A 288,358-nucleotide genomic window follows, 5' to 3' on the forward strand; every position below is an offset into this window, starting at 1 on the left:
TTGTTTTTATGCAGAATTGTGGTAAAGGACAGCATTCTTTAATGCTATTTATCCGTTCATTTACTCGAGGCAAACAGGCGTCAGAATGCACATTTTGTTCTGCACTTCTTTATTGGGATACAGTGCAAAATGAGCAGCCAGGCTTCCAAGGTCAGGGACTCCTTCGGGGCAATTTACATACATATGAATTCCTTAATGTATTTTTGAAATAAACGTTTGCTCTTGTTATTAAGGAAAAAAACAGAAAATTAATATATATTATTTATGCACAAAGGTAAGGCTACATAATAGATAAATAAGGCAGGGGGAGTATCCTTCTCCAGATGTGAACAACAGTGCACACTGCAAATCTGTCCTTCACGAAAAAGGGTCTATTAATGACTTTAATGTTGCAGATTTCACAATAAAGACTATTTAACTTCCATTCTTTCCATGCTCAGTTGTGAGATCCATTAATCACATGAAGCCTCTTAAATGGCAAGGAGGGAGCTGCATGCAGAGAAGGGATCCTGCTCACTGGAGTATAATGTAATTATGGGCCTTTTCTCTCAGGCCGCAAATACAGCTTTCAGGCAGATAAAGGGAAGCTCTAACATGCGCGGTGCATGGAATGTGGGGAAAATATCATTCCAATTCACTATACACAACTCAGCTGTAAAAAAAAAAATCACCCACAACCCTTTATGTGACTTTCTATTTATTAAATAACCCAACAATAGTGGGACCGGTAAGGGATCATTGAGGCTACTTGCAGGCTTATGTATGTATGTTTGGACCTCTTGACAGGACACTGGTGTGGATACTAGGGATCCACTATTTTGGGTTGGGCCGAACCCCCGAATCCCTCTCGAAATATTTGTCTGAATACCGAACCGAATTTGCATATGGGAAGGGGCAAACATTTATTACTTTCTTGTTTTGTGACAAAAAGTCACACGATTTCCCTCCCAGTTCTTAATTAGTGCATGCAAATTAGGATTCAGATTCGGTTCGGCCAGGCAGAAGGATTCCACCGAAAAAGGCCGAATCCCGAACCGAATCGTGGATTTGGTGCATCCCTAGTGGATACCCCAATGCTAACTGCTATGATATAACAAAAAGAACCCTCTGCTGTACAAACTGGCCAAGGGCCAGAAACAAAGGCAAAAAGCTTGATTTACTGAAGCAGGAAGCATCTGTTAATGCTTCCCTGCTCAGTTCTATCATTCCTGTCACATTGACATAGAACTGAAAGGTCAGCAGAGTCCAGTGTTATACCGTAGGTGGTGCTGATTATACATTTCTGATATTAGCAGTGTATAAAAACGCATGTACATTATGTTATACCTGGGCTCTGTGTCCCCTGTAAGAGAAAAAATTACATTACAGGGTTAGTAGTTACTTATGGGTTACCCGTGTGACCAAGCATCTGCTCATAAAGCTGGCCCCTGTGGAGATTCACATCCTCAAATCAAAAGCTTGGAGTAGTATACATGCTTTACAAGGAGACATACAATGTGAGTAGCAGGGTGCAGTCACCCATGTTGAAGAGCAGAAGCAGGTGGGGCAGAGGTGATAGAAATACTACACCTAGTAAATGCCCCTCCTGGGTGTATAGCAGGGGTTATACCCAAGCTGAACGACAACTATTACCTGCATGCTTGTCTCACCTGAATATCTGCCAACCCTGGGAGTTTTAAATCAGGAATTCAGGTGCAGCAGTTGGAAGGTCCCTGCTCAATGAGTTATCCCTTGCCTTTGGATTCCTTTGATGCAGCTGCCTAGCTGTAGGGCGAGAGACCCTAGCATCCATTTAACTGAAATCTTTCATTACTGCTCTGTAATAATCTAGATACCAATCTAGAGTAAATGTTTGTCACTGACACTGTATCTGACATGCAGAAATGTGAGTTAAAGTAAAGTTTATGCATCTACCATTATTTTTGCAAACCTGTACTGCAAAGAGGACGGGTTTCTAAGCAACACATACCCGGTCCTGTTCACTGGCTGACCAGAGAGCATGTCCATGAGGCCAGTTAAGCTGACAAACCCTAATGACTCTCCACAGCCGGCAGCCATAGAAAAGTCCCCGTGGGTGACAAACCCGAGCAGGGTTCTACAGCAGTGATTGATGATTGGAGGTAGAGGATTAGGCCACAAACCAAGGGTCAACTGATCGTCCTCATCATCCTGGGAGATCTCTTCCTTTTGTTGTGCTGCCTCCTTCTCCAGTTTAGCTTTTGCTTTCTTCTTCTTTTCCTTTTGATGTTTCAATACTTTCTTCTTGATGGGGTCTCCATGTTTAGGCTCCTGAGGGCCAGCAAATGATTTATCAGCAGCAAGTTGAATGAAGTCCTGCTCAGAAGGTATACAGATCATGGCATGGAGCTCTGGGCTACCCTTAGTCAACATAGTCAGCCTGACCCACACTAGAGAGCGTGGGAAATTGTGCAGAACCTGCTGTAGCATATCAGATGTTGCCTGTGGAGTGGGGCTGCTAGTTTGTTTATATCTTGGGCCGTACCGATTACACAGGCCACAAAGTGTAGAAAGCTCCTTCAGAATCCTTTTGTTCCTGGGATTCAATGAAAACAGATATGGACATGAAAAGTGGTTCCTGTAACTGATCTAGGGTTGCCACCTGGCCGGTAAAAATGATGGTTGATCCCAATGTTGTTAATAAGGAAAAATGATAAATATATAGGAAGGCCGGAATTTTTTTCAGAAAAGGTGGCAACCCTAAATTGATCACAAGCCAATACTCAGAACAGCTACTAGAAAAAGGCAAAGTATAAAATTGTAAGAGGTGGTGTATTTGCATTTATAGGGGAATGGGAGCTGCTATATTGTTTGGGACACACAAGTATTGATATACATAATGTGCAAGTAAATAAGCCCACCTACCTCAACACACACACTCTGGCTCCATCTGCTTTTTCCATATCCTGCTCACTTCCCGTGGTGCCTTGGGGAGCAGATCCCATATCTACGTCCTCTAGAGTCTCAGTTTCAATTCTCTGTGGTGCCTCTTCCCCCTTATGTTGTTCTTCCATGCTTATGTCTGTTGTTGCGACTTCCTCCTTTTCAGCTCCATGGACTTCTGTTACGCCTCCAGCCCTCTGCTCCCACTCTGCAGTCAGTTGCTCCCAGGGACACCTGAATGGTGCAAGAACTCCATGCTTGATAAAGTTTGCTCTCTTCGCAGGTGGACGCCTAACAAAACAAGTTGGTATAAAAACAGGTAAGTCTTTAGACTATTAAATATATGCCTGTGTATCTATTGGAAGCACCGAGACTTATGAATGCAACCGTTTTCTTTTCCCTTCACAGGTGAGGCATTTGATTTCTCAATTTGAGTGTGCAAAAAAAAAATCCACCCCCTGTGAGCCCTGCGAGTTCCTGTCAATTAGGGATGCACCGAATCCAGGCATTAGTCTTTTTCAGTAGCCGGATTCGGCCGAATCCGTGTGCCTGGCTGAACAGAATCCTAATTTGCATATGTCAATTAGGGGTGGGTAGGGAAATCACGCGACTTCGGTTCGGTATTTGGCCGAATCTTTCACCATGGATTCGGTGCATCTCTACTGTCAATGCTCCCAGAACATAGATTTGTATTTCCTTCACTCTTCTCGTAGCCAGATAACACTATGTTCTTGAATCTTTCCCCAAACAGTAAAGTTCTGTTGTGTCTGATTATAATTCACTAGAATGAATTTTCTGGACTTATTGCCACTGTTTATGACAGTAGCCCATAGGCCATTCTTGCTCCATCTGCCATTTTTTTTTAATATAAACCACAAAAACATTTTTCAAGTATATTGCCATTACATTTGAATTAACGGCCATGGCCTTAGCTAGTCATTTCCTGGCTACGCTACTAAAATGTCAGCTGCATGGCAAGAGGAATAGGTTTTCTTGTCATCATTTATTATAGCGTTTTAACATAATAAAAATATAATGCAGTGTTGCCCGGCACTGGTAAAACCGTTGTGTTTGTTTCAGAAACACTACTATAGTTCATGCAAGCCAGCTGCTGTATAGCAAAAGGGGCAGCCATTCAAAGGAGAAAAGAGAAAAGGTTACACAGCAGATAAACTCTGTAGAACATAATGGTGTTATCTGTTATCCACTATTTAACCTGTGCCATATAGTCTTTTTTCAGTTTCCACCATTGCTACACAGCAGCTTGTTTATAAGAACTATAGCAGTCATTAATTTTTTGGTGTCACTGTTCCTTTAATAGAACATTTCAGATGGCAGCCCTCAATTCATACAGAATAATAAGTAATGCAGTCACCCTTGGCTGAAGGTACTTGCTCAGTGACAGCTGAAGGGCCACAATAGAGTCCGTTTCGTCTTTAATTGTGCCGTATACTCCTGCATATACATTCGATTAACAGAAACACAGTTAAAATGTGTTCTGTCTATACTTTGATTCAAAAATATCAATGATTTGCTCACTAATTTCTATCACAAAGCACTTCAGAATCATTGTCTTGTTAACTGCACGTGGCGCCCAGGAATACACTTAAAACAAAGGCTATAGCTCTGTATGTTACAGAGGTGGACCAGGAATACAAAGATCGTACCAAACCGGCATTATCGCAACCCTAATCATCAGACTTGAAAAAGTTGCACGGCATTGGTCCCTATATGAGATATGATTTTAGCAGCAAATTTATTGAGGTTGTACCTTTTGTAGGCATTCAGCAGACTATCCTCCATCTCCTTCGCAGACTGAACCCCAGCCAGGCAGTCAGGAAAGTCGCCAGTAGCATCTGGAATTCCCATATACTGAGAGTGCTGAAGCCCTTGCTGCAAACCCCCAACTCGCACACCTCTGTAGATCTGTAAATCCAGCAAGAAGGGAGAAGAGCGATATATTCATTCTAGATATAAAATAAATACTGTTTTCACAGCTCTCTCTATATATGTGGGAGTATGGGAGCCATTAGCAGGCAATGCTTTCTCCAGAAAGCTTTGAAATATGGGAACACAGACAGTACCTTGTCCTTGATGGGAACAGTACTATCATATACCCATGTCGATGAAATTACAATCCTATTGGTTTGTATTTGTTTTTAGTAGCCTTGGGGCAGGGTGCTCCACAATACGCAAAGATGCCTTATCCAGAAAATCAAGGTATTAAGTGTGCCTGTACATACAGGTATATGGGAGCATTTTGAACATCTAACAAAGTCCCTGAACTGTTAGCTCTGCCTTATCTCTCCCATGAAAATCTGTATGAGACATCATTCTAAAACCCAGTATCACTGAAGCCAACTATGAGTAAGAACTACATGGGCATCTTATTCAGTATAACACAGCACATGCTTGGCAGAATGCCTTGTATTAAAAGTTCTACTCACAAAAGGAATCCAGAAAGCCATTCCCCATCCCTTGGGCAGGCAGATGTCCCAGCCGCTTCCCCAGCCAGGCCGATCATTTCCAGTGCGTTTCCCAGGCTGCTGAATCAGCAGGACAGGGATCTTGGATTCATTATTCCCCAACTCCAGCCGGGAGCCCGGGACAAGCAGCTCACTCCTCATGCGGTTTATTTCCTGGAAAATTTGGTGGAATATTTGGCATTGGATATGAAAGTGGACGAAATGTATTTGTAAATACACTCATAGTATACCAGCAGGAGTAAGATATTAATACTGTACTAATTGACAGTTTCAAAACAAATGCCTTTTTCCATAGGTTACAATGTGCCCCTGAATCATAAACTACAGCACTTGCCCACAGCTACTTCTGAGTCATTATGAATAATGTTAATAAATATTTACATATCAGAATTATTATGCCCTGCTCCTGAACATGGAGGTCCGAGAAGGATCCCGTGGCTTCCTTCAATGCTACTTTTGCATTAGCCAGACATATTCTCAGGGTCGGACTGGGCTGGTGGCCCAGACACGCACCCCACCGACGGCGACCCCGCTTATCTCCCTCCCCCAGGGCACTGATCTCCCTCCCCCAGGGCGGGTGGCCCTATTGTGGGGTACAGGGGCCCCTGGGGCGGCAGCCCCGCTGGGCCCTGCACCCACCAGTCTGACCCTACATATTCTCCACTATTTTCAACTAGAACTATAGCAGCGTGGGTATAGGGAGCCATAATGCATGCTAAAGCAACGGTGTTTACCTGTTCTGGAACTTTTTTCTCAGTAACTTTCGAGCATATGTCAGAAGTCCATATAAGGCTTTGAGCACACTCCAGAGGAAAACCATTCAGTCTTATGGATTTCACTTGGTCTCGGTCTGCAGAAGCAAAGGAAAACCAACAGACTAGTGATAATATGCCCCCAAACCACAATAAACTGCAGTGACATCCATGTGATAATGGGGCATTTTAAATTTGGCCAGCAATAACAAAAAACTGAACATATATCTTTCAGGTATGCTTAATCGCACCAATCACTCAAGTCAGTACAACATTCCTCAAGGAGATAGGTGCAAGTTCTATTATGGCCACAATCCACTGAACACATAGTATTGCAAAGAACGGCACCTTATAGTGGATTTAAAAGCCTTTATTGGTTCATGGCTTGATGCTGTACGCTTGGTCAAAGCCATGAAATAATAAAGGCTTTTTAATGCTAAGGTTTTAGCCATAGACTTAAAAAGGGAGTATGGAGCAAACCATCGGTTGGTTATGTGACATAAGCAACTCTCCGCAAAAACAAGTATGCATAGTGCAATGGTTCATAGTGTGGAATTTAGTGTAATGCTGAACTACATAGAATAAATATAAACAAATATAAGAGGTCCTCTGAATTCAACCCATTATCAATATATTTAGGACATTTTGTGCACTACATAGAATAAAACACACACCTTTTCTTATAGCAAGTGGGACTAGGTTTTTTTTTACATAAGCAACTCTTCCAGGCACCACAACAGCAATACTGTTTCATGTTGACCTTGCCAGGATTCGAACCTGGGACATCTGTATGGCAAGACAGAGGCTCCCAATGAGCACAGGGCCAGCAGCAGAAACAGCACGATTCCCACTTATTCCGACACATACTCCAATACATATTATGTTACTCACCTTCATACTTTTCTAAGTTTGGTACAGCTTTAGTCTTCTGCTTTGGCAAATTTAGTCTTGGATCTCCCACTGTGAGTCCCAATATGGTACCAGGGGCTAATTCTGCTGGAGATCCTACAGCTAAATATATGGGGGAGGTGGATTCAGCACATGTATAAGATTTACCCACATAAGATGAACCCAAAATTTATGCCAGCAGCTATAAGTGCTAATGACATACATAAATTGACATATCTAATGTGTGTTTATTAACAAAGACACATGGAGGGAGGTTAAAGGGCAATTGGAGTATACCTATGTTATAACATCTAGTTCTCCAAGCTAAAAGTTCCTTGTATATAAAGACAGAGGCTAAATCAATTTCTACTGCATTTATTTGCAGAGTAACAGCAAAACCAAACAGCATTATGCATAGGGTTGCCACCTTTTCTGGAAAAAAATACCAGCCTTCCTATATATATATATATATATATTTATAATTTTTCCCTATTAATAACATTGGGATCAACCATACCGGCCAGTAGTTATGGAGTAAGCAGAAAACTACATTTTTTATTGCTAATTTCAGCAAGCTGTACTAGAAATCTGAGAGGGTACCTTGCAGGAGCTGAAGCATGGATTCCTGGAGGGTATGAAGTCTAAGATTCTCAGGGTTACTACAGTAATCTGCCCACCAGCTGTGAGGTCCTGCATCACCTTCCATTTCCTAGGAATAAGGCAGCACATTAGACTTGATTAATATACAGGCCCCCTGCATAGACAATTCACCATTGGTGCAAAAGTAGTCATATGAGGGAAACTGAAAGGTGAAGGTTAATTTAACAAGATAGGATAATTTTACAGCCTCTGTAAGTGACAATATGTTCAAAGGCATATTCTCCACGAGCTGAAAAATAAACTCAAGTATGAAGCCTCTTCTTTGCTTTAATGGAAACCATTTGTCACTGCCATATGTGCCTTGGGATTGGCTTCACTGCTGGGTTCTGGTACTTCACTGGCTGAAAAATGTTGTGCACCCTGTGCCATGGGCCTAAAGCTGTAGAGTTAGAACAAGGAGGTGCAATGAGTCAGCATCCCCTCTAATTCAATTCCTCTGCTGTACAAAGACTCTTACAACCTACATGGTACGAAGATGATCAAAGTACCATCATTTCACCTGCCATGTTGTGGAGGTGTTCCCCTTTAAAAACAGCTAGAAACCCAGTCACATACAAAACAAATGAATAATAAGAAATTATAAACTTGCCTTATGAAGAGGAGCAGCACGCAAAGCTTCAGTTAGCACACAGTGAGAGAGAGGGCCAATTAGTCGATAGCGGACAAATTCCATTGTCAAGTCACTAGGGGGAGAGAAGAAAGTGGATGTTATGTAAGGAATAGGATAAACTCAAATACACCTCATGCATTGTGTATTGACTCTGCTGCAATTAATATAAAAGGTCTGATTTGCTGTCGTCCAGTTTCCCTACTTCTGTTATCGCTTGTTTACAACCACCAGGTCCAGCATCTCACGCTCACCTGCACTCTTGATTCTCTGCATTCTGGCTTCCACCCAACAACCTTATTAGAAATTGCATTCACCAATGTAACCAGTGATCGTCTCATTATTCCATACTCATACTGCCTTTCTCTAACTCTACCTCATTCCCTCTTTCTTTTGGAGATACTCAAGCCTCTGCTCATCATTTCAATACCACTTATATGCTGATGATACGCTCTCATTCTGCCCTTTCCCAAGTTATAGGCTGCCTTTCTGCTACCTTCTCTAGGACATCACAGTGCCACCTGCAATGGAATTTCTTTAAAACACCATTCACTCAAAGCCAATAACAACACATTTGAATCGACCACACAAGAGACACTGGGGGTCATTTATCAACACTGGGCAAAATTGCCCTTGTGCTGTAACTCACGGCAACCAATGAGATTGCTGCATTCATTGTCCTACTTGCAGCTGGCTTTAAAAAGCTAATCACCGATTGGTTGCTATAGGTAACAGCCCATGGGCAAATTTGCCCAGTGTTGATAAATAAGCCCCACTGTCTAGGAATTAACTTAAGGTGGATGGACCTTACTGGAAAAGATCTTTTGTTTCAATATACACATGTAGAGCTGATCATATTCAGGTAGAAACAATAGAATTCTACCTGTATCGGATGATTCAGCACTAACAATGGCCGATGTTCAGTTGCCTTCAACGGCAACATTTTCCAGCCAGCCCGATCAACGAGCCGACCAATAAAGTCTTCTGCCGATATTAGTCGGCTTGTTTACCCATCATACACTCACCGAATATCGTATGAAAATTTGTTTCGTGCAATATTATCAATGCATCTATGGCCACCTTTAGACAATGAAGCCTCTCCCTATATCTCAGCTCTGATGTCAAAGTACACCCCTTCATACAACCTACGATCTGATCAACCATCACATCATCCACTCCCAATTGTAAGACTTCTGCCTGTCTCTGGAATTCTCTGCCTCAAGCTTCAGACTCTCCCCTTCCTTCTAAACAATCCCAAAAAACCCACCTGTTTAGGGACATACATACACTGTATCTTGATTGATCAGACACCAAATTATCATAAATCACTGATTTCCTTTATTGTTTTCATAAAAAGTGTTTTGGTTGATGAACTGACAAATCACCAGTAATGCACAGGTCAATAATTCTGCTTGTGCCACTGCCTAACAATTCAGACGAGAAATGTACAATAAGCATGTGCAACAGGTTTCATACATACCGTATATACTCGAGTATAAGCCGTCCCGAGTATAAGCCGAGGTACCTAATTTGACCTCCAAAAACTGGGAAAGCTTATTGACTCGAGTATAAGCCGAGGGTGAGAAATGCAGCAGCTTCTGGTAAGTTTCAATCAAAAAATTGAGGGTTTCTGCTCCCATTGGAGGTGCCGGCGTCTCGTTTTTGGATGCCGGCGACCATTCTTGGACGCCGCCGAATATTCTTGGAGACTATTCTTGGACGCTGGCGACTATTCTTGGATGCCAGCGACTATTCTTAGGCGCGGCGACTATTCTTGGGTGCGGCGACTATTCTTAGGCGCCGGCGACTGTTTTTGCGCTTGACCCGAGTATAAGCCGAGGTAGAGTTTTTCAGCATATTTTGGGGGCTGAAAAACTCGGCTTATACTCGAGTATATACGGTACCTTATTCTGATGGCTGTCTGCTTTGATATCCAGTAATAAGGATCCAGGGAATCCCTAGTCCCATCACCAATGATTTTTTTCACAGGTACTGCCTGCTCCCCATCCTTATCTTGTCGCTTTCTCTTTTTGGTGGTAGTTGTTAGAGCAGTTTGTGGTTTCTCTGGTTGTGGAGTGAGAACAGGATCTGGTTTGCAGACAGCATTGTCAGGCGTTTCCTCACACTGACAAACTTGTCTTAATTCTATAAGTATGTCCTAACAAAGATGGATGGATTTGAAGTTTATTCCACTTTTGTAATAGACATTTCAGGTTTAACAAATTAAAAAAGCTGCACGGTAACAAAAAAAAATTAGCAGTAATTTGGCCTAAGCCCAAATCCAGGTCTGTACTGCAGGAGCTAAAGCTGCTACTGTTTCTTTAACAGGATTTAGGCTATTGATCATTATTATAACTGTCACTTACCTGTTTGAGTGAAGGGTGACACCAAATCCACAACTGCCTTTTATCAGATGGAGAAACAGGGACACAAGCTGGTTTCCAGACAAATGTAACAGGACCAATTGCTTCTCTGGGGTATTTATCAGCTCTATAAAGGACCAATGATCCTTGACGTTTTCCAGAGAGACAGAAGGCAGCAGCAAAAGATGGGCCTGAGAATTGTCATTTCAAAGTCATTACTCAAAGGGAATTACACCATTATTAGTGTATGAACATCTCTCCCTACTATACCCGCAATCCCATTGTCATAATTCCTTCCCCGCTGCTGCTATAGACAGTCTCTTCCTACTACACCTGCTACGCCACAGCCACAGTCCCTTCCAAGAGTCTATTATCCCATTACTACTACTATAGGCACCAGCTCTCCCTACAATACCTGCTATCCCACAGCCAAACTACCTTCCCAGAGACTATTATCCCACTGTTACTATAGGCACCATCTCTCCCTACTATACCTGCTATCCCACAGCAACAGTCCCTTCCCAAAGACTATTATAGAACTGCTACTATAGGCACCAGCTGTTCCTACTATTCCTGCTATCCCACAGTCACACTCCCTTCCCAGAGACTATTATCCCACTACTACTATAGGCACCATATCTCCCTACTATACCTTCTATGGCACAACCACAGTCCTTTCCAAGGGACTATTATTCCACTGCTACTATAGGCACCATCTTTCCCTGCTATACCTGCTATCCCACAGCCACAGTGCCTACCCAGAGACTATTATCCCACTACTACTATAGGCACGATATATCCCTACTGTACCTGCTATCCCACAGTCACAGTCCATTCCCAGAGACTATAATTCCACTGCTAGTATAGGCACCATCTCTCCTTACTATACATGCTATCCCAGAGTCACAGTCCAATCCCAGAGACTATTAACCCACTGCTATTATAGGCACCATCTCTCCCTACTATACCTGCAATCCCACAGTCACACTCCCTTCCTAGAGACTATTATCCCACTGTTACTATAGGCACCATCTATGCCTACTATGCCACAGCCCTTTCCCAGAAACTATTATTCCACTACTACTATAGGCACCATCTCTCCCTACTATCCCACAGTCACAGTCCCTTCCCAGAAACTATTATCCCACTACTACTATAGACACCATATCTCCCTACTATACCTGCTATCCCACAGACACACTCCCTTCCCAGAGACTATTATTCCACTACTACTATAGCCACCGTCTCTCCCTACTATTCCACAGTAACAGTCCATGCCCAGAGACTATTAACCCACTGCTAGTATGGGCAAGATCTCTCCCTACTATACCTGCTATCCCACAGTCACAGTCCATTCCCAGAGACTATTAACCCACTGCTACTATAGACACCATCTCTCCCTACTATCCCACAGTCACAGTCCCTTCCCAGAGACTATTATCCCACTTCTTCTATAGACACCATATCTCCCTACTATACCTGCTATGGCACAGCCACAGTCCTTTCCAAGGGACTATTATTCCACTACTACTATAGGCACCGTCTCTCCCTACTATTCCACAGTCACAGTCCATGCCCAGAGACTATTAACCCACTGCTACTATGGGCAAGATCTCTCCCTACTATACCTGCTATCCCACAGTCACAGTCCATTCCCAGAGACTATTATCCCACTGCTACTATAGGCACCATCTCTCCCTACTATACCTGCTATCCCACAGTCCATTCCCAGAGACTATTATCCCACTGTTACTATAGGCACCATCTCTTCCTATTATACCTGCTATCCCACAGCCACACTCCCTTCCCAGAGACAATTATACCACTGTTATTATAGACACCATATCTCCCAACTGTTCCTGCTATCCCACAGCCACAGTCCCAGTCCCTTCCCAGAGACTATTATCCCACTGCTACTATAGGCACCATCTCTCCCTACTATACCTGCTATCCCACAGCCACACTCCCTTCCCAGAGAATATTATCCCACTGCTACTATAGGCACCATCTCTCCCTACTATACCTGCTATCCCACAGTCACAGTCCATTCCCAGAGACTATTAACCCACTGCTACTATAGGCACCATCTCTCCCTACTATACCTGCTATCCCACAGTCACAGTCCCTTCCCGGAGACTATTATCCCACTTTACCTGTTATGGCACAGCCACAGTCCTTTCCAAGGGACTAATATTCCACTACTATTATAGGCACCTTCTCTCCCTACTATACCACAGTCACAGTCCATGCCCAGAGACTATTATCCCACTGCTACTATAGGCACCATCTCTCCCTACTATACCTGCTATCCCACAGTCACAGTCCCTTCCCGGAGACTATTACCCCACTTCTTCTATAGACACCATATCTCCCTACTATACCTGTTATGGCACAGCCACAGTCCTTTCCAAGGGACTAATATTCCACTACTATTATAGGCACCTTCTCTCCCTACTATACCACAGTCCCAGTCCCTTCCCAGAGACTATTATCCCACTGCTACTATAGGCACCATCTCTCCCTACTATACCTGCTATCCCACAGTCACAGTCCATTCCCAGAGACTATTAACCCACTGCTACTATAGGCACCATCTCTCCCTACTATACCTGCTATCCCACAGTCACAGTCCCTTCCCGGAGACTATTATCCCACTTCTTCTATAGACACCATATCTCCCTACTATACCTGTTATGGCACAGCCACAGTCCTTTCCAAGGGACTAATATTCCACTACTATTATAGGCACCTTCTCTCCCTACTATACCACAGTCCCAGTCCCTTCCCAGAGACTATTATCCCACTGCTACTATAGGCACCATCTCTCCCTACTATACCTGCTATCCCACAGCCACACTCCCTTCCCAGAGAATATTATCCCACTGTTACTATAGGCACCATCTCTCCCTACTATACCTGCAAACCCACAGCCACAGTCCCTTCCCAGTGGCTAGTACCACCACTGCTACTATAGGCACCATTTCATACTAAAAAAATAACTTGAAAGTTGAACCACCACTTTAAAGATAGTTATGCTACTGCATACACTTAAAATAAACGTGATACTTTATCGTGCTTCATGCGTACAACCAAAACTCACAGTATTCCATGAAGTCACTACTGCTTGCTCACCAAATACATCTCAAATAACATATGTTCAGTAATTAAATAAAGGACTTAATTAAGTGTTACCAGTCTCTGTGCTTGTGAGTCTTGACAAAGCATTCAGCAGAACAGCTTCTTCACCCATCAATTCCAGGCAACAGTAATAAGACAAATCCTACAAATAAAACAAAAACCGGTTATAGAAACAAAAAATTATATGTAAACAGTTTGGTTTAGTGATATACAAGTTAAGCTTGTTAATTCACAATGCTGGCAGACAATTTATATAAAAGGGATAGTTCTACTTTTTAAAAGAAAACTATACCCCGCACACAATGCAGGTCTTTATAAAAAGATACTGCATAAAACATCTCATATGAAAAACCCTGCTTCATGTAAATAAACCATTTTCATTACATTATACTTTTTTAGTAAAAAAAAATAATGGCAGCCTCTTGGGATCGTATGGTTCACAGTGCACACAAACATACCAAACAAACTATACTTATTAGGTCACATGAGCGAATTAAAAGACAGAGTTCTGTCTTTTGCTTCCACACGTCTTCCTGTTACAGTTAAAGGGATACTGTCGTGGAAAAAATTTTTTTTTACAAAATGTATCAGTTAATAGTGCTACTACAGCAGAATCCTGCATCGAAATCCGTTTTTCAAAACAAGAAATGGATTTTTTTATATCTAATTTTAAAATTTGCTATGGGGCTAGACATTTTGACATTTCCCAGCTGCCCTCAGGTCATGTGACTTGTGCTCTGATAAACTTCAGTCACACTTTACTGCTGCACTGCAAGTTGGAGTGATGTCATTCCCCCTCCCTCCTACAAGCTGCTGTAATGTAAATAGAGCCTTGTCTGCTGAGCCTGTCAATTGAACAATAGGCAGGAATCAAGATAAGATCTCACTGACACCACTTCAGAAGGACTGAAATAAGATCCTGTGATCACTGTCCCCACTGACGTTTAAAAAAATAAATATATATATATATATACACACACAATTCATTTTGGGCACTGGAAAAAATATTTTATATAGATAGTTTATTATATTTGTTTACACAAAAATGAATGGCAGAAACACAGGAGTACACTCCCAGGACTGATGACAGGGAAAAGAAAAAAAGGATAAAATAAGGAAGACATACTTGAAAACTAGGGAAACTTAGGAGGAAGTCTAGGAAGGGTTAAAATAGCTCAGGAGAAAGGAGGCAGTAAGTAGTTAATGAAAAAAGAAGTATTGCAGGCAGGAAAGGAGCGCAGTGTGTGTGAGGTGGATACAGAGGGAACTCACAGCTCCTTTACCTCATCTAGTAACCAGTAAAACTAACTAGGAAGGCAGCAAGGAGAGAAAGCTCCCCCCTCCAAAGGAATGCAGAGATCAAACTTACAGAACAGCAGGAGCTTTGATAGTGTCTGTGGGAGGAGGGGCTGCTAGTGCAGAACGTAGGAAAGTGAAAGTAATTGGTTCCCTGCAACCATGTGACCTCTCTCCTCCAAACATCACAGGCATGGGCAGAGAGGGGAGGGGGAGTGTACAGCTGGATTCTCATGTCGTGGTGCGACTTGGCTTTTCATTACAGAGTGGCTGCCTCCAAGCACACAGGTAATGCTGTGCCTGCTGTTAGAGCAGCACAGGATGAATGTGTAATGAGCAGAAATGGAAGCCCCCATGAGAAAATACAAACTAAAATAACTTATGCATGGATTTGTGGATTAACATTTTATTTGCCAGACAGTGTTTATGGATGTGTTGTTTTTATAAAAATGCAAAAAAAAAAAAAAGTTTAAAATGACGACAGATTCCCTTTAAGAGTTGTAGTATTTCTGGTCTGGTAATCTCTGAGGCAGCACACAAACCATTGCAAAATGGTGGTTCAAGCCAAAAGATGTAAAATAGCAATATTTACTTAAAGGGGAACTCAGGCTTCCAAACGAAAATTTGATAAAGAGGAATACATAACACAGAAACCCCTAATATACCCATCAGTGTTACCGGTTTCTTCAAAAAGTATTAAACAATGCCATTTTCTATGCTGAAATCCAGCTGTTTAACAGTTCTTCTCTTTCTGCATCATTTAAAATCCTGACAGGGAAGGAGGGACTAAACACTGATGTTACAAATTGTAACAACTACTCCAGAGCTTACAGACAGCATGCAGGAACTACATAAACCCACAATGCATTGCACTGTGATGTTCCGTTCCTTATTGAAATCACGTGTGCAGGGAATTCTGGGGTTCAGAGGATACAGGCTGACGACAGCTGGCTATTGATACAAAGTAACAGTAGTCAGCCAGCTCAGCAAAGTAGTCAGACAGATCAGCAAGAGAGCAGGGGCGAGGATAAGGGAATTCTTCCAAACCATTTGAAATCATGAAAAGTCTGCAAATTTTAATTGATGTATATTGCAAAGTTTCTTGAAATTATGTTAACTTTCCAAAAAGCTTAAGTAATGTTTGTGTGGAGTTCCCCTTTAAATACATATTCCAGTTTGATAAGATTCTTTAATATGCCACTTAATTTGATATAATCTGTTGCTCAAGTATTCATTTTGGGGGTATTGTTTTCCTTTAAGTAGAATAGATATCTTCGCAAACAGAAATTGGCAAGTGACCAATAGAGTTAACTAAAGCTGCTGGGATCTTTGGAAAGGACATAAATGCAAGGACACACCAATGTCAGCTCGTTGTAACCCAAGCCACAGATGCTGGGACACCAGGGTGTTCAATTTAACCAAAGATGGCTGCCTTGATAGTTAGAAAGCATTGGGAGAAAAGCTCTACACAGAATTCCCCCCTTGTCTTACCTGCAGAAGGCAGTGACTGTTCATAGCTCGGTAGCAAGCCCTGTAACTCTTCATTGTAGGCCTATGTCCCAGGCAGTATCCACACTTCTTCACCATGTGAAAGCGCTTTGCATGCCAAACATGCGTTTCCAACCAAATGTTCTTTCTCTGCCTGCGGTTGAACTCTAGCTGAAGATTGCCATGACGCCTCCGAGCTTTACGGCACTTGTTCTTGGACACTGCTTTTTTGAGGTGCGCAGATTTTTCTATCTGAAATTAGAGTTCATTTTCTATCAGTCTGCAAGCCCATAAAAAGTATAATCGAAACCTAATTAAATTCAATTATTGGTCTAGCAAAAAAAAAGGGCTAAAGGCACAGCAAACGGTTTACCATTCATTTTTGCAGCTGGCAGTAAAACTCAAAAACAAAGACAATAACTTCCTTTACATAGTTACATAGTTAAACCAGATTGAAAAAAAGACAAATACCATCAAGTTCAACCCCTCCAAATGAAAACCCAGCATCCATACACACACCCCTCTATACTTTAACATAAATTCTATATACCCATATCTATACTAACTATAGAGCTTAGTATCACAATAGCCTTTGATATTATGTCTTTCCAAGAAATCAACCAAGCCATTCTTAAAGTCATTAACTGAATCAGTCATCACAACATCACCCGGCAGTGCATTCCACAACCTCACTGTGAAGAACCCCCTACGTTGCTTCAAATGAAAGTTCTTTTCTTCTAGTCTGAGGGGGTGGCCTCTGGTACAGTGATCCACTTTATGGGTAAAAAGGTCCCCTGCTATTTGTCTATAATGTCCTCTAATGTACTTGTAAAGTGTAATCATGTCCCCTCGCAAGCGCCTTTTTTCCAGAGAAAACAACCCCAACCTTGACAGTCTACCCTCATAATTTAAGTCTTCCCTCCCTCTAACCAGTTTAGTTGCACTTAGTCTCTGCACTCTCTCCAGCTCATTTATATCCCTCTTAAGGACTGGAGTCCAAAACTGCACTGCATACTCCAGATGAGGCCTTACCAGGGACCTATAAAGAGGCATAATTATGTTTTCATCCCTTGAGTTAATGCCCTTTTTTATGCAAGACAGAACTTTATTTGCTTTAGTAGCCACAGAATGACACTGCCGAGAATTAGACAACTTGTTATCTACAAAAAACCCAAGATCCTTCTCCTTTACGGAAACTCCCAACACACTGCCATTTAGTGTATAACTTGCATTTATATTATTTTTGCCAAAGTGCATAACCTTGCATTTATCAACATTGAACCTCATTTTCCAGTTTGCTGCCCAGTTTCCAAACTCAGACAAATCACTCTGCAAAGTGGCAGCATCCTGCATGGAACCTATAGTTCTGCACAATTTAGTATTATCTGCAAAAATAGAAACTGTACTTTCTAAGTCCTCCTCCAGGTCATTAATAAACAAGTTGAAAAGCAGGGGACCTAGTATAGAGCCCTGCGGTTCTCCACTAACAACACTGGTCCAAATAGAAAATGTTCCATTTACCACCACTCTTTGTAGTCTTTTAGCCAGTTCTCTATCCAGGTACAAATACTATGTTCCAGGCCAACATTCCTTAATTTAACCAGTAACCTTTTATGTGGCACTTTATATGGAAGGTACCTTGTATTGCATATATGAAAGAGACTTCAATGGATTAAATCAAATTCAAATACTGTAGAATTCATTACACACATTCGTATATTTAGGGCAGCATGCAAGGTACAAGTTTTACATATTCACCTCCTTCTTTGCAATCTCCCTGAGCCTTCTGGGTAAGCGCTTTATATCATGACCCATAGCTCGTCTGCGCATATGTCTGGGTAGCGACTGAAAAACCAAGGTGTTGGAAGACTTCTGGGAAACAGCCTTAACCATTGCGTTGATCTCTGCAGCCCTCGCCTGAGCAAACATGGTTGCTGTAATTACAAAGCCAGATTAGAACGGTCGAGATTTCACAGACATTTCCCTAAAGGGGATTTTAAAAATTACTTGAAAAAGGTCAATGATAATTTATCACAATTTACAAATGGTCTTTACAGTTTTTCATGTGTTCTGTATCTTGGAAATTCTACTGTAAGCTGGTTGCTGGGTCCCTAGCAACTAGGCCATAGAAAAAAAATAGAAATGGTCTAGAAATGTCAAAATGGACTGCCAATATTGCAGCAAGGAAGGTACCAGTGAACCAAAGCCGTAAATTGTTGTTTATATAGATTATATTATTTAAGTCATCATGAAACCTACAGAAAATTGCCTATTGCTAGGCATCAAATTTAAAAGATAAATAAAACACACACACATTGGAAAAAGGTTAACAGTTACACATACAAGAAAACAAATACCAATTTTATACAATGGTTCATTATAAATTGAACTTCCCCTTTTCAACACAAATATCTTAACGTGAGCCATTTAAAGAAGAAGGAGTCATTTTACCTTGGGGGTGCCAAAAGTTAGGCACTCCCGATTGGTTATATTTACTCACATGACATCCCTGGCTGGTGCTCTTAACATAAACCGGACCTACCCGGGGGTTCTGCCGGCGAGCACAACAGCGCGATCATCTTCTTAATTTTTCAAATTTCCCGGGGCAGGCGCATGAGTACCAAAAACTCCGCAGACAGATGGGACTTCTGGATAGATTTATTAGGAAAAGGCTGCTGTATACCGCCTAACACGTTTCGGGATTGTATCCCTTAATCATAGGCTAAATGAGTAGCATGAGTAGTAGACTGAAATAGTCAGCCTTTTCGTTAAAGTTTAAAGTTCAGCTTTTTACTCCACTGCCCATGAACAGGCACGTGAACAAAGAAGAAGCAGGAAGTGGATCACTCAGTGGTGATCGCTGGAAGAACCCCCGGACCAGTGAAGTTTTCTCTTGATAGGAGCACAGGCCAGAGGTTACAGCTAAGCAAATCACTTGGGGTACCTTACTTTTGGCACCACCAAGCACAAAAAGACTAAGTCAGATGCAGGATTGCTGCGGGGGGTAGCACATACCAATGCATGTAAATGTTGGTGACAATAAACCAGAAAGGAAAGATATAACTGTGGCCCAAACACTGGCCCTTCTGATGTTGTTGAAGAATAACTCCCAACTGAAAGGTTAATGGCAGTGAAAAGTCCACTTTTCCCCAGGCCCCACCATAAAATGGCCTTGAATCTATATCTGAAAATATACATAAAATGAAACTATAAAAGTTTTTCCAATAATTTTTAATGTTACCGAAACATTAAATGTGATTGAAAGACCATTTTGTCACACGCAGTACCAGCTCTCACCTGCTAAAACTGCAGCCAATTAATTCTATTGCCAGGAAGAAACAGCTGAAGCCATGCACTGATGATACGCCCCTCCTTTAGAAATAAGAAAATAAAAACATACCTGTTATGTATTTAGGGACAAGAGGCACTTCACTGGGTCCTCCCCTTCCTTGACCACCTCTACCATGGAAATGAGACCCAGGTGATTGATAAGAGTGTCGCGGATGCTGTCCAGAGGGGCCAGGGTGGCTCTCTAACTCAAGAAAAATGAAGGACACGTGATTTCAATTAATGCATTAAGCAGGAACACAAATAAATACTTGTTAAAATAAACTGGACGCTAACAATCACCTATTCTTGACTATAGATATGCATTCCAACATCCTTAGACTTGTATCACTGTGGTGCCCATGCTGGCCTCCTCTCTTTACTCTATGATGGCTTGAATGACAAGAAGCTCTGTGTTGTGAAATGCAACTCGCTCAGGGGAGAGCTTTTGCACACCCCCTTGTCCCCACATTTCTACCTTAAAGGAGAAGGAAAGCTACAGAGGTATTTTATTGCCAATAGATTAGCTGCAATAGTGCAAGCTAGAATGCTATATTTATTCTGTAGAATGTTTTACCATACCTGAGTAAAAAGCTCTAGAAGCTCTCTGTTTGTTGATGGCTAGGAGTTGCAGTATTAATGTGGTGTGACATCACTTCCTGCCTGAGTCTCTCCCTGCTCAGATTACAGTAGAGAAGGGAGGGGAGGGGGAGGAACAAACTGAGCAGGCTCTTGCCCAGGGCAATGAGGTTTAAGCTGAAGAGAGGAAGTCTGATACAGAAGCCCATGTGTACACAATTGAAGTAAAGAAATGTGGTGTTTCTTTTGACAGGGGACTCAGAGCAGCATTACTTTGTGGGTTTACTGGTATATTTAGATGGACCTTTCTGATAAGGCTTACATAGTTTTTACCTTTCCTTCTCCTTTAAAAGGATTCTGTCATGATTTTTATTGTTTACTTTTTATTTCCAAGTTACACTGTTTACATAATAATTCACTCTACCATTTAAAATTGTATTCTTGAACCAACAAATGTAATTTTTTAGCTGTAATATAGGTGTGGAGGCAGCCATATGCATACTGAGCTTTGAGAAAGAGCCAGCACTTCAGGATGGAACTGCCTTGAGACAGCTATTATTTCTCCCCTTCTCATTGTACTTCAATATGCTTGACAAAGGGGCGTGGCCCTGAAACGTTGCACCTGCACTGCATTAAAAAATTGCAAGGGCTTGCCCTGCAGCTAAAAATCCTGTGTGCCAGTGAAAATCTTTTCTCTTCAATATGACCCAAGTCATGCTCCCTAGCTAAACAGATAGCAGCTACACAACACCATTGCTGAAGGATTCATTTGTTTTGCTAAAAGTGCTCTCTACTTGGGTGCTATCCTAGTGTCTACTTGGTACTCTAGGTTAAAAAAGGGGGTTTGAGTGCAGAATTCTGCTGGAGAAGCACATCAACATACGTTTTGAGAAAAAAAATTTTTTTCCCGCAACTGTACAAGAGTTACCAGTTTTCACAGGTCATAGAGGCCCATTTATCAAAGGTGAATTTCGAATTCATGTAAATTTTTTTTACTCTAATAAATTCTAATATACTTGAAAATCGAATGGGAGTTTATTTAAGAAAAAAAATTGAACGTCTAAAACTCGAATATTACCGACTCGAAAACTTGAATTGAGTTTTTTCTCAGAAAGAAACTTGATTGTCAGGAAGGCTATCGACATCTTCAAATGGGTCACTGGACATCTGCCATTGACTTCTACATGAGCTCAGGTTTTAGATGGTGAATAGCTGAATTTGAATTGTTCCCAGGGTCAAGGTGTGATAAATCTCGAATTTGAATTGAGTTTTGAATTATTCCCAATTCAAATTTTTTGACCGAAAATACAATTCAAAAATTTGAATTTACTATTCGACCCTTAATAAATCTGCCTCTGAAGCTGGCCATAGACGCAAAGATCCTATCCAATTTTTGGACCGTGTGTGGAGAGTCCCGACATTTTTCGTCCCACGGAGACCGGTCGTTTGGTCGATGGGACAGGTTAAAAGATTTGTCGGCTGCCAATAATTTCTCTGCATGTATTGCCGATCGTACGATTTTCAGTGGGAGACCAGCTTTTGTCGGACATAACTTTCGTACGATTGCTGTCAGGGGCAGAACATCGGCTGATCTGTTCTTTTGCAACTTTATTTGATCGGAATGGTTAGTGGCAGGTCGGGAGATGGGGAAGTCCGATCGTTCGAGGATTTGAACGATCAAACTTTGCATCTATGGACAGCTTCAGTGTCTCATGTGGTGTCATGTGCACTTACCTCTGTGTGGCTGAAAGCTTCCACGCCCTCCACTGTAACGAGGCCTATCACCCTGTTCGGTGCCTATGTCCAGGCTTACATTAGATGGCTGGTTCCGCATCCTTTTTGCATATTTCTTCTCTTTTGCATTCGACATTTCTAAGAAAACAAACAAAAACAGTTTTAAGAATGGAAATGCGCACACAACTTTATTGAGGGGCAACATGAAAGTTTGGAATATCTGGTTGTATAGACAGGGCATGTCACAATTGCTTTAATGGAACAGAAATGTAATGTATAAAGGCTGGAGTGACTGGATGTCTAATATAATAGCCAGAACTCAATTTCCTTCTTTGCAGCTCTCTGGTTACCAGGCAGTAACCAATCAGTGGCTAGAGGGGGGGCACATGGGTTTTAACTTGCATGCAAGCATGCCAAGGATCAATTGCAAGCTCACTGAACAGTTATGTCCCATGTGGCCCCCCTTTACTTTGCTGACCAACCCCTTGTCTATATCTTTGCTCCCCAGTCTCCCCCTACCAGATTGTGAAGACAAGAGATGAAAACACTGTTGCAGCATATTAGAATAATACTATTATACATTCACATTTAGAAGACAATGCTCTTTATTGTTTCTGAATATAATCTTATGCTGACTGAACATTGCACATAAGTGAAAGGTTGTTATGCTGTACCCTGAATAATTAAAGTAAACAAAAAAAAAAAAAGGATTAAAAATAGTTTTAAGTCCCTTCCCTATTATCACTTATGTCCAAGAGTTTTGCAGCAATTTACATAGGGCCAGGTTTACCAAAACACGAGATTAGAGTTTACAGAAAAAAAAATCGCCCACTTTCTATTTGCACCTAGGGGATTTTTCAGAAGTTTAACACATACTCCAATGGTATCGCTACGGAGCGCCGATCAAAGCAGTCACGGAGTCAGGCGTTTCAATATCAAATTATTGGCTTTATTAAGCGCATTAAAAGTACAGTGGAGGGGGATTACAACTAACGCGTTTCGTGTCAGCAAGCCTGACACTTCATCAGAGTAATTAGTGCATACCTGTGTAGGTGCTTAAATAGTGACACCTATGCATATCATTAATGAATTAAAGGGAAAAAGAAGTGTTCTCACAAAATAATATACAAATATTCAAAATTATACATATAAAATAAAACACATGACTATCTGTATCAAAATAACAGTCAATTTTTTCAATTTTTCAAAGAAATATCCTAGTGAAAATATGTGTTGTGTACATTGATTACTTAATTCGATAACCTCATATATAAATAAAATATTAAATAAATAATTAATAGTCTAATTAATTTTATAAAAAAGGGGTATCCTTTAGTGAGTAATTCATTAACCATAATAATTTAGTTTAAAAGTGTATAAGTGATAGAATGATGTGCTTTCATTAGTGAGCATAAGGGGGGGGAATGTATTTTCATTCATTTATATGGTTTTGCGTTTCCAATCATGTTTAAAATTGCACATCCATATAACACCAAAAAACCTAATTAGGGTATCACTATATTTATCATAAACTTTTTTTAAAAGAAAGCATTTCCTTTATCTCTATTTATTACTTAAATTTATTACTTAGATTTCCACCCACTTGTTAGAACAATATAATAATATAATAGATAGGGAACTTTTATTTATGGCCAAATATAGTCTATCTTAAAATATTATTTGCTAAAAACCTGTATTGGAAACACTGGCGCTGCTCCGTACAAACAAATAAATTATTCAAAATAATCTGAAACTAGTCAGAAATTATATTGCATTTAATAAGGTAAATTCTATTAATATATCTTTAATTAAACATATAAAATTAAAGTAAATTATATTAACTGATAAAAATCGGAATATATATAATGCAGTCTATCCAATAAAGGTTTTTATCTCACACTCTCTGTTCAGCCCATATGGTGTAACTGTATCCAATAGGGTCATCCATTTGACTTCCTTCTTAGATAACAATGTATCTATATCGCCTTTTCTCTTCCCCAGTTTAACTGCTTCAATTACCAAATCCTCAGTCTCTTTTTCTTCTATTGTCGGTTGTTCTTTATGTTGTTCTTGGCCTTTCCTTTCTTCGATCTTGTAATCTTTCCTCCACTTTCTTGTTCCTCCCCGCGTGCCTCTCTTTCTTCTTTTGCTGTTTTCTTTTTCTTTTTTGTGTTCCGTTCCATCTAATCTAAGGCGATATAGATACATTGTTGTCTAAGAAGGAAGTCAAATGGATGACCCTATTGGATACAGTTACACCATATGGGCTGAACAGAGAGTGTGAGATAAAAACCTTTATTGGATAGACTGCATTATATATATTCTGATTTTTATCAGTTAATATAATTTACTTTAATTTTATATGTTTAATTAAAGATATATTAATAGAATTTACCTTATTAAATGCAATATAATTTCTGACTAGTTTCAGATTATTTTGAATAATTTATTTATGTTTGTACGGAGCAGCGCCAGTGTTTCCAATACAGGTTTTTAGCAAATAATATTTTAAGATAGACAATATTTGGCCATAAATAAAAGTTCCCTATCTACTATATTATTATATTGTTCTAACAAGTGGGTGGAAATCTAAGTAATAAATTTAAGTAATAAATAGAGATAAAGGAAATGCTTTCTTTTAAAAAAAGTTTATGATAAATATAGTGATACCCTAATTAGGTTTTTTGGTGTTATATGGATGTGCAATTTTAAACATGATTGGAAACGCAAAACCATATAAATGAATGAAAATACATTCCCCCCCCCTTATGCTCACTAATGAAAGCACATCATTCTATCACTTATACACTTTTAAACTAAATTATTATGGTTAATGAATTACTCACTAAAGGATACCCCTTTTTTATAAAATTAATTAGACTATTGATTATTTATTTAATATTTTATTTATATATATGAGGTTATCGAATTAAGTAATCAATGTACACAACACATATTTTCACTAGGATATTTCTTTGAAAAATTGAAAAAATTGACTGTTATTTTGATACAGATAGTCATGTGTTTTATTTTATATGTATAATTTTGAATATTTGTATATTATTTTGTGAGAACACTTCTTTTTCCCTTTAATTCATTAATGATATGCATAGGTGTCACTATTTAAGCACCTACACAGGTATGCACTAATTACTCTGATGAAGTGTCAGGCTTGCTGACACGAAACGCGTTAGTTGTAATCCCCCTCCACTGTACTTTTAATGCGCTTAATAAAGCCAATAATTTGATATTGAAACGCCTGACTCCGTGACTGCTTTGATCGGCGCTCCGTAGCGATACCATTGGAGTATGTGTTAAGCCGGCTAGAAGGAGCCAGAAGTATCGCGAGAGCTGCGACTCAGCAGGAGCCGGCGTACCACGGGTGAGCTCCGCCATTAGCCGCATCGTCCTTGTGTTTGTTGATTTTTCAGAAGTGTACTGATAAATAGGTGAAAGTTACAGTTCACCATTTGATAAATACGCTTTTTAAAAATCCCATAGGAATACATAGGAAGTTTTGCTGTGGTCACATTTTGGTAAACATGCCCCTTTGTAAGATGCTTCCAAGCTCTTGGACATAAGAAATAATAGGAACTACTTTAAAAAAAAACAACCTATAAAACAACAGTTTTTAGTCTCTTTCCTATTATTTCCTAAACCAAAACCTAGAAAATTAAGTTACTGTGACCTTTTAAGGTACATAATTCTATGCAAAGCGTACATAATTATCAATTAGCTGTCCAGTGCAGTTTGCAGTGAAGACATAAGTTGTGAGAGTGGAGACTGAGTACTCTGGGTTGACCAATGTCCTGACACACACACTGGAGTGGCCCCGTTTCCAATAAGGGTGATTAACGTTGATACAATCAAGGCAAAGGTCAATCACACACACAGAATTTTTCCAGAATCTGCAGAGACAGACGATCACAAAGTCCAGATGGAAAATAGGGATCCGAAACCAGGATTCGGTATTCGGTCAGGATTCAGCCTTTTTCATCAGGATTCGGTCGAATCCTCGTGGCTGGCAGAACCAAACCTGAATCCTTAAAGGACAAACAAACCCTTAATAAAAAACTTACCCCCCCCAGCCTACTGCCCCTCAGCCTAGCTGCCCCCTGGGCAAATGCCCCTAACTCTTTACTTACCCCTCCATGCAGATTCTGTCCAGCGGAATTCACAGGTGCCATCTTCAGCCACTTCGGTAATCTTCGGAACAAGACCAGCGCTTTGGCAATTTTCCGTGAGATTAGGCGAATGCGCAGTTGTCGCATAACAAAATATTTATCCAACTAATTACTACGCATTCACCGCTTCGCCGGTCTCATTCCGAAGGTTACCAAAGAGAAGATGGCTGCCGTGAACTCCGCTGGACAGAATCTGCACGGAGGTGTAAGTAAAGAGTTAGGGGCTTTTGCCCGGGGGGCAGCTAGGCTGGGGGGAGGAGGATGGGGTCTATGTAGGGTAGGGTTTTTTTATTTTTTATTAAGGGTTTATTTTCCTCTCTTTTTCCTTTTCCGGCCATGAACGGCATGTGCAAATTAGGGTTCGGATTCGATACGTTATTTGGCCGAATCTTTCACAAAGTATTCGGAGTTCTGTCAAATCCAAAATAGTGGATTCGGTGCATCCCTAATGAAAACTGATTGAACTATACACAGAAATGGTTGAGTATTAATTCTGATGCTAATTTTACTGGTTTATGTGCTGCCATGTAGAAATTATCTGTATTTATTATTAATCAGCCTTATATTGTGACATTTATATTCTATGTGTACTGTATATTGTGAGTGGGTCCCTAAGCTCAGTAAGTGGCAGAGCACATGTGCAGTGAATCAGGAGAAAATAAGATGGGGAGCTACTGGGGCATCTATGGAGACACAGGTCTTTACTGCTAAAGGGCTGTGGTTGCCTTGGGCTGGTACAGAATCAAAACATAATGTAAAACATTTCTAGCTACTTCTTTAGATACACATTAGTTCTCCTTTAAAGAGATGCATCACCTATAAATTAAACTGGTTATAGAATGGCCAATTCTAAGCAGCTTTTCAGATTTATTCTTTACAGTTTTAATTGTTTGCCTTATTCTTCTCATTCTTTCCAGTTTTCACTGACCCCATCTAAAACAAATGCTTTGTAAAGCTACAAATTTATTGTTACTGCTACTTTATTTTTTATTTAGTCATCTATCTATTCAGGCCTCTCCTAGACATATTCCAGTCTCTTATTCAAATCAGTGCATGGTTGCTAGGGTAAATTGGACCCTAGCAACCAGATTGCTGAAACCGCTAACTTTTAAGATGCTGAATAAAAAGCTAAATAACTGAAAAACGACAAATAATTTGAAATGTAAACCAACAGCAAATTGTCTCAGAATATCACTCACTGTATCATACTAAAATTTAACTCAAAGGTGAACAACCCCTTTAATGTGAAAAGGTCCCACAGCCACTGTTATAGACTTAATAACAACTCTCTCACTAGGTGCCCAGCTGTGTCTGCCTCCTGCATAGATGTAACGCTTGTTTGTGAGGGTTCAAATAATTAGAAAATAATTAACGCTGTCACAATGGCAGAAAAACGCCATGTAATCATTATCATCTAGTGTGTGGCCCTTTTTTTGGGGAGCCACAAGTGCCACCCTGAAATCACTGCAGTAGATGAAGAAAAGCTCCATGACTACAGCAATCGACACACCGGAATATACAGCTGAAGGTCTACAACTACAAGTTGAAACATCACGTGTTAGCTGCAGTTACATTTAGGAATAGGACATTATTACGATTACCGGTGTAAGTATCCGGGTTTGTACCGGCTTACAACAACACGATAACTAGGGAGAGAGACATGCACACGATACCTGAATGAAGTAGGGCGCCAGTACAGCAAATGTATTCCAAATCTGCGACTGTTCCTGGGCATTACACGCGGGCGGAAACGCACTGCGTGCCAAGCCTCTGTCTAGAGTACGATAGCCTTACTCTGATTGGTAAATCCGATACGTACATTTTGGGGGCGTGTCTATCTTGACAGCGCTTGTGGCTTATGCGCATGCGTTAAAGCGTCAACCCATGTGGAGCTTGGAGTTACGCTGAAGGTGCTTTTAGTTGTGCCAAGCACTAGAGCTGTAAGGATGGCTGCAATCGTCAGGAGGATCATCAGCACTGCCAAGGCTCCTGCCGCTATCGGACCCTACAGGTACCATCTCTTATTGTGGCTGATCCCCAGTCTACAACCCTGTTATATATTTGTTTATTTTCTTCATGAACAGCTTCGTTCCTTTAGCTAATGATATGTATGGATTCATATGTGGCCATTGGGGTTAGAAGTTATATTTCCATTTTTCCTGTGGCTGCTAGAGACCTCCCTACTTTGTCGTGCAATTTCTGTCAGATGGGAGTTGTAGTTCAGTAGCAGCTGGGAGGTGTAGTTCAGTAGCAGCTGGGAGCTGCAGTTCAGTAGCAGCTGGGAGCTGCAGTTCAGTAGCAGCTGGGAGCTGCAGTTCAGTAGCAGCTGGGAGCTGCAGTTCAGTAGCAGCTGGGAGCTGCAGTTCAGTAGCAGCTGGGAGCTGCAGTTCAGTAGCAGCTGGGAGCTGCAGTTCAGTAGCAGCTGGGAGCTGCAGTTCAGTAGCAGCTGGGAGCTGACAAGAGGGATTATTACAAACCAACCTGGGATCCTAATCATTTACAGTTTGCAAATTATTTGTGGACTGGTTAAAGGGCAAGCCAACCCCAAAATAAAAATTTGCCTAATTAAAAAAAAAAAATAATAATTATAAGCAACTTTCCATTGTATAATATATTAAAAATATCAGTGCTTTTAAAGTTATTTGCAAAAACAATTCCTATTGAAAGCAGTATTCGCTTAAAGCTGGCCATAGATGTAAAGATTTTTAAAAGATCTTTTCGTTATCGTTAGACCAATTTTATCTTGAAACGATCGTTTAAATGTATGATTTGCCCATCAACTAAAAAGACCATTTCAAGCGATGTTGTCTAGTTGAAGCCAGGAAAACCGAGGGTAGCTGCCTGCTTGGCCCTGCAAACACAGATAGATTTCACTGGGACCGATGAAAACAATTTTTTAAACTGGCCGATCAATTTTCTGACAGATGTCTGACGAAAAATCGTAGAATGCACGATTCCCACTAATCTCACGATAATTTGATGGATTGGTTGGATTGCACTAAAATCGGTCATTCCATTCACCAAAGAAAAATCTTTGTGTCTATGGGGAACTTAACTTCTGGTTGTTACATTTTAAACAATATTGCAAAAGTCTTAATTCCCCAGCAAAGACAGGTCTGTTAATCAGCCGCCTTGTCTTACATTGTATCAACAGTTTGAGCCATCAGGGCAGAGAATAGAAAGGGACAAACATTGTTTTCAATAGCAATACATATACAAATAATTTAAAAAACATAGAAAATGTGTAATGAATGTGTATTGCAAAGTTGCTTATAATAATGTTTTTATTTTATTAGGCAAATTTTTATTTTGGGTTTGACTTGCCCTTTAAGCATGCATAGAGCTAGCTGGAGATTCACAGATATACTGTATATGGTAACATTTCTTCAGTACAGTGTACTAAAAAATGCATAATAATCTATAAATCCAACAGAAATGCAAAATAATAATCTATGCCATCCTGAAGGCTGCAAATCCTGACGGGTGGTTGCTATAAAGGCACAATGTTCCCATAGATGGAGGTGAAAGTTACCAAATCACTTGCTGAAAGTCAAAGGGGGATATGTAGTCTCATAAATGCCAAAGCATAGCAGCCAATCAGATAATTGCTTTCTTTTTCTAACTGTTTAGTAGTCTTATTATTTCTAATTGTGTTGGGCACTCTTAGAGTTCTTACATACGGGCATTTGGACCCGTTCAACCTGTTTTCCGCTTGCCTGCCTCTTTGTGACTACAAACAAATAGAACAGGCTGGGTGGGGTATGTTTCTTTCTTCCTCCGTCCCGTCCCCCCCCCACCATACACCAGCGATTGTAGCAGCACTCTCTGGGACTTCTCAAGAATTGCTTACTTCAAGATTTCAGTTAAAAGTATCAATTTTATTTAGATATCGGATTACAAAAAAAGAGTCTGAGGTCTGACGCGTTTCATGTCTACGCACTTCCTCAGAGACCTAAACCTTCATTAGTATGCATGAAATTTAAATTTAAACCCAAAGTAGTATTTTATAGAATGCTAATTCTAAGCAACTTTTCAATTGGCCTTCGTTTTTTCTTTTATTGATAGTTTTTGAATTGTTTGTCTTCTTCTGACTTTCCAGCAAATGTTCTGTAAGGCTACAACATAATTGTTATTGCTAATTTTTATTGCTCCTCTTTCTATTCAGGCCTCTCCTATTCATATTCCAGTCTCTCATTCAAATCAGCGAACGGTTGCTAGGATAATCTGCATCCTGGCAACTAGATTTTTGAAATTGCTAACTGGAGAGATGCTGAATAAAATGCTACATAACCCAAAAACCACAAATAATGAAAATGAAAACTAATTGAAATTGTCTTAGAATGAACCAGTTCTGGGCCCATCAGTCCTATAATATATAAATATATATGATGATATAATATATAAGACATTTTTGACATTAATGACACAAGACATTTTTTGATTGATTTTTAATAAAGGAGGATGTATTCACTGGCCTATTTTTGTCTCTAACTTGTCTTAACTGGGCATAATGTTGTTCTTTTCATGACTAGTAGGTTTATGGGATTCTTTATGGTTTGGCAATTGTAGTGCCTTTTGTTCACCTAGGGTAGCAGACTGTCCTGTTTGCCATGCCTAAAGTATTACCCCCAAATATGACACACAGGGAGACTTCAAAGGGATACTGTCATGGGAAAATGTGTTTTTTTTTTTTTTTTTCAAAAGGCATCAGCTCCAGCAGAATTCTGCACTGAAATCCATTTTTCAAAACAGATTTTGTTATATTCAATTTTGAAATGTGACATGGGGCTAGACATTGTCAGTTTCCAGCTGCCTCCAGTCATGTGACTTGTGCTCTGATAAACTTCAGTCACTCTTTACTGTAGTGCTGCAAGTTGGAGTGATATCACCCCCTCCCTTTTCCCCCCAGCAGCCAAACAAAAGAACAATGGGAATGTAACCAGATAGCAGCTCCCTAACACAAGATAACAGCTGCCTGGAAGATCTAAGAACAGCACTCAATAGTAAAAGTCAAGTCCCACTGAGACTGATTCAGTTACATTAAGTAGTTGAAATAACTGCCTGCCAGAAAGCAGTTCCATCCTAAAGTGCAGACACAGGTCACATGACTGAGGCAGCAGGGAAACTGACAATATGTCTAGCCCCATGTCAGATTTCAAAATTGAATATAAAAAAAAAAATTTGAGAAATGGATTTCAGTGCAGAATTCTGCTGGAGCAGCTCTACTAACTGATGCGTTTTGGGAAAAACATGTTTTCCCACGACAGTATCCCTTTAAGATTCAGTTGAAAAGTCCTTTTGTGGTAAATCATGTGGAGCTTTTGGATTTTTTTTTACTTTCTCTTAATACGTTCAGGTGTGTCTGAGCCTTACTGCACAGCTCTGTATTGGTGACTGTCAGAGAAATGGTTAATCTAAAGCTCCAATTATTATTATTGCATTTAAAACAATGGGAAAAGCAGAATTGTGATTAGTAGAAACAGAGGAATAACCGTGGAGTTTATTTGCACTCGACACAAGGATCCAGTGATAGGACGGGGCCTCTGCTCACCTCGCTGGTTAACTCCTTTTAGTCAGTAGGTTTCAAAGGTTACAGCTGCCGCCCGAATCCCATGTTCAGGATTTGAAAGCAGAAGCTTCCAGGCAGATCATGTCTTTCACATTAAGGCGAATTGTGTATACACCCAAAGCACCCGTTCGGAGGGATGTGTACAGGTAGGGACTTTCTAAATATTTAATAAAATCTTCTAAAAATGTATGAGCAGGCACTGCCAGGGCTACAGTAGAATTAGAAGGCTCAAAGCAAAGGAAACTTGCCGTGGGATCCTATGGAATGAAAGGTGCAAAATGCACGGTGTACAGTACTGTGTTAAGGCAGTAGTAGGAATAGGAACAGGTATAAGAAGGTAACATTTTATATCATTGTTGGCGTCCATCAGTCAGACTTGGCTAGAGCTGCTTACGTTAGTGTACTAAGCCAAACGTCACCCAGCAAATCAGATGATCATACTGCCTCCAGCTGAGTGTGACTGACAAATACCAACATGTGCAGAGAGGTTTTCTGTATCAGTTCCCCAAGGTATATCTAGTGCTGGGTGGGCCAAATAAAAAATATATATATTTTTTTTAATACTGGCAGTGCCCATATAATTTTAAAGTTGTTCGCCTTACAATAAAGAGATAATAGGAGATGCTTTTATTAAGAATGTGGCACTCTAATGCCCCTATGAACACCACCCCTGAATATCTACACCTTAAGTCTGCTACAAATCGTTTAAACATGAAATAAACCCAACAGGATTGTTTTGCCATCAATATGAATTCATGCAGCTTAAGTTACCATCAAGTACAGGTATGGGACCTTTTATCCAGAATGCTCGGGACCTGGGGTTTTCCTAATAACTGATCTTTCTGTAATTTGGATCTTCATACCGTAATCAGGAGTGCCCACGCTTTACTAATGCGGGGTCTACTTTTAGTGATGTTGTCCCATTATGATCTACATCCATAAAATAATTAGCATTCTGTTCCATGGAAAATATTAATTAAATATTAATTGGTGAAAAAAATTATATTGATTATGTAACCGTAACATAATAAATATCTGAATGAAAATCATGAAATAAGAGGGTGATATAGACAAGCTGGTTGTTGTTGACAGTGTCTTGAGATCGTCCGACCAAATTTCAACTTTTAGTCACACGCTCACGAACTTCTTGGAGGCGATGAAGAATTCCAAAAGAGCTTTATTTCGCATAAGTAAAACATCTGATGTGTTTCGTGTGCTCCCACACATAGTCAACTATGTCAGCTATGAAATGGTTTTTATATGTTAATATTTGAGATTTTTGAGTTCTGCAGCTTTTTATTCAGCAGCTCTCCAGTTTGCAATTTCAGCAATCTAGTTGCTAAATGACCCTAGCAACCATGCAAAGGATAGGGCCTGGATAGAAAGATGAGTCTACATATGTAATTATTATGCAGTGGTTCCATTAAAGCACAATGTATGAAAGAACACCTGTTAGTTAACTATAGCACATGTTGGCTTCAATTCCCATCAGCACTCGTTCATCCAAGTTAAAAGGAGGTGTTTCTGTGGGTTGCAGTTCTGCTGGAGCTCTGGCTGCTGTAGTGCTATGTAGCAGGAATCTTTATATTAACTAGGGGTTGTGTAATCATATATTCCTTGCATGAGGAAATAGCTGATGGCAATTTAGTTGGGTTACACAAAAGTCTTCTGACTTGTTTGTTCTCTAAATATATACAAACACAGGGGGTGGTGTTCTCTTCATCCAATCAAATCTGAGCCTGACTGGTCCCTCCCGCTAGTAATCTATACATGTGCTGCTGGTCTGTTCCAAAAACTGACACCCTAGCATTCCCAAAAATATATCTGCAGGGTTATTGAGTGCTAAAAATAACAATCCTTGTGTTCTCATTGCCAGTTGTGCCTGCCCAAAATGCCATTATACAAAATAGAGAAAAGCAATTAATCAAATTTATATCTAGACTGGTATAGGCAAGTTATTTGAAGCCGATCAGGAATTTTGCCTGGTCGGAAATGGAATATCAAACATGTAGTTCCAGGAACAATCTCGCGTGATATTTTTTTAAATATTTTTTATAGAGGCAAAGCAAGTGACAAAACTCACTATACTGCATTGTGGTGTCAGACCCATACATTTTCCAGTAGTCCGTTGTGAAAAAAATCCCATTCATTAAGGGGGTTATTTACTAAAATCCCAATTTATCTCATTGTTTCAATAAACAAAAGCTTGACCAAACTCCCATCCCCAATTGTGTCTTATTTATTAATAAAATAACTCTATTAATTGGATTGGTAAAAAATGCTATAAAATCGAGCGAAAAACTTGAATCATATGATTTTTTCTGACTTTTTTGTCACGATTTGCGAGATTTTTTTCAAGTAGGTTTTTGCCAGAAAACCTCAAATTTATTGGATTATTGGGCTAAACCCAGAGCAGACCACAATATCTTCCCATTGACTTAAGATGGTCATAGATGCAAAGATATGATTTTTGGACCGTGTGTGGAGAGTCCCAACATTTTTCGTCCGGCGGAGATCGGTCGTTTGGTCGATCGGACAGGTTAAAATATTTCTGTCGGCTGCCGATAATATCTCTGCGTGTATTGCCGATCGTACGATTTTCAGTGGTCACCAGGTTTTGTCAGACATACCTTTCGTACGATTGCTGTCAGGGGCAGAACATCGGCTGATCTGTTCTTTTACTGCTTTATTTGGTCTGAATGGTTAAAGGCAGGTCAGGAGATGGGGAAGTCCGATTGTTCGAGGATTCGAATGATCAGATTTTTGTATCTATTCCCAGCTTTATACATGACCCCAGCAGGTCTGAGATGGCAGATTTTCGGATTCTAGCCTTTTGCAATATCAGGGTATAATAAATCTCAAAGTTTTTTTCCCCACAAAAAATTCGGAGTTTTTGACCCAAAAAGCCTGACCAGATAAATTTGAGGTTTACTAAATAACCCCCTTGATGTACTTGTACGAACCTTGCACTTCCATTTAGTTGTGCTCACGCCACTGCCTGCCTCCTGTCCCAAATCTTGGCCCCTGTGAAAACCCTGGAGCTAGCACCTCCACAGTACAGTTGCACCAAAATCAGGAGCACATGTTGCTGTAATGAAGGTGGGAAATGCATGCATGTGACACTAGATCTCTCCAAGTTGCCATGTTTATATATTTTGCAAGTTTATTGTGCCTTATGATAACTTCTTTCACTATGTTATGTTTATGTTTTTTTTTAAAATTCTGTTTTTCAGCCAAGCTGTGGTGGTGGATAAGACCATGTATGTGTCTGGGCAGTTGGGCATGGACCCGTCAAGTGGACAGCTTGTGGCGGGCGGAGTCAAGAATGAAGCCAAACAAGTAAGGGCAAGGCAGACAACTGTTCACACTAGTTAATTGCAATTGGTTTTCATTTTTTATTATTTGTGGTTTTTGAGTTATTTGGCTTTTTATTCAGTGACTCTCCAGTTTTCAGTTTCAGCAATCTGGTTGCTGGGGTCCAAATTACCCTAGCAACCATGCATTGATTTGAACAAGAGACTGGAATATGAATAGGAGAGGACATGAATCGAAATGTGAGTAATAAAAAGTAGCAATAAAACAAAAATACATTTGTAGCCTTGCAGAGCATTTATTTTTTTAGATGGGGTCAGTGACCCCCATTTGAAAGCTTGGAAAGAGTCAGAAGTAGAAGGCAAATAATTTAAGAAAACTATAAAAAAATAAATCAATAATGAAGGCCAATTGAAAAGTTTCTTACAATTAGCCATTCTATAACAAAGTAAAAGGTAACTTTTACATGTGAACCAGCCCTTTAAAAATGCAATATATCAGATCCAGCTTGTGGGGAGAGGTTGCTGGAATGAAAATGTGCAAAATTACCAAATAAACATTTTATTTTGCAGTGTCATAATTTGCATTATAGAATTATTGTACTAGGATTTTATTCACTTTTTAAGACCAGCTTAGTTAATGGCATTCAGTGCAGCTTGTTATAAAAAGATGCAGTTATTGGAGGATGAGAACCTCAGTATAAAGCCTATAACTGATTATTTTCACCACTCTTGGTGTTGGAATAGGGCTCAATTGCTGCTTGTCTAAAGTAAAGGCAAATGGTATAATTCATATGTGCAAGCGTTTGGATGCCTTGAGTCTGGTTGATGATAGCTTTTCTAGGGAGAATTCATGGTACAGAGTAGGGAAATCCTGCAGAGATTTTTTTGTACAGGTATGGGACCTGTTATCCAGAATGCTTGGTACATGATGTTTTCCAGATAACTGATCTTTCCATAATTTGGATCTCCATACCTTAAGTCTACTAGAAAATCATGTAAACGTGAAATAAACCCAATAAGCGGGTCTGTTTCCAATAGGGATTATTTATATCTTAGTTTTGATCAAGTACAAGGTACTGTTTTTTTTATTACAGAGAAAAAGGGAATCATTTTTAACAATTTGGATTATTTGTATAAAATGGAGTCTGTGGGAGACGGCCTTTCCATAATCGCAGTTTTCTGGATAACGGTTTTCCAGATAACGGATCCGATAACTGTATGTGTTTGTCTGTAATATAATACTTACCTGAGGTTGGACATTCACCATTGTGACCTTTGGAATGGTTCTTCTTTGTACATCAGCTATTAACTGTGATTTTACTCCCTCCCCCCTCCTCCCTTCCCACACATGTTTTTGCAGGCTTTGGTGAACATGGGAGAGATCCTGAAAGCTGCAGGGTGTGATTATAGCAATGGTAAGCAGCTTTAGCTTTCAGTTCATTCCGAATCCTTCCTATAGATTCTCATTATGCTTGTGGCCTCAGTATGGCAGCCTCCACCTCTCAGTCGCTAACACCCCTGGGGGCAAGATACATACAGGTGCATTTTTACTGCATTCAAACCGTAAAAACTGATAAGGAAGAGATATATTTATGGGAATATTATTGTGCTTTTTTATGGCAACTTAGATTATTGCCATAACACCTGCACTTACTCTCTGGGGTCGACCTCCATTATTGGCAACGAGCATGTGCTTCCATTGGTATTTACCTCACTTGGAAAGGAGGAGGAAGCACCAAGGGAAACCACAAGATAAATGAATAAAGGGAAAACATGGGGCTGTCACCTAAACTGCACAAAGGGGCAATACTGTGCATTGTTAGCCTGATGAACCCACAGACCAATGGGATGGTTACATTGCAGGTGACCATTAAAGGAATTGTTCAGTGTAAAAATAAAAACTAGGTAAATAGGCTGTGCAAAATAAAAAATGTTTTCAATATAACTAGTTAGCCAAAATCGTACAATAGTGATGGGCTGACACAAACTGGATCACGCTCCAAAAATAGATTTATCTATATATATCCCTAGTTAGCCAAAATGTAATGTATAAAGGCTAGAGAGATTGAATGTCTAACAAAATAGCCAGAACACTACTTCCTGCTTTTCAGCTCTTTTGGTCTCCACTGATTGGTTAACAGGCAGTAACCAATCAGTGACTTGAGGGGGAGGTACCTGGGCTATAACTGTTTAAGCTCATCATTTTAATCCATCTTAAAAGTACATGGTGCCATACATTTATTCTTTGATTCTTTACCTAAAATATAAATAAGGCTTATGCTGTGCTGAAACCTCTTCTTTGGCCAGTGCTGGATCTGCATAGCATGTAGCAATGTCGCCTTCTCTACTTATTCACCATCTCAAGAACAGAATATACTGTTCCAATCCCAGGTTGTATACCTTACAGCAACTGCTGGTCTCTAACTAACTAAGCTGCAGATCTACAATATGTATATTATCACGGACACCAGTTCCATCTGGTGTGTTGTAATCATTCCCAAATACATTCAGGAATTCTCGTTGTCCCACTGTCACCTATGAAACATATGGCATCAAGTTGTGATCCTCTCCAATTTCTTTGGGTTAAAATACCTCCGAAAAATGGCAGACCAGTCCTTCTCAGCTTTGCACTGGTCCTTGATCATCTTCTCAATAAAATATTTGGTTTTCCCATAAGGGTCGGTACATCCTCCAACAGGATGGCTTTCAGCTATATGTAAATAATTGGGATCACCATATACAGTAGCAGAACTGCTGAATACTATATTCTTCACCCCATGAGCTGGATGGTGCCTGGCAGGTTCATACAGCAGTGGTTTCTGTACGGACTCCCCAACTGGGGAGAATTTGTGCTTGCTAAATAATTTGTCCAAAGCAGCACGGTTTAACATATCCACCTCCTCAAATTCAATTGTCTTCCCAACAATTTCCTCCACTCGTTGCAAACTCTCTGGTATATTGTTTGCACCCGGATTGCATTGTGGAAGTTATCATTGACTACAGGACTGTATCCAGCCTCCAGCAATTCTAGCACACAGTGACTGCCAATATATCAACCACCTCCCGTTACAACCACCTTTCTGTTCATGATCTTGATAGGCTCAGCAAATCTTTCCAATCACTCCGCTTCCAGATAACCTCCTGGCTGAATGCTGAGGATCAATTGCAAACTCACTGAACAGTTATGTTCTATGTGGCCCCCTTTAGGGCTAGTCCACACGAGGAGATTCGGGGAGATTTTGTCGCCTGGCGTCTAATCGCCTCGTCTTTTGCGCGACTATCTCCCCGAACTGCCTCTGCGGTTTTCCCCGTAGGCTACAATGCAATGTCGCCCAAAGTTGCCTCAGGAGTTACTAACTAACTCAGAGTTAGAGAGCTGAAAAGCAGGAAGTAGTGTTCTGGCTATTATGTTACACATCCAGCCTTTATACATTACATTTTTGGCTAGCTAACTATATTAGAAACGTTTTTTATTTTGCACAGCCTATCTACCGTATTTTTTTTTTAAAGGTAAGTTTTATTTCTCATTTTGAAACACACACAACAATCATACATACAACGAATAAGTACACTCGCAGATTAAACTGTACAAGTTAGGCAGGAAGAAAATATGGCACAGGCTATCACCAAGCATAACACAATGCAGTCATTGAGAAGGGTTGGGACCCTCGAGGATATGTAGGATAGAAAATCATGAAGGATTTCATAGGAGGAGATGGACTCTGCTAATACTTGCTATAGAGGGGTCGGGTCAATGTCATTCCACAAGCCCCAAATTTTATCAAATTTTGTTGGTGTTCCCCTAACTTCGTAGGTGAGCTTATATAGGTGTACTGCTTTGTTAACCAGTTGTATCCACGCATTGAGAGAGGGTGAGAGGTTACCCATCCAATGAAGGGCTACAGTTTTTTTTGCATAAAAAAGTAGGATACGAAAAGAGATTCGAGTATATTTAGCTGGGATTATGTCTTCTAGAACCCCCAAAAGGCAAACTGTAGGTGAAATTATTCTCGGGAAGTCAAGATTATCTGCTAGATAGTTTACGACTTGTGTCCAAAAGCTCAATATGTAGTGGCAGTCCCAGATCTATCTACCGTATTTACCTGGTTTTTATTTTCACACTGAACTGTTCCTTTGTTTTGTCCAGTCAGGCTGACAGTTCATATAACTGAACCACAGGGACCCAAGAGAGGCTTCTACTATTCTTCACTTCCTTATCTGCCGATGCATCAGGAGAATAAATTTTGAAATACCTAATCAACTGATATCGATAGTACAAAGATATCGGTCAGGACCGCTGCCCCAGCATGCAGTAGTATAGCCAACATCATTGTGGGAAGTTTTGTTGGGCTTTTGCAGTTGCCCTTTGAAGTTTGGGTTGTGATTAAAAATCCACCAAAGTATAAGAAATACTCCATTTAACAACTGCGAAACTGGATTAGTGTTTTAAGGGTATATTATACTGATATATATTCTTCATTCTTTCAAAACTATTTCATTTCAGTCGTGAAAACAACGGTTTTATTGGCTGACATCAATGACTTTAATGATGTTAATGAAATCTACAAGCAATGTAAGTACTGCCGAGGATCAAGGTGTATTTTTAAACATTCTGGGCCTCCCTGTGCTATGCATGCAACCCACAATCCCCCTGTACGCACATAACCCCATACACATTACAAGTATGAGATTTGTTATGAGGAAACCCATTATCCAAAAAGTCTATCTTCCATAGACACCATTTTATCAGAATAATCGAAATTTTTAAAAACGATTCCCTTTTTCTTTCTAGAATAAAACAGTAGTTTGTACTTGATCAAAACTAAGACATAATTAATCCCTATTGGGAGTAAACCCAGCCTATTGGGTTTATGTAGACTTAAGGCATGGAAAGACCCATTATCCGGAAAACCAGAGCATTCTGGATAACCGGTCCCATACATGTAGTGTGGGTGTGAGCAACCTGATTGCAGACAGGGCCTGTCTCCTCTCTCTTTATGTAGCTTTAGCATGTGAACTTGAAGTGACAAATAAAGTATGAGGATTTATATTTATTAATATAGGTATTTAATTGTACCAGTGCAGTTCCCATATCAACCCATATAATTTGTTTTGATCAGTCTACTGCAAGTTAAAAAAAAAAAAGAAAGCACAGGTTTCTAGAATTGATGGTAAATCACAATTAATAACTTTTTTCCTTGCTCTGTAATGACATTTTATATAGTGACAAAAATTGTTCTTCAATGTGAATTTTGAACTGAAATGAAAAACCTTTTGCTAAAATTTTCACTGTAATGCTATTTATTTTGTGTTCAGTTTTCCAAACCAATTTCCCAGCAAGAGCAGCGTATCAAGTTGCTGCACTGCCACGGGTGAGTACTTTTTTTTTTTTTTTTTTAATTTGTATGAAATCATTGACTTGAGTCAAAAGCTGAATGTATTTACTTTATGGGGGTTTTCTGTGGGTGGTGGTGGGGAATGTTATGTAATTGTGAGTATATCTCACAAATATGTCACTAATGGTATAACTAGAAGTTACTGGGTCCCAAAGCAATATAATTTTAGTGACCTCCTTAAAGGGATCCTGTCATCGGAAAACATGTTTTTTTCAAAATGCATCCGTTAATAGTGCTACTCCAGCAGAATTCTGCACTGAAATCCATTTCTCAAAAGAGCAAACAGATTTTTTTTATATTCAATTTTGAAATCTGACATGGGGCTAGACATTTTGTCAATTTCCCAGGTGCCCCTAGTCATGTGACTTGTGCCTGCACTTTAGGAGAGAAATGCTTTCTGGCAGGCTGCTGTTTTTCCTTCTCAATGTAACTGAATGTGTCTCAGTGGGACATGGGTTTTTACTATTGAGTGTTGTTCTTAGATCTACCAGGCAGCTGTTATCTTGTGTTAGGGAGCTGTTATCTGGTTACCTTCCCATTGTTTTTTTGTTTGGCTGCTGGGGGGAAAAAGGGAGGGGAGTGATATCACTCCAACTTGCAGAACAGCAGTAAAGAGTGATTGAAGTTTATTGGAGCACAAGTCACATGACTTGGGGCAGCTGGGAAATTGACTATGTCTAGCCCCATGTCAGATTTCAAAATTGAATATAAACAAATCTGTTTGCTCTTTTGAGAAATGGATTTTAGTGCAGAATTCTGCTGCAGCAGCACTATTAACTGATTCATTTTGAAAAAAAATTTTTTCCCATGACAGTATCCCTTTAACTTGTAAGACATGTTTTAGAAACATATAGATATATCTTATCAGTCAGTGCCCCATTGGGTTCCCTATACTTCCTGGGCCCCACAGCAGTCATAGGTTCCAGCTTTGTTTGTCACCATGCTGTATGCAAGCTTAGTCATTGATTGCCCCAGCTCTTAAGTGAATAAGACCTTTTGGGTCCCAAGTAGGGTTGCCTCCTTTTCTAAAAAATTTTACCAGCTGGTGGGGGGGCAGGAACAAAAGGGGGCAGACTGTGATGAAAAAGGGGGCAGAGCCACGCACAGTGATGCAAAAGGGGGCGGAGCAACAAACACGATGGTCAGAAGCCTGAAAAAAAGTTCTGAGCAAATTGGGGGCGGGCAAAGGGCTTTTTTTTTTTTAAAGGGATACTGTCCTGGGAAAAAAAATTTTTTCAAAATGAATCGGTTAACAGTGCTGCTCCAGCAGAATTCTGCACTGAAATCCATTTCTCAAAAGAGCAAATAGAAGGAAAAACAGCAGCCTGCCAGAAAGCATTTCTCTCCTAAAGTGCAGGCACAAGTCACATGACTTGGGGCAGCTGGGAAATTGACAATATGTCTAGCCCAATGTCAGATTTCAAAATTGAATATAAAAAAATCTGTTTGCTCTTTTGAGAAATTGATTTCAGTGCAGAATTCTGCTGGAGTAGTACTATTAACTGATGCATTTTACATTGCCGGTAAATTTGTAATACCGGCCTTGGCAGGTGTTTTACCGGCTAGGTAAGGGGATGATTTATTTTCTGTAGGCCACACCTAACTATAATAGGGAGGAGGCAGTCCGGACTGGCAATCTGCGGATTCTGGCAAATGCCTCTAGTGTTGCTACAATATGCCATACACACTGTTTATCGGGCTAGTTGGGGTCTTTTTGGAATTTTCTGTACTTGAAATGCCAGGGCCTATTTTAAATCACCAATCCAGGCAGGACAGCATGCCAACAGTGTAGTACCACATTTAGAGATTTAAGGTTACGGTAAGGGGAAAGCATGTTGCTTAGTAATGTTCCTGAACAAACCCAAGGCAGGGAAAGGGTTAAAGGCTGCTGTCGACAAAGGAACTTTTAAAGGGGTTCTTCACCTTTATGTTATTTTTTAGTATGCCATAGCATGATCAATTCTAAGCAACTTTTCAATTAGTCTTCTGACTCATTCCAGCTTTCAAATGGGGGTCACTGACCCCCTCTCAAAAGCAAATGCTCTGATTATTGTTATTTTTTTAGTACTCCTCTATTGAATATATATATATATACCAAATATAATACTTTTTTTCCCCCAAAATGCACTTGCTATACAAGACTCCCTTTAGTAGAATATTACATAACATAACCGGATGGGTGTGATGCCAGCGTTTTTTGCTAAAAGGTGGCCATACACTGAAAGATCGCCAAACGAGCGGATCTCTCCCCAATATGCCCACCTTGAGGTGGGCAATATTGGGCTGATCCAATTGTGGGCCCTAGGGCCCAACAATCGGATCCTAACTAATAGCAATGGGCGGTCGGATCGCGGGACCGCATCAACAAATAGATGCGGCTGCGATCCGACGGGATTTTTTGTCCCATCCTATCAAGATCTGGCCGACTTTCTCGATCGGTGAAGCCTGTCGGGGGAGCCCCATACACGGGCCAATAAGCTGCCGACACGGTCTGTCGGCAGCTTTTATCGGCCCGTGTATGGCCACCTTAAAGCTAAATACATGCACATATTATATATACTTTGTTTCCCTTGAATGTGTGTACATCTATGTCCACAGGAATTTTTTTTTTTTTTTATGACTTCTTTTCCATTTTTCCCTGCTTATTTTGTACCTGTCTCTTTAACAGGGAGGAAAAGTGGAGATTGAAGCCATCGCAGTTCTGGGACCGATAACAGAAATTTCCCCAGCATTATAAGTGACTCCTGCTGCTTTCTTCTGGTTATTCCATAACTATTAGTAGAAACTCATTTTTCTCTACATTTTCTAATTGTCTAAATGTTACTGTGCACCAGCCTTATATTGCCGAGAGATGTTTTCTGATTCTGTAGGGCACCACTAAGGGCATTTTGCGACTACTACTGTCTTAATGGTAAAATAAAACTGTTATCTATGCTCTTTATGTCTTGCTTTTCTGCCAGGCTGCAATTACCATTACTGAGAGAGGCACAACAGAGGGTTGTGAATTGTACCCATATCCCAAATGCAGTTTAGCAACAGCCCTAGGTCCATGGGTTGCCTATTACTGAGTATTCTGTAACTGCAACAGCTATGGGCTTTGATGATCAAAGTTTGAAGCCAGTCATACCTTGGAACTCTTCCTGTCCCCTTGACTGTTTCAGTTTTATTGGCCAGTCTATTAAATTAACTGAATAAATATGCACTTGATGAACAGGGTCAGAAACTCAAAATCCTGGTTTCTGTTATTTCTATTTCCTGGAGGTGTCATATTTTTATCTTGGGTTGTTCTGAATTCATGCCATTGCAAAATCAGAAGAAAAGTGATTTCAGAGTTTGCACTTCTGCACAGCAATCGTATAATAGAGATACAGGTGTGAGTTTATCCGGAAACCTGTTATCCAGAAAGCTCCAAGTTATGGTAAGCCCATCCCCCATAGACTCCATTTTAATCAAATAATTCAGATTTTTAAAATTGACCTTTTTTCTGTAGTAATAAAACCATACCCTGTACTTGATCCAAACAAATGAGATAGATAGATAATCATATTGATTTTTAAGTAGACTTGTCTGGAGATCCAAATTACAGAAAGATCCCTTATCTGGAAAACTAAAGGTAGCGAGCATTCTGGAAAATAATTCCCATGTCTGTATTAATCATTGAATGCACTGGAAAGGCCTACAACAGAAAATTAAACCTGATCGAGAACGTTCCCTCTAGTGGTCAAAGCCGAAATTGCAGACAGAAAAAGGAAAGTTCCACGTACTGAGAACAAGCGTTTGTGGGGAAACACAAAAAAACATACTACAAGTTTGCAGCAGAGACATTTTAAGTAAAACTGAATACATGAAACTGATATATGAATTATATATTATACACATTACTGGCCATACATGGGTTGACAATTGCTGCTACTCAACCTGGTCTGTCTGGAACTGCAGCTTCTGATTGGGAATTTGCCAGATATCATCAGAAATGCTGAAAAAAAAGGATGACATGCAGCACTTTCCCAGTGGGTCTGCAGAGGTCTCCTATATAATCTGGTTGTTGGCTAATTGGCCAAACGCTCAGATCAACCATACTTGGCCAACCACATGGGTCAAACAAAGATCTATAGATCGCAGCATCTACTGTCATACCAGGGTTAATGCTAGCATTCTCTGGAATTCTGATACGAGTCAAGATAAAGTTAAGATAACTGAAGCTTGTCCTGCTGGAAGTTGTGGTTTAACTCCAGACGCTGAGGCTGAGGTCATTTATAAACACTGTGCAACTTTGCTACTGGGCAGCAACCATTGCAACCAGTCAGATGATGGCTTTCAATGTTCAACATGCAGCTGGCTGAAAAAAAAAGCTTATTGGTTGCTGCCCAGGTGCATATTTGCCCAGTATTGATAAATGAACCTTGTCTAAGTATCTGCCTTCCCAAGACCAATGGCTGGTTTGGCAAGATATCTTTGCTTTATTTTATTTATTTTTCAAATTATTATTATTGTTAACATGTATTAATATAGCGCCAACATATTTAGCAGCGCGGTAGAGTAAATGTGTTTATACAACTAAATCACATGATTTATATAGAACATTTGGAGTTACATTCATCACAACCAATACCAATACAAAAGGTGAGGAAGGCCCTGTGCAAAAGAGTTTACAATCCGTGGCAAACCCTTGACTTTTGGCGCAAAAATCCCCCCTCCCCAAAAAGCAGTGGTTACCAATCCCAAAAACGTTACTGCCATTACACCGGGTCTGCCTAGACACCGAGGCTTATTTATAAACAATGGGCAAATCTGCTCCAGGGCAGTAACCCATAGAAACCAATTCACTTTTTTCAGCCAGCTGCAGGTTGAACACTGAAAGCAATCATCTGATTGGCTGCCATGGGTTACTGCCCAGGTGCAAATTTGCCCACTGTGAGTACCCTCAATGAGCACCATCACAATATGTTCCCTTTCTTACTAAATTCATTTTCAGCAGACTCTAGCCAGATGGCTGAAATGAACAGTAGGTGGCACTTTTGATTAAAATGTATCATATTTGCCATTTAAAAGCTGTCTTGAAAGCTGAAAACAATGCAAAAGTGTTTAGAAGAGCTCTCAGAGCAGTTTTATATTGATTTGTTTTAAAGGTTTACATAATCTTTTACAGTTGTTTAAAAAAAAAAAAAACACACACTTTTGTAAATCATAATAGTTGGCATAGTAATGCAGTTTAATTTAGTAGGGTTACCTTTATTTTCAGAGGCAGGGAAGGGAATTGAAAAAATAATTTATTAATAATGATCATGAGTCACAACACATGCACCAAGACTACAGAAAAATATCCATTGGGCCCAACCTGTCCACCAAACCATTAGGACTTCTACGACAGTATTGTAGCCATATCAACTTCTGGCATAAGAGAGAAGAAACAGAAGGGAAAACAAATTTAAAGGGATACTGTCATGGGAAAAAACATTTTTTTCAAAATGAATCAGTTAATAGTGCTGCTCCAGCAGAATTCTGCACTGAATCCATTTCTCAAAAGAGCAAACAGATTTTTTTATATTCAATTTTGAAATCTGACATGGGGCTAGACATATTGTCAATTTCCCAGCTGCCCCAAGTCATGTGACTTCAATCACTCTTTACTGCTGTACTGCAAGTTGGAGTGATATCACCCCCTCCCTTTCCTCCCCCAGCAGCCAAACAAAAGAACAATGGGAAGGTAACCAGATAACAGCTCCCTAACACAAAACAGCTGCCTGGTAGATCTAAGAACATTCAATAGTAAAAACCCATGTCCCACTGAGACACATTCAGTTACATTGAGAAGGAAAAACAGCAGCCTGCCAGAAAGCATTTCTCTCGTAAAGTGCAGGCACAAGTCACATGACCATGGGCAGCTGGGAAATCGACAAAATGTCTAGCCCCATGACAGATTTCAAAATTGAATATAAAAAAATCTGTTTGCTCTTTTGAGAAATGGATTTCAGTGCAGAATTCTGCTGGAGCAGCACTATTAACTGATTCATTTTGAAAAAAAAAATTTTTCCCATGACAGTATCCCTTTAAGGAAACAAGGAGAAAACCGAGACAAAAATAGGAAAAGGAAGCGGAGAGAGGAAGAAAAAACCTGAAACCAAGAGAAAAGGATGTAATGAGAAAGGTTGAAGAAGTGCAAGGGGTTCTATTATTCTTTTGGCTCTTTCATTGGCTGTTAGGAAGTCTGGAATTTTATAACGCTAATAATAAAACAATGCCATAAAAACTATTCAGCTTCTTTCCATGTAACAATAAGGACCGAGACAGTGACCTCCATCAACAATGGACACACCAAGTAATGACTTATAGAAAAGCAAGTAAAGAGTGCTATTTATGCACAAAGTGAAGTGCCATTCTATAATATTTCGGGTGATCCATAATGGGGCCTTGAAAGACAATCCATTTATTTACAACCACACAAATTACAAAGTATACCCAACCCGTGAAATCATTAAGAGAAGCAGATATCACGCATGATTGTTCCATATATTTAAAGGGAACTTTAAAAAAAAAAGATACTCCCATCCCTTCCCCATATACAGTTTAGAGATAAGGCACAACATTGTAGTGCAGCAGCAGCAGCAGTTCTCTTGCTAAAGTCTTGGCAATGTGGCTTCGAAAGGAGATTTGAGACTTGACTTGTCACCCAGTGCACCCATTTCTCCAGTGCTAACCAGCCAGAAGCAAAAGCAGAGTCCACACCATCCCTTCATCAGCTGGGTGTTTCAAAGGTGCAACGGCTTCACTCTTCTACATTGCTTTCAGCTAGAACATGGAGAAGAACATGAGGTTAATCATGCAGGGTTACAGCAGGAGTATATATTACCGGGCTTGGGTACTTGTCTGTTATGTAGGACCAGGACTGCAGGAAATTAATCGTGCAACAGAAAGTGTCTTGTAGGGGATGTAAAAGTAGGCCCCAGCTTACACTGGTCTCTTAATATGTTTCCAGTATAATATTTTCTAAACCCCAATGGTGAGAACTACAAGCAACTGCCATGTTCATTGTCTTTCGCCTCAATTTAACATGATTCTCCAGGGCACTAGATTGTGTTACAAAATGTATCTTTATTTCAAACAATTGACACAACAGAGTTGTGTGTCCCTTTCTCAAAGTATACAAAAGACATACAATACTATATTAAGGGGCAGATTTATCGAATTTCGAAGTGTAAAATACTTCGAAATTCGACCATCGAATTAAAATACTTCGAATTAGAATATCAAAGTATTTTTCACAGAATTTGGCCATCGAATGATCTAAGTAAAATTGTTCGATTGAATGATTAAATCGTTCAAATCGAACGATTCGAACGATTTTAGCGTACGATCGAACAATTTTACTTCGATGTGTAAAGACTTAGAAAATGGTTGTAGAAGGTCCCCATAGGCTAACATAGCACTTTGGCAGGTTTAATTTGGCAAACTATTGAAGTCAAAGTTTTTTTAAAGAGACAGTACTTTGATTATTGAATATTCAAGCTATTTTACTTCGAATCGAATTCGAAGTAAATTCGAAGTCGTAGTATCCTATTCAATGGTCGAAGTATACAAAAAATTACTTTGAATTTCGAATGTTTTTACTTCCCTCGAATTCAGTTCAACCCTTGATAAATCTGTACCTAAGTGTGCAAATCCAAATTCTCTATAATTGTATTTTACGGTGATGGTGGGACATGATCAATGACCTTTGCCCATAGGTCACAAACATTTCGCTCTTCCTTTACATTATGCCAGAGGTTTATCGTCACCTATCCTGGGTTAAGGTATCTTCCTGGCAGTTCAGTAATTGGTCAGGAGGTGTCAGTTTCTAGTCTAGGGGAAGCCAACATGTGTTCTGTCTCCTTGGATCCCACCTGTTGGAAGAGGTGGATGGTACTTTGAGCCTGGGAGAAGGAAGGCCCAGTAGGTGAAGATAGTTCATGGTAAGAGTGAGAGTTAAGATCAGGTTAGCTAGTGACTTCCAACAAAGAGATTAGAAGGATTAAAAGTCCTGGGCGTAGCACCCTCAGAGTAGGGACTCAAGTGTGCAGAATTAGGGGTAGATATGTCCCCAACTATGTTCCACTTGGCCTGTACTTAGACACGTCAGAGTAAAACTCAATCCACACATTTATCATTGACCCCTGATAGGTAAACACTGGCTAGAATCTTTGTATGTGAGTTAATGCTGAACAACTGTACTTCATCTATCAATGACTGCCCTCCTAGAGGTTGTTCTACATTCCTTTGAATACAGACTCACGCTTTGTTTTAAGAACCACTGACATCCATTTGATTTAATCAACTGAGGGTTGAACTTCAGCAACAGCCTTCCTCCAGTAACTCTGCGAGGGCCCATCCCACAGATCAATTTTGTCACAAGACTTGACTCTACCAATACCAGTTTGAGCAAATCACATAAACTGGGGGAACTGGTAAATTTACCCTAAAATGTTTTGGATCGGAGCTGTCCAATCTCAGCAATATATTTTTATGTCTTATTTTATGGTAAATTTTAGTAGGCCGGTGACTCTCCCACTAAAAAGGCAATGGTGTATCTGTCAAATTCCATGCTGAAAGTCAATTTGGTACTTGTTTGAATGTAAATAAACATTACCTTTGTCGGTATAGTTGCCACCTCATACATCATAGCAACCCCACGTAGTATGCATCTCAGAGTATTGCTAATTATTGAAGGGTATGAATTTGATAGATGGCGAGTTTTTTTAAAAAAAATCTGGTCGGAGGTCTACATATCAGGCTAATAGGTGGTATCATTCAAGAACAGGTAAGTTAATGTTCCATTTTACACACCTAGCCACCCATGGGCAATTGAAGGAACTTCAAATAAAGGAAGGAATTCAATCATCTCAGTTCATGAAATAGATAGGGCCATCCAACCTGCATTCTTTAGGGCTTGTCCTCTATTTCCAATAAGTGTTTAATGGTACGATTTAGTAGAATGGAAATTACTCTCAATTTTGTGCTTGTTGCAAATTGACCAACTTTAAAAAAAAAAATATTTTTAATTTTTATGTACTTCTCAATAGTGCTAGGCAGTTTTCTGTTCTGTTTTAATGCTATGGGTAGATTTATCAAAGGTCAAATTTATGTGAATTTTATATATTGTAATAAATTCGAGTTTTCCCTAAAAAAAAAAAAAACTGTCAGGAAGGCAATTAACATATTCAAATTGTTCAGTGGACCTCTGCCATTGACTTGTAAATTAACTCGTCAGGTTTTCGGTGGTGAATTTTCGAATTAGAATTGTTTCCATTGTCGAGGTGTGATAAATCTCACATTGAAATTTACATATGTATTGGGGAATTAAAATTCTAATGTGTGAATTTTGACACCAAAAAAAAAAATCGAAAATTCGAATTTACTATTTAATAAATCTTCCCCTTAATGTGTATTGTTATGCAGAACCTATTTGTCTTCATTCAGTTTGGCTATTGTAAGTAGCTATGACAGTTGGATTTCTACTAAATGCTGAAGCATTGCCTTTTTGAGAGGAAGTCTGTCTGGCACTGCTACTGATGCTTCAGACAGAGTGCTTCTTATAAGTTATTATGGCTTGAAAATGTTATATAAAAGAAAGCAAAGGAAGAATCGTTTAAAATGACCTTCCCCACCTAACACTGCTGTTCATCCCCACCCAGTTACCATTCATTTAAACAGGAGGCAAGCAGCTTTTCTCATGATACCTATGCCTATTGCCTTTGAGATTAGCCTTGAAAGTCAATTGCCTGGAGTCTCCTTCTCACACTGGTTTCAATCACTAGTTGGGCAGAGGCAGTTTAGCCAGACATCCTCATAGTTACATCGTTAAGTTGGGTTGAAAAAAGACCATCGTCCATCAAGTTCAACCCATTATAATGAAACCCAGCGTCCATACACACACTGACCCATCCGTACACTCACATAAACAGTCTCCTCATCTTCAGTCTACAGTAATTTGTTTAGTTGCATGTCTCTGCACATGCTCAAGCTCATTTATATCCTTCTTGAAGGGATTCTGTCATGTTTTTTATGATGTAATTTTTTTTTCTAAATTACACTGTTTACACTGCAAATAATTCACTCTACCTTGTAAAATTAAATTTCTAACCCAACAAGTGTATTTCTTTTAGTTGTAATATTGGTGTGTAGGCGCCATCTCGGGTCATTTTGCCTGGTCATGTGCTTTCAGAAAGAGCCAGCACTTTAGGCTGGAACTGCTTTCTGGCAGGCCGTTGTTTCTCCTACTCAATGTAACTGAATGTGTCGTAGTGGGACCTGGATTTTACTATTGAGTGCTGTTCTTCGATCTACCAGGCAGCTGTTATCTTGAGTCAGGGAGCTGCTATCTGGTTACCTTCCCATTCTTCTGTTGTTAGGCTGCTGGGGGGGGTGGTGGTTATATCACTCCAACTTGCAGTACAGCAGTAAAGAGTGACTGAAGTTTATCAGAGCACAAGTCACATGACCGGAGGTAGCTGGGAAACTGTCAAAATGTCTAGCCCCATGTCAGATTTCAAAATTTTTTATACATATATATTTTGAGAAACAGATTTTAGTGCAGCTGGTGCAGCATATGCGTTTTGAAAAAAAAAATTCCCATGACAGTATCCCTTTAAGGATGGGAGCCTCTTAAATATGTACTAAATGCAGATTAAACTGGATGTCTTTAACTTGTATGGCAAAAAAACCAACACCAGGTTTTTATTTGGCTGTAGTTATTATGGTTCCATTATTAAGAATATAATAACGGGACTTCAGGTGGAACTATGTGACCTTCCCATGAATGCATGTCTATAGAAAGTAATTATAGAAGCCGTCCACTGTACAAAGAGCGTATGTGTAAGTCTGTGTATCTCTTTACTCCACTCCTAACCAAGGCAACAGAAGACTCCTACTGACAGATCTGCTCATTAGGTGCCTTACAATGTTTGTGTCACCTGAGTGATAATGAGGAGGTCATTCACTCTGCTATCAACATACTAATCTCTGGTTCTGCTTCGTCCTGCAGGTGTCCTGTTTCTTCCTCCTTTGTTTCTGCCTCATCGCTTGGTATCTCTTCGAGAGTCTTTACTTCTTCGGAGGCTTCAATCTCACCTGGACACAGTCACCATGGAAATAAAAGCAGCACATTTAGGTTAAGGCACTGGAGGGAGAGGTTCTATGTGACATCGCTCTGTACAATAATCTGCTTTGCACGGACGAGGGGCCTGGCTGCACCTAGTTCCGTTACTGGTTCTAATACTTGTAATTCTGCCTCCCGAAAAACTCATCAAGCTAATGCACTGTAAGGGAAGCATGCTAATCATGTTGGTCATCACAGAAACATAAGTAAAATAACCAAGTGTTTATAACTTGAGAGCTCATTCTGTACACACCTTGCTGCAGTTGCAAATGGATTAAATGACACTGGTAGAAAGACATTAAGGCAATGCCAGACTGGGTGAGTTTTGGGCATTTTGCCCGACACTTTTCCCCCAATAAGAAGCCTGTCGCAAAGGACAAGGAAAATGAAATTCAGTTGGGGTGCCAAATAGTTAAGCACCCTGTGAATACAGCTGCTTACTTTTTGGGGGACTATGTTCCTCTTCAATAAAGGGGTTGGTTGTTTGCCTTGCAAATAATTTTTTTGTGTCCAGTTGCTTTCAGACTGCTCACCAGAAATAAAAACTTTTTTCCATTGCTTTCCGTCTTTTATTTTTTACTGTTTTTCCGAAATTAAAGTTTAATGTTCCTGTTTCCGATGTTTCAGTCTGGCAGCTCAGTAATGGAGGTGCATATTCTGAACGGTTACACATTACTACATTAGTTGATACATTTCTCAGCAGCATCTGTGCAATATTAGCAACTATTGTATCAATTCTAACAGCTGTCTTTAATGAAACTCAGGGATTCTGCTCTCCAGGGACAAGATAATAAATGTGTCAACGAATGTATCAATTTAGAACAATATACAGAGTGGATGACCCCCCTCCCAGAGCTGCTTTAAAAAGAAATAAGAAGGTGAAAAATTTAATTTACACTTCAATATTATATACGGTCACAAATAGAAAATAGAAAGTAATTGGAAAAAGTCTTTATTGCTGGTGAACTATCTGAAAACAACTGAACTGAAAAAAAGTGTTGGAAGGTGAACAACCACTTGCACAAAAATGCACCTGCCCTATGTAATTACCATCTGAGCACCACCATCTTTTTTTCCCAGGGATCCCTTGCACCACAAATGCATGCAGTCATGTGCTCTCATGTATACCTTGCACTAGTCAAGGACCAGTGGCTGTGCAGTATAGTAAATAGAGATGCACCGAGTCCACTATTTTGGATTTAGCCGAACCCACTATTTTGGATTCGACCGAACCCCCAAATCCTTTGCGAAAGATTTGGCTGAATACCGAACCAAATCTGAATCCTAATTTGCATATGCAAATTAGGGGTGGGAAGAGTAAAACATTTTTACTTCCTTGTTTTGTGACAAAAAGTCACGCAAATTAGGATTCAGATTTGGTTCAGCCGGGCAGAAGGATGCATTACTAATAGTAAATAGTTCTGATTTTACTATACTGCATGTATGTGTTTTTGGTACATTTTGGTAATTTAAAGCCTTTTCATACAAAACACCAGAAGAACACCTTGTGTGCCATTGTCCTTGGTCTGGAGTGGGACTAATGTCCTGCAGCTGTACAGGCCTCATTAAAAGTTCCTGTCTGACAAAAAAACTAGGAACTGGGCATACCAGCACTGGCAGGAGACAGAGGAATCGATTTACTAATATAGATGTTCAATTGCAACATGTGCTGTTATCCATAGCAACTAATCAGCTATTAGTCCTGATCAGTGTAGAATACGTTAGAAAATTAAACCAAAAAAGTTGATTATTGGCCATTATTCAAAACACAATACTGGTATGGCATTTCTTAATTTTGGGCTATGAGCAAAGGTTTTTTTTTAACTGCTGCTGATGCTATGGGGCTGCCACACCAAATGTCACAGACTATGCCCCTCAGACCCTCCAGATATTGCTGAACTACAGCTAAAGCATGTCTAAAAAGAATATGATTACAGTGTATTACCTTCAGCCACTGTATCCTCCTCATTTAGTTGGACTTCTGTCGGCTCCTCTGCATCTTCTACTTTATCTTCAGGTTCACTCGTGGCACCATTCTCTTCTTCAGCTGGTGCTAGGCTTTCTGATGCTTCCAACTCTACAGTGTCTATGGCTTCCACTTCATCCTCCACAGGGGGCTCTTCATTTATTGATGCTTCATTCTCTGTTAATGGCTCAAGTTTGGTCTGGTCTGGAATCGTTTCAATGTCATCGACAATCTGATCACTTATATCTAAAGAAGCTGAGAATGCAAGAAAACAAACATGTTTTTTAAACGAGCCAGTTAATAATGCTGCTCCAGCAGAATTCTGCACTATAATGTCTGCCATGGGGCTAGACATGGCAGTTTCCCAGGTGCCCTCAGTTCTCTGATAAACTTCAGTCACTTGTTACTGCCGTGCTGCAAGTTGGAATGATATCACCCCCTCCCTACCCCCCGGCAGCCCATCAACAGAACAATGGGAATGTAACAAGATTACAGCTCCCTGACACAAGATAACAGCTCCCTGGTTGACACGAGAAGCACCCTGTAGTAAAAGTCCCACTAAAGGTACTCATACACAAGCAGGGATCCCCAACCTTTTGAACCCGTGAGCAACATTCAGAAGTAAAAGGAGTTGGGGAGCAACACAAGCATGAAAAATGTTCTTGGGGTGCCAAATAAGGGCTGTGATTGGCTATTTGGTAGTCCCTATGTGGATTGTCAACCTACATTTAGGCTTTGTTTGGCAGTACAACTGGTTTTTATACAACCAAAACTTGCCTCCAAGCCTGGAATTCAAAAATAAGCACCTGCTTTGAGGCCACTGGGAGCAACATTCAAGGGGTTGGAGAGCAACATGTTGCTCACGAGCTACTGGTTGGGGATCACTGCGACAAGCCGATAAAAGCTGCCTGACAGACTGAATTGGCAGCTCATTGGCCAGTGTGTGGAGCCCTCCAACGGGCTTCCCCGTTCGATATCTGTTCAAAAGTCGGCCAGATGTCGATCGGGCAGGGTAAAAAATCCCATCGGATTGCAGCCGCATCTGTTCATTGATGCAGTCCCGCAATATGACTGCCTATATTGACTCCATTCTGATGCAATCATTAGGCCCTAGGGCCCACCATCGGATCAGCCCGATATCGCCCACCTAAATGGGGGCTCACCGCACAAACAGTCTATGGCCACTTTTAGACTTCTTTAATTATATTGAGTAGAAATAACAATAGCTGAACTGAAAGCAGTTCAATCATGGCTGGCTTTTTCTGAAAGCACAGGATAAGGCACAATGATCTGAGATGGCTGCCTACACACAAATATTGCAGATGAAAAAAAATACACTTGTTGGTTCAGGAATAAAATTTTATATTATAGAGTAAATTATATGCAGTGTAAACAGGTTAATTAAAGGGGTTGTTCACCTTCAAACAACTAGTTGTTTTCAGATAGATCACCAGAAATAACAACTTTTCCTAATGACTTTCTATTTGTGACCGTTAATATTTAAGTGTAAAGTGTGATTTTTTCACCTTCTGAAGCAGCTCTGGGAGGGGGGCTGACCCTGTAAACTGTTCTAAATTGATACATTTAGTTTATACAGTTCTTATCTTTGTCCCTGCTGAGCAGAATCTCTGGGTTTCATTACAGGCAGCTGTTAGACTTGATACAATAGTTGCTAATACTCCAGAGATGCTGCTGAGAAATGTTGCAAAATTGTGACATTTCAAAATCTGCACCTGAATTACTGAGCTGCCAGACTGAAATGCCAGAGACACAAGCATTCAACTTTAAACTGAGATTTTGGAAAAACAGTAAAAAATGTAAAAAAGTCTTTATTTATGGGGAACAATCTAAAAACAACTGAATTGAAAAAAGTGCTTGGAAGGTGAACAACCCCTTTAAGAAAAAGCAAATGGAAGGAGATGATAAACGTTAAGGTCACTTGGGATGAGATTTTGGATTGATGCAGAATTCTTGTCCTACATATTCCTGAAAGCCACAATGTCAATTTGGGTGAGATGTTGGGTGAGGTTGGGCAGTTTTTGGCTCTCCTATATATTCTTGGCATGATAGTTATATGATTGATACTAGATAAAGATGCATTTCTAAACTTGTATAAACTTTGCCCAACAATATATTTTGCCCCTTTCAGTAGTGTAAGGTATTGACACCAGCAATGGACACAGGAAGCTTGGTGTTTCCCTAGCAACAAGCAAGTGTTGCTGGGTAATTTCTGTCCACAACATTCTCCAGTAACCATATGTGGTAACACATTATCAACAGAAACCCAACTTATTGGGTTTATACTAAACAAGGGATTATATTTTACTTCATGTTAATGATTTACTAGGTGAACATTCCGTTGGTTATACAAGTTACATAGCTGCACCCCATGATCTAATCACTGAAAAATGATAAAACATTAACAAAATCCTGAATTCTCCATGTCCTAAATAAATCACCTATAAAGTAGCAAAATAACAACTCAAATTAAAGGTGCACGAGAACGAGTTTATGAATATCACAGTCAGAAGCCAAAACTAATAACCTTTGGACTCTGTTATATATACACTCAAACAATGAGCCAAATATATATATAAATCAATAGCCAGGCTTGTTTGGGTTTACTAATAATTAAGTATGAAGTACATTTTCTAATTGTTTTAAAATTCTAATTGAATTTGGACTATTCCCTAGTCGAAGTACACAAAAAATAGCTCAAAATGCGAATTCACTTCGACCTTTGATAAATCTGCCCCTAGTGGTGAAATTCTTAGCAAAGTTTTATGCTTATGATAAATTGTGGTATTTTCCCAGGAGGAAGGCATTGCCTGTTACTTTCCCAACCCTTTTCTTGAAAATGGGTAGCATATTTGGTGGCCTTTAAGGTGGCCATAGACGCAATGATCCGCTCGTTTGACAACATCGCCAAACGAGCGGATCTTTCCCTGATATGCCATTAACGAGCATGGCTATATCGGGGGTAATCTGATTGTTTGGCCGATTACGATGCGCAATGGGCTCCGGCGGGACGAAAGATGTCGGCACTCGCCACACACGATCCGAAAATCGCACGAATCCTCGATTCGTACAATAGGATCTGTGTGTCTATGGCCAGTTTTAGACTTGCCAAACACTGCTGATGTGGGCTTGGATATGCCTGATGCTGCAGCATTATTTAACAATGTACTATTTTTATATATTTATTAATAAATCCTGGCCTGTTTCCATCCCATCCTGGATATCTTGTCTACTGAAGGAAAGTGAAATAAAGGGGTGGTATGGGGGGGAAACAGTTTTGAACTATCACGAAAATTAAAATTTAATATAAGATTCATCATACTAAAATAAGAATCTTTCTAAATACAATCAATAAGAAATTCTGCAGTGTTTCTGAAATAATCAAGTTTATCTTCACTAAATCACTATTCCTATTTCAGCATCTGTTTCTCTTCATTCTGTCTTCATGCAGCAGTTGGAAGTCAGATATTCATTGACAGTTAGATCCAATATATCTTATAGGGGGGCTTCTTTTCCTAGAGCTCCAGTACAAACAAAATCTAGCAAAAGATGCACAAATTCTGCATGTAGAGAGACATTATGTCTGGTGATTTTAATAGAGTGAGCTCTAAAACATCTTATAGGCAAAAGGAGCCCCCCTATAAGATATATTGAAACTAACTGTCAATGAATATCTGACACCCAGCTTCTGCATGAAGAGAGAATGAAGAGATACTGGGAGAGGGAAAGTGAAGGTAAACTTGATTTTTTCAGAAATGTTTAAATTAATTGTATTTAGAAAGTTTCTTATTTCAGTATGCTAAAGCTTATTTTAAATTTTCATTTTCACGATAGTTCCCCTATACAAACAGATTGTATGGTTTTGAGAAATATTACTTAGGCCAGATTAATTATTTGGCTTAGTTTCTATGACAGAAAAGCAGAGTAGGAGGGTGTACTTGATGCAATACTTTTGGATTCTTCAGGTTTTTTGACAAAGTAAATTGAATGAATGGAAAATATTAAGCCATGCCCCAATCTGTCCCGACCATTCCCAGTTATGTTCAGACATGTTCCTTTACACCAAAAACCCCATCAGATTTTATTTAGCACCAGCCTTTTGGGGTCAATGATTCTGGAACAGCTCTTAAAAAACAGCACATTGCATAGTTTCCAGAAGTTCATCATGTTTAACCTTTCTAGTGATCAAATTAATACTGATCCAGAGGAAGGAAAAAGTAAATAAATACATCCTAGCAGGCTGTTTTTGGAAGCTCAATTCCCATAAGGCCATTCACTTATGAAATCCCTCAGTGCATCTATCTACATATTTGTGTTGCCAGCTGGGCTTTTATAACAAGCAGACAGTACTTTTGGTTTAGTTGTCCTTTATAATTCATTTATAATTCATGTGTTCATGCTGATCAGTGGGAAATGTAAGGCAGCGCCCTGGCACCGGAGGCATCTATTCCATTCATGCAGAAAGTCCCCAGGCACCAAATCATGAGAATACGCATAATAGGTCATTCCACATGTTCATATCAATCTACAAATGACTGTCTGACAAAAGCTGACAGACTGTCGCTCACACCCTCGTATAAAATCCTAGATTCACTGCTTTTTATTGTTGATGGTTTTCCCATTGAACAGTGAGACAGCCCATCTGTGAAGATTATGAGCAGGCTGTTATTATTATTACTCTTTATACCGTCAACAGGTCCCACAGCACAGAGATAATACATAATACACATTAATCTCTGCCCTAGGGGAGCTTGCAATCTAAGATCCTTATCATGGACACACTACCAGGAGCCAGTTAAGGGTTAGCTCACACGAGGAGATTCGGGGAGATTTTGACGCCTGGTGACTAATCGCCTCGTCTTCTGAGCGACAATCTCCCAGAACTGCCTCAGAGTGTTTTCCTATAGGCTATAATGAAAAGTCACCTGCGCTAATGCACACGTGGCGATGCGTTTTCCATAGTCGCCTGAAGTTGCCTCATGGCTTAGATCTAAGCTATCTGTAAAACAGAAAATGTAGTTATCAGTGACCAAAAATTGTATGACAAACCTGTGTTGTTCATTCTCTGTCAATGTGTACAGAGGGACAGGTGCTGATGCAAGAACTCATCAAGGCTGAAATGTAATGTAAGCCCTTTCAATAGACATGGGACTCATTTATCAACATGGGCAGTTACCCATAGCAATCAATCAATGATTGGCTTTAGCCAGCTGCGGGTAGAACAATGAATGCAACATGTTAATTGGTTGCCATGGTTTATTGCCCATGGGCAGTTTATTGCCCATTTCCCCAGTATTAATAAATGACCTCCAGTAGTGAATCAGTACTAAGCTACTATATTATTGGCCTCTGCTTTCCACTGCATGGCAACGCAAATGTAACTTGATTTTATTTTCATTCTACCCTGTGGGTCTGTATCCAGACATCAATGATGATTGACACATTTGTTTCCTTTATTTAACTTTGGGGTACCGTGGTGTAACCCACAGATCATAATGAAAAAAATGGAAAGAAAATTACATTCTACTGAAAACAAAATCACATTCATGTTTCATTATATAATAATGAACGGAAAGTTAGAATTATATTATTTTTTTTGCAAAAAGCTATTTTTGGAAGGGGTGTTTAATAACATTTACATCTATCACTGGTTTATATCCATAATATGAACAATTACACACTGAACTGCGTTGATGCTTAGCTCTTCACCGCTCTACTATATATTTCCTTTGATCTCTTAAGTAGCTATTAATAAACAGCATCATTATTGTCTCTATATATAAATAGCTAGTTCCCCAGCTGAAATACAGGCAACATTGCAACAATATATTTGACGTAATAATTCCAAGAAGTCAACAAACATTAAACTAATGAAGCAACTGCTTCTTAAATGAGAATTCCCATGGTGGCAGGTATTTGTCTAATTGGCTTCCCACCACAGATTCCAATCTCACTTTGGAAACCTAACAAGCTACTATAGATACATTTGGAATCCCTTTTTATTGATAGTTATTACCAGCCTTGTGTTTTTTCTTTTTATTTCCCTAATGCTACCAAATTACAAGTGCAATACATGCACATGTGTCCTTTAAATCAACTAGCAGTTAGGCAGTTTCATTAAGGCAAAAAGGTTGAATTTTGTAGGTGTGTGTCTTTATTCATTATCATTTTGGAGGGAATTGTTCAGTATAAAAATAAAAACTGGGTAAATAGATAGGCTGTGCAAAATAAAAATGCTTTCTGTATAGTTAGTTTGGCAACAATGTAATGTATAAAGGCTGGAGTGACTGGATGTGTAACATAATAGTCAGAACACTACTTCCTGCTTTTCAGCTCTCTAACTCTGAGTTAGTCATTGATTTGAAGGGGGGCCACGTGGGACATAACTGTTGCTTTTGAATCTGAGCTGAATGCTGAGGATCAATTGCAAACTCATTGAACAGTTATGTCCCATGTGGCCCCACTTCAAGTCACTGACTAACTCAGAGTTAGAGAACTGAAAAGCAGGAAGTAGTGTTCTGGCTATTATGTTAGACATCCAGTTACTCCAGCCTTTATACATTACATTTTTGGCTAACTAAGTACTGTATATTAGAAACATTTATTATTTTGCACAGCCTATTTATTTATCCAGTTTTTATTTTTACACTGAACTGTTCCTTTAATCTGTAAAAAGCACGAGTGGCACTTTGAATTGCCCCATGTATCACTGGCCTAAAACAGTCCTTGGGGCTTTATCAACTCTGGCTTAATTTGCACGAGGGAAGTAGCTCATGGGGAAAAAAAATCTAATTTTTGCTTTCACTGATTTACCTGCAGATGGCTGAAAAAAAGGTGGAAGACTTGATATGGGTTACTGCTAATCTCGTGATAAATGGGTCCTCATGGCTTTTGAATTAATTTTCCTGTGACATGACCTTTTTTTTACTAACAAAAAGTCTTATAGCACCTACAAGAAATCACTGTTAGGGTAAGGCCACACTAGGCGATAGCGCAGCGATTTGACTCGCGGCGACTTTTCGCCGCGACTTTTAATCCGCAATCGCTGGGGAAACTATTGCGCTGGCGTCTATGGGGAATCGCGAGCGTAAAAACACACGCGGCGATCTTTTTTCTATTGTCGCTCGAAATCGCCTCGCTAGGGATTTCGAGCGACAATAGAAAAAAGATCGCCGCGTGTGTTTTTACGCTGGCGATTTGTCGCGATTCCCCATAGACGCCAGCGCCAAAGTTTCCCCAGCGATTGCGGATTAAAAGTCGCGGCGAGTCAAATCGCGGCGCTATCGCCTAGTGTGCCCTTAGCCTTACTGCAGATTGGCTTCTTTTGGCTCCATGAACAATCACAGCCCAAGGCACACTTGCAAATTATAGTTACATAACTGCACTTCATGTCACACCCCAAAATACTCATGTTCCATTACTTTCGGTTCATTTAATGTTCAGCATTGTATAACAGGTTCGTGTCATTTGAAGTGTAAACTGAGCTCATTTCATGTGTTTAGCCAATGCACACTAAAAAAACAAGTCACATGCCATAAACATACTAAAACATGTACATACAGTAAATAAAGTATCTCTGGTTGTTGGGCATTTGGTTACAACTATTCAGTACAATTCAGTTACCAGTTCAAGATGTAAACTAAATATTTTAAAACCTTCAGCCACCATCTCAATTATTTAGGTTCCCAGATCCTCATTCTAAATGCTCTGTATAACATTTCAGATGTGATTTAAGTGATGTGTCTTGTTGCTGCTGCAAACTGTTTGTCCTGCAGAAAAAATGGTCCCGCTGCATAATATTGCATTTTAGTTTCACTCAGACACACAGAGAATAATCCCTTGTAGCTGGTCTAGATAAGGTGCATAATACAGAACCCCCAGGAGAGAAATTGTCAGATCAGATGCAATGGCTATTATCCTAGGCTAGCGAAAAAGAGATAAGTTATTTACAACCTCAATGACAAGCAGCAAATTACTATCTGGCTCTGCTTCTTGCAGGCCCAGGACCCTGAGCACAAATGTAGACTGATTTAGTCAGGTTTTGGCCAGACCCATCTGACTCAGATAAGAGTCATACCTTTAATATCCTTTGGACCAGATACAGTGGAGTAACTTGGTTTCACCGACCCCCTCGCAAAAAAATCTTATGAGGGGGCCTCCCACCCTGCTTGCGTGAGATCTTCCTGCGTCATCGTTCTATGAGAAAGGCTGTGGCGGGGGGAATACTATACAGAAGACCCCTTGGTCCATGCATCCCTGTTGACCAGGCCCCACACAACCACAGGGTCTGCTGTATAGCTTGTTATGCCACTAATACTGCAAGAGGTCCAATTCCTATTAGGAAACTTCCAGCAGCTAGTATGTGTTACACATGAGCATGGCCCCCCGCCTAAGCTACAAACCCCCCTCCAGCCTCCCCACTCATATCTTTTTTGTCTCACAGCCATGATGGGGGTCAGGTAGGGAGGTTTGGGCGCAGTGGCAATGGCTCCATGAGGGAGCTGGTCTGGGCCGGTGCTGCTGGTGGTGGTGGGGGGGGGCTGCCCTGATCTCCACCCACCAGGTCTGGACTGAGAGTCAAAATAGTCTGTGGCATTTCAAGTACACAGAGGCCCAACCAGTCCCCCACCAGCCCAATAAATAGTAACTTTCTATGGCATCTAACAGCAGCCCTTCTGGCATTTGCCAGAACCCACAGATTGCCAGTCCCGGCCTGCCACCCATTTTTTATGACAAAACTCCTCCTATGATCCTCCAACCCTCACCCACTCCATATAAGCTACTTCCCCTTGGCGTCCTGTAAAATCTGACTTTCACATGTCTTGGGGGTCCTCTACCATGAAGCCCAACAGGAGGCCCCCCTGATGGTGGCCCTGCATATGAGATTACTCTCAGTGTCAGACTGGGATGCCAGGGGCCCACCAGAAAACTTTAGACCATGGCACACTTTCCAAACTATTATTCCTCTTTTCATCATTTAACCTCTTTATTCTCCTAGTCTTTTATATCTACTTACTATACTCCATTCTTCCATTATTAAGCCTCTTTTTCCCCATAAAGAAATAGGGAATGACCATGAGATAGGCCAAATGGTTAGAAGCAAGAGCCGGGCCCACTGACACCTGGGGCTCCAGGGAGTTTTCCTGGTGTCCAGGTGGGCCAGTCCGACACTGATTACTCTACAACCTTTTATTCCTTTTGAGTCTATGATAACAATCCCCCTGAAAGGGACAATCACAGGACAGTCCAATAGCACCGGCTGTTATGACTTATGGGTATATCCCCCAACATGCTGTGCAATAGATTGCCATGAGAAAGTCACCCCAGTGAATAAACTCCATTGCATTGTCCTTGTTGAAACCTCACTGCACTGACTCATATACGCATATATGACACATATTTTATTCATCCATATAATTCAAATAACATTAATGTACATCCCTGTGGATTTAGCAGGTTAGACGTCAAATCTGACCCATAGGTGTTACCATATTACTCTATTAGCATTACTAGAAAAGCAAATAAGTGGTGGTGTGGCTCAGTCATTAGCATTCTTGCCTTACAGTGATGGGTTCATGCTGATGTGGCAGTTTGTATTTATGTCTGTGTCTGTGTAGGTTCTTGCCAAACTCCATACTGGTAGGTTATTTAGCTCAGGGCCTACAAAATATACTACAAGAATTAACAGCTATGCACATATTTGCCCCATTTCCCTCTCAAGGCCTAAAAGTTCTCTGTAAATTCTTTCTTGTTTATAGAACTGGCAATTTTCCTCCAGAGAGAACAAACAGCATCACATTAACTTTACTACCAGCCTCAATTAATTGTTCAACACATCATGGGGTTCAGCTTAACACTGGAAATAGAAGAGGATTATGTACATTTTTGAGCTGTATGAAAGTCATGAGTCCTGTGCAAGGGTTTATAGGACCTCTAACAGATACAAATACCAATGATTTCAGTATACAGTATTTAAAAGTTAAATAAAAAGCAAAGGTTAAAAAATGAAGATAAAAAAAAAACATGTTGCCCGATATCAGGCAGAAAATGGGTCAGGTTTCTAAATCTTGTCATGCATAGGCCTGTATTTGGAGCTGCCCAATTTGGCCAGCGCACAGAGTCACCAAGTTGGGCAAAGATGCACTTGTTCATCAATGTAACTTAAAGGTGAACTTGCCCTTTAAAAAGGACAACCTGGACACAGGATAGGAACGTGTCAGGGCTGTTTTCATAAGCACTGCCAGCTGATACACAGCATTGAGCTATTTATTTTTTTTGACCAGTCAGGGGACTTTAACTCTATCAGCTACAAATGTCTACAAAGCATTTTCATTTGCTACATTTGCTTACTGGAAGCAGTACCAGCCTATTGAGTTTATTTAATGTTTACATGATTTTCTAGTAGACTTAAGGTGTGAAGATCCAAATTACAGAAAGATGCATTATCCGGAAACCCCCAGGTTCTGAGCATTCTGTCTCAGGAGTGATATTCTGAGACAATTTGCAATTGGTTTTCTTTTTATATTATTTGTGTTTTTTGAGTTATTTAGCTTTTTTTTTTCCACTTTGTAATTCCAGCAATCTGGTTGCTAGGGTCCAAATTACCCTAGCAACCATGCACTACTTTGAATGAGAGACTGGGAAACGAATAGAAAGTAATAAAAAGTAGCGATAACAATACATTTGTAGCCTTACAGTGCATTTGGTTTTTAGATGGGGTCAGTGACCCCATTTGAAAACTGGAAAGAGGAACGAAGAAGGCAAATAAAAAAATGAAGGTCAATTGAAAAGTTGCATAGCCATTCTATAACATACTAAAAGTTAACTGAAAGGTGAACTACCCTTTAAATATGTCATACAAACACTTCATGCCCTGAATGTGTAGCAGAGATGACTTTATTCCTTACTACTGGTGGTCTCTAAACACTAAGCAGATTTATTATATAAGTGTAAGTATTAATATTATAAGGGAAGCTTCAGAGAGATGATCATACCCAGGTCAGACAGTACCAGTCATAGAGACTGCTCTCAAGCGCACTGCACACCTATTATGGGCTTGCTGAAGAAAATCAATTGTTAGAGCAGATATAATGACCTGACCTAATATCCTGCTGCTGGGCTAACTTTTAACTACATAAACTGGAGTCATGAATATTTTATGAGCACTGGGTTAATCCAATCATTACATCCATGTATAAGGGATCAGGCTTGTCAAGGAGAGAGTTGCTGTGGGATTAGCTGCCGCGTGGGGCCAGGGATGGCAGTTTGTACAATAAGATGATTTGAAACCTTTGAAATCCCTAGTTTGATGTCTCATAAATAAGTCCCACGGTTTCCATGATGAGCGCACCCAGTATATAAGGTATGGGTCCACGCTGGGTGCATTTACTATAGGGATGCACCTAATTCCGGATTCAGTTCGGGATTCGGCCTTTTTCAGCAGGATTCCTTTTGCCCGGCTGAACCGAATTTGCAGATGCAACTTTGGGACAGGGAGGGAAATCGTGCGACTTTTTGTCACAAAACAAGGAAGTAAAAAATGTTTTCCCCTTTCTGTCCCTAATTTGCATATGCAAATTCGGTTCGGTATTTGGCAGAATATTTCCCAAAGGATTCGGGGGTTGTGCTAAATCCAAAATAGTGGATTCTGTGCATCCCTAATTTACTATATATAATACCAAGACTACAGGAACCCGGTGCTGCATGCACAGTTAAAATTTACAGTAAGGGGGGCAGTGCTGGGTGCATGGTATCAATTCAGGAGGCACCCATATGCCATTCTTGGTAAAACTCTAAGCCTACGCTATATGCACCCAGTGCATGGAAAAGTGGCACACTTAGAGGCACATTTATCAGGGGTCAAATTTCAAATTCATGTGAGTTTTTTAAAACTCCCACAAACTCCTATATATTCTAAATTTGACCAATCGAAAGTTATTAATAAAATAGAAGTTTCTCAGCTCGGACGAATTGAATCGACCCTGAAAACTCGAATTCTATTCGAATTAGAACTCAAATCAAATTAAGAAAAACTTGATATGAGTTTTTTTCTCTGAAAAAAAACCTTTAATATCAGGAAGACTGCAAACATCACCAAATTGATCCCTAGGCCTCTCCCGTTGACATATACAGCAATTCCGCGAGTTTAAAGTGGCAAAAAGTCAAATTTGAGTTCTTAAAGGGCCAGAGTATGATAAATCTCGAAATTGAAATTTGAATTAAAACTCGAATAAAGTTTGGATATAATTCACAATTCGAATTTGAGACTTTTGAAGGAAAAAAAAAATTTGGAAAATTATAATTTGAATTTTCACTTCGACCCTTAATATATCTGCCCCTTAGTGAGCTCACTATACATACAGACTAGGTGCACTGGACTGAGTATAAAGAACAGGAGACCAATAGGAGTCTAGGTGGAACTTCATGAGTCTTTTTATTCAAATTAATTATTAATGAGTTGTGGAAGCAACATCCCCTCTCTATTTTGTATTCTCTGTGCACTCATGTCTGAGCAAGTGCTGGAGTTTACATACAAAATATAACCCCACAATTTCTGCACACAGCTTAAAGGGAACATGACTTGAAATGTCTAATTTTTACCACTATGTTTTACCATTGGCACCACTGCTCCCTTTTTTAACCTGATGTAGCTCCAGACATTGGACAAGACTGTCAGGGGTGCTTCGCCAATGAGGCGACTTAAGACTGTCGCCTCAGGAGGCAGCGCCCCACTAGGTACCGGGGCAGCAAAAATGCCGCTCCTGGTACTTTAAGAGCCGAATTTCCGGTTTTCATGGGGGAGGGGGGGCTGCAGCAACTGCTGCTGCCTCAGGCCGCGGAGGGGCCAGGATCGCCCCTGAAGACAATGACTTTTTAAATCAGGGGTGTCCAGCCTGCAGCCCTCCATCTGCTGATGAACTACAATTCCAGCAGGACCCTGGCAGCCCTGTGTCATAAGGTTTATAGAGTAACAACAGATGGAGGGGCAGTTTATAACTGATGTGAATGACAATACGCATCATAATAACTGCATTATATAATGTATATTTATATAATACATTTAGCCAGTGTCAGACTGGCCCACAGGGATACCAGGAAAACTCCTGGTGGGCCCAGGTGTCAGTGGGCCCTCCTGCTTCTAAACATTTGGCTTATTTCATGGCCATTCCCTATTTCTATGAGAATAAAGAGGCTAAATAGATGGAATATAGTAAAGAAAAGAATAGGAGAATAGAGGTTGAGTGAGGAGAGGAAGAAAATAATACTTAAAAGTGGGCCCTTGCTCTAAAGGTTTTTGGGTGGGCCCCTGGTCTAAGGGTTTTTGGTGGGCCCCTGGTGTCCCAGTCCGGCACTGAATTTAGCCAGTGAAGTTTGAGTACGGGGGCTCATAATACCCTCTCTAAACTGCCCCAGTGGCCCCATGGCAGGTGCTCTCAGTACTGCGGTCCTACTCCTTTGATAAGTGCGGTACGAGTTAGTATTATTTTGGGGACAAATACTAGTGATCACTTACCGCTTTTCTTGGGTCCATTGGTCTCCACGGACTTTGCGGGCGGTCGGTTACCCTGAGGCTGAGTCTGAGTACTGCTCGAACAGCCCATCGCTCTCACAGCGCCCCTCCGAGTACAGCGACGGAATCGGCCAATAATTAGCGCAGATCTTGAACTTCGGACAATAGAGAAACCTTCACATGCCAAGCGATGGGAACTTCAGCGGGGAGCGATGTCCATAAAGGCAGAGGCTGGTTGTTAGAGGGACACTGCACTCCCCAGGGCACAGACTGAGAGGAGAAGAAGGGCACAAGCAGCGAAAAGGCGCAGGCTGCGCGCAAGTACCAAGTGCCCAGTGCCAACCTAAGCGCTGCCCCTCGGAGTTGTTGCCGTTGTTGGCGAGAGAGATGAATGTTTACTGGCACACAGCGGTTGCCATAAGAACAGCAGCCGACATCTGAGTCTTGCAGCTGCCTCTGTAACGTGGAGCCGTGTTCCCACTACTAAGCGGAGGATGGGAAGCGGTCGCACTGCGCATGCCCACAATCTTGTCCGCTATACTTTGCTCTTTTTGGTTAGAGGTGCAGCTTGTGGGCGGCTGTTGCTACAATGTATTCTGTACATCACATGATTAATGACATGCCTTGTACTTTGTACAAAAGAGCCCTCATCATGTGACAAATCAGGGAAGGATCATTAATTAATGATGATTCAACCACCTGTGGATTAAACCCCTTCTACCTACTTCTCTAGAAGTGTCCCTGATTTGTCATATTATCTGCTTCCTTCAGTACAGAGTATCAGCCATACTATTATTCTAAAGAATACACATTAAAGGAGTTGTTCACCTTTAACTGAACTTTTCTAATTCTAAGCAACTTTTTAGCTGGTCTTCATTATTTATTTTTTAATAGTTTTCAATCATTTGTCTTCTTCTTCTGACTCTTTCCGGCTTTCAAATAGGAATCACTGACCCCTTTTAAAAAACAAATGCTTTGTAAGGCTACACATTTATTTCTACTGCTATAGTGTCCCTGATTTGGCATATTATCTGCTACCTTCAATATTGGGTAACAGGGTCGGACTGGGATGCCCACCGGGGCCACTGTTGCAGGGCTCCCCTCTGCCACCACGTCCCCCCTCCACTGCCTCTGCTGCGCATATGTGCGTGCATGTAAGTACGCAAGTGCACTGTGTTGGGACGGTCGCCGGCTGCAGGAAAAGGAAGCTCAGGGTGCAGATCTGGGCCGGTGGGGGCCACAAGAGCCTGGGGCCCACCGGGTTTTTCCCCAGTGTCCCACTGGCCCAGTCCGACCCTGGTGGGTAAACACAGAGTATAAGCCATACTATTATTCTAAAGAATACACCTTAAAGGGGTGGTTCACCTTTAACTTAACTTTTAGTATGTTATAGAATGGCTAATTCGAAGCAACTTTCAGTTGGTCTTCATTGTTTATTTTTAATAGTTTTTAATAATTTGCCGCTCCCGCTGCACAGAAATAGTTTATTTGAATAAAAAGACTCACAACCTAGACTCCTATTGGTCTCCTGTTCTTTATGGTTAGTCCAGTGCACCTAATTTGTATGTATAATGAGCTCACTAAGTGTGCCACCTTTCCATGTACCTTTCATGAACTGGGTGCATATAGAGTAGGCTTAAAGTTTTACCTAGAATGGCATATGGGTGCATTCTAAATTGGTACCATGCACCCAGCACTGCCCCCCTTCCTGTAAATTTTAATTGTGCATGCAGCACTGGGTTCCTGTACACTTGGTATTATATATAGTAAATACTAGAGATGTCGCGAACTGTTCGCCGGCGAACTTGTTCGCGCGAACATCGGGTGTTCGCGCTCGCCGGAAGTTCGCGAACGTCGCGCGACGTTCGCCATTTTGGGTTCGCCATTGTTGGCGCTTTTTTTTGCCCTCTCACCCCAGACCAGCAGGTACATGGCAGCCAATCAGGAAGCTCTCCCCTGGACCACTCCCCTTCCCTATAAAAACCGAAGCCCTGCAGCGTTTTTTCACTCTGCCTGTGTGTGCTGAAGAGATAGTGTAGGGAGAGAGCTGCTGCCTGTTAGTGATTTCAGGGACAGTTGAAAGTTTGCTGGCTAGTAATCGTTTTGATACTGCTCTGTTATTGGAGGGACAGAAGTCTGCAGGGGTTTGAGGGACATTTAAGCTTAGGTAGCTTTGCTGGCTAGTAATCTACCTTCTACTGCAGTGCTCTGTATGTAGCTGCAGTGGGCAGCTGTCCTGCTTCTGATCTCATCTGCTGACTGCTGCAATAACAGTAGTCCTTGTAAGGACTGCTTTTATTTATTTTTTTGTTGTTTTACTACTACTACTACTACTACTACTATAAGAGCCCAGTGCTATTAGTCTAGCAGTGTTGGGGAGTGGGACTGGTGTGCTAATCTGCTGCTCCTAGTAGTTCAGCAGCACCAACTTTAATTTTTTTTTTTTAATATTCATTTTTTTTTATTTTACTTTTTTTTATTTTACTACCGCTGTAGTAGTGTATAAGTTGACCTTTTAGGCATTATTTGCCCTGTAGGCATTATTTGCACACTGTTTTCTTCAACCCGCCATCGAGCTGTGTGACCTTGTTCACATTCTGTCTAAATATCCATAATATTACCGTCTCCAGAAAAAACACCGGAGTCACTTTTTTCAAGCAGCCATAATATATTTTACGTAATCCGTATCCACCGCTGTAGTAGTGTATACGTTGGCCTTGTAGGCATTATTTGCACACTGTTTTCTTCAACCCGCCATCGAGCTGTGTGACCTTGTTCCCATTCTGTCTAAATATCCATAATATTACCGTCTCCAGAAAAAACACCGGAGTCACTTTTTTCAAGCAGCATTCATATATTTTACGTAATCCGTATCCACCGCTGTAGTAGTGTATACGTTGGCCTTGTAGGCATTATTTGCACACTGTTTTCTTCAACCCGCCATCGAGCTGTGTGACCTTGTTCCCATTCTGTCTAAATATCCATAATATTACCGTCTCCAGAAAAAACACCGGAGTCACTTTTTTCAAGCAGCATTCATATATTTTACGTAATCCGTATCCACCGCTGTAGTAGTGTATACGTTGACCTTGTAGGCATTGTTTGCCCAGTTTTTTTGGCCGCAGCCACTGAAGCACAGAGGCCAGAAAAAATATGCCATATAAATGCTGAAAATAGTCATTTTTTGCCATACGTTGACTCAACGTATATGGCAAAAAATTACTATTTTCAGCATTTATATGGCATATTTTTTCTGGCAACTGTGCTTCAGTGGCTGCGACCAAAAAAACTGGGCAAACAATGCCTACAAGGTCAACGTATGGCAAAAAATGACTATTTTCAGCATTTATATGGCATATTTTTTCTGGCAACTGTGCTTCAGTGGCTGCAACCAAAAAAACTGGGCAAACAATGTCTACAAGGTCAACGTATGGCGAAAAATGACTATTTTCAGCATTTATATGGCATATTTTTTCTGGCAACTGTGCTTCAGTGGCTGCGTCCAAAAAAACTGGGCAAACAATGCCTACAAGGTCAACGTATGGCAGTTGTTTAAAGAGAACAGTAGATTACTAGCCAGCAAAGCTACCTAAGCTAAAATGTCCCTCAAATCCCTGCAGACTTCTGTCCCTCCAATACAGAGCAGTATCAAGCAGATTACTAGCCAGCAAACTTACTATCATCTGTCCCTGAAATCACTAACAGCTCTCCCCCTACACTATCTCTTCCAAGCACACACAGGCAGATTTTTCAGATACATTTTTGCCCTTGATCCCCCTCTGGCATGCCACTGTCCAGGTCGTTGCACCCTTTAAACAACTTTAAAATCATTTTTCTGGCCAGAAATGTCTTTTCTAGATGTTAAAGTTCGCCTTCCCATTGAAGTCTATGGGGTTCGCGAACCGTTCGCGAACCGCTCGCGTTTTTGCGCAAGTTCGCGAATATGTTCGCGAACTTTTTTTCCGACGTTCGCTACATCCCTAGTAAATACACCCAGTGTGGACCCATAGCTTATATACCGGGTGCACTCAGCATGGAAATTGTGGGACTTATTTTTGAGACATCTACCTGGGAATCTCAAAAGTTTCACATCATCTGATTGTACAAACTGCCATCCCCGGCCCCACGGTAACTCTCTCTCTCTCTGACAAGCCTAATTCCTTATACATAGATGTAATGATTGGATTAACACAGTGCTCATAAAATATTCATGACTCCAGTTTATGTAGTTAAAAGTTAGCCCAGCAGCAGGATATTAGGTCAGGTCATTATATCTGCACTAAACAAATCATTGTCTTCAACAAGCCCATAATAGGTGTGCAGTGCGCTTGAGAGCAGTCTCTATGACTGGTACTGTCTGACCTGGGTATGATCATCTCTCTGAAGCTTCCCTTATAATATTAATACTTACACTTATATGATAAATCTGCTTAGTGTTTAGAGACCACCAGTAGTAAAGAATAAAGGCAGCTCTGCTACACATTCAGTGCATGAAGTGTTTGTATGGAATTATATATTAAGGGCTGGTTCAACTTTCAGTTAACTTTTAGTATGTTATGAAATGGCAACTTTTCAATTGACCTTTTTTTTTTTTTTTTATTTGCCTTCTTCTTCTGACTCTTTCCAGCTTTCAAATAGGAGTCACTTTTAACCCCTTTTAAAAAACAAATGCTCTGTAAGACTACACATTTATTGCTATTGCTACTTTGTATTACTCATCTTTCTATTTAGGCCTCTCCTGTCATATTCCAGTGTCTTCTTCAAGTCAATGGCTAATTTGGACCCTAGCAACCAGATTGCTGAAACTGCCAACTGGAGAGCTGCTGAATGAAAAGTTAAAGAACTCAAAACCCGCAAATGATTAAAAAAAATGAAAACCAAATGGTCTCGGAATATCACTCTCTTCATCATACTAATGAAAAGGAGAACAACCCTTTAAAGTAAAAGATGAAAGATGTAATGGTGGTGGTGGTGGGGGGGGGGGTTTCTGTATGGTTCACCATTCTTCACTACTTCCGCTGCTTTAAATTCCCTGCCAGCAGCAAACAAGCCAGTGGGCATGTAGAAAGGGGGACAGTGGGGAAGGGGCTTTAGGAAAAGGACTGCTGGTGACCGAGTTTGCAAGCTGTACCCTGAATAATTTATTGCAGAGGGCTTGGCACTGTCAAGTTGCACCAGTGTTGGGGTAGTTAATGAAATGCTGCTACTGAGTAACATGAGTCAATTTCAACACCTAAATGTTAAAAAATGGTAAAAAAATAGAACTTGGGAAGCACAACTAAAACAGCCCTATACATCCTTAGAAAGTGGTCTATAAAGATTGCTTAAACACTTTAGAGGAAGATCAACTTTATTTTTCAGTTTGGAAAAAACTGGAATAAATATATTTTTTATAAACAAAATTATGAATGGTAACAAATCACAATTTCTTGCAGAACTGGGGTATTAGCAGGCCCGGATTTACATAGCGGATGCCCCTAGGCCCACTGTTGTTCGTCACCTCACCACTGTCGCCTCCCCTTTATTCGTGCAAATTTTCAACATCGGAATTGGAGCAATGGCGATTGGCGCACTGTCCATAGCATGTGAATGGGAAGGGAAAGGTATCTTAGATTGTAAGATCCACTGGAACAGGGACTGATGTATAATCTCCATAGAGTGCTGTTTACTATGTTAGTTCTCTGTAAAGGATAATATTTTTAAATAGTAGCAACGCTCAGCCTTGGTGCCCTTCTACAAACTGATGACTGTTTGATTTCCTTCTCACTGTTAATGTTCTGTTCTATGGAAAGACTAAAGAAGGTAAAAAAATGCCTGGTATTTGCACAGGGCCAGACATTGAGTATGCAGGAATGAGAAGATTATATGGGCCAAAGTATTTTCGGCTATACTTGAAGAATTCATATTGTTAGGGACTGTATCTAACAACAAGTTCCTCCTAATAACTGCTTGACTAACCTTGACGTTATTTGCTGCATCACAAGGACTGACCTCCTGGAAGCTGAAACAGAGTTATTTCCATTGTCTAGGGAACGTTTTACTAAATCATTCCAGAGGGGAAATAATCATAATCTGAATAGAAGAGTATTTTGGCCACTTTTTGACTGCAATCTCTACTAACTGGTCCCTGGCTGTGTTGGGTTATCTTACACACTGTATCACCCCTAACTTTATTATTTAAGTGGAAGTAACAGGCACCTCTACATCATGTACTGGGCACCCAACATTTTTTTCCTGCCCCTCTATCACACTACCAAGTGGGATTATCTCATATAAACACATGCTTTCCATTCAGCAAGTCTCAACATCAATAAAAGATCCAAATTCCCAATGTGCATATTTAGGCAATCAGATGTATTTGACAGTCTGACAGCAAAGGATAAGATGGTGCATGAACCCGTGAAAATAAGTTGAACTTGTTATCCTATCTGTTATCAGACAAAATCGCCTGTCACTTCTCAGAACAAAAGCAGACAGAAAATATGAAAAGAGATTAGGGCAGGTGGCAGCCATGGGCCACTCCTGTGTATTTATCCATTATATATATGCAGAACAAATGATATGAAGCATGAACTATAAGCACCCTTCATTTGTAAAGTGATGATTTATGTGCCTGACTAACACACAGTAAATGGCTGCAGAAACTTACGTACACTCTTTACAGGGATTTCTTTATAGCTAAATTGTACATTTGCTAGTAGGAGCCGCTATACCGTAGTGTAACTAGAAGTTACTGGTCCGATAGCACAATTATTTTAGGGACCTTCTTAACTTTGTGTAGGGACCTTTAACTGTCCCTTTTTGCAGGCAGACCCTTTTGTTTGGACACATAATGTGGTCCTTAGTAAGCCATGTGTCACACTAGGAGTGAAAGGCAGGTTTAAGATATTTAGCTGAGCAGCCATATGCTCCAACATAGAGGTTAGTGTGGTTAGTACCACGGTCTAACTGGGCCAGCAGGACACCGGGAAAAACCCGGTGAGTCCCGGCTCTTTTGGGCTCTGCCGTCCCAGACCCCCTCCCTGAACTCCTGCTTCCTGCACTACCTCCCTGTCTGAAGCTGGTCACACTTACAAGAGGTACACGCATGCATTCTCGGGGGGGAGTGCAGAGAGGTCTTTGCAGCTGGGGGGCCCCTGAGGCTGCAGGCCCCAGTCCGACGCTGGTTAGTACCACTGTGGTGATCAGGTTGCCAGTATAGACTAGTATGTGACTAAGTGTTTGTAACACGAAACGCGTAAGGCTGTGGACAGAATAAACCTTTTTTACTTTGCTACAACTACCTGGGGAAGATTGCCTTCATTTGAGTGCCTGCTCCATAATATTTTTCTGCCAGTATAGGGACACAAGTGGGTGATCTCAGGGGCAGAAAATTTGCCAGGTAGTGAGATACCACCAGAGAGTGGGTCAGCCTAGAAGCAGAACAATCTGCCAGGGAGTAAAATATCACCGTCATACAGATTATGTCGAGGAGTTAGGACAGTGTTGGACTGTGGGGTCTGGGCCCACCAAGGCTGCTGTTTCAGGGGTCTGCACACACACCCTTGGGCCCCCTGTACTATCCGCAACCCCCCCCCCTCTGCCTCCCTGGGTCCCTCTGCTCTAACTACATCCCTCCTCTGTTCTATGGGTAGGTCAGGGGGCAGCACTGAGGGCTTTAGGCTGAGAATGGGTTTGTGTTGGTGGGACCCAGAAGGGCTGGGGCCCACCAGGTTTTTTCCCAGTATCCCACCAGCCCAGTCCTACCCTGTTAGGATCACCAAGACAGGTAGTACTACCTCTGGTGAGGAATTTAGCAGAAGCCATACTGACTATGTGAGTTTTAACCAACTGAGAGGATATCTGAGCTTGATGTGAATTTGTGCCAATTGCCTTGAGAGCTGTTGCATTCAGGGGATGCCTGCCATTCTTCAATAAAGAAGATTAATATTTTGAAGAAATCCCTGGACTCCAATTATTGGTGAAGAGCCTGAGGTAATACCCCAATATACTGGAAATTGATGCAAGTTGTACCTAGCCAAAGGGGTGCCCTGAGTATACTAGCAGCAACGCACACACGTTTTGACAACTTCTTGTTAAAAGGTGGCAAAACTAAGGGGTAAGGGTTTGCACAGTTCTAGTTTATTTATGCAGTCGGCAATAACAGTGGATTCCATCAATAAAACAATGCTAACTGCACACTTGAGGGATGCAAATAGGAGCCCAAATTGTGAAAATAAATATAAGTATTTGTAGGAACTTGGCAGACTGGAAGATAAATAGAAGAGGGGGTGAAAAGAAAAGAAACTAATAAGAAATATAATTCTGCTTTCTAGTTGCTTATGCAGAACCAAGTGCCCTGTGTATTCTATGTACTGGTGCAGATCCACTTAATTTATATACCCCTACCTTCCTGGCTGTTTATAGTATAAAGGACAAGGAATATTTACATGTTTATACAATTGGTTGGAACCTTTGCTTCATTGCTTTATGTGTTTCTCAGAATTTGTGTGTTGCTTGAATAGTCTAAACAGTGCAACAGTTATTACATTTTGTTTACTTGGTGGCCCTCTAGTGGCAATATTTTATGAGCAGAATAAAAAAACTATACCTCCCCAACAATGTAGGTCTCTGTAAATGTATATTGCATAAAACACTCTGCTTCATGTAAATAAACCATTTTCATAATAATATACTTTTTTAGTAGTATGTGCCATTGGGTTAACCTGAATAGAAAATTGCCATTTTAAGAATTAAGGGCCACCCTCTGGGAACCCTTATACAAACGAAATATGAAATTGCTCAGGGTGCGTATTTAAGCATTTTTGCAAATTGCATTACTTTTTCATTAATTAATTATTTATTTAGAAACAACAGCACCACCTGGTCAGTTTCTGTTACTGTATGGTCGGAGAGAGGTTGGGTCTAACTCCGCTTTAATGCACCTTGTCTGCACACACATATAAATGCCAAGTTTATTAAACACTCTGACGTCTTAATAGCCCATCGCATGCCACAAATGATAGGGAATAGGATGTTCTACCCTTGCAAGCACAAGCATGTTCTGGAGGCAGGTGCTCGCTTAAGGGGCCCCAGCCTGTACTAGAGTCAAAAATATATATCACGCACACTTAAATTGTGAAGAAAAGTGTAGATACTATTTATTTAGCCCCAAAGTATACAGGCAACATACCAGTCTATCTAGGCCTCTTTTTCAAGACTAAAGATGTGTGGTTGTGAATTGTATTATAAAGCCAAGTGAAGGGTTTTGGGCCTGCAGGGGTGGCATGACTAGACAGCTGGTAGTTACGCCACTGTGTATTACAACCCCTGGTACAGGTACAACAAATAAAATTGACTGGTAAAGACAGTAAACATCTGCTTAATACCATAACTACACTCAGATTACAAGAAGATAACATTTTAATTGCAAGTTTCAATGTCACTAGCTTATACATTTCTGCTATATAATCCGTACTGTACAACATTTTCTGGATATTTGTACAACTACAAATAAGCCACTCCCCAAAAATCCTTCTTTTTGTATATACTTGAGATTGTCCTCCATCAGAATAATTTTTTGTTTGAATACTTTTTTTATATACAACAGTAAGCCACAACAATGGCCAGTAATGTGGCACTTACTATTTGTATATAACCCATATAAAAGATACTACAATCAATGAACATTCATTATTTCACGTACATTGTACTCTACACCTATGCTATATAGATGATCTTCTGGACCTGAGAGTTTATATCAATTCCATTATTTCCTGAATAACATAGAAAGTAACAGAAACACAATTTACATTGATTACAAGACATTTAAAGGAGAAGGAAAGGTTCAAACTAAGCAAGCTTTATCAGAAAGGTCTATATAAATACATTAGTAAACCCTTAAAGTAATGTTACTCTGAGTCCTCTGTCAAAAGAAACACTGCGTTTCTGTCCTTCTATTGTGTACACATGGGCTTCTGTATCAGACTTCCTTCTTTCAGCCTAAACTTCCAGGGCAGGGCTTGAGCATGCTCAGTTTGCTCCTCTCCCCCTCCTTCCTCCCCTCCCTGCTGTAATCTGAGCTCAGAGCTATGTGTGAGCAGGGTTTCTAATTTACAAAAAAACTCGAATGTAAAAAACTCGAACTCGAGTCGGAGTGAATTGATCGAGTTTTCGGAGGACGAAAACTCGAATGTAAAAAACTCAATCCAGCAGGATTGGACTGGGATTCAAAATAGGCCCTGGCATTCCTAGTACAGAGAGGCCCAAACAGTCAACACCAGCCCACTTAATAGTCACTTTCTATGGCATCTTACAGAACTCGCAGATTGCCAGTCCGGACCTGCCAATCAGTGTAGTCGGGGTGAAAAACTCAAAAAAATCTCGAAGGGACCTCTGCCACTGACTTCTACATGACCTCAACAGGTTTTAGATGGTGTATGTTTGGATTTGAGCTATTTCCAGCTTTTGGGAAAGTTTTTTTACCCCAAGAAATCAGTTTTTGACTAAAGAATACCCTTGACAACTCGACCTTTGATAAATAACAAGGAAATCCAAAATGTTTTACTTTTGTTACTCTTTTCCCCTCATTTCCATAATTTCCAAATGCAAATTATGGCTTGGATTTGGTTCGGTATTCAGCTGAATCAATAAAAAAGTATTTGGGATTCGGCCGAATCGGCCCCTTTTGTTTGGACACATAATGTGGTCCTTAGTATGCCATGTGTCACACTAGGAGTGAAAGGCAGGTTTAAGATATTTAGCTGAGCAGCCATATGCTCCAACATAGAGGTTAGTGTGGTTAGTACCAGGGTCTGACTGGGCCGGCAGGAAACCGGGAAAAAACCCGGTGGGTCCGGGCTCTTTTTCAGACCCCCTCCCTGCACTCCCGCCCCCTGCACTACCTCCCTGAAGCCGGTCACACTGACAAGAGGTACACGCATGCAAATTGCATTACTTTTTCATTAATTAATTATTTATTTATTTAGAAACAACAGCACCACCTGGTCAGTTTCTGTTACTGTATGGTCAGAGAGAGGTTGGGTCTAACTCCGCTTTAATGCACCTTGTCTGCACACACATATAAATGCCAAGTTTATTAAACACTCTGACGTCTTAATAGCCCATAGCATGCCACAAATGATAGGGAATAGGATGTTCTACCCTTGCAAGCACAAGCACGTTCTGGAGGCAGGTGGTTGCTTAAGGGGCCCCAGCCTGTACTAGAGTCAAAAATATATATCACGCACACTTAAATTGTGAAGAAAAGTGTAGATACTATTTATTTAGCCCCAAAGTATACAGGCAACATACCAATCTATCTAGGCCTCTTTTTCAAGACTAAAGATGTGTGGTTGTGAATTGTATTATAAAGCCAAGTGAAGGGTTTTGGGCCTGCAGGGGTGGCATGACTAGACAGCTGGTAGTTACGCCACTGTGTATTACAACCCCTGGTACAGGTACAACAAATAAAATTGACTGGTAAAGACAGTAAACATCTGCTTAATACCATAACTACACTCAGATTACAAGAAGATAACATTTTAATTGCAAGTTTCAATGTCACTAGCCTATACATTTCTGCTGTATAATCCGTACTGTACAACATTTTCTGGATATTTGTACAACTACAAATAAGCCACTCCCCAAAAATCCTTCTTTCTGTATATACTTGAGATTGTCCTCTATCAGAATAATTTTTTGTTTGAATACTTTTTTTATATACAACAGTAAGCCACAACAATGGCCAGTAATGTGGCACTTACTATTTGTATTTAACCCATATAAAAGATACTACAATCAATGAACATTCATTATTTTCACGTACATTGTACTCTACACCTATGCTATATAGATGATCTTCTGGTCCTGTGGGGTGGCACACCTGAGAGTTTATATCAATTCCATTATTTCCTGAATAACATAGAAAGTAACAGAAACACAATTTACATTGATTACAAGACATTTAAAGGAGAAGGAAAGGTTCAAACTAAGCAAGCTTTATCAGAAAGGTCTATATAAATACATTAGTAAACCCTCAAAGTAATGTTACTCTGAGTCCTCTGTCAAAAGAAACACTGCGTTTCTGTCCTTCTATTGTGTACACATGGGCTTCTGTATCAGACTTCCTTCTTTCAGCCTAAACCTCCAGGGCAGGGCTTGAGCATGCTCAGTTTGCTCCTCTCCCCCTCCTTCCTCCCCTCCTTGCTGTAATCTGAGCTCAGAGCTATGTGTGAGCAGGGTTTCTAATTTACAAAAAAACTCGAATGTCGGAGTGAATTGATCGAGTTTTCGGAGGACGAAAACTCGAATGTAAAAAACTCAATCCAGCAGGATTGGACTGGGATTGAAAATAGGCCCTGGCATTCCTAGTACAGAGAGGCCCAAACAGTCAACACCAGCCCACTTAATAGTCACTTTCTATGGCATCTTACAGAACTCACAGATTGCCAGTCCGGACCTGCCAATCAGTGTAGTCGGGGTGAAAAACTCAAAAAAATCTCGAAGGGACCTCTGCCATTGACTTCTACATGACCTCAACATGTTTTAGATGGTGTATGTTTGGATTTGAGCTATTTCCAGCTTTTGGGAAAGTTTTTTTACCCCAAGAAATCAGTTTTTGACTAAAGAATACCCTTGAAAACTCGACCTTTGATAAATAACAAGGAAATCCAAAATGTTTTACTTTTGTTACTCTTTTCCCCTCATTTCCATAATTTCCAAATGCAAATTTTGGCTTGGATTTGGTTCGGTATTCAGCTGAATCAATAAAAAAGTATTTGGGATTCGGCCGAATCCTAAAATAATGGATTTGATGCATCCCTACAATAGACACTAGTTAAAAGCATTGTGACTTATGAAAATGCTCCCCATGCTGCAGGTTTGGGGCGTCGCACCCAGACCACGGAGATCGAGAGGTGAGTGACCTATCTATATGCTGATGTGAGGGAAGCAGCCTTATGTGAGAGGTTTGAGGCATGAATACCCTAACTCGAATGAAAATCTGGTGAGTGCTGAGGCTATTTACTTAAAAAAAATAATGAAAATTAGATAATGAAAATGCTTTGCATGATAATGCAACAGAATTGACTGAACGGTTCCCCTGATGATAAATTAACCAAAAGCATTACTATCACAAAAAGAGAAAAAAGGGAACAGTTGCTAAAAGTAGCAAGAAAAATGTGGGGTGAATGTTATTTGTGAGTAAATTCAAGGTAACCAGTAAAAACACAAGTTACAGTATTCTAAAACACTGGCACCTTTTTCAAACCATATGTACCATATTTTCAACAACCATTAGTAAATGCCGATGCTATTTCATTTAAATGTTGCAAGAATTTTAGAGGCCAGCTGCTCAAAGCAGAAATATGTAGTTAGAAATACCCCACAGAGACATACTGTGTGTAGGAAGAAACCTACAATTCCCATTCCTGCATTGCACATAGCTCAATTATATCATTAAAGAGAAGGAAAGGCTGAATTTAATTGGGTGTGCCAAAAGTTAGGCACCCCATGTGATTGTATATACTTACTGAAACTCTGGGCTGGGGCTCCTATCAGCAGAAAACTGCACCTGTCCAGGGGTTATTCCAACGAGCACCACGGAGCGTTCGCTTCCTTCTTCTGCTTTCTTCCCGCAGGTGCGCATGCACAGTAGCGCAAAAAGCCAAACTTTAACGAAGAAGTCAGCTATTTTGCTCTACTGCATATGCGTCTGCCCCGGGAAATTTGAAGTAAGAAGAACAAGGAAGCCGATCACTCCATGGTTCAGTTTTTTGCTGATAATTCTACCAGCCCGGGGTTTCAAGTAAAAAGCACAAGATTATGAATTTTTACACATTTTCATATTACATATTAAATGTTTGGATTAATATATGTTGGTGAGACTGCACAGAAAATGCACGACTGTATCTCAAAGCAAAAATCCAATATTTGGAAGCCTTAAACCTTCCTGCCTATACTTGCACATTTCCATCAGACAGGGTATCCAGAAAGCCAGCTGAGACAATCTTAGACAATTTGCAATTGGTTCATTTCATTTTTTATTATTTGTGGTTTTTGCATTATTTCGTTATATATTCGTTTTATATTCTACAGTTTGCAAATTTAGCAGCCTGTTTTCTAGGGTCCAAATGAATCTAGCAAACATGTATATATCTGAATAAGGGTTTAGAGTCAGGGGTCCCCAACCTTTTTTTTTAGCCACATTCAAATGTAAAAAGAGTTGGGGAGCAACACAAGCATGAAAAAGTCCCTTGGGGTGCCAAATAAGGGCTGTGATTGGCTATTTGGTAGCCCCTACGTGGACGTCTACTTGGCACTATACTTCCAAGCCTAGAATTCAAAAATAAGCCCCTGCTTTGAGGACACTGAGAGCAAAATCCAAGGGGTTGGAGAGCAACATGTTGCTCACGAGCTACTGGTTGGGGATCACTGGTCTAGACTATGAATAGGGGAGGGCCTGACTAAAAAGATGAGTAATAAAAAGTAAATATTACTTTGAGTAAAATTTGAGTATTATTATGAGTAATAAAGTTGTAGCCTTATAGAGCATTTGTGTTTTTTGGACCCCCCATTTGAAAAATAGAAAAGAGTCAGAAGAAGAAGAAAAATAATTAAAAAACTAAAAAAAAGAAATTGAGGAAGGCCAATTGACAAGTTGCTTAGAATTGGCTGTTCAATAATATGTCAAAAGTTAACCTAAAGGTGAACCAGTCCTTTATGTTAAACGGATAGTGTCATGATTTTTATGGTGTACACTGTGCACATTGCAAGCAATTCATTCTACCATTTAAAATGTATTCTTGAGACAATAGTTGTAATATTTGACCTACTAAATGTAACTGGAGAAGACGTTATTGAGGTGGCCATACACGGGCCGATAAAAGCTGCTGACAGACCTAGTCGGCAGCTTATTGGCCTGTGTATGGGGCCCCCCGACGGGCTTCCCCGATTGATATCTGGCCGAAAGTAATGGAAAATAATGGATTTGATGCATCCCTACAATAGACACTAGTTAAAAGCATTGTGACTTATGAAAATGCTCCCCATGCTGCAGGTTTGGGGCGTCGCACCCAGACCACGGAGATCGAGAGGTGAGTGACCTATCTATATGCTGATGTGAGGGAAGCAGCCTTATGTGAGAGGTTTGAGGCATGAATACCCTAACTCGAATGAAAATCTGGTGAGTGCTGAGGCTATTTACTTAAAAAAAATAATGAAAATTAGATAATGAAAATGCTTTGCATGATAATGCAACAGAATTGACTGAACGGTTCCCCTGATGATAAATTAACCAAAAGCATTACTATCACAAAAAGAGAAAAAAGGGAACAGTTGCTAAAAGTAGCAAGAAAAATGTGGGGTGAATGTTATTTGTGAGTAAATTCAAGGTAACCAGTAAAAACACAAGTTACAGTATTCTAAAACACTGGCACCTTTTTCAAACCATATGTACCATATTTTCAACAACCATTAGTAAATGCCGATGCTATTTCATTTAAATGTTGCAAGAATTTTAGAGGCCAGCTGCTCAAAGCAGAAATATGTAGTTAGAAATACCCCACAGAGACATACTGTGTGTAGGAAGAAACCTACAATTCCCATTCCTGCATTGCACATAGCTCAATTATATCATTAAAGAGAAGGAAAGGCTGAATTTAATTGGGTGTGCCAAAAGTTAGGCACCCCATGTGATTGTATATACTTACTGAAACTCTGGGCTGGGGCTCCTATCAGCAGAAAACTGCACCTGTCCAGGGGTTATTCCAACGAGCACCACGGAGCGTTCGCTTCCTTCTTCTGCTTTCTTCCCGCAGGTGCGCATGCACAGTAGCGCAAAAAGCCAAACTTTAACGAAGAAGTCAGCTATTTTGCTCTACTGCGTATGCGTCTGCCCCGGGAAATTTGAAGTAAGAAGAACAAGGAAGCCGATCACTCCATGGTTCAGTTTTTTGCTGATAATTCTACCAGCCCGGGGTTTCAAGTAAAAAGCACAAGATTATGAATTTTTACACATTTTCATATTATATATTAAATGTTTGGATTAATATATGTTGGTGAGACTGCACAGAAAATGCACGACTGTATCTCAAAGCAAAAATCCAATATTTGGAAGCCTTAAACCTTCCTGCCTATACTTGCACATTTCCATCAGACAGGGTATCCAGAAAGCCAGCTGAGACAATCTTAGACAATTTGCAATTGGTTCATTTCATTTTTTATTATTTGTGGTTTTTGCATTATTTCGTTATATATTCGTTTTATATTCTACAGTTTGCAAATTTAGCAGCCTGTTTTCTAGGGTCCAAATGAATCTAGCAAACATGTATATATCTGAATAAGGGTTTAGAGTCAGGGGTCCCCAACCTTTTTTTTAGCCACATTCAAATGTAAAAAGAGTTGGGGAGCAACACAAGCATGAAAAAGTCCCTTGGGGTGCCAAATAAGGGCTGTGATTGGCTATTTGGTAGCCCCTACGTGGACGTCTACTTGGCACTATACTTCCAAGCCTAGAATTCAAAAATAAGCCCCTGCTTTGAGGACACTGAGAGCAAAATCCAAGGGGTTGGAGAGCAACATGTTGCTCACGAGCTACTGGTTGGGGAACACTGGTCTAGACTATGAATAGGGGAGGGCCTGACTAAAAAGATGAGTAATAAAAAGTAAATATTACTTTGAGTAAAATTTGAGTATTATTATGAGTAATAAAGTTGTAGCCTTATAGAGCATTTGTGTTTTTTGGACCCCCCATTTGAAAAATAGAAAAGAGTCAGAAGAAGAAGAAAAATAATTAAAAAACTAAAAAAAAGAAATTGAGGAAGGCCAATTGACAAGTTGCTTAGAATTGGCTGTTCAATAATATGTCAAAAGTTAACCTAAAGGTGAACCAGTCCTTTATGTTAAACGGATAGTGTCATGATTTTTATGGTGTACACTGTGCACATTGCAAGCAATTCATTCTACCATTTAAAATGTATTCTTGAGACAATAGTTGTAATATTTGACCTACTAAATGTAACTGGAGAAGACGTTATTGAGGTGGCCATACACGGGCCGATAAAAGCTGCTGACAGACCTAGTCGGCAGCTTATTGGCCTGTGTATGGGGCCCCCCGACGGGCTTCCCCGATTGATATCTGGCCGAAAGTCGGCCAGATCTCGATCGGAAGGGACTAAAAATCCCGTCGGATCGCGGCCGCATCTGTTCGTTCATGCGGTCTCGCGATCCGACCGCCCGTTAGGCATTGTTAGGATCCGATCGTTGGGCCCTAGGGCCCACGATCGGATCAGCACGATATTGCCCACCTCAAGGTGGGCATATCGGAGGGAGATCCGCTTGTTTGGCGACATCGCCAAACGAGCGGATCTCTCCATGTATGGCCACCTTTGGTCTTGGGTGTTTCACTATTGAGTGCTATTGTTATATCTACCACTAGGGAGTATTTTTAACAATGCAGGTGTTATCTTGTTACCTTCCCATTGTTTTGCTGATGAGCTACATTTTTTGGGGGGGGGGAGGAAGGTGATATCACTCCAAGTTGCAGTGCAGCAGTAAAGGATGACTGAAGTTCACAAGTCTCATGGCTGGGTATAAAGCACAAGACAGCACAAGTCTCATGGCTGGGCACAAGTAGGGTTGCCACCTGGTCGGTATTTTACCGGTCTGGCCGGTAAAAATGATGGTTGATCCCTATGTTATTAATAGGAAAAAGGGATAAATATATAGGAAAGCGGGTATTTTTTCCAGAAAAGTGGCAACCCTAGGCACAAGTCAGAAGACAGTACAAGTTACATGACTGGAGGCACCTGGGAAACAGAAAACATGTCTAGCCCCATGTCAAATATCAAAATTAAATATAAAAAAATATGTTTGCTCTTTTGAAAAATGGATCTCAGTGCAGAATTCTGCTGGAGGAGTTCTATTAACTGATTCCTTTGTTAAAAATGTGTTTTCCTATAATAGAATCCTTTTAATCCCTCCCTAAATGATTTATTAACTTCAAAATGCTGTTAAATCCAGTTACTCCATCTTTATAAATCTGATATAAAGGCACAAACAATATTGCTTTAATAACGCCATAAAACACACCAACTTTAAATTGTTTTACGTTGTTATTCCTGATTATCAATTGGAACTCATAAAAGTGGTGCCTGGAATGACGCTTAACAAAGACTTGTCAGGAATGGTCATCTGGGCCTTATGTGAACCTCTTTTGCTTTTAGCTTTATTTCTAAATATGATTTTGGAGTAGCAATGGTTTCATGATTTATATCAAGCTAAGCATTAATTATAAACAGAATTAGTATGGTAAGCACAAAATTCTAAGGAACCAGCATTATTACTAGATAGAAAGGGGAAGTTGGCATAGTGTGGACTCACATAGAATGATGAAACAAGGATGTGATGTAAAAACCCAATGAAATGCTGTAATTTTAATAAAAAAACAATCACAAGACAATGTTCTTTTTTTATGTTATAAAAAAGGTAGTACCAGTTAGAGGGGAGAGCTCTTCTGGCTGCTGAAAACAGTTGTATTTGGAGCTTATTATCGCAATCAATTTTCTTTCTCTGATAAAACTGATTTCCAAGGACCAAAGACTATATTCATGAAGCTGGGGTGGGGATTTTGAATTCCACTGTGTCACTCCGCTACAGTTTTTCTTTGCACCACCTTTGTGGGAAGTGGATGTTCCAGGAACAAATGCGTTGGAGCTTGTTGAAAAACCTCTTGTTAGATCAGTTTTAGTCAAAGGTTACGGAATAAAAAGTGCTGTTCTGAAACATACAAGGACAGATTTCCTGGATCTCAGCAAGACACATTAAGGTACCTTGCTTTATTACTTTTTAAATTGAAAAATGTTCACACATACTGTATATACTGTATGAATATATATGTGTGTGTGTGTGAGTGTGTGTGTGTGTGTGTGTGTATTTTTAAATCTTAAAGGGATACTGTCATGGGAAAAAAAAAAATTCAAAATGAATCAGGTAATAGTACTGCTCCAGCAGAATTCTGCACTGAAATCCATTTTTCAAAAGAGCAAACTGATTTTTTTATATTCAATTTTGAAATCTGACATGGGGCTAGACATATTGTCAGTTTCCCAGCTGCCCCCAGTCATGTGACTTGTGCCTGCACTTTAGGAGAGAAATGCTTTCTGGCAGGCTGCTGTTTTTCCTTCTCAATGTAACTGAATGTGTCTCAGTGGGACATGGTTTTTACTATTGAGTGTTGTTCTTAGATCTGCCATGCAGCTGTTATCTTTTGTTAGGAGCTGCTATCTTGTTACCTTCCCATTGTTCTGTTGTTAGGCTGCTAGGGGGGGTGATATCACTCCAACTTGCAGTACAGCAGTAAAGAGTGATTGAAGTTTATCAGAGCACAAGTCACATGGCCAGGGTCAGCTGGGAAATTGACAATATGTCTAGCCCCATGTCAGATTTCAAAATTGAATATAAAAAAATCTGTTTGCTCTTTTGAGAAATGGATTTCAGTGCAGAATTCTTCTGGAGCAGCACTATTAACTGATTCATTTTGAAAAAAAAAATTTCCCCATGACAGTATCCCTTTAACATTTTTTCTCATTGAATCAACTTGATTTCTTATTTACTGAAAAATCTACAACATATCCAGTATTTCTTTATAAAATCTCTCTCTCTTTCACACTGTTACAGAAACACTAGTGGCTCTTGCTCTGGTGGACTTTTCTAATCTTTGACATCTAACAGAAGAAAAGAAAGCCAGTGCAATCTAATGTCACAGACACAGTCCTCTCAAAGTATGTCCATGCAAAGCAGTTCTCAATGCAAGCCAGCTCCAAAGAAGAAACAAAAGAAGTTTTCTCATAATGAAGACCGTGTACTTGTGAGTACAGTCATGGCCCATGCAAATGAATTATTTGGTAAAAATGCACTTGGTGCTTTGAAGAGATCTTCTATCTGGGAGGGTATAGCAAGAAAGGTCAATAAGTTTAGTGAGACAGAGCGCACAGTGATAAGTTGCAAGAAGAGATTGAATGAATACAAAAGGAAAATTACAAAAACTATAAATAATACAGAGCCTAACATTGGAAATGCAAAGCCTCAAAAGAAACATTGGTCTAAACAAGAGATGTCTGTAATACGGTATTTTAGACTGGATTCTGGTTCTGGGAATAAGACACAGCAGGCTTCTACCAGTGCTTCAGGAACAAAAGGTAAAACTACAATTATAATATGTGTATCAGTTTTGTAATAAACCCGTCCACTCATTTGTAGCCCATTTTAAAGCAATATATGATACAGATACAATATTTCAGGGTTGTTTCTGATTTCTTTATACTACATAAAGGAGAACGAAAAACTTTTTTACTTGGGGGTGCCAAAAATTAGGCACTCGGAGGGATTATATTTACTTACCTGATAACCCGGGTGTGGATGCGCGTGCACAGTAAAGTGAAAATCTGAAGTTTAACAAAAAAGCCAGTTATTTCATTCTGCTGCGCATGAATTTGCTCTGGGAAATTTGAAGAAAGAAGAAGGAGGAGAAGAAGAGGATCACTCTGTGGTGCTCACTGGAGGTACCCAGGGCCAGGGCTTCTGCTGAAAGGAGCACCAGCCCAAGGTATCAGGTAAGTAAACACAATCACTTTTGGCACCCCCAAGTTAAAAAGCCTTTTAATCTCCTTTAAAAAATATGGGTCTTATACTCTAACAATATAAGGGATCATCTAAGACCGGGTAGTACAAGAGCACTAGGGGTGAAAGAGTGGGCCCTTTAGTGCTCATTTGCTAAGCACCTGTGCTCCACTGTTTGCTGCACTCTGCTCTGAGAGGTGGATGAAAAATGCAGCACTTGTGGCAAAGAGCAGTCCCAGGATGCACAGCTCAGTCCTGTCCTAGTCTGTTAGGACAGGGCCCCAATGCAGGCTGTGTGTCCAGCTGCTCCCTACTTGCAGCTCTGAATGACATGAAAGGTAGGGGCAGCTACATGCACTTACCTGCCTCGCTCCACCCACATCTGTTGGACCCTGTGCTGACTGAAACAGTCAATGCTGCTCCAAAGGCCATGCTATAGGGGCTATTTACAGACAGCCAAACGCAGTTTGCCAAGTGCAGAAAAATTACCAATTGTGGACAGCACTTCACACTGTGTTTGGCTTCAAAATTGAGGCCTATAGTGTTTTATTGGACAGTACATAACATCACTCCAGGAAGCCATTATTATAAAATATTTTTTGCTGGGACACTCACAGTGGCATAACTACCACAGAGATATCAACTTTAAAATGTTTTTCACTGGGAAATTCATATGCTTCCACATTAGGGTTGCCACCTTTTTTGGAAAAAACAGCCTTCCTATATATATTAATTTGACATGGGGCTAGACATGTTTTCAGTTTCCCAGGTGCCTCCAGTCATGTAACTTGTGCTGTCTTGTGACTTGTGCCTAGGGTTGCCATTTTCTGGAAAAAAATAAGGCCTTCCTATATATTTACAGTATCTGTTTTCCCTATTAATAACATTGAGATCAGCCATAATTTTTACCGGCCAGGCCAGTAAAATACCGGCCAGGTGTCAACCCTATTCAACATCTCTGTGTATGTGCATATTTTATGCTGAAGTTACTGTACGTGTGTATTTTGCTGAGGGGAGCCCAATCGGTCTGTGGGGTCTTGCTGGTGTCGGTTATTTATCAAAATCCGAATTTATCTTATTATTTTCTGAAATATACTCTGACCAAATCGGCGGGGTTATTTCCCCTTATTTATCAATACATTTCCTGAAAAATTCTGGTGCGGGAAAAAACTCGAGAAAATCTTACAAAAATTCTAATCAAAGTTTTTTTTCGAGTTTTCCACGCGAATTGGATTCTTGCCCGAAAAACACGAAAAAATCTTCGGATTTTTACACGAAACTCAGTGCAGATCAGGATATCTTCAGACTTCTCCCATTGACTTATATACAACCTCCGCAGGTCTGAGATGCCGGATTTTCAGATATGGACTTTTTCCATCCTTGAGGTATAATAAATCACGAATAATTAGAGGTTTTTTTTCACTAAATATTTGGATTTTATATTCAAAAAAAACTTTTCGAAACTTTAATAAATAACCCCCTAGTTGTCGCTACAACAGGATAATACTGAATAATGCTTTATACATATAAAGTGAAACTTGCTGATGTAGGAGGTGCTGGTATGCTATACTGACTGAATACAGATCGCTTACAGCAAAAATTGTCTGCTATGTTACTGTAAGTAGCAGAAACCTTTAAATTGTGTTGCTTGCCACCAAAGATTTTCTGACGGGTAGAGCTCAGCCCATTTAATCAATGTCCCTGGGTATACACGTGATTGCAGAACTCACACTGTGCTTTGGCATTATCTTCTTAATATTACTTAATCCAGCAGTCTACAATTTAATTAATGTTTCAGCACTTCTAGGACACCTTATTCAGGACTATGTGTATAAGTTGCTCATATTTAGTGATGGCCGAATTTATTAGCCAGGCGCGATTTCGCGAATATTTGCCAGCGCAAAATTAGCCAGCGTCAAAAACATAGGATGCCCGCGTTCATTTTTTTTGGACACTGGCGCATTTTCGCCAGTGAATTTGCGCAGTTTTGCAAATTTGTGCCGTTTCGCAAATTTTTCGGCGGAACGCCCCAAATTTGCCCATCACTACTCATATTCACTGACAGATAGCAGTCATAGTCATCCAGAAGGCATGTAACAACAAATTTAATTTTACATATTTGTTTTAGCTTACAGCAATATGGAATATCTATGGTAGTGAATAAACCTAGGTGAGGTTGAGCTAAGTCATTCTGATGTAAAGAGCTCTAGATCTCCTTGGGTCTCCCTACTGCACATTATTTGTATATAGGATACATTTTATAGAATTTAGGTGTCTGTTTATTAAAGTTAGATTGTCTGAAATCATAATTAAGTGTCCATGTATTATTTAATTAAATTAACATATTAATTCTGGCAAACATTTTTGAACTAATTAAGGACAGCTCCAGCTTATTCTTCAGGAATCAATAAATAATGATAGAAAAAGCAAATGACAATACACTCAAGAACTTTGCAGCTATGACTTACAATCAGCACTGAATCCAGATCTGGGAAGCTTAGTTAATTTGAGTTTCATGCTGACTGGGTTTAGCTGTCACTATCACAGGACTCATACTGCCAGTTTCCTGCATGAACATCAGAATTATTGACCCAGGCAAGTCCAAATACAATAAATTAGGTATTGTAGAAATCCTCTGGAAAGTCTCAAACCAAGGATTTTTTCCACCTTATATTCCTGTTGCCCATTTATGATGACCTGCCTATCTGCTTGCACTGGTTACATAAAAGTAAGGCAAATCATTATAGTTATTGATCATTTGTAATATCAGTGGTGGGGAGATACAAATTGAGACTTGGCTAAGGTCAAGGTGCTCACTCTGTGAAACTGCTGCACTTTACACATATTTTACCTATCTTAGCCTTATAAATATAATAAAATACATTTCTTATAATAGTTCATGTTTGTAAATAATAGCAATAATACATACAAGTAAATGGAATGTAGATATTGTCAATAGCAATAATTGTTATTTAGGTTTACATTCTTTATACCACCAGTCACTGCACCTCCAGCACCACGTCCACGGCCACAAACTATGGATTCATTTTTGAAAGCTACACGATTGCCACCAAGTCAGACAAAAGCTTCTGCTGTATCTCTTCCTGGACCTTCTACAGCTCAAACTCCTCCACTGGCCCAACAACAAAGTCGTTCCCCATCTAAATCCACTACCCCCTCCTGCAGAAAATCAATAGAGGAAAAATTCTTGAAACTGCAGAACGACGTTGAGGAATTAAAACAAATCATTAGTTCACATTTTGATCTTCTTGAACAAATGTCAAACAAATAAATGGGTATTTTACTTGCTAACATTGTTTAGTAAAGTTTAAATTCGGCTATCGCTTTGTCTAATTATTTAGTATTTACATTGTAACCAAGTGTCTTGTTTTGTTGTGGATGAATGATACACCAGTCCCAATTTGTTGCCTAGTGTGTCCCCTGGTGTGTGGAATAATTTGGCATATAGAGATGTAATGTATGTCTGTGTAAGTCATATGTAGGGACCCTGAGATTTACATAGTAACATAGTAAGTTAGGTTGAACAAAAGACACACGTCCATCAAGTTCAACCCTTCAACTATTTTAACCTGTCTAACTGCTAGTTGATCCAGAGGAAGGCAAAAAAAAAAACATTTGAAGCCTCTCCAATTTGCCTCAGAGGGGGAAAAAATTCTTTCCTGACTCCAGAATTGGCAATTGGACCAGTCCCTGGATCAACTTGTACTATGAGCTATCTCCCATATCCCTGTATTCCCTCACTTGCTAAACACCATCCAACCCCTTCTTAAAGCTATCTAATGTATCAGCCTGTACCACTGATTCAGGGAGAGAATTCCACATCTTCACAGCTCTCACTGTAAAAAACCCCTTCCTAATATCTAGGTGGAACCTCCTTTCTTCTAATCGGAATGGGTGACTTTGTGTCAGCTAGAAAGACATACTGGTAAATAAAGAGAGAGATTATTATATGATCCCCTTATATATTTATACATAGTTATCATATCACCCCTTAAGCGCCTCTTCTCCAGCGTGAACATCCCCAATTTGGCCAGTCTTTCCTCATAGCTAAGATTTTCAATACCTTTTACCAGCTTAGTTGCCCTTCTCTGGACCCTCTCTAATACAATAATGTCCTGTTTGAGTGATGGAGACCAAAACTGTACGGCATATTCTAGATGGGGCCTTACAAGTGCTCTATACAGTGGAAGAATGACCCCCTCCTCCTGTGACTCTATGCCCCTTTTAATACAGCCCAAAACCTTATTTGCCCTTGATGCTGCTGACTGGCATTGCTTGCTACAGCCAAGTTTATCATCTACACAAGGACTCCAAGGTCCTTTTCCATAATGGATTTGCCTAGTGCAGTCCCATTGAGGGTATAAGTGGCTTGGATATTTTAACATCCCAGGTGCATGACTTTACATTTATCAACATTGAATCTCAATTGCCTAGCTGAGATCGTAATCCCTTTTTAAATATTGGAATGACATCTGCTTTTCTCCAATCCATAAGCACCATACCAGATAAAAAACGAATCTGAGAAAATCAGAAATAGGGGCTGGTTTAAAACTGAACTAAGCTCTCTTAGAACCTGGGGTTTATACCATCAGGCCCTGGAGCCTTGTTTACATACATTTTTATTATAAATGTAGGTATGGTTTAATCAGGCAGTCTCCCCCTTTGTATTTGGACACCTAAAGTTGTCCTTTAATTAACCCAGGCAGCATTGTCCCTTTTCCTGGGTCCAGATTGTTTAAAGGGGACCTGTCACCCAGACATAAAAAGCTGTATAATAGGAATCCTTTTCAAATTAAACATGAAATCCAAAGCATTCATAACTGTTGTAAAAAAGATTAAAAATCTTAGCTGTCAATCAACTATTGCCTGCCACTCCTCTATGCCTTAGGCATAGAAGCGGGGCAAGCAATTACATTCACTTTCCATTCAGCACTTCCTAGATGTCACTGCTCTCTGCATATTTCCCCCATTCTCTTTACCATTTAATTGTGTAGCCAGTGCATGGAAATGGACATCAGGTCCCCCATACTGGTGCACAAAGATTTTGAGATGATGCAAAGCTTGCAACGTCCATGAAATGGCTCCTGCCTGCTTGCTTTAATTATGAATTCCCAGACTGAAGGAAACAAGATTCAAATAATTTAGATGGGGGCACATTTACTAATGGTCGAATATCGAGGGTTAATTAACCCTCGATATTCGACCCTCGAAGTTAAATCCTTCGACTTCGAATATCGAAGTCGAAGGATTTAGCGATATTCGTTCGATCGAAAGAATAATCGTTCGATCGAACGATTAAATCCTTCGAATCGAACAATTCGAAGGATTTTAATCCATCGATCAAACGATTTTCCTTCGATCAGAAATTGCCTAGAAAGCCTTCCCCATAGGCTAATATTGAAGCTCGGTAGGGTTTAGGTGGCGAAGTAGGTGGTCGAAGTTTTTTTTAAAGAGAGAGTACTTCGACTATCGCATGGTCGAATAGTAGTAGTCGAAGGTCGAAGTAACCAATTTGATAGTCGAATTAGCCAAAAAAATACTTTGAAATTCGAAGTATTTTTTATTCTATTCCTTCACTCGAGCTAAGTAAATGTGCCCCATAGTGTAATTAAAGTTACTTTTGCTTGACTAACTTGATAAAATAGGATTTGGAATAATATTTTCAGGTGATGGGTCCCCTTTAAGGTTTGCCCACTAGGTGGCAGCATGTAAAAGTACACAGGGGTTTGGCACCATGTGCTAAGAGTCTTTCCTGGGACCTTACCTCTTTGTGAGGTGTGTTAGAAAGAGTTATATAGTGCTAGTAAGTTTTGTCATAGTTGTTCTAGGAGCAAGAGGAAGGCTCAGGGAAGATAGTGAGCAGCTCTCACTCCAACGAGGAGAAATAGTTGAGGACCTGTCTGGGTGCCAAGATATAAGACCCTGAGTATCCCTACGCACAAAGCTCTACTTTATGGGAGGATTTGCCCCAGGAACATGGTAACCTTATCTTGCATATTTCACTTCTGAAAAGGGATTCTGCTATTATCACTCTGCTTGACATTAAAGTGCCTGTAAATTACTTCATTGCAACTCTTCACTGTAACCAGTTATTTTGATGCAAGAAACCATTTCTGTGACTGGGTCCTTTGCTTCACTGAACTACACAGGAAGCAGGAGTTGCAGGGAGTTGCACAGGTACCGGTGGGTTATTGGTACTGAATCCTAATTTACATATGCAAATTAGGGGTGGGAAGGGGAAAACAAGGGGGAACAAAATTTTCGGGGCCCCTTGGGCCCCGCCCACACTAGCGCCCAAGCCCCGCCCCAGATCCTGCCCACTCCACCCAAGCCCTACTCCATCCTGCCCAAAGACCACACAGACATCAGCACTAAAAAAGTAACCCCCCCACACACATTATAAAAAGCTATTGATGGTCAGAGCCCCCTTATAATTTAAAAAAAAAAAAACCTTGGTGCCAGGGCCTCCCTTACAAGTTAAAAAAAATTGGGGCCCCCAAAAAATATTTATTAAAAAAATATTGGTGCCAGGGCCCCCTTACAAGTTAAAAAAAATTTGGGCCCCAAAAGATATTTTTTCAAAAAACATTGGTGCCAGGGCCCCCCTTACAAGTTAAAAAAAAATTGGGGCCCCAAAAAATTTTTTTTTTAAAAAAAAAAACATTGGTGGCAGGGGCCTATAGAATATTAAAATAATACATTGGTGGCCAGGGGATAAAAACAAAAACCCACATTGGTGTTCAGTAGAATTCAACTTCGCCTCCTTTCGTGACTTTGGGTCTTTTCGCAGCTTCAGGACTTCAATTTTGGCAGTTTTCGTGACTTTGGGTATTTTCGCCGCTTCGGGAGTTCGCCTTAGGCTGTTCTCATCACTTCCGCATTTCCCATCTTAGTGAATTTGCAGAGTAATGACCATTCGCCAGAGAGAAAAGTCACCTGGCTATAGGGTGCCTGTTACTGAATTTGCGGTGTCGCTGCGGATGTGATTTCTGGCGATATGTCGCAAGCGTCGGCCAATTGCGACATCACCAATTCACTAACAGGCGCAGAGGACAATTGGATAGCGTTTGTTCGCACCCTATTGCCAGGTGACTTTTTGCTCTGGCGAATGGTCCTTACCCTGCAAATTGACTAAGATGCGAATTTTACTGGACGTTACTTCTTTTGCCGAGTTTACTTTCCATCTGAGTGAATTTGCGGAGTAATGACCATTCACCAGAGCGAAAAGTCACCTGGCTATAGGGTGCAAATGAACCTTAGCAACAGTCTAGTTCACTAGTGAATTGGCGGTGTCCCTGCGGATGGGATTTCTGGCAAAATGTCGCTAGCGTCAGACACCTTGCACTTCAGTGAATCTGCCCCTATATGTCTACTATGAATGAGTAAATGCGAAAAGGCCCTTAGGGTAAGGCCACACTGGGCGTTTTGGGGAGATTTGGTCGCCTGGCGACCAATCACCTCGTGTTTGCGGTGATTTTCGGGCAACTTCGGAAAACGAATCGGCGCGTGTGATTAGCGCCGGCGTTTTTTCATTTTAGCCGGTGCAGAGTCAGGGAAGGTGTTTGGGGAAAGACGAGGCGATTATTCGCCAGGCGACCAAATCTCCCCAAAACGCCAGTGTGGCCTAACCCTTAGGGTTAGTTCACACTAGGAGATTCGGGGAGATTTTGTCTCCTGACGACTAATCGTCACTTCTTGGCGACAATCTCCCCGAACTGCGTCAGCGTTTTTTCCCATAGGCTATAATGAAAATTCCCCTGTCTAATGCACACGCGGCAATGCGTTTTCCAGAGTCGCACGATGTTGCCTCAAAACGCATCGCACAGGTGACTTTTCATTATAGCCTATGGGAAAAAACGCTGACGCAGTTCAGGTCGATTGTCGCTCAGAAGACGAGGCGATTAGTCGACAGGCGACAAAATCTCCCCGAATCTCCTCGTGTGAACTAACCTTTAGATTGTAAACTGCACTGGCAACTTTAGCAAGGTCTAACAAGAATGATGACGTCTGTAAAGCTAAAAAAATGGCAACTACAAGCACCACGTGGGCGCACACAGACACTTTTTGAATGAATTTTAATTGGAAACACTGACGGGACTGGAATGGCAGAAATGGTTAGACCAGTTGGACATAATATGCAACGCTCAATTACACAAACAATTCGATGACAGACAATCGGTCAGGAATCAATACTAAAAAGCTGATAAAACGCTCAATCCCCATCGCTGCTCCGTAACGTTGCGTTCCAAATCAGCGTGCGTTCCACAACCCCTTCCACTCCTGCCCCATGCGGGCGGTCCTTAGCTCAAAAGCGTTGCATTGTGGGAACTTCTTCCTTTCTCGGTCCCCGGCCATCTTGGAGCTACACCTCTGGTGAGTGGTGCTCCTGCTTTCCTTTGGTTTTGGCGGTGTTCTGGCCTAGCCAGCGGGTCGCAGTCGGGTTTAGCGGAAAGAGTGAAATCTCCCCGAGCCTGAACATGTTTTTCCGTCTCTTTATCAGGTCTGGGATCCCCGCGCTGCAATCATGGTGGCCGCCAAGAAGACGGTGAGTTGAGGCCTCGTCTCTCACGTGGAGCATCCGCTTTATAACCTGGGATACTCCGCGCTCCTAATAACTCTCCCTGAAGCGTGTCGTGTTATTCACCCGGACTGGGCCTCACAGCAGCCAATCAGGCCCTTGTGTGGATTTATGTCTGTCCTATATCCCCATACTGTGTGTCTTTTAGCTCCTACTGTGGGGGGGTTCAGAAACACATTATACATTAGTTTATACATAGTGATCATCCCCCTTCTAATACTATATAATAATCTTAATGTAAGTGTCATTATTATATTGTGAGTGGAGTAATCCCAGTATGGGGGAGCACTGTGTTTATGTACCAGTCAGTGTAGCAGCCTGTCAGACCCCTGTGTATTGGTACTGCCCATTACCTGCTATATATAAAGGCTGGAGCTTGTCTTGTGGAGGGAGACATCAGTTACCTGTGATCTATCGGATGCTGGAAGTGGTTGCACCTCTCTGCCAGAGCTCTTACTATTTCTTGTTGTTTATGCTACTTTCAAGTTTAAGAAAACTTGTTTATAATACCCAGGAGCCTTGAATATCCTGTAAATTATATTCTTATAAAACACAAAAGCCATGAATATCTTGTAAATGATATCCTTATAAATGGTGAGTTCTGATGTCATTGGTTATAAACGGTGAGTTCTGATGTAATTTCTGTCATGACTCACTAAAACTTGTGTATTATAATAAAGTACCCCCTCTTGTAAAATATGAGGATATTAGAAGTTACTTCGGACTTCCATGACCTGTATAAAAACACTCAGCCTTCCGCCTCGTGTTTTTATATGGTCATGAAACTCTGCGGTAACTTATAATATCCTTATATTTTACAAGAGGGGGTACTTTATTCACTATATAAATTCTTTGAGGCTTAGTGATGTCATTCATTATAACCTGTGCTCAGAAATGTCAATTATAATAAAGTTCCCCCTGTTGAAACATTTGAGGATATTTGGCATCCACCTGGAGTTCCATGAGCCGTATAATAGCACTCTCCCTGCGGCTTTGTAGTTCTGTGTGGTCGCACATCTATATAAATTAGCGTGTTTATTACACAGAAAATGCTACATAGCAAAGCTTTATTACTCATTGCTGTGTCAGGTGTGCATAGATTTCCCACTGCCAGGGATCTCATCCAGAATAAATAGTCCAACAGTGCACTGAATTAGGGAAGAAAATAAATGTTTTATTGTGACAAAAATAGGCAGTGGTTTGTGCTTTACACCAGCCCTTTTTAAAGCCTCTGTTTCTTCTGTTATAGAGAGAAATGCTTGGTTTGGATGATAAATGTCTTATTGAATCCTATGCTACTTGGAGACTTATTGACAGGGCATAGGTGTTTAGTGGCCAATATTTTATATAACTGGTTAGCTCTAGTTTGGTAATATATCCACATGCTTTTTACCTGTCTGTAAAGTTATTTTGTTACATCAATAACTTTAGAAAGTGCTCTTTTCACATACCCCAACTTATCCAGAAAAATTGTTATAGTGCAACCTTGTAACATTAACTGGACCATTTTTTTATTTTATTTTAACCCTCTTTGGCAGAGTAACCACATAACCGTACGTGAAAGGGCAGAGCAGTTTCAGATTTTTTTTTTTTTAATGATTTTGGCTGAAATGTAGGTATCTGTATGCAGTAGGCTATGATGTGACCAGTTGTCTTGCTATTATAAAGCATATACATTTGCAATTAGGAGTAGACAAAGCATTGTCCTCCCTCTGATTAAACATCGCATATGCAGAATCATGTCAGTCTATAAGCAGATATAATGCACGTTTGTTTCTTAGCCTTTCATATAATTACATGTATGGGCACTTTTATTCTGTGCTGGCTTATCAAAATATTCTAGCTTTATTTGGCCAAAGTGAACCTGATGAGCACAATCAGTTGACCTTTTATAGCTTCGGTTCTTACCCTTAATTTCCAACTCAGTTCTGCACTTGAAAGTAGCAATAAATAAAAGTATACATTCAAGCAAGCGTATTATAGAAAATTGGAATCAAGAACACCTGCAGAACGACTGCTAAAAGTGCTTTATTTTGTATATATTGTCAATACATATATCTATCTATATATCCAGGTGTCCTTTATTCCAACTTGATACTATACTCTGAAGAGAATCTACTGCATGCCTGTGATGGAAAATCCTAGGGGTCTGAACTATAACATTGATTCACCGGTGTTAGTGTCACTGGCATTTCCCCCCCCCCCCATGTGGTATGAGCAAGTGACTTCTGCTTTTCCTGTCATCCTTTTTTTTACATTTTTATTTATTTATTTTTAATAGAAAAAGTCTTTGGAGTCTATCAACTCTAGGCTTCAGCTTGTGATGAAAAGTGGTAAATATGTCCTGGGCTACAAACAGACCTTGAAAATGATCCGACAGGGCAAAGCTAAGCTGGTTATTCTTGCCAACAACTGCCCAGCTCTGAGGTGAGAATTTGTTAAAACATTTTCTGTGTCCCTTTTTCAGCCTTCTCAGTGCTAAATAGAGGTAATCTTAGGCCAGACGTCATTATGGTGTAAAATCTCTTTAGTTCTCAGATTTGGAAAGTACCCAGTTTTATGACTTGGTTCTGTATGTATAAACTACAATACCAACTGCCAATCATAAAAACATTTCATCAGTTTATGCCACTGTTGAGTTTTACCTTGTGACCATTAATGGCCGCAAACAACCCAAAAAACTTAATGGACCGCCTAAAAGTAAGCTACCCTTAAATGGGTACGATCTGTACCATATGTTATAGATTATCATGTTTTTAGCAACTTTACAGCTAGTCTCATAATGTTTTATTTGTCTACCTCTTTCCAGTGTGCAAAGTCACTGACTATGGAGCCATAAAATTGTTGCCTCACGACTTTGTATTTGTGTTTTTATCTGGTTTATCTTCCACTGTCATACTGCTGCCTAGTTGCTAGGGAAAATTGGCAACCAGAGAGGGGCTGAAATTTCTGTACTGCAGAGCCGCTGAACAAAAAACATTGCTAATTCTCAGCATATCACTGTTTAAGGTGAACAAACCTTTCAGTGGTTTTCAAGTTCTTTGTGAACGTTACTGCAAATTTGAAAGCCATATTTTTCTGTGCCTTTATGCACTTTTGGTTCTCTCTCTTGAAATAAAGTAGCAGAAGTCGGCTTTGCATGTTGCTTCATGGGCCTGTTTATCCCCTGGTGTGTGCTACATTGTTTAAAAAGTCGGCAACCAACAGGGCAGCAGATATTCAGTAACTGCATTTAATAGCAGCAGATTTAAGGACCAGTTCGCCTTCACAAAACACCACAGATATTGACTTGCTTCAGTTGCTTTATTTTATTCTGCAGCAATGTTATTGTGCATATGCTCCCTGTTTTTAAAATCTTAACGAATCAACTGTTACTTGTCCATTATTTGTGTGTATTTTTCTCAAAATTGTACATTTAGCAAGGTATCAACTGAGCTTATAGAGCTTCCACTGGGAAATGCTTTTGTTTTATATATCTTTTTTTTTTATTGCTTTGCTGTCATATATAAAGCCTAATATGTTATGTAAAGATGAACTACCCTTTTAACTGGCATTGACGTTGCTTGCATAGCAGCTCTCTCCCCATGTGCTTGCAGGGCTGTAGTTGGGAAAACATTGAGCAGGTATATAGTGTATCTATATAATTGGTCAGGAATGAACAGTATCCAAGAGAAAGGACCGTGCAGCTGAAACACCCAGAACATGTTAGTGTATTGCACAAAGGAAGCAACAGTTACATTTACAGGACTTAAAATCTGTGATCTTTACAGAGAGATGTTTCCCAGATCATATTGAGCTGAACTGTCTCAATTTGGCAAAGTAGTGTAAGTTGTATCATTTAGCCCCTTTGCAGTGCTACTTTGGCTTCAATATCATTGCATTGTCAGTTTACAGTTTACTCTTTCCATTAGCTTTAATATGTTATAATAGATCTGTCTTCATTATTTCTATAGTGTTTGATTAGCCTTACTTTGGTGCCTCTTTTCAGACTGCAATTGGTCAGGATCACTGATCTTTGCACAGTTTGATTATGGCCCTCAATTGTTGGTCTTCCATTTTAAACTGAACTCTGGTTACTATTGTAATCTGACTCCAGCAACCAGATAATCAATCAAGCCCAAGAATTTAAAGTCATCCATCACAAGCAATCAGATATTTGATATTCAATACTGAGCAATATTTTCTTATTGTAATGGCTGAAAAATACATGCAAAGATAAAATTTATTGGCTTAGTGCCACACACAGTGCCAGTGTTTTTTTTGGTCAAAATTGGCTCGATGATTGATTGTCTTTTGTAGCCTAAAGGGGATGTTTACCTTTGGGTACGTGGTAGAAAATGAATGGCCTGTTTCTAGAAAAAAAACTAAGCCTTTTACACTCTACTTATTTTTAGTTTCCATTCCCCGTGCTCCTTACTGACAATGGCCTCCTTTATTGGGTGGATTGAAAACTTTATTTACGTCTCTATCAGCTGTTCTATTCCTCCATGGCCACTGATGACCCTTATGCAATAGATCTGTCCTTGTAGGGATAGTATCATTGTGTTTTAGGGAACAGCTCCCCTCCCCAAATCTTAAAATATTTCTCTTTAGTTTTTGGTGGGAGATGTTGAACACACTTCCAGAAAAGCTGTGTAATATACAGTTTTTTTTAAACTTTCAATTAATATATTGAGCACTTCCAACACCATCTGTTAATTTTGCAGGAAGTCGGAGATTGAGTACTATGCAATGTTGGCAAAGACCGGAGTGCACCACTACAGCGGCAACAACATTGAATTGGGTACAGCCTGCGGAAAGTACTACAGAGTCTGCACATTGGCTATTATTGATCCAGGTACGGATATGTTACATCTCAAACTACTGTTCCACTTGCGAATATATTCTCGCTGGATTGATCTGGTTGTGGTCAGATCCAGGCTAGACATTCGCTAGATTGATACTAGACAGTGTCCTCAGAGCTGGCTTTTAGTCTGGTTCTGATACTTTCATGCTAGTTACAGCTTTATTCCACACACCAACTTGGCTGGTTAATAACTTCACATGACTTATTGCTGCTTAAAGGGGAACTTTCATGAAAATTAAAGCTTAATAAAAGCTTCAGTAGACTGAAATAAGAAGTTTTCTAAATATAATCAACTAAAAATTCTCTACTGTTTCTGAAATAAGTTTATCTTCACTATTCCTGTCTCTGCATCCGTTTCTCTTCATGCAGCAGTTGGGTGTCAGATAATCGACAGAGCCAATATATGTTATAGGGGGGCTCCTTTTGCCTAGAAGATGTATTAGAGCTCACTCTATTAAAATCACCAGACATCATGTCTCTCTACATGCAGAATTTGAGCATAAGGCAGTTATTGTTTATACTGGAATCAGTTATTTGAGTGAGCTCTAATACATCGGATAGGAAAGGAAGCCCCCCCTCCATAAGATATATTGGATCTAACTGTCAATGATTATCTGACACCCAACTGCTGCATGAAGACAGTGAGGAGAAACAGATGCTGAGAGAGGAATAGTGAAGATAAACTTGATGATTTCAGAAACGATGCAGAATTATAAATTGATTGTATATAAAAAGTTCCTTTCAGTATGCTGAAGCTAATATTACATTTTCATTTTCACGATAGTTCCCCTTTAAGGCTCTTGGCAGCTTGGCTTTTCTGTTCCATAACTGAGAGAAAAAAGTGCAATTTGTGGGATGTGAAAGGGGTGGGGCCTGTTGGGGGGTTTAGATGAATCACCGGTAGGGTTTTGGGAGCATGGCTGGGCTGTTTTTATTTTTAATTTGGGACCCATTCTCCTTGTTGACAGACCTTACTGCCAGGGTTAATGAACAGGCCCTCCCCCAGTGTGTCCCAAGTATGAAACAGTGTTTAAATTTTTTTGTATTGTTTTGCAGGTGATTCAGACATCATTAGAAGCATGCCAGAGCAACAGGCCCTTGAGAAATAAATGTAAAAACTAAATAAAACTGGTTTCAAAACATATTTCTGCTGTTGGCAATTTATTCTCAAGCTTTATTTTTACATTCTGTTGAATTGCCTCTCTATTTGTAGAATGTAACATTACCCTTAAAATCATAATTTATTTCAAAATAAATTTTGGTCCCAGGCATTCCCTTTTAATGATCCTTTTAACAGCTAAAAAATATTCAATAATGTTGCTCACTTACAGAGCAGTGCACCCTTACTCTCCTAAATGTGAGGCTGAGATAATCTGGTAAGGGCAGGTAGTTATAATTGAGTGAACAGACAAGCTGGTGGGAATATCAGTCACCTGTTTGGATAAGGTTGGGGGAAGTAGTAGGACTAGTGAATGGAGAGATTGCATATGTCTGTAATGGTTATGATAAAATGTGAGTGAGAAGCACTTTACACTGGTGCAGCAGTAGACATTATGGGGCAGATTTATCAAGGTTCGAAGTGAAAATTAGAATTAAAAAAAGATTCCAGCTAATTTGTGTACTAGAGAATAGTTCAAAATCGGTTCCAATTTGAAAAATTTCGAAATTTATCATGTACTGTCTCTTTAAAAATTCTACTTCAACCATTCGCTATCTAAAACCTGCCGAATTGCTGTTTTAGCCTATGGGGGACCTCCTAGAACTTATTTTAGAGTTAATTGGTGGATTTTTTTTTTTTTTGGGAAAAACTTAAAATCGAATTCGATCAAATGCGCTATTCTTCGATTCGTAAGATTTGAATTTGATCGAAAACGGCCAAAAAAAACTTTGATTTAATTTCGGTTGGTCTTTTTGAATTTGAATTTCGAAGTTTTTCAAATTTGAAATTCGTCCTTGATAAATCTGCCTCTATGGGTCTAGGCATGGACTAGTGGACTGAATTTTTTTGTGTTTAAAGGGGAAGTAAAGTCTAAAATATAATAATGCTGTATTTTGTATACTAAACATAAACATGAACTTACTGCTCCACAAGCCTAATCAAACAAATGATTTACGCTTTTCAAAGTTGGCTACAGGGGGTCACCATCTTGTAACTAACATTAAACATCTTTGCAAGACCAAGACATGCTCAGTGTGGTCTGGGCTGCTTAGGGATCATCATAAATTATGAAAATGGCACAAGTCAAATAACTGCCAGAAGCCGATACAGCAGGACTTATTAATAATCAGAATACACAGACTGCACTGGGTCCGGTGTTGTCATGTAATCTAATGTGGATTTTATAGTTTTTGTATTGTTTAATACAAACTTTCTCCAACTCTGCAGAACCAGTGGCTGCAGCAAAATCCTCCTAATAGAACCCCAGTTTATCTGTTTACATCTGGCTCCATGATCTTTGTCCCTGCAGCTGGAGTTGGAAACATTAAAGGGGATGTAAAGGCAAAAATAAAATCCAATACGAATCTCCACACAGTTGCTGACTTCTATACAGGGAAACAAACAAAGCTGCTCGAGTTCTGGGAATTAAGGTGGGGGGTCTCCCTATGCTGCCTGAAAGTATGACAGTTTCCCTGCAGAAGTTTCCTATCCACAGCAGTCAGAGCAAATAAAACAAAGTGGATTTTCACTGCATAGTCAGGTTTCTTTATATAATCTAATTTAATTAAAAAGGGGACGGTTATAAAAACAGCACACATTTTTTAATTAAAGTATAATGGAGATAGATTCCTTTTTTTTCATTAAAGAAAGTAAAAATGGGATTTTATTTTTTGCCTGTACATGCCCTTTAAAGGTAAGCTCTGATGTTCCTCCACTTCGGAATAAAATTAGAAACCTTTCTCACATCTTTCCTAAGCAGAAAGAAAGAGCAGCCTGACTACTTGGTGGTCAGACTGGTGGGAAAATGACCAGCAGGTGTCGCTGTTGTAACAAAATTCATTCATATTAGCAGTACATGTATCCCTTAATATCTTGGAATAAAAACGAAATAAATAATGAATGTAAATTACAAAAGTGCTTAGAATAGACCCCTCATCAATTTTACATTCACTTATTTTAAAGGTTTACATATCCTTTAAGATGATTGGAATGAGATGTACAGAGAGTTGCAGACAGGTATATTGGGGTGGGGGTGGGGAAGACTGACCATAACCAGGGAAAAGGAGAGGAGCGCTGAGAGTTGTAAGCTCTACACTGCCAATGATTTGTTGATTAGCAAATGTGGGAGTGATGAGCACAGAGAAGGGAAAAGCTTGTAGGGAGCAAATGGGGGTGAGAAATAAGGCACTGGGGATGGGGTGTTATTATTTTAGGCAGCCTCAGGGATTCTAATCTTTTACTTCTTACCGTGACCTGCCACCACTTTGCACCACATAGGCATTGGTTTTTTTGAGTTAGGAGTTACCATCAGAAAAGCTGCTTATGAGGCAAACCCATGGCCCCACAAGCACACGCTGATCTTCTGGTTATCTGAGCAATCAATCATGGTTTGGCCAGATGTTGGTGGGGAACACTGCAACTTCTCCAAGAGGATCTTAACTGAAATAGAAGTGAGGTTCATCTGCACCCATTTTTTTTTTTTTTTTTTTTTTTGTTTAGGACAGATCTTGTTGTACTGCCTCATAGATAGTAATGAGCTAAACTGACAGTTTTGCAGTGGGTATTGAGTCACTTTACACTGGCATTTATAGTGGTGCGTGTGCCTAACAGCCAATCATAGTGCACCTAACTGTTCCTATGCTGCCAGACAAAGCAGCAGGACTTTGCTTGACATTCATTTGCCTGGAATAGTGTCGTTGGCATATGCTCTTGTGAGTCTAACTCTTACATTAGAGTGCACCATCGTATAGTTTGAATCCCATTATTAACAGTGGTTGGTTAAAGTAATACAGCCACAACATTTTTAAAAATATTTGACACTTTATTATTAATATTTTATAAAACCACAAGACAAAAGCTAAAAATCTTTGATTTACAAAACCGACTTTGGGCCACAGGACCGATTGTTCCTTAATCTCTTAATTTTATTCTTTATTCAGTCTAGTGGCACCAAATATGCCTTAGTTGTAGTTCTTCTTGGATTCCCACATGCAATCCTATCTTTATATAAATAGAATAAGATTTGCTGCGCACTATAAAACTCATCTAGTCTGGAGAGTCGTGCTGAAAAGTCCGACTTTGTTTTGCCGCTTCCCTTGTGCTGCGTTGGTTCTGCTCAGTTGGCAGTTTAAAGTCTTGACCAGTTTATTCTTATTTATTCTTATTGCTGACCCATTTTCCTCTCCAGACGTTCCAGTCGTTGTGTTACTGCTACCAGTGTTTTGTGTCAAGGAAAGAACAATGAAACCAATTCTATGTAGAAATATTTGTTCAAAGGGATACTGTCATAGAATTCTGCACTGAAATCCATTTCTCAAAAGTGCAAACAGATTTTTTTTATATTCAATTTTGAAGTCTGACATGGGGCTAGACAAACTCAGTTTCCCAGCTGCCCCAGTCATGTGACTTGTGCCAGCACTTTAGGATGGAACTATTTTCTGGCAGGCTGCTGTTTTTCCTTCTCAATGTAACTGAATGTGTCTCAGTGGGACCTGGATTTTACTATTGAGTGCTGTTCTTAGATCTACCAGGCAGCTGTTATCTTGTGTTAGGGAGCTGCTATCTGGTTACCTTCCTATTGTTCTGTTAAAGGACCAGTAACATCAAAAATTTTTGTTAAAAAATTCATTAGTATACAACGAAAAATAAACACCAAGACAAATTAAACTTTTAAATAGCAAAGCCTTTATTAAGAAATAACTTGCATATACTCCACTTCCTGTCCTCCTCAGAAACGGCGAAAAGGCGACCATCCATCCTGCAGTGTTTGATTTCTCCTCCCTGGCAATTCTACTGACAGCAGCGTGTTGGCTGGTGGAGCAGGGTTTGTGCTGGCTGTTCGGATCCCTCTGGGGAAGGCTTCTCTCGCTTTCTTTGGTATCTTGGCTGCTACCTAGAAGTGTCTCTCCTTCTTGAACTTTGCCCCTGGAATGCCGCTTGGTGACCCGTGCGACTTTGCGTATGGCCGACCTAGCAGCGGTGGGTTTCTTATGCCTGTGCACACTTCGCAAATGGGAAGTGAGCGCACAGCACCTTGCCGCACAAAGCTCCCCATGGGCGCGTTTGTACGGGAGCTTCCGTGCCGGCATTGAGATCTGCCATCCCTCCCCACGTCTCCAGCCTGACTGACCACTACGCGATTCTCCCGTGCGCCACTCATTCCGTGCGCAGCCTCCTCCGCAGCAGCCAGAAAGAAGAGGAAGAAGAAACCGTCGGGCCGGTACAGCCAACTGGTGCCGATTCACAAGCTTGCGGAGAGGAACTGCTCACATCACGGCTCGTTCAGACCTGCAGACGCTGAGCCGGAAGCACAGAAAGAAACCCACCGCTGCTAGGTCGGCCATCCGCAAAGTAGCACGGGTCACCAAGCGGCATTCCAGGGGCCACAAGGCAAAGTTCAAGAAGGAGAGACACTTCTGGGTAGCAGCCAAGATACCAAAGAAAGCGAGAGAAGCCTTCCCCAGAGGAATCCGAACAGCCAGCACAAACCCTGCTCCACCAGCCAACACGCTGCTGTCAGTAGAATTGCCAGGGAGGATAAATCAAACACTGCAGGATGGATGGTCGCCTTTTCGCCGTTTCTGAGGAGGACAGGAAGTGGAGTATATGTAAGTTATTTCTTAATAAAGGCTTTGCTATTTAAAAGTTTAATTTGTCTTGGTGTTTATTTTTCGTTGTATACTAATGAATTTTTTAACAAAAATTTTTGATGTTACTGTTCCTTTAAGTTGCTAAGGAGGAAGTGGGATCATATCACTCCAACTTGCAGTAAAAAGTAATTGAAGTTTATCAGAGCACAAGTCACATGACTGGGGGCAGCTAGGAAATTGACAATATGTCTAGCCCCATGTCAGATTTCAAAATTGAATATAAAAAAATATGTTTGCTCTTTTGAAAAACGGATTTCAGTGCAGAATTCTGCTGGAGCAGCACAATTAACTGATGAGTTTTCAAAAATGTTTTCCCATGACAGTATCCCTTTAATCTACACCTTGCATATGGTTATGAGCACCCATCTATTAATAAAAGTATGGAGACGAAAACCAAATGAAGGGACCCGATTTAACTGTAAACAAATTTATGTAAAATTGCTCCGAGTGCTTTTCAAGCACTCTTGGTTTTATTTACAGTTTCTAAACTGCTAAAGAAGGAATTTGCAACCAAGCCACCTGCTGTTCATTTCAGCCAACTGGCTGAAAATGTATTTAGTAAGAAAATGGACATCTTGTGATATTGCTCTGCTTAGGAAATCAAGTTGTTGAGAAGTCACCTGGCAATTCTCTGCTTCTTCCAAGCAGAGTAACTTCAAGATGATGTTGCTTTACTACTTTTCCAGATTACTCCAACTAGTTGGTGTAACTAACAGACCAGAAGATGGTGCCGTCTTAGAAGAGCAGGGCTTGATGTGAATGAGTTGTTGCTATATAAATAATAATTATATTGCTGCTATAGTGCAAAATAGCTTTGTACGCTTTAAAAAATGTGGGTTTACATTTCATTTAAAGGCACAATACCCCCTATTTTTGAAAATATCTTAAATAGTTTTTGTTTATTTTTTATTATATAAATAACTGATATCGGTAGTGTAAAAACAACTACGTAAAAAACGTTAGTTCAAAATAGCTATGTACGCTTTTACATGGGTTTACATTTAAATTAAGGGCCCAGTACACGATTTTTTTTAAAATAGAATATATTTTTGTTTTTTATTATATAAATAACTAATATTGGTAGTGTAAAAAAAAGTTAGTGCAAAATAGCTTTTTACGCTTTAAAAAAAAATAAAATTGTTTACATTTAATTTAAAGGGACAGTACACCCTATTTTCTGAAATAACTTTTTTTTTTACACACTGATCTACAAGATTTCACAGATAGAGGGGTAACCAGTATAGCTGTCCTCTGACTCACATGAAACCATTTCCATCCCCATTTAGGCTGGCAGAGTCATTCAATTCCTTTTTACTTCTGGATTCTGGGAGGACCAGCCAGAACAACAGCAATGTGGCCCTTCTGTGCAGGTAACTGGTTGGTATTGTACAGAATTGGCCAAGAAGTGAGTTCTGTTGCAAATGTTCACAATGGAAGGAATAAGCAACAGCCCCATAATACGTCGGCACTTTTGCCTAAAAGGATATATTGTTGCTTTAGCCTCTTGACTTCTTCTGTGGCGCTGCTTTGAAAGTCCAAGACATTCTTACACTTGCACTCATCCTCTGTGACTCCCCCTAGAACAACATATACAGAAATGGGAAAGATAAAAGAATAACCCAACATTTAAAAATTAGATTTCTTTATAAATTTCAGTTGGTCGAATTTCATGGGAGTTTTAAAAAGCATTTGCTTTTTGGATGGGGTCAGCGACGCCCATATAAAAGCTGGAAAGAGTAGGAGAAAAGAGCAAATAATTATAAAACTATAAAAAAAGAAAAAGTTGCTCAGAATTGGCCATTCTGCAATATACTAAAAGTAAACTTAAAGGTGAACCACACAACATACAAGCTCAAAAATATAAACCATATATTTTGGTAATTCTAAAACAAAATCAAAGTTAAACTACACAAACCAAAAACAAGTGGAAAACCTAAAACAACTTGTATATGAATTGAACCTGCCGTATATCTGTAGAATAGCTGCTAAATACAATCTGAAATTAACAGAATTGCTTCTGCCATATCCTCCTTCACAGAAGCTCTTACATCTGATTTGATTATTTTCAGAGCTTATAATTAGTTATTAGGAGTCACTACATTTGTGGCAACTCCAGATACCCAAAATTGCTTCCAACTCCACAGCTCTGCTAAAAACAAATGCTTTGTAAGGCTACAAAAATATTGTTATTGCTGCTTTTTATTACTCATCTTTCTATTCAGGCCTCTCCTGTTCATATTCCAGTCTCTTATTCAAATCAGTGCATGGTTGCTAGGGTAATTAGGACCCTAGCAACCAGATTTCTAAAATGGTGAGCTGCTGAATACAAAGCTAAATAACTCAAAAACCACAAATAATAAAATATTAAAACCATTTGCAAATTGTCTCAGAATATTACTCTCTACATCATACTAAGAGGCACATTTACAAAGGGTCGAATATCGAGGGTTAATTAACCCTCGATATTCGTCCATCGAAGTAAAATCCTTCGTCTTCGAATATCGAAGGATTTACCGCAAATACTTTGATCGAAGGAAAAAACGTTCGATCGAAAGATTCGAAGGATTTTAATCCATCGATCGAACGATTTTCCATCGATCAAAAAAATCTTAGAAAGCTTATGGAGAAGGTCCCCATAGGATAACAGTGGTGCTTGGTAGGTTTAAAGTGCCGAAGTAGGTAGGCGAAGTTTTTTTTAAAGAGACAGTACTTTGACTATCGAATAGTCTAACAATTTCTAGTTTGAATCGTTCGATTCGAAGTCGTAGTCGAAGTTCGAAGTAGCCTATTCGATGGTTGAAGTACCCAAAAAAAAAAACTTCGTAATTCGAAGTTTTTTCTACTTCGAATCCTTCACTCGAGCTTAGTAAATGTGCCAGTAAATGATTGCCAGAATAGAAGGATAGTAGAATAAAAACTCACCTTCCGCTTGGGTAGTCAACTTTATGGTGGACATAGAACATGACACTGTGACTTCACTGTTCCCACTCTTGAGCTCAGAAGAAAATTCTGAAAGAAATCCGTTTCTGTGGCATTAATCCTCCTCTCTCAGTACAGGATTATAAGGGGCAGATTTATCAAGGGTCCAAAGACCAACCGAAATTAATAAAAAAAATGTAAGTTTTTTTTTTTTGGGTGAATAGGCCGTTTTCATTGGAATTCGAATTGTACGAATCAAAGTAACATGATATTCGATCGAATTTGATTCAAAGTTTTTTCTAAAAAAAAAAAAACCTTTGATTTTTCAAAGTTTTTTTTTTTTGGGTGAATAGGCCGTTTTCATTGGAATTCGAATTGTACGAATCAAAGTAACATGATATTCGATCGAATTTGATTCAAAGTTTTTTCTAAAAAAAAAAAACCTTTGATTTTTCAAAGTCCACCAATTGACTCCAATTAGGTTCTAGGAGGCTAAAACTGCATTTCGGCAGGACTATTCCCTTGAAAACAGCATGAAATTAGAATTTTTTAAATTCAATTTTCACTTCGACCCTTGATAAATCTGCCCCTGAGTTTATTTTACTGTAATTCGACTAAGGAATAGTCCAAATTCGATTAGAATTTTATAAAAATTAAAAATTCTAATTTTGAAATTTATGTACTGACCTTTTAAGGATTCAAAATCGACTATTCACTATCTAAAACCTGCCAAATTTGTATTTTAGCCTATGGGGGACCTCCTACAATCAATTTGGAGTCATTTGGTGGACTTTTTTTTGGGAGAAAAACCTTGAATTGAATTTGATTCAAATTTGCAGCTTGATCCTATTCACATTTTTAAAAAATTTGATTTTTGTAAAAAAATTTGATTTTTGTAATAGTAAAAAATAATAGTCGTTTTTTTAAGAATTTCGAGTTCATGGGAGTTTTTAGAAACTCCCATAAACTCGAAATTTGACCCTTGATAAATCTGCCCCTAAGTGTCAGAAGTACTACAGCCCAATTTATTATTATTATTTTATTATTACTTACTCTACCATGGCCACAAAGTGATCAGGTGAAGGGTGATAGGGGACAAAGGCAACTTGTTTATTATTTGTATGAAAGACCCTCTTCATATTTTCCGTTACAGAATTTACACAGAAGGGAAATCTGACTGTTTCCTGCCACTGATTAATTAATATGAAAATATTTTTTCTGCTGTAAAATGAACTTGTTTTCTATAAGGCCAGCCCCTAAATCATCCACAATACTGTACATTCCCCCTACATTTCTCAGAAGTAAAAACTGTATTTGATTTTATATCCACTAGCGAATTTGTCCCGTTTCTCTTCGCCGAAAAATTTACCATGAAATCACGAAACACATTAAAGTCAATGGCCGTCAAAATAATTTTGACTGTCATCAAATTCCACGCCCGCAACAATTTTTATATGCGCACCTATTTTGTCCAAAAGCATTAAAGTCAATGGGAGTACAAATAATTTTGACGCGCAACAGATTTTATGTGCGTGACTATTTTGTCGCACGCCAAAAGAAAAAAATGTTTTGGATTTTTCACAGGTGAATTTTTGTGGCAGTCAAATTTATTCACTGTCACCGAAATGCGGAAATTCGGCACAAATTTATTCGTCCATCACTAATATCCACATAACTGGACCCTACAAACACTTCTCACTTTCCTTTTTGTCTCCAAACTTATGGAGAAATCCCAGACCCAAATTGTTGTGGGTCGTTTGCAGATAATGCAGAAATGATTACTTACCTGAATTCGAAATGTCAGCATTTTTACTCCAACCTACAAAACAATTAATACAATTACAATAAGGGGCTTATTTCTCAAAGGGCGAGTTGGTTCCTCGAATAAACTCAAAACTTAAACGTTTGCTTATTTATGAAAAAACTCAATGTAAAAAACTTTTGGAGGGGGAAGGGAATACTGGAATACTGGAATTTATCGAGTTACCTGTGAAAAATACCTTAAATCACAATTTTTCGGGTTTGCGAATAAGCCACCTAATAAGATCCGGACATCATGAAAGCTATTAACATCTTCAAATGGTTAAAGGGACCTCTGCCATTGACTCCTACTTGACCTCGACAGGTTTAAGCTATTTTCGGATTCGAACTATTTGCCGCTGGGCATAATAAATCTCAATAAATTCTAGTTTTTTTTAACCCTGAAAAATTTTAGTTTTTTTTTTAAACTACCCTTGAAAACTGATTTTTTTTTTTAAAAAACGCAACTTGACCAATAACCCCCTTATTGTTCTGTCTTGTAAAAATATAAGCAAGGAACATTTTTATTGAAAATAACATTTTAAAAATGGTCATTGGCTGTATGCTTAACTTTACCTTTAACTTTACTTTTTGAGCTATTAGTAGATTTTACACTTTTAATATAAGGAAATTGTAAACACAACACCTTGTGCTGCTCATTTAGACTGATCAGACACAGTGAGAAGAAACTTAAGTTGGTGGAAAAAGGAAAAGTGTTGCGATGTTGTTCTATTCAGAAATCGCTATAGAAATATCTGGTGTCTCTTCTCTGCTCACTAACTGTATTTTCTAAGCCAAGCAACATCACAAGACTTTCCTTTTCTGCTCAACTGTGTCCAGTCGGCTGAAATGAACAGCAGGTGTCGCAGTTGGTTCAAATTCCTCATATTAAAAGCATAAGATTGATCATTTCTAGAAAAACAATAAAGGTAAATTGCTCAGCACTCAGCAATTTTACATTCTCCATGCTGCTGTCATTGGTTAAGCAGATAAAAAAATACCAATTTCAGCCACAAGATGGCTCTTGGGTTACATCACTAGTGTTTTTATCAAACCGCTACATATTCAAGTTGTCAACAAGGAAAAGGATAAGAACAAGAAAACATATGAATACTTATTGATATGATTCACGTTTTATTGTTTTTAACCTTTTCCTGTATGTAATTATATATATATATATATATATATATATATATATATATATATATATATATATATATATATATATATATATATATATATGGGACCTTATGCCATTGTAATGTCTGATTCTCTAGCTTGGTTATTATTATTTGCTAATGTTTATGTGTGACGCTCCGAGACCACCCTGCTATTCAATGACTTTATACCATTTATTAGACTGGCAGGTACATTGGACATATAGCAGCCAATCAGAACATTGCTTATACCTGCCGTATTACCTTACCCTATTACCTAGTGGAATACGGCAGCACTTTATTAAAAATTAGTTTTGTATACAGAGTGTATGTAGCCCTCTAAATATATATCACAGGAGGAGCAGTAAATGCATTTGTTTTACAGGTTACCTTCACATATGCTGGATTTGAGCTTCTCTGTTATGTACCCCATTGCGCTGAAGTCTTCTGCATAGATCACGTGCTTCTCCTGTGGAGCTGACGCAATCTCTTGTAGTTCTTCATCTATTGCCTTCCCTACTCCAATGGCATAGATGGTAATACCTGTACAGGGGACACAGAGAGGGGGCAGATAATCAGATGGACCCCATTGCCTGTGTGTGCTCTATATTGGTAATTATTCGGGTAAGTGCCCTTCTACTGAGAACACTCTGCCCTCCCAGCAGGCAGCATTTGCACAGCCAATACCTATTAACCCTACGCACCTATCAAATCCCTCTGCTGCATGGCAACTAGAAATAAGTTCAGCACTGCACACTGCTTCGGGTTCTATGCTATGGAAATCATAATTTATCAGTCTTGCTGTAGCACATAATGATTTAGATTTTAGATGGCTTCACCAATCATATTTACTCTTCATTTTCCTATTAGGCATTTTTGCTACAAGTTGTATTGGTGTGCCTCATTGTTCTGCTTTGATCTTTTGTTGAAATTCCTGCTTGTTTAACGTGGAAAACAATAAAAACATTTTCAAAAACACAATGATTTAACGTTAACTATTAATATGTTAGAAAATGGCCAATTCTAAGCAACTTTTCAGTCTTCTGACTCTTTTCAGATTTCAAATGGGGGTCACTGACCCCATCTAAAAAACAAATGCTCTGTAAGGCTACAAATTTGTTGTTATACGTATAAAGTCATCTTTCTATTCTGTCCCTTACGCAAATCAGTGCATGGTTGCTAGGGCAATTTGGACCATAGCAACCAGATTGCTGAAATTGCAAAAGGGAGAACTGCTGCGTAAAAAGCTAAATAACTCAAAAAACACTCACACACAAAAAAAAATGAAAACCAATTGCAAAGTGGCTCAGTATCACTTTCTACATCATACTAAAAGTTGATTTAAAGGTGAACAACCCATTTAAGACACTTAAGACAATGAATTGCTCATAATACTGCAGGAAAGAGTAAAGCATCTAAAGTTTTGGATTTACAGTATATTTACAGTATATTCTTCTGTAAGTGTGCAGTAAAACACAAAGGTGCAGGTAACATATCCATGTTTATTGTGTTGAGTGGGAGCCCCTATACACTTACATTGAGGTACAATTCAATATGTTCAATAGGTTGAGATCAGGCAGTAAAAATGAATAAGAATAGTAAGTAGAATGCTTGTCTGTCAGGCACTGCGTAGTGTTACTCTATGAGAACAAATACAGGTATGGGACCTGTTATCCAGAATGCTCGGGACATGGGGTTTTCTGGATAATGGATCTTTCTGTAATTTGGATCTTCATAGTCGGCTACAAAATCATGTAAATAAACCCAATAGGCTGGTTTTGCTTCCAATAAGGATTAATTATATCTTAGTTGTACAAGCTACTGTTTTATTATTACAGAGAAAAAGGAAATCATTCTATAAATCATTCTATAAATTTGGATTATTGGATAAAATGGAGTCTATGGGCGATGGCATTTCCGTAATTCAGAGATTTCTGGATAACAGGTTTCCACATAACGGAACCCATACCTGTATTACAAATTAAGCTGAGTGCATTTTGCTATGTGGTCTGATCTGCGTAAATCTGGGGTCGTCACAGCTGTACAACATGAAATGACTAGACTGTATGGACATATCACCCAGCTGGTGCCTCCCCATTAGTAATATATGGGTAGTAAATTATCATGAGCACAGGGCACTTATGTCAGGTTGTCCTTTATGTTGGTTGTATGGATGTTGTCCCCTTTATAGAGCCAGTAACACCCAGTGAAATGGTGTCTGTGGTGAGTCTCACCTCCGGGCACCCACAAGATGGTGCAATTTTGTCATGCCAGTTACTTTTACATATATATTCCCAAATAAAAATGTGAAATTTAAATGCTAGCAATTATTTTCTGAAATTCCCACAATTCTAAACTCTAATCTTGAGTCAGTCTCCATGTCAGAGCATAGGGAAGCCCCATAAAGAACTTCTTTACCCCTAATAAATCCTTACCAACCTCCATCAGAAGATTAGTATTAGCAAAAAGGGAAATAACTATAAAACGATAAAAAATGAAAACCAAATGAAAAGTTGCTTAGAATTGTCAGTTTTATAACATAATAAAAGTTACCTTAAAGGTGAACCACCCCTTTAATGTTTGCCAAAGGAGGCAAAACTGCAAGAAGAATTTCCCAAATTGGGACGGTTGATATTTCGGGTTAGTGCCTACTTGTCCTGCTGGATATTTTTGGAAGAGTAGAACAGTAGAATGTCAGAATAGACAACATTCTGCTGATACCAAAGATTTTTAGTGTAAATGCATCTAATTTGCATTGAAGCCCAATTTTCTTTTTTTAAACACATCTGACAACATTGGGAAGTTCCCAATGCTGAAATTATGGTGGAACTGCTGCATTGTGGGTAAAAAAAAAACAAAAACAAATTGCACTTTGCAGACTGCATTTTTACTTGTAAATGAGCCCTAATAAGACCTATTTGTGAACAGAATGGATGGACAGAATGCAATACATTGGCAAGGGATTTTGATCGGAGGGTGAATAGGGTGAGTGAAATAACACAGTCAATGGAGGTGGAAAAGGCATTGGAACACAACTTATTTCTGCCCTACAGTAAAAATGAACCCGTCTTTTTTGTATAGCTCGATGGAAAGCTGGTGTCTCAATAAAAGGCTTGTTCTTTTTTTCCCCATAAATCATTTTATAATTGAGCTAGGAAAATAAATGGAGGTGTATGTAGACCCTTCCTAAAATAAAACATTCTCCATAACTTGCTCGCAAACTGACACATTAACTCACGGAATATTCTGGAACCAGCCAACAGACAAGGAGCCAGAAGGAAGCCAACACAGGGCAAACCTGAAGGACAGGTCCCCTACCTTGAAAAAAAGTGAATAAAGTCTACAGACTTTTAGTTGTTGTTAAACTACAACCCTTAGCTCTGGGCATGCAGTTTAATTGTCATGATTTTTATGATGTCGTTTTTATTTCTAAATTACACTGTTACACTGCAAATAATTTTTTAGTTGTAATATTGGTGTGTAGGCGCATCTCAGGTCATTTTGACTGGTCATGTGCTTTCAGAAAGAGCCAGAACTTCAGGATGGAACTGCTTTCTGGCAGGCTGTTGTTTCTCCTACTCAATGTAACTGAATGTGTCGCAGTGGGACCTGGATTTTACTATTGAGTGTTGTTCTACCAGGGAGCTGTTATCTTGTGTTAGGGAGGTGCCATCTGGTTACCTTCCCATTGTTCTGTTGTTAGGTTGCTGGTGGGGAAAGGGAGGGGGGTGATATCACTCCAATTTGCAGTACAGCAGTAAAGAGTGACTGAAGTTTATCAGAGCACAAGTCACATGACTGGGGGCAGCTGAGAAACTGGCAATATGTCTAGCCTCATGTCAGATTTCAAAATAAAATATAAAAAAATGCTCTTTTGAGAAATGGATTCAGTACATAATTCTGCTGGAGCAGCACTATTAACTGATTCATTTTGAAAAAAACATTTTTTCCCATGACAGTATCCCTTCAATAACATGGACCTGATACTGTTGTCAGAACAAGACAAGAGTGATAGTATCAGGTTCCTATGGCTGTGAGGCAGCTGCAAGATTAAATGGGCGGCATCTCATTGGAGGTGCTTACTTTATATTACTTCAGCCCCTAGATTTCCAGTATGGCAGCTTTCAAAGAAGCTGTAACTGCATATGACTGCTGCTCTGCATTACTCCAAAGGTTAGGGGGCTGAGAAAGTTGCCCCTCTTAAAAGACTGCTCTGCTAATAAACAGATTTTATTTTCCCTTTAACCACAAACTCAAAAATGGTGTCCAAATGAGAAATGGAAAGTTGGTATGCATATTAAATATCCATGGAAAACCCATGTATAGAGCAATTTAGAGTATACTTACCACTCTGTTTGGCTTTTCTTGCATACTCCGACACTTCATCCTGAGCTCGACCATCTGTGAACACGATCGCCACCCTTGGGACACCCATAGACCGCGGTCTTGCACCCTGCGCTTCTGAAAAGCTTTTCTCGTGCATCAACTTCAAGGCAAGTCCAGTCATGGAGCCTCGGCCCATGTATTTTATCTGAGAAACAGCTTTTTTTACTTCTTTGGCTGAGCTGTACTGAGCCATTGTGAACTCCATGCGGACGTGTGTGGAATACTGGATCAGTCCCACGCGGGCAGCTTTCTGTGAGATTTCAAGGGAATCTAAAATCCCATTGACAAACTGCTTTACAATCTCAAAGTTGTCTTCTCCAAGGCTTTTGGACCCATCAATAACAAATACCAAATCGACTGGCCCTTCCCCACATTCTGAAAGCGCAAGATTGAGATACATTAGAAAGGTTACACATTACAAACAATACAGTAAACCTTCGGTTATCATGAATATATGGAACACGGCGTGTGTATGATTCAGCCGCTTCACCCCGGTTCCGAATACTGTAGCAAAATCATTACGTTTTCTTTCTTTTGGCTCTTGGAAATCTTTGTTCTTGTCACCAGAGAGAAGCCAATTCTGAATGGAACAGCTGAAACCTGAAATAATAATGAGGGACTACACTCTTTAATATTAATGCCTGTCGATTAAAGATGCCTTTCATGTTTTATAGGTGGCTCTTGCATATTTCCCCAATTTCCTGGCTCAGAAAGCCTCTTCCTATTCCCACTGCATGCACATCCAAAGTGTGAATCACTCCGTCCAACCAAAGAGAATCCTTAAAGCTGAGAGGTTAAGTCCCTGGCTGAACATTGAAACAGCTTATAAATGTGTAATGTTAGGTTCCTGGCTGACCAGAGTTCTTTGGGGTGGTGGATTTGGTTACAGATACAATAAACTGGATATGAATGTATTGATTAATTAATAAAAACTACTTACTGTACTCATTAGGGGACACAAGGGAGATTGCACATAGGCATTCCACCTCCACCTCCCAAACTTGTGCATCATTCAAATAAGTGAGGGCACAGCAAAGGACACCTACTGATGCTGCAGTGGAGAACTCAGACAGACCTTGGGAAGAAGTGCTGCCTAAATGAGCACTAACGCATACACTATTGCACTTCTTTCCCAGTCTTTATAAATAAACCCTATGATCTTGGACAGCACGTGCAGCCACGGGCCTGGTTATCCCATTATCTCCACATAGATGAACCATATGATGAACCCTTATCGGGAACCACTTTTCTTACTTTTTCCACTTTTGCAGCTTTTTCCATCTTCTCCTAAGCTGTATTCTTCAAAACATTTGCAGAGGTAGGAATTATCGCTGTTGACGCAGATATGCTCACAGCCGTGGTCAAGTGACTTGCAAAGATCTCGACCTGGGAGTAACAAAATGTGCTGCTGGTTATTTCACCTTCCTAAGCGGGGGTGATCCTATCAAATGTGGGGCCCAATTGGGACCATGTTGGCGGGGCCCCTAGACAAAGTGTTGCTGGCTACTGACACACCAAGTATTTAGGAAAATAAGGGCATACAGGCACAAAATAGAAAGGAAAGGGGCAGACAAGGTAAGAGAGTGAGAGGGATGAAATAGGGGCACATAATAGGGGCACGCAGGGTAAACGAGAGAGGGAGGAAATAGGAGAGTGGACTGGGCCAATTAGTTTGGGGCAGGCTGGGCCGATTCAGCTTGGGAGCAGGCTTGGTTGGATTGGGGGCAGGCAGGGCCTATCAAGGTTGGAGGAAACCTGGGCCTATGAGAGTTGGGGGCGAGCTAGACCTATGGAGTTGGGGGATAGGCTGGCTTGTCAGAGTTGGGGGTGGGCTGGACCTATGGATTTGGGGATGGGCTGGACTCTCAAAGTTGGGGGCAGGCCAGGCAGCATCATGTGCTGAGAGAAATATTATTGTGCTGCCCTGTGGTGCGGGGCCCCCAGAGGTGCGGGGCCCTATTGGGCCCAATTGGTCCAATAGGCCTAAGGCCGGCCCTGTTCCTAAGAAATACACCTGTTATCTTTACACCAATTACCCAAAGAGCACCAAAATGTAGGATGAATTATAAGGCAGTACCTTGTAGCTGAGGTTAACTAAGCTAGCACAAGCCTTATTGATGTTAAAATATTCCTCTTTGAGTCAAAGAATTTATTGCATACTTATACAAATGGACTTTCTCGACAAAGCTGCTCATCTAGGTAAGTGTAGAACTTAATATAATAAGTACAGGTCTTTGTAGCACTTACTTTTACATGTCTTTTTATCATCTCGGAGGTCATAGCCTTCAAAGCAATGGCAAGTGTAGGAGCCTTCAGTATTGACACACAAGTGCTCACAGTCGTGGTTGTTCGAGGCACAGTGGTCCACCGCTAAGAGACAGGATGAGGTCAAAGTCAATGTTTTGTGTTATTTAAGATGCACATAGTTTTGACTGTATATTGTTAGGAGATAATAGACGGGTGGCTCTGTTGGTCAAGATAGTATTGATATGGCCAAAGTGAAAAATGGAAAATTAGTAGTTAGTGTGTGGGATGGGAGTAAAGCTGGGTAAGAAATCACTGGCACTCAAAGGGCAGGTGCAAGCAGGGACAAGCCCTTGCGTTTATTCACAGAAAATGCAACGTTTGGGGGTCAGACCCCTTTATCAAGCATAACATTTTTGTTGTGAGAGAAAGCTATTTAACACCCTCCTGCGTAACATCATACACTCATCATCAATATTAGCATAAGTAATGAAAAGATTAACCCCATAAATGACAAATGAAAAACAAGTGATTTATACAAAAATTGGCATAAAATTGATATAGAAAATAGTAATCTCCATTTATCACAAAATGATATAGTCCCATAAAAATTCATTTATTAGCTGGATAAAATCAGTTGTAGAGTGCCAGTGATTTCTTACCCATTTGATGTTGGAGGGTGCCGACCCCTTCGTCACCGTGCACCAGGCAATCAACACGAAGGCCAGGGAGTGCGAGAAGAGCTTTTCATCTGAATGGGAGTAAAGCTGGCCATACACTATAAGATCCGCTCGCCAGACGAGAAGATCTTTCCCCCGATATGCCCACCGAAGACAGGACTATATTGGGTGAATCCGAATGTTCGGCTCTAGAGCCGAACGATTGGATTACAACGAATAGCAATGGGCCTTAATGGCTCAATCGCCTGAAAAATGAAACCTTCCCGATCAATATCGTGGCCAGATATTGATCGGAAAGACCCGTCAGAAGCCCCCACACACGGGCAGATAAACTGCAGAATTGGTCTAAAGGACTGATATCGGCTGCTTTAATGTCCACCTTTGGTCATGTTGACTTAGGTTATAGGCCTGAATGAAATGGTGGGATTTAAATGATTGTTTGAAAACTTGGAGGCTCTCGGAGTATCAATTTGGATAGAAAGCGAGTTCCAGAAGATGGATGAAAGAATATGTCTAGTCAGGCCTCCCTTAAGTTAAGACCAAAAAATAGAAAAAGTTGAATGCACACCGCCTCATATAGAACACCCCTTAATCATAGGCTCCCTTAAGGCACAGGTATATGACCCGTTATCCAGAAACCCGTTATCCAGAAAGCTCCAAGTTACGGAAACTTCATTCCATCAAAATAATCCAAATTTTTAAAAATGATTTTTCTCTGTAGTAATAATAAAACAGTACCTTGTACTTGAAGTAAGATATAATTAATCCTTATTGGAGGAAAAACCAGCCTGTTGGGTTTGTTTAACGTTTACATGATTTTTTTAAGTAGACTTATAGCATGAAGATCCAAATTACAGATAGATTCGTTATCCAGAAAACCCCAGGTCCCAAGTATTCTGGATAACATGTCCCATACCTGTACCAGAATAGCTGTTGTGAACAGTGATTCCTCCATGTTTAAGCTTCCTCTGCTCAATAAAAAAACATCAAGCTGTAAACCAATATCTTACCCCTGCAGGTTTTTAGGTCTTCATTTAGGAGAAACCCTTCATAGCACTGACAAATAAAGGAATCATCGGTATTCATGCAGATATGCTGGCATCCATGGCTGGTCTCAGCACAGCGGTCCACTTCTAATTACAAAAGTAGAAACAGGGTTACAGCACAGAAATAAAAAGAGCCGGCCAAGTGTCGTTGTGCAAAACTGCAGGACAACATTCTCAGACATTATGTCCCAGTGGGATTCAAAAAATGACCTTTTTTTATCTCATTGCTATTAACTACGTAGAAAAATTACTTTCTGGGCCCCGCTGAGAATAATGAGAATTTATATCTTCAACGGAATTACCGGGAGTACAGGGATCAGGCCATTCTGAAATATTGTCCAAGAGGTACTTTAATAATTCATGAATTAGATCATCGTTTAAAATGATATACTGCACCTCTTGAGCCCCCTTGTTTGGTCCTATTAGAGCAATTCTCTCAAAGGGATCAATCCTGTGAAAGGCAGTACTTAGGCTGATGAGTTTCCTCTGTGCCACACATGCTGAATAACAAGTAACACCTTCCAAGTGCTTAGAATATCCATTTTTGGAGATGATCTTGTACAGGCATACGAATTTGAGTGCACAGAGTGGCTTAGGAACAGAATCGGAGGCTGTGCATTCCTTGCCATTTGGTTCATCCAGAGCCCTATTCACCTGGGTGGTGGCCCTGCTTTATTTTCTAAATGTCACATATCAGGACTGGTCCTCCTTGCCACGACTAAGCTAACCAGCCAACAAGGAGTACAAAGAATATAACTCACTCATCCTTAATTTATCATTTCATAGCCCCAAATATCCTACTTGCCTGGAACCATAGAGCAAAAAGTAAGTTTCTTTTTGTGGACCTACTTTCCTTTAACAAATATTCTACAAGAAATATACAGCTGATGTAATGAATATGGGCAACCTAATCAAGTAATTTCATATTTATTGCCTTCTTGAGCCAAATCATTCTGTTCTCTCCTATTTAAAAGGAAATTAGCATTTTTCGTTAAAGGAGAACTAAACCCCCAAACTAATGAAAACCCCTACCCTCCATAGTCCCCCCTCCCTGGTCCCCCCGCACAGGTGTTAATACCTGTACCCATAGTCTTTAATTTACCCTTGATACAGAGTCAGCGCAGTGGAGCTCACGGGCGCCATCTTCACCGCTTCAGTAATCTTTGGGTCACTTAGGCAATTTCCGTGGCTGTCATTGCACGCACAGTTGTTCGGGACCGGAAATCTGCTACAGCTGTGCATGTGCTGATATGCTGCTTACTTACTAAAGATTCCCGAAGAGGTGAAGATGGCACCCGTGAGCTCCGCTGCGTTGACTCTGCATCAAGGGGTAAAGACTTAGGGGCATTTACAGATATTAACACCTGTGGAGGGTTTCATTTGTTTTGTGGTTTAGTTCTCCTTTAAAGGGAAGTCCTGTATGTGTTCTGTATGATGCTGCACCCATATAGAATAAGCATTTAGAGTCCCTGCCATAAAACAAGACTGGTCTGCAGTTTTTGCTAGAGACCTCAGGCACATTCATGCAAATAAAGAGAAAGAAGTAATTACAGGTATGGGACCTGTTATTTAGAATGCTCAGGACCTGGGGTTTTCCAAATAAGGGATCTTTCCATAGTTTGGATCTCCATACCGTAACTCTGCTAAAAAAAGATAATTTAAACATTAATTAATCCAGTGGGATTGCTTTGCCTCCAGTAGGGTTTAATTGGTCTTAGTTGGGATCAAGTACAAGGTACTGTTTTATTATTACAGGGAAAAGGAAAGAATTTTTACAAATCTGAATTATTTTTTGAAAGTCTATTGGAGATAGTGTTCTCATAATTTGGAACTTTCTGGATAACAGATCCCGTACCTGTAAAAACAATACAGAGCAGCTTCCTACACACACACATCATGCAACTGCTCCCAAAACACTGATTTAACTAAATCAATTATATTTAATATATCTGGCACAAGGGTAAATCAGTAGATCATTCTAAATGATGGTTACTGAGCCAATTTATAGCTTAGCACATTTGCTGCAAGGCATCGAAGCTATCCTGATACAGCGGCAACTGAGAATGCTTCTAGAACAAGGCTCTATTTTTAAAGAACAGATGCCTTACTATATCCGCTTCATTTTATATGTATTTACAGCAATTGGCAAGGAAGGAGAAACTCGTGTATCACAAGGCATTTTATGCAACTTAAATCTGTACTCAGGCCAACAGTACAAGTAGGAATCTCTGTCTTATTCCCCAGGAGGGGTTGAAAAATCAGAGATCAAATGTAAGATTTAATGGGGGTTTCACTCTTGCCTTTGTACTTCAGTTGTACTTTTTTTATTTCTATGGGTCAATGTACAAACAAATGAAGGATTATTCATCTCCAAAGCAACTCACTTCTGCAGGTTCTCCCGTCCTGGTTCAAAGTGTAACCTTTGTGGCATCGGCATATGAATGAGTTGTCGGTGTTGACACATTCGTGTTGGCATCCGTTCCTGCCCAGAGCACAGTGGTTGATTTCTGATGGAAGAAAAATAAACAGAGAGGTGACCAGTGTTACTAGGACATGGGATGACTCACATTCTAGCCACTCAGGCTTCATAATGTTTATGACTGTTTCAACCAATCAAATAAATGATTTCTACTGAAGATCCCAATATTGTGTTGGTGTACAAGTCTATACTTGTAGAAGCCATAAAACCCTGGCAATCCTCTTCTTGTTCTACCAGGCTTTCTTCTTGTTCTACCAGGCCTCCTTGTAAGGCATGTGCAATATGAACTTATGGGGGTTCAAAATCAGTTGACATCTTACTATCCAAGCATGTCTCGTGCTCCAACAGTCGTATATGTGCTGCCGCTGTATTATATGCCTCCTACAGAGGGTAGAACTAGATTTCTCACTGATCATCACAAAAGGTAAGTGATAGAGGACAGTCACAGTTTCTAAATGTCACTATTACTCAACAAAGGGTCAAAATAGTCACCCTACAGCACCCATATTTTCCTAAACCTTGACTATTTGTTTGGTGAAAGCATCACGTAATGATATTATGAAGTAGTATGAAAACACTGGAAGGTGTATAAATAAAAGTGAGAGTACCCAAAACGAAGACAGACTGGAGTCGAAAGTCCACCAAGTTCAACAAATGAAACCCAACGTCCATGTATACTGTACACACCCCCACTGAAACTATATCAACCAATATCTATACTAGTTGTAGATTTTAGTATCACTATAGCCTTGGATATTATGCTTATTATGTCCAAGAAAACATCCAAGCCACTCTTAAAGAGATACTGACACCAGAAATTAACCTTTTTTTTTACATCTACCATAAAATTGACTTTGCATGCAACTTATAATTTTGCCATAAAGTATTCGCCCAATGCTTTTACATTACCTATCTGACTCCCTGTGATCGCTTATGAGTAGTGATGGGCGAATTCCTCCCGTTTCGCAAAAATATAAACGAATTTCCCACAAATTCATGAGAAATTTGTGAAACTCAAAAATTTACTCACGTCTGAAAAGTCACTCGCCTCAATTTTGACCCCGGCGTTAAAGTCAATGGGCATCCGAATAGTGCATGCATAGTCAGCATGACCTATAGGTAACTTTTAATTTACATTCATATTTTAATAAGTAGTTTTTTAGTGTCTGTATCACTTTAAATGCATTAACCGAATCATCCATCACAACATCACTTGGCGAGTGCATCCCACAACCTCACTGTCCTCACTGTGAAGAACCATCTACTCTGCTTCAAATTAAAGTTCTGTTCCTCTAGTCTAGGGGTGGCCTCTGGTACGGTGATCCTCTTTATGGAAAAAAAGGTCCATCACTAATGGGTATTAGCACTTGAAAGAGACAACCTTTGGGGCAACCACAGGTAGGGAAAGTATCACACTACAACAAAACAATCGTATAAAGGAATCCCCAGGGTTCAAAGCAGGTCAAAATGTGTTCCACCTGACGCATTTCATGCGGAAACTTATACAGCCTGGTCATGCATGTTGAGCAATAGTAGGGAAGTGCAATGGCTGTTTAAATTACCATACAATCAATCTAAAAGCCACTTACTTCTGCAAGTTTTCTTGTCTGGGTTAAGAGAAAATCCACTGCGGCATTTACAGACAAAGGAGTCATCATTATTCACGCACTCATGCTGACAGCCATGGTTGGACATGGCACAGTAGTCTGGTCCTGTAGAAAATTGCATTAATAGCCAACAACGGAAAAGCTTGCTTGGGAAATATGTCAGGGTAATTTTTGCATTCTTGAATTGCTTGCCTCACTAGGCATCTAAACATCAACAGAACATTCAACATATTTACCTTGCAATATCCTGCATTTGCATTTTCTGAACATATGTATTTATTTCGAAATGTTTTCATTTACAGTCAAGTAGGTTTCTTGTGACAATGACACATTATACATTATATATGGTGTCGATCAAAAATGGAATGCATTGAAATTTTCAGATGACGGATGACATTAAAATAAATCGATAAATTATGAATGAAGAAGAAAGGCAAGTACATACTTCTGCAGGTTTTCTTATCTTGGTTCAGAATAAATCCCGGGCGGCACTGGCACACATAGGAGTCGTTAACATTAATGCATTCATGTTGGCAGCCATGATTACCCAAGGCACAATAGTCTGAAACTGAATAAGAAATTCATATTGGTTTCATTTATAGAACATGATATACAAAGTGGACTATAGTACACTGCTGGATTTTTGGCGCTGCCATGTAAAAGACATGCATTTCTATATATCTTTAAGGTTGATAAATTATTGGGTGAATTTTCATTTAACAACTTCCTCTTCTTCAAGCCAGACTGATTATGGAACCTAACCGGATACAGAGGGTAATGTAAAAAAAGAAATGTTTTTACATGTTTTGCTTCGCTGAAAACGAGCGAAATGGCAAATATTCGCCAAAATGCATTGGTCTACGGGCGACAAATTTTTTTGATGCTCGACAAATTTCTTTTGACGCACGACAAATTGTATCACAGTCTTTGGCCATTATTTTTGTGCTAAAACTTAGCAAAAAAGCCTATACATACTGTATATTTATTATCTCTTCTGCTGATCAAAATTAGCAGAAGATTCATGGTTATTAGCGAAACTTGGATGAATATCACACTAAACCATTTTTATTCTTTTCTGTTTGCATCTGTCTAATGCGAGTTTATTATTATAACTCTTGTACATATCATGTTGATTCAAGGTCTTTCTAACTCTGCATGCATGCCTGTACCATTTCTAAACGTATTTGCCTGTTATTCTCCCTATTGCCTCACACAACGCCTGTCAATTTTAGTCATCCAATAACAAATGATGGATTGGATTTCATGGCTTAGCTGCCAAGGGCCACCATATAACATTACTGAATGTGTTGCCTGAACCAAAGGAACCAACAAGGGCAGCAATCATATATCTGCTAGGGTCACTTTCCGTCAACAACCGAATGCTGGAAGGATTGTTCAACGTTTAAGGGTCATCCATTGATGGAACTGTTTATCCTTCCGATGCAATACGATTTTTTTGGATAACTGCACCAAGTTTGAGAATGAAATAAAAATTCTGACTTTCTATGAGTTCCTAAGTCCAAGGAGGATAAAAAATAAAAGGAAAAAGGATTATTGGAAAGATCTTCAAAGCCGATGTGGGGATTCCACTATCCACGGTTAAAACCAGCTAAAAAGCAGAGTACTAAGGGATAAGATGGGTTGCAGTCAGCTTGAAATAATCCTCTAGTGGAGTACAAAGATGACATAACAGAGACAGGGGGTTATTTATATTTTACATGTTAATTACTATTTTCATTTCACTATTAGTGAGATTGGTACTCATCCCATTAAAGATACAATTAGGTATAATTTACCTTGATCAAATTCAGTGAAGCCCAGTAGAACCTGGGTTTCATTTTAATGAGCAAATAGTTGCACAGAGATTCCTGAATGCTTGCATGGTTACATTTTGAACAATTCTAACATGTTACTAAGCAACAAAAGCGAGATCACATCTACTAAGCAACCATTCAGTCGTGAACCGAAAAGGAACATTTTATAACAACAAAAGCAAATGTAAATGAAACAATATGTCAACTTTACCAAAATGAGTAGAACTTTATTAAAAAACCCAGGAGAAATGACTATGGATTGGCCAATGGCTCAATACAGAAAGATTATTAATCCGTCTGTAACTGTTGTGACTTGTGCTGTGCAAAACAATAATACTAATGCCACATAAGGAGGAAATGTGTTTGCAGCCTATGTCTGACATTTGACTTTGGGTCATGCAAGCGCCGTATTCAGTAAGACAGAATGTTGTTCCTAAAGGTTCATGAGCGAATATGTATCTAGAGAAGGTTGCTGACCAAGGACCTCAGTTGGAGATGATCCCATTGGCAGGGGATGGCCATTGTGACAATATATCTCCTGGCTGTGAGATACATCAGGGCAGGTAACCATGGTGAATATGTTTCCGCTAGGATACCTCGCAAATAAGCAAAGAAATTCCCATACAATGCTTAGAGAAGCTACTGAAGCAAGAAGTACCTACCTGTACAGGATTTCCCATCTCTGGCCAATTCATAGGCTTCATAGCACTGGCACAAATAAGATCCTGGCGTATTGACGCAGATTTGCTCACAGCCATGTTTCTCGGTGGCACATAGGTCCTGAGCTGTTGAGGACAGGACATCAAATCTTGGTAATCAATACAATGTAGCATTTTTAACCCACTGGGCTAATTTAGTGGAAATAGTTTGAAACACCTCAGATCCAAACAGAGTTCCTTCACTCAATATATTTGTTACGAATAACGCTAGACCAAGGTTGGGCAACATGTTCTTCCAGATCTTGTTAAACTACAACCTCATGGACCTGTTCCCCTTCAACAGGTGGGATGCTGGAGTTGTAGTTCACCCAGGGTTGGACTGGCCCACCTGGATACCAAGAAATCAAAAATCTTGGTGGGCCTTGGGTTAAGCCCTGCCACCTGCCTGCAACCAGCTGCCCCAGCCAACGCCACTCTCTGCCCCACTGCTGTGCACCATCTTTCACTATTCTTCTAATAAGGAAGTAGGTAGTAAGGAAGCAGCGGTGGCTGGGGGGTTGGGTCCTTGAGTTGGGAACCCAGTGGGCCCCAGGTAACCCAGTCCGACTTTGAGTTCACCGACATGCCTAGACTGGGCTTCATTCAAAGGAGAACTATCATGAACATGAAAATTGCATATGAACTTTATCTCATATAAGAAACTTTCTAAATATAATCAGTTCAAAATTCTGAATTAATAAAGTTATTCTTCACTTTCCCTCTTTGCAAACTGTCTCTTTCCATGCAGGAGTTGGAGTAAGATTTTGATTGACAGTTAGGTCATATACATCGGCTAGTGCTTCCTTTACCTAGACAATGTACTAGAACCAGCTGTCTTTCAAAATAACTCACTCTGGCACAAAGCTGCATATACGAAAACAGCAGAGAGGAACAGTAAATAGCAACTCGAGTATTTCAGACGCGGTGCAGTAACCTTTAGCAAACCAGTGATATATTTCTGTTTCTAACTTGCATTAGACTGATGAATAGGGATGTAGCGAACGTCGGAAAAAAAGTTCGCGAACATATTCGCGAACTTGCGCAAAAACGCGAGCGGTTCGCGAACGGTTCGCGAACCCCATAGACTTCAATGGGAAGGCGAACTTTAACATCTAGAAAAGACATTTCTGGCCAGAAAAATGATTTTAAAGTTGTTTAAAGGGTGCAACGACCTGGACAGTGGCATGCCAGAGGGGGATCAAGGGCAAAAATGTATCTGAAAAATCTGCCTGTGTGTGCTTGGAAGAGATAGTGTAGGGGGAGAGCTGTTAGTGATTTCAGGGACAGATGATAGTAAGTTTGCTGGCTAGTAATCTGCTTGATACTGCTCTGTATTGGAGGGACAGAAGTCTGCAGGGATTTGAGGGACATTTTAGCTTAGGTAGCTTTGCTGGCTAGTAATCTACTGTTCTCTTTAAACAACTGCCATACGTTGACCTTGTAGGCATTGTTTGCCCAGTTTTTTTGGACGCAGCCACTGAAGCACAGTTGCCAGAAAAAATATGCCATATAAATGCTGAAAATAGTCATTTTTCGCCATACGTTGACCTTGTAGACATTGTTTGCCCAGTTTTTTTGGACGCAGCCACTGAAGCACAGTTGCCAGAAAAATTATGCCATATAAATGCTGAAAATATAAATTTTTTGGTTGCAGCCACTGAAGCACAGAGGCCAGAAAAATTACGCCATATAAATGCAGAAAATATGCATTTTTTTGGTCGCAGCCACTGAAGCACAGTTGACAGAAAAATTATGCCATATAAATGCTGAAAATATAAACTTTTTTGGTTGCAGCCACTGAACCACAGAGGCCAGAAAAATTATGCCATATAAATGCAGAAAACATGCATTTTTTTGGTCGCAGCCACTGAAGCACAGTTGACAGAAAAATTATGCCATATAAATGCTGAAAATATAAATTTTTTTGGTTGCAGCCACTGAAGCACAGAGGCCAGAAAAATTATGCCATATAAATGCAGAAAATATGCATTTTTTTGGTCGCAGCCACTGAAGCACAGTTGCCAGAAAAATATGCCATATAAATGCTGAAAATAGTCATTTTTTGCCATATACGTTGAGTCAACGTATGGCAAAAAATGACTATTTTCAGCATTTATATGGCATATTTTTTCTGGCCTCTGTGCTTCAGTGGCTGCGGCCAAAAAAACTGGGCAAACAATGCCTACAAGGTCAACGTCGTTGACCTTGTAGGCATTGTTTGCCCAGTTTTTTTGGCCGCAGCCACTGAAGCACAGAGGCCAGAAAAAATATGCCATATAAATGCTGAAAATAGTCATTTTTTTGGTCGCAGCCACTGAAGCACAGTTGCCAGAAAAATTATGCCATATAAATGCTGAAAATATAAATTTTTTGGTTGCAGCCACTGAAGCACAGAGGCCAGAAAAATTATGCCATATAAATGCAGAAAATATGCATTTTTTTGGTTGCAGCCACTGAAGCACAGAGGCCAGAAAAATTATGCCATATAAATGCAGAAAATATGCATTTTTTTGGATGCAGCCACTGAAGCACAGTTGCCAGAAAAAATATGCCATATAAATGCTGAAAATAGTCATTTTTTGCCATACGTTGACCTTGTAGACATTGTTTGCCCAGTTTTTTTGGTTGCAGCCACTGAAGCACAGAGGCCAGAAAAAATTAAACCAGTAGGGTTTGCACCCTAGTTTGTAACGGTGGCGGAGGGAGGAGGAGGACGCTAAAGGACAGCTGTGTGTGGAGTCATGAGGCTTGAAGAGAAGGACAGCTGCATAGAAGTCAGAACAAGTCTTCCGGCGTGCAGTAACCCTCCGAGATCCACCCCTCATTCATTTTAATAAAGGTCAGGTAATCGACACTTTTGTGACCTAGGCGAGTTCTCTTCTCAGTTACAATCCCTCCTGCTGCACTGAAGGTCCTTTCTGAGAGCACACTTGAGGCTGGGCAAGACAAGAGGTTCATGGCAAATTGTGACAGCTCTGGCCACAGATCAAGCCTGCGCACCCAGTAGTCCAGGGTTCATCGCTCCTCAGAGTGTCGATATCTGCAGTTAATGCCAGGTAGTCCGCTACCTGCCGGTCGAGGCGTTCTTTGAGGGTGGATCCAGAAGGGTTGTGGCGCTGCCTTGGACAGAAAAACATTTGCATGTCTGACGTTACAGACTGGCCAAAGGGCTTTGTCCTTGCAGGTGTGCTCGTGGCAGGATTACTGGCACCTCTGCCCCTGGAATGTTGATGAGTTCCTGAAGTGACATCACCCTTAAAAGCATTGTACAACATGTTTTGCAGGCTGGTTTGTAAATGCCGCATCTTTTCGGACTTGTGGTATGTTGGTAACATTTCTGACACTTTATGCTTGTACCGAGGGTCTAGTAGCGTTGCGACCCAGTACAGGTCCTTCTCCTTAAGCCTCTTGATACGGGGGTCCTTCAACAGGCATGACAGCATGAAAGACCCCATTCTCACAAGGTTGGATGCAGAGCTATCCATCTCCGCTTCCTCATTATCAAGGACTGCATCATCCACGGTCTCCTCCCCCCAGCCACGTACAAGACCAGGGGTCCCCAAAAGGTCACCACTAGCCCCCTGGGAAGCCTGCTCCTGTTGGTCCTCCTCCTCCTCCTCCACAAAGCCACCTTCCTCCTCTGACTCCACTTCTGGCACCTCTCCCTGCGTTGCAGCAGGTGCCTGGGTTCGTTCTGGTGATTCTGACCAGAAATCGTGCGCTTCCAGCTCCTCGTCACGCTGGTCTACAGCCTCATCTGTCACTCGTCGCACGGCACGCTCCAGGAAGAAAGCGAAGGGTATTAGGTCGCTGATGGTGCCTTCGGTGCGACTGACCATATTTGTCACCTCTTCAAAAGGTCGCATGAGCCTGCAGGCATCGCGCATAAGCACCCAGTAACGGGGGAAAAAAATCCCCAGCTGTGCAGATCCAGTCCTACCACCCAGTTCAAAAAGGTACTCGTTGACGGCCCTTTGTTGTTGCAGCAGACATTCCAACATAAGGAGCGTTGAATTCCAGCGAGTCTGGCTGTCAGAAATCAAACGCCTGACTGGCATGTTGTAGCGCTGCTGAATGTCAGCAAGGCGTGCCATGGCTGTGTAGGAACGTCTGAAATGGGCCGACACCTTTCTGGACTGGGTGAGAACGTCCTGGAATCCTGGGTACTTGGAGACAAAACGTTGGACTATTAAATTTAACACATGTGCCATGCAGGGCACATGTGTTAAATTGCCTAGTCTCAACGCTGCCAACAGATTGCTTCCATTGTCACACACCACTTTTCCGATCTGCAGTTGGTGTGGGGTCAGCCACCGATCGGCCTGTGACTGCAGAGATGACAGGAGTACAGATCCGGTATGGTTTTTGCTTTCCAGGCACGTCATCCCCAAGACAGCGTGACAACGGCGTACCTGGCACGTCGAATAGCCTAGGGGGAGCTGGGGTGCACAGGTGTGGAGGAGGAGAAGGAGGACCCAGCAGCAGAGTAAGAAGAAGAAGAAGACGAGGTAGAGAGCGATGGAGGAGTAGAGGTGGTGGCAGAACCGCGTGCAATCCGTGGCGGTGACACCAACTCCACTGTTGTTGTTGAGCTACCCATTCCCTGCTTCCCAGCCATTACCAAGTTCACCCAGTGGGCAGTGTAGGTGACATACCTGCCCTGACCATGCTTGGAGGACCATGCGTCAGTAGTCATATGGACCTTTGGCCCAACACTAAGTGACAGAGATGCGGTAACTTGGCTCTGCACATGTTGGTACAGGTGTGGTATTCCCTTTTTAGAAAAAAAATTGCGGCTGGGTACCTTCCACTGCGGTGTCCCAATTGCTACAAATTTGCGGAAGGCCTCAGAGTCCACCAGCTGGTATGGTAAAAGCTGGCGGGCTAAGAGTGCAGACAAGCCAGCTGTCAGACGCCGGGCAAGGGGTGACAGTCAGACATTGGCTTCTTACGCTCAAACATGGCCTTCACAGAAACTTGGCTGGTGGCAGATGACTGGGAATGGGAACAGGTGGTCAAGGTGGAAGGCGGAGTGGAGGGTGGTTCAGACGGGTCAAGGAGAGCAGAGGTAGAGCAGTAAGATGCTGGACCAGAAGGAGTGTGGCTTTTAGTTTGCCTGTTGCCTTTGAGGTGTTGCTCCCAAAGTGCTTTGTGCTTGCCGCTCATGTGCCTTCGCATAGAAGTTGTACCTATGTGGCTGTTGGGCTTACCAAGGCTCAGTTTCTGACTGCACTCATTGCAAATTACAATGCTTTTGTCAGAGGCACACACATTAAAAAAATCCCACACTGCTGACTTTTTGGAAGTGTGCGATCTGGCGGTAACAGTAGAAGTTGGCGGAGTTGGCGGTATTGGCGGCAATGGCGGGTGCGTTGGCCGGCTGAACACAGGTGCCGATACATGTTGTTGCCCTGCTGATCCCTGCGGGCTGTCCTCCCTGCTTCTTCTAAGTCTTATTCTCCTACTGCCTCTCTGACTCTCCGTCTCTCCATCTGAACTACCCTCCTCTTGCTCTCTTCTACTAGGCACCCACAAAACATCAATCTCCTCATCATCATTCTCCTCAGATGCATCAATTTCTTCTGACACATCACAGAAGGAAGCAGCAGCGGGGACCTCCTCCTCATCACTCATTATGTCCATCTCTATCGTGTTCTCTGCCAGAATTAAATCTGGTGTAAGGTCCTCATCTCCTTCATCTTCTTCTGGCAATAATGGTTGCGCATTACTCAGTTCAAGAAACTCATTGGAAAATAACTCCTCTGACCCCAGTGAAGAAGGGGCACCGGTGGTGGAGGAAGTGTTACGTGGGGTGGCCATAGCAGTGGAGGATGAGGAGGATGTTGTGGTAAAGTTAGAAACGGTAGAGGATGGGGTGTGCTGTGTAAGCCAGTCAACTACCTCTTCAGCATTTTGGGAGTTCAGGGTCATTGGCTTTTTAAAACTGGGCAATTTGCTAGGGCCACAGGATTGCATAGCAGCACGGCCCCTAGCACGGCCTCTGCGTGGCGGCCTGCCTTTGCCTGGCATTATTTTTAAAAAAACAACAACAACAACAAAAACTCAGTTGGTTTTTCTGGAAACGATAATACACACAGCTAGATGGCGGGTTGAAGAAAACACTGTGCAAATAATGCCTACAAAGTCAACGTATACACTACTACAGCGGTGGATACGGATTACGTAAAATATATGAATGCTGCTTGAAAAAAAGTAACTCAAGTGGTTTTTCTAGAGACGATAATATTATCAATATTTAGACAAAATGTGAACAAGGTCACACAGCTCGATGGCGGGTTGAAGAAAACAGTGTGCAAATAATGCCTACAAGGCCAACGTATACACTACTACAGCGGTGGATACGGATTACGTAAAATATATGAATGCTGCTTGAAAAAAGTGACTCCGGTGTTTTTTCTGGAGACGGTAATATTATGGATATTTAGACAGAATGGGAACAAGGTCACACAGCTCGATGGCGGGTTGAAGAAAACAGTGTGCAAATAATGCCTACAAGGTCAACGTATACACTACTACAGCGTGGATACGGATTACGTAAAATATATGAATGCTGCTTGAAAAAAAGTAACTCAAGTGGTTTTTCTAGAGACGATAATATTATCAATATTTAGACAAAATGTGAACAAGGTCACACAGCTCGATGGCGGGTTGAAGAAAACAGTGTGCAAATAATGCCCTACAAGGCCAACGTATACACTACTACCAGCGGTGGATACGGATTACGTAAAATATATGAATGCTGCTTGAAAAAAGTGACTCCGGTGTTTTTTTCTGGAGACGGTAATATTATGGATATTTAGACAGAATGGGAACAAGGTCACACAGCTCGATGGCGGGTTGAAGAAAACAGTGTGCAAATAATGCCTACAAGGTCAACGTATACACTACTACAGCGGTGGATACGGATTACGTAAAATATATGAATGCTGCTTGAAAAAAAGTAACTCAAGTGGTTTTTCTAGAGACGATAATATTATCAATATTTAGACAAAATGTGAACAAGGTCACACAGCTCGATGGCGGGTTGAAGAAAACAGTGTGCAAATAATGCCTACAAGGCCAACGTATACACTACTACAGCGGTGGATACGGATTACGTAAATATATGAATGCTGCTTGAAAAAAGTGACTCCGGTGTTTTTTCTGGAGACGGTAATATTATGGATATTTAGACAGAATGGGAACAAGGTCACACAGCTCGATGGCGGGTTGAAGAAAACAGTGTGCAAATAATGCCTACAAGGCCCAACGTATACACTACTACAGCGGTGGATACGGATTACGTAAAAATATATTATGGCTGCTTGAAAAAAGTGACTCCGGTGTTTTTTCTGGAGACGGTAATATTATGGATATTTAGACAGAATGTGAACAAGGTCACACAGCTCGATGGCGGGTTGAAGAAAACAGTGTGCAAATAATGCCTACAGGGCAAATAATGCCTAAAAGGTCAACTTATACACTACTACAGCGGTAGTAAAATAAAAAAAAGTAAAATAAAAAAAAAATGAATATTAAAAAAAAAAATTAAAGTTGGTTGCTGCTGAACTACTAGGAGCAGCAGATTAGCACACCAGTCCCACTCCCAACACTTGCTAGACTAATAGCACTGGGCTCTTATAGTAGTAGTAGTAGTAGTAGTAGTAGTAGTAGTAGTAAAACAACAAAAAAATAAATAAAAGCAGTCCTTACAAGGACTACTGTTATTGCAGCAGTCAGCAGATGAGATCAGAAGCAGGACAGCTGCCCACTGCAGCTACATACAGAGCACTGCAGTAGAAGGTAGATTACTAGCCAGCAAAGCTACCTAAGCTTAAATGTCCCTCAAACCCCTGCAGACTTCTGTCCCTCCAATAACAGAGCAGTATCAAAACGATTACTAGCCAGCAAACTTTCAACTGTCCCTGAAATCACTAACAGGCAGCAGCTCTCTCCCTACACTATCTCTTCAGCACACACAGGCAGAGTGAAAAAACGCTGCAGGGCTTCGGTTTTTATAGGGAAGGGGAGTGGTCCAGGGGAGAGCTTCCTGATTGGCTGCCATGTACCTGCTGGTCTGGGGTGAGAGGGCAAAAAAAAGCGCCAACAATGGCGAACCCAAAATGGCGAACGTCGCGCGACGTTCGCGAACTTCCGGCGAGCGCGAACACCCGATGTTCGCGCGAACAAGTTCGCCGGCGAACAGTTCGCGACATCTCTACTGATGAAAGCCAGTTGTTGGACGGTTGCTATTAGTTACTGCATTGGTGCAACATTTTACATTAGAAAACAATTTATATTTACAACATGCATAAAGACACTAGATTCTGTGCTAATTACTTGTTATTTTGGCCTTTGCAGTGGTCGGTACTTACTGCTGCATGTCTTCTCATCAGGATTCAGAACGTATCCTTGCTTGCACTGACAAATGTAGGAGCCTTGCGTATTGATACAAAAGTGATCACAACCATGTATGGCTGTGCTACAGAGATGTGGGGCTGTAACAAATAGACAATATGTTTATTATTACTACAATTACATTCTAAGGACAAACGCTAAGATTCGGGCAACTAATCTCCCTGAAAAGCCTTCCCGTCAGCAAGAATCTAAATCGCCAGCGGGAAGGCACTTGGAGCGCTTCCTTTTCTGAAGTTGCCTCACAATTAAACTTCTGGCAACTTCGGAAAACGAAGAGCTCCGAGTGCCATCCGTTGGCGATTTAGATTCTAGCTGGCAGAAAGGCTTTTCAGTAAGATTAGTCGTCCGAAGAAGAGGTGATTTGTCGCCGGGTCAACTAAATCTCCCTGAATCTTAGCGCATGCTCTTACCCTAACAGTTTGTTATTCCAAGTGCTGTACATAAATATATATAATGTTTGGACGTGTAATCCTATTAAGTCAGAGAAAAGAAACTTCATTTAAGGCAACGTAGATGGTTCTTCACAGTGAGGACAGTGAGGTTGTGGAATGCACTGCCGGGTGATGTTGTGATGGCTGATTCAGTTAATGACTATAAGAATGGCTTGGATGATTTCTTGGACAGACATAATATCAAAGGCTATTGTGATACTAAACTCTATAGTTAGTATAGGTATGGGTATATAGAATTTATGTGAAAGTAGGGAGGGGTGTATGTATGGATGCTGGGTTTTCATTTGGAGGGGTTGAACTTGATTTTTTTCAACCTGATTTAACTATGTAACTATGTAACTATTGGTTCCTCAACATAATATGCCTCTCCCTGCACTTTATAGTCTTTCCTTGATCTCCATCTCCTCCTCGTTCATCTGACCCCTTCTTCTATTTTCTGGCAAATGGAGAAGCAACGCAGTGATTGCTGACCTCCCAAGTCAATTACATTCAAACCAATCTGTTTTTTAGTTGCTGGTTACCAAAGGCTGATAGGGAGATGATGAGAGTTGTAGAACAACCACAGCTAAAGGGATACAGGCTGAGCAGCCCTGATTTAGATCAGATGGCCATTGCCCCTTATTCTAACTCCAGCTAAATATTCCAGTGATATCCATGAGTATCTCACGTGTAACCAGCACACCAGTTTCTGCCACTAGATATTCTTTCCATAACCAGCTGCAACTGCTACTTTCCACTGCAGAATCCAAAGAAAATGACATTAAATTCAAGCACCGTCTGCTGTCATTTTACAGTAGCTACATTCAAACACTCTTCTATTATTTCAGGTCTCCGAAGCCAGGAAACTTGTTTCCTGTGAGACTATAAATCATTGGCTCATATATCCAGCCGCCCACCCCAAATAACTATAACGCATTCTGCTGCTGTTATGTGACCATCTATCACTTTTATCCATTATATGTTGTTTACATATTGCTTTTATTTGGTTTTGCTACTATTCCTGTGGTCTCCATTTCCACCGAAACTTGTGAGACCTCCCAGTCTGATATATATCTAAGGCAGGAACTCAGATAATTTCCAAAAAAATGTAATGTACAATTCACAAAATGCAGTTCACAAAATTCAGAACAAAAGGTATTATTCCCTATACAAACTGCCTTTTGCCTTCAGATATAAGTATTTTACCATATTTTATTCCAAATAAGAATAATACAGGTATGGGATTGGTTATCTGGAAACCAGTTATCTAGAAAGCTCTGAATTACAGAAATGCCATCTCCTCTAGACTCAGTTTTTAAAACAATTTCCTTTTTTCCCTCTAATAACAAAACAGTAGCTTGTACTTGATCCCAACTAAGATATTATTAATCCTTATTGGAAGCAAAACCAGCCTATTGGGTTTATTTAATGTTATATAGTTGCACATTCTGGTAGACTTAAGGTATGTAGATCCAAATTACAGAAAAATCTGTTATCAGGAATATCCAGGTCCCGAGCATTCTGGATAACAGGTCCCATACCTGTACATAAATGTTGTGCTAAGTTAAATGTATAGGCTCAGTTTAAGAATGGTAAAGGGCCACTATAGCCTCACATACTATAGGGATGACAGATGGGTGGGATGTGGGCACCCCCAAACATGCTCCTAACCAGAAATGCATTTAGATCCAGTGCTGCCCTAGACAATGGACCTCAACAAGTATCTAGGGGTGGGATGTAAATTGTATTATTTTAAACTTTTTAATTAGCCATAGAGGCACTTGAGATCACCTTTATAAAGCTGGCACCCTAGGCATGGGCCCTTGGGTAACTATATGGTAAATATGGCCTTGCAGAATTGCCATGTGATGCGAGGCCTGGTACGTAATACCCAATAAAGGCAGGAATTGAAGAAAATGATAAACACTCAAAGCAAATGAATGTGAAATTGCAGTGCTAGTTTTCAAGATATTTTCACTTTTAATATAGTGAATTTGAAAGGGTCATTACGGCTGATCGGCTACAGTCTGAAGAAAATGAAGTTAGCAGAGGAAGGAGCAGAGAAAGAGCAAATCACTCTTCTCTGCTTGATAGCTGGACTACAGCCACTTGGCCAAGTTGAACAGTGGGTGTCACTGTTGTTTCAAGCTTATTATATTTATTGTGTGAAGACTACTAATATCTTAAAAACTGGATCATGCAGTTACCATTACTATATTAACATTATTATAAATTAACAGTGCAAGACCCTGGGAAGGCTCAGAGCCAATCTCAGTTCCACTCACCACATAGTTTGTTCTGGAAGACAGACGTCAGTGTTTCAATTTGGCTAAAATTTGCCACCAAAAACACATGCTCGCTGTGCGGTTCACTTCCAATGGTTTTTAAAGTGCTCATATCAACTCGCCCGACCCCAATGGCAAAGATGAGAATCCCAGACATCCTAGCCTTGGCTGAAATTTCCTCTACTGGATCCTGTGGCCTCCCGTCTGTCACAATCATGGCAATTCTAGGCACATATTGGTTTAAGGGCCGTGCCCCTTCAGCTTCAGAGAAGGCAATGTTCATGGCATACTGGATAGCCAGTCCGGTCATGGTGCCAGTGGCCAAATGCATCATTCTTTTCACGGCTCTCTCAATGTCAGATTTCCTCTTGTACATCTTTAAAGAAAACTCATTTTTTACGGTGCTGCCATACTGTAGGAGTCCAACCCTTGTGGTGTCCGGGCCGATGTCTAGGAATTTCAACATGGTGATAAGAAATTCCTTCACTTTCTCAAAGTCAGCAGGACGTACACTGCGAGAGCTATCGATGATAAACACCAGATCCAGCGGCTTGTTATGGCACGCGCTCCCTGTTAAATACAAGCAAAATGATTGGTTAAGCCAATACACATCTTTAAATGGGTTGTTCACCTTTAATTAACGTTTAGTATGATGCAGAGAGTGATATTCTGAGACAATGTGCAGTTGGTTTTCATTATTTATTATTTGGCTTTTTATTCAGCAGCTCTCCAGTTTGCAATTTCTGAAATATGGTTGCAAGTTACATAGTTAAATTGGGTTGAAAAAAGACAAAGTCCATCAAGTTCAACCCCTCCAAATGAAAACCCAGCATCCATACACACACCCCTCCCTACTTTTAATTAAATTCTATATACCCATAACTATACTAACTATAGATCTTAACTTAGCAAACACACACTGAATAAGAGACTGGAATATGAATAGGAGAGGCCTGAATAGAAAGATGAGTAATACAAAGTAGCAATAACAATACATTTGTAGCCTTACAGAGCATTTGTTTTTAGTTGGGGTCAGTGACCCCCATTTGAAAGTTGAAAAGAGTCAGAAGAAGGCAAATAATTAAAAAAACTATACAAAATAAATATTGAAGACCAAAAAAGTTGCTTTGAATTAGCAATTCTATAACATACTAAAATCTAACTTAAAGGTGAACCACCCATTTAAAGGAGAAAGAAAGGCTAAAATTAAGTAAGCTTTATCAGAAAGGTTTCTATAAATACACCAGTAAACCCTCAAAGTAATGCTGCTCTGAATCCTCTGTCAAAAGAAACACCACATTTCTTTCCTTCTATTGTGTACTCATGGGCTTCTGTATCAGACTTCCTGTTTTCAGCTTAAACCTCCGGGGCTAGGGCTTGAGCATGCTCAGTTTGGTCCTCTCTCCCTCCCTCCTCCCCTCTGTGCTGTAATTTGAGCCCAGAGCTATAAGTGAGCAGGGAGAGACTTAGGCAGGAAGTGATGTCACACCAAGCTAATATGGCAGCTGCTATCCTAAACAAACAGAGAGAGCTGCTAGAGCTGTTTACTCAGGTATGGTAAAGCATTCTGCAGAATAAATATAGTGTTATAGCTTACACTATTGTGGCTAATCTATTGGTAATAAACTGCTTCGGTAGCTTTCCTTCTCCTTTAAGACAATCAAATAAAAATATCAATAAAATATACAATTATAACTTAGTCAGCTGCACTTTATAGAATAGGTGCAAGGGCCTTAAATCTGCAAATAATTGGGGGCCCAAAGCACAGCAGTGAGAGGGAGACTGATAGGTGGGTTTTACTGTGTTTCATACCAGCATCAGTTCATACATTCATCTTGCTTTTTCCCTAATGGAACATCCCACAGACCGATTGCTTTTTCAAGGAATCTGCTTTATTTTCTATTGGGTATAATTAAGACTCAGCTTTTCCACAACCAGTAATAAAAGGTATTTGCAAAGCTGCCCATGAAATGAACTTTATGGTCATGGCAACTTGTAACTTTTTGTAGCAGGCTAAAAATATATTTCATAGTTTCCTATTAAGCAAACCTCATTTAAAATCAGAGATTTTAACGTAGAGAGTATTCAGGCTGGACTACAGAAAATAATTATTTTTTTCATGTACCCTGTCCAGCTTTGATATTATTTGTTATTATTACTTTCCTATGAAATATTTCCCTTCTGCTCTCTTTTTCTGTGTCTTTCCCTTGATCATTTCCTACTGTCAGTCCCTCTTGGTATTTCCATCCCCTATCTACACAGTTTCCGCAGGAATAGCATTCTATTGTATCTGGTCCTTTCTTGTATTTTTCCCTAAAAATCAATATTTACTGTGAAGCTGAGTACACACCAGCAGATAAATCTGGCCAGAATTCAACCAAATAGATGGGAAATCAAGAAATCGCAGGTACCAACAACATGTATCTGACTGTCAGATACATATAGTTTGTACCAGCGATGTCTCGATCAGTCCCATTATAGTTTGCACTTCCGACACGTCTCATGCATGTCATCACCTGACGTCGAATCGGTCCTTATTGCCTCGTGGAGTTCAGCCTTTCAAATTACCGAAAGATCCATTATCTGGAAAACCTCAGGTCCCGAGCATTCTGGATAGCAGGGTATACCTGTACTTGTATATAGACCAATGAATGAACAGCTCTTCAGTCTCCAGTGCCGATGCTTTTATTATAGAGATGATATAAGACCACTTTTTCCTTTTAACAGGACCGCCATCAGAAATCGCAGGGCCCCATACGACACAATTTCCTGGGCCCCCTGGGCTGCGCCCACCGCAAGCCCCACCTACAGGTCTGCCCACACAGTAAAAAAAAAAACATATTGGTGGCTAGGGTTTCTACATGTTAATAAAAAATAAAAAGATATTGGTGGTCAGGGCCCCCCATAAAAAACATTTGTGGCCAGGGCCCCCCCATTAAAAAATATTGGTGGCTAGGACCCCACATGAGAAAAAAAAATTGGTGGCCAAAATTGGTGGCCAGGGCCCTCCCCACACATACATTATAAGAAAATTGGTGGCCAGGGCCCCTTAAACGTCCATGCCTTCCCGAAGTCAGCAGCTCTCAGAAAGATGGGGGGCCCGACTAATCAAGTAAGTGTGGCATGGCCGGGCCCCCCTTACCCTCGGGCCCCCTACAACTCTCCCCCCTGTCCCCCCCTGATGGCTGCCCTGCCTTTTAACTCCACTCCCACCCATCCCTGTTTCCCCAAGCCCGACCCCTTGCTCCCTAATAAACAACGGCTTCATTTACCCGTAAGATACAAGAATAAAATTCCATGTACTGCATCGTCCTGTCCTGCCAATTGTACATAAAGTGCAAGAGGAATTTCTCTATAAGACTTGAACGCATGAATCTATTTTTTGGAACCGGTGAGCGATGGCTGATATTTATGTTTCGTGTATATAACTGAACAAAAGGCCATACTAAAAATCATTAGAGTTTTGGCACCATTGCTGCTCTCCTTGCACAACATCTCTCTGCTCTTTCCCAGATGTTTTGCTCTTGTAACAGATATTCTGTACAAGTTCTATAAATATTTGGTTACGTTTAACTGGCCGCTGGGTATTCGAATAAAACAATGAGAAGGTGAATGGTCCCTGTTGGTTACATTGTATTGAAGCTAGGCTACGCTTGAGCAAATAGAAGGGCCATTAAAGAGGTGGTTCATCTTTAAGTCAACATTTAGTATGTTATGGAATGGCTAATTCTTAGCAACATTTCAATTGGCCTTCATTATTTATTTATTTTTTTTAAATTTTCAAATTATTTTCCTTTCTCTCCTGACTCTTTCCAGCTGTCAAATGGGGGTGCTCTGTAAGGCTACACATGTATTGTTTTTGCTTTCTTTATAACTCAATTTTCTATTCAGTCCCTCTCCTATTCATATTCCAGTCTCTAATTCAAATCAACGCCTGGTTGCTCGGGTAATTTGGACCCTAGCAACAAGATTACTGACATGGCGAACTGGAAAGCGGCTGAAGAAATAGCTAAATAACGTAAAAACCACAAATAATAAAAATGAAAAGCAGCTACACATTGTCTCAGTATATCGCTTTCTAAATGATAATAAAACTTAACTCAAAGGTGAAACAAAGGCAAAAACAAACAATTGTAAGCCACCATGTTTTTCATTGTAAATCATCCCCCTTGTGCAGCATTTTTAGTGACTTCTTCTTTCTTAAACTTTAGTTCACCTTGTAGACCCTGAACATGTAACCGTATAATATCACAAGGTGTTAATATCTCCTGATTTAACACAACCCAGTAATTGCTCCCTTACAACCCAGGCACCAGCTCCACGAAATCATTGAAGTCACAGCATAAGCAGCTGGCGCAAGACATAGATCTTTCCGAGTTCTATTTGTGACTTGTCTTTAGCTGGATGTTTAAGGAATATTTACTTTCATTGCCGAGTACATCAACACAATTTCGGGTCCCTGGCTTCACGCATTTTTAAACGACTGAGCATATGAAGGCTGCTGTAGATGAGTTTTCAAGGTGCTGCACTGTGACTGGCCTTTGGTGTTTTGAGAAAGTGCCCGGTACATTCGATTTCCAGATTATTTCCAGTTAGCAATGAGAATGGTATGTGACTTATTCTAGGATCACCAGAATGGTCGGGAAACCCATTATGTACAATTATATGAACTGCCCAACACTGTAAGTGCTTTTTTTTTTGTTTAATGCAAGAAAGTCAGCACATTATATGTGCCCTCAACATTAAACATTATTAGTATAATGTAAAGAGTTATATTATGGCACAATTTGCAATTGGCCTTCATATTTTATCATTTGCGGTTTTTTAAATGTAAGTAGCAGCTCTCCGGTTTGGAATTTTAGTAGCTATTTGATTGCTAGGTTCCAAATTACCCTACCAATCAGGCAGTGATTAGAATGAGAGAATGAATTATGAATGGTTGAGGCCTGAATGGAAAGACAAGTAACAAAGAGTAACAATAACTTTGTAGCCTCTCAGAGCAATAGCTTTTTTTTTTTTTTTTGGTGAATGAGTGCATTTGAAAGCTGGAAAGAAGGCAAACAAATCAGAAATTATATAAAATAAAACGTGAAGACCAATTGCAAAGTTGCTGTGAATTGTTTCATTCTATAGCACACTAAAAGTTAACTGAAAGGTGAACTACCCCTTTAAAGTGTATAACTTAATTTTAGGGATGCGCCGAATCCAGGATTCAGTTCGGGATTCGGCCAGGATTCGCCCTTTTTCAGCAGGATTTGGATTCGGGGGAATCCTTCTGCCCAGCTGAACCAAATCTGAATTTGCATATGCAAATTGATGGCAGGGAGGGAAATATCATGATTTTTGTCACAAAACAAGTAAATAAAAAATGTTTTCCCCCTTCCACCCCTAATTTGCATATGCAAATTAGGACTCAGATTCGGTTCAGGATTCGAGAAGGATTCGGGGGTTCAGCCGAATCCAAAATAGTGGTTTCGGTGCATCCCTTCTTAATTTAACCCTCTCATTAGCTGCAATTGTGTGACTAATTTGCTTGGGTAATAAATAAAGTCCATTTTCTTTTTGGAGATGTCTCTCGCTCTCTTTCCTTTGATAAATACTGTACACACTCCTGGAGGGCTTCAGCCTTATTTGTATACTGTATGACTGATGAGTGATACTTGCTTCAGTCCGTCAGTTCTATCCATCATTTAATGGCACAAGCTCAGGACCAGCTCTGGACTTGGATTCATAACAGGCCCTGGCATTTCAAGTAAACTTAGGCCCAAACTAGTGTTGCTACTAGTGATGTGTGGGTCAGGAAAAACTCAACCCGCACCTGACACCTAGCCCACAAAACCTTAACCTGCACCTGACCCTAACCCACAAAATGTTACCATTGTAGGACCTGCAACCAATCCATACCTGCATCATATTGTTCTGTACTCTACTTGTGTGTGAGCCTCTGGTTCCAAGACACAGAATCTTTGGGAGAAGAGGAGGAATTTACTTCCCCAATCTTACCCGTAGCCAATCCTAACCCTCAATAGTTGGCCAAATTTCAACCCGAACCTGGCAAATCAGTGGTCAACCCACGCATTGCCTCTATTTATTGGGCCATGAGTTAATGGGGTGATAATGACATAAATGGGGCAGGTTTATGATGTGGTGATGACCAGAGGGGGGTTATGGAGCAGATACAGCATGTAATAAGGTAAGATTGGGGTGGATTGTGGGCTGGCCAGGTCTTATCTTAAAGGGGTCATTCACCTTCCAAAACTTTTTTCAGTTCAGTTGGTTTCAAATAGTTCACCAGAAATAAACACTTTTTTAATGACTTTCTATTTTTGATCAGTTTTCTAATATTGATGGTTAAATTTCATTTTTCACCTTATGTTTTTCTAAAACAGCTTTGGGAGGGGGGTCACCGACCCTGTAAACTGTTCTAAATTGATACATTTAGTTGATACATTTCTTATCTTTGTCCCTGCTGAGCAGAATCTCTGAGTTTCATTAAAGGCAGCTGATAGAATTGATACAATAGTTGCTAATATTCCACAGATGCTGCTGAGAAATGTATCAAATAAAAGCAAAATTGTAAACGATCAGAATCTGCACCTGGATCACTGAGCTGCCAGACTGAAACACCAGAGACAGGAACATTCAAATTTAAACTTTAACTTTTAAAAAAAGGGGCTGCTGTAAATTGCCAAAGGCAGTCGCTTTTTACTGGGCTGGTGGGGGCTGTTTGGGCCTCTGTGTACCTGAAATTCCAGAGCCTATTTTGATTCTCAGTCTGGAGCTGCTGCTCAGGGTGGATGCATGTACTACACCAGGTCATGCCCAAGGAATTGGGATACGCAGGATTAAGGGGCTTCGATAATAACATTCCTATAGTGTAAATAATTACTTGAAGCAGAAAGCAGTTGTAGCAGATATCCAAAACACATTGTTTACGCCTTAATGTTGCCTTACACAGTATAACCTTATAGTTATCTGTAGTAAGCCTGTAGTAGGTATGTCTGGATATGTGCAGCTTGGGCATCCATAATTTGTTATTGAACGGCACATCCTAGTATCTCTCCAGCAGTTTTCATCTACAGTACCTTCTGGCTCAGGGAGTTCTATGTATGGGTTTGGAAGTACTGAGAGACCAAGAAAAAGAAGGACATTTCACAAATGGAAGGCAAAAGACGTCAGAAAGGGAATTATGCCCTTTATCAAATTGTTCAAAATTTGAATGCAAGAACCTTCAGAGTCATGCTGATTCAAGAAACAATAATAAAAGTGAGATGAAAAACCAGATTATGGTTGACCGCTAAAATATGGGGAAGGCTGAAGTTCATTTATGTACTTTTAATAAAAAAAATAAGTTATCTCTCTTTGTCTAGCGTGTTTCCACTCTGGCTGTACATTCCAGCGGGAAATGACCTTGTTTCACAAGGATCATGGAAACCAACTGAAAAAAACCTTTTTTAATGAACTAATACATTAGGATGAAATATTTCCTGTTACAAAACTGCTTTTTAACATTTGATCCAACAAATGTGTCCCTTTCACTGAAGCAGGCTACTTGGGGAAGGTTATATTGAACAAAGCTGAATTAAGACACAATTCAGTACAGATTTTCTTCCACAGCTCCATGTTCTGCGCCTTCTAAGACAATTACTTTCTCACTGTATTTAGAGGCCAAGAGAAGTTAAGCAAAATTGTTTGGATGGGCTTCCAAATGCTAAAACCACACACAAGTATCTGTCACTAGGAAGGAGCATACTTGTGCACCTGGTACAGTTATCCGGCAACATTTAGGTTTTCACTAGCAGCAAATACTTGCACAAATTTGCAGTAGATATTTGCCATGAGTTTTGTTTTGCTGGGAAAAAAGCAAATGCATGAAAAGATGCCAGTGCTTTTATAAGAATTTCTTCATGAGTTTGCAAGAAATGAGTTTTGTTGCACTGGGAAAAAAAACTGAAAAACACCCATTGACTCCAATGAGGGTTTCAGTCATCACCTGCGCCACCTCAAGAGGTACAAGTGAATTTAGCACTCAGAGAGGTTGCTGCCACAATATTTTTTGTAGTCTATTGCCTTCCACATGACCAGGACATCTACACCAAGAAAATATTTGTAGCCCTGCTACAGAGCACTTGTTTTTATATGGGGTCAGTGATCCCCATTTGAAGGCTGGAAAGAGTCAGAAGAAGAAGGAATAACTCAAAATCTATAAAAAAGAAACAATGAAGGCCAATTGAAAAGTTGCATTCTATAATGTACTAAAAGGTGAACCACACCTTTAATGTAATTGGGTTTCAGATCTGTTGCCCTATAATTATAACCTTGATCAATGTTATCCTCCTTCTAAATGACATTCCACCATCAGGTCTATATCTTTATTATGCCTTCTGGTTGACCCCTCTAATTTCAAGTGGCATTGCTTGGTAACAAATACCTTCCTAACATGTATACCATATATTTGTGTCTCTGCCTTCACCCATTGAGCTTCTACCTTCTTTATCCTTCATCAGTAGTGATGGGTGAATACATTAGCCAGACATGGATTCGCAGCGTATTTCCTCGTTTTGCCACCAGCGAATAAAATCACAAAAACATAGGCGAAAATTTGCCATTGAAAAATCTGTGGCGACAAAAAAAAATTTGTGTGCCACAATAGTCACGCGCATAAAAATTGACGCGAATTATTCGGGCGTCCATTGACCTTAATGCATTTGGACAAAATAGCCACGCATAAAAAAATTGTCACTCACTTCAAAATGATTTTGACGATCATTGACTTCAATGCATTTGGCAAATTTTTTGCCGTTTCACAAATTTTTTGGTAAATTAGCAAATTTTTTCTTAATCCTATCTCCAAGACTTCTATAGATCAAGATCTTTACAATGGTACATCATTGAAACAAACCTCTAAAGACCCTCCTCTAAAAACAAACCAGGTCTGTCTCAACCAGTTTTCTGAATCTTGTTCCTGCAATTACGGTGAATCAAGTAACTCCTAAAAAGGAAGATACATTAGACGTCTGGCAAACATTTCTGTTCTCTGTGTAATGCAGATCCAGCATTGCATTAATAGCACAGTGGTTCTCCTCAAACATTAGATTATTCGGTTAAAATGTGATTCCTGCCACTGTACTGTCACCAGAAATGTCTTCTTTGGGCAGAGATAATGGCAACGTTTTTGTGGGCATCAAGAACTGTTATAAATCTATCACTTAATGACCTGACAAAGGAAGATCCCCCCAAAAAAAGTTAGTTTTGTCCTTAGAAATTAACTCTCAATTGAGCTCCACCGTATAAAAGCCATATGTTCATCTGCAAAACAAGAAGACCTTTCAGTGTCAGTGGGGTTTATTTTGGAAGAAGGCTGATTTTACTAGAAAGAGCTCTTTGTGAAACAGAACAGGCTACAAGGCATGAGTCAGACTTTATAACTAAAAATCTTACACACTTTCTAAAAATGTAATTGCTATGAAGCATCATTTAGCCACAGGATTCAATGTCAATGTTTCACTTCAAATCATACTAAGGTTTTCCTGGAACAGCAATATTTTATTAGGTTGTCAGGCTCTTGTAGGTTTGGCTTCCTGTCTCCTCAACTGTCTTCTACCTTCTTCATGGTGTATGCATATTGCAGAGTTTTGGCCATGATTTTATAAACCTGCATGCTGGTGGCTCTTGGCATCTAAAAGCTCCTTTTCAGGCCACATCAAGCCATCAAGTCTAGGAAATAAGGATACAGGCTGCTATTTAGCATCTGAAGATGCCACGTTATTATGCTCCAATGCCTTCGATCTTCTGAATAAGTGTCACTGCTTTTATGGATAACTTTGCTTTCTTTCAGTTAGTAAGATTAACAGAATACATATTGACTCCATGCTTACCCAAGATTAAGATAGCAGTATTTATGTATTTGCATTCAAGCCAGTAGCACCTTTGAAATACCATGAATAACAATATTTCAGGCCTAACAAGTTGTCCATGTTGCCATTCTGTGGCTTCACCAGTGGTGGGTGACTATGCAATGCATTTCTAAATCACTGCACTTGTGCTGCAATACAAAAGCTTGAACTCACAAGGTTGATACCTGTGCTCGTATAGCATTGGCTCAATGGCTTTCTACTGTGAACCCCAGTGTTGGGGATCCAAGATCAGTATCAACCTAGGTACCATCTACAAAGAACTTTATTAGTCCAAACTAGGATAATTCCACCCCTAGTGACCAATTCGTAGTCCCATTCACTTACTGAGGAAGGCTGCTTGACTATCAATTTCATTTCTTCGGGCTGTGACAGCTGCTGACTGTCGCTTCTCTCTGCCATCCACACCCAGGAACAACAAGAGGGCAAGGAAGCAGGAATGAATGAGGCTCATCTCTGAAAACACAGCAGAAAGAGGTGCATGGCATTATTTCCCTCCTACATTCAAAAAAGTACATTGTATCAGTGTATCACACAGTCAAATATATGTGTGTATATCAATATTAATAGAGTGCTACTTGTATATGCAGCGCCCGTATTTTATTTGGGGGTGGGACAATTTTGCCTCAAAGGTGTGCGTACACAAATGTTGAGGCCAGCACATGTTAAAACAAACATTTTGCATTTATTATGACCTGTGCAAAGAGTTTTAAAAAATGCGCACACAAGTTTATAATGTGTGCACAAAATTATTTTACAGGGCTGCCCGGGTCAAAACTGCCTGCCCGTTTTTCCAAATTAGGAAAACCGGGCAGGATTCTCTAAGATTGAAACGGCGATTGGGCAATCGCCAATCACCTGTCCCTGATATCACAGTCCAACCCTCCATGTCTGGGCCCGCCCCCTGCACATCACAGTCTGCCCCTCCAAATCACAGCCCCGCCCCCTGCCTAGTCTCCACAGGGCTAAAAGGTGACAACCCTAGGCATGACACCACTAAAATTCTGCAGCCCAAGGGGTGGGCGTTTGTGGCCTTTCCACAAATCAGGGCCTGTAAATAAAGGATTTAGACAACCATCAGTGCATGTCAATGTCATTAGATTAGAGACATACACCACCCACTGTAAAGACACACTCTTGGTACTAGAACATCTGTCCATACACAGGGAGATCAAGAGGTACAGCACATATGGAGCCCATGCAAACCTAACGGGAGAGACCCACATCTAACCCTCCCGGTTTATAAAGCGCCAACCAGATATCAACAGGCCTGACCATATTTAGGGCTCTAAAACAGGCCAGCAAGCCGCAAAATAAATTGAGAAAGCAAAACTTGACCTGCCAATATCAGCTGAACTGTAAGTACAGTATGAACAAAACCACTAGTCTTATGATTGGCCACAATGTGGATATACAGAAAATGTATATATTTGGTGACGATTGTGGCCACTGTTTAACAATCTATGTAATAAAAGGGTCAATATAGGTAGCCGCTCCATACTCACCCCTCGCGGTATTTCAATTGGCCTCCTCCACTTGTTCCACCTTGGTACCGGGTGCTCTGCCACCAGCACCCCAGCTGTGTGTTGTAGTAGTAGAAAACAAATTTATTTTCTACTTTTTTTCTACTATTATGTAATAAAAGGCACTAAGTTTGCCATGAGGCAGTAACCCATATCAACCAATCAGCAGGTAGAATTAACTGGTCAAATGGTAATCTGAAACATCTTATTGGGTGCTATGGGTTACTGCTCCTGGGCAAACTTAGTGCCTTTTATTACATATGGGAGTTAGAGTCTGCAGTGACAGGGAAGCAGCCCCAGCATCTCTATATCACTGGTGATGTCTGCCTTGGGTTGGCTTAGCTGTCCATTTCTCTAGGGTCCAGTGTTGGTAAATAAGACTCACTCAGCTCTGTTGCCTTTACACCTTACTGCAATAAACTCTTTCTTACTTGACTAATCAGTATTTTCATTTTAGTGTCCATTTAAAGAAGGAGTCTTTAAAGGGGTGGTTCCCCTTTCAGTTAACTTTTAGTATGTGGCTAATTCTAAGCAACTTTTTTTTAATAGTTTTTTAATTATTTGGCTTCTTCTGACTCTTTCCAGCTTTCAAATGAGGGTCACTGACCCCATCTAAAAAAAACAAATGCTCTGTAAGGCTACAAATGTATTGTTATTGCTATTTTGTATTACCCATCCTTCTATTCAGGCCTCTCTTATTCATATTCCAGTCTCTTATTCAAATCATTCCCTGGTTGCTAGGGTTATTTTGTCCCTAGCAACCAGATTGCTGCAAACTGGAGAGCTGCTGAATAAAAAACGAAATAGCTCAAATACTACAAATAATAAAAAATGAAAACCAATTGCAAATTGTATGAGAATATCACCCTCTGTATCATTTTAACATCTAATTTAAAGGTGAACAACCCCTTCGACCTGTGACTCTACCTTGTGGCTGAATTATACACCCTGGATAGGGAACTGGGAGCTGCGTTTTCAACAGCCGCCGGAGAGTTATATGTTAAAAATTTCTGCTGTAAATTAAACATTTCGCTTTCTGTATCACAATTACAAGCCCTTCCGGGAGACTTGGCAGGAGAAATTTTCCAAGTGACTTTAAACCAACCCCAAGGAGTGGCAGCAAAGTCAGCCAGCTGAACCCTTTCATACCATCCCAAGCACTGGGGAAGTATTAGAAGTATTAGAAGGTAACAGACATCCTTAGAGAGAATGTAAGGTTGTGAGCCTACTGGAGTGCAGGGGGGCAGTGATCAATTCATTATAGGGAATGATTTCCCCCAAGTATATAATCAGTAGCACCAGAAAGGCAGCATTTAGGTTCGAACTCCATGGGTGACTTTCAATGCCATACGTCTGTTCCGACGCGCTGAGACTAATCGCAGGTGTCATGTCGGATGCGCCGAATCTAAGGTAATAGGAATGTTGGAGTGTTGTCGCTTCCGATGCATCCAACACGACTGTCAGATGAAGACGCAACATGCAGTGCTCACATCCGACAGTCCTGATGCGACAACATCCGACATTCCTATTACTTACCTTAGATTCGCCACATCCGACATGACGCCTGCTATTAGTCTCAGCGCAACGGAACGGACGTTATCACATTGAAAGTCACCCGTGGAGTTCTACCCTTAAACACAACATGTACCCACATTTCATGCTATAAGCCTGCACAAAAATCAGTGCAGTCTGCAGAATACAAACTGCTGCTTAGTAATCCTGTGTTTTTACTGTGGCAAAACGGAAACAAAGTAAAGGCATATCAATGCAACACCAATGGGGCTGATTTGCAAGCACAGCTGCTAAACTGCACAGGCGTGTTTGTCAATAGCAACCAATCGGCAATTGATTTTAGAGAGTCCGTGTGATAGAGACTGAAAGCAAAAGCTGCTCTTGGCAACTGCGTAATTTATGCCTATGTAAATGAGCCCAGATATCTGCTTTTCATTACTTGGAGTGTGAGGAGCCTGATATGACAAGCAGTAGGGTAGGACCCACTCATGGATACACAGCAAACTGTATCCTCATATTTGATATACAAATTAGTGACGCGTGGGTCTGGATTTCCCCAACCTACACCCACCCGCGCCTGCCCGAGCTTGATTTCCGGGTTCCTTTTATAGATCTGCGATGGCTATTCAACCTGTGCCATATAGACTTTTTTCAATTTCCACCATTGCTACACAGCAGCTTGTTTATATGAACTATAGTAGTGTTTCTGAAGCAAACACATCAGTTTTACCATTACTTTAAAACACTTTAATTTTTTTGGTGTTATTGTTCCTACACATGGAATAAATGTAATTCTATACAACATACATTATTATTATTACATATAATTACACATTTTCCGTGATTTCATAGTTATTCCTAAATGTACAATAGAACCGGACTACTACTGCGCATGCGCACATGAATGAAGAAAGAAGAAGCAGAAAGAGGATCGATCTGTGGTGCTCGTCCCCTGGGCCGGTGCTCCTATCAGCATAAGATAAATTCACTGGGGGGTTGCCTAACATTTGGCACTTTCCCCCCAATAAAGGGGTGGTTCACCTTCTAGTTAACTTATGGGGGCCGATTCACTAAGGGTCGAATATTGAGGGTTAATTAGGGAACTAGGGGGTCGAAGTTTTTTTTAAAGAGACAGTACTTCAACTATCGAATGGTCGAATAGTCAAACGATTTTTACTATGAATCCTTCGATTCGAAGTCGTAGTCGAAGGTCGAAGTAGCCCATTTGATGGTCGAAGTAGCCCAAAAAAAACGTCGAAATTCGAAGTTCTTTACCTTCGAATCCTTCACTTGAAGTTAGTGAATCGGCCCCTTAGTGTGTTATAGAATGGCCAAATCTAAGCAACTTTTCAATTGGTCTGCATTATTTGTTTTTTTTAAGTATTTTAATTATTTGTCTTCTAAATCTTTCCAGCTTATAAAATGGGGGTCACTGACCCCATCTCCAAAAAATCAAATGCTCTGTAAGGCTACAAATGTATTGTTATTGCTACTTTTTGTTACTCAGGTTTTTGTTCAGACTATCGTCTATTTATATTCAAGTGCCTTATTCAAATGGATTCATCGTTGTTAGAGTAGTTTGGAACCGAGCAACCAGACTGCTGAAATTGCAAACTAGGGAGCTGCTGAATAAAAAGCTAAATTATTATTATTAACCACAAATAAGAAAAAATGAAAACCATTAGCAAATTGTCTCAGAATATCACTCTCTTCAAAATCATACTTAAAGTTATTTTAAAGGTGAACAACCCTTTTAACTTGTCATTTCAAAAGGTATCTATCTAGTAAAACAGCTAATCCAGTGTCCAGAATCAGGTTTTTTTCATTGTGCCTTTCACAGTTCCCAATACAACAGAAGGAAGATATCCCTTTCCAAAGGGTGTATTTTCAGTGAGTTAGAAAATGGCCACTGTAATTGCCATAAAAAGAACCCTCCGTCTCTGTAAGGCCATTCAATTTTTATTCACTTGATCTCAGTACAGATACCGGGTAATTTGCTGCCCAAACATTTTTGTTCATTCACAGACTGTGCAGAAAAAGAAGAGAAATGCACTTGAGAAGCTCATTTACACTGCATAATGATCCATTGCTTGAATGACTCACAGCCAGATGGTGGCCTCATATATATTCCGCAAAGGTCTTAGAATAAGCTCCAAGAATGTAGTGGAATGTAGGGAGGTGCAGCTTCACCCCATCAGGCTTTGTGCTCCTACTTCTGCTCTGCTGTAGTCCTCACCCATTAACTGTTGTAGAACAGCTGAAAGTCTATACGAAGGGTCCTTCAGCTGTCGTGGATCTTACACTTGGTAGTGCAACACTAGCTTGAAGACCAGTAATAAACCGTTTTAGTCTGTATGTGCAACTTGTGTCCCACAGATCATACTGAGCTGTATATCGAAGGAACGCCAAGAACTGGAGGCCACCAAAATCATAAAAGCTGCCATTTGTACCTAGCCTTCACTCAAATAGAGAACTATGATGGATTATGAGCATTAGCATTAGCAATAATCATGTATATTCATCGTAGATATCCATGAACCAACACCTATTTCATAAATGTATCTTTTCCAGTTGAAGAAACTCTGTGAAAATCAAACCGTTTGGTCCAAAACCTGAGCCAAGGAACCTCAGTGATGAACCTGGAGAGAAGGAATCTCTGGGTTGAGAGTTTGCTGTAGCAGGTTATTGAGGACTAAGAGTAGGGGTTATTCACCTTTAAATTAACTTTTAGTATGATGTAGAAAGTGATATTATGAGGCAATTTGCAATTGTTTTTCATTTTTATCATTTGTGGTTTTTGAGTTATTTAGCTTTTTATTCAGCAGCTCTCTCGCTTGTAATTTCCGCAAACTGGTTGCTATAGTCAAAAATATCCTAGCAACCACTCACAGATTTGAACAAGACACAGGAATATGAATAGCAGAGGGTCCGAATAGAAAGATGAGTAATACAAAGTAACAATAACGATACATTTGTAGCCTTACAGAGCATTTGTTTATTTAGATGGGGTCAGTGACCCCCATTTGAAAGCCGGACAGAGTCAGAAGAAGATGAAGGCAAATAATCCAAAAACTATAAAAAAAATAAATAATGAGGACCAATTGAACAGTTGGAAAACTGGGTGGCAGTCAAATGAAGATGGTGAACTTTATGTTTGGGAAGACTAACAACAAATGTTTCCTTTTGGGGACTTACAATTAATTCTTCAGTATTCACTGCCTATGGTGAGAGTTCCTCTTACTTGCATATAAAAATATGGCAGCTTTAAATCATCCCCCCTCTTAGGCAGCCAGTATGAATAAGGAGAGCTGCTGGTATGGAAGTCTTGCTTTTTCCAAACTATAGGCACAGTCTGAGCATATGAAAGCCCATTCACAGGCATTTTTATGATGGATATGCAGCTTGTGACTCGCTGACTAGTAAGGCCATGTCCAGAGGTAGAGAGAGATGGGGATGCTGGTAGGGTTGGCCCACGAATGAGAGAAGTTTTTATCCTACTAAAACCATCCTTGTTAAATACAAGAAAAATGCAGCCACTTGCCTGATCTGCTCCAAATTAATGGTCAGGGAGGAAGGGGAGGGGGTTGCAGCTGATTTACTATATTTGGAATCTTTTAGGGCACAAACTGTTGCCAGTTATTTATTTAAGACTTAGACTGATTTATTTGATGAATTCGATTTTAGTGGATGTTGATTTCTGTTGTTTTGCTGTATTACATGAACAAGAGAACACAATGCAACTGTAAGATTCTGGATTATAGACTTGGATAGGGTTCATAATGACACTCTCACCCAGAGTTCTCCAAGAATCAAAATGTGATAAAATCCAAGGAGTCGTGAGATTGGTGAGGTTATCTCAGGAAAGAAAAGGCTGATCCATCTCAGTGTCCAGACAATTCCAGCGGCACCGCCAGTTGCACTGCAGCGAGACTCTCTCTGTACTTTGGAGTAATGGAAACAGTTCTTCCTGCAAGTAGATCTCGGTGGGTTTGAGCCAAAGTTTCTCCCCTCCTTCTGTATAAGTCCAGCTCTGGATCTGACAGCACTTTCCCAGAGCAGCCCTGCCCTTCATCTTGTGCTAGGGGAGCAGACTGAGGGACTTGTGCTATGCTCCAGAACTGTGTAGGGGACTGTGTGATAGGGGTTAACCTATTGTGTTCCACATAGGAGGAATAATGAGACATCTGCCAATTTGTTTCACTTCTGGATATAAGTGCTGTAGTGCTTCCCAACCACAGGTACCACCACCACTGGTATAGTAAAGACTATATATCAAAAGAACTGAACCCTCTAGTCAAACACCAGCCTGCCAGAACCTCTGACTGCTCATGTCCCGTATGGGAACTAGGAATGAACATAAATTTGATAGCATGTAGCAAAATTGTACATACACACCACCAGGGATTTGGGTAATCGTTGCACTTATTTAAATCACTCCTTAAAGGGGTTGATCACCTTTAAATCACCTTTTAGTATGATGTAGAGAGTGATATTCTGAGACAATTTATATTGGTTTTCATTTTTTTATTATTCGTGGATTTTATGTTTAGCTTTTTAGTCAGCAGCTCTCCAATTTGCAAGGGCTTGTAAATCAGAACTTGATTCAGAAGGCGAAATGTTTGATTTACAGCAGAGATTTTTAACATATAACTCTCCGGCGGCTGTTGAAACCACAGCTCCCAGTATCCTATCCAGGGTGTATAATTCAGCCACAAGGTAGTGTCATAGGTTAAAGGGGTTGTTCACCTTTAAATTAGATGTTAGTATGATGCACATAGTGATATCCTCAGACAATTTGCAATTGATTTTCAATTCTGTATTAGTTGTGGTTTTTGAGTTATTTAGCTTTTTATTCAGCAGCTCTCCGGTTTGCAATTTCAGCAATCTGGTTGCTAGGGTCCAAATTACCCTAGCAACCATGCACCTATTTGAATAAGAGACTAGAAATTAATAGGAGAGGTCTGAATAGAAAGATGAGTAATAAAAAATAGCAATAACAATACATTTGTACCCTAACAGAGGACTTGTTTTCAGCGCCGATTCTGGGGCTGCTGCTGCCTGAGGTGGAGCGGGTTTCAGGGTATCGCTAGTGCATTGAGCGCTAGAGCGCTCTTTGCATTAGCGGAGCCGAATTTCCGGGTTAAAACCCGGAAGTTCGGCTCTTAAAGTTACAAGAGGCGGCTTTTTGCCGCCCCTTGTAACTGGCCGCTCGCTGCCGCCTGAGGCAAGGGTTTCACCTTGCCTCATGGCAGAAGCAGCCCTGCTTGTTTTTACATGGGGTCAGTGACCCCCATTTGATAGAGTCAGAAGAAGAAGGCAAATAATTAAAAAAAAAGAAAAAAGAAAAAACGAAGACGAACGGAAAACCCATTCTATAACATACTAAAAGTTAACTAAAAGGCGAACCACCCTTTTAAATAAATAAACACCATGATTTCTATACATTAATACATATTCATACACACCTGCTTTGTGTCCAGGGCTGGGATCTGGTTTAGTTTGCCAAATGGTGAATAAATAGCAGATAGAGGGTGTACACTATACTATACTTTACTTTACTGTAGCATCTGTAATGTGATTCTGTTGGTCAAATGGGGCTCATTTATAAACATTGGGCAAATTTTCACCTGGGCAGTAACCCATGGCAGCCAATCAAATGTTTACTTTCATTGTTCAACCTGCAGCTGGCTGAAAAAAGCCAGTCACTGATTGGTTGCTATGGGTTACTGCCCATGTGCAAATTTGCACAGTGTTTTTAAATGAGCTCCACTGGGGCAGACAATAGATACAAGTTTTAAAAGTTAAAAACAGCACCCCACCTTCTACAACCATGTGCAGAGTTTTCATTCCAATGGAATATGTAACTCAAACAAGGATATGAACTTGCTCTCACTAATGCAAGTGTATCCATGATTCTGAAAACCAGAGAAAGAGTACAGTACATATGATGTGCATGTTACCCACTGCCAGTGCCACCTAATGGGTACCCAGTGCACTACTCACCACACAAGCAAATGTAATAGGAAGTTAATAAAGTTTAGATAAGAGCAAAGACAGAGTCTGATCATGGAGCGCACTACCCATTGCGCACAGATCCTCTCCAACTCCACTATCCAGTGCGCCCTGACCCTCTGTTACGCACAAGACTCCCCTCTCCCCTGTAAGATCGCCTGGTTGCAGGGAGCTGATGAGTCCCTTACCTGCTGTCGGGGATGGAGATCTACAAGGGTCGTAAGAAATCCGCAGCTGTCTGTGCGCTCATTTCAGTTGCTGGAGCGCAGGCAGGAGGCACATTGCCCCCTCGGGAAAGCCAAGGGAAGACCCGCCCCTCCAGCCATTTGAGCCAGTCACTGGGTACAGCGCACAGGCGGACTGTAAGTGCCACTGCCAACAACTGAGGTGGGCTTCAGAGTGCAACTGGGAGAGTCGCCGCCCCTTGAGCCGTTTGATATTCATAATAAAGGACTTGCAAAGCTAAAATCAGCCCGGAGCTGCAACTATGTCTGTAGGTTTCTGGGTGAACTCTCCTTTGAGTGACTTCTTCATAGGGAAAAAATCTCCTTAAAACTCATTTAACTTCGTGCAGAATTGCAGAGTGATATTCTCAGATAATTTGCAGTTGGACTCTGTGTGTTTTTTTAGCTAATGTTTTCACCCCTGCTATTCTCCTCCCCAAATTTGGAATTCCTGCCCCTGGCAACCAGGAAGCAGATGAGTCCTAATACTGATTTTTTTAATTGTATCTGACAGATACCTTTAATTTCAGACTCTCTCCTTTTCATCTCTCAGTATGGTATGCCCTTCAAACCACTGCTTGGTTACCAAGGTAATAGTACCCTAGCAACCAGGTAAGAGTCTGGTGGCCCCTCTTAGCCTTACATTGCCCCTAATACTAGCAAATGAAAAGTGTCCCATGGACCTTGGCACCAAAATGTTCACTTCTGTCACTGATCCATGCCCGTGTCCAAGACCGCCATCAGAAATCACAGGGCCTCACACGACAAAATTTCCCTGGCCCCCTGGGCTGCACCTACAGGCCCTCCCTCCCCACCCCACAGGTCCGCCCCCCACCACACAGTAAAAAACAAAAAAAATATTGGTGGCTAGGGTTCCCACATGTTAATAAAAAATAAAAAGATATTGGTGGTCAAGGCCCCCCATAAAAAAACATTTGTGGCCAGGGCCCCCCCATTAAAAAAATATTGGTGGCTAGGACCCCACATGAGAAAAAAAAATTGGTGGTCAGGGCCCCCCCACATTATAAGAAAATTGGTGGCCAGGGCCCCTTAAACGTCCATGCCTTCCTGAAGTCAGCAGCTCTCAGAAAGATGGGGGCCCGGCTAATCAAGCAAGTGTGGCGTGGCCGGGCCCCCCTTACCCTCAGGGCCCCTACAACTCTCCCCCCTGTCCCCCCCTGATGGCTGCCCTGCCCGTCTGTCCATTATGGTGCTTTGACAGGCTAAAAGAGGTGCTTGGACCACAATTCTATATTTATTTATTTAGCTGCGGATAGATTTCTATAAATGCCATAGTCCAAAGTGTTCATTAATTGGATTATGAGATTCCTTAAATTTGAAAGACTTTATTTTGAATTCTAAAATCCTCTATGTTATGAATTTAACATTGGGAAATGTACATGAGTAAGTTATGGGTATAAGACCTGTTCTGCAGAATGATTTTTTCTGAATGCCCCCTGGTCTCGGCCCACCCCAGATCCCGCCCACCCCACAACACAATAAAAGTCCACACAACCACCAGCGCTAAAAACGGTAAACCCCGTCACCCACAAGTTATAAAAAGCCATTGGTAGTCAGGGCCCCCTTATAATTAAAAAAAAAATTGGAGGCCGGGGTTCCACATAAAGTTTTTTTAAGGGCCCCCTTACAAGTTGAAAAAAATCATTGGTGGTCAGGGTCCTCCCTATAAGTTAAAAAAAAAAACTATTGGCGCCAAGGCCCCCATAAAAGTTTTTTAAAAAAATCCTTGTTGGTCAGGGTCCTCTACAAGTTTAAAAAAATCCCCCCCCTATAATTTAAAAAAAAATGCACCAGGGCCCCCCCATAAAAGTTTTTACAAACACATTGGTGGTCAGGGGCCCCATAGAATATTTAAAAGAATCATTGGTGGCCAGAGGGTTCAATAAAAAAACATTGGTATTCAGTGGAATTTACCTTAGGTTCTTCTTCAGCTTCTTCGGTTTCCTTTGGCTCCTTTCATAGCTTTGGGTCTTTTTGTAGCTTTCGGGTCTTTTCATGGCTTCAGGACTTCAACTTCGAGTTTTTTTGGCATGGCTTTGGGTCTTCGGTGCGACTTAGAGTCTTTCCGGCACGCCTTCAGGTCTTCAGCACAGCTTTGGGTCTTCTGCACGTCTTCGTGTCTTTGGCGGCGCATGAACTTTGCAGCATAGCCGGGCCCCCCTTTAGGTCCTGGCCCGGTACAGCTGTACCCCCTGTGCCGCCCTGATGGGGGCCCTACTTGGGACCTGGGGTTTTCCAGATAAAGGGATGTTTTTGTAATTTGGTTCCCCATACCTGAAGTCTAATAAAACATAATTTAAACATTAAATACATCCAACAGGATTATTTTGCTTCCAATAAGGATTATTTACTGTATATCTTAGTTAAGATCAAGTACAAGGTACTGTTTTATTATTACAGAGAAAAAGGAAAAAAAATATTGGCTTAAAATGGAATCTAAGGGAGACAGCCTTCCCATAATTTGGAATATTCTGGATAGTGGGATTCTGGATAACGGATCCCATACTTGTAGAGGTATAAATGTATCACTAAATCCCATAAAATTACAACGGAAGACAAGCAGAGTTTGCTTCCCAGCTTCATTGCTTTGATATCCCTTCCAGCCCTCTCTCCATTAGCAGGGATAGAGCTGTCCAACATTTCCAAATACTGGCCTGATTTTCTGCCGTTCCCACATGTTCATGGTCTGGATACTATTAAAATGATTATGTCATACAAAGCAAGAGATGGAGCTGTCAGACACTCTGGAGACCTTTAGAATCCTGGGGAAGGCTGTGTCCAGCCTCAGAGACTTCACTTTGACTGTCCTGAGTAGTGACAGTCATTCCCATCCATTACGCTCCGGATAACTGAGCAGGTGGGATTTCTCTTAAGCTCTAAATTCAATACATACAGATTTATAACACAGGGTTTATGAGTTGTTTCTTATACAGGTGTGTTTAGCCTTCACTGCTTTTGGTAGTGGCTAATCGTCCGTCCAACTTTTTCTATGTAATTTGCTGTCTCTGTTCCATATGCTCAGGGACAGATTAAACCAAAAGGATGAGCAGAGATGATAATAAAGACACTGGACAGGCTGTGAGTCATATATATTATTGAGGCCAAATATAGGTATAAGACTTGTTTTCCAGAATGCTGGGGACCTGGGTTTTTCCGGATATTTTTATGTAATTTGGATGGCTGTACTAGATGTCTACTAAAAAATAATTTAAAGGGCAACCCCAAAATAAAAACTTGCCTAATAAAACAAAACATAATTCTAATCAACTTTCCACTATACATGTGTTAAAAAGTGCTTTTAACATTATTTGTAAAATCAATTGCTATTGAATGCAGCATTTGCTTATCTCCTGGTTGTTACTTTTTAAAGACAGATACACGTGGTCAGATTTGGGGAGATTAATCGCCCGGCGCAAATCTCCTCTTCTTCGTGGGGCGACTAATCTCCCCGAACAGCCTTCCCCTGCATTCACGCCGGCTAAAATGAAAATCTTCGGCGGGATGGCACTTGGAGTGCTTCGTTTTCCGAAGTCGCCTGAAGATTCCTCATGAGGCAACTTTGGGCCACTTCTGAAAATGAAGCACTCCGAGTGCCATCTCGCCAGCGAATCTTTCTAGAAGGAGAGAAGGTCGGGGAAGGCTGTTCGGGGAGATTAGTCACCCAAATCTGACCGTGTGTCTCTGCCCTAAACAATGTTGCAAAAGTCTTCAGCATAGACAGGTCTGTTAATCCGCTGCTTTGTCTTACATTGTATCAACAGTCTGAGCCATCAGGACAGAGAATAGAAAGGGACAGACAAATACTGCTTTCAATAGCAATGCATATACACAACATATAATTTTTTTTATGAATATTTAATGCAAAGTTGCTTAAAATTCAGCTTTCTTTCGTTAGACAAAAAATAAATTTTTTAGTTGACTTTCCCTTTAAACATTCATTAAACTCAATAGGATCGCTTTAAGTAAGTAAGGATTAATTATATCTTAGTTAGGAGCAAGTACAAGATTCTGTTTTATTATTATAGAGACACAGGACATTATTTGTAAAAATTTGATTACAATAGAGTCTATAGGAGATGTCCTTTCCGTAATTCGGACATTTGTGAATAACAAGATTTTTTCTTTATCAGCAGGTGTCCGGATAATGCATCCTATACCTGTACAGGTATGGGATCCATTATCCAGAAACCTGTTATCCAGAAAGCTCCAAATAATGGAAAGTCCGTCTCCCATAGACTCCATTATATCCAAATAATCCAGATTTTTTAAAAGTGATTTCCTTTTTATCTGTGCTTTGTACTTGATCAAAAATAAATTATAATTAACCCTTATTGAGGGCAAACAATCCTACTGGGTTTAACTCATGTTTAAATCTTATTTTAGTCAAATTAAGGAATCCGGAAAAACCCAGGCTCCAAGGATTCTGGTTTTGCCTGGCTGCTTCCTGGAAGCAAACACCTGATACTAAAATATAATTACTGCCTTATATTATTACAGGTATGGGACCTGTTATCCAAAATGCTTGGGACCTGGGGTTTTCCGGATAACGGATCTTTCCGTAATTTGGATCTCCATACCTTAAATCTACTAGAAAGTCATGTAAACAAAGTAAACCCAATAGGCTGGTTTTGCTTCCAATATTTGCTTCCAATAAGGATTAATTATATCTTAGTTTGGATCAAGTACAAGTTACTGTTTTATTATTACAGGAAAAAGGAAGTCGTTTTATGTGTCTGAGCATCTTACAGATTCTCTCCTGGCTGACAGTGACTATGAGTGCAGGTTTATGGAATGTAGGCACAATCTTTATAATTGTTCTTCCAAGAAAGTATCATTTTACACTGCACTGATACCCTTAGCACTGCTATGCTGCTTCCCATTAATTCCAGCACTCAGATGTTTCAAATGCCTGCTTACATATAGATAAATACACAGAGAAAATATAGTCCCTCCTATTGTAAGAGATGAGGGTATTAAAGGGGGTGGTCCACCTTTACATTAACCTTCAGTATGTTATAGAATGTGAAGATCAACTTTATGCATGTAGTTGATATTGAGTTGTTTGCCTTCCTCTTCTACCATTTTTCAGGCTTCAGTGGAGGGTCACTGATTCCAGCCGGGAAAAAAAACAATTGCTGTGTCAAGCTAGAATTAAGAAAAATGTTAAAAGAGGAAGACTAATTGCAAATTGCCTCAGAATACCACTGTCTACATCATACTAAAAGTTAATTGTAGGGTGGTGGCACACGTGGCTACTTGAGAAAATTAGTCACCCAGCGACAAATCGCCTCTTCTTCGGACAACTTATCTCCCCGCAATGCCTTCCTGCTGGCTTCTGAGTGCCATCCCACCGGTGACATTTTAGCCGGCAGGAAGGCATTTAGGGGAGATTAGTCACCCGAAGAAGAGGCGATTTGTCGCTAGGTGACTAATCTCTCAGAGTAGCCAATTGTGCCACCACCCTAAAGGTGAACTACTCCTTTAAAGGGATCCTGTCATCGGAAAACATGTTTTTTTCAAAACGCATCAGTCTATAGTGCTACTCCAGAAGAATTCTGCACTGAAATCCATTTCTCAAAAGAGCAAACAGATTTTTTTTATAGTCAATTTTAAAATCTGACATGGGGCTAGACATATTGTCAATTTCCCAGCTGCCCCTGGTCATGTGACTTGTGCCTGCACTTTAGGAGAGAAATGCTTTCTGGCAGGCTGCTGTTTTTCCTTCTCAACTGAATGTGTCTCAGTGGGACATGGGTTTTTACTATTGAGTGCTGTTCTTAGATCTACCAGGCAGCTGTTATCTTGTGTTAGGGAGCTGCTATCTGGTTACCTTCCCATTGTTCTTTTGTTTGGCTGCTGGGGGGAAAAGGGAGGGGGGTGATATCACTCCAACTTGCAGTACAGCAGTAAAGAGTGATTGAAGTTTATCAGAGCACAAGTCACATGACTGGGGGCAGCTGGGAAACTGACAATATGTCTAGCCCCATGTCAGATTTCAAAATTGAATATAAAAAAAATTTGTTTGCTCTTTTGAGAAATGGATTTCAGTGCAGAATTCTGCTGGATCTATTAACTGATTTATTTTGGAAATTTTTTTTTTCCTATGACAGTATCCCTTTAATATGAGGACAAATGCTTTCCTATTGGTCAAGGAACTCTCAAGTGACTTCTAATGTCCTTATATTGTTTATGATAATACACAAGTTTCACCGAGTCATGTGAGCACTCGTATATAACTGATGACATCACAAAGCACCTTTTATAAGGAAATGATTTACAGGATATACAGGTTAATGTTCCTGGTATTATAGACATGTTTACTATGTGGTTCTAATTGTTAACAATAACAAATGTTGATGAATAAATAGACATTTTTGCAAATCCAATACAAAGCAGGGGGGACATTTTTTCTTTTTTAAATTGCTTTTACACATTTCACACCTTTCAGTTAATCTTTAGTATGATGTAGAGAGGGTTGGACTGGGCTGGAGGAACACTGGGTAAAAACCTGGTAGGCCCCAGCCTTTATGGGCCCCACTAACCCAGACCCACACCTGTCTATGGCCCACACTGTGCCTGATCTCACCTCCTCCTCTGGCCTGATCGTGGGCTCAAATACAGAACAGGTACGAGCAGGGCCCAGCCAGAGGGGGGTTGCAACTGAGGCCTTTAGGGGGGTTGTGGCAGAGGCAGGGGGGCCCAGAAGCAGGGGGTCTGTGTAGAGAGTGATATTCTGAGACAATTTGCAATTGGTTTCCATTTTTTATTATTTGTGGTTTTTAAGTTATTTAGCTTTTTATTATTATTTTTATTATTTTTAACAGCTCTCCAGTTTGCAATTTCTTTTTTATCTTTCTTTTTATTGAGATTTTCCAAGAAAATATTTTTTCAAACAAAGCATTGCAAAAATAAAGATAATACAAAAACAAAAGGTATCCAGTGGCCAAGAAGTAAACAGATACAGGTACATCAGAGTAGTATCCAGTTTGCAATTTCAGCAATCTGGTTGCTAGGGTCCAATTTAGCCTAGCAACCTAGCATTGATTTAAATAAGAGACTGGAATATGAACAGGAGAGGCCTGAATAGATGAGTAACATAAAGTAGCCATAACAATACATTTGTAGCCTTACAGAGCATTTTTTCTTTAGATGGGGTCATTGACCCCCATTTGAAAGCTGGAAACAGAAAAGAAGGCAAATAAATAATGAAGACCAATTGAAAATTGCTTAGAATTGGCCATTCTATAACATACAGTACTAAACATCAATTAAAGGTAAACCACCCATTTAATGAAAATAATGCTAATAATAATGTCTATTTCAATAGCTTATTCAGTCTTTGTTTCTATAGGATGGCACAGATGCCAAGAGGACTTCCAAGCAGACTGGAGGAAAGGAGCTTCAACCATCAGCATAGGAAAGGCTTGTTCTATTATAAGGACAGTCAGGTTGCAGAATGTCCAATCCTCTATAATTTCAGCCAAGAAAGGTTTTGTACAGACAATACATTATATAATAAATACATGATACTTTATTGTTCATTGGCTAGAATGGAAGACATTACCTTCTTTTAAATGTGATATATAGAGAATTCCAGAGAATTTATATTAGAAGTCCCCAGGCTATCATTTTCTTAGAAATAACCATGCTAATAAAGTAATAAATCATCCATAATTAATCACTAAAAGCAATGTCCTGACGATGTAGAATAATAATCTGATACACACCCAATAGCAGCGCAAGAATAGACAAGACATCAGGGATACTTTTCAGCTTTGTTTAGATGTTTGAGTCTTTACAGATTTTGCTTCATAATCTATGACTATATAAATAAATGACGGTGATGAAGATACCGAAGATATCATAAATTTAGCATTACATGTATGGGACCTGTTATCCAGAATGCTCAGGACATGTCGTTTTTTGGACAATGGATATTTCCGTAATTTGTATCTGCATACCTTGAGTCTACTAGAAAATAGGGATGGGCAAATTTGCTTCACCAAAAATTTGCCGCCGGCAAAAATTCTCTGAAATACATTAAAGTCTATGGGCGAGAAATATTTTTTGACACGTGGTGAATTTTTTTTGACGCGCAAAGTTTTTTCTCCCGTTGAAGTCTATGCGCCTCACAGCTGGCTTTGGTTCCAATAAGGATTAATTATATCTTAGTTGGGAACAAGTACAAGGTCCTGTTTTATTATTACATAGAAAAAGGAAGTCGTTTTTAAAAATTTGGATTATTTGCATAAAATGGAGTCTATGGGAGACGGCCTTTCCGTAGTACTTTATGGATAATGGGTTTCCAGATAACGGGACCAATACCGGTGCTAGGTAGATTAAGGATTGATAATTTTATTGGATTTTATCGGATGGCTATCTTTCACAGAGAGAAATCTGGGGATCTGCTTCTCACTCAGTGAGTTTATCCAACAAACACATGGAAACACTGGTGGAAATGAGGACAAGTGATGCTAAACAACAGCAAGTCAATGTCAGAGAGAAGGAATGTTACACAAACTCTCAAAGTGGGGATTAAAAGTAAATCCACAGAAAAGGAGGGTCGTGATGTCACTTTTAGGGGCAAGAGAACTGCCCTGCTGGGTTTAGAAATATATGTACTGGTTCTGGCATCTTATACTTCTCATATAATGCTGCACCATGAAACAAAGACATCCGTTTATGACTTTTTGTGGCTTTGAGAAAGGAATTTAATTGTGGATCATCTGCAAATAATAATATAACTGCACTTTAACGACTTTCTACTGCTGCATAAACAAACCGTTGACTTAATTGGCCTCATATGTCCAGAGATTTCATTTTTTCATGTATGATATTCACTTTATTCTGGTGGCAGGGACAATACTAATAACTGAAGTTCATGAGATTTTCATTGTCCCTAAATTTTTAATTTTTGTGTTTTCCAACACAGCCATTGTTGGTGATGCAGAACCAGCAGTGAAACTGGCCCCTGAGTAACGTCTCCTAACAACAGTTGGGTGTGAGATCTATCACACTCATTTGCTAATGGAATTCTTAAAAAGGCACTTCTTGCCCTTTCTGCTTATTCTCAGCAAGAAGGTTATGTCTCCACATGTTTCTGCACATTGCAGCCCCTCTTTGGTGCTCACCTGCCATTGGGCGCTCTTAAGTTGATGGCACATGGTTAGTTTTTTAATATTCTTAATACTACAAATAATCAAATGCAGATGTTTGTAAGGGTTGAAAGGTGCCAAATGCTCTGGAAAGACTTGTACAGTAAATATAAATAAAATGGTTAACAAAGAACGGGTGAGAACCCTTTAATTTAAGTGCTTTAATATATGAGAACCCATATACTGGCCTATAGGAATGGTTCTTTGTTTTTGGGAGCCAGTTTCAGACTGGGGGGGGGGCAGGTCCATCTGAAAACTCAAGGAAAGGCCCCCTCCACTCTGGTCGCACCCTTCCCCCTCCAGCTAAGGGCCCATCACTCCTGCATATCACCCCAACCACCCCAATGATTACCGCTGCCAGCCAACTATTGATGGCACCATGGCAACCAGTCAGATGGTCATTACAGGAATCTTGCAGCTAGGAATAATGCAAGCAAGGGAATGCATCCTCTAACTCAGTGAGCTCATGAGCAACATGTTGCTCTCCCACCCCTTGGATGTTGCTCCCAGTGGCTTTCAAGAAGGTGCTTCTTTTTGAATTCCTGGCTTAAAGGCAAACTTTAATTGCATAAAAACCCAATGTACTGCCAAACAGAGCCTCCTGTTGGCTTCAAGTCCACATATGAGCTACCAATATCCAAGCACAATCCTTGTTTGGAAACCCCAGGGACTTTTTGCATGCTTATGTTGCTCTCCAACATTATTTTACTCTTGAATGTGGCTTAAAAATAAAAAAGGTTGAGGACCCCTGCTCTAACTGGTCATATTTTTATATTCCTGGGACTATAAGCCAATAATAAAATTTTTCTGAAAATTTGTCTTCTTGTTCCTGGTCTAGTTTAATCATCTTGTAATTGGAGCTGTCACTTGTGCCAAATTTTTCACCAACACAAGGTCTAGAGTGCAGCCAGACACTGGACATAAGTGTTCACTTTTGCACCCCATAGTGCTATTGCACCTTTGTCCGTGGTCTAGGTCAGTGATCCCCAACCTGTGGCTCATGAGAAACATGTTGCTCACTTACCCCTTGGATGTTGCTCTCTGTGGCCTCAAAGCAGGTGCTTATTTTTGAATTCCTGACTTGGAGGCAAGTTTTGGTTGTATAAAAACCAGGGTTACTGCCAAACAGATCCTCCTGTAGTCTGTCGCCCCTGTGGACGACTTTTGCAAGTAATGTGGCATCCGTGAGGTGATTAGCAGTGGGACAGGCATGAATTATTCAACATTACTGGTGGGTGTCTCTGCTCCCAATCTATAAGCTGCAACAGACAATGATTTAATGCTTCACTTTGCACGTGTATTCGTAGGCAAAAGAACAAGCAAATGTCTGGTTTCAAAGGTCGAATATACATACTTTATATATATATATATAGAGAGAGAGAGAGAGAGAGAGAGAGGCTAGAACTTTAGACAGGCTAGAGTTTATGAGGCTCTAGTACATAAAAAGGGGGCAAGGTACAAAGTGCAAAGAAAAGCAGCTGCAATGTGCTCTGGAAAATATGAAGGTTGTGCCACCATAACCAAGTGTCATTTAACAGCTCTCTAACTGGCCTTTATTATTTTATTCTGTATGTGGTTGCCAAAGAAGGGGAAGATGTTGAAAAAATATCCTTTAATGTTATTTAATGTTCTTGCTTAAGCATTTAATGAGGGTCCATATTGCTCATGACTGGCCTAGAGGAATGATTCTATGTTGCGGAGAACATTAGCCAAGTGAATTGGAAGAGGCACGCTCATCATTTGGGAATATGGGTCATGCATTACAAGTGGCTGAACAGTTACATGAAACTCCATGATGTGTCATACTTGGCTATATGGAACAATGCAGTAATGTATTTCCACAACACTGTAATGAGGGTGTTATCCAACATGCAGCTAAAGCAATAGGATATATCCTGTATGTGTTTCCCCGTGTGACAATCTTTCCATTCCTTTCAAACTCTCTTTCCCATCGGTCATTGTTAATTTGCACCTGCCGTGTTCTGTAATAAAGGGCCCGATTTATCAAGCGCCAATGCTTTGACTTTCTTCTAATGTTTCTGTCAAACTAGAAAATAAACATGTTTAAAGGTCTGAAAGTTTCCGTGGTAGTTAGTGGGCTGGTGGAAAAGTCAATGTCATAGTGGAAACCGTAACATTTTCATGAAATTCCACTATCTCAATAGTGTTTCAACCACAAAATGATCGACGGGTGTTAAAATATTCATTAGGTTTTGTCTCATCTCGTTCTTGCAGAGGACAGAATTGGATATTACCAGGTCTGAGATTTCATCAATCTTAAAAAGAATGTTCAGGTTCTTCTTTTTAAATTGGGAGAAATAGAAAAAAAAAAGTCAAAACTGAATATTTCTTCATAAATAGAGGGTTAAATGATAAAGAATGGTCAAATAAAATATTTTATTAAATAGAGGATTAAATGATAAATAATGGTCAAATAAAACATTTTATTAAAGGAGAAGAAAAGCTGTGAAGGCATTTTATTGCCAATAGATTAGTCACAATAGTGCAAGCTAGAATGCTATATTTATTCTGTAGAATGTTTTACCATACCTGAGTAAAAAGCTCTGGAAGCTCTCTCTGTTTGTTTAGGATAGAAACTGTAGTATTAGCCTGGTGTGACATCACTTCCTGCCTGACTCTATTTGCTCACTTATAGCTCTGGGCTCAGATTACAGTAGAGAAGGGAGGGGGAGGAGGAGCAAACTGAGCATGCTCATGCCCGGGGCAAGGAGGTTTATATTGAAAACAGGAAGTCTGATACAGAAGCCCATGAGTACACAATAGAAGGAAAGAAATGCTGTGTTTCTTTTGACAGAGGACTCAGAGCAGCACTGCTTTGAGGGCTTACTGGTATATTTAGGTGGACCTTTCTGATAATCCTTACTTCGTTTTAACCTTTCCTTCTCCATTAAATAGAGAGTTAAACAATAAAGAATGGTCAAATAATTTTTTTTAAAATAGTGACCACGTATTTGTCTACTTTTATCACTTTTCTACATCATACTAAATGTTAATTTAAAGCTGAACAACTCCTTTAATTAGTTGTATGCTTAAAACAGATATTGTCCTTTTAAAAAGTTGTCTATCACACAGGCAGGCTACCCAGCTTTGGTTTAAGGCGTCATTTCTGCCATATTCTGAAGCAAGCCCCACTTTGAGCACTGTGATGTTCTTATAAATGGATTTAGGACTCAGTGCTTGGGTATCATTGAGGGAAATATGGTTTTGCCCAGGTTGATCGCCTTGGACTGGACTTGTACGGTAACTGACCTTTTGGAACTAGTCTTGGCGTGTGCTCATGCTCATGTTTTCTGTTAGGGCCAGGTTGGCAATGTAAATTGTATGTTCAAATGTTGCATTTAGATTACAGAGCCTATTCCTCTAATGTGGCCCAGATTTACAGTTCTGTCTGCCCTGTTATTAATTTGGTTCTGACAAAACCAATCAGGTCTGTTTTTTTTAAAATTTTTAGCATCAGGTTCAAAACACATCATTTTTACTATAAGATCTTGCAGTGTATTTTATCCTACTACAGGCATGGGACCTTTTATCCAGAATGTCAAGGACCTGGAGCTTTCCAGATAACAGATATTTCTGTAATTTGGATCTTTATATCATACATCTACTAGAAAATCATATAAACATTAAATAAACCCAATAGGCTGGTTGGGCTTCCAATAAGGATTAATTATATCTTAGTTTGAATAAAGTACAAGGTACTGTTACAGAGGAAAAGGAAATATTTTGTAAAAATCTGGATTATTTGGATAAAATGGAGTCTATAGGAAACGACCGTTCCATAATTCAGAGCTTTCTGGATAATGTGTCCCATATCTGCATTGGCATCAGACACAGTTGTGTTTTGTAATCCCATTATCATTAACCGATTAAAACCATTGATTTTATTTAGTTCCTTTGCATCTGGCGGTCATATTAGATTTCTTAAAATAAACACTAGGCACTGAAAAAGTTGTTATAGCAAAGCTTTGTTGTTCTATTGATGTGATTAACACACGCATCCCCAGTGGCTACTTGGCAAGGGGTTACAAAACAGAACATTGGCAGTAGAAGGACAACAGCAAGAAGAGAGATAGGGCAGAAGAGGTTCAGGGATCTGCAACTCCCAGCAGTGGTAAAAGGAAGGCGATTAGAGTTGTTAGTCTGGGAGGCGGCCAGCTTGTACACAAACGGATTTATTCTGATTCTTGTAGATGTAGACAGTGTTGCAGTGAAGCAATTGTTTACTGAGTTACAGAACATTCCCTTTATTCCTCTGCCAATATGCACAGCATTGTGGTGTCATAGCGGGTCCCAGAACATTTGCATTATAGGGAGCTTTAGTTACCCTTTAGTCTAGGGCCACACAGGTTGCTAGTTTACCAGCTGCCATTACATATTGGAGGGGCATACATTTATACATACCTCCCAACAGTTTGTATATAAAAAGAGGGACAAAAAGATTTGCCTTTTTGCTTTGAGCGGTGAAATGTTTATTTGACCACACCCATTTTTTGTGGCCACACCCCCTTATTACCATGTTCATTTTACACAATTTGGCAGGTTATGAAAGTTTGAACACATTTCTGTGATTTTTGTGTTTTACAGTTTTTCTAATGAAGGTGAGTTGCCCTTTAAGCTGCAAGTCACAGTTTCCCCAAGAGACCTGCTCATCTTAAATTGTTACAGTTGCTTCTTTGCATATCTGAAATTGTTACAAAAGTATCTAAGTGCACCTGCCACGTATTCTGGGCTCTCTGCCAAAAGCCAGCTACAAATATATTGTTAGTGCTACTTTTTATTATTTATCTTTCTATTCAGGTGCTCTACTTTTCTCATATTCCAGTTTCTTGTTCAAATCAAGGTTGGTAGGGTAATTAGGACCCTAGTAACCAGATGGCTGAAATTGCGAATGGGAGATCAGTATGAAGGAAAATAATTAAAAAACCACGATTAATAAAAAATATAAACCAATTCCAAATGGTCTCAGAATATCACTCTCTACATCATACTAAGTTAACGGTGAACAACCTTTTTAAACCTCACCGTTTCATTCTAGCTTATAACTGAAACCTTCAGCAACTTCACCACCCACCGAGCTCCCTACTCTCTGCTCACAAACTCACTAACGACTGGTATTTGTCTCATACTCTGCACTTACCATTAGTCTACTAAACAACAGGAATTCCACACCCACTCACCCTATGTCTCACTTCTTAGAATGTAAGCTCTTGCAAGCAGCGCCCACCCCATACTGTCCTCCCTTCCCTATAGTCAATGCCAGTATTTTATCTAAATGCTAGTTCTTGCTGTTGAGAAGTAATCCTGTACATCAATCCTTCTATAGCAAGCGAGAATGGCTTGTGTGCAGTGGTGTAACTAGAGTGCACTAGGCCCCCCTGCAAAAAAATTTTCAGAGGGGCCCGGCGGACTTCGATTCCCATCATCCTGCCCACTTCTTATCCCGCCTCCGACCTGCCCATGTCCGCCTCTGCCCCACCCACTCCCCGCCCAACTTCACCCACTCCAACCCGACTTGCGTCCCCCTTACTTGCTGCAGGTAAGAGAGACACACGCTGCAATTCGGGGAGATTAGTCGCCCGGCAACGAATCTCCTATTCCTGGGGCGACTAATCTCCCCAAACTGCCTCCCTTCAGCTAGAATGTAAATCACTGGCGGGATGGCACTCGGAGCACTTCGTTTTCCGAAGTCACCTGAAGTTTCGTCGTAAGCCAACTTCGGCCAACTTCGGAAAATGAAGCGCACTGATTGCCATCCCGCCAGTGATTTACATTCTAGCTGGAGGGAGGCAGTTCGGGGAGATTAGTCGCCCCGAAGAACAGGAGATTTGTCGCCGGGCAACTAATATCCACGAACCGCAGTGTGTGTCTCTGCCCTAAGAGAATGGCTGGGGAGTTGGGGTTTCATTAACTATAGAGGAAGCAGACCCCAAAGTCCAGGCCCTCCTATTCCCCGGGCCCCCTGCAACTGCTGGGTCTGCTTCCTCTATAGTTACACCACTGCTTGTGTGTTGGAGCTGCATCCAAACCCTTGGCCCAGGGGAGGCAGGGAGTGCAGGTTGGACATTGATGATTAATTACATCATAAAAATGATAAGATCAGTCTGGGAGACCATGAAACTGACTGTAAACATGTTCCCTGCTGTTGTGCTTCAGTTGTTTTATTAGTCCATGGCAGAGAGCCACATCAGCAAAGAGTCTTACCATACAGAGCAGCTGGGATCCCTCTCACAGGCTCTTCATTGGAATCCTGGACGTATCTGTGTAAAAGGCGAGTAACAGTTGCATCTACAAGGTTCATTCCTGCTCTGTGTATGTTAAAGGAGAAGGAAAGCTACTAAAGCAGTTTATTGCAAATAGATTAGCCACAATAGTGCAAGCTATAACACTATATTTATTCAGCAGAATGCTTTACCATACTTGAGTAAACAGCTCTTGAAGTGCTCTCTGTTTGTTTAGGATAGCAACTGCCATATTGGCTTGGTGTGACATCACTTCCTGCTCACTCATAGCTCTGGACTCAGATTACAGCAGGGAGGGGAGGAGGGAAGGGGAGAGGAGCAAACTGAGCATGCTCAAGCCCTGCCCTGTACACAACAGAAGGGAATGAATGCAGTGTTTCTTTTGACAGAGGACTCAGATCAGCATTGCTTTGAGGGTTTACTGGTGTATTTATATAGAACTTTCTGATCAAGCTTACTTAATTTTAGCCTTTCCTTCTCCTTTAAAGGTCCAGGTCAGATGAGTTCAGTTCAATAGCTGGGTCAGACCAAGCCAAAAACATCCTTTGTACTCAGCAAGAGCCAAACATTCTTTACTGGTTCCAAACTAAATCGTGTTGCTGAAACCTCTGGATCACAATGAGGATTTTACCTAAAAATGAACATATTCATAATGGAATAGTTTCAACTGATGAGACTTAACATTTCTTGGAAGATGCTTAGCACACACAGACCCACATGCAGTTTAGGCGCCTGCACAACAGACCTGAAATTGTATTTTCCTGTCCTTCAACAAATGGCACAGAAATCGGACGTTCTTGCAGAAATCTTCCACTGGGTCAGCTTCCTCCTAAAGAGATGATTTTGGGTTTGTAGGTAGGAAAGACACCAAGGGGCACATTTACTTAGCTCGAGTGAAGGATTAGAATGAAAAATACTTCGAATTTCGAAGTATTTTTTTTGGCTACTTCGACCATCGAATTGGCTACTTCGACCACGACTTCGAATCGAACGATTCGAACTAAAAACCGTTAGACTATTCGACCATTCGATAGTCAAAGTACTGTCTCTTTAAAAAAACTTTGCTTTACTTCGCCACCTAAAATCTACCGAGCACCAATGTTAGCCTATGGGGAAGGTACCTACGTATAAGCTTTCCTTACTTTTTTTGATCAAAGGAAAATCGTTTGATCGATGGATCGATGGAATTGCGGTAAATCCTTTGACTTTAATATTCGAAGTCGAAGGATTTAACTTCGAGGGTTGATTAACCCTCGATATTCGACCAATAGTAAGTGTGCCCCCAAGAGTTGTTCACATGTATGACGCAGAGAGTGATATTCTGAGACAATTTGCAATTGGTTTTCATTTTTTATTATTTGTGGTTTTTGAGGTTTTTTTTTAGAATTTTATTCAGAAGCTCTCCAAATTGCAGTATTCAGCAATCTGAATCACTACCTTAGCAACCATTCATTGATCTAAATAAGAGCCTGGAATATGAATAGGAGAGTTAAGATGGCCATAGATGCAAAGATCCGATCGTACGAATCATCGTACGATCGGACTTTCCTATCTCCCGACCCGCCACTAACCATTCAGATCAAAGTCTTACCAGTCAGATTAGTAAAACAACAGATCAGCAATGTTCTGCCCCTGACAGCAATCGTACGATATCTATGTCCAACCAAAGATAGTGACAGTCTCCCACTGAAAATCGTACGATCGGCAATACACGCAGAGATATTATCGGCAGCCGACAGAAATTTTCTAACCTGTCCGATCGACCAAATGACCGATCTCCGCCGGGCGAAAAATGTCGGGACTCTCCACACACGGTTCGAAAATCGGACGAATCCTCGATTCGTACGATCAGATCTTTGCGTCTATGGCCAGCTTAAGAATGAATATAAAGTTATGACAAGTAGCAATAACAATACATTTGTATCCATTTTTTTTTAGCTGGAGTCAGTGACACTCGTTTGAAAGCTGGAAAGAGTCAGAAGCAAAAGACAAATAATTAAAAAGTTATAAAAAAAAATGAAAAATTAAGGCCTAATGAAGAGTTGCTTAGAATTAACCATGTTATAACATACTAAAAGTTAACTTAAAGGTGAACCACCTTTAAAGGAGAACTAAACCCCCATTGGTATAAGTACTTATTGGCCCCGCTGTCGGTGCCTCCCCCTGTCTTACCCCTGAATTCTTGTCCCTCTAGAAATAGCGACTGCACATGCAAAGTAAGTGCAGCGGAGCTCACGGGCGCCATCTTCTTCTCTTCAGTAATCTTCGAGAAGTGATCTGCGTAATGGCGCAAGAGACGGAAATTGCTGAAGGGGAGAAATAACCAAAGATTACCGAAGAGAAGCAGATGGCGCCGTGAGCTCTGCTGAGCTTACTTTGCATGTGCAGTCGCTATTTCTAGAGGGACAAGAATTCAGGGGTAAGACGGAGAAAAGTGGAGGGGGGCCAATGGGACTTATCACAATGGGGGTTTAGTTCTCCTTTAACACCCAAGGTCCCTTGCCTTGCATGAAATTTTTTTTGCAGTGCTCTGCACTTGAAAACACAGAGAGACCTGTGTTTACCTGATAATGTGAGCACTGACTATGTTCAGCAGTACTGTGATTATGAGGGGCAAGGGTGGGGCACATAGGAATCCCCCCCCCCACAACCTACCCTTCCCCAAAATTGCATTTCAGAATAAGTGCCAGCAGTAACAAGATGGAATAGAGACCCAATCACAGTCACTAAGGGCCGGGCTGCCTTGCACCCATTTCATGCCTCGCAACTGTCCCGTTTTTCGCAGGACAGTCCCCATTTGAAAGTTGGAAAGAGTCAGAAAAAGAAGGCAAATAATTCAAAAACTATAAAAAAGAAATAACGAAGGTCAGTTGAAAAGCTGCTTAGAAACAGCTATTCTATAAAATACTAAAAGGGGTGAACCACCCCTTTAAGTTGGGCTACTTAACTGTAATTAAACTTAATTGTGTGACGGACAAAAAGCTTTGTTTCACATTCTGTGAAGCAAAGAGAAGCAAAAGTTGATCGTGGAGTGTTTAGAAGGTGACTTTTATTTCTTTACAAAAAAAATTTATAAGGGCTTATGCATTTAAAGGAGAACTAAAGATTAACTAAAGAATAGGCTAGAAATGTTGTACATTATGTTTTGGACTTCTGTACCAGCCCGAGGCAACCACAGCCGTTTAGCAGTAAAGATCTGTGTCTCTAAAGATGCCCCAGTAGCTCCCCATCTTCTTTTCTGCTGATTCACTGCACATGCTCTGTGCTGCTGTCACTTACTGAGCTTAGGGACCCACTCAGGGGCGTTTCTGTCATGGGGCAAGATGAGCAGCTCCCCAGAAGTTATCAGGGGCGACTCCTGGTAACGTTAAGAGCTAAATTTCCAGTTATTAAACTGGAAATTCGGCTTTTCTATGGCAGAGAGCTCAATTTTGCTCTCTGCGCTAGCAATGCAGCCCATTCCGGCCCCCAGTTGGCGATCTCTAGGTAAGTGCGACGGGCAGGGGGCGGCATTCTGAACTCTGTCTCATGCGGCAGTAATAGCTGAAACACGCCTGAACCCACTCACAATATACTGAATATATATATATTATATTAATGTCATAATATAAGGCTGATTAATAATTAATACAGATAATGACATGACATGGCAGCTCAGAAATCAGTGTAATTAGCATCAGAATTTAATAATCAGCCCTGTAGCATCAGCTTATATTACAGACCAACCTCATTTTCTGCTGGATAATTAGTGACGAGCCCTAAGCTTAGCTTCTCAACAGCTGCTCAGAGCCCACTGAGCATGTGAGTGTCACAGACACTTTCCAAGATGGTGACCCCCTGTGACAAGTTTGAAGTCCTGGATCATTGCTGCTATTGACAAGCTGAAACTTTAGGCTGGTGCAATAAGTTCAGTATATAAAATATGGCATTTTTATCTATATATTTTTTTTAGGGTTTAGTTCTCCTTTAAGGAAAATATTGTGTAAGAAAAAGTCTACTCATTTTAGGTGCAGTGGTTTATCCAAAGACATTCCCAAGATAAGGACATAACAAGGCAATAGATGGGCTCAATGTGCGCAGTACAAGTGAGTGGGTATATGGGACTCTCTAAATGGAACTATTGAGTTGTGCTGAATCTTGGTTCTGAATGAAATTAAAAGAGAGAGTCATTTGTTCCCACACAATGGTCAATCGCCGGTGAAAAGTTCAGGGCAAAGATGTTTCCAAACTGAAATCATCCGGAAACCCCACTCATTCTTTTCAAGGGGGTGGTTGTTTATAGTGCCAACATGAGCCCCTGCACTGTATAGGAATACTTTTCTTTTGCATTGCTGAGTTTTAGTGATGTCATGAAAAACTCAACATGCACCAACCTTAACCCACAAAACCTTAACCCACACCCAACCCTTACCTGCAAAATGTTGTCATTGTAGGACCTGCGTCTTCTTGTTCTTTACTTCTGTGCGGCATCTGGTTAAGAATCAGGGAATCTTAGAGATCAGAGGAGGAGTTTACTTCCCCAGTCTGACCTGCACCCAAACCTAACCCACACTGGTTGCCCAAATTTTAAGTCAGCAGTCAATTCACAGGTCACTGCGGTAGAGTCCTGCAGCGGGTCTGGTACCCGTTGGTTACCCGCAAAAACCTGCAGTACCCTGGAGGCTGTGGGTAGAAGTTCCGGGTGCGGGTATAGACACGGGTCGGTGATTCTGCAGGTTTGCGGGTCATGGTCTTCTCAATAGCGATTTTTATTCCTTTTTCTTATCATGTCTACTTCCGATGATGTCACTTCCGGTTTACTGCAGCACTTCCTGATTCTTGATGTTCAGCAGGTCGCGGGTCCAGGTTGCGGATAAGGTACTTGTGGGTTGGGTCAGGTAGCAGGTGGGTAAGAATGCGGGTTGCGGGTCCGGATTGCAGGTTGCGGATACGGGTCGGGTTTCAAAAAATGGACCTGCACAGGACTCTACACTTCGGGTTTCGGGTCAACCTGCTCATCAATCCTGAGTTTCCTCACAGGCTTCACAATACATCGAGAAGTTGCCGTTACTTCAACCACCTCTAAAGCTCTTGGCATCTTGACTTTGTATTTGTCAGTGCACATTGAGCCTATTATAAAACTGCTTTCATGTTTGTCACTGACTCAGAGAGAGCACTGAGAGTTCATTTTCAATCCTTGGCCAAAAGATGTATTTTCCTGATAAGCAGAGAACAAGTGATGCCATTCACCAGTAAATAACATATCATTGTCTTCAAATAGACTAATCATCACAATAGCGTGATTATTACTGTGTCTTATGAAGTGTCAATCAACCTTAGTATTGATTCATAGGGGAAACAAGGAGATTATTACAGTTATCAATCAGTCATCTCCTGTTATATCAATCGATTGGAAGGCAGAAACAATAATCTAACAAACATTACTATCAGAGCCTGTCATTTCCACTCAATTACTCCTATTTATACATGGAATACAAGAACACATATTCCCCAGAAGCTTACATTTTAACATCCTGAAAGCTGATGATTAGTGCCATGTTTGCATTGGCCAGTTATCTGGATAACTAATAACTAAGGATAACTAATTCTTCAAGCAGAAGTTTAAGCAATTTGGAACATGCATGTTTTGCCCGTGACTGCATTGTTGGGGGTACAATGGTGAGAATAGAAGAAAGGGACCCCAAATCATTATCCTGTTTATGGCTGTGTTTCACCGTTTGTCCATCGCTCCACAGGGCCACTGTCACAACTCCTACAGACAAAAGCCGCATGCAGATATGATCCACCATTGACAGCAACTAACAATGACCTTTTTAATACTAACTTAACTGTTTAACCATATGTATATATGTGCACTGGGTTTCGTTGAAGAGTTGACCTTGATGGAATTTGATCTTTATTCAACCCAACTCAACTATGTAACTGCTGTTTATACTGTATTTGCACTGGGTTTCAGCTGGAGGGGTTGAACTTGATGGGTTTTGGTCTTTATTCAGCCCAACTTAACTATGTAACTGTGTGTATATATGTGCAGTGGGGTTTATTTGGAGGTGTTGAAATTGATGGACTTTGGTTTATTTTCAACCCAACTTAACTAAACTATCTAGATAGGGCTGCTATAGGAATGCCAGAAGTACAGAACTTTGTATAACTTATATGATTCACCTTAACTTTGGGCTTTAGTTTCCTTTAAAGTGGACCTGTCACCCAGACACAAAAATCTGTATAATAAAAGTCATTTTAAAATTACACATAAAATCCAATTTCTATTTTTTATTAAAGCATTCATAGTTGTTTTAAGCTCATTTAAAAATCTCAGCTGTCAATCAAATATGGTCTGGCCCTCCTCTATGCCTTAGGCATAAGAGTGGGGCAAGCAATTACTTTCACTTTCCATTCAGCACTTCCTAGATGTCACTGCTCTTCATACATTCCCCCGTTCTATTCACCAGGCCAGATGTCAATTGGGCAGGGCTAAAAATTCCGTCGGATCACGACCACATCTGTTCGTAGATGTGGTCCCACAATCTGACCTCCCGTATTGCCTACATTATGATCTGACTGTTGAGCCCTCAGGCCCATGATTGGATCGGCCCGATATCGCCCACCTCAATGTGGGCATATTGGGGAGAGATTCGCCAAACGAGCAAATCACTACGTGTATGGCCACCTTAACAGGAAGATTATTGGAGATTTGGCCATTCATGTAGGAGGCGCAATTGCACTGTTCTGTTCATGCACAGTGAGAAGATTAAAGTGAGGAGGAGGAGCAGCCTCTTTCTTTGATGATGATCACTGAAATGAAATGGGATATTTTAAGTTTCCAAAGACTATAATCTGATAGGAATGCATCCGCATGCTACCATACATTGAGGATAGACATTATGGTTTCACCCAAACTGCTCCAGCTGTATCTTCAAATAAACGACAGTCATAGTACCTTTGATGGCAGAAAGGCATCCAACTTATTCTTGGAATCCACCAATGAATCACCCATTGTCACCACATCTTGGAAGCCAGTTCAGCAACCTAGCCCTTTCAGTAAGAAAACCCTTCCTAAGCTGATAGTCATGTTGTTTTTCCTGTAAATTCCAATGATGTAACCACAGGGGCCGTAGACCCCGCAGTCTTTGGACACAGTAGAAAGATCCTTAATTGTGTTTGCAATTTATCTTTGAGAAACTGGTGATTTTTCTCAGTGTTTTTGGGAGGGGGTGAGGAGCTTGCTTTTACACCACTGTGTATTTCTAATAAACAGCAATTAGGTACCGTAGGTAAATGAAGGATCTTTGAGCCATACACAGTAAATGGACTAATGAAAAACAGAACAGCACATATTTTTACAATATTACTTTACTATACTCAGTGCTACACAAGATTTACAGGCACAAATTAGAACAGTTTTATTATAACAGATTCCCTTTGTTAGATACAATAACTGGTCTAAATATGAAATCAGTCCCATTTTGGTGGAAATGTTAATGCCATTTTATCATGCTTGCACATGGCTAGCCTCGAATGATTCCTCACTTATGAAGAGGGTTGCCAGCTTTTCTGGAAAAAAATATCAGCCTTCCTATATATTTATCTTTTTTCCCTATTAATAACATTGGGATCAACCATCATTTTTACCGGCCAGGCCGTTATAATACCAGCCAGATGGCAACCCTACTTATGAATAAGCGAGTTGCCTTTTAGAAATGGAATAAAAACAAATGAGTCAGTTCTATCCAGGCTACAGATTTATACATTTTAGTGATGATGTTGGGAAGGAAACCGGTTAGTTTATTTCTGGGATACTGCATGGGTGGGAAGGGAATGGCAGCGGTGCATGTGAGCTGCAATGAACACATGGTACTTACAAAAACAGCTAATTTTAGGCTCCTGATGCTCATCGGTAATCCCTTAACCAGAAATGCAAAGCTAAGGCCATCAAGGTCAATTCCTTGCCCCGGCTGAATGTGGCTAAATAGAATGTCTGTTGACAGGTATTTCAGCTAATGCAATTATCTTATTGCAGGGAAACTTGGATCTTACACAGCAGCTCATGTGACCACAGCCACTGAATTGCCCACTCCCTGTCCCAGTGTCACCCAGGCACAAAATTAGATTGTAAGTGCTTCAGTTAGGGATTTACTGGGGTTTATTTACAATTGAGGTGCTGCTCTGTAGAGTTGTAGCAATCTGTGACATGGTATATTTGCCAAGCACAATGCACAAGGTGTGGCCCCATACAGACAAAGTCCTTGAGACACGCCCCATGCTTCTGGCTTACCCTTAGGGACCAAGCAAACATTCGTTTTCATAAGTCTGACTTGCTTTAGATCAACCAAATCTCATGATCTGATTGGTTGCAATGGTTTAGTGCACTTTTTTGCTCTTAAGGTAGAACATGATTCCCACTAGACTTCCTAAAGCTCTGCAAAAGGACAATCGCCATATTGTGCCAGTTTACTTTCACATTCAGCTTTTAATACATATGGTGTTAAATCTATGACTTTACTATAATACATATTATTGCTCTTAATCTGCAGCTGCCAACATTATATGATTATGTAGAATTCACGGGGGTGCTGAATGTCCTCTTATTAATGAAAGGGCTAGGATAGCACATGTATTATATGTTTCCCTTTGCTGGCAATCTAGACTCGTTAATGGGGCTATAGTAAAATGGGCAGGAGGTGTAGCACCCACTTATTTAAGTCTAGCAAAGGAGTCAATGGGCAATTAAACAGTTGGCTCTTCGTTAGCTCAATTCTTAATTATTACAATATTAATCACTTTCAGATACTTCCTGTGTCATGTTCCGTGGAAAAGATTAAAGTCAACATAATAATGATCCATTGGGGTCTTTATTTAAGTAACTGCTTCCTTTGGGTTCATGCAAGCTAGCCTACTTATACTATAGACTCTGTAGCAATGCCTTATGCGCATATTATGATGTAGAACTAGAGACAGGATACCAGTATTACTAAAACTGCTGTTAAACTCCAATAAGGACAGTAGTTGCTAGTAACCTATAGTAAACTGTCAACTACACTAGCTGGACTGGGTCAGTAGGTTGGTTGCTATGGGTTACAGGACCAGAGGCAGACTTTCCCACTGTCTTTACATCACCCCCTTGTGTTCCTCTATATACAGCATGCCCAGTATCCAAGGTAGAGGTCAACAAATAAAAAGCAGCAAAGCCATCTAATAAAAAGCAGCTTCATGTAGGCAGTTAGGTGCTGTTTGTTAGTGATGGTTGGCAGCACAGATGTGTGGATGTACATTATTATACCTCACAAATACACTTTGCAAAAACACAGGCCTCATGGAGATTTACACATAATGAAGCCAAGAAGAAAACACTACAATCTCATTGGGCCCAGTACCCCAATCTGGCAGTGCATGGTCACCGCTAGGATCAGGTTGTGGTGCCCACGGATGAGGGTTAGGGTTTCTGGACCATTAAATGTTTATTCACAGGATATTTGGTAGTGCTGTTGCTTCAATCGGGTATAACTAGGGAAAGAAATGTATTATTGCCCCAGTAACTCGGCCAATGTGTAAAGCTGCTGCTTGAAGGTTCATTGTTTTAGTCTTGAGTCTTGGTTCTTCTGTTAAGCGGACACATAAGGTGGAGGAGGTTCCTTGGCTGTTCCACTCCCGCTCTCATCGTAGTGGGGCAGCAGAACCTGCAACAACAAATACACCACTTTCAATAAATAAATACAATTGACCCTTATTTATTTATAACACTGGAAATCTCTAGGGATGTTGATTGTGTTTAAAGGTGATGTGTTCATCCGTCGCCTACATCCAGGGCCAACCGAAATTGCGGTCAGTGCAAAATAGCAGACGCTAGCCATAAGCCTAGAACTAAACTACATTATCTAAACACTCTTAGTTAAAGGGAAACTTAAAGCTTAATAAAGTAGGCTAGTAGAAATGCTGCACATTATGTTTTGGTTCATCTGTGCCTTCCCAAGACCACCACAGCCCTTTAGCAGGAAAGATCTGTGCATTTAAAGAGAAGGAAAGGCTAAAACTAAGTAAGCTTTATCAGAAAGGTCTATATAAATATACCAGTAAACCCTCAAAGTAATGCTGCTCTGAGTCCTCTGTCAAAAGAAACACCACATTTCTTTCCTTCTATTGCGTACTCATGGGCTTCTGTATCAGACTTCCTGCCTTCAGCTTAAACCTCCTTGCCCTGGGCGTGAGCATGCTCAGTTTGATCCTCTCCCCCTCCCTTTCACCCCTCCCTGCTGTAATCTGAGACCAGAGCTATGAGTGAGCAAGGAGAGCGATGTCACACCAAGCTAATATGGCAGCTGCTATCCTAAACAAACAGATAGAGCTTTTTACTAAGGTATGATAAAGGTATGATAAAGCATTGTACAAAATAATTATAGTGTTATAGCTTGCACTATTGTGACTAATCTATTGGCAATAAACTGCTTCGGTAGCTTTCTTTCTCCTTTAAAATGGCCCGAGTAGCCCCCCATCTTATTTTGCTAATTCACTGCACAAACATACAATATATATATAAAAATATACTCGCAATCAAGATCAGTATTAATTCAAATAATCCAAGCATGGCTGGGAAAAAAAATCATATAATGGGGGCGTCTTACTACTTCCTTTATCTACACAAGAGAGCCAAGCCTATTTTATATGACTTTTACAAGAATTGCCAAAAAAAATAAAAATAATGAGAGTTTAATTCTATTCTATTGTTCTATTGAATAGCTTCTATTGTAGCCAGGTCACACCTTCCAAACAGAACAAGAGCACCCTCAGCCAAGAGTTGAATTGTTTCCATCCATAGAGTAACAACACCTCTCTTTCTTATACAACCGCAGATTTGCCACTACCTAATCAACTGGGAATGAGCCAAAGTATAATTAGCTGCACAACAGCACTTTTCTTCTGACAGCATCATAGACCATCTGGAAGACATATATCTCTTTTAAAAGCCTCCAAAGCCCATAATGAGAGGTTGGGCAGTAGCAGTGATGTTTCATTACAAGTAAAGGCTTAATCAAAATTAACCAACAATTACAAGGTTGCAAAATCGTTTACAGCCGTGGGATGTACTTCCCTTCCCAATGGAACAAACTGCAAACAGCTTCACCATAAAGAATCTACAAGTATGTATCTTGACTTGCATAAATGATATTGGCTAAAGAAGTGGGGTGCACTTTCAGATTTAGTGAGAACCTGCACACACACACTTAAAGTTCTGCAGATGGGAACAAAAGGGCCGAAAACAAAAAAACACTTGGTCACAATGACCCACAAAACAACACAAAAGGGCTACCAAGCAGGGTTGGACTGGCCTGCCATGGTACTAGGGATGCACCGAATCCACTATTTTAAGATTAAAATATCCAAACCGAATCCTAATTTAGGGGGAAAGAGAACCATGCAATGCATGCGGTAAAATAGTTTTTGACTTCTTTGTTTGTGTGGCAAAAAGTCATGTGATTGTTTGGATTCGGTTCGGCAAGGCACTGGGATGCAGCCAAATATTGTTGGAATCCCAAACTGAATTCTGGATTTGGTGCAGCTCTGCATGGTACCTAAGGATCTGCCAGTGAAACCAGGTCCTATTGGGCCCTCAGCTCTTCCTTATTTCCAACATAGAAATTTAGTACTTTCCAGCTCCGGATTTACTGGGCGGGCGCCCCTAGGCCACACAGTCCTATCGCCCGCCCGCACAACCCCTCACGGGCGCACAAAAGTGCCGGAGCACTGGGTAGCTGTGTGTCCCCAGTGCTGGTGCAAACACACTCACGTGCACACCCGAGCCCTATGGAGTACTTGACCCGGTGCTCGGACCCTAGGAAGTCGGCACTTCCGCAACACAGCAAGAACGAAGAAAACAGGTACCGGCACACAGGTGCAATTCAAGTAGGGGACTAGCCCCTTACATGTTTATTAAGTCGACACAATGTTTCGGGGGCAAATTCCCCCTTTATAACCTGACGAAGGGGGAATTGCCCCCGAAACGTTGTGTCGACTTAATAAACACGTAAGGGGTTAGTCCCCTACTTGAATTGCACCTGTGTGCCGGTACCTGTTTTCTTTATTCCCCAGTGCTCCCCATATAACGACTGGGCAGCTTGCCGCCCCTTATAATTTGCCGCCCTAGGCCCTGGCCTTTGTGGCCTCAACACAAATCCGGGCCTGGTACTTTCTACATTTAATTGTTGTGAGGGTGGGCCCTGGATTTTAGCTTCTTTGGTGGGCCTTGTCCAGAGGTCAGGTTCGGCACACGCCAGTGAGATCATGTACCTTGCCTTCTTTTTATCAGCTGATACACCCGACCAAAACCCAGCAGCTCAAATAAAAATAAATATTAAAAGAAAAAAAAATAGAAATCATATTTGAAAAATAAGATAGCTGGACCCCTGATCACATTGGGCCTCTAGGCTATAGTTTAGGGGAGCCTGTGCATTAATCTGCCTCTGGCCTTAACTAAAAAGGAAGCAAACCCTGCAGGGGGGCCCAGGAGTGTAAAAGGCCCAGTAAGGTCCTAATTGGTGAGCAATTTTAATATAGGTTGGTATAATTGGTCAACTTAGCTCAAATTTTTGGGGTCCTAAATGTAATTTTCTGTGGGGTACACCAATGACCTTGTCCAACACTGCAAACAAGCAACACATAGGCTCACTGCATTACTTGCAATGCATTAAACATCTGTACCAGACAGAATGAAGCAATTTCTGTGCTCACTAATAGGCTGTGCATAAAACAAATGTCTCCCTAGATAATACATCTTAAAACAGGGCTGTCAGCTATTCTATTCTATAAATGTGGGCAGCACGGTGGCTCATTAGTTAGCATCACATTCATGCAGCACCGGGGTCTAGTTTTACTCTGACAGAGCACTATTTGTATGGACTTTGTATGTTCTTCTTATATCTGGGTGTCTTTCCTTGAGCTACTCTGCTTTCCCACAAACATGTATCATAAATGAATTGTTTGGGACCTTAGAGTGTAAGCTCTACTGTGGCGTAGACTGTTGTGATTGATGTATAGTCTATGGAAAGAAGAATAAAGAAAACATTGCAAATATAATTCATTAAAAGGGAGAACCATGCTACATTCCTAAAGAACATATCACAAACTACAAGGAGACTTTTACTCATATTACCAACTGGAAATCTCTTTCCAATTCATGGTTTTCCACATACAGAAATGTCTTCCCAGTTAAGTGCCCTTATATTGTGTCTCTATATTGTTACAGGTATGGGATCCGTTATCCAGAAAGCTCCAAATTAGGGGAAGGCAATCTCCCATAGACTCCATTGTAAAAAAAATTATTCAATTTTTTTTTAAATGATTTCCCTTTTCTCTGTAATAATAAAACAACACTTTGTACTTAATCCCAACTAAGATATAGTTAATCCTTAGACAAAACATTGCCCATATGCAACTATTCCTTTAGGCTTTAGCACATGGGCAGATTCGGGGAGATTTAGTCGCCTGGTGACTGAACGCCTCTTCTCCCCGAACTGCTTTCCCCCTGCCTTCTGCCTGCTAAAATGAAAAATGCACTCGCGGCGCTTCGATTTCCGAAGTCGCCCCAAAGTTCCCTCGTGAGGCAATTTTTCATTTTAGCAGGTGGAAGGCCCCGAAGAAGAGGCTATTAGTTGCCAGGCAACTAAATCTCCCCGAATCTGCCCGTGTGCTAAAGCCTTACATTTGGCTTTTCCTTCCACGTCCCCTCCAGACGTTAATAGTGCAACTACAACATTCTTAAGGAAGGACCAAGCCCAAGCAGCAATTAACTGCAAAGTACTTTAATTCACACTGTGTCAATAAAAGTACTTTGCAGTAAATTGCTGCTTGGCCTTGATCCTTCCTTAAGAATGTTGTAGTTAAGATATAATTAATCCTTTTTGGGAGCTAAACAATTGTATTGGGTTTAGTTAATGTTTAAATTATTTTTTAGTAGACAAAGTATTGAGATCCAAATTATGGAAAGACCCCTTATCTGGAAAACCTCGGGCACCGAGCATTCTGGATAACGGGTCCCATACCTGTACAAGCAAAGCAGGCAAGGTAGGTACTGGACATATGCATTCAATCATCAAATCTTATGGGTAAAATACTCATTTATACTAATTTTCAATATGTTTTGCTGGGTGGGATTAAAAGATTAGGGCAAAAATTGTAAATTTGAAGCCATAGATGCGCATCGGTTTGATGCATTGTGGTCTTGACAAACAATTCTGGAAACAAATCCAGGTTTTTTGGGAATTAAACCTTACAATGATATCCTACCTGTCTGCACCCCATGATTAATAGTTTATGGCATGTGATGAATCCAACAGATAAGACTTAAGACATAAGACATAAGAAATAGCTACAAAAAAATATATTCTTTTCTATAGAGCTGAAACTGAAATGAAAAATAGCTACACAGCACCCACAATACAGCATACACCTTGTTACTGACCTACACAGATGGAATCACGATGCCGAGGCAAGCACGCACCAGGCGAAATGATGTGTTTTATCTTTTGTATAAGGATTAGCACAATGCTGTGTGTAGGAGTGGAAGCAAAGGACTGTGTATTGTGACATATAAGAGTTGATGCTTTGCCGCAATCATTTGTTATTCTACCAGTGAGATGTCGCTTGTTATAAAGAATATATAAAGAACAGAGAGGCCCTTGGGGAATGCCTGGAGACTGACAAGCTCTGTAATTCAAGGCTACTCAGGGACATTTAAAAAAGCTCTAAAATGATCAAAATGTGTCTGATTTCTAACAAAGCAGCAAAGGCAGAAGCTTCACTTCCAGCACCAATGAGGTGGGATTGCAGGGGAAAATAATGGAGCAGTGATGTCAGCAAATCCCTGACTGTCAGGTGAGGTATTAATAAATACACCTAGACATGAGCCCTGAGCTATAAAGGGCAAGAGTAACCTTTGGGGCTCGATTCATTTACTAATTAATGTCTCTTACTACTGTTCTACACTACAATGGAATATGGGATCAGAGCTGTAGATTGCACAAAGCCTTGGGTCCACATCCACAGAAACAACAGTGAAGTTAAACAGTAGCTGCTGGGCACACGTTGGGTATTTTGGCAAACGTTCTTAATATTCACTAATAATAATAATAATACACACAATATAATGGTTGTTTTATCAACCACTCAAGGGTCCCCTAAGATGCTTGGGACCCAGAGCAATATATTCTCTTTCTACACAACTCTAAAACCACCCTTTTTGATAGGGATTCTGTTTGTCTATTTGCTGTAAAATATAAAGATATAAAGAAAGGGGGGGACAAGTGTCCTGGGCCCGGGCATGAAGGGTGTTATGTTTTGGGTAGCCGAGGATGAGTAGAGTATAACAGTGCTTTATTAGCAGGCTCTCAAAGGGGGTCCCAGCAGTGCTGCACTTTTGAAAGAGCCGGGCCCCCTTGAGAGGGCTGAAGCCCTGTGGCCATTTTTGAAGTCCCGAACAGCCGAAATGTGGAAGTGCCGAAAAGCCAAACAGCCGAAGGTCCCGAAGTCACAAAAACAGACGAAATCGAAGTCCTGAAGTGGCGTAAAGACCAAAAGTCACGAAAGGAGGCAAAGTTGAAGTCCTGAAGTCATGAGTTCAATTCTACTGAACACCAATTTGCGTTTTTTTATTTTTTTAAATCCCCTGGCCACCAATGTATTATTTTAATATTCTATAGGCCCCTGCCACCAATGTTTTTTTAAAAAATATTTTTTGGGGCCCCAATTTTTTTTAACTTGTAAGGGGGGCCCTGGCGCCAACATTTTTTTTAAAAAAAATTGTGGCCCCAACCCTTGCACCTTGCAGCAACGCTTTTTAAAAAAAACTTTTATGGGGGGCCCTGGAGCCCCTGTGAGTTTTTTTTCCCACTAAAAATTCATATATAAAAATGCAATATATATATATATATATATATATATATATATTTTGCATTTTTATATATGAATTTTTATATATATCTATTTCTTTATATATATATATATATATATATATATATATATATATATATATATATATATATATATATATATATATATATACGTAGAAGAAGGAATCCGCATGTCGCAGTTCTTGTAGTGGAGACAGCAAAGATAATGCTCTAGATACCCAGTAATCTACAGAAAAATGAAAGAATAAAGGGAAGATACATATGGATTTTCATATATAAAAGCTTTAAAAGGGTACATCACATAAAAACAGTTTTGTTCCATAATGAACGAGCATATAGTTCTCATCAACTTTCCAATGTACTTGTATTTACTGTTATTAGTACATGAATCAGAAGTCAGTCGCTGTTACAGTCCTGTACATACACAGAGTTTACCATGAGGATACAAGTCTCATTCATTGGCAGACATCACCAACAATGCTGTATATTTTTAAACAAACCAAGTTAATGTAAAGCAGATGGATGCTTTCAGAAACTTAATTTTCTCAAGGGGAGTCTCCTGTTCCATACAGCTGCTGCTTTTGGGGTGCTAGTCAGAAAGCTTTAGGAAGTGAAACAGCTGTTGGGGACAGGAAAATTGCATCTCCTCTGTGAATCTCTCCCGCACCTCTCTATGCTGTTAATTTTACTAATGGTTTGGCAATGGGCGCAGCTATCTGCTAATAAATACATCTGTGAGGAGCCCCATCCAAAACAGCTAAAGAACAGCATGAGTACCGAGCATCATTTTTCAGGGTGTTACTGGGCACAAAGTATATATATTTTATACTCATATTTGGGCTTCATTTTTCAGCATGGACCACACGTATAAAGTTGAGTTTCTGCCTTCTGTATTAGTCTCATCATGTGCAGAATTCCATTAGGGGCTATAAGACTGGAGGTCTTATAGGTTTTCCATGTCTGACCAACTGGTGTAGTAGGTATTGCAAGTAAAAGGACAGTCTGAAGCTCGCGAAACCATGTAAGTAGTTGCAAGGCTCATTTAGTCTAGGGGCAAAAATACCTTCGCCCTGTGGAATGCTGCTCACTGCTCCCATTGTAGCCTGCACTTTCTACTGCTCCCTAACTTCAGCATATAAATAAAAGGCAAGTTAGGGGACAGGTAGGGGGGACACCTATGTGCTTCTCTCTGTCCGCCACTCAGGAATACAATTCTAACACAGTCAGCACTGTATTTGTTGGGGAACTGGTTGATCTTCACAGAGCAGAATGGAGTGTGCAAAAAAAATGGCTGATGGAAGAGGTGTAAGAGTGGCGTAACTAGACCCACACAGGCCCTAGTGCCGGATTTGCACCTGTGCCCCACCCATGGCTCTTCCACCCTCCTGATCTCCATATTCTGCCCTGATCTTCATGCCACTGTGTCTCCAATGGGCCTCATGTTGGGGGCACCTTATGCACCACTGGTAGTTACACCATGGACGAGGGTCAACATAACTGATCCCATCTGTGTGCTTAATTTAACAAGATGTGACTAATCTGGATCTGTAGTTGCTAACTTGTTCAGATAGAGATTAGATTAGATTGCTTCATTTAAGGGGAGTGCATTTAACCCCTTGTTTCGAAGGCTGTGCCCTCCTTTCATAATTGAGACTTGGATTTTGTAAATAACTGCTGGACTGTGTTTCCCTACATGCAACAAATAAAGTAACGATGCACAGTAGCTGCCTGTGTCTTAGTCACCCCTTAGTGCCGCGCGAGTGTTTTTAAACAGGTTACGGAACTCCGAGGTGACTTCTTATATCCTCGTATTTTGCAACAGGGGGTACTTTATTTATTATAATAAACAAGTTTCAGCGAGTCATGTGACAAATGACATCACTAAGCACCGTCTATAAGGATATCATTTACAGGATATTCATGGCTATTGTGTATTAGATGAATATAAGTATTTACGCAGACTTGGGGCCCCAAATTGTCTTGAAGGTCCATGGGGTCTCAGCACTGCTTTATTTCATGCCTTGATATCCCCTACCTTTCCATACTGTGATGGGCTTGGGAGGGAGGATCACATTCTCAGTAACATTTTCTGAGAAATAATTGTGACCCAAATGTACAGAAAGCAATTTCAAGCCCATAGTCACCAGAGCAATCGCATGGATTCTAATAATTTCATGTCCCTCGGCTACAATGTTATTATGAAGCCGCTTGGATGCCTGTCAGCTAATAGCATGTTATATTATAGTTTCTGGAGGAGTTCAGAAATTGTAATGAAAACCATACATTTAAAGCAATAGGAATTTCATTTTTTTAAGATTTAAACCATCCCCATCCCCGGCACTATTGTTTGTGAACATGTACAGTCAGAGGCGAGATGAATGTGCCAGTCAAGTTGGACTACTCCAGCCAATACATAAGCACATAAGCATCTTATTGCACAATCACAATAATTATAATAACACACTCACACAGCAGGGACTTCAGACTGAAGTGTTTTGGGTGCTTCCCCTAGGGTCGGACTCGGCTGGCGGAACACCGGTAAAAAACCCGGTGGGCCCCCGCTGGCCCAGACTTGCTCCCCGGGCTGCCCTAGACAGGAAAGTTAATGCCATTGCACATCTTCTGCTCATGTGCGTCATGTCTCTTGCTCCAAGTAATGCTTGTGCTCTTTGCAACGATATTTTCAAGAAACTTTGCAAAATACATCAATTAAAAAATATGCAGACTTTTCATGATTTTTAATGGTTTGGAACAATTCCCTAAGCCTAGCCCTAAGCCTGCTCTTCTGCTGATCTGTCTGACTACTTTGCTGAGCTGGATGACTACTGTTACTTTGTATCAACAGCCAGCTGTCCTCAGCCTGCCTCCTCCAAACCCCACAATTCCCTGCACACATAATTTCAATAAGAAAAGGAACATCATAGTGCAATGCATTGTGGGTTATGTAGTTCCTGCATGCTGTCTGTAAGCTATGGAGAAGTTGTTACAATTTGTAACATCAGTGTTTAGTCCCTCCTTTCCTGCCAGGATTTTCAAATGATGCAGAAAGAGAAGAACTGTTAACCAGCTGGATTTTAGCATAGAAAATGGCATTTATTCATACTGTTTGAAGAAACAGGTAACTGTGATGGGTCTATTAGGGGTTTCTGTGTTATATGGGCCTCTTTATCAAATTTTGGTTTGGAAGCCAGAGTTCCCCTTTTATTATTACCTGTTCCACTGGAATTTGATGGATGCAGCTTTCTCTGTTAACACCTTGACCCCTATGTGGCTATTAGAATGGATCGAGCCGTAGTGCAATATTATAGTGAGGAATAATTCTTTTTAGTGATTTATATTGCATCACACTCTGCTTCTCAGCCATTTTAACTTTTGACATGTGCTCAGTTCATTCAAATATTCTAGCACCGTTCATTATAAACTGCCCTTTTGTTATGTTTTGGTAGCCGAGTATGACAATTTATTTCACCTTACCAAGCAGTATGGCAGCTCAGGCACATATCAATAATTAGTGATGGATGAATTTGTGCCATTTTGTTTCGCCGAAAAATTCACGAGTTTCCCGTGAAATTCACGAAACGGTGAAAAATTTGCGAAAAGGCACCAGCTGGACGCCGGCGTAAAGTAAACGGACATCGAATTTTTGTGGCCATTTTGAATTTATTCGCCGGTGGCGAATCTAAGCAAATTCGCCACGAATTTGCGCCTGGCGAATAAATTCGCCCATCACCATCAATAATAAATTAATAAGAATAAATTATAAATGAATACTAAGCCATATGTGTTACTTAATACTTATATAGAATACGTTGATGACATGTCTATTAAAGGGGTGTCTCACCATTAGGTTAACTTTTAGTACGTTATAGAATGGCCAATTCTAAGCAGCTTTTCATTTGGCCTTCATTTTTTCTTTTTTATGGTTTTTGAATTATTTCTTCAAACGGGGGTCACTGACCGCATCTAAAAACAAATAATCTATAAGGCTACAAATATATTGTTATTGATACTTTTTGTTACTCATCTTTCTATTCAGGTCTTTCCTATTCATATTCCAGTTTCTTATTCAAACCAGTGCATGGTTGCTAGGGTCATTTGGACCGCAGCAACCAGATTGCTGAAATTGCAAACTGGAGAGCTGCTGAATAAAAAGTTAAATAACTCAAATAAATAACAAATTAAAACATACTGCCAATTGTCTCTCTGCATCATAATAAAAGTTAATTTAAAGGTGAACAACTCCTTTAAAATTATAAATATGGTATAAATAGAAAAATTATAGTATCACTTATAAGGGGGCAGAGGAGACAACCTCAATCTATGCGGCTCCTCTCAGGGCAGATTTATGTCCTCAACTACCAGTGATGTCATTAGAAATAAGTACCAGTTTGTGTTTGATTGTACTGGCCAGGAGGCAGACTATAGCCTGAGCAATCTACAAGGTATCTATGGGAAGAGAGGAGGAGCCTGGGTTTGACACTCAAAATGAAGAAAGCACCACAAGAGGCTATGAAGGCTCCAGCAGCAGTAACCATTCTGGAAGGCAGAAAGGGAGGTGTCCCTGCTGAGAAGGAGGTCCTGATAAGGATATAGCGACCAGCCTACAAGTGAAGCATTGGCTGCTCCATTAGGCTAAAACAGCAAGCCTAGCCAATGCTACATTAGAGAAGCTTGGGAAAATAAAGCAGATTCAAACCAGAATATACATCCATTTTAAAATAATTCCACAATATGGTAAATTCACAGGGAAAATTAAAAAAAAGTGAATTGGCCCTTTAAGTCCTTTTTTGAAAATTAAAAAAAAAATGAAGTGGCCCTTTAATTTGTAAACCTGCCAAACTGGATGTGGATTGTTTCCAGTTTCCAGGTGTGGGAATTATAGCGCTGCCTGAAAGTCATGAATTCACAAGTTCTCACTTAAAAAAACAAGTCACAGTATTTTTGGTGTGAAAAACATATAAACGCTCAGTATATTTCATGGAACAGCGACTTATAAAGAAGTTGCTCAGTAAATGCTCAGTTTTATTATTAGTACAAGTATTTCTAACAGATGTATGTTCTCATTAAAGTGGTATGACCACAGCCAGATGTTTGAGAAGGGAATGGTTCCGGAGTGTGTGCTGCAGAAGTGGTCAAGTGTCAGCTTTTTAATCAACTTATTCCGGTCCGGCAAATAACTTCCCACGCCCAATCAAACAACTCATTGTAAAATTGCTCTTCTGAGCAGATTTGCAAATTTCATGACATTATTTAAATTTTCATGATATTAGCAGTTTTAAACTGCCAGGACAATTATTTTTTAATATTAAAGGGGTGGTTCACCTTTCAGTTAAGTTTTAGTATGTTACAGAATGGCCCATTCTAAGCAACCTTTCAATTGGTCTTCATTGTTTATTTGTTTTTGTTTTTTAATTAATTACCTTCCTACTTTCAAATAGTCACTGACCTTAAAAACAAATGCTCTGTAAGGCTACAAATTTATTGTTATTGCTAATTTTTATTACTCATCTTTCTATTCAGGTCCTCTCCTATTCGTAGTTCAGTCACTTTTTAAAGGGGAACTATCGTGAAAAAGAAAACTGAATAGAAGCTTCATCATACTGAAATATGAAACATTCCAAATACAGTCAATTAAAAATTCTGCATTGTTTTTTCTGAAATAATCATGTTCATCTTCACTATTCCTCTCTCAGCATCTGTTTCTCTTCATTCTTTCTTCATGCAGCAGTTGGGTGTAAGATAATCATTGACCGTTACATCCAAAATATCTTATAGGGGGGCTCATTTTGCCTCGAAGATGTATTAAAAAACCCCTCTATTAAAATCACCAGACATCATGTCTCTCTACATCTAGGATTTGTGCAAAATGCAGTTATTTTGTTGGTTTTTTTTTGTACTGGAATCAGTTATTTGAGTGAGCTCTAATATATCTGCTAGGAAAAGAAGCCCCCCTATAAGATATATTGGACGGTCAATGAATATCTGACTCCCAACTGCTGCATGAAGACAGAATGAAGAGAAACAGAGAGATGGACAGTGAACATAAACTTGATTATTTCAGAAACGATGAAGAATATTTAATTGGTTGTATTTATAAAGTTTCTTATTTCAGTATGCTGAAGCTTACATTCAATTTTCATTTTCACAATATTTCCCCTTTAAATTAATACAGTATTGCTAGGGTAATTTGGCTCATAGCAACCAGATTGCTGAAATGAAAAACTTTTCAGCTGCTGAATAAAAAGCTAAATAATTAAAAAAAAAACACAAATAAGACATGAAAACCAATTGCAAATTGTCTCAGAATATCACTCTTTACATCATATTAAAAGTTAGATGAAAAGCAGAGCAATTTCACCACTTGAATCCGTAAAATAGGCATTCCGTTTGGCCAGCCGGTCAGACAGAAAAGCAGGGGAGTTGCTGATACAAATTCATGAAATAAGCAGTGCAAAACTGCTAAAATCATGAAAACAAAAAAGAAACGAAGGAAATTGCAAAAGTGCTTAGAAGAGCACGCTGAAAAATGTATCATAAAGTTCTTTGTGTGGATATATGTCCTGTTTCAGGTGCCAAGCATAGATTGTAAGCTCTGTGGGACAGAGACTGCCCCTGAATGCTCTGAGTGCAGTGCTGTTCACAACTCATTGTGCTAAGCTATAGAAGAATAACTGCAACCTCGAGCGTCTAGAAGGCAGGTAGAGAGGATTTAGTGAATATCTATAGGTACATGCCCATAACGAACAGCACAGTTCAGATTCAATTTTTGACCTATTTCATTTTTTTTTTTTCTGGCAAGACCCAATTACGGTTGGAAACAGCATCAAATTACTACTAACACCATTTAGAATGAAGTGCCCCATGCTCAATTTTGTCTACATTTGATATATTCCTATTCATGGTATCTAGAATGCTCATGCATACAGGTATGGGATCCGTTATCGGGAAACCCGTTATCCAGTAATCTCTGAGTTATGGAAAGGCTGCCTCCCATAGACTCCATTTTATCCATTCTATTTAGAAATGAAAAACATTATTAAGTAATAATAAAGCAATACCTTGTACTTGATCCCAACTAAGATATAATTAATCATCACCAATTAAAAAGCATATTTTCTTTTTCTTTCTGTGCATTTAGCCACAGCAAGTTGTATAGGTGTGCCTCATTGTATAGCTTTGTTCTTTCATCTTTGGTTTGAAATCCTGCTTGTTTAATATGAACAACAATAAAAACTTATAATATAATATAATTAATCCTTATTGGAGGCAAACCCAGCCTATTGGGTTTATTTCACTTATACATGATTTTCTAGTAGACATAAGCTATGAAGATCCAAATTACAGAAAGATCCATTATCCAGAAACCCCCCACACATTCTGGATAACAGGTCCCATACCTGTAGTAACCCATACTGAAAAATTCCCTTACTATCTCTAGCATGGCACTAGAATCCCCAATAAACTTGGTTGTGCCAAGCAGCATCCACATTACAAACAAAGGATTCTGTGGGCAAGAGGTGCCTGTTGTGCCGTTGATGCAGCCGTTGTAAGGGCAAATAACCTTCTCCCCTCTGTGTTTATTGCACTTTAATTGCACATAACAAACTGTTAGAAGCGCGGCCATAGCAGCTTAGAGTAATTTGTAAATATTACTTTGCTGTAGATAGGGGTTTCAGCTGAGAGTGGTATTTAGCATTGGTGTGCCACACACCCACTAAGCGACAGGCTGCACAAACAAACGGCAACACTCCATAGGCCCCTAAGGAAAATTCAGGATAGAGAGACATCTGTTTCTGTCATTTGGGTGTACACCGGCATCTTTAGCACACAGTATTCATATTCAAGTAATGCCATTCCCAAAGTGAGAATTACAAGAAGCTGTCTACAAACTATTAGATGTTAGAAAAGTTCAAGGCTGAATATGTTCTCTTCAAAAAGGTTACAATCATTATAATATGGAAGTTACACTTAGATTGTAAGCTCCGTGGGGCATGGGCCTCCTTCCTCTTATCTCTTAACACTTAGAACTTGATCCTAAACTTAATTGGGAACTGGCTGCAATTGAAGTGGAAATGGAGCAGATCAGAGGATTAACTGGGAAGGCCAGGGGAGAAAGGACGGGCAATGACATTTTTATTGGCAAGTAGCCTGCCTGTAAATTAATAATACAGGTATGATACCCGTTTATCCAGAATGCTTGGGACCTGGGGTTTTCCGGATAATGTATCTTTCCATAATTTGGACTCTAGGGGGGTTATTTATCAAGGTCCGAATTGATCTCAATATCGGCTGCTACAAACTCCGATCTAACCCAATCGAGTTTTTAACGCTTATTTATTATTACATTTTACCGAAAATTTGCTTTGCGGGAAAAGCTCAGATTTTCACGATTTTTTTGTGAATTTTCCCCCGAAAGCCCTGAAAAAATTGTGAAATTGCCCGAAACCCCGACACAACCAAAAATCAATGGAACTGTTCCCATTGACTTTTATGCAACTTCGACAGGTTTGAGATGCCGTGTTTTTATAGTCTGCCTTTTTAGCCCCCAGGGTTTAATACATTTTGAAAAATTCGCGATTTTTTTTAAAAGTCAGATTTTATAAAAAAAAATCAAAAAATTTCAGATTTCAGGGAATTTTGGAGCTTAGTAAATAACCCCCATAGTCTACTAGAAAATCATGTAAACATTAAATAAACTCAATAGGCTGGTTTTGCTTCCAGTACAGATTAATTATATCTTAGTTTGGAACGGGTACAAGGTACTGTTTTATTATCACAAAGATAAAGGAAATGATTTTTAAAAATTCAGATTATTTGGACAAAATCGAGTCTATCGGAGGCAGCCTTTCCGTAATTTAGAACTTTCTGGATAACGGGAATCCCATACCTGTACCAGTCCTGGGCTTAGCTGGTGATTTTTTAGCCAGGCTTTGTTTTAATTTTTCGATATGTTTTAGCATGTGGGTGCTATCCACTGAGCAAAGTATTGCACATTAAGGAAAGCCTCCTTAAAGGAAAACTATACCCCCAAAATGAATACTTAAGCAACAGATAGTTTATATCAAATTGAATGACATATTAAAGAATCTTACCAAACTGGAATATATATTTACATAAATATTGCCCTTTTACATCTCTTGCCTTGAACCACCATTTCGTGACTCTATCTGTGCTGCCTCAGAGATCACCTGACCAGAAATACTACAACACTAACTGTAACAGGAAGAAGTGAGGAAGCAAAAGGCAGAAATCTGTCTGTTAATTGGCTCATGTGACCTTACATGTGGTTTGTTTGTGTGCACTGTGAATCTTACGATCCCAGGAGGCGGCCCTTATTTTTTAAAATGGCAATTTTCTATTTATGATTACCCAATGGCACATACTACTAAAAAAGTATATTATTATGATAATGGTTCATTTACATGAAGCAGGGTTTTACACATGAGCTGTTTTACTCAGTATCTTTTAATAGAGACCTACATTGTTTGGGGGGTATAGTTTTCCTTTAACCTGGAGAAGAGACATGCAAGGGGGTCATTTACCATTGGCAGGACAGGGTGCAAAGCAAAAAAAAAGTGTAAGCGGCCATGTTTTTAATACTTTGCTCAGTGGATAGTACCCACAGGTACATGTTTGCTTCCCCTATGATTACACATTCAGCAATGCTGTATTCATTGCCCCCTTATCCAGGAAAACCCCCTTATCCCAAGCATCCCACATCATAGATGCCATTCCTGTACTCACATAATATCATGATCTCCCCGGAATATCCCAACACTTGTGCTGCACCTGTTATTGCCCAGATATGCCATCCAGTGATAATGGCTGCTTGGATATTCAGCCTTAGATCTTTATCATGGGTGCCATAAATGACAGACAAATGTGGATTATTACAGCTCAGACACCATTTGTCATTTCTTAAAAACGTAAAATGTCCAGGCTACATGAACTACCAGGCACTCCACAGGAAACGCTAATGATATAAAGCTCAAAACTAATTGCTTATAACATTTTTACATAGAAATTATACCATCCTTGAGTCAATTTAACACATTCTAACCTGGAGAAAAAAAAAGTGTAAGATGCTATGTTTTTAATACTTTGCTCAGTGGATAGCACCCACAGGTACATGTTTGCGCCCCCTATGATTACACCTTCAGCAATGCTGTATTCATGAGGGACAGGCACACAGGCAGCCATCTCTTTCCTCCCTACCTGTCCCCTAACTCAGAGAATGCCAGGGGAAATTGACTGCAATAAAACAGGTAGTGATCCACTGGTCAACAAAAGGTTGGCTCACACCCGACCCTTACCCACCTTGTCTCAATTCAAAACTAACCTGGGCCGGTGTGCCTTCAGTACTTATATACATATATAAGCATCTGGAAGTGGAAAGGAGAATGAATTAGAGGGAGCTTATGTTGTGTTGTGGATGGCGCCAAGAACACAGGGTAAACCTGCTGGTTTGGGTTTGGGGCAGGCCCGGACTGGCAATCTGTAGGTTCTGGCAAATGCCATAAAGTGCCATAGAAAGTCTGTATTTAGTGGGCTGGTGGGGTCTGTTTGGGCCTCTGTGTAGGCTGATTGGGCCTCTTTGTACCTGAAATGCCCGTGGGCTGAGTGTAAACAGGATTCCTTTGCAAATTAGCCAGAGCCTTGTGTTTGGTGGAGTCCCGCTGCCCATGCCCCACTCCCTGGGCACCCTGCTGCCGCCTCTGTTATATCTGTATATCTGCGGCTCATCATTGTTCATCTCCAGTCCAAGCCATCGCTCCCCCCAATCCCCACAGCAGCACCATGTGCTTGAAAGAGCCCTTCCTGCTTCCAACTGTCCTCAGCATCGTAGTGGCCCTGATGATGCACCAGGTAATGCCTGGAGAGGCCCTGGGGCTTGGTGCAGGCTACATGGTGTGCTCTGGCTATTTGGCATGGGGTAAACGTCACTAAGGGCTTCTAATATCTCTGCCCCCCCTGTAAAATTTTCTGTGGACGCCTCTGATGTTTACAATATCTGACAGAGCAAGTGGTAATATCAGGTCCCTAACAAAGCACATTACGTCTATGTGTGATATTATGTAAACCATCAATTACATTTATACTGTATATTGTGATAATCAGTGTCAGTCAATGTTATACATTATACCAATTTCTGTTATTGTTTTGGCACGTTCTTAGTATAAAAGCACATTTAAACATTATGTGAGGAAATGAAAGGGAATAGATTTGTCTTTTAATGAAAGAAACCTAGCACTAATATACAAGAGTCTGCAATAATTCCAGTGACCCTGAACTGCCAAGTGTTTGACTGGAAAACCCACGGGTGGCATTTGGCACAATGGCTTGTACAGGTCAGCTTTAGTGATGGGTGAATTTATGCGCCAGTCGTGAATTCACGGCTAATTTGCGAGATTCACTGCCAGCGAAAAAATTCGCAATACGCCCGCGAAAATTCGCCAGCGTCAAAAAAAAAATTCTGAAAAAACGGACAGCGGTGCCCTTTCGCGAATTTTTCTCCATTTTGCGGGAAATTCGCAAATTTTCCGGTGAAGCGAAATGGCGCAAATTCGCCCATCACTAGTCAGCTGCTGACATTTGCTGTGATTTCAGTCTAGAAAACCCAGACAGCCTGGTTTTTGGAAGGGCTGCACAGGTGAAAAGTTTCTGTCCAATTTAGGAAATCCGGACAGGACATTGAAGTGAATGACATGGCGATCGGCCAATCGATGATCGCCACGCCACCAGTCCCTTCCCTGATGTCACCCCCAAAAAAGGTGGCAACCCTAATTACAAAGGGATTACAGAAATCACAAAAAAATGGTAGTGGTGACATTTCACCGCCTTATGTTTTCATGCACAAACCGCTTAGAAGTCTTTAGTGTTCATATACTAATGGCCACAGTTGAAGTACAAAAAAAGGACACAATTTATCATGTTTATTTCCCACGCTGAAAAATTTATTTCCCAGTAGTGTTTATTGTGCCCACTCAAAGTGAATATAAAACTGTGTGTGTAGGTAAATGCAAGCTCTGCAACAACATAGAGACAAAACTGTCATCTGTTTGTAACAACTTATCCTTATGTTAGTGTGGGCATAACATGAGTAAGACATATACTAAATACTGTGTAATTTTGTGGGAGAAAAGAAAAAGGGTGCATAGATTTAATCTACCTGGTTAATGGCACATGTTAAGCACTTGTGCTTCTCTGTGCTGCATCTGGCGTCTCATTACACACATGCAACAGGTACATTCCCACTAGACTAAAGGGGTGGTTCACCTTTAAGTTAACTTTTAGTATGTTATAGAATGGCTTATTCTAAGCAACTTTTAAACTGGCCTTTTTTTCCTTTGTTAAAGTTTTTGAATTATTTGCTGCTTTCTTTTTGTAGTTTTTTTTTTAGCTTTCAAATGGAGATCACTGACCCCATCTAAAAATACATGCTCTGTAAAGCTACAAATGTTATTGCTACTTGTTATTACTCATCTTTCTATTCATATTCCAGTCTTTTATTCAAATCAGTGCATGGCTACTAGGGTAATTTGGACCCTAGCAACCAAGCATTGAAAACTGGAGAGTTGCTGGATAAAAAGCTAAATAACTCAAAAACCACAAATAATAAACAATAAAAACCAATTGTCTCAGAATATCACTCTCTACATCATACTTAAAGTTAATTTGAAGGTGAACAACCCCTTTAAGAAATGGCACAAACTCTTAATGGTATATAGATACATGGAAACTTGCACAAGTTATTGTGGCTAATGCTATGCCTCTGGTTAGTAAATGAGGCCCTTAAGGACAGAGACACATGCTCAAATTCAGGGAGATTTAGTCGCCCGGCAATTAATCGCCTCTTTGTCGGGCAACTAATCTCCCCTAACTGCCTTCCCGCCGGCTAGACTGTAAATCGCTGGCACCCAGAGCGTTTCGTTTTCCGAAGTTGCCTGAAGTTTCCTCGTGAGGCAACGTTGGGTGGTTTCAGAAAACTAAGCACTCTGAGTGCCATCCCGCCGGTGATTTACATTCTAGCTGGCGGGAAGGCAGTTCGGGGAGATTAGTCGCCCAAAGAAAAGGAGATTTGTCTCTGGGTGACTAATCTCTCTGAATCTGAACATGTGTCTCTGCCCTTAAACTCAACAGAAATATTTCATGTACTCACTGTTGTATCATTAGTGGTTACATAGACCAGGACGTCTGAGGAATTCCTGTTATTGATGTAACGGTAGCAGTTCCACACACAGCTGATAAGGTAGGCCTGAGGACAAAAACAATTTGTAATCAGCAGCCATGTACAGGGCAAATGGTTCTCCTAATGCAAAACATATTGATACTGATGTTCTAACAAGTCTCTTCTCTGCGTGCAACTGGTGCCTGGTAATACAGAAGTTAAAATAAAATTAAATGTATGTATTGGAGCAGGGCTTACTCCTGACTATGGTAAATTCTGGACTGTTTTATATCCTTAAAATAAAAATATGCAAATCGAAACAAAATCAGGAGTTTGTGAGTTTTGGGGCTTATCGACTACTGTAAGAGCAGTCTGCAAAGTGTAATAACGCAAATCGCCACACATGACTAGAGTAATTGCAGCCATGCAGGGAGCTGCTCCAGATGCATCAAAATGAACGCAACTGCACATTCACGCCAGGATTGACTTTGCATGTGATTTTGGAGCAAGTCTGCTGCACCTATTGCTGCAACACATTGTGAGAATCCTGGAATCACCTCCATGTTGCGGGTGGTGGCATCTCCAAGGTTCCACAGCATGCACACTCGCACACAATTTAGCGGAAGAGGCAGGATACATGCAGAGCATGCCCAGTGCGTCAGAAGAAAAGAAGATGGGGAGCTACTGGAGCAAATTCATTCAAAATTAAATCACAGATCTTCACTGCTTGGACTGGTGTAGAAGCCAAAAAACAGAAGGTGTAGCATTTGTAGCCTAATTCTTTGTTGAGAATTAATTTGCCTTTAAAAGGTCACTTCCCAGGGCCACGGAGAACTCACTATAATGCTTTAGAATGAACAGGACAGCAATCCAAAAAAAGAACATAAAATCAAAGTTTGTGTTTGATAACAAAAATGTTTTTCCAGTTATACAAATAGAGGTTTTTGGAGTATTTCATTTTTACAATTTTTCTTACCTCCCCAGAATAAATATGCCTCAATGATTTATATACCAGGCCAATATAGGAAGAGCTTTCTCTTCAGCCAGCAGTGTAATTGTTAATGTTCATTTAAGGTTTCGGTTCCACAGCACAAAGATAAGAAATGAATCCCTTCAGTTCTGTAACATGATTTTGAGGTAGTGACAAATGGCAGCACTTACCTTAAAAGCCAATATGATACTGATAAAGAACAGTATAATCACAACGAGGCATGTCGGATTCACAGACATTATCTCTTCTTTGTAGGGAAAATTGGCCGGCTGAAAAGGAGAGATAAAATGTGTCATTAACAAAACTGGTTCCGTTATAATACAAATAAATATACTGCATATGTCAGTCTGTGTTTCATGAAGATTTCCAGCAGCTTCCGGAAACACTGATAAAGGGTTTGTTCACAAGGAAACTTCGGGCGACTTTGGAAATCGAACTGCCGCGAGTACATAAGCGCAGGCGATTCTTCATTCAAGCAGGTGGATGGCAGACGGAAGGCAGTTCTGGGAGATTGTCGCCCCGCAGAAGAGCCGATTAGTCAACAGGTGACTAAATCTCCCTGAAACTACCTGTCTGCCACAACCCTTAGGGTCAGTCCACACGAGCAGATTCGGGAAAATTAGTCACCCCTGCGACAAATTTCCTCTTCTTCGGGGCGTCAATCTCCCTGAACTGCCTTCCCAATGCCCTCCGCCGTCTAAAATAAAAATCGCCTGCGGCAATTCACATGCGGAGCTTGGTTTTTCCTAAGTCGTCCAAAGTTTCCTCGTGAGGAAAATTCCGGTGACTTCGGAAATCTAAGCGCCGCGTGTGAATCGCCGTAGGTGATTTTCATTTTAGCCAGCAGAAGGCAGGGGGAAGGCAGATTGTTGCCCCCAACGAGAGGCGATTTGTCGCTGGGGCGAATAATCTGCTCGAGGCGACTAAACTGCTCATGTGGACTGACCCTTAGGGCAGAGAACACGTGGAGATTTAGGGAGATTTAGTCGCTCGGCTACGAATCGCCTCTTCTTCGGGTGACTAATCTCTCCGAACTGCCTTCCCGCCGGCTAGAATGTAAATTGTCAGTCCCAATTGGACGCTGGCGTGCCCCGATTTGGATGCCGACCCCTCAGACTCCCCACCCCCATCCCGACATTTCACACAAAATGTACAGATTATAATGTACCCCCTACTGAAATTTATAAAGATATTTGAAGTCATGAAACTCCTCGGTAACTTATAATATCCTTATATTTTACAAGAGGGGGTACTTTATTCACTATATACAGACAGACAATAGACAGTACAGACAAATAGGTGCAGCAGGGACAATTATTTACTGTACATTCCCGTTACACTGTTTGTTACTCTTGTTGAAGAGGTTACAGACTGCATAGAAATAGCTACGGTTTATATCTTACACTGACCCACAGGAAATTATGTCAATGGTTTGGCAGCCTCTCCGTATTTATAAAGCCAAAGAGACAATGAATAAAACGCCTAACACACACACACTTGTTAGCGGAACACACAGCCTCGCTCAGTCATCTGATATTTAGCTGAAACTGTAATTTCCAAGAGTTTGTGGTTGAAGGGGGATACAGAATTGCAGACCAGATGTAAAACATTGTACAAACAGAATGACGGAAAACATTTAAGGCATCAGAAGAAAAAAAGTGTAATTATAGGATTCCTGATATGCCGTCTACTTTACAAGATGTGACCTGTGTCATGTGACCAGATTGTGAGGCCTATTTGCTACCATTCAGCATTTTCCACTTTCTTTTCATTTTTTACTAAAGTATTCCTTGTTTGGCTGGCAAAAAAAAGTGAAAAAGTTGTGAAAACTTGATTACGTTTTCCATTGATCTGTCTGAGTAGAAGAACAATTCAGGTTAAAAAGCTTATTGTAAATTCACAATAGCACGCTTGCCTTGCGTAAATAGCATGGTGCCTGAAGCTTCACTGAAGCTGAGTTGCATTCTTTTGTCTTTATGACTAGCAGCTCTCCCACATAAAAACAGTCTATATAAAACAGTCCATATATCCTAGGTGAAAACATTTATATATATATATATATATATATATATATATATATATATATATATATATATATATATATATATATATATATATATATATATATATATATTCCAGGTTAAAACAGTCTATTTCAACCAGTTAAAACAGTCCATATCTCCCAGGTGAAAACAGTCCATGTCTCCCAGGTGAAAACAATCTATACCAGGTAAAAAAAAGGTTTATATCTAACAGATGAAAACAATCAATATCTCCTAGGTGAAACAGTCTATATCTCCCACGTAAAAAAAAGTCTATATCTAACAGTACATACAGGTACGGAATCAGTTATCCAAAAACCTGTTATCCAGGAGGCTCTGAATTAATGAAAGGCCATTTCCCATAGACTCCATTTTATTTTTTATTTTACAAATTTATTTTACATATTTTACAAATAATCCACATTTTTAAAAAATGATTTACATTTTCTCTGTAATAATAAAACAGTATCTTGTACTTGATCCCAACTAAGATATAATTAATCCTTATTGGAGGCAAAACCGGCCCATTGGGTTTATTAAATGTTTACATGTTTTTTTCTAGTAGACTTAAGACATGAAGATCCAAATTACAGAAAGATCCATTTTAAGGAAAACCTCAGGTCTCGACCATTCTGGACAACAGGTCCCGTACCTGTATTTCCCAGGTGAAACCAATCTATATCTGCCAGGTGAAAAGAGTCCATACGGTGTATCGGGGGGCATATTCAGTTAATATTTAAATTTTTGTTGCATATGCTGATGTTGTACTCTGCCTTGTCAGCCTATAGCCTGCACATACTTGTGGGGTAAAGACCATTAGGCTCTACCAAGTGATCCGGTGATAAATCTATCACAATGGGAACATTACCCTTATTAATGCATCAGGTCTGTGATAGAGGTGAATTGCAGAAGTATTTTTGCCTTTGGCTAATATTTTTATACATAAATACAACTTGCCCAGCAGGCAGTCCCGGCCGCAAATTACTGTATATACAATTCATTTGGAAATTCAAATCACACAAAGTTTTGCCTTTGTTATCCAAGGTTCCTGGTACAGTCCCACGCATGGCTTAACTGAAAGGGCAGGCAATCATTTTGCTTCAAGTCCATCCATTGCCATGGAAACCCTCTCGGTTAATGCCATTCCAAAATGCAAAACGCAAAGCTAAAGCAAAATACTTATATTGAATATACAAGCTTGTAATAACCACACATACCATCCAGTGCAATACACCCATTGGTGCTCTGATTCAGGTTATTAGCCAATGGGATTTTCAGTTTGGATTGGAAGTTGGTCATCCAGCCTGATCATATGAATAAACTGTCCTTCCGTGTTGTGCATTCAGTTTTATCTAGATGTTCAGGACTCATGGCACATTTTTATAATAAAGGCTAATCATGGCTAATTCTAAGCAACTTTTTAATTGGCCTTTCTTCTTTTTTTAATTGGCCTTTCTTCTGCAGATTGTCTTGGAATATCACTCGCTACATCTTACTAAAAGTAAATGTAAAGCTGAACAGCCCCGTTAATACTTAATCAGAATACAGTAGCTAATACTACTATTACTATGTTACGCCTTTATACAGTAAGCTCTGATTCCAAAGAGAATGAAGGCAAAGTTCTCTAATACTATATAACGATCCACATATTGTGCTCCCGTCAGCACCCCATACGTAGTCTCCGGTTACAATGGATTATTGACTCAGCTGAAATGAATGACACTCTAAATATCTGCTGGCAGTTTGCCATTACTCAATAATATTTATTTTAAACAGTCAAGTGGCAAAGTTTAAGATAAACGTTAGAAGAATCCTGACAGTTATTATTGCTATTGGTCTTTCTCTTCAACAAATCATGATAAAAAAAATCCAATGAAAATGATGACGATATTGAAGTTGTTTAGTAATTCCCTGGTTTTGATCTCTTTGTACACTTATATTCATTTTCCTGTGAAGATAGTTGAACGAAATATGCTGACTATAAAATGGGTGTGCCTTTAGGCTAAGGCTACAGCCAGGAAACTTCAAAAAAGGCAGGCACAAGCCTGGACCCACGAAGTAGTGAAACCGGAGGTTAAAAAAGCTTACATTTTATTTTCCATAAATTAAGAACCAAGGCCTGATGCGTTTCGTGTCTACCAGGGACACGTAGGGGCAGATTTATCAAGTGTCGAATTTCGAGGGTTAAAAAACCCTCGAATTCGACCCTAGTAGTAAAATCCTTCAAATTTGAATATCGAATTCGAAAGATTTTAGCGCAAAACAATAAAATCCTTTGAATCGAACGATTTTAAACGATCGATCGAAGGATTTTTATTCAATAAAAAAAAAACTTAGAAAAGTGCTGGGGAAGGTCCCTATAGGCTAACATTGCACCTCGGTAGGTTTAAGGTGGCGAAGTATGAAGTCAAAGTATTTTTTAAAGAGACAGTACTTCGATTATCGAATGGTCGAATAGTCGAAAGATTTTTATTTCGAATCATTCGATCGAATTCGATCGAATTTGACCAATTCGATGGTCGAAGTACCCCAAAAAATACTATAATATTTTTCCATTCGAATTATTCACTCGAGCTTAGTAAATCTGCCCCCAAGTCATAGGCGGTCTCTGGTAGACACGAAACGCGTCAGGCCTTGGTTCTTTATTTACTGTGTAAGCATTTTCAACCTTTTACCACCTGACTCCAGTTTTACTACTTCATGGGTCCAGGATTGTGCCAGCCTCTTTTGAAGTTTCCTGGTGATTGTTCCCTTGCTGAAGGTCTGGGGCGTGTGCACCCGGGTCCACCATACATAGCAGTAAGCTCACTCAACATATTTAAACATAGTAAGCAACCTTTTCTTCATACGAAGATATACCAGCGCTAAAAGCTTAGGGGTAGACACCAAAGGAAATACAAACACAATATAGTGTAGTAATTTCAGGTTAAATGAAATATGTAACCCTTTGTGCATTTACTATACAGTGTGGTTTGAGGTCTTCCACCGAGAGGTTAAAAAGCCCTTCTTCCGTGCCTTTTCTAGATAAAGTGGCCACCTCCTGTGTGGGGCAATGGATACTTACAGACGTTTATATTTATCACCAGCATATAATAAATATCCTTTATCCCACTCTTGATAGGCTCCAGGTTTCTAAAAACATATGCTAAAATCGTGTAAAAACTTCTTTAATAGAATAAAAAGATAAAAATACAGATTGCACTCACATGTGTGTGCTTAAAATAAGCATGATAAACAGTTCGCATTGGAGTTCTCAGGTCCTGCGGTCCACTTAAGATGTTACACTTTGCCTGGCGTCTGTTAGTAGGACACGCGTTCCTGGTCCCCCTCTGATGACGTCACTGTTCAGCCGACGCGTTTCGTCTATTGCGACTTTCTCAAGGCTTGTGTGTTTGTATTTCCTTTGGTGTCTACCCCTAAGCTTTTAGCGCTGGTATATCTTCGTATGAAGAAAAGGTTGCTTACATTGTTGTCGATCTGAGGGAGAACAGGTCTTTTACCAGCAAAGGGAGTGAACTGCAGAACCTTGGGATCTTATCTTTTATACACAGCATATTTAAACATAGCATGTACTGGTTATATATTTATAAGGCTACAGCAACACTCTTCTGTGTCTGCACCCAGAGTCACATGTTGGCCCGGGTGCAGACACATGGAGTGGATTTTAGAGCTAAAATGCATAATTGCATGTGTCAGCACCCAAGCTGACACAGTGGGGCTCTTTTATTAACACTGGGCAAATTTGCCCATGGGCAGTAACCCAAGGCAACCAATCAGATTGCTGCATTTATTGTTCTACTTGCAGCTGGTTTCAAAAAGCTAATCACTGATTGGTTGCTATAGGTAACTGCCCATGTGCAAATTTGCCCTGTTTTTGATAAATGAACTCCAGTGTCTCTGGGTGCAGACACAGAAGGTAAAATATAGGAACAGGGGCTGTGACTTGAGGAGCAGTGGCTGTGGGGCTCCTAAATAGCTATTCACTGCCTGTGATACTTTTGGAATCATGGCTCAATGGCCATGGGAATGTTTTCAGAAATCTGTTACTAAATGATGGTTGCTTAAAGGAGAAATAAACCCTAAAAATTAATTAATTGATGGCTAAAAATGTCATATTCTATATAATGAACTTATCGCACCAGCCTAAAGTTTCAGCTTGTCAATAGCAGCAATGATCAAACTTGTCACAGGGAGTCACCATCTTGGAAAGTGTCTGTGACACTCACATGCTCAGTGGGCTCTGAGCAGCTGTTGAGAAGCTAAACTTAGGGGTCGTCGCAAATTATCATGCAGAAAATGAGCATGAATAACCTGTTAAAAATATCCTCATATATAATGAATACAACACCCCCTATTGTAAATTATAGGGATATAAGAAGCCACCAAGCAGTCCCATTACAAAGCTACAGATCTCATGCTCTGCTGCAAGTCCTGAAATGCTCCTATAACTTCTAATAGTACCAAATCAGGGGTAGTTTATTATTGCTGAACCGAAGCAGTATCAACTGGTGCTATCAAGAGGGTTTTATCAGCATCAAGACACTGTTAACATTGAAAAATAAATTACAGAGATGTGTTTCCATTTGCTACAGAAATACAGTAAATCACTTTGATGCCTCTAACAAGCATTAAGAATGTTTAATGGCCCGATGGATAAATGCTGCATTAACTAATGTAAGGTTCTATTCATACAGAAAATAAAATCAACATTGGTCAGTGTCATGCTTTGAATATGGGCATAACATCTGCAATAAACTCCATCCAGAAAGGCTTTGCACAGGGTATAATCTGTTTCCTATTGACCAATACAAACAGTAGGATAACTATATTTTACTGGGCCCCCAACATATCCAGAGAATGTCCTGTTTTACCAATAATATTCTGAAATTGCTCATTAATTAGGGCCTCATGGGGCCTCCTATGCCTCCCGGGCAGCCGCAGGGTCTGCTTCCTCTGTAGTTACACCCCCGGATATAAGTGCCAATATCAGACTACACTAGACAAACTGGTATAGCTGCTGTGATTTAGTCGGTGGAGCTTTTGACTGAGCTTTTGAATGTAGCCAGCTAAGCACAATGTTCCTGTTAGAATCTGATTTTCCGCTGCTTTATGCTTTGCCAGAAGTCACTCATGACAAAAGAGAGTAGCCAAGAGTTATCCCATTACTTCCTAAGGAAAGGAATAGCTGCAGACATTATAACCAGTCATCTGGACAAGATGAGACCCAGATGTGCTCCCTGAGACTAGGGACCCGAGAGCCCTGTTAAAATTAAGTCAATCAGACAGAAGCCTATCTAGTACTAAATATGCTTTACTGGCTTTAGAATGTATTGCAATAGATTACAGGGCATAAAACACATTTGCACAGTATTTTGCACCTCTGGCAGTTGCAGCTTTGAATATGAGAGCCAATAGTCATTCCTTCAGCCTATTATCAAGAGTACATTGTGTCCTGAATCCACCTTAAGCCTAGCATCTGAATCCTGACTCTACTTCTGCTGGCAGGGTGGAGGTTGCAGTCTCATAACCCGTCAGTGGAAGAAAGCACAGTGTTTCATCAGCCCCCCCCATATTGACTCAATCCCAACTGACTCAATCCTACAACCTACCAGTAGAAAGGCAGAGCTACTTTAACCTACCCCGACACTACTGGCTGAACATTGCATTTCTGCAAACTGCCAGCAGAACTACTGTATTTTCTGACCACAGATTAAATCCTGACTACAGACCAGTATTGTAAATAGATCCCTAGATTTCTGACTCAAACCTAACCAGCTGGGTGCTATGTCCTTAATTTACAGACCCACAAACATCCCTTTCATATCAGGTCCCCTGCCAATGGCAACCAGTGGCATAACTAGATGTTATTGGGCCCCAGGGCAAATTCATTTTATAGCCCACAAATATGCAGAGGTTGTCCTGTTTAACCAATACAATACATATAACATATTACATATACCAATACATATTAAAATGGCTCATTAATTAGGGCTTTACGGACCCCCTATACCTCCTGGACCCTCTGCAGCTGCAGGGTCTGCTTCCTCTGTAGTTACACCCCTGATGGCAGTCCCTGACTGTAGTACCCACTGTACCCTCTGATGGTGGCCCTGTATAAAGTGAGAATGGCAGCTCTAGATCTACTAGATCTACAAAACTAGATCTACCGTGTAAGGACAGGGACACATTGCCCTCTCTCAAAGCAGGAGCAAATTTACTATGGTGCTCTGAAGTGTACCTAACCCCACATTATATATTCATCTCACTGTCTATTCAGCTTCCTGGACTGGACTGTATTATAACTGATTTAGTTAAAGGGATTTAAATTAACTTTTAGTATGATGCAAAGAATGATATTCTGAGATAATTTGAAATTGGTTTTCGTTTTTTATTATTTGTAGTTTACGAGTTATTTAGCTTTTTTATTCAGCAGCTCTCCAGTTTGCAATTTCAGCATCATTTGGTTGCTAGGGTCCAAATTACAATAGCAACCATGCATTGCTTTGAATAAGAGACTGGCATATGAATAGGAAAGGGTCTGGATAGAAAGGTGAGTAATAAAATGCAATAACAATACATTTGTAGCCTTACAGAGCATTTGTTTTTTTAAAAGGACTCAGTGACCCCCATTTGAAAGCTGGAAAGAAACAGAAGAAAAAGGCAAATATTTCAAAAGCTATAAAAAATGAAGGCCAGTTGGAAAGTTGCTTATAATTAGCCATTCTATAACAAACTAAAAGTTAAGTTAAAGATGAACAACCAATTGTTCAGTATAAAAATAAAAACTGGGTAAATAGATAGGCTGTGCAAAATAAAAAATGTTTTAATACAGTTAAAAATGTAATGTATAAAGGCTGGAGTGACTGTATGTCTAACATAACAGAACACTTCTTGCTTTGCAGCTCTCTTGGTTTCCACTGACTGGTTACCCTGGTGACCAAGCAGTAACCAATCAGTGACTTGAGGGGGGGGCACATGGGTCATAACTGTTGCTTTTAAATCTGAACTGAATAATGAGGATCTATTGCAAACTCACTGAACAGTTATGTCCCATGTGGGCCCCCTTCAAGTCACTGACTAACACAGAGTTAGAGATTTGAAAAGCAGGAAGTTGGATTCTGGCTATTATGTATAGATTATAGATCACATTTTTGCCTAACTAACTATATCAGAAACATTTTTTATTTTGCACAACCTATCTATTTATCCAGTTTTTATTTTTACACTGAACTGTTCCTTTAAGGGGTGTCAAATTCATAAACTGGGATTTTCCCGCAGCTGCAGAACCATAAGAGTCTGACAGTCGTGGCCCAGTTGATTTGCACATTGTGCATGGGGAGAAGAGCAAACTGTGTGCATGTCCCTGGCACAGCCTTACTCATATGCTGAAGGTGCCAAAGAGAACATGAGAAAATGGAGAAAATGAGTGAATGAATCTTTCCAATGCAATTAATTATATTTATATACGGCATTAGAATCTATTGGCTGGGCTCCATTTCCTAAATGGATTAGAAAATAAAAACTCATTGCAAAAATGGCAAGAAGATTACACCTGGGAGCTGTTGAATAAAAAAGAAACACTGAAACATCCGAAATACTTGTAGCCCTCTATAACCATAATGAGTCAGTGCATAATAAATATACGTGTCATCTCAAGGTTAGAAAGAATTGATCATCCCATGGGGAAAGAGCTCCTGATACATGTCATTTTACTGGCGTTCTGGGTTGTTTACTCGTCATGTCTGGGATTTGCCAACCCTTTTGCCACTTTCAAGTAGAGCAATATGCTATGGGTGCTATCCAATTGGCTTTTGAGAAAGTGGCTGGATAGCCACGAAACGCGTTAAGCCTATGGTTCTCTAATTGTTCCTATCATGATGTGCTGATTTTAATGGATCAATAAATTTTTGGATTTTTATTAATACTTTTGACTCCATTCCTGTGGTGCTCCGTGTTTCTACATACAAGGCTAACCAATAAGCAGTGTCTGGGCTACTGAATTGAAACGCTACTTATCAACATGAATTTTCCTTGAAGCAGGAGCTCCGAGCATTCAGTTGCCCTAGGGCTCATCTTCTCTAACTCTGACCCTGTTCCCTGAGTATATAATAAGGTAATGTAACCCTCGCATGTGAATGTCATTTAATTTTTTTGCCAACATTGTCAAGAAGTCAAACAAAATGTTACTGAAAAATGATTTACCAGCTGGCGGATATAATCCTGAATGGTGTTTGGATAGACGAGCACACTGACGGCAACCAAAGAGTTGAGGGCAAAATCAAATATTTGGTAGCAGAAGAATGGGATGATCCAGGCCGCGTGTTGCTAAAATTGGGAAGAGAAAAGAAAGTCACTTACACAGAACAAGAGCCCTGGATATGACATTGAATATATATTAACTGGATAACGTAATAATTACATTTACATGTAGATGGTGTTGTATTTAGAAACGATGGCCAAAGTGTTACAGGTGACACCCAATGGGGCCAGTGTTAATGGCAGTTTAGAAATCCTCTTTGCTGTTGTAACATCCCTATTCATTCTGTACACAGCAACCAATCAGGGTTTAGAAGAATATTTGGGAAGCCATCAGCTACAGTATATCCTGAAGACCCACTAGCTGCCCAGTCCTCACAGTGGCTGCAAGTAAACAGTGGAATATCTCTGCTCATAGTATTATATTAGGGGATAAAAATGACCAGTAGGCCAGTAGTAGGCATGTACCAACAGGATGTGATTTGGACTTAATTTGGTCTTGAGTTGGTCAAGTCATTAGTATTCAGCTGAACCAAATCCAACACCCACAGTAAGGTTACTAGACAAGTAATCATTACTATTCAAGCAGACAGGGCACTTAAATATTTTATTCAAACCTTATTGTGCAAATTAGGATTCAGATTCGGTTCAGTATTCTGCCAAATCTTTTGTGAAGGATATTGCATTAGGTGTGCCCAAAAATATGAATTTCACTGCATGTCTATCATAAGCATACATTTTAAAATATTAACAGAGAATTCAAAGTATCCTGTTTTTTAAGAGGGTTTTAGAATGGTCATATACTCCCCCCACCAGGGCTATATGGGTATGGTAGGGCACAGAGACCTTCCTTTGCTAAATAAATAGGGAAAACACTAGTCTTAGGGGGTTATTTACTAAACCTCGATTTTCTTCTGGTCAAGGTTTTTTGGGCAAAAACTCGACTATTTAGAGTTTAAAAAATTCAGATTTTTCAAGATTTATTATACCCCTAAACTGCTAAAAGTTTGAATCCAAAATTCCGCCATCTCAAACCTGCCAAGGTCATGTATAAATCAATGGCAGATGTCCCTTTTACAATTTGAAGATATCGTCATTTGCTATGGTTTTAGTCTGATAAACTGAACATTTTGGTGTTTTCAGGTGATACTGATAACAAGAAAAAAAACGATTCTGGCATCAACTTTGAAAAATTCACACGAAACGAGTTTTCGCTCAGTTTTCTCGACCCCACTTTTCAAGTTATTTTATTGATAAATAAGATAAATTTGTGGATGGGAGTTTGATCGACCTTGGTTTAATAAAAGATGAGATAAATTTGAGTTTTAGTAAATAACCCCTTGAATGTATGGTGCAGTTTGCAGTGGCAAATATTTTAGACCCATGGAAAGCTAAATCCTGTTCAGCAAGTCTCGTGAAGCTGCAGGTTTCCTATTTCAATAGGGCATCAGTGGAATGAATAGAGGTATGACAATATTCCAAGGTGTATTTTGATAATGAACTTGTGTTAAATCCCTATAACACTTTAAGTACATCACATTACAATCTGTACATCAATATACAAAGCCACATGAGTCAGTGGGGAATTTTGCACAGAAATGGTTCCAACTGATCTCCATGGTGTCTAAATAAGACAGTTGCTAAAGAAGTCCAAATGTACCTGTATATGTGCAGTAGGAATTGATGGTCTAAAAATAAGCTCACCCAAGTTCACCCCTGACTTTCTGATTCCATTATGAATCCAAAATTAGGAATATTCAACTGGCAAACAGCATAACTGATACTTTGCACCAAATAAATATACAGAATGGCACACTGATAACATATTTATACCTCGAAAACTGTAAGAAAAAATGATAAACCCTATAGGTGACAGTGTTATTAATAATTCCCAGCAGCCAACATGTTTATAGTTATTCTCCTTTAACATAAATACTGCAACATTGTAAATTCCTATATACAGTGGAAGTGTGGATCCACTACCTCTGGTGCTGCTTTCCCCGTAGAAACTTCATATATAACAGCGCAGACTTCATCCATTTTTGTTTATTGTAAATTCCTAAATATAGAACATAGAAGGCACAAAAACACAAGTATACAAAATGTATCCAAATTATTATACACTTGACTTGTAGCCCATAATTACCTTGTAAGCTCCATACGTTGCCATGGCACAGATGAGAATCATTAGGAGGGAAATAGAAGTTGCGATGCACATATCTAAATAGAAGCAATAAACAAGAATAAAGGCTGTTAGGAAAACACCCAAATGTACTATGGTGTGTCATACACCTTTATGAATGCAGTGGGGTTTGTAATAAGATGGAATAATTTGCTTATAATCAAAATAAAAACTATTTTTTTGTATTGGAGCAACATGTACTTTAACTTTAGTTTTCCCTTAAATCCACCCTATGTTTAAACGAGAACTAAAACTTTACAAGTAATTATACTAGAAAATGTACACAGTAAGTTTGGGGCTGATGTACCAACCCAATAATCAAAGAACGGGGCTGTTGTCAGTCAACTGAGGTTAGGGACAGAAAATATACAGAATATGCATAATATAAACTTCATGATACAAGGTTAATTAGTAATTAATTCAGATTCACATTCCATTACAAATCGGTGTGTATTCTGCATTAGTCCTGTAGCATCAGCTTCTACGATAGACAAATCTAAATCGCTGCTTGATGGTTTCTGACCAACCCTAAGCTTAGCAGTGCCACTGACATGTAAAAGATGACCTGACAAGATCAGAAGAGCTGAGCTCCTTTGGACTACTTTGAAAGCCTGGGTTATTAGTGCTATAACAGTAATGACCCAGGCCTTCAACGTTGTCCAAAGGACAAGGTCATGCTAATCCTTTCTAGTTAGGCCTCTTGGGAAACTATGTAAACAAAGGTTCTGCCTTGTTACAAAGGGCCCAAGGCCAAAACCAGGACTTTACTTACTTGGATGATGGTGAAAACACTTACATGAAAATTTAACCAAGCACCAAAATAGTATTTGACTGAAGCATAGAAGGATTTCTACTTGGCTTTATACAAAATTGTGAATTCTGTGTTTTAATCAATGTGTAAGAGGTTGGGGTGTCCTACCACTAGACTTATAGCAACGTGGGTCTGCCTATAAGTATATCTCTTTAAATTCTCTTGCTTATCAGATAATGAGGAGATGATAATAAGAAGCCCATGTCACTGTTTGCAAAGAAATGGTATATAATATCCAATAGTACATCCTGGTGAATAGCACCTGAGTTAGAGTTAGAGTTGAGAAAATAAAGGACACGGTGATGGGTCCAAACACACAATTTGTTCAGGTCGTAAGGAACACAGATTGACTGAGTGGGTTTGGTGGTGGTTAGGGACATGGTCCTTTGGGTGACAAGGATGGGATCCCCAAACCAATTCATGGACAGGGCCATTTTGAGAAGTTACAGTTGCTAATGTGTCTTAATCTAAAGTGCCTGTCTCCTCTTCTTCACTTAAATTTATTATGAATTATTATTTTATACTAGAAGAGGGAGTCCACAAATTGTAAACTCATTAAAAACATATATATATATATCTATATATATATATCTATCTATATATATATATATATATATATATATATATATATATATATATATATATATATATATATATATATATATATCTATACACAAAACGTCTAAATTCTGTGTTTAACTCTAATTATGGTGAGGTCTGGATATTGTGATGAGCATGGGAGGCCTTGATGTAAAAAAGTTGAGAATTGCTGTGTTAGCGGTTGCCAAAAGCTATCTATGAGCATATCACAGATTGCAGGGTTTAATATAACAACATCCTGAGCATGAACTAGGTAAACCACTAATAGAAGCCCAGAAGTCAATGGAGAAATTCTTTAAAGATGCAGTTCAGGGTAGACAAATCTTACAAGGCATGTGAAGATAAGAATCGTTGTGTTTTTCACCTGCTATCAATGGGCATCGTTTCCTTTTCTTAATACTTACTGGCATCATCCATAAAGTCAAAGTCATTTCTTAGTTCGTTGTTGGGAAGATGGTACAGATCAGGGTCGGCCAGGGCACTCAGTAATATAAGAAGGACCACAGAATTTATTATCTATAAAAGAGAGGGAAAGAGTGAAGGGTTAATTCATAGCGTAGAGTGTCAGTAAGAGAATTATACTTCTCTGTTACAGGTAAGGTCACCTTGCTATTATTATCCTTTCATTTATATAGCAAAGACATAATCCACAGCTTATTATAGAGATGATACATCATTCCCATCAGTCCTTGCCCAAGTGGAGCTAACAATCTAAGGTCCCTATCACATTTACACATACACTAGAGTCAACTATAGCCTGGCTTTGTATTTTTTTGCGATGAGAAGAAAACTTAAAAAAGTCACACAAAGCTGATTTCCAGCTTCAATCAACACACTCATGCTGTAAGTCTGCAATTTGCAGTGCATAAACAAGGAGGATGACGATGCTTCCTTTATATCTTAAAAATTTTAAGAAAATAAATAATTATACCTATATGTAGAAATGATTATGCATGAACTGCAATGTGTTTCCATGTTTATCAGTATCTGTTGATGATAGCTCCTCTTCAAGGCATAAATGCAATTGTTGGCTTTGAACTAATCGAGCAGAACATCTTGGAGGACATTGCTTAGTTATTGCATGATGTTTAATCATGATGATTGGTCTAAGGCCTATATAATCCTGAATTCCTAACAGCATTGAAGTACATGAGTCACATCCAACTATGAAACCTACTGAAGAATCTGTGAGATTTCCTCAAGAGTATTGGCACTTTCAGGAAAGCTCTGTTTGTCCTTATATGCCTTATGGGCATATAAGGGCCTATTTAATCTTTCGCTCTCAACTGAACTGTTTCCTTCTCAACTAAAACATGCTCTTGTCACCCCCATTCTGAAAAAACCCTCTCTTGATCCCTCCAATCTTGACAACCTCCGACCTATCTCTCTGCTACCTTTCATCTCTAAACTACTTGAGTGCCTAGTCTACAACCGACTAACCTCATTCCTCTCTGACAATAACCTGCTGGACCCCCTACAATCTGGTTTTAAGCCACAACACTCCATGGAAACTGCCCTGACTCGACTAACTAATGACCTTTTAACCGCTAAAGCCAACAATCATTTCTCACTACTAATACTGCTTGATCTCTCGGCCACATTTGACACTGTAGATCACCCTCTCCTCCTCCAGTCCCTCCAGTCACTTGGCCTTCGTGACACAGCCCTGTCCTGGTTCTCTTCTTACATCACCAATCGTTCCTTCAGTGTCTCCTACAATGGAGTATCATCTTCTCTCCTACCTCTTTCTGTTGGAGTTCCTCAACGCTCTGTCCTGGGACCATTACTATTCTCCCTCTATACTTCCTCCCTTGGCAAATTAATAAATTCGTATGGTTTCCACTACCACCTCTATGCTGACGATACTCAAATCTTTCTCTCATCTCCTGATCTCAACCCAGAACTCCTAACTCGCGTCTCCTCCTGCCTGTCCGCTATCTCTACCTGGATGTCGCAACGCTACCTTAAATTAAACCTCTCTAAAACTGAAATGGTTCTCTTTCCTCCAACTAACACCAGTAGCATCCCCGAAGTATCCATCATAGTTAACAATTCCACTATCACCCCTCTCCCCAGGCCCGGTGCCTTGGGGTTATCCTAGATTCTGCCCTGTCATTCACTCCTCATATACAGTCACTTATTAAATCATGTCACTTCCACCTAAGGAACATATCCAAAATACGATCATTTATCACCCAAGACGCTGCCAAAATTCTTTTTCACTCTCTCATCATATCGTGTCTAGACTACTGTAACTCTCTTTTAATTGGCCTCCCCCTCCAGGGACAAGAAGCTTGCACTCACAGGACTTATCAAAATCAAAAAAGGTGTTTATTTGGATCAAAAACGACTAACGTTTCGGCTCACACTCAAGCCTTTCTCAAAGGCTTGAGTGTGAGCCGAAACGTTAGTCGTTTTTGATCCAAATAAACACCTTTTTTGATTTTGATAAGTCCTGTGAGTGCAAGCTTCTTTATTTCACTATATATATATATATATATATATATATATATATATATATATATATATATATATATATATATATATATATATATATATATATATATATGAATGAAACAGTACATTCAGTCATCATCACATCATAGTCTCTTAGGGGCATATTTTTTAATAGATTGATATTGCAGCTCACCACAATCCAATATCCATTATCTTACAACTCACAGCAGTCAATCAGAGTGAAATTCTGCCACTTTCACATTTCAATGGGATTTTTACACATACATATTTTCAAGTAAACTATAAACAAGCTCCTAAAATCCCACTGAAATGGAACTAACTCTGACGGACCATAGAGAGCTCTAATGTCACTCTTTGATAATGGACTTGATAATAGTCATTGGCAGAACCGGACTGGGGGGGTCCAGGCACACCGGGGCTGCTGCATCAGGGGCCCTCACACCCCACACAGCCCCCCTCCACCATCCACACAGTCCCCCTGGCCCAGCAGCAACCCCCCATCTGTCCTACCTGCCAGGGCGTACCTTCTTATGGCGGTAGTGCCCAGGTGGGGTCCACCGGATTTTTTCCTGTTGTCACGCCAGCCTGACCCTGGCTATTGGACTGTGGCGAGCCCTAATATCAGTCTTTAATAAATATACCTTATTGCCTCTCAAGATGATGAATCCCCAGATATTAATTACTAGCATACAATTTACACTAAAGGTGAAAATAATTCTGAAAAAAAGAATGATATAAATAATATAAATCTGATGAGAAATGGAAGCAGTTAAATGGGAGAAATGAGAAATGAGAAAACCACCAATCCTTTACTCCATAATTAAATTAATCTGGGACAAATGCATGATCCCATTAGGGAATAGCAGGAACTGCGGCCACTATTCTTTAACAGTTTTATTACATAGGTTTCAACTCTGCATTTATCATTGATAACAGGTAGCCATGGCTTATAGGGGCATTATTCACCTTTATTCAACATAAGCACAATAAATAGACTCTTGTGGAAATACATTTTTTCGCAAATGTATATAAAATCCCATGACTTCTTTGTAATTAGGAAATATCAAAATTTTAGCATGAACAGAAATAATTACACTGTACTCAAGCTAGATTTGCATATAACATTTTAAGAAACAAAACATGAAGAAATGAGTGGCATTGCTGGTGAAGTTATTGTCAATGACCTCAGTTTGGGCAAGAGTCCAAAGAAATTCGTGAAGCCAAACCCAGAGAGGTCACCTTTTCAATCCTGGTTATTAATCCTCTTTCAGATTATAAAACAAGATAAACATCTTCAAGGTTTAACATCTCTGAGAATTATGCTATAAATAATTTCAGCGCTTGAAAGTGAAAGAGAGCCTTGTAGGTTTTTCTCAGGCTAAATAGATGAATGCTGCTAATTAAAATCATCTCACAGACTGCAGCTTGTTTAACTATGCTGGAAACTGGAGGAGGCGTTGCTGATTTTAACACAGTATAGTAAGGGTTTCACTTTCTCCTGTCTATAAAATGTGATTAAAAACTCATATAAAGTAGGAGATTGTCACATAATAAACTCTACATCATCAGTATGGAGAAACAGTTATAGAGCTATGCACAAAATATATATTAATCTTTATAGCCAAAGGCTCATTCTTGGTAAAAGGACCTTTTGAGGCACAACCACAAGCCAAACCTTATATATTCATGATGCCATTTGCCAGAATTATTTAAGCACGTTTGAACGTCAGTCTTAAATTATTGACCACATTTTTGTTATGAATTGTAGATCCTCTCTATTTTTACTTTTTATTTTGTTCTTAGAAACCATGGTGCATGATGAATCTTCTTCCTGCTTTAGTATAGAGGTTCTCAAACTGTGGAGTTAGTTCCATCAGGGAGGCACACAGCTCTGGAAGGAGATGGTTAATATTAAGTCTGATTAAAGAGCATTTTGGACTGATTGCTTATACTGTATGCTGTCCTAGCCATTATGGAGAGATATTGGTTTCCTAAATAATCTTACCATTGAAGCAAGATGACTATTTAAACATTGCTCCCGCGAATCCAAATCTTGCACTGCTTGTACCCAAATAATCTGAAAATTTCAGTCTTTTCCATGTCTACAGATGTACAGTATTGCTCATTATAATCGTAGCATCCTGTATTTTACTGGTGTAATGAGGCTGTGGTATGGGTTAGGTTTATCTAATCATAGCCCTTAGTACTAAACTTTCCAGTTTCTGACAACATAACTTTCTCCCTTGGGCAGTCAGTTCATCCTACATGTCTCTCTGAAAAGCTTTTTCCTAAACTTAGCAAGTGATATCTATAATTCCTTTAAAGTATCTCTGCTTGTTTTCATTTTCCTGTTCCTGTTTCCACTCCTTTTTCCAGTATAGGTAAGAACCAGCATGGAGCAGGCCTGTCCTACCTGCCATCTTATAATAAATGTACCAAAGGTTACTGTGCTTGTCTGTCTGCTTTACAATAGTCACCTCTGCTTGTGTGGACATTTTGGTTAAGGGCATTACTACTGTTTTCCATTCTTCTACTGTGATTCTTTTCCTGTTCCTGTTTCCACTCCCACTTCCTGTATAGCTTACAACCAGCATGGAGCAGGAGTGTCTTACCTGCCATGTTATAATAAATGTACCTGAAGTTTGTCTCTCTGATTCACTTGTAGTAACACAGCAGAATTATAAAAACAACTGCTATCCAAGCAGTTTATCATTACTGGTCACTTAATGACCCTCCTGATAGGGTTGCCACCTTTTCTAAAAAAAAATACCAGCCTTCCTAAGAATTTACCTTTTTTTCCCTATTAATAACATTGGGATCGACCATCATATTTACCGGCCAGGTGGGTAAAATACCGGCCAGGTGGCAACCCTACCTCCTGAGCAGGAACTTCCTAATAAAACCCACTTTTTGCTGGAGCCAAACTATTTCCATTACACAACCATCGGCCTGTTGTTGCTCCAAAATGCTAATCAAAGGCAAAAGTCTATCTTATTCCCTTCACCCAATCCGGACTCACTTTGGGCTTGTGAAAAACTTTAGCTCGAGATTTTTTTTAATAGAAACATTCGGCTGAGAAAGTAACATCTTCTCATAATTCTCTGCTCAGAAAATGAAGTTAGCAGAAGAGAGTCGTCTGATATTTCTCTGGTAAATTCAGATGATGTTTCTTTTTTTCAGACAACATGAACAGCAGGTGGCATGGCTTCAAATTCCTTACTGTATGTCGGCAATTTAAAAACTGCTAATATCTGGAAAACTAGATGTAATGTATGTTGTAAAAGTGCTTAGAAGAGAGCAACCTTACATTCTGTTTTTTTGAGGCTTTACATTTCAGGTTATTATGTAATCCAGTTATCCAGCATTTTTGACAGGAAATTATCACACAGCAATGATGAAGTCAGGGGTCTTTGTCCATTATATGTCAATAGCAGATAAGCACCTATGTGTGATACTTGTCATGATGCAATGGCTGTCTTTACATGCTGATACTGTTAAGGAACTAAACTTAATGTGGGTTTAGTATGTATTAGGCTTACCGGAGTCTGGAACTAATTAGCTGGAGGAAGTCCGCTCTTACAGTACCGTACAGTATGGTGTGTCCTCAAATATACACAGAGGAGAATCTGGTATGGGAAGGAATGAGAGCCGCAATAAGCAGGGGTTATGATCGCGAAGTATGGCTCTCTGTAGTGAAGAAGTAGAATGGTCAGGCAGGCCGAGTCAGGGAAGACGGAAATCAGCGTAGTCAGGGACAGGCAAGGTCAAACCAGGAAGGCGGAAAGGTTCCAATCGTCACAGCAGTAGGGAGATCAGCAAGCAAAGTCAGAAGGAGTTCCAAAATCAATTCACGAATAGAGTTTCCAAAAGTCTTAGGTACAGTAGACAAGACGAGGTTTAAATAGGAAGATTTAAATAGGCCCCAGTGTCAATGGCGACACGTCACGGCGCCAGCGTCAAATCTGGACGCACTGGGTCACAACGTTGCGTCGAATCTGGACGCGCTGCATCACAACGTGGATTCAGACATCTGCGCAGAAGGACAGTGCCAGAACCCATGGGATCCTGACAGTATGCAAGTTATTAGACTGAGAGGAAGTCTCTTGATCTGCTCTGTCTCTGCACAATTCCAGATTAAAATTCCTTCTACTATCGTCACATCATTTCATTCTTATACCTATATAATGGGTCACTACACATACAAAAAAACAGCCATAGCAACAGCAGCAGAAGATATGTTCTCATCAGAGAATAACTACAGCTTAATACATTGAATTCCATTGAATTTATACAAATAGAACAAAACCTGCTCAATGTATTCTAACAGAATAATAAATGTTGTATACAGGTTAGGACATCTTGGAATCCATTGGGAAATACCTTGTTGATCATATCCAAGCACTGACCTATATTCCAGACTGATTTATTGCTTTACATTTCCTCTATAATAGTCTGAATGGCCTTCCTGTGATTTAATAAGCATGTGCTTATCTTCATTATGTGGCTCTCTGTGTCATTTTTAATCACGTTCCTAGACATAGACCCTCAACAAACTATATTCCACATTAGATTACAGTGCTCTTCATTCCATGCAGCTTGTCAGAGAAAGGGTTGTCCATTCTGGGCAGCTCAGCCGATAAAAAAAATTTCAACTTCTTCATAAAGTTTCCCAGAAAAACAGATTTTGTATGAGTAACAAGGAGAGGCCCATTTACTAGAGGTTGATTTTTAGTGGTATTAGAGCTTTTTGAAACCACGATTAAACCATATTTCTCTAAACCTATAGGGGGAAATTCACTCAAAATAAAAGAGGAGATAAAAAAAGATTTCCCACCAAATTCACAAACCTCTATCTCAACTTTTGTTAATTTGTCTTTTAAACAGACAGTTTTCAGATTTCGTCTTTTGCATAACATTTTAAAGACATTTTTTCTGAATTTCTGAATTTGTCTTTAGCTCTTCTGTAAGTCAGCCATTAAATTTGAATTTCTAGGGGAAGGGGTTTATTTTACCTGGGAAAATTATACTTTTTTTTTTCATTTTTTTCAGGATAACTTGAGCTTTCTAAATCTGCCTACATGTTTGTTTAATTCCACTTCTGTAACAAGATAAAACTAAAACTAAAAAATTGCCCGGGAGGCTTTACTTTCCCTTTAGAGTTAGTTCACACGAGGAGATTCGGGGAGATTTTGTCGCCGGTTGTGCGGCAATGCACATTCCCTGGTCCCGTCTCACAGGTAATTCAGTATATATGCAAGTGCATGTGTGTATAAAAACAGGGAGTTTTTAGTAACAAAGTTATGAGATTTACTCAATTTTTAAAATGACAGGAGAAAATGTGATATAAAATGTAATTTTTGCACCATTTTTATGTCGTTTGAAAGACAAATTCATAAAAGTGTCGATAAACTGTCTTTCTTTCACTAAAAAATGAAATGTGGTGGTGGGGTCGTACTTTAGGCGGATTTCTGTTTGTAAATATGGAGAAAGTATTTTACTCCAGTTTACCACCACTTTTGCTCTAAAAATGGACTATCGCCACTTTTGTGAATTCTCACCTTAGTGTTTTTTACACTTAATAGATCTCAAATCTTGAGTTTTAGAGAAATAAAAAAAACAAATTTTTAGCAAAAAATACGATTTGTGAAAAAAAGGAAATATGAATTTTAGTAAGTCAGCAGCTTATTGGCCCATGAATAGGGCCCACCAACAGGCCTACCCAACCAATCTGACCAGAAATCAGGCAGATATCCATGAGGCAGGGTTGATGCTGTCCTCCTCCTCCAATGGGATGTATTTAACCCCTCACTGTAGGAGAGAATTCTCCCGGATTTTCTAATTACCTGTAAAGTGTCTCCCAGCAACAGCAGGAATTATTCAGCATAATGCTCTCATCCTTGCGCAAAAGAGATTTATCACAGTTCAGATATACATCAAGTATGAGTTCTTATGCCAGGAACAGGAATACTGGATAATGCAGTAAAGTAGATTTAGTGCTATTCCACTTTGTTAATGAGCGGTAGACATTAAATAGCGTGAGGCTGCTCTAATGGAATAGCTTCGCAGCCAGATCCTACATATTGCTAATGAAAAATGGTTTAATGCATGCACAGAGCAAGGACAGCGAGGAGCCTTCTGCAGGGAATATTTATGGCTGGAATTCAATTCTAAGGAAAATTAAATGCAAGTTACTGTACACCATAAAACCAGGGAGTGAAGTTACAATATACAGAATGGATATGAGAGTTGCATTTGGATGGATGGGGTGGAAAAGACAGATACTAAAGGGGAAAAACAACCTATGTATCAATAGTATTACATTATTCTGTAACAAATCTCTAGCACCCAGGAAGACCTAAACAATGGACAAATTTGCACCTGGGCATAGCAACGAATCAATGATTAGCTTTTTCAGCCAGCTGCAGGTTGAGCACTGAAAGCAATCATCTTATTGGTTGCCATGGGTTACTGCCCAGGTGCAAATTTGACCACTGTTTATAAATGAGCCCCCATAAGTTTGCTCAGGAGCAGTAATCCCTAGCAACCAATCAACAGGTAGTTACATAGTTAAATTGGGTTGAAAAAAGACAAAGTCCATCAAGTTCAACCCCTCCAAATGAAAACCCAGCATCCATACACACACCCCTCCCTACTTTCACATAAATTATATATACCCATACCTATACTAATTATAGAGATTAGTATCACAATAGCCTTTTATCGGCCACCTGTTTAAAAGCAAACATCTTATGGATTTTTTATTTTTTTTGCTATGGATTACTGCTCCTGGGAAAATGCCTTTAATTACTATTGGGGACTATTTATCTACATATTTGCAAAATTACGTTGGGTGCTACCATGCTTCAATGAAATACCCCACAACAAATTTGGAAAAAAATAAACAATGAAAGTGTACAGTAAACCAATTGTGGATTTACGCAATAACTAATCTCTTCTCAAACATGGTGGTTCTCTAGTCTTGCTCAACTAGCTGATTGACTTGGTTTCATAATAGCGATGCACCAAATCCAGGATTGGGTTCGGGATTCGGTCAGGATTCTGCCTTTTTTAGCAGGATTTGGATTCGGCCGCAAATGAGGAATTCAGCCGAATCTTTCGTGCGGGATTTGGGAGTTTATCCACATCCAAAATAGTGTATTTGGTGCATCCCTATTTCAAATACACATCCTAATTAGGGTTGCTCCTTTTTTTGGAAAAAAAAAACATATTGACATTTCTACTTCTGCGGAATTCAGCCGGATCTTTCGCGAGGGATTTGGGAGTTCAGCCGCATCCAAAATAGTGGATTTGGTGCATCCCTATTTCAAATACACATCCTAATTAGGGTTGCTTCTTTTTTTTTTAAAAAAAAAAAACAGATTGACATTTCTACTTCTGAAATGATTCCACCCTATTAATCAAAGGTAATTTTTACCCTCAACGCTTGTGCTATAACAGCAGATGGCAACTATAAACCTAACTGGTGGTATCTGCCCTTTGGTCTTTAAACATGGTTGAAGTTACAGAATTACAAGGATAAATTGAGCTTAAAAAAGTCCAAAGTTCAAACCCTAAACCCAGAAGAATGGTCTGATTTAAAGATGCTGGTGTCCCAGGCTCTGAAGGAGAACTAGGGTCCCAATCTAAGTAAAGAAATTACATTAACAGAATGTCCACCCTGGAACCTTCAGCTGTTGCCGGTCTTCCAATAGCCACATCCCACAAACAGCCGTCAGCATAAAGATATATGGGGTATCACAAAGTAAACAGTACAGAATTCTCTTTGACTTGAGGGAATATTTCATTAAACACGCAGACCTCTAGCCACAACATCATAATTCATACAAACCCTAATCCTGGCAGAACATTGGCACTTGTGATTCATTCTCTATAATTACCTGTTTTCTTTAATGATGTTTATGTCTGTGTCTTGTTTATTAAAATATACACAATGCTGAGTAAGAGTCACTGAGCAATGGCATCCGGCACAAAGTGTCCACCTTTGTCTTTTATATTGGGTCTTATAAGTTGTTTAGAATTGTATTCAATGCATCTAGGTGCACAGATAGAGCCGGCCTAAAAGAAGCATCTGGCACATGATAGCACAGCCTTTTCTTCTAAAAATTAACACCCATCACAGATTAAACAACCACCTAAACTTGCTGCACTGCCAACAGTAGGATTAGTAAAACTATTGAAGCCCCCTCCCAGCATCACTTGCCCTGGGGATCCAATAGACCCAGTATTTTCTCTCCCTCTAGTATAACTTCTCCTACATCTCCACACATTGCTGGGATATAGTGATCCGTTTACTAACAGAACCTTTGAAAGAACTAATGATAATTTTATTCTAATAACTTTATTTATGAAATAATCCAAGCAAGAGAAAAGGAAGCTGGAGGGTAGTGAGATGTTTTTAAAGGTCACATATAGCTGTAGGCAGGAAATGTTTCTTTTAAATGAAGTGAAAGGGGAAGATGTATTAAGCACAGCCTAACGACAAAGGCCAAACTAATTTAGATTCCATTAGATGCTATAAGAAGCTGCTGTGATGATTCTCTTTAAATAAACTCATTCATCCTGGATCTACTCCTATCGTGCTCACATTCAAGAGAAGTTACCAACATGTGAAGCCCTATTTCTTACACTATCTTTAGAAGATCATATTAATTTTATTTAGCGATATCCAAGACCAGATTTACATAGTGAGTACCCTAGGCCCACCTCTGCTTGTCACTCCCTTTCCACATGTGCCTGGAGGTTGGGGTGTGGTAAATTTAAAAAAACGATCAAATCTCCTGCATGTCCCCGGTGCTTCAGAATCAATGCAGATGAGTCTGGCCGGCATGCCACCCCTAAAACCCTGCCACCCTAGGCTCAGACCTTTGTGGCCTTCCCACAAACCCTTACTGTATGCCAGGAGGCCCTTTGGGCTATTGTAGAACACAAGCAGTAGGCTCTGTGTGTGTGTCTCTATATGTGGGCCAGGAACTCTTTAAACTATAAATTAGCTTCACTTTATTATCAGCATTATTAGTCTTCTTACCTACACAACATGTAGGATAATTAGCATCATCAATATAGCATAACAACAGTGAATCATAACAACATTTCTGGCAACACCGGCATTACTCTATCCACAAGGTCTCCATGTTGGGAGCCATTAGCCCTTCAACATTACTAGCATTGTTTGGCCATTAATTCCTAGAGCTAGACAAGCTATAGAATAGAATATTTGGCTTTCTCTAAGGGACATCTCTCTCTCTGCAGCTCTTTCCCTCACATCTGGTTAGGGCCCAAGGATTGGACATGCCCCTTCCTGTCCTTCCTAATATACTATAAGATTTTAACTTAATCACATCCTTTTATGGAATACAAGATGTCTTACAACACAATCAACTGGCCTTCTTGTACTTTGCATATTTGACTGCATTATTCCGACATCTAGAAATGCTAGAGCTACTTTGTCACCCCCAATTACTTTCCCTTTCCCAGTAAATTAATTCATTTCATGTCCCTGTAATAAATCAATAAATGCAGATTGGGTTGGATTGAACTGTTGACATTTCTCAGTTCCATTGTCTCTATTAATTCCTCAGCAATATACACTTCACTCTGTAATTAACCCGACTGCACTTTCCTAACTGATTTATAAAGCATAATTAAATGAGCAGTTCCATAATAATCTGGAACTGTTTTGTGAGTACAATTTACAGCTAATGGAGCATAGATTTCCATTCAGTTGAAATGAGAGCAGCTATGCATAGCAACCTGTTAACTAATTACATTTGTAAGATTACATATATAATAACATAGTTAATATATGACATTCAACCCTGTTGTTTTTTTCCCCATCATTACTGACCTACATAGGTTTCATAAGCTTATCAGTACTGGATAGACCTCTAATCATTGTTAAAGATACTTTTCCTAAAATGATCAGTCTTTCTTCCACATAACCTGGCTACCTAGGCAGGTCCCGTTCTTTGACTTTATCCATGAAAAATAAGTTTAAGTTATCATTTGGATAACACACCGGGGTCAAAGAAATTTCAGTCATGGGTTGCTCCATCACTGGATGACCTGACGGTCCAGCCAGGCTGATAAAAATCGGATTGACCATAACTTTTATTCTCATAACTCGATAATTCTAGGATTGGGCAGGCCATGCATTGTACCCATTCTTTACAGAGTTAATGAATCTTATGTATAAACCATGTAATGTCTCATTCTCATCATCACATCGTAACATATTTTTACCATGTGATAATGTAGTACATTGGGTTACTTTGGATTGGTTCAAAACCAGATCTGGGATTCAGCAAATTTCTAGTTAAAATTCGGTTCCTTTTGCATCATTGAGAGAACTTTATTACTCGCTGAATTTTAGTGGGAGAATTTTAGGCAGAATTTTAGTGGCAGAATTTTAGGGAGGCATGCCACCCAGCCACATCCCAGTGGGTTTGGAAGCACTGAGGACGTGTGGAAGATTTGTTAGCGCTTTAAAGGATAAGTAAACCTTTAAAATAAGTGAATTTAAAACTGACGAGGGGGCTAGTCTTAGCACTTTTGCAATGTACATTCATTATTTATCTTCTTTTAATTCAAAGATATTAAGGGATACATGTGCTGTTAATATGAATGAATTTTGTTACAACAGCGCCACCTGCTGGTCAGTTTCCCACCAGTCTGACCACCAAGTAGTCAAGGAAGTTGTCAGGAGAAAGAGGCTGCTCTGATGTTCTTCTGCTTAGGAAAGATTTGAGAAAGGTTTCTAATTGTTTTCCTAAGCAGAAGAACATCAGAGCAACCTCTTTCTCCTGACAACTTCCTTGACTACTTGCTGGTCAGACTGGTGGGAAACTGACCAGCAGGTGGTGCTGTTTGAACAAAATTCATTCATATTAACAGTATATGTATCCCTTAATATCTTGGAATTAAAAGAAAATAAATAATGAAAGTAAATTGCGAAAGTTCTTAGAATAACACTCTCAATCAATTTTATATTCACTTGTTTTAAAGGTTTACTTATCCTTTAAATCTCCTGCAGGCCAATCCCAGTGCTCCCGACCCAACGAGATAAGACTTGCGCATGTGTGCTCGTACATATGAAGGGGAGGTGAGTAAGGGGGATAGGGGTGATGTGCAACCAGTGGTCCTGTCCTAGGATGCCCTATGTATAAATCCAATCCTGCTCACAAATAGCACACACACGTATATATATATATATAGACAATTACAAGAGTCCTCAGCACTTTTAATTGTCTATATGTATTTTGTGGTCACAGCCGCCTAATGGTTTTAAAAACTAGTGGTGAGCACAACTTTCCCATATATATATATATATATATATATATATATATATATATATATATATATATATATATATATATATATATATATATATATATATATATATATATATATATATAGTCATACTATTGACCAGCACTCACCATCAATCCATCAAGTCCCGGGTGCTACTCAGGAAGAGCATACAGTAAATGAAGTTAGGAGCACTCATGGGTATCATGAAAAATAGAAGTTTTATTGGAGTTTTAAAAACTACCCCACATCAACGCGTTTCAGTTCTCTTTGAACCGTCGTCAGGATGCTCCTAACTTAATTTACTATATATATATATATATATATATATATATATATATATATATATATATATATATATTTTTTTTTTTTTTTCTATAAAACTGAGCTATAACTGAACTGAGATATAATGGAACTGAGCTATAAACAGGTTATCAAGATCTCTGCCACCGTCCCTTTACTGTGCAGTGCTATGGACAGACTGGAAGATACACAAGTATGGAAACTCACATTATTTGCAAAGTATATGTAAGCACCCCAAAATTCCTTCTGCTGCTCTACCACCCTAAGAAAAAAGGGAAGGGCATGCTGTATGCAGAATAAATATAGGCATGAATATAGATGTCTCATTTACAAGAAAATTGTACTTTGGGTTCAGTATCCCTTTAACTTTATTATAATCAATCAATAGCCATTTCCCATTGTACAGCTCTGATTAATAATTGAGTGCTTTTAAATAAAACACAAAGCAAACTATATTAATTTGAAATGGACAGTGCCAATAAAAGACGCCTATAAATATTCATATGGGAGGTAGGACTAGTGTAGGTTAGATATGTGTTACACTGGCACTGCAGGAGACAGAAACAAGCACTTTAGACTTTCATCTCCGCTGACCGATCAATAAAATACGCCGACCGCTGTGGAGGCTTCCATGCTATATCAATCAGCACACTGCCCTTTAATGGCGCACGACAACCTCTGCCAGTGTTGGGTCACTTCCAGTATTGTCTCGCTGATCTATTTGGTTTAATGAAATGTATATGAATGCCCTGATCCCTAGTTCAACCCTAGAGCGTTCGAGTGATGGAGGAGATTCCTCTGAGAGCTACATTTTTCTGCCATGACATTTATTAGGTATAAGGCCACTATACAAGTGCAGAATTGGGCTTAGAATGGTGCCGGCATAGCACTGGCATTGTAGCCCTTTAAGAATCCTAGCAAAGAAAAACTCATAATCCCAGGAATGCCCACAGGCTGGATAGAGGGAACACAGAATATTTTTAGGGTCCTTGGTACTTGTAGTTCCATAATTTGTCTTGAAGACTATTGTTTTACTAGCAGTGAAATATTCATGATGATTAGAATGAAGGCTAAACTATTGTATTCCCTCCACTAATTTAGTTAATGAGGGTTTAGCTTTGTCACATGCAAAGGCTGTAAGTATCCTAGCAACTCCATTTAAACTACAGTTGTACTAAGGGCTCAGTAGCAGAGCTGTCAAGGGGATTAGTAAGAGCTGCAAGGGCAAAGTCAGGCATATTATATTTGCACAGGAGTCGGGTCTCAGAGGGAAGTGGGTCAGTCTGGCTGGTTTGGTAAAAAAGGCAGTAGGTACATCAGTATGGGTAAGGAGGAGGGTCAAAGATGTGTTGAGTTGTGAGCTAATGTCAGCATCGGCTGGGCAGCTTACTACTTGGCTAACACTGCTATCCCCCCAGAGAGCTCAGTTGGAATGCTGGCCAAAGTTCTCCTTCTCATCTCTGTGTATGCGCATTGCATTACTTCTACTGGACTGGCACATAAGCAGCTCCACTCCCTGATTGGCGCATTGTACTGTGCATGTGTTAAGTCAAAGCACCACAATGAACCTTTGGGACAACAGACGTCACTGTAGTACTTGTAAAAAAAGTGCTAAGGCCATTGAGCCTTTAACCAAGAGGGAAAAGGAGAAATGAGGGGGTTAGGCCCGGAACTGGCACACCTCACTTTTCTTGCTTTCTGGAGTTCCATGACCTGTATAAACTTTCACTGTGTGCCTTTATATGTTCCTCAATGACTTATAATACCCTTATCTTTTACAATAGGGGGTGTGTTTATTCTAGAAGAAAGTGAATCTGAAACTGTCCCAGCTTTTCTTGACTCCATCCATTGCTCTTTGAGAATTAATAAGCCTTGCTAAAAATGTATCCACTCTTCTGTGAACCCACAACATCTACCACTATATTCCACCACAGCACCCAAACATGAAACATGTCATGTGATCTCTGGAAAGGCATGTGTCCTACCTAAAAGTCAACTGGTAACTAAGATACTTGTGGTTCCATGTCCTGCATGTTTTTACAGAGAAATCATATCTTCAACTGAAATAATTCCATCTTGGTTGCCCTGTCCGCCATAATATAGATCCTCCATCCCCTTAATTTAGTTAGTTCTCTAGCCTCTCTCTAGTTAGATCCAGTTTGTGGCATTTGGGTACTAGTGCTAGGTTGCCCTTATGCCAGGTTAGAACCCACCTCCCCAAAACGATGGAATTTAAGAGAGGAGACCTCTTGTATCCTTATGCATATATACATGACCAAGGTTGGATTCTCAGGTATCTTTACCACCACAATAAACAAAAAGGCCCAGTATCATATGACTTCTTTTGTTTTTATCCCAATCCAATGAAATTGATCTTCCGTACAGTATGGGAGGAGGGCTGCCAACGCAAAGGCCTTTTGTTATGCCTGGGACATAATTACATCCAAGCACACGGAAAATGCTTTAGTGTTGCCTTGTAGAGAGCAATGACACTTACAAAGCATAATGCTGGGTGTGTTCAGATTACTCAGCAATGTGATACACCCAAAGAAACCTTCCATGGAACGGTCGGCCAGTAAAATTGATATAATGTGGCCTCTCCACTTTACTGTAACTGTATCAGGTGCTTCCTTGTTGCCATAATCTAAATTAATATCATCTAAATGAATTCCCACTGCTGTGCTAGTAAAATGGATATTGGAAGTGACAGATTTTATAACACCATCATTATGAAGCTGTAAATGGCATTCCCTACCACAGGTGAGTCCCTAGGTTTTTCTATACCCTGTCCAGGGAAACGCATGAGTCAGATGATTGCTTTCAGTGCTCAACCTGCAGATGGCTGAAAAAAAGCTAATCACCGATTGGTTGCTATAGGTTACTGCCCAGGTGCAAATTTGCCCAGTGGTTGCAAATGAGCTGAGCTGTTTTATTATTTACGGTTTTTGAGTTATTTGGATTTTTATTCAGCAGCTCTCCAGTTTGCAATTTCAACAATCTGGTTGCTAGGGCCCAAATAACCATGCCTTAAAGGAAAACTATACCCCCAAAATGAACACTTAAGCAACAGATAGTTCATATCATATTAAGTGGCATATTAAAGAATCTTACCAAACTGGAATATATATTTAAGTAAATCTTGCCCTTTTACATCTCTTGCCTTGAGCCACCATTTCGTGATGGTCTGTGTGCTGCCTCAGAGATCACCTGACCAGAAATACTTCAACTCTAAGGGGCCCATTCACTAAGCTCGAGTGAAGGATTCGAATGAAAAATACTTCGAATTTCGAAGTATTTTTTGGGTACTTCGACCATCGAATTGGTTAAATTCGTTCGAATTCGAACGAAATCGAACGAATCGAAGTAAAAATCGTTCGACTATTCGACCATTCGATAGTCGAAGTACTTTCCCTTTAAAAAAAACTTCGACCCCCTACTTCGGCAGGTAAAACCTACCGAAGTCAATGTTAGCCTATGGGGAAGGTCCCCATAGGTTTGCTAACCTTTTTTTGATCGAAGGATTTTCCTTCGATCGTTGGATTAAAATCGTTCGAATCGTTCGATTCGAAGGATTTAATCATTCGATCGAACGAAAAATCCTTCGATCGATCGAACGTTTAGCGCTAAATCCTTCGACTTCGATATTCGAAGTCGAAGGATTTCAATTCGAGGGTCGAATTTCGAAGTATTTTTTACTTCGAAATTCGACCCTTAGTGAATCTGCCCCTGTCTGTAACAGGAAGAAGTGTGGAAGCAAAAGACACAACTCTGTCTGTTAATTGGCTCATGTGACCTAACATGTATAGTTTGTTGGTGTGTTTGTGAGTACAGTGAATCCTACGATCCCAGGGGGCGGCCCTTATTTTTTAAAATGGCAATTTTCTATTTAGGATTACCCAATGGCACATACTATCAGAAAAGTATATTATGAAAATGGTTTATTTACATGAAGCAGGATTTTACAAATGAGCTGTTTTATGCAATATCTTTTTATAGAGACCAACATTGTTTGGGGTTATAGTTTTCCTTTAATTTGAATAAGAGACTGGAATATGAATGGGAGAATCCGGAATAGAAAGACGATTAGTAAAAAGTAGCAACAATAACACATTTGTGGCCTTTGAGAGCATTTGATTTTTAGATGGGGTCAGTGATCCACATTTGAAAGCTCGGACGAGTCAGAAGAAATTATTAAATTATTAAAAATCTAAAAAAAAGATTTTTTTCTTAAAAAAAACTGCCCATTCTATAACATACTACAAGCTAGTTTAAAGGTAAACTATCCTTTTAATCTATACGTTTCTGGAGTGTGGGAGGAAATCAGAGCATCTGACAGTGCCCATCAGTTCCCAGGCTGGCGCCAGTTCTGGGCAGTGTTACAGGGAAATATTAGAGAGAAACAATTATTTTTTTCTTGATTCTGCAGTGTGTATTCCAAATAGATTGTTATGTTTGCATTTTACATCAAATTAAGGGAAGTGTGAGCAGCTGGCACAAAAAGTGGGTACATTTTCCCTAGAAAACCCACCAGAAGATTCAGATAATCCACACTGGCTTGTGGAAGTGTAACCGTCCCATTATGAAAGCAAAGACAGGCCTGTGCTAATGTGAGCTCAGCCCTGATACAGATTAGTGAGCTCCAATAGACAAGTCTCATAAATGGGCTTCCACTAGCTCAGCTCTGTGACACGACTGTGTAAAATACTGCGGTTTTAGTTTAAAGCAACAGGAAATATAAAGGCATATTTACAGCTCATCCTACCATATGCCCTATACAGGTATCATAGGATCAATGATCTGGAAGCACAATATAATACAGAAATAAATACAGAAATACTATTTAAACAAAAATATTTTAATTTAATTTTAGTGAAAGATTGGGGGCCCCAAGCTGTCATGGGAAAACATGTTTTTTTCAAAATACATGGGTTAATAGTGCTGCTCCAGCAGAATTTTGCACTTAAATCCATTTCTCAAAAGAGCAAACAGATTTTTTTTATATTTAATTTTAAAATCTGAATTGGGGCTAGACATATTGTCGGTTTCCCAGCTGCCCCGGCCTCGTGTTTTTATACGGTCATGGAAATCCTCGATGAGTTATATTCTTATAATACACAAAAGCTATGAATATCTTGTAAATTATATCCTTATTAGTAATGGGCGAATTTATTCGGCAGGCGCAAATTCACTGTGAAAAGTCATCAGCGAAAATTCAACGTTGTCCAAAAAAATGGACGCCGTCTGTTTTTTTGGACGTCGGCGCATTTTCGCTGGTGAAAAAAAACGGACGCCGGCATCAAAAACACGATGCCGGCGCCGTTTCACAAATTTTTCAGCGTTTCACAAATCTCGCTGGAAATTCGCAAATTTTCCGGAGAAGGGAAACTCCATCAATTCGCCCACCGCTAATCCTTATAAAAGGTGAGTTCTGATGTCATCAGTTATAAACAGTGAGTTCGGATGTCATTTCTGTCACAAGACTCACTGAAATTTGTGTATAATAAATAAAGTACCCCCAGTTGCAAAATATAAGGCCTTCGGCCTCGTGAAACTCCGGATAACTTACAATATCCATATATTTTACAAGAGAGGGGTACTTTATTCACTATATAGTTTACAAAAGGGGGTATTTAATTCAACTGAACTTGCAGAACCTCTGCTGACCAATTCCTACTGGTCCCTCGGACAAATCCCTTCTGGCTGCAAATATTTACTCAGGCTAGGAGTTATAACTGTATGTGTATCTGGCAGGTGCACACACTGAAATGCACAAGAGCCTTGTAAAGAGACTGCCTTGCGGTTACTCACTCCTGCCCCACACAATGGAGTGGGCTCGTTATTTCAGATGGGTTAGAGTACTTAGTAAGCATTGTGCATGAGCAAACAGCCAGCGCTGCAGGGAGATTTCCATCTATGACGCAATTAACTAAAGGAAGCATTGCCCTACTGATTCACTGGAAGAGCAAAAGCCCCCTCCGTGTGCATTAAAATCTATCTAAGCAGAGCTATAAGGTTTCCCAAAATGTTTGATGTATCCCGTTATCCAGAAAGCTCGAAATTACGGAAAGGTTGTCTCCCATAGACTCCATTTTATCCACATTTAAAAAAAAAATGATTTCCTTTTTCTCTGTAATAATAAAACAATAGCTTGTACTTGATCCCAACTCAGATATAATTAATCCTTATTGGAAGCAAAACCAGTTTATTTAATGTTTACATGATTTTCTAGTAGACAAGGTATGAAGATTCAAATTACGGAGAAATCGATCTGGAAAACCCAAGCATTCTGGATAACAGGTCCCATACTTGTACTATTGTACAGCCCTGCGGAAAATGATTGTGCTTTATAAACACCTGTTTGTAAATAATAATAACAATAAAAGGACTAATGGCAGAATTCCGATTGCATCAATATTAGCCGCCCAGTCACATCAGCTACAGAATGGGGTGTTTTCCCCCCTAATATAAGATGATTGACAGAGGGTCCTTACCAAGTACCACACTCCTAGGATGATGGTCCCGGTGCGCACATGACAGCACAGGCAACAGCTGTTGGAGTAAAATCGAGCCCATGGCGACTGCATCTTCATCTTTCTGAATGTTTGGTGTCTATCACTCGGCAGCAGGAACATTGATCAGTATCAGAGGATAAGACGCCTGGTTCCCTTGCTGCAAATGGGGGGCATGCAGCTTTCTTCAGTGCAGGAGAAACATCCAGCTTTGGCCGGTGCACATGCAGACTAGGAGTCAAGGGTAACACAAGCACGCAGCAGCAGCATCAGCAGTCATATCCGCAGGATTCTCCTGTTTAGCAAGTAAGCCCAACGCTGAGCCTATAAGAACAGATTATGTGACGGATCATGCATCACCAAAAGCTGTAGCTGCAGCCCCCTCTAGTGGGAAGATGGTGGCACTCTGCTGCATCATTTGATTGGATTTACCCAATTACAGGTATGGGACCTGTTATCCAGAATGCTAGGGACCTGAGGTTTTCTGGATAACATAATTTCTATTTGGATCTTCATACCTTAAAGGACCAGTAACATCAAAAAAAATTTTTAATGTGCCTTGCTCATCGGTTCCAGCCGCGGTGCAATTACCAACAAATGGAAATGGAACGCGTCGGAAATGGAATTCAAACAAAGCAATTCGCCGGCAGTTGTTCCTGGGCAGCCAGCAAGAGGGGAGACTGGGCCAGGAAGATACGGTGCCAGTGCGCAGGGGCAGCAGTAAGAGATCAACCGGCTCAAGAGGCGAAGGGCAGCAGCAGCATCCAGAGCCGGCTTTTAATGTCCGGACCTTCCCGTCCTGTACCCATAGATCTGGGATAATTAGCGAATGCAGAAGGCGCCTTGGGGATGTTGGTAATTGCACCGCGGCTGGAACCGATGAGCAAGGCACCGCAGATCTGCAGAAAGTTCATGCTAGAAGCGCTGCTGTACTACAGAAAGCACAGAATGTGGCAGCTAAAAGATCCAGCAGCAGAGAGCCAGGGAGGAGAAATCAAGTGCCGCTCAATGGATGGTCGCCCTTTCGCCGTTTCTGTACAAGACAGGAAGCAGAGTTTCTGTAAGTTATTTCTTAATAAAGACTTTTTTAAAGTATAATTTGTGTTGGTGTTTTTTTTTTTCGTTGTGTACTAACGAATTTTTTAAAAAAAATTTGATGTTAGTGGTCCTTTAAGGGTAGAACAACATGAGCGTTTTTCAACAGATTTTGTGGGTCCGATTTTATCTGATCCTCCTTGCAACACCGTGCAACAAAATCTGATGCCCCTAGGTTAGAATATAAAGTCGGATTAGATATATCGGATGGAGTCTTTAGTTCATGCGTTAACATCCGTCAGTCAATATATTTCAATGAAAAAAGTCTTTCCAACACCATCCGTTTTTATCTTGTCGGATTAAGACACAGCATGCAAAATTCACATCCGACAGTTGTGTCGGATGGAAAAATTTTACATGTAGTTTACGCATCCGATTTTTGTACCAGTCCCATAGTATTTTAATCCACACAACAACATCCAACTTGTAGGATGCGTTATGTTGATCCAACACCATCCTACAAAAACGGTCGTGTAGTTCTACTCAAAAATCATGTAAACATTCGATAAATCCAGTAGGATGGTTTTGCTTCCAATAAGGATTGATCAATCAATTATCAGATGTCCCACTAATAAGGGCTCTTACACATGAGCGTTCTGACCTGCGCTCCCCTGCGTTCCGTTTTTTGGCGTTCAGCCGCAGGGGAGCGCAGGAATAGACGCAAGTCATTATTTGAAATGGGGCTGTACTCACTCAGGCGCGTGTAGGCGCCGAACGCAGGAAAAATGCAGCATGTTGCGTCTGAACCTGCGTTCGGCTCCTACACGCGCCTGAGTGAGTACAGCCCCATTTCAAATAATGACTTGCGTCTATTCCTGGGCTCCCCTGCGGCTGAACGCCAAAAAACGGAACGCAGGGGAGCGCAGGTCAGAACGCTCATGTGTAAGAGCCCTAAGTCAAACTCTTAAGTATATAAAGTGCCGGTGCTTGAATTTAAAAACTAAAGTGTAATATGATATTGTCTATATTAAATTGATAAATAATTATAATTAGTAACTAATAATCACGTGATATGTGGTGGAGCTGTCCCAAATTACGAGACCACAATCACGGTTACCCTGCCTTCTCCAGCTTTGTGGTGTACCAGGGATAGAAAATACTAGGCAGCAGCTTTTGGGACAGCTCCACCATTCTTTATATCTGTTTTCCTGAACTTGAGCAGGTGGCCATAAATTTTTCCATTAATATTAAACCATTGACTCCTTTTCTGTCTATATATCGCTTTTATTTGGAATCCAATCTATTTATTAAGTATTGCACAGCACTTTAGATTTCTTGGTATTAATTAATTAGTTTATTGATGAATTCTCCATGAATTGGTGCTCTGGTGTAATGGATTAAATATTGCACAGCACTTTAGATACGTGATATTAATTACGGTATCTATTTAACCTTAAATTAATTGGAGCTCTAAGTGGATTTTAGTATTGCATAGCATTTTAGAATATTTGGTACTAATAGCCTAAGGGCTCTTACACATGAGCGTTTTTACCTGCGCTCCCCTGCGTTCCGTTTTTCAGTGTTCAGCCGCAGGGGAGCGCAGGAATAGACGCATTTAATTATTTCAAATATGGCTGTACTCACACAGGCGCATGTAGGCGCCGAACGCAGGTTGAGACGCAACATGCTGAATTTTTCCTGCGTTCGACGCCTACATGCGCCTGTGTGAGTACAGCCCCATTTGAAATAATTAAATGCGTCTATTCCTGCGCTCCCCTGTGGCTGAACGCCGAAAAACGGAACGCAGGGGAGCGCAGGTAAAAACGCTCATGTGTAAGAGCCCTAAGGATGAATTGTTAAATTGACGTTGGAATTCAATCACGTGATTATTGGTTACTAGTTTGAATTATTTATCAATTTAATTTATTAGACAATATTGTATTACACTTTAGTTATTAAATTCAAGCACCGGCACTTTATATACTTAAGAGTTTGACTTATTAGTGTGACATCTGATAATTGATTAGCGATTAATAGACTAATATCATTATTTGTGGAGTGATCGTCCTATATCATTAAAGGTCAAGCGGGGTTCTTTCCTATCTTCTTTTTATAATTATCGGTACTGACATAGATCAGACCTTTACTTTGACCTGGTGGTTTAAGTTATTATAAGGTAACAGGGGTCGCAATCCTTTTACTTCTTACAATTGCAAATTGTCTCTGACTATCACTCTCTACAATCGACATCATAGTAAAGGTTAATTTAAAGGTGAACAACCCCTTTAAAATTGGACTGGGGCTTTAATTTTGGTTCATCGTCTCTATTCCATGATCTTTCTATCCAGCAACTGGAAGAGAAAAAGCCCAGTTATCTCCATAAGGAAATGTTGCATTAGGCTTTGACATGGCGGCTTGAATAAAGGCAAAAAGGAACTTGGTAGAAAATTGTAAAGATTTTCCAGACGTCTAAGGCCCGGAATAATCCGAGGCTGCTGGGAGGAAGGAGGCTGAGAAGGATTAGAGGCCATTTGTCTAGTTTACAGGCTTATAGCTACAGACTTCAGTAAATCTGCTTGTGCATACTATTATGGAATTCAGCGGAACCCCTGCAGCTCCGGGTGTGGGGGACATCTATAAAGTAAACATATACAAAGCCGACAGCAGCAAAGTGCATATTCCAGCCATAGTTGCTTAGGAAATGTTTCAAAGGAATATTACAATATGTTATTCCTACCAACCTTTTAACTGCTCTTCATGTTTTATAGTTTTTGAATTACTCGCCTTCCTCTTCTAACCCTTTCCAGTTCTCCCATGGGGGGGTCACTGACCCCAGCAGCCAAAAACTATTGCCCTGCGAGGCAATATTATTAATAAATAATATTATTGCTACCATACTTTTTATTACTCATCTATCCATCCAGGCCTATCTTCCGTTATCTCATTAAAGGTTGCTATGGTAAACTGGACCTTAGCAACCCCATAGCGGTTCTAATTCTGGAGCTTCTGAACAAAAAAGCTGAATTACTCAAGAAATTTATTTATAAAAAGGTCAATCGAAATCATATTAAATGGGGTGGTTCACTTTTAAGTTAACTTTCAGTATGTTATAGAATGGCCAATACTAAACAACTTTTCAATCGGTCTTCATTATTTATTTTTTATAGGTTTTTAATTATTTGCCTTCTTTGTCTGACTCTTTCCAGCTTTCAAATGTGGGTCACTGACCCCGTCTAAAAACAAATGCTCTGTACACATGTATGGTTATTGCTACTTTTTATTACTGATTTTTCTATTCAGGCCTCTCCTATCCATATTCCAGTCTCTTATTTAAATTAATGCTTGGTTGCTAGGGTAATTTGGTCCCTAGCAACTAAATTGCTGAAATTGCAAACCAGAGAGCTGCTGAATAAAAAGCTAAATAATTCAGAAACCACAAATAATAAAAAATGAAAACATAATGCAAATTGTCTAAGATTATCACTCTCTTCATCATACTACAAATTAATTTAAAGGAATTATTCATTATAAAAATAAAAACTGGGTAAATAGATAGGCTGCGCAAAATAAAAAATGTCTCTAATATAGTTAGCCAAAAATGTAATGTATAAAGGCTGGAGTGACTGGATATGTAACATAATAGTCAGAACACTACTTCCTGCTTTTCAGCTCTCTAACTCTGAGTTAGTTAGTGACTTGAAGGGGGACCATAACTGTTGCTTTTAAATCTGAGCTGAATGCGGAGGATCAATTTCAAACTCACTGAACAATTATGTCCCATGTGCCCCCCCCCCCTTCAAGTCACTGACTAACTCAGAGTTAGAGAGCTGAAAAGCAGGAAGTAGTGTTCTGTTATGTTACACATCCAGTCACTCCAGCCTTTATACATTACATTTTTGCCTAACCAACTATATAAGAAACATTTTTTATTTTGCACAGCCTATCTATTTACCCAGTTTTTATTGTCACACTGAACTGTTCCTTTAAAGAAGAATTTAACCCTAAGGTTAAGAAAAACCTAAGATGGCATTTTTTTTTGCTGCTCTATACAAATGGTCACCCCCCCTAATCCAATCATTTAATGATGCCGAGTTTACAATGTCTGTGAGATTAAGTGAGTAATCTGCTTTAGCCGGGCCCTGGTTTCACAGTCCTTGCTCAGACAAAATTTGCACAGACACCATTTCCTATATGATTGGCTCAATACACAGACTTATGTATCCCACAGTGTGTCTGCCATGGCCCAACATGACCAGATGAAAAGAACACAAGCACAAATATCTCACCGCCATTTATACGGAGCAATCAAGTCTGGTCAGAAAGTACCCCTCCTAGAAACGTGTAGGGAGACGTTTGAATTCATGAAATTATAACAATCCTGCACAGGGATAGGAGGGAAAAAAAAGGACTCCAGCAAAAACATGAGGATATTTAAAGGGATACTGTCATGGGAAAAAACATTTTTTTTTCAAAACACATCAGTTAATAGTGCTGCTCCAGCAGAATTCTGCACTGAAATCCATTTTTCAAAAGAGCAAACAGATTTTTTTATATTTAATTTTTAAATCTGACATGGGGTTAGACATATTGTCAGTTTCCCAGCTGCCCCCAGTCATGTGACTTGTGCCTGATAAACTTCAGTCACTCTTTACTGCTACAAGTTGGAGTGATATCACCCCCCTCTCACCCCTAGCAGCCTAACTACAGAACAATGGGAAGGTAACCAGATAGCAGCTCCCTGACACAAGATAACAGCTTCTTGGTACAGGGTGGGACTGGTGGGACTGGCGGGGCCAAACAGGGCTCTGCCCCAGGGCCCCCCTGCCACGCGTGTGCGCATACCGTGCCTGACAAAGAGAGGAAGAGGTGAGTGCGCATTGTTTTTGCCGCACAATGTTTCACATTGTTACATTGAGTAGGAGAAACAACAGGCTGCCAGAAAGCAGTTCCATCCTAAAGTGCTGGCTCTTTCTGAAAAGAGTATGACTGGTATAGCAATACCCAACCTGCATCCTTGTGCCTTTATTTGCTCATTGCACAAGTTGACAAATTCTAGCAATATTAATGTAGTACAGGTATGGGACCTGTTATCCAGAAGGCTCGGGACCTGGAATTTTGCGGATAACGGATATTTAAGTAATTTGGATCTTCATACCTTAAGTCTACTAGAAAATCATATAAACATTAAATAAACCCAATAGGCTGGTTTTGCTTCTAATAAGGATTCATTATAACTTCGTTTGGAACAAGTACAAATTACTGTTTTATTATTACAGAAAAAAAGGAAAGGTTCGAAAAAAAAGGAAAGATTTGGATTATTTGGATAAAACATTGGAATATATGGCAAACAGCCTTTCCATAATTCGGAGCTTTATATCTATCTATCTATCTATAATTTTGTATTAATAGCAGCAGTTGTAGCCTGCCCTCCCTCTCTGCACCAGCTTGTTACCTTATTAATCACTTCATTCCCATCCCCCATTGATGAGAACCAGGTTGTGGGCATTAAAGGTGTTGTTCAACTTCAAATAAACTTTTAGTATCATGTAAAGAGTGATATTCTAAGTCCACTTGCAATTGTTTCATTTTTTACTACGTGATTTTTTTTTTCAAGATTTTTATTGTGTTTTACATAAACAAGCAAGATTTTAGCCGAAGTCCAATACTGGTGCTTCAGGTCCTCGGAAATTCAGGTGGAGTAATGCAACGTCTGGGCTTAATTTGACTCGATTTTTAAGTTTAAGATTCATACATTTTTCCAGGGCTAACCAAAACTTTCTGGACTTTTGGGCAACTTTACAAGAGCATTTTGGACAATTTCGTACAATTTCCACTTGTCTAGATGGACCAGTTTGAAATGTTGCACACTCCAGTTTTCAGATGTAATTTTTTTTATTATATTTGTGAATGGAAAGAGTAAGTTGATTAGGTGTAATTTCAGTAGGGATGAACCAAATCCCCTATTTTGGATTGAGGCGATCCCCCGAATCCATTGCAAAAGATTCGGCAGAATACCGAACCCTAATTTGCATATGCAAATTAGGGGTGGGAAAACATTTTTTACTTCCTTGTTTCGTGACAAAAATTCATGCAGTTTCCCTCCACGCCTCTAATTTGCATATGCAGGTTAGGATTCGGATTCGCTTCGGCTGGGCAGAATCCTTCTGAAGAAGGCAGAATCCCGCCCCCAATCTCTAAATTTCAGTTTCTAAATAATTGGACCACTTTTCCGCCAATTTTTTACAGGGATGATTTTGCTTACAAGCGGCAGACCAGAGTTTTTGAGAAATTAGATCTATGAATTTTTAATATCGGATTAATACTTTTTTTTTTCAGTTACTCTCGGGACTAGTTTCATCAATCTAGTTTCTAGGGGCCAAATTACCCCAGCAACCATGCATTGATATGAATAAAAGAATTGAATATGAATAGGAGAGGCCCCGAATAGAAAGAGGAGTAATAAAAAGTTTGTAGCCTTACAGAGCACTTGTTTTCAAATGGGGTCACTGACCCCCATTTGAAAGCTGGAAAGAGTCAGAAGGCGGGAAATTCAAAAAAATAAATGAAGACCAATTCAAAGTTGCTTAGAACGAGCCATTCTATAACATACTAAAATTTAACTTTTAAGGTGAACCACTTAATGGTCAGGTCATGGCAAAAGGCTGATGAGTGCTAAGCCTGCCACAGAGTGAAGATGCTGTGCTGATTGGGAAGAGAATAATACATGTCATTACCTGTAATATCTGTTTGAACAACAATATGTTGACATTACCATCCCTTTAAGACAAGATGCGGCAGAGACGCGGACACTATGGAATTTGCAAGATTTATTTAAACAAATCAACTTAGAAATTTCACAGAATTAAACAAAACTTCCGAACATGTAAACATACTTTTCATGTTCCTGAAACGAGATTGTTTTAATACACTGGTGTAAAAATTAGTAAGTTTACCAGGAAAAAAGTTCCATAAACAACACTTAACATACTCACTCATGAAGCCCCCTTAAAGGAGAAGGAAAGGTTAAAACTAAGAAAGGTCCACCTAAATATACCAGAAAACCCTCAAAAGTAATGCTGCACTGAGTCCTCTGTCAATTGAAACACAGCATTTCTTTCCTTCTATTGTGTACTCATGGGCTTCTGTATCAGACTTCCTGCCTTCAGCTTAAACCTCATTGCCCTGGGTATGAGCATGCTCAGTTTGCTCCTCCTCCCATCCCCTCCCTTCTCTGCTGTAATCTGAGCCCAGAGCTATGAGTGAGCAGGTAAAGACTCAGGCAGGAAGTGATGTCACACCAAGCTAATATGGCAGCTGCTATCCTAAACAAACAGAGTTTCTTACTCTAATCTATTGGCAATAAAATGGCATGTAGCTTTCCTTCTCCTTTAAACACCTGGGTAGAGACAATAGCAGCAATTCAGTGTATTGCAGTCTACTCCGGCAGAGGACAGCATAATGGCACCGAGGTGTGGGTCAGTGAGTTTTCTCCGGTGCCATTGGATAAAGCAGGACAAAATAAAATCATTCATGGCTTTGTTTCATACACGTTTTATAGTGATGGTCCTTGTCAAAGAGCACATTTTGGTAAGGCTATTTACAAAATATGACTTCTCATGCACATTTCTGAGCTATGAACTTTATCTGCGGGGTCAGTAAAACAGGAGGACGGTGCCTGTAGGTAGCAGTGAAACGTCGCCCTCTACAGTCTGGAGCTGGAAAGCTTTGCCCCCAAACCATAGCCACCGGCCATAATGAAACAATTATTATTTCTGGAATCTACAGATATGTTCTACATACTACAGATTAAGGCAGTAAAAAACATTCCTGATTATTGGAGGTCTTCGCAACGTCAATTAAAGCTGTCCAAAGCCGCCATATCCCCTTTTAGTACATTTCACATTAACAATGAAAAGGGTGGGGGTTATTTATAAACATTGGGCAAATGTGCACCTGGGCAGTAAACCATGGCAACCAATCACGTGAATGCTTCAGCCATGGCTGGAAAAAAAACTGGTTACTGATTGGTTGCTATGGGTTACTGCCCAGGTTAGAGTCCTGCAGTGGGTCGGGTACCCGCAAAAAAAGCAGGTGCCCTGCGGGATGAGGGGAGGATTTTCAGGTGTGGGTATAGATGCAGGGTCTGCAGGTCATGTGGTCTCATCTAAATTTCTTATCTTATGCTATATTGTCTTATATTTTACAAAACTTTTTTTTCTGTCCCTGCCCACTTTTGATGGTCACTTCTGGTTTGCAGCAACATCACTTCCTGTTCAATAGAAGTCAGTGGTCTGGATCGGGTAGAGGATGAAAGTGGATAAATATGCAGGTTGTAGTTGGGGTCGCTGGCTACGGGTCTTAAAAACTGGTTCCGCACAGGACTCTAGCCCAGGTGCAAATTTGCACAGTGTTTGTAAATGAGTGAGAGAGAGCGTGTGTGTGTCCAATGGGATGTCAAAGAAAAAGTAAGAATAATTACTTACAAAGGTCATCATCATTTTCATTAAAAAACATGATTTTCTCAGTCATACTATAGAAAAAACTGTAAATGTGGTAAAGCAGGGCAACTGGGGGGAGGGGGGTCTCACCAGATATAGAACTACAACTCCAATCATTCCAGCTGCCTGTGGAATGCTGGTAGTTGCCGTAAAGTCAGCCGGATAAAAGTACATTAGAACAGGAAGAGACTTATTAAACATTCCATACTTGCCTAAAAAAATTTAATTTCGATTTATACCGAGACAAAATACTTTGAGGGCAGGGGGAAAAAAAAGCTACACAGTATATGATCCACACGTACTCCATCGAAGGATATTCCACTTCAGCGCTGCAAATGTCAGCATTCTCGCCGTTACTGTACTGGTGTTGGTGATGCGGCACATTGCTTGTGTGTACAAGTGTGACATTGAAAATACAGAAGCGGCAAATCAATCTTCCACCACTTGAGAGACAACATAGGGCACAATATGAATGTAAACAGGTCACTGCTTTGTAAAATCAGGAATTAAACACTTTTTTCTCCTATCAAATTGCGTGTGTTCCAAGTTGGCAAAAACAAAACCACATCTTCCAATGAATTTCCAGTACTCTTGCATGATGACCGCGGAGGTCAGAGTTCATTTGTTTCTCCTCCTGTCTTAGATCAAATTTGACAGCAGTTGGTTTTAAAAATAGACCAAACATATAAAAATTCTGTACATGTTCACAAATTATTGCATAAACAGCATAACTTCCGAGATAGTGTCTGAACATGTGCTCCATTCATCAGGGGACGATCACGTTTCCCTTCTGGCTTTCTTCTTCTTTTTCACTTGTTTTGGAGATTCCCAGTTCTCTTCGGATTTAGCTACAAAAAAGAAGGGTTGATTTCTGTGAAAATAACTTTAGAGCAACATGACACGGCCATAGTTATCTTTATCTTGAGTGATCTTCTAACACAGGAAGATGTAAAGAAAAAAATCCCTCATAATCAACCTTTATGGTTAAATTTATCATGGTTGGTGCCACAGGACGAACATGTGGTATGAATCATTTTGAAAATTCACTGTAGCCCTGCAGGATTCCTTTAGAACATTATTTGATTACACAGTAACAACATCAAACAAATTTTATTAGATTCAGGGAAGTGGTTAGCATTAAACGGCACCTATTTCCCTAAATTATTTTCCACACCAAAGGTGCTAGGACACCCGCAGCGGGTGGGAGCGCCCATTTTGAGCAGCCATGTTGGGGCACACGCATGTGCATAAGGAACACATGCCAAACTTGGCCATTATTTGCATACACATGACATCGGCCGCTCATTATGCTCTAGCGCACTGAAAAACATGGCTGCTTGCACTGGAGGGAGTGTCCTAGCTCTGGTGGGGCCAAGAAACTACTGTTACCCCAACCAGAGTGAGGGCTCTATTAGCCAACACCTTTGATATATTTTAGGGCAATAGGTGCCCTTTAAAGTATATATTAGAGCAGCTCATGTAATATACAGTACATAGGGTTTAATCAGAGTTTAATACTGCTCCATGTTGGACAGGTTCAAAGTGGCCATAGACGTTACAATCTTTCAAGGAAAATAGCTTTCCAAGAAAGATTGTTTATTTCAATACACACGTGTAGAGCTGAATTGTCAGATATACCGGTAGAAACAATCGAATTCTACCTGTATTCAACGATTCAGCACTAACAATGACCGATGCTGCTTAGAATTAGCCATTCCATAACATACTGAAAGTTAAATTAATGGTGAACCACAACTTTAAAGGAAAACTATACCCCAAAATGAATACTAAATTTGATATAAACTGTTGCTTAAGTGGCGTATCTCTTGCCTTGAACCACCATTTCGTGATGGTCTATGTGCTGCCTCAGAGATCACCTGACCAGAAATACTGGAAGAAGTGTTGACGCAAAAGACAGAACTGGGTCTGTTAATTGGCTCATGTGACCTAACAAGTATAGTTTGTTTGATATGTTTGTGTGCACAGTGAATCGTATGATCCCAGGGGGCTGTCATTTTTTAAAATGGAAATTTTCTATTTATGATTACCCAATGGCACATACTACTAGAAAAGTATATTATTATGAAAATGGTTTTATTTACATGAAGCAGGGTTTTACATATGAGCTGTTTTATGCAATATCTTTTTATAGAGACCTACATTGTTTGGGGGGGTATAGTTTTCCTTTAACATATTCCAGCAAAGACAGAAAGGGATCACCCAGATGCTGCAAAGTTGAAAGACACGACATTTAAGCTCTGAACACTCTTAATTTCTGGTTTACCTTGTGAGGGCGGAGGCACACTATTCTGCTTGCTATTGGAAGAGCTTTTCTCCTGTTGCGGTTGCACTTGGGAAGGACTCTTTTCAGAAATGCTGTGTTTGACAGATACTGAAGGCTCGGTAACTACATTATGATGACGAGTCTCCTCTTCAGGTTGTTTCTAAAAAAAACAAAAAAAAAACATGGTAATGGGCTGTAATAAAAGGTGCAGCATCAAATACAAGGTTGAACAGGAGGGTGAGCAAATAATAATGTATGACAGCATTATAGGACAGCTGAAAAGTTGAATAGCAAAACTGCTGTGAAGGAAGGGTCAGTTGGAGAAGAATAAATGGCAGGGCTCTGCAGCCAAGGCACATCAAATATGGCCGTCAGTATGTAGGAAAAGGAAATGCAGACTAATCAATGGCATGTTACCTTAGGTTCACTAGCCTTTACAACCACGGCAGGACTAATTTTCGCTGGTTGCAGAGGAGCTGGTGTTTTATCCTCTTGGAATTCAACTGTTTCCCCCTCGAGATTCTCTGTATCCTAAAGAACGAACATGAAGATTTAATATGGTATCTACTGAAAATAGTTAACTCTGTAAAGCATTACAGTCAAAATAATTTTTGAACTGAAAACATTTCCAGTTTTGCACTGAAAAACCTAATCTGTATATAATATTTAGGGGCAATTTATAAATCTTCGCCTGTCTGAGTCGGTGTAAAAAAATGCAGAAACTGCTAGCGAATTCTTGAATTTGCTTCTACTTGCTGCAGTTTTTTTTTTTTTTTTTTACACAAGGTTTTAGGTAGAGAGCAATCTACCTTTGGCTGAAATTTGCTTCTGGGGGCTGGGGTGGGATTTTTCAATACTATTTGGCAGCAAGCTAAAGCAATCCACTGTAACACTTTTTTTTTTTTTTTTTGCCTGAACCTGGATGGGTATAAATGTCACTTAGGGGGTTATTTATCAAAGGTGGAGTTTGTGAGATTTTTTATATCTCTAAAAAAAACACAATTTGGAGGAAAAACCCAAATACTCCAATTCATCAAGTTATCGGCGAAAAAAACCCCCTCAAATCAATCGAATTTAAGTTCTCCAAAACTTAGAAAACCTTTGATAAATAACCCCCCTAGTGTACACCTAGTGAGAAATATTCCTACAAAGTAGCACTGCACGATTTCTAAAATGAAATTTCTGGCTGTTAATTGCAAGAAGTTTTCGGATATTTACACCGTTGATCATTTGCAATATAGATTTCCCTACCTGTGCAGAACCAGATTCCTCTCCTTGCTTCTTTTTTTTCTTCTTCTTCTTGGTTTTGCCACTTGCTGCAGCTTGAGCAGAAGATTCTTCCTTTTCTTCTTCGGATACCTGAATTGGTGGAATGTCATTTGTAATTCGTTATCAGCTCCCATATTCCCACTGTGCTTAAAGATTAATGGAACCTTAAAGGAACAGTAACACCAAAAAATGTATATGTTTTAAAGTAATGAAAATATTATGTAGTGTTGTAGCTACTGTGTAGCAATAGCGGAAATTGAAAAAAAGTCTATATGGCACAGGTTAAATAGTGGATAGCAGATGACACCATTATGTTCTACAGAGCTTATCTGCTGTGTAATTTGGAGCATTTTCTCCTTTAAATGGCTGCCTCCATGGCTACACTTCAGCTTATTTATATAATCTATAGTAGTGTTCCTGAAGCAAACACACCAGTTTTACCAGTGCAGGGCAACACTGCATTATATTTGTATTACATTAAAGGGGACCAGTTACACTAAAAAAAAAATATTCCAAATCCTATTTTATCATGTTAGTCAAGCAAAATTAACTAATTATACTGTATAAATTATTTGAATCTGGTTTACTTCAGTCTGGGAATTCATAATTATAACAAGCAGGCAGGAGCCATTTTGTGGACACTGTTATTAAGACAAGCCTTGTATCATCTCAGAATCTTGTTTGTGCACCAGAATGGGGGACCTGATGTCCATCCCCATGCCCTGGCTACACAATTTAACGGTAAAGAGAACTGGGGGAATGTGGGGAGAGCAGTGAATGGAAAATGAAAGTAATAGCCTGCCCCTCCTCTATGCCTAGGCATAGAGGAGGGGCAGACAATATTTGATTGACAGCTGAAATTTTTAAATGAGTTTACAACAGCTATGAACTCAAATAAAAAAATGAATTTGGATTTCATGTTTAATTTGTAAAGGACTTTTATTATACAGTTTTTTTATGTCTGGTGACAGGTCCAATTTAATTTTTTGATGTTACTGGTCTTTAAAAAAAAAAAAAAAAAAAAAGAAAATCTGAAAGCCACATTTAATCCTCTCCAAGAACATGAAGGAAGCACTTATCCATAAAAAAAGACCCTTAAAGGGGGAAAAAAGTTTTTTCCTCAAACTTTTTTTTTTTTCATCCTAGGTCGAGTTTGGGAGGTTTTTTTATACCTAGAATAAACTCACAATTTGAATGTTTGCCTATTTATAATAAAAAAAAAAACCTCAAATGTAAGAAACTCAAATCAGTGCATTTCGGCGGAAAAACACGAATACTGCATTTGATCAAGTTATTGGCAGAAAAAAAAAAAAAAACGAATCACTCGAATTTATTGAGTTTTCCAAAACAAAAAAAACCTGAACTTCATGAAGGTTATTAACATCTTCAAATGGTTGAAGTGACCTCTGCCATTGACTCCTACATGACCTCGACAGGTTTTAGCTGAAGTGTTTTCGGATTCAAGCTTTTTGCAGCTTCGGGGAATAATAAATCTTGAAAAATGTGAGGGTTTTTTTTTTATTCAGAAGAAACTACCTTTGAAAATTCGAATTTTTCGGGAAAAACAACACAACTTATGATAAATAACCCCCCTAGTGTACACCTAGTGGGAAATAGTCCAAACACCTTCCTACAAAGTAGCACTGCATGATTTCTAAAATGACATTTCTGGCTGTTAATTGCAAGAAGTTTTCGGATATTTACACCGTTGATCATTTGCAATATAGATTTCCCTACCTGTGCAGAACCAGATTCCTCTCCTTGCTTCTTCTTTTTCTTCTTCTTCTTGGTTTTGCCGCTTGCTGCAGCTTGAGCAGAAGATTCTTCCTTTTCTTCTTCGGATACCTGAATTGGTGGAATGTTATTTGTAATTTGTTATCAGCTCCCTTTTCCCACTGTGCTTTAAGATTAAAGGAACCTTAAAGGAACAGTAACACCAAAAAATGAATGTGTTTTAAAGTAATGAAAATATCATGTAGTGTTGCCCTGCACTGGTAAAACTGATGTGTTTGCTTCAGAAACACTACTATAGTTCATATAAACAAGCTGCCGAGTAGCAATGGTGGAAATTAAAAAAAGGCTCTATGGCATAGGATATATAATGGATAACAGATAGCACCAGAATGTTCTACAGAGGTTATCTGCGGTTATTATTTCCTTTGAATGGCTGCCCCCATTGTTACACAGCAGCTTATTTATATAAACAATAGTAGTGTTTCTGAAGCAAACACAGCAATTTCACTAGTGCAGGGCAACACTGCATTATATTTGTATTACTTTAAAACAAATACATTTTTTGTAATTGGTCCTTTAAAAAAATAAATCATAGCCAAATGTAAACCTCTCCGAGAACAAGAAGCACTTATCATGTCTGTCTGTCTGTCTATATATATACACACACACACACACACACGTTACTAATGCTGCTCCAGCAGAATTTTGCACTGAAATCCATTACTCAAAAGAGCAAACAGATTTTTTTGATTTAATTTTGAAATCGGACATGGGGCTCGACATTTTGTCAGTTTCCCAGCTGCCCCCAGTCATGTGCTCTAATAAACTTCAGTCACTCTTTACTGCAAGTTGGAGTGATATTACCCCCTCCCTTTCCCCCATCAGCCTAACAACAGAACAATGGAATGGTAACGAGATAGCAGTTGCCAGATAACAGCTGGCTGGTAGATCTGAGAACAGCACTCAATAGTAAAATCCAGGTCCCACTGTGACAAATTCAGTTACAATGAGTAGGAGAAACAACAGCCTGCCAGAAAGCAGTTCCATCCTAAAGTGCTGGCTCTTTCTGAAAGCACATGACCAGGCAAAATTACCCGAGATGGCGCCTACACACCAATATTACAACTTGAAAAAAAAAAAAAAATACACTTGCTGGTTCAGGAATTAAATTTTATATTATAGAGTGAATTATTTTCAGTGTAAACAGTGTAATTTAGAAAAAAAAATACATCATAAAAATCTTGACAGAATCCCTTTAAACTATTGAACACATATACTGAATTGCCATGTCTTTCTTTTCTCATTTGGACAGAGGAATGTACCAGTAATACACCATGTTCCTGTCAATCCTTTACTGGATTCAATGAGCAGAAATAACCCTTAACAACAGATAACCTTCATTATATAATTTTGTCTAGAGAAACTTAGTTGGCCATACAAACCTTTGTAAGTTGTTCAGGCTCTTCAGCTTGTGGAACATCCACCGGCTCTTCTTCACCACAGTTCCCCCATTCCTCTGCTGGTGCATTCCAGTCAGAGGTGGGGTCAGAAGAATTCAGGCCATCTGCAGAGATGAATTGCTAGTTTATACCATCAATGATTTCAAGAGAAGACTAAGGTCTATAGTTTTAACATTGCGATATGCACCATGACATCAATTGTGCTCAGTATGAGGCAACACTAAGGCCTTGCCAATGTTAAGTATAGGGCTATATACAGGCATTTATAGATCAATACTTAATTATTTATATAGTGCTATTTACAGAGCTGTGGATTTGGAAGCAATTTCAGTATCTAGAGTACCGACTTCTAAAAACTTTAAATACAAGCACTAAAAATCATCAAATCGGATTTAAGAGCTTCTATGAAGGAGGATACGGCAGAAGCAATTTTATTTCTAAGAACAATAAATTTGGATTGTAAATAACAGCTATATGCCATGTTCAGTTTATATATAAGTTGGTTTCGATTTTCCAATCGTTTTTTTTGTGTATATAGTAACTTTGATTTGTTTTAGAATTACAAAAGGAAGTGGTTTATATTTTTGAGCTTTGACAGTTATAAAAAGCCTTATATGTAGTTTACTTAACTTCTTTCAATCAACATGGAAAATACTGTTCATTTAACAGACTAATGTAACAACAAAAAATTAAAGCGTTTTAAAGTAATTAACATAATATACTGTTGGCATGTACTGGGAAAAGCAGTGTTTGCTTCAGAAAGACTACTATAGTTTATATAAAGAAGCTGTTGTGTAGCCACGGGGGCAGCCATTCATGCTTGAAAAAAGGAGAAAAGGAACAGGTTACATAGCACATAACATAAGTCCTGTCCAATACAATGGTGTTTTATCTGCCTGTGCCTTTTCTCCAACTTGAATGGCTGCCCCCATGGCTACACAGCAGCTTGTATATATAAACTATAGTAGTGTTTCTGAAGCAAACATGCCAGTTTTACCAGTGCAGGGCAACCTTACATTATATTTTAATTACTTTGATACATTTTCAGTTTTTGATGATACTGTTCCTTTTAAAACGGAGAAGTCGGAGGTACCATTAAACTGAGGAGTTTGAGGATTTCTGTACAGACTGCAGAGCCCTGGCTACTTATCTGCAGTGCTGTATAAAGTTTTAATTTTCTTTTAATGCCCCAAGATACTATAGATGTATAATTTCTTTTTTTTGGAGCACCATCACTGGGATATGGGTAGCCATATGGGCCTACTAATGCAATGGTTTTATAGCAGGGACTTAGGATCGCCTATGCTACAAAAAAAAAAAAAAAAAAAATGTATAGATTTAATACTTTCCATACTTTACATAGTAAGCAAAAATAGGAAATGTACTTACTTGGGCCAGACCATTCATCATCAATACACGGTTCATTAGGAGCAGAATCCCACTGGGTTTCAGAGGTAGCCGGCTGAGAAATGGGTTCGGTTACAGAAGCTAAGGAATAGAGAGACAAAAAAAATAAATACATTGTGACTATATATATTTATCTGGATGCACCGAATCCACTATTTGTGATTAGGCAGAATCAAATTTGAATTTGCATATGCAAATTAGGGGCAGAAAAGAAAAAAGCTCCTTGTTTTGTGACAAAGTCACGTCATTTCCATTACCGTCCCTAATTTACATATGCAAATTAGAATTCGGCTCCGCCAGGCACAGGGATTAGCCCTAATCCTGCTGGAAAAAGGCTGAATGCTAAACCAAATCCTGGATTCAGTGCATCCCTACTAAAAATAAGAAAAGAAACCCTTATGGCTAGTTTTTAACTATACCAGCAGAACTTCTCCAGAGAACCAACACACTACTTTAAGCACCAACTATACTTACCGGGAATTGAATTCAGTCCCATGGCGGTAAATGACGTTTGTCTCGGTTCAGTTACAGTCATTCTTCCATCCACATTCGACCATGCAGCTAGAAAAAAAAAAAAAGAAAATTTATGTACTTACTGTTAAATTCTTTTCTCTCCAGTCGTAAGGGGGACACAGGGACCGTGGGGTAAAGGGTCCCGCCCATCAGGAGGAGGACACTGATGACATCAGAGCTGACAGCCCTCCCACTCTCCCTTTATCCCCTGTCATGCCCAGAGGGCGTCAGTTTGTAACCAAGAACTAAAAACAGGAACGTAACTGCATAACAAACTCTCACCATGGAGAAAACAAGAGAACAAGAGTTCAGGGGGGGGAAGCCCTGTGTCCCCCTTACGACTGGAGAGAAAAGAATTTAACAGTAAGTACATAAATTTTCTTTTCTCTCACGTCTAGGGGGACAGAGGGACCGTGGGGACGTACCAAAGCACCCCCACAGTAGGGAGGGAGAACTCTGACAGTTTAGGAAACTACTGCCTGGAGAACCTTCCTGCCGAAGGCTGCCTCTGCAGACATGTAGGTATTAAAGTGATAAAATTTTGTGAATGTATGTAGGGAGGACCATGTAGCTGCCCTACACACTTGCTCAGCTGAGGCCGAATTTCTGAAAGCCCAAGGAGGTTCCTAGGGCTCTTGTGGAGTGAGCTCGAAGCTTAATGGGAGGCGTCCTCTTCCGCGCCAGGTAGGAACGTCTCACTGTCTCTTTGATCCAACGAGCAATGGTGGTTTTGGAGGCTGGGAGGCCCTTCCGGGGCCCCGAAGGAACAATGAAGAGAGAGTCCGTCTTCCGAATGGCCTTTGTACGGGAGACGTAGGATTTGAGAGCTCTGACCACATCCAAGCGATGCAGGCGTGCTTCCTTGTTGTTGGACGGTTTGTTACAAAACGAAGGCAGAATGATCTCTGAGTTGATGTGGAAGGCAGAAACCACCTTGGGAAGAAAACTGGGAACAGTGCGAAGAACAGCCTTATCTTCGTGGAAAATTAGGAATGGCTCCACACAGGATAGTGCCCCTAGCTCCGACACTCGCCTGGCCGATGAGATTGCCACCAGGAATGCCGTCTTCCATGTGAGAGCGTCCAAACCCACATCGGGAAGTGGCTCGAAGGGAGGATCGAGAAGAGCAGACAGTACTAGATTCAGGTCCCATGGTGGTATGGGTTGTCTGAATTGAGGCGAAACACGGGCGACGCCCTGAAGAAATGTCCGAACATCTTCCTCTAGAGCAATCCTCTGCTGGAAAAGGATGGATAGAGCCGATATTTGAGCTTTGAGGGAGCCGAGGCTGAGGCCTTTGTCTAGCCCTGCTTGAAGAAACTTCAGAATCCAGGGAAGCCTGAAATCCCCAAAGGTAACCTCCTCTGAGCTACACCAGGAACGGTACGTTTCCCACACTCTGTGGTAAACTTTGGAAGTGACCGGTTTCCGTGCTTTGATCATGGTTTGTATGACGTCTTCTGAAAACCCTTTCTGTCTCAGTACTGCCGCCTCAAGAGCCATCCCGTTAAGGCAAAGAGCTGAGGGTTGTGGTGAAAAACCGGATATTGACGTAACAGCTGAGGAGACGAAGGAAGTGTCACTGGAGGCTCCAAGGACAGATCGAGGAGAGCGGAGTACCATGACCTCCTGGGCCAGAGAGGTGCCACGAGAATCACTGTGACTGGTTCTCTGGCGATTTTTCTTAACACTCGAGGTAGCATGGGAAGTGGAGGGAATACATACGCCAGTCGAAAATGCCAGGGCATGTTCATGGCATCTATGCCCGCAGCCAGAGGGTCTCTGCTCCGTGCGAAGAATGTGGGCACCTTCCGATTTCCTCTGGTTGCCATGAGGTCGATCTGTGGCCGTCCCCACTTGGCTACTAGCAACTGAAATGCGTCCTGGTGCAGTTCCCATTCGCCTGGGTCTAGTTGGTGACGGCTGAGGAAATCGGCTTCCACGTTGTCCACTCCTGGAATGTGGATTGCGGATATCTGGGTGGTCGTTCTTTCTGCCCATTCCAGGATGAGGGCCACCTCTTGATTTGCTAGTGCGCTTCTGGTGCCTCCCTGACGGTTGATATACGCCACCGCCGTGGCGTTGTCCGACTGGATCCGGACAGCTTGATTTCTCAGCAGGTGGTCCCATACGAGAAGTGCTTTGAGGATGGCTCGCAGTTCCAGAATGTTGATCGGTAGACTCGTCTCGCCTGGAGACCAGCGGCCCTGAGAGGATAGGCCCTGGAACGTTGCCCCCCAGCCCGTGAGGCTTGCATCTGTGGTGACTATCTGCCAGGACGGTTCCTGGAAGTTTCTCCCCTGGTTGAGACGGCCTGGGGTCAGCCACCAGTTCAAGGATTTCCTCGTTGTTGTCGGGAGGGCTATCCTCTGGCGAAGGGATGTCCTGTTCCACCGTTTCAGTACGGTTGTCTGAAGTGGCCGGAGTCGAAACTGGGCAAAAGGCACCGCCTCCATCGAGGAAACCATCAGCCCTAGGACTCTCATGCACGTCTGGATCGTCGGAAACGTGGAGGACCGCAGGGACCGGACAGCTGCCTGGATCTTGGTCTGCTTGTCGAGAGGCAGGAATATCTGTTGCCGGGCTGTGTCGAATTGCAGACCCAGAAAGAGCAGGGACTGGCGGGGTGTTGGAGAGGACTTTTCGAAGTTGATTGTCCAACCGAACTTCTCCAGACTGTGTATGGTGAACTGAATGTTGTGTTCCGCTATGTCTTTTGATCTGGCCTTGAGAAGGAGGTCGTCCAAGTAGGGCATTATGAACACACCCCTCACACGTAGGAAGGCAGCCATGGCAGCCATTATCTTCGTGAATATCCTCGGAGCAGAGGACAGCCCAAAGGGCAGGGCCACAAACTGAAAATGAAGGTTTCTGTAAGCGAACCTCAGGAATTTTTGATGTTGAGGGAATATCGGAACGTGCAGATAGGCGTCTCGAATGTCCAGAGATGCCAGGAAGTCTCCATGCTCCAGTGCCCTGATGACGGTGCGAACCGATTCCATCTTGCATTTGTGGTATACTACCCACTTGTTCAGCTGTTTGAGGTCGAGGATGGGTCGAAAGGAGCCATCTTTCTATGGCACAATAAAGATGTTCGAATAAAACCCCTGAAATCTTTGATGAGGAGGGACAGGGACTATGACCCCAGTTTCTGTTAGAGAGTCTATGATGGATAGGAAGGCTCGCCGTTTTGTGTCTTGCACTGGCACTCTGGACATGAAAAAATGACGTGGGGGAAGCTGATGAAACTCTAGCCGGTAACCGGAGGAGACCGTCTGAGTGACCCAGGAGTCGTCTATGAGATGGACCCAGGTATCTGCAAAAAACTGAAGTCTTCCCCCTATTCTTCCTACATCTGGAGGATTCGTGGGGACATAGTCAGGATGAGGAATGCTGGTCTCCTGACGTCTTGGGCTGAGGTTTACGATGTTGCCAAGCCGATTTCCCCTTGTTTGGGAAACGACTCTTGAAGGAGGAGTGTGAACTTGCGGATGGATTGGTCTTGTTGTGGCGAAAACTTTGGTTCCGAAAGGACTGTCCCTTCCTGAAGGAGAAGGCTGACTTGGCTCTTTGCTGAGGCAGGAGCGTGCTCTTGCCCCCAGTTGCCTGAGAAATTATTTTGTCCAACTCATCCCCAAACAGTTTGGAGCCTTGAAAAGGGATAGAGATGAGTGACTTCTTGGAACTGAGGTCCGCAGACCACAGTTTGAGCCAAAGAGCCCTGCGGGCCGCTACTGAGAGAGACGATGCTCTGGCGATAACTCTTGCTGCGTCAAGAGAAGCGTCCGCTAGGAATTGGTTGGCCTCTTGGATGTAGGAGGCTAGTTGAACAATCTGGTCTCTTGGACCCCCGTCTTGTGCAATCTGTAGTAGTGAGTTGGACCAGGTCTCGACCGCTCGGGTCACCCAGGCGGAAGCTAGGACAGGTCGAAGTGCCGAACCCACCGAAATGAAGTTGGCCTTGAGTATGCCCTCTAGTTTCTTGTCGGTGGGGTCTTTAAAGGCAGATGCATCCGGAACAGGCAGGGTAGTGGCCTTGGAAAGTCGCGAGACAGGCGCATCCACCACTGGGGGTGTGCTCCACTTATCGGTACATTCCTTGGGAAAGGGGTACTGTTTGGTGAAGTGTTTGGTAACTTGAAACTTTGTCTGGATTTTGCCACTCTTCCTGGACTATGGCCTGTAGCTGTTCGTGAGCAGGAAAACAAACAGATGTCTTGTGTTTTCTCTTAAAGAGAGTCGATTTTTTCTGAGCTGCATCCTCTTCATGGATATGCAGTGTCTCTAGTACTGCCCTTATGAGGCAGTCAACCGCAGGGGCTGCTTCAGCCGCTTCGTCTTCCCCAGAGTCAGACGCATCTGAAGAGGAAAGAAGTTCCCCCTCACTGGCCTCTTCATCGGAGGAAGGGAGTGTAGGGGACCCCCTAAGTGCATCTTTTAGGTTGTGTGATCGCTTGCGCTTGGTAGCGGTCATAGGTTTGGCAGTAATTTGTGCCAGCATTTTGTCAATAGAAGTGGCTAGTTGGGGAATGCATTGCAGGCTGGAGAGGGACTGAGAGAGTGAAACAGCCCACCCTGGTGCGTCAGAGGTGCCTAGGGAAGCAGGGTCCCCTCTATGTGAAGGCCCAGGATCTGAGGTTGCTGGGGCTGTGAGGTCAGAGGCTGTAAAATTAGAAGCCTGTGCCTGGAGGTTGCTACAAGCAGAGCATAGGGGATCTACTTGGCCCTCCCGGAACTTTGTGAGGCATTTAGAGCATGCAAAAAACATGACTGATTGGTTAGAGAGAACGCCCCCCCTAGAGAAAAGTTCCCCCCTGCCTTCTGCCATGTGAGAGAGAGTGTTCGCAATATGCGCTAATTCCCCAGGTACCTGAAACCTAAGAGGCTGAGGGAGAGAGGAAGGGCTGTGGTCCGAGTCTTTTAGGCTGCTTAGCTGCCGAGCGACGCTGGGCCCTTGTCTGAGGCGGGAGGAAAACGCGCGAAGAGAGCTGAGCAGAGGGGAGGCGCGCGCCGTGACGTCACCAGGGCGCGAATGCGGACTATGGCTGCTCCTCCCCTCCCCGCATGGACGGCTCGCGAAGAGGAGCGCGCCGGGTTTAGAGTGGCAGAAGGCAGGTGGGACTATATGGGGGCGTCTCTGTGCCTCACCTGTCCGGTAGGGAGAGCGCTAATGCTGCGCATTCGTCTCTCCCTGGGAGTGTTGCCGGTGCGCCAGTCGGCTCCTCTTCTTAGGACCTCGCCGAGTCGACACCGGTCTGCGTTGGGGGCTAGCACGAGTGAACAGGCTAAGCCTGACACGGCATTACCCCTGGTGCTGATGCTAATCATCAGCCGACAAGTCCTTTCGTTGGGCCTACCTAAGGCCGGTCCAACCTCCTGAGGAGGACACTGAAAAAACTGGCGCCCTCTGGGCATGACAGGGGATAAAGGGAGAGTGGGAGGGCTGTCAGCTCTGATGTCATCAGTGTCCTCCTCCTGATGGGCGGGACCCTTTACCCCACGGTCCCTGTGTCCCCCTAGACGTGAGAGAAAACATAAAATGATTTCTCATAGAACCCTAAACCCTTATAGTGTAAAATGCATCTTTCTGCTAATTATTTGCAAAAGTTAGCAGAAGGGTTGGGCTAAATTTGCTGGCCATATAATGAGAATGATGTGGCACTTTATGTTTTAGTCATAATACAGTAGGAAGTTACCAAGTGCTATGTTAGCCTACAAACTTACAGCTAGAATACCCAAACAACAAGTCTTGAACATGGCCCTAATTTGCTGTAGGCCTTTATGGGTTTAAGAAATAATATATGCAAAGTAATGTTGCACTGAATATGCTCCTTGCAACAACACCCATATTTTTGAGAATCGTAAATGCCAATAGATAGTTTCAATGTATTGGCTTTGGGTATAAAGGGAAAAAAGCCACATAAGCACTAGCACATTTGCGCTTTGCTATGCAGTATGAAGCAAGCATGATCATATATGCTACTAGTTGGATACAGGGAAGCCATGTACATGCTCATCTAAGTACTTCTGTGATTTAGTCATTTTTACTTCGTTTTCATTATGTAAGCAACTTTACACTTTTGAAAAAAGGTCTTAAGAATATATATATATTTTTGCAACTACAAAGGATAAGACCACATGGGATATAGGATAGGCCCATATGGATGCAGACTGTCCTAGTAGCTACCTAGGCACAGAGGCTTTGATTCACTTTACTGCCGAGTTGCTCTTTTAACTATTGCAAGACAGTTTTGAATGCAAGAGTGTGTACCAAGCTCTCAGTTGCACTCAAACAGCTCCTCCACTTTAGTGAAAAAATATGGGCAATATAAAGCAGGTATACAGACCTGTAGTAGGGATGCCTCGAATCCAGGATTCGGCTAGGATTTGGCTTTTTCAGCAGGATTCAGATTCGGCTGAATCCTTCTGCGCGTCCAAACAAATTTGCATATTCAAATTAGGAGGTAAATTGCATGACTTTTTGTCATTAAACAAAGAAGTAAAAAATGTTTTCCCCTACACACCACTTATTTGCATATGCAAATTAGGATTAGGATTGGTATTCGGCCGAATCTTTTGCAAAGGATTTGGGGGTTCGGCCGAATCCAAAATAATGGATTCAGTGCATCCCTAATCTTTAGCCCAGAGAGAGCTTCAAACCGTAATCAAAAAAGTGTCCTTAACCTTTAGATTTTATTGAAAGACAACAGGATATGCAACTACCATGGCACTGCAAAAACAATCTAACTGTAAAGTGTTATTACTTACATATGCCAGGAAAGATTGGACGCTCGCCCCAAGATACACCCCACTCTTTCCCATTAGCGTCGTTCGCATTCTGATTCCAAGTGGAAGGCTCTGCTTTCTTCTTCCCAGCTGAAGTTGAAGGTGCCCACTTTTCCTCTGCAAGTTGGATGGAGTGTATCTTTGATGGCTTCTCACTCCAACCACTTCCATTAATCACATTATTGTCACTTGTACCTAGAAGAAAGGTGGTAGATGTTTTTTTTCCACTTGCAAACATATGCCAACGTGTTCTCTTTCATAAATAGCAAATGTTCATGGCTAGTGTATTACTGACTACATGAACTCAGAGCCATTATTTATCTCCATTTACTTTCCAGCATGACCACTTAGGTACAACATGCACAATATGATTATAGGAAAGGGGCCTACAGTGCTAAACTTCCATGGTATGTAATGTACTGGATATTTCAAGGTTAATAACCCACTCAGACTCTCCAGCCACAATAAATACCAAAGGGAAAGAATAAAATGTGAACCCATTCTAAAGGCCCAAGTCTATGTTGCTGTGTTCTGTAATGCATTCAGAGAAGCATTGAGGAGGCCAGTAAGGGGAGCCAATCAAGTCACTAGACATACTGTAAAGCTCACAGCAATTGGTAGTTCGGGATTCGGACTTTTTCAGCAGGATTCGGATTAGGCAGAATTCTTCTGCCTGGCCGAACCGAATCTAAATCCTAATTTGCATATGCAAATTATGGGCAGGGAGGGAAATCGCTGGACTTTTCGTCACAAAACAAGGAAGTAAAAGAGGTCTTCCCCTTCCCACCCCTAATTTGCATATGCAAATTAGGATTCGATATTTGGCCAAATCTTTCGCGAAGGATTCGGGGGCTCGGCAGAATCCAAAATAGTGGATTCGGTGCATCCCTATCAGGAAACTTCACTGCTGTGTGGCAGAGAACATGTTAATACATAGGAAGCACGAGTTAAAGGAACAGTTTAGTGTAAAAATAAAAACTAGTTAAATAGTGTGCAGAACTCTTTTTGTAAAAATAATTGCTATGACGTGGATGGGACCTAAATCACCTACATTGCAAACTTGGATTACACTAGTAAAGTAAACTTGCCTCATTAAGCTTACTTTCTTAGCTAGAGGCTCACTAAAGAAATTTGATACAATATGGAGTCCATGGCGGGAGGCAGAGCTAGGAGGTTGCGGTTTCCTCACATAAACTACAATCTATAAAAGGTGTAATATAAATAGCCAAGAGCACCATTACTTCTGACAGATTTTACCCTGGTTGTTAGTTACATTTCTCAGGTATGAATGAATAGTTGCCTAAAGTTTGACCGCACAAAGGTATCAACTGAAATGTAATATCAATGCATTGTAAAATGTACTTGTCATGGAAATTGTACTTGATAACTTAGCTTTTTTTATAGTACGGTTTGTTTTAAGTTATATGTGTGTAAAACAAACATTATACCTTTAAAAAAAAAAAAAAAAAATAGGCTATGCAAAATAAAAAATGTTTCTAATATAGTTAGTTAGCCAAAAATGTAATGTACTACTTCATGCTTTGCAGCTCTCTAACTTCAAGTTAGTCAGCTACTATAAGGGGGGGGCCACATGGGACATATCTGTTCAGTAAGTTTGCAATGTATCCTTAGCATTCAGCTCAGATTCAAAAGCAACAGTTATGACCCTTCAAGTCACCAATCAAGTCACTGATTGGTTACCAACTGGTAGCCAATCAGTGGAAACCAAGAGAGCTGCAAAGCAGGAAGTAGTGTTCTGGCTATTATATTAGATATCCAGTCACTCCAGTTTTTATTGATTACATATTTGGCTAACTATATCAGAAACACTTTTTATTTTGCACAGCCTATTTACCCAGTTTTTATTTTTATACTGAACTGTTCCTTTAATAGTTACTCTGTCTCCACTAAGGCTCTTTTCTGCCTCAACTACATAGGAACAAAAGGTTGCTGGGAGCGTATCTCGACTGTGGACATATATCTTTTTTCCCCTCAGTTTACCTTTGGATTTCCTGGTGCCGGCAGAATAAGTTGGTCCAGATGAAAACTGCTCACTCACAACAGAACTTATAGTTTCAACAATGCTGATATTTAAGTCAGAGTCGGTTCCCTTATCACGCTTACGTTGTTGGCGCTTTTCCCGGTTGCTGATTTTAGTTTCCCAATTGCCTGTAGAAGGAAGCACAATTTAGAGATCATTTGTTTTATTAAAGGGAAACTCAATCACAATATCTTTTTAAGTAAAAATAAATGCAAGTCTAGGTAACTACCCAATAAACAAATACAATTTTCAGTGTTTTAAGTTATTCTAATATGCAATTAAAAAAAAAAACTTGCATTTTTTCATCCCTTTAGCCCTGCTGGTTCTGACTGTGAAGCAACAGCAAAGATTCATGTGAGAAAATAATGACCTTGTGGCATATTACCTTCTTCAGATTCTTTTTTATCTTGATTTGCTGACTGTTGTGGTTGCTTTGCATCAGTTTTAGGTTTCTTCTTATTCTTTTTTGTCTGTGAAAGGAAACACAGCAAGTCAGTCACTGCTATAGAACACACAATACAGCCACTGATGGCCTTCATAACGCTAAATCACCAGAATGTCACACAAACTTGTGACAAAGAATCTTAAAGCAGCATAAACAACTAAATATTCTTTACAATTTGTAAAGCACCCCTTGTGGACCCCAGTTATTTACATGAAAGTGCTGGCTAATGCCCTCCTATTAAATAACTTGCAAGTCCTAGTATTTTTCTATAGAGGCATGGCAGTTTCATCATGCCTGCTGTCCCAATAGTTCATTATCTGACTCAATATATGAATAGTACAATGGGCTGAGAATGATGCAGAAATGTGTGTAACCATTTAATACATTATAGAATACACTATATGCACACATAAACATCAGTATTATAAAATAAAGTTGTATAGCACATTCATGTAAGCCAGTCTACAAACTCAAGGCATACGGAAATTAGAATTTTACAGTGGACAATGCACAGGAGCACTGTATTTACATAAATGAAATGGATGACTTATAACGTATAAAATGTATTTTAGAAAGAGGTAACTATGTGATGACAGTATCCCTTCAACTAGCTTTAAACCCTGGCATTAAACTGTGCCTGGCAAGTGCTTTATGAATCTATAACTTCATACAAGTCTTTAACCAATGTACCTTTTCGTTCTTCTTTTCAGCTTCTGAGGGCTGTTTCTGATTTTCCTTTTTATCTATGGTTGTTATGGCCTCCTCCACCAGCTCCACAGGTCTTCCATTAGGCTGCTTAAAGAAGAAGGAAAGGTTAAAATTAAGTAAGCTTTATTAGAAAGGTCTATATGAATACACCAGTAAACCCTCAAAGTTATGCTGCTCGGGAAAAGAAACACCTCATTTCTTTCCTTCTATTTTGTACTCATGGGCTTCTGTATCAGACTTCCTGGTTTCAGTAAAAACCTCCAGGGCTAGGGTTTGAGCATGCTCAGTTTACTCCTCTATCCCTCCCTCCTGTAATCTGAGCCCAGAGCAAGCAGGGAGAGACTCAGGCCAGAAGGGATGTCACACCAACCTAATCAAACAAGAGAGAGCTTCTAGAGCTGTTTATTCATGTATGGTAAAGCATTCAACAGAATATAGTGTTATAGCTTGCACTATTGTGGTGATCTATTGGCAATAAACTGCCCTAGTAGTTGTCCTTCTCCTTTAAAGAAATACATATTGTGAAATTGTGATAAGGTCAATATATGGAAAAATCTGGATATTTCACACAGCTTTCTAGAAGCAGTAATGACGCGCATGTAAGCAGTGGTGCAGGTAAAGCATACGTAACAATGATACAGTATACTTCGGAAAATAAACCAGTTCCGTAAGAATGGATTCTTTATTTTTCCTAAAAGGATCAGATTTGCATAACTATATTTACATAAGGTGGTAATGGAGTGTAGAAAGAAAAATAGAAAGAAAATTGGAGCATCTGCGCGGAAAGAGGATTTTAACGGAGCGCTATGTGACAGCACAGACGATCCTCTCGCCATAGAGAACACTGGGGAGTTTTTGGCAGGGCCCACAAGCAGCTGATAATATTAGTGCAAGTCAATGGTTAAAGAGTATAGACTTAAGGGAACAGAAACACCAAAAAAAGTGTTTTAAAGTAATTAGAATACAGGTATGGGACTCGTTATCCAGAATGCTCTGGACCTGGGGTTTTTCAGATAAAGGTTTTTTTTTTTCCGTAATTTGGATCTTCACACCTTACGTCAACTAGAAAATCATGTGAATATTAAATAAAGCCAATAGGCTGGTTTTGCTTCCAATTAGGATTAATCATATCTTAGTTGGGATTACGTATAAGATATTGTTTTGTTATTACAGAGAAAAGAGAATTTTTTTAAAAAAATTTGGTTTATTTGGATAAAATGGAGTCTACAAGAGACAGCCTTTCCGTAATTTGGAGCTTTCTGGATAACGGGTTTCAGGATCACAGATCCCATTTATACACGTTATGTGTTTGCTTTAGACAGACCACTATAGTTTATGTAAATAGGCTGCGGTATAGCCATGGGGACAGACATCCAAGCTAAAAAGGGAGAAGGCTTCTTAGCAGATAACAGATAATCTTCTTAATAGAATACAGAATACAGAACCTGTTATCCAGAGTGATCGGGACCTGGGGTTTTCAGGATAAAGGATCTTTATTATAATCTTTGATTAAAATGGAGTCTATGGGAGATGGCCTTTCCATAATTCGGATCTTTCTGGATAACGGATCCCATAACTGTAAAATGAAATTCTACTAAATTAATCTGTCCCTATGTTTCATGTGCTTGAATGGCTGCCCCATGGCTACACAGCAGCTTGTTTATATAAACAATAGTAGCAAAGATATCAGTTTTACTAGTTCAGGGAAACAGTGCCATATGTTTTTTTGTTTTAAAAAAAAACTTTTTACAATGACTTTCTATTTTCTATGTGTGACCAATTTTCTAATATTTTTCACCTTCTGATGCAGCCCTGGGATGGGGGTCGCCGACCCTGTAAATAATTCTAAATGGATACATTTAGTTGATACATTTCTTATCTTTGTCCCTGCTGAGCAGAATCTATGGATTTCATTACAGGCAGCTGTTAGAATTGATACAATAGTTACTAATATTCTAGAGATGCTGCTGAGAAATGTATCAACTAATTGTTGCAAAATTGTAACAGTTCAGAATCAGCACCTGAATTACTGAGCTGCCAGACTCAAACACCAGAGGCAGGGACATTCAACTTTAAACTTAGATTTTGGAAAAACAGTAAAAAAGAAATAATGGAAAGTATTGAAAAAAGTCTTTATTTATGGGAAAGAATCTAAAAACCAAAAAAAAAAACTTTTTGGAGCAGGCACTCAATGAAGGCAATCTTCCACCAGGAGGATAAACTTCTAAGTGAAAAGTTTGCGTCCACAGCTTTACGTGTTTTGTGATAAACACTTAATCTTTTTTTAAACTGATTAAGTGTTTATCACGAAACGCGTAAGGCTGTGGACACATTAAACTTTTCAATTTGAAATGTATCTGACTGGTGGGTAGGGATGTAGCGAACTGTTCGCCCGCGAACTAGTTCGCGCGAACTTCGACCGTTCGCGAACGTTTGGGAACGTTCGCATTTTGAGTTCGCGTTCGATTCGAATACAAGTCGTTCGACCATTCGAATCCCTTCGACCGCTAAAAATCGAACGATTTCCATTCGTTCGAACGATTGTAAGCATTCGATCGAATGAAAAGCATTCGATCGAATGGCTTCGATCGTTCGATTCGAATGAAAATCCTTCGACCGAACGATTAAAATCCTTCGATCGTTCGAATCGAACGATTTTAGCGGGTGTTCGAAGTTCGCAAACTGTCCGCGAACGTTCGCATTTTTTGCCGGTGTTCGCGAACACCAAATCGGCAGTTCGCTACATCCCTACTGGTGGATGATGCCTTCATCGAGTGCCTGTTCCAAAAAGTTCTAAAAACAACTGAATTGAAAAAAAAAAAAAGTGTTTGGAAGGTGAACAACCTCTTTAAGATACATATTTTAATTCTTTGGTGTTACTGTTCCTTTAAAGGAACAGTAACAGCAAAAAATAAGTGTTTTAAAGTAGAGATGCACCGAATCCACTATTTTGGATCTGGCCGAACCCCCGAATCCTTTGTGAAAGATTCGACCGAATACCGAACTGAATCCTAATTTGCATATGCAAATTAGGGGTGGGAAGGGGGAAACATTTTTTTACTTCCTTGTTTAACGAAAAGTCAAGCGTTTCCGAATCCAAATCCTGCTGAAAAAGGCCGAATCCCAAACCGAATCCTGGATTCGGTGCATCCCTACTTTAAAGTAATGAAAATATCAGGTAGTGTTCCCCTGCACTGGTATAACTGTTCTGTTTGCTTCAGAAACACTACTATAGTTCATATAAACAAGCTGCTGTGTAGCAATGGTGGAAACTGAAAAAAATCTATATGGCACAGGTTAAACAGTGGATAACAGATAACATCATTATGTTCTACAGAGCTTATCTGTTATCTTCTGTGTATCCTGTGCTTGAATGGCTGCCCCCATTGCTACACAGCAGCTTATTTATATAAACTATAGTAGTGTTTCTGAAGCAAACACAGGAGTTTTACCAGTACAGGGCAACACTGCATTATATTTGTATTACTTTAAAACACTTTCACTTTTTTATGTTACTGTTCCTTTAACAATGAACTTGTTAGTGGAAGTGTAAAGCCCATGAGCTGAAAGTCTGTTATACTTGCAGCACAATGGCTCTTATTTTGCAACAAGGACTCCCTGTTAGAGGCAAGCACAGCGTGGGGGTGTGAGAACACTTTCCAGCTATTCAACACCCTCTTTCTCAAGTTCCTGCGGCTGCCGAGAAGAACCAACGATAATAATAATAAGATAAGGACTAACGAGCCAGGGCATTTTAGTCACACAAACGTGGGCAAACTGCTCATGGAATGATCACAGGCCCAAGGGGGGGCACAATCCTTAGCTGGTCCGTGAAGCACGAGGTGACTTGTGTGACATTGGCCTAAAGCAATATTAGGGATTAAGTATTTAGCAGCATGTTAATCTGATCATATACAGTACCCAGCAGAAAGGCTGTCAGTGTATAGGTTATATACAGCTAGCCATGCATAGAGCTCTTCTTTTTTAACTGCATTACCCAATTCCTCTGTGTCCTACCACACCCCACGAGTTTATACGCTTTGGGGTACATCGATTAATGGGTTAAAAGGTTTGCCATAGAAACTCACAGCTCTGTGCTTCATGATTTTTAGACCTATATCAAAGGATATATTTGATTCTCCTACAGGTATAAACGTATATATACTTAAATCTACAAGAAAATCATATAACATTGAATAAACCCAACAGGTTGGTTTTGCTTCCAATAAGGATTAATTATATCTTAGTTGGGATCAAGTACAAGCTACTGTTTTATTATTACAGAGAAAAAGGAAATTTGTTTTAAAATGTTTTGATTATTTGGATACAATGGGGTCTATGGGAGACAGCTATTCCAGCGTTTTCTGGATAACAGATTTCAGGATAACGGATCCCATGCCTGTATATTAAAGGATATATTTGATTCTCATGTAGTTATTGGACCGGTTATCCAGAATGCTCAGGACCTGGGGTTTTGCCGACAATGGATCCTTCTGTAATTTGGATCTTCAGAAACATATATCTGCTAGAAAATCATGTAAACATTGAATAAACCCAAACGGGCTGGCTCTACGTTCAATAAGGGTTAATTATATCTTAGTTTGGATTAAGTACAAGCTACTGTTTTATTACTACAGACAAAAAGGAAATTCGTTTTAAAAATTTGGATTATTTGGATACAATGGGGTACACGGACAGTTATTCTGTAATTCTGAGTTTTGTGGATAACAGATTTCAGGATAATGGATTCCATAACGGTATATTAACGGATATATTTGATTCTCATACAAGTATGGGACCGGTTATCCAGAATGCTCAGGACATGGGTTTTGCGGGCAATGGATCTTTCTGTAATATGGATCTAGAAAATCATGTAAACTTTGAATAAACCCAACGGGCTGGCTCTACTTTCAATAAGGGTTAATTATATCTTAGTTTGGATCAAGTACAAGTTACTGTTTTATTACTACAGACAAAAAGGAAATTCGTCTTAAAAATTTGGATTATTTGGATACAATGGGGTACACGGACAGTTATTCTGTAATTCTGAGTTTTCTGGATAACAGATTTCAGGATAATGGATTCCATACCTGTATATTAAAGGATATATTTGATTCTCATACAGGTATGGGACCGGTTATCCAGAATGCTCAGGACATGGGGTTTTGCGGACAACGGATCTTTCTGTAATCTGGATCTAGAAAATCATGTAAACTTTGAATAAACCCAATGGGCTGGTTCTGCTTTCAATAATTATATTTCAGCTTGGATCAAGTACAAGCTAATGTTTTATTAATACAGAGAAAAGGGAAATCATTATTGAAAATGTGTAATATCGGGAGACGGCCGTTCCATCGTTCAGTTGGATAACGGGTGTCCGGATAGTGGATCCAACGCCTGTAGCAGCAAACTGGGGAACTGCTGGCATCACTAATAAATCTCTGGCAGGATAGTATTAAGCTAAACAAATTGCTTTCTGTAGGTGCGAATAAATGGCTATGCCAACGCAGCTATTAGTTAATAATAATAAATGCTGCCAATACAGGTCTGCTGGGATACTGTGCATTTTACACAATCAGACACAAGGCTCTATATTGTGTATAGGACCACGACCATATTAGCAGCCGTATAGTAATATATTATATTTATGTGGGCTTGTAATGGCATTGCTTTCTGCAGCTAAATACATAGGTATATTAGACGTAGGCTAAGCAGGCCTAGAGCTTGTACACTACACGTACTGGGAGGAACACGAGGCAAGTAGTGACATAAATCAGAGCTGACACTCAGATGTCCACGAAATGCACACTTGCAGTTTAAAAGGGACGTAAACCCTAAACGAACAATTTCACTACAGGGAAATGGTCTTATGGTTGGCATTTGTAATTGTAACAATTAGGGTTTGATGTCCCTTTATGCACTGCTGTCACCAGTCTGTTCATGTGCTGCCTGTGGCTACTTTGTTTCAGAAGTCAGAAGCAGCAGTACAGGCAGCATCAGCAATTACATTTACAGAGGAGTGTAGGAATGGCTGGAAAGTTACTGGGAAGTTGGTTAGAATTAGATTTAATATGAAGCTGCTATTTCTATGGTGTTTAAGAGGTGGAGGGCTCCAGTAGACTAATGGGGAGGGAGGGATGAGCTGGCAGTTGTACCTTTGTCTTCTCCGCTGGCTTCTTCTTGTTCTTTTTCTTCGGATCCTCGGCTTTGACGGTCTTGGGGACGGGGATTGGATCCTCCAGCTGCACCGGCGCTTCTCTCTGCTCCCTGACCCGCTTCTTCCCGGCGGAACTGCGCCCAAGGGCCGAGGCACACAGGAACAGGAGGAAGAGGCCCAGGATCAGCGGCAAGGCCAAAAACACCCAGGCCGGGTAGCGCTGGGGCTGCAGGCCAAGGTCCACACCCAGCTCTGTACGGAGAAGGCCGAGCCCGGTGCTGACCAGCTGCCTTACACGGGCAGACACCTCCTCGGCCTGCTGGGCCGCAACCTCCTGCCAAGCAGCAGCCATGGCTCTACCACTGCCAGCTACAGACTGCTGTCCCTCTCCTTCCTGTCCAGCCTCTTAGTGGGACAGACACGCACCAAAAGGCTGACAGAAAGCGAAACGTAGCGTCCTGGCTCCGCCCAGGCCTAGCGAAGCAACGTCATCACTCCGGTCTCCCAGCCGCCATTTTGACATAGGAGAGAAAGAGGCCGGGACGCTACACGCGCGCGTCACGTGACTCTCTGGAACTGCTGACGTGGAACCACCAGGGCTCCGCATCGCATTCTGAAGTTCCCTTCGTAGCACCGCCCACCAGAGGGGAACGCCGGGAGTTCTAGCAAGCAACAATGACACAGGAAGTTTTATCCCTCACTCAATCCTTTGTAGTCCCATCAGTTATAGTCAGGGCTATAAAAAAAATGATACGACTTTGCCAGTTGTAAATATGGCGCTGAAAGCGTTTCCGGTTCTTGTGACATAATCACCACACAAGCGATTTCGAAGTCTTTTCGTGACGTGGATTACATTTCTCGTGGCTTCTGTGTGAATATAAATCAAAGTCATTCATGGGAAAGGCTTAATTAAAGGGGGTTTAAACCCAACATTAAATTGTCTTTACAATACACTGCCATTACAATTATTTGTGTAACTATAATGCTATTGAAGGCAGTGTCCTTTACTCTTCACTGTCCTGGCGGTTGTTACTTTTGACAGAATGTACAAGAAGCCGAGTAACATCATTATGAGAACTGGAGGCTCACGCTTGGCTGGAGAATAGATGAAATAACTCCACCTGTGGATCTGTAGCTGTGCTGAATTAGTGAAGGGCCTACTATTTCTTCACAGACAGATCTTCGGGTAAGGCCACACGAGGAGATTCGGGAGATTTTGTCGCCTGGCGACTTATCGCCACATCTTTTGCGTGACTATCTCCCCAAACTGCCTCAGCGTTTTTTCCCCATAGGCTACAGCGCAAAATCGCCTGCGCTAATGCACCGGCGGCAATGCATTTTCAATAGTCGCCCAAAGTTGCCTGAGTAAAATACTGGCCAGGTGGCAACCCTAGGGGGCAGTGATGTAGTAACGGGCATGATGATATTAGAGGTGGGCACAATAATGTTGGTGGAGTGCTGACACCGGTGCGAGGCTAGGGTTGCCACCTGGCCGGTAAAAATGATGGCCGATCCCAATGTTATTGATAGGGAAAAAAGATAAATATATAGGAAGGCTGGTATTTTTTTCCGGAAAAGGTGGCAACCCTAGATAGGGTGGGGCTGTGGCACGGAGCTGTGAAGACAGAATCGACAAATTTATCAGAGTGTGAAAGTTTCTAGACTTTCGCCAAAGTCTTTTTCACTAAGATGAAGATACATCTATGATGTCAGTGACATCATTTACTTTATTTAAAAAAAGTCATAAAAAAAGAGAAAACGCTGGGCTGTTTTCATATTTAATGTGGGATTATTTGTAATTGTTAAACATATACATAATGTAACGGTCGGCACCCAGCACCAGAACAAATGCCAAGCACCCTGGTCTCAGCTCATGCTTCACTTGTAGTGTCACCGCCTTTGGCCTCGGGAGGAGCCCTCAGCTATTTGGATGCCACCAGGACTTAAACGAGAGGTGCAAGGCTAGAGGGGGCACGACTGTAAAGCAAAGTCTTTGGGCAGAAGGTCGTAGTACAAGGCGTTAGGCAATAGAGTAAGCAGATCAGGCCGGGTCGAGGCAGGCAGAGAATAAACGTAGTCAGGCAGGCAAGGGTCAAACCAGGAAGTCAATCAGAGGGTTAAGCAGAAGGGGTAGTCGGTATTCAGGCAAGGGTCAGGATCCAGAGGTCAGAATAGTCAAAAGCCAGGCAGGGGTCAAAACAGGAATCAAACAGGTTCTAGAAACAGAATAGCAAACGCTAAGTAGCACCAGGAACAAACTCCTATCACGGGCAATGAGAAACAGCAGGAAGGTCCCTTTCAAACTTTTAAATTTCGCAACATTGCGCGCTATCATCGCGCCAGCGCGCATGCGCCTACTAAACCCGGAAGTGTGCGCCACACGCTCACTAAGACGTACCCGGCGCATGAGAAGAGGAGCGACCGCACCACTAGACCACCAGGGTTAGTTATTTTCCTTACACATAACATGTTAATTGTACTTTTTTGAAGCTCATTTATACTTATTTGAAGCTCATGCCACATTTGTTTTAGAGTGGGCTCATGGTCTAGGACAGGGCTGTCCAACTGGGGCCCGTGACCCCCTACATGAAAGTCTTCCTTCTGTGTCTGTTTACCATGTTTAAGATTTAAAAGGTATCACTATAGAGATTTATTTGTCCCTGCATTGTTTCAATCTCAAATTAAGACTGTAATTCCTTGTATTGTTCACATGTGTAACACCTCTGTTCACACCCCTAAAGACCTGTACTGTTCACACCTGAGAACCAGACTGAAATTGCCCCCATTGTTCACCTGTTCACACTCATACAAACTGCTGGAGGGGCATCAGCCCTGTGTCACTGTATGTAGTACATCTTAGAATGGTCCTAATAGTTTTCCCTGTCTCCTGCTCTATTCTGCCTTCCCTATGCTCCATGTGTGTACCATACTCTGCCTGCCCTATGCTCCATGTGTGTGCCATACTCTGCCTGCCCCATTCTCCCTGTGTGTGCTGTACTCTACCTGCTCTATGCTCCCTGTGTGTGCCATATCTTGCCTGTCATATTCTGCCTGTGTTTGCCATACTCTGCCTGCCCCATGCTTCCTGGGTGTGCCATATTCTGCCTTCCCTATGCTCCCTGTGTGTGCTGTACTCTCCCTGCCCTATGCTCCCTGGATGTGCCATACTATGCCTGCCCTATTCTCCTTGGGTGTGCCATACTCTGCCTTCCCTATGCTACTTGTGTGTGCCATATCTTGCCTGTCCTACTCTGCCTGTGTGTGCCATACTCTGCCTGCTAGGGTTTGCCATACGCTGCCTTTCCTATGCTCCCTGTGTGTGCCATTCTCTGCCTGCCCTATGCTCCCTGCGTGTGCCATACTCTGCCTTCCCTATGGTCCTTGTGCCTGCTCTATGCTCCCTGTGTGTGCCATATCTTGCCTGTCCTACTCTGCCTCTGTGTGCAATACTTTGCATGTGTGTGCCCTGCTCTGCCTGTGGAAAATAAGCCTGGTATTTGTTCTGGGGGTTTGTTAGTATTTGAAATTATTGTTAGGGGCCCCTATGGTGTTTATTTATGTGCTTGGGGTGCTGTGTTATCCACAACGGAGGAAGAGGCATATGGATTTAAGGTTATGTCTTAATATGACTTAACCTTTTTCACATATGACTGATATCCCTGCAATGAACACCAAACATTTGGATTTTTGGCGTGCTACCACCATTAATATGAACATGGTTTTGTGGTAACATGGGTGTGGTTTAAAGTGGGTGTGGTTAAAACATAGGGAGTGTTTAACACTGGCTTCCATTATCGCCCCTTCACCGTGTAGGCCAGAAAAATTCCGTCCCTCGGTACCACAGAAGTTGGACAGCACTGGTCTAAGACAATAGAGGTGCTCTTTTGTCTTTATTTTGCTTCCTTGACATTTTTAATAAAAAATGGCCACTTCCAGCAATTTTACCAATATCATTAATAAATACATACACGTGACTTTTATATACCTGCTGGATTTAAATTTACATAAGCGTAAGTAAGTTGATGAAGTTTCGCTAGGAAGAAAGTAACACTAGAGAATATTTGCACGCTGACTGAAGTACGGCAGCATTCTTTTGCCGGGTCAAAATTGCACATTTTGATGAACACACGTAATCATCACAAAATAATGTCTTGCCTGGTTGGCGTGCAAATTTGCACGTAAGTAAATCTGCCCACAAGAGCCTGTCTGAACACTTAAAGGAGAAGGAAAGCTACCAAGACAGTTTATTACCAATAGATTAACCACAAGAGTGCAGCTAGAATGCTATATTTATTCTGTAGAATGCTTTACCATACAAGGGTAAACAGCTCTAGAAAATCTCTCTGTTTGTTTAGGATAGCAGCTGCCATATTAGCTTGGTGTGACATCACTTTGTCTCTCCCTGTTCACTCATAGCTCTGGGCTCAGATTACAGCAGGGATGGGAGGAGGGAAAAGGGAGGGGGAGAGGGAGAAAAAGAGCAAACTGAGCATGCTCAAACCCAAGCCCTGGAGGCTCAAGCTGAAAATAGGAAGTCTGATACAGAAGCCCATGTGTACACAATAAAAGGACATAAATACTGTGTTTCTTTTGACAGAGGACTCAGAGCAGCATTACTTTGAGGGGTTACTTGTGTATTTATGTAGACCTTTCTGATAAAGCTTACTTAATTTTAGCCTTTCTTTCTCCTTCACGTGACTTACGGTCACGATAAAGGGGATAAAAATTCTTTTGCGCAAAGTAAGACTTTCTTTCCCTCTTCCGTTGCATTAGACCAGATCCCAAAAGTTAAGTTTACTGGTACATCACTACTAAATTTACTAAGGTGTTGTTTGGGCTATTTAGAAGTTTTACATGGGCTACTCCCATAGATATACATTACCCATGATCATACCGAAAACTCTGCTACTCTTTCTACAAATTTGTTAGCACATAGCTCAAGGTTATAAATATATAGACCATTGTATTAGTGATGCAAGCATCCAGGATGGTATATAAGAGTCCCACCACCATTACCATAACTACACAGTTTCAGAGGGCACTAAAACAGAGAGTACACAGGCTGTGGGGATGCCACTATACTACATCTTTGCAGCCCTATATAATTTGTCATCGCCCGCATCATTGTAGTTGGTGCTCTCTAACAGTTATGATTTCCATCCACTCATGAATAATTCACATTGCTAAGCAACATACCTTGTGGCAACCAGAAAACCAGAGCATCTTAATCTCAAATAAGACAGCAAAGTCTTTCTATGGCCTGCGGCAGAAATTAGGCTCCCGGGGAGAGAGAATCAACTTCTCATGTAATTACAGAGCTGGATCCTCCCCAGCGAACATATTGCCGTGAGCATGTTGTTAATAATTAGGAAGCGGTAAGGGATTTTACAGTCTCTGCCAGTGTGATGTTAATAGAGGTGCTGCGTGGACCCCATTATATATGTATTTCTTAATGGCATTCAGCCCATCAGAAGACTGAGTTTCTTTTCCATCTGTTCATTATTTTTTTTCCTTTTCCACCATCTGTAGCTTGGTACACAGAGCTCAAGGCATTCATTTGATGCCCATTTTGCAATGCCGGATGATGGAAATATTGGAACCAGAGCAGGCTTTAAGAGAGTTGGGTATATTTTAGTTACAGATAATTTTTATGTGTATGACTGTGCAAGTTATGCCAAAAAAGTGGGCACCAGATTGAATTATTCCGGCTGTATAAACCAGGGATATCCAACCTGCCACCCTTCTCGCTGTCCATGAACTACTGTAAATGTCCTGCTGGAGGACACTAGCATTTCTAGCCCAATAATAGCTAGGAGGCTGGTTGCATGTTCCTGTTACAGACTACTGTTTATACAAAGCACTTGTCGTAAACAGATAAAAAACTGGTCAAGCACAATGTCAGACTTGATGAATGGAGGCTTGGTAAAGGGCCCTTAAGGTTGCTGTTTTGGTTTAGGTCTTTGCCAATAAACCATGTTTAAGCACTTTTCAGTGTTCTGCAGTAACTTTGTGTAGGTAGACTTGATGAATGGAATCACAGAAGAAGATGAGCATCCCCAGAACTTTCCACAAAAAGATCAAGTTCAGTGCCCCTGAAGGACCAGATCAGCAGACCTACTTGAAGAAGACAATCAGGCCTGACCAGTAAAGCTGGCCATAGATGTAAAGATTTTTAAAAGATCCGATCCTCATCGTGAGACCACAATTTTCTCGGAACGATCGTACGAATTGACGATCAACTAAAAAGACCAATTTGCCAGGAAAACAAAGGGGAGCTGCCTGCTTGGCCCTGCAAACATAGACAGATTGCACTGGGGCCGACAAAGATTTTTTAACCTGGCCAATCAATATCCTGACAGATGTCGGCCGAAAAATCGTAAGATGTACGATCGTTCGAATCCCACTAACTGCACGATAATTTCGAAGGATTGGTCGGACTTCACTAAAATTGGTCGTTCGGCAAGAAGAATCGTTGCGTCTATGGGGAGCTTTAGGTCAGGCCAGGTCTGAAGCAGCAGAATTCAAAATGAAAAATGACACCGAGGTGTATAATTGGGAATTGGGCAGCTAGACAAACAGGGGAAAAATCCAGAAAGCATGAGTTAGAATGTGTCAAAATCAGTAAATCAGAAGGGCTTGTGATTTCTATTTATGCACAAACACCCGCTGTCAAAGTGTATGGAATTGCAACAATGCTTAGTTACATAGTTAAATCAGATTTAAAAAGACCAAAGTCCATCAAGTTCAACCCCTCCATATATATATATATATATATATATATATATATATATATATATATATATATATATATACATATACACACTCACACTGACCTCTCCATACACTCACATAAGCTTGTCCAAGAAAACTTTCCAGCCACTCTTAAAGTGATACTGACCTAAAAATTATTTTCTTTTCAAAATATTAATCTACATTAAAAGTTACCTATAGTTCATGTTGATCATTTTTCGCTGATAGTTCTGCTTTTGTAAGTAATTGTCACTTTAATTTCCTAAACCTGACTGTTTTGCCAACCTGACTGTCCCTTCTTAATCTGTCAGTTAGAGTTTCTAATGCTAATGTACTACTGCTGCACAAATATGGCAGCCCCCTCATACGGGAACATGGGGGTAAGAAAGGTAATGTAAAAGCATCAGGCAAATACTTTTATGGCAAAATTATAAATAGCATTCAAAGACAATGTTATGATGGATAATAAAAAAAGGTTAATTTCTGATGTCAGTATCTTTATAAAGGTACTAACAGAATCAGCCATCCCTACATCACCCGGCAGTACATTCCACAACCTCACTGTCCTGACTGTGAAGAACCCCCTACGTTGCTTCAAATTAAAGTTCTTTTCCTCTATTCTGAAGGGGAGGCCTCTGGTACAGTGATCCTCTTTATGGGAAAAAAGGTCCCCTGCTATTTGTCTATAATGTCCTCTAATGTACTTGTAAATCATGTACCCTCTTTTTTCCAGAGGAAACAACCCATCCAGGGCCAGGCCAAGCCAACCGGGCATCCTAGGCAACCCGGTCGGCTAACCCCGCCCCCCACATGCGTGCGTACACGCACACACCATAACACAGTCGCAAGAAGGGGAAGCGGAGGGGCAGGGGAAGGACGGACAGGGATGTACAGGGGAGGGACAGACAGAGGATGGAGGACATAGAAACGAGCGACAGAGGGTGTAGGCGGGACCTGCAGAGGGGAGTGAATCTAGGCTAGGGGTAGGCAGAAGAGTCTTGAACAGGCACCTGCCCAGCCCCCCACAGTGTTGCGCCCCAGGCAGGTGCATCTTCTGCCTACCCCTAGTTCCAGCCATGAACTCATCCCTCTAACCAGTTTAGTGGCATGTCTGCACTCTCCCAGCTCATTTATATCCCTCTTAAGGACTGGAGCACAAAACTGCACTGCATACTCCAGATGAGGCCTTACCAGGGACTTATCAATAGGCAAAATCAACACCCTTGAGTTAAAGTCCTTTTTTATGCCAGACAGAACTTTATTTGCTTTTTTAGCCACAGAATGACACTGCCTGAAATTAGACAACTTGTTATCTACAAAAATCCCTAGATCCTTCTCAATTAAGAAACCTCAAACACACTGCCATTTAGTGTGTAACTTGCATTTTCATAATTTTTGCTAAAGTGCATAACTTTGCAATTATCAACATTGAGCTTCATTTTCCACTTTGCTGCCCAGTTTTCCAAAGCAGTCAAATTACTCTGCAAAGTGGCAGCATGCAACATGGAACTTATAGTTCTGCACATTAGTATCATAAGCTTTACTTCAACTGATGTCAGACTAACCGGCCTATAGTTTTGAGGCTGAGAACGGGATCCCTTTTTGAATAGGGATCATGCCAGACCTCAATGAATCTTGAAAAAAAAAAAAGTAAAGAGGTTTGGCAATCACAGAGTTAAGGTCGTCAACCTTTCAGTCCCTGTTGGGACCTTTCTCAGGTTAACATTGTTAAGTCTTGAGAAAGGTGGCCGAACCCTATAACTACTATCAACTAGTGAACAAACCTAAACCAGTTTATATATAACATAAACCAGCTGCTTCACATTCACCTCTTTACATACACACTAGCACTTGGTAGCACACTAGAGACTGGGTTGCCAGGAGTAAGATGGAAGTTCTTAAATATGAAGCTGGAAATAATGATAGATTATAAAGATTATAATTAGGATTGTCAACTGTACAGCCCAATTTTCAAAAGGTGAAAGCTGCCTGTCTGGAGATCCAAATTATGAAAGTTGGACAGGTCTGTAAAGTGAATGAAACATAATCAGCCAACTGTCGTGTCATAGCCACCATGCCTGATGTTACCAATCCACTCACAAAACATCACCTGCTCAGCCATCAATGTCACCCACCAGGCCCCCCACCCAGATTTAAGCGAATTAAAATGTGGGAACTCTATTTATAAAATACAGATTGTCCATTTCCCTATGGGACAAACTGTAAATGATATAGTGAATAAAGTACCCCCTCTTGTAAAATATAAGGATATTATAAGTTACCGAGGAGTTTCATGACCATAAAAACACGAGGCCGAAGGCCGAGTGTTTTTATACAGGTCATGGAACTCCGAGGTAACTTATAATATCCTCATATTTTGCAACTGGGGGTACTTTATTTATTATAATACACAAATTTCAGTGAGTCATGTGACAGAAATTACATCAGAACTCACCGTTTATAACTGATGACATCAGAACTCACCGTTTATAAGGATATAATTTACAGGATATTCATGGCTTTTGTGTATTATATTATTATAATACATAACAGCCATGAATTTCCTGTAAATTATATCCTTATAAATGTTGCTTAGTGATGTCATTGGTTATAATTGGAGCTTAGTGATGTTATTTCTGTCACATGACTCACTGAAACTTGTGTATTATAATAAAGTACACCTAATGCAAAATATGAGGATATAAGAAGTCACCTCGGAGTTCCATGACCTGTATAAAAACACTCAGTGACTTATAATATCCTTATATAATATATATGTGAGATTACATCTAGCTCCTCCTTCTCATAAATCACATGGAGTCAGATTTCTAAAGATTTTTTTCATGAATTAGTCCATTACTGTTCATAGGTCTTGTACTTAAAGTATGTTGTGCACAGGCCCGGATTTGTGGAAAGGCCACCCAGGCCCGGGCCTAGGGCAGCAGGATTTTAGGGGGCGGCATGCTGCCCAACCACACCCACATTGGTTCAAAAACACTGGGGATGTGCTGGAGATACAATATATTTTTTTAATTTCCCGTGCACCAATCACTATTGCTCCACTCAAGATGATGAAAATTTGCACAAATAAAGAGGAGGGGAAAGTATGTTCTAGATGAACTTCAACTCTCCCCAATGATACTAACGAGTTAAATAAAATATATACTATATACAAATAACTACACATCGCTATGGTATGGCTCTGACATAGCCTGTTGGGAATGGAAGTTGGTGAATTAACTTTGTTCATCGATGTAAATGTTTAGACACTATTTCGTTCATCCAGCAGGTGGTGCCAACCCTCAAGATTGGGCTCAAAGGAAAACTATACTCCTGAACAATGTATGTCTCTATAAAATATATTGCATAAAACAGCTCATTGGTAGAATGATAATCAACTGATAGAAATATCTGACATATAAACTACATGGAAAAGTTTCCATCCAATGTAACACAACTGTTGGATAGGAATGCAGCATGCTGCGTCTTCATCTGACGAGATAAAATCTGATGGTGTCTGACTGAGTTTTTTTCTATTGAAAAAAACTTTGTCGGATGTAAATGCATGAACAAAACACACCATCTGACTTTATCTGATCCGACCAGGCCTGAATTTCGGACTGTGGCGCCCCGAGGCCACTGGGTCCTACAGCTGGCCCCCGTGCTCGCACCACCCCCGCCCCTGCTCTCGTGCGCATGCGTCAGAGCTTTGGGGATGATGCGTACAGGGATAGGTGCCCCTAAAATCGTGCCGCCTGGGCCTGGATCCGACTTTACATTCTAGCTATAGGGAGATCAAATTTAGTAGTATCCTACAAATCACATGCTGTTGCGTGGTGTTGCATGGCAAGATCAAAAAAAATCTGACCCACAAAATCTCCAGTGTAGATTTACCATTAGAGTTAGAGCTGCAGTATTTCTGGTAAGGTGATCTCTAAGGAAGCACACAGACCATCATGAAATGGTGGCTCAAAGTAAAAGGTGTACTTGCTGATATCTATATTTAAATTTATTAAGATTATTTCATATGCCAATTAATATGATATAAACTGCTGGTTCAGTATTCATTCTGGGGCTATAGTTTATCCATTAAGGAAAACTTTACCCCCAAAATGAATATTTAAGTAACAGATAGTTTAAATCATGTTAAGTGACATATTAAAGAATCTTACCAAACTGGTATATATATTTAAGTAAATCTTGCCCTTTTACATCTCTTGCCTTAAACAACCATTTTATGATGGTCTGTGTCCTGCCTCAGAGATCACCTGACCAGATATACTGCAGCTCTAACTTTAACAGGAAGAAGTGTGGAAGCCAAACACACACTTCTTACCAAACTGGTATATATATTTAAGTAAATCTTGCCCTTTTACATCTCTTGCCTTAAACAACCATTTTGTGATGGTCTGTGTCCTGCCTCAGAGATCACCTGACCAGAAATACTACAACTCTAACTGTAACAGGAAGAAGTGTGGAAGCCAAAGACACAACTCTGTCTATTAACTGGCTCATGTGACCTAACATGTATGGTGTGTTTTGTTTGTTTGTGAATCCTACAATACAAGGGGGCAGGGCAACCCTTGTTTTTTTAAAAAAATTCTATTTAGGATTAACTGTTTTATGCAAAATCTTTTTATAGAGACCTGCATTGTTCCGGGGTATAGTTTTCTTTTAAGTATATTTCCACTAAAGGAGTATTTATATACAGTATATATACACATGGTTGTCACCTTTTTTATCAGCTCCTTAGGCCGGTGGTAACCCTACCTATATAAGGAAGGAAGTATAAAAGGAAGTGCTGGAGCTCTAAAAACATGGCCTAAAAACATCTAAGGGCAGAACAGACTTCAGAGTCAGACCAGGTAGGAGGCGGTGTCTTGTTAGGACTAGCTAGGAGATAGAAGGTTTGGTACTAGTTCTCCTTAGAAGCGAGAGGCAGCTAGAGTAGTCAGCAAGGGCAGTCTGTTGCAGCTGCTACAATAAGGTACGTAGCACCAACGCAGTGCTACGTTCACCGTAAATACTTTTGATGCATCAAAAATAGACATGGTCGCTGGATGGGTGGGCCGATCAATGATGGAAAAGGACAGGATATGACACTGGAGCTGGATTTGGGTAGATCAGGTTTTAAAGGGATTCTGTCATGATTTTATGGTGTAGTTTTTATTTCTAAATTACACTGTTTACACTGCAAATAATTCACTCTACCATGTAAAATTGAATTCCTAACCCATCAAGTGTATTTTTTTAGTTGTAATATGGTGTGTAGGCAGCCATCTTAGGTCATTTTGCCTGGTCATGTGCTTTCAGAAAGAGCAAGTGCTGCTCTATGAAACTGCTTTCTGACAGACTATTATTTCTCCTATTCAATGTAACTGAAGGAGTCACAGTGGGACATGGGTTTTACTATTGAGTGTTGTTCTTAAATCTACCAGGCAGCTGTTATCTGGTTACCTTCCCATTGTTCTGCAGATGGGGAAAGGAAGGGGGTGATATCACTCCAACTTGCAGTATAGTACTAAAGAGTGACTGAAGTTGATCAGAGCACAAATCACTTGACTGGAGGCACCTGGGAAACTGACAATATGTCTAGCCCCATGTGAGATTTCAAAATTAAATATAAAAAATTAAGTTTGCTCTTTTGAAAAATGGATTTCAGTGCAGAAGTCTGCTGGAGCAGCACTATTAACTGTATCCCTTTAAGTGGGCTGGCCTGGAACAAAACAAGAGGGTGATTTAAATTTACTACCACATACATTGGCAGTAAATTTGTAAAAGCTGCTTTGGCTTTTACCAATGTTTTATTTATAGGCCAATGAAATACCCAATGGACAGGAACCATATTTGCACCCTGTCTTGCAGTGAGCACCTGTGGGCTCAGGTCTTTGTGCTTATTGTGTAGGTGCAACAAGCAAAGGTAACCCTGTAAGTAACATCTCATCAAGTATATATTGATTGCAGGGATCCAATGCCTCCGAACACCCTCTACTTTGCATCTTATCCAGAAGAGAGGACACAAACTGAGTTTTTGGTTGCTGTGAATAGTTCGTAAATACACATAATTCTGGGCATAATTTGGCACTTTGCACTTCCGTTTTTTTATGTATAAGAGCCATATTGCAGGATACACAATAATCACTCACCCTAACTGACATTTCTGGATGTCTCACTGCCATCTTCAGCTTTGGAGAAAACAATAGGGACAGCCGTACAGTCTGGAAACCTCTGACCCAGGACATATTTGAGTTAAAAATATTTTCACATGTTGATATAGGGCTTTGCAGTCCAGTACTGGCCCTTGTTCTTCTAAAATATCACTGCCGAATATCAGCCACAAGATGGTGGTAAAGAATCATCTTTGCCTTATACTGCTGTAGATCGGATTGGACAGGTTGCTGATTAAGGGGCATATTATAAAGGTGTGAGGAGGAAATAAAAAAAGATTGCCACCCTTATGTCAATGTGATATCACAAGTATTTATACAGTTGTGTAAATGTGTAGCTGTAACATATAACATAGCTTGAAAAAAGCCACTTTAAGACCTGCGTTGACTGTTACTGCTGTTTAAACCTCTTACTACTCCAGAAATTCTTTGCAGTCATTAATAATTTATATCGAGTCTGAGGTGCTATAAAATAATGGTGTCGTTTTCAGAATTGGTCTACCATTAAAAATAATGCACACTTTCATAGCTCAAAGCTCTTTGTAATGCATCGTTTCTCAGTCCTCGTGCCAGGCAATAATTCACACGTAAGGACTACAATGAAGATTTATAAATATGCTGTGTGTTTTACAGTACAGTGAGTTTTACACCTTTTCTTTGTAGATTCACCCCTTACTGTGTAAAAAATAATTATGGAGAATGTTATTTACACTTAGAGGCAAAGGAAAGCTATTTTTAAATAGAATTTTATATTTTATATTTTATTAGGCTAATTATTTCTATATATTAGTTCTATTATCTATATCTATCTATCTATCTATTATCTATCTGTCTGTCTATCTATCTAGCTATATCTGTAATCTATATCTATTTAGTCAACTGTTTATCTATCTATTATCTACATGCCTGACTATCTATCAATTGATATCTATCTATCTATCTATCTATTATCTATCTATCTATCTATCTATCTATCTATCTATCTATCTATCTATCTATCTATCTATCTAGCTATCTAGCTATCAATCTATTATCTATCTATCTATCTATCTATCTATCTATCTATCTATCTATCTATCTATCTAGCTTTCTCTCTATTGATCATCCATATGAGCTGCTGTTATATATTCTGAAAATCTGTTTACATCACTTTTTAAAAATGAAAGCCACGATTAATTATAATGAGCTCTAAGCAGAGGCACAGTGAGTTGTATGAGGCCAGGAAGCAGGGGGAGCCTGAGTTCTTGGATTCACTGGTATTGCTCAGAATCATGCTGTGGAACTGAAGGCAACCCAGTCAGGTCTAAGCAGTAGAATTAGTTAACACACAACCTAGCAGAGATTGTCTATTAATTCTTTGATAAATATCTTGGAAGCAACACTGTGATAAGTGTGAAAATCAGACTTAACCTAACATATTTCTATTAGGGGACCCCTCTTATAATCTTGTTGGAACCAAGAGTGGGGATTTCATTTATTTACATAGAGCAGTAACCTTTCACAACCAATCAGAAATTCACTGTCATTTCCAAATTTGCTCTCTACTGAACAAAGCAGATTGTTCATTGTTTACCCATGGGTTACTGTGCTGATGCAATTTACAACCTATATTGGTCACTGTGCCCTACTATGATACTAATCTAGGTGATACTAAAAGCAATATAAAGCTGTTTGTTCTAATATCATATATGCACATGCATAAACCTTTGGAAAAGCTTAGAATCCTAACAATCATCATAAAAGCACAATAATCAGAAGATGGTTTGGCCAACACATCGACATTATTTTGTCTCATGAGTAGTGGCTCCATTTCTTTTCATAAAAATGTTTCTCTACTTTTTACAGATAGAGGGTCTGGCACCAGAAAAAGAATACTAGTAGAGGTAATTGGATGTTGAGTACAGAAAGGGGCTAATTGGGTGACTTGCTAGAGACTGCTGGAGTTTATATAAAGAAAGCAAAACATAAATACATACTGTACATTTTGGACTGTACATTTGGACTATACCCTAAACGAAGTACACTAAAATTACCTTGAAATTCAAATTTAAAAATTAGAATTTTCAATTCGACCCTTGATAAATCTGCCCCTAGGTGTTTATTACAGAGGTAGGAGATAGTGTTAGAAATAGTTAATACATGATGGGACACCATGAGTTAAGGAGATGCCTGAAGAATCCAACCATATTAATGGTCAGCACATGTGTTTGGATTGTACTGATCCAAGGGGGAGACATGATGGGGGCTTCTGATAGTCTTCTTCACCAAAGTCATATATTCTGGCAATATTTCCTTTTCTGTGTTTGTTTCTTCCCTGGGTTGACTCACTCCTGCATGACTATTAGTAATGGGAATAAACTGTGTGAAATAGTGAGTACTGATCAACAACAGTAGCTGCTATACAGTTCAAATGAGAAATAATAGACATAAGAAAACGTCCGAGATTCAGCTGAATGCAAGTGGCTCCATCTCACATACTTGGTACATTTAAGATAAAGCAGGTAAATGCAACGAAAAACAATATTTTTTCAGATACAACAGCTAATAAAAGATCATGAAGCCAAAAAAAGATTCCTTTGTTCCTCTGATCCAGGGCTGGAAGTCCTTGGGATGAATGTGGCACTTTAAGAGACTTTTGTGGCCCCCAGACAGTCCAAGGGCTTTACTGTTATGTATGTATGTATACCTTTATTTGTAAAGTGATGTTAATGAACCGCAGTGCAGCACAATGTATAAAAGTACAATACAGTATATATAAAAGTATACACAGTGGCTTAACTACCGGGGGAGCAGGAGG

At 40.3% G+C, this 288,358-nt stretch overlaps 8 protein-coding genes, 1 non-coding gene and 1 pseudogene across 16 annotated transcripts; 4 read left to right on the forward strand and 6 right to left on the reverse strand.

The window, feature by feature from the left end:
* Positions 1-1,297: 1,297 nt before the first annotated feature.
* Positions 1,298-28,230, reverse strand: pop1.L (POP1 homolog, ribonuclease P/MRP subunit L homeolog). Of its 3 annotated transcripts, none has more exons than XM_018268156.2 (16): positions 28,077-28,230; positions 22,220-22,357; positions 19,980-20,111; positions 18,338-18,513; positions 16,583-16,831; positions 13,850-13,937; positions 10,661-10,848; positions 10,199-10,452; positions 8,277-8,370; positions 7,628-7,736; positions 7,031-7,150; positions 6,122-6,237; positions 5,349-5,540; positions 4,673-4,827; positions 2,884-3,192; positions 1,298-2,554 (listed from the first exon to the last, which is right to left on the reverse strand). In XM_018268156.2, exons 2-16 carry the CDS (start codon positions 22,353-22,355, stop codon positions 1,903-1,905), a joined length of 2,970 nt encoding a protein of 989 aa, XP_018123645.1. In that variant the 5' UTR covers positions 22,356-22,357; positions 28,077-28,230; the 3' UTR covers positions 1,298-1,902. The 3 variants fall into 3 exon arrangements, with proteins under 3 accessions (XP_018123645.1, XP_041422491.1, XP_041422492.1); XM_041566557.1 differs by lacking the exon at positions 28,077-28,230 and adding an exon at positions 24,239-24,384; XM_041566558.1 differs by lacking the exon at positions 7,031-7,150.
* Positions 28,231-28,332: 102 nt separating this feature from the next.
* On the forward strand, positions 28,333-43,618 carry rida.L (reactive intermediate imine deaminase A homolog L homeolog). Its single transcript, NM_001091263.1, is given in 6 exon segments — positions 28,333-28,414; positions 35,206-35,311; positions 36,647-36,701; positions 39,791-39,859; positions 40,603-40,658; positions 43,351-43,618. Coding segments are annotated over 6 exon segments (420 nt in total). The 5' UTR covers positions 28,333-28,349; the 3' UTR covers positions 43,420-43,618.
* Positions 37,457-38,374, reverse strand: LOC108719352 (annotated as a pseudogene).
* A 3,067-nt stretch (positions 43,619-46,685) lies between the features above and the next one.
* On the reverse strand, positions 46,686-67,822 carry grp5l.L (glutamate-rich protein 5-like [provisional] L homeolog). Of its 2 annotated transcripts, none has more exons than XM_041566560.1 (4): positions 67,311-67,822; positions 53,759-54,034; positions 51,629-51,785; positions 46,686-47,471 (listed from the first exon to the last, which is right to left on the reverse strand). In XM_041566560.1, the coding sequence occupies exons 1-3, from the start codon at positions 67,396-67,398 to the stop codon at positions 51,652-51,654; spliced, it is 498 nt and encodes a 165-aa protein (XP_041422494.1). In that variant the 5' UTR covers positions 67,399-67,822; the 3' UTR covers positions 46,686-47,471; positions 51,629-51,651. The 2 variants fall into 2 exon arrangements, with proteins under 2 accessions (XP_041422494.1, XP_018123646.1); XM_018268157.2 differs by having other exon boundaries at positions 46,690-47,471; positions 51,672-51,785; positions 67,311-67,819.
* A 17,936-nt stretch (positions 67,823-85,758) lies between these two features.
* Positions 85,759-91,238, forward strand: LOC121394760 (myb-related transcription factor, partner of profilin-like). The gene is made up of 3 exons (XM_041566561.1): positions 85,759-86,112; positions 86,964-87,484; positions 90,905-91,238. Exons 2-3 carry the CDS (start codon positions 87,043-87,045, stop codon positions 91,195-91,197), a joined length of 735 nt encoding a protein of 244 aa, XP_041422495.1. The 5' UTR covers positions 85,759-86,112; positions 86,964-87,042; the 3' UTR covers positions 91,198-91,238.
* Positions 91,239-96,283: 5,045 nt separating this feature from the next.
* rpl30.L (ribosomal protein L30 L homeolog) lies at positions 96,284-102,492 on the forward strand. Its single transcript, NM_001092466.1, has 5 exons — positions 96,284-96,299; positions 96,427-96,471; positions 98,786-98,931; positions 101,211-101,341; positions 102,407-102,492. The coding sequence occupies exons 2-5, from the start codon at positions 96,451-96,453 to the stop codon at positions 102,457-102,459; spliced, it is 351 nt and encodes a 116-aa protein (NP_001085935.1). The 5' UTR covers positions 96,284-96,299; positions 96,427-96,450; the 3' UTR covers positions 102,460-102,492.
* Positions 101,377-101,509, forward strand: LOC121394916. The gene has a single exon (XR_005962086.1). It is a non-coding gene; the product is annotated as a small nucleolar RNA SNORA72 (small nucleolar RNA).
* A 2,817-nt stretch (positions 102,493-105,309) lies between the features above and the next one.
* Positions 105,310-158,419, reverse strand: matn2.L (matrilin 2 L homeolog). Of its 2 annotated transcripts, XM_041566562.1 has the most exons (17): positions 158,272-158,418; positions 149,364-149,492; positions 139,123-139,692; positions 136,364-136,486; positions 127,953-128,075; positions 125,922-126,044; positions 125,459-125,581; positions 123,775-123,897; positions 121,355-121,477; positions 119,668-119,790; positions 118,675-118,806; positions 117,382-117,795; positions 113,425-113,577; positions 111,864-111,896; positions 110,081-110,167; positions 108,646-108,735; positions 105,310-105,725 (listed from the first exon to the last, which is right to left on the reverse strand). In XM_041566562.1, exons 2-17 carry the CDS (start codon positions 149,488-149,490, stop codon positions 105,670-105,672), a joined length of 2,523 nt encoding a protein of 840 aa, XP_041422496.1. In that variant the 5' UTR covers positions 149,491-149,492; positions 158,272-158,418; the 3' UTR covers positions 105,310-105,669. The 2 variants fall into 2 exon arrangements, with proteins under 2 accessions (XP_041422496.1, XP_041422497.1); XM_041566563.1 differs by lacking the exon at positions 121,355-121,477 and having other exon boundaries at positions 158,272-158,419.
* Positions 158,420-181,078: 22,659 nt separating this feature from the next.
* Positions 181,079-238,593, reverse strand: laptm4b.L (lysosomal protein transmembrane 4 beta L homeolog). The gene is given in 7 exon segments (NM_001127773.1): positions 181,079-183,420; positions 202,802-202,897; positions 203,972-204,070; positions 214,046-214,168; positions 216,246-216,319; positions 218,097-218,208; positions 238,290-238,593. Coding segments are annotated over 7 exon segments (678 nt in total). The 5' UTR covers positions 238,389-238,593; the 3' UTR covers positions 181,079-183,345.
* Positions 238,594-246,149: 7,556 nt separating this feature from the next.
* mtdh.L (metadherin L homeolog) lies at positions 246,150-273,217 on the reverse strand. Of its 4 annotated transcripts, none has more exons than XM_018268161.2 (13): positions 272,643-273,217; positions 266,470-266,571; positions 265,720-265,804; positions 265,295-265,462; positions 263,276-263,488; positions 256,469-256,555; positions 255,977-256,075; positions 254,570-254,691; positions 253,131-253,238; positions 251,376-251,483; positions 250,542-250,655; positions 250,125-250,284; positions 246,150-248,688 (listed from the first exon to the last, which is right to left on the reverse strand). In XM_018268161.2, exons 1-13 carry the CDS (start codon positions 272,994-272,996, stop codon positions 248,618-248,620), a joined length of 1,791 nt encoding a protein of 596 aa, XP_018123650.1. In that variant the 5' UTR covers positions 272,997-273,217; the 3' UTR covers positions 246,150-248,617. The 4 variants fall into 4 exon arrangements, with proteins under 4 accessions (XP_018123650.1, XP_018123647.1, XP_018123652.1 ...); XM_018268158.2 differs by having other exon boundaries at positions 266,470-266,574; positions 272,643-273,216; XM_018268163.2 differs by lacking the exon at positions 251,376-251,483 and having other exon boundaries at positions 272,643-273,216.
* Positions 273,218-288,358: the final 15,141 nt, after the last annotated feature.

This window comes from Xenopus laevis, chromosome 6L, assembly GCF_017654675.1.
Source record: "Xenopus laevis strain J_2021 chromosome 6L, Xenopus_laevis_v10.1, whole genome shotgun sequence".
In the NCBI taxonomy this organism is placed as follows: domain Eukaryota; kingdom Metazoa; phylum Chordata; class Amphibia; order Anura; family Pipidae; genus Xenopus; species Xenopus laevis.

What these genes read in the sequence shown, in the direction of transcription:
- pop1.L (XM_018268156.2), bottom strand. Translation starts at nt 22,355, where the DNA reads ATGTCGAATGCAAAAGAGAAGAAATATGCAAAAAGGATGCGGAACCAG. An exon ending in TGTCCCTAAATACATAACAG is followed by an intron (nt 18,514 to 19,979) that starts GTATGTTTTTAT and finishes TTGTAATTACAG; the next exon opens with CAACCATGTTTGCTCAGGCG. An exon ending in CTGCTGAATGCCTACAAAAG is followed by an intron (nt 3,193 to 4,672) that starts GTACAACCTCAA and finishes TTGTTTTGTTAG; the next exon opens with GCGTCCACCTGCGAAGAGAG.
- mtdh.L (XM_018268158.2), bottom strand. Translation starts at nt 272,996, where the DNA reads ATGGCTGCTGCTTGGCAGGAGGTTGCGGCCCAGCAGGCCGAGGAGGTG. An exon ending in GGGACTGAATTCAATTCCCG is followed by an intron (nt 256,076 to 256,468) that starts GTAAGTATAGTT and finishes TCTATTCCTTAG; the next exon opens with CTTCTGTAACCGAACCCATT. An exon ending in AGGAATCTGGTTCTGCACAG is followed by an intron (nt 250,656 to 251,375) that starts GTAGGGAAATCT and finishes TTCGTTCTTTAG; the next exon opens with GATACAGAGAATCTCGAGGG.
- grp5l.L (XM_018268157.2), bottom strand. Translation starts at nt 67,398, where the DNA reads ATGGGCTGTTCGAGCAGTACTCAGACTCAGCCTCAGGGTAACCGACCG. An exon ending in CAATGGACCCAAGAAAAGCG is followed by an intron (nt 54,035 to 67,310) that starts GTAAGTGATCAC and finishes TTGCATTCTCAG; the next exon opens with CTTCTTTAGATATAAGTGAT. An exon ending in CGAAGCAGAACCAGAGATTA is followed by an intron (nt 47,472 to 51,671) that starts GTATGTTGATAG and finishes TCCATGTTCTAG; the next exon opens with CTGAAAGCAATGTAGAAGAG.
- matn2.L (XM_041566562.1), bottom strand. Translation starts at nt 149,490, where the DNA reads ATGAGCCTCATTCATTCCTGCTTCCTTGCCCTCTTGTTGTTCCTGGGT. An exon ending in CTTCCAGAACAAACTATGTG is followed by an intron (nt 136,487 to 139,122) that starts GTGAGTGGAACT and finishes TATTTGTTACAG; the next exon opens with CCCCACATCTCTGTAGCACA. An exon ending in CAAATCCAGCATATGTGAAG is followed by an intron (nt 111,897 to 113,424) that starts GTAACCTGTAAA and finishes ATTGTTTTGTAG; the next exon opens with GTTGGAGTAAAAATGCTGAC.
- LOC121394760 (XM_041566561.1), top strand. Translation starts at nt 87,043, where the DNA reads ATGTCACAGACACAGTCCTCTCAAAGTATGTCCATGCAAAGCAGTTCT. An exon ending in CAGTGCTTCAGGAACAAAAG is followed by an intron (nt 87,485 to 90,904) that starts GTAAAACTACAA and finishes TTATACCACCAG; the next exon opens with TCACTGCACCTCCAGCACCA.
- rpl30.L (NM_001092466.1), top strand. Translation starts at nt 96,451, where the DNA reads ATGGTGGCCGCCAAGAAGACG. An exon ending in TGGTGGCCGCCAAGAAGACG is followed by an intron (nt 96,472 to 98,785) that starts GTGAGTTGAGGC and finishes TATTTTTAATAG; the next exon opens with AAAAAGTCTTTGGAGTCTAT. An exon ending in ATTGGCTATTATTGATCCAG is followed by an intron (nt 101,342 to 102,406) that starts GTACGGATATGT and finishes ATTGTTTTGCAG; the next exon opens with GTGATTCAGACATCATTAGA.